The 281,066-nt window shown below is 47.0% G+C and overlaps 11 protein-coding genes across 20 annotated transcripts; 8 read left to right on the forward strand and 3 right to left on the reverse strand.

Annotated features, from left to right (window-relative positions):
• Nucleotides 1-16,903: 16,903 nt before the first annotated feature.
• On the reverse strand, nt 16,904-26,423 carry GALR2 (galanin receptor 2). The gene is made up of 2 exons (XM_090059870.1): nt 25,904-26,423; nt 16,904-21,245 (listed from the first exon to the last, which is right to left on the reverse strand). Exons 1-2 carry the CDS (start codon nt 26,251-26,253, stop codon nt 20,465-20,467), a joined length of 1,131 nt encoding a protein of 376 aa, XP_089915996.1. The 5' UTR covers nt 26,254-26,423; the 3' UTR covers nt 16,904-20,464.
• Nucleotides 26,424-34,727: 8,304 nt separating this feature from the next.
• SRP68 (signal recognition particle 68) lies at nt 34,728-54,278 on the forward strand. The gene is made up of 16 exons (XM_090060065.1): nt 34,728-35,023; nt 39,413-39,479; nt 40,123-40,236; nt 41,259-41,454; nt 41,925-42,007; nt 42,288-42,397; nt 43,743-43,825; nt 44,053-44,193; nt 47,217-47,315; nt 47,628-47,692; nt 48,016-48,175; nt 48,847-48,941; nt 49,172-49,301; nt 49,775-49,850; nt 51,025-51,077; nt 51,690-54,278. Exons 1-16 carry the CDS (start codon nt 34,792-34,794, stop codon nt 51,915-51,917), a joined length of 1,932 nt encoding a protein of 643 aa, XP_089916191.1. The 5' UTR covers nt 34,728-34,791; the 3' UTR covers nt 51,918-54,278.
• Nucleotides 54,279-68,506: 14,228 nt separating this feature from the next.
• On the forward strand, nt 68,507-99,140 carry EVPL (envoplakin). Of its 2 annotated transcripts, none has more exons than XM_090059252.1 (23): nt 68,507-68,871; nt 69,014-69,222; nt 75,516-75,615; nt 75,935-76,089; nt 76,853-76,976; nt 77,472-77,597; nt 79,080-79,118; nt 79,876-80,037; nt 80,500-80,607; nt 81,655-81,750; nt 82,688-82,813; nt 83,688-83,834; nt 85,784-85,938; nt 87,306-87,403; nt 88,350-88,531; nt 89,078-89,256; nt 90,065-90,203; nt 91,117-91,310; nt 91,746-91,896; nt 92,435-92,518; nt 92,606-92,716; nt 93,997-94,089; nt 95,409-99,140. In XM_090059252.1, exons 2-23 carry the CDS (start codon nt 69,164-69,166, stop codon nt 98,853-98,855), a joined length of 6,075 nt encoding a protein of 2,024 aa, XP_089915378.1. In that variant the 5' UTR covers nt 68,507-68,871; nt 69,014-69,163; the 3' UTR covers nt 98,856-99,140. The 2 variants fall into 2 exon arrangements, with proteins under 2 accessions (XP_089915378.1, XP_089915377.1); XM_090059251.1 differs by having other exon boundaries at nt 68,508-68,871; nt 95,406-99,140.
• A 140-nt stretch (nt 99,141-99,280) lies between these two features.
• CDK3 (cyclin dependent kinase 3) lies at nt 99,281-113,566 on the reverse strand. 2 transcript variants are annotated; one of them, XM_090059257.1, is made up of 8 exons: nt 113,261-113,566; nt 112,396-112,545; nt 111,339-111,416; nt 107,590-107,710; nt 106,814-106,984; nt 105,951-106,052; nt 104,214-104,417; nt 99,281-102,909 (listed from the first exon to the last, which is right to left on the reverse strand). In XM_090059257.1, exons 1-8 carry the CDS (start codon nt 113,290-113,292, stop codon nt 102,784-102,786), a joined length of 984 nt encoding a protein of 327 aa, XP_089915383.1. In that variant the 5' UTR covers nt 113,293-113,566; the 3' UTR covers nt 99,281-102,783. The 2 variants fall into 2 exon arrangements, with proteins under 2 accessions (XP_089915383.1, XP_089915382.1); XM_090059256.1 differs by having other exon boundaries at nt 112,396-112,641.
• A 1,972-nt stretch (nt 113,567-115,538) lies between these two features.
• TEN1 (TEN1 subunit of CST complex) lies at nt 115,539-121,695 on the reverse strand. The gene is made up of 4 exons (XM_090059258.1): nt 121,562-121,695; nt 118,103-118,212; nt 117,800-117,957; nt 115,539-116,712 (listed from the first exon to the last, which is right to left on the reverse strand). The coding sequence occupies exons 2-4, from the start codon at nt 118,189-118,191 to the stop codon at nt 116,576-116,578; spliced, it is 384 nt and encodes a 127-aa protein (XP_089915384.1). The 5' UTR covers nt 118,192-118,212; nt 121,562-121,695; the 3' UTR covers nt 115,539-116,575.
• A 35-nt stretch (nt 121,696-121,730) lies between these two features.
• On the forward strand, nt 121,731-157,074 carry ACOX1 (acyl-CoA oxidase 1). Of its 2 annotated transcripts, none has more exons than XM_090059255.1 (14): nt 121,731-121,996; nt 122,390-122,549; nt 137,514-137,674; nt 142,377-142,484; nt 144,279-144,398; nt 144,943-145,058; nt 145,926-146,095; nt 146,434-146,596; nt 147,782-147,972; nt 148,292-148,471; nt 149,365-149,470; nt 149,554-149,697; nt 153,781-153,987; nt 155,660-157,074. In XM_090059255.1, the coding sequence occupies exons 1-14, from the start codon at nt 121,747-121,749 to the stop codon at nt 155,708-155,710; spliced, it is 2,127 nt and encodes a 708-aa protein (XP_089915381.1). In that variant the 5' UTR covers nt 121,731-121,746; the 3' UTR covers nt 155,711-157,074. The 2 variants fall into 2 exon arrangements, with proteins under 2 accessions (XP_089915381.1, XP_089915380.1); XM_090059254.1 differs by lacking the exon at nt 137,514-137,674 and adding an exon at nt 140,830-140,990 and having other exon boundaries at nt 121,734-121,996.
• Nucleotides 157,075-162,428: 5,354 nt separating this feature from the next.
• FBF1 (Fas binding factor 1) lies at nt 162,429-195,755 on the forward strand. Of its 4 annotated transcripts, none has more exons than XM_090059227.1 (30): nt 162,429-162,449; nt 163,423-163,541; nt 164,799-164,826; nt 167,605-167,646; nt 168,203-168,293; nt 168,875-168,935; nt 169,920-169,970; nt 170,636-170,774; nt 173,353-173,472; nt 174,124-174,277; nt 175,149-175,282; nt 175,859-175,961; nt 176,084-176,524; nt 177,408-177,485; nt 177,850-177,944; nt 179,035-179,093; nt 179,989-180,036; nt 180,127-180,282; nt 181,912-182,012; nt 182,633-182,839; nt 183,968-184,075; nt 184,779-184,918; nt 185,623-185,741; nt 187,718-187,840; nt 188,281-188,466; nt 189,191-189,367; nt 190,232-190,369; nt 190,480-190,640; nt 191,322-191,451; nt 192,331-194,723. In XM_090059227.1, the coding sequence occupies exons 2-30, from the start codon at nt 163,488-163,490 to the stop codon at nt 192,412-192,414; spliced, it is 3,528 nt and encodes a 1,175-aa protein (XP_089915353.1). In that variant the 5' UTR covers nt 162,429-162,449; nt 163,423-163,487; the 3' UTR covers nt 192,415-194,723. The 4 variants fall into 4 exon arrangements, with proteins under 4 accessions (XP_089915353.1, XP_089915351.1, XP_089915354.1 ...); XM_090059225.1 differs by lacking the exon at nt 162,429-162,449 and adding an exon at nt 162,460-162,772 and having other exon boundaries at nt 192,331-195,755; XM_090059228.1 differs by lacking the exon at nt 162,429-162,449 and adding an exon at nt 162,460-162,772 and having other exon boundaries at nt 190,480-190,570; nt 191,324-191,451; nt 192,331-194,724.
• Nucleotides 195,756-202,983: 7,228 nt separating this feature from the next.
• On the forward strand, nt 202,984-219,397 carry MRPL38 (mitochondrial ribosomal protein L38). Of its 3 annotated transcripts, none has more exons than XM_090059229.1 (9): nt 202,984-203,132; nt 206,612-206,791; nt 212,072-212,206; nt 213,686-213,894; nt 214,321-214,393; nt 215,767-215,812; nt 216,183-216,341; nt 217,222-217,358; nt 218,657-219,397. In XM_090059229.1, the coding sequence occupies exons 1-9, from the start codon at nt 203,075-203,077 to the stop codon at nt 218,791-218,793; spliced, it is 1,134 nt and encodes a 377-aa protein (XP_089915355.1). In that variant the 5' UTR covers nt 202,984-203,074; the 3' UTR covers nt 218,794-219,397. The 3 variants fall into 3 exon arrangements, with proteins under 3 accessions (XP_089915355.1, XP_089915356.1, XP_089915358.1); XM_090059232.1 differs by lacking the exon at nt 202,984-203,132 and adding an exon at nt 206,006-206,108; XM_090059230.1 differs by lacking the exon at nt 206,612-206,791 and having other exon boundaries at nt 203,012-203,132.
• Nucleotides 219,398-223,757: 4,360 nt separating this feature from the next.
• On the forward strand, nt 223,758-231,210 carry TRIM65 (tripartite motif containing 65). The gene is made up of 6 exons (XM_090061118.1): nt 223,758-224,892; nt 226,280-226,375; nt 226,493-226,726; nt 226,882-227,050; nt 227,948-228,031; nt 229,830-231,210. Exons 1-6 carry the CDS (start codon nt 224,446-224,448, stop codon nt 230,354-230,356), a joined length of 1,557 nt encoding a protein of 518 aa, XP_089917244.1. The 5' UTR covers nt 223,758-224,445; the 3' UTR covers nt 230,357-231,210.
• Nucleotides 231,211-240,204: 8,994 nt separating this feature from the next.
• TRIM47 (tripartite motif containing 47) lies at nt 240,205-258,163 on the forward strand. The gene is made up of 6 exons (XM_090060390.1): nt 240,205-240,870; nt 246,664-246,759; nt 248,015-248,245; nt 249,591-249,786; nt 250,749-250,823; nt 252,642-258,163. Exons 1-6 carry the CDS (start codon nt 240,250-240,252, stop codon nt 253,265-253,267), a joined length of 1,845 nt encoding a protein of 614 aa, XP_089916516.1. The 5' UTR covers nt 240,205-240,249; the 3' UTR covers nt 253,268-258,163.
• Nucleotides 258,164-262,583: 4,420 nt separating this feature from the next.
• On the forward strand, nt 262,584-275,619 carry WBP2 (WW domain binding protein 2). 2 transcript variants are annotated; one of them, XM_090060508.1, is made up of 8 exons: nt 262,584-262,705; nt 264,377-264,485; nt 265,813-265,948; nt 267,609-267,701; nt 268,295-268,432; nt 271,197-271,322; nt 272,901-272,977; nt 274,010-275,619. In XM_090060508.1, exons 1-8 carry the CDS (start codon nt 262,647-262,649, stop codon nt 274,061-274,063), a joined length of 792 nt encoding a protein of 263 aa, XP_089916634.1. In that variant the 5' UTR covers nt 262,584-262,646; the 3' UTR covers nt 274,064-275,619. The 2 variants fall into 2 exon arrangements, with proteins under 2 accessions (XP_089916634.1, XP_089916635.1); XM_090060509.1 differs by having other exon boundaries at nt 271,200-271,322.
• The last annotated feature ends 5,447 nt before the right edge of the window (nt 275,620-281,066 follow it).

Below are 281,066 nucleotides of genomic sequence, written 5' to 3' on the forward strand. Positions count from 1 at the left end.
ACCAAAGACCTGTCAGCCCTCGGAGCTGTAAACAACACACGTGGCTGTCTGTGTTTCTGGGGAGGGCTTCAATTATACACCTACCACTGAGATGGCCATGGCCAGCAGCTGCACCATGGTACACCTCACTTGGTTTGACCTCAAGACAGATTTTTAGAGTCGGTTTCTCCCCTCTTCTGGGTACAGGCACACCACTGCTAAGCATCCCACGGCATTCACCTCCTAGGGCTGGGCATACGGGTCAAGAGTACTTGCACATGAGACCTACCCAGAGTTTGACAAAAGAAGGCTAACTTCTTTCTTCTTTTCTTCTGAGCAGGGAAAGAACCTGAGCTCCGAAGTTTAGGCTCTGGGAGGGCAACAGGGCTAGGCCAGCTGTGGTGAACTAAATCTTTCCTTCAGTACATAGTGAAAAGTCTCGGCTCTGGACAGGGTAGCCTGATAATGAGAAACAGTGTTCATTGAATGGAGGCAGGTACATGCTAACTTAAAAAAATCTTGTTGCTTGTTGCAAGGCATATCTTGGCTGCATAAACTCACTCCCCTTTGGTTAAGGTGATTTAGACACCAAGCTGAAAAAGCTTCTCTGAGTTCTTAATAGAAGTGGCCAGCATGGAGAAAGATCTCACTTAGCTCTCCCCCACCCCCAGGTTAAGAGAACAGCTGAGCTTCTGAAGAGCAGAAAAGGAGATTTGAAGGTGGAAGCCTGCTTTATGCTGTGATGGCAAAGGCTGCAATATCTAAGTTCTCAGTTGTGACAGTGGTTCTTAGTGGTGACAGAACAAGGAGCAATGGTATCAAGTTGCAGGGAAGTTTAGGTTGGATATTAGGAAAAACTTTCTCACTAGGAGGGTGGTGAAGCACTGGAGCAGGTTACCCAGAGAGCTGATGGGATCTCCATCCTTTGAGGTGTTTAAGGCCCAGCTCAAGAAAGCCTTGGCTGGAAAGATCTAGTTGGGGTTGGTCCTGCTTTGGGCCTAGATGACCTCCTGAGGTCCCTTCCAACCTTCATTTTCTATGATTCTAAGTATTTTTCCTCCATGTGTGCAGCATTAAAAAGAGTAGAGAAGCTAGATTCCTACCATACTCCACACAGAGAGGAACAGGAGCATTTGCTCATCACAAGTCCTTGGGACCAGTTGGCAATACCTTCTTGTTTCCAGATCCCAACCACGTAAGTAAGTAGGACCCTTTTAGTCCACTTTGGGGAAGGCTGAAGATCCCTCAGGTAGGATGGGGATTGATGGTTGTCCATAGCTATGAGGGCAGCCCTGTGAACAGCCAGAGCCTTTCTGGGCCATTGCTTGAATAGAGAACTCCGAACATTGGCAGTAGCTGGGCTTTATTGCTGTGTTCTACGCTTTCGCCGTTGACTATGAGATTCGGGATAGATGAGTGACTTGGTTGTGAAAGCATTGGCATGCAGCCTTGGTTTCTGAACTGCCTGGATTCTTGGGACTTTTTGCTTAATGTGGGTTTTTTATACAACGACTTCTCACTGGTGCTATTCCACTGGTAGTGGCAACAGTGGGGGCTCCAGTATAAACGGAGCACTGCTAGCATTACAAGCTATGGGGTCATGTAGATATTCTCTAATCTCGCTTAAACACACCAGTATAAGGTCTATACTAATAATATGTATAGTTGGAAAATCTGAAGAAAAATGTAGCACAGGTGAAGACTGTCTGCTCCAGGTAAAAAAGTTGGTTGCCTCCCATGAACAAAGAGGTAAGAAACCTGTCCGGAGTTTCTTGGCTGGATTTCAACACCAGCAGTAGACAGGGGTAGAACGGCTGTGTAACAGCCCAGAGCTCCCTCTTCCCTTCCTGCACTGGTTTGTGGGAATGTCCCAAGGATAGGGTGACTCTGCCTTGGGGTCCTGCATCTGAGACGTGGTCTTCTATTTGCTTTGTTGCTGTTTGAGACGAGAACAGGTCTTGTGCCACTGGCATTTTAACTGCTGCAGAAATGACTGTGGGAGGGAGGGGCTATTGGTCCTATATCTGAGTGTCCCACCCTACCACTTAATGCATTAGCAAAATTGTATGTGCCAAGTTCAGATGGTGCCTGCTGTTCACGGCAGTCTCGTGTCCCTAGCTGTAGCTAGATACTTCATCTCTCCCTCATGCAAGCAATAAGCTCACCCTGGAAAGGAAAGGAGAGAAATTGGGCAACCTTGCTGTTTAGACAGACATAGGGAATACCATAAAAATGTCTTTTCAAAAGCTGGACTAAGTCATGAGGTCTCCAATGGAAGGCTCCATGGAGGCTGTTGCTGAGGCTCAGTAACAGGGTGACTGGCGAGAGGGGAAGAAGGAAACAGCCGGCCCTGTTCTGTTCAGAATAAAGGTGAATTACAACAACATCTGAATGTGCCTGCTAAGGATCTCCTGAAGGGCCCCTGTGTACCTTTCCAGATGTTTTCTTTTCTTTGCCAACATCTGCCCCTGCTCTTACGTCGCAGAACATATTTTAGTCTCTGTTTAATGTGCACTGAATAGTTTCTCAAGCTCTCATGGCAAAGTACATCCAGTTCTGTCTGTGCTTTTTGTTCCCATTCCCATCTGTCTTCTTGACATGTCTGTATCTTCTCTCCCTCTCCAGGTCCCCATGTGTGTCCTTAGTGTTCCTGAGCTGCTTTGTTCCTGGAGATGGACTTGTTTTAGGGAATGGTGGTAGTAGGCTTCATTCAATTATGCTCATTCACAGTGCTTGGATTGCATGCCCACCTCCTTGGCATGCAAATGATGTCCTTTGAGCCATCATTTGCACACCAAGGCCATGATCCCTCTGTTGCCCTATACCTCACATGGTCAATGACATTAGTGAAAATTAATTGAAAATCGCTACCCTTCCAAGTTGTCAACGGCAGATCTGGCTTTAGGAATGGAGCTTAGTACCAGCCAGTCATGGCCTTCCTGAACCTAGGCTCATTACCCTAATGTTAAAGCAAGTGCGTGAGGTTCCCTAGCCAAAAGCATATAAAGAAGTGATGTGGCATCATGTTCAGCTTCCTCCGATTCTCCAGCTTGGGCTGCCAGATACTCACCTACAGCAGAGTTGTGCCTTCACCTTGAGTGTGGAAGGCACCTCCAGAGTCCTAGCAGAGCACTTTACCTGTTCTACCACTGTGCCTCTGCAACCTGGAGTATTCATTTAAATGAAGGGGACATGGGGGAAAGAACCAGGCTAAGGGTGTTTAGTCCCACTGCTTCAAGAAAGCATTTGGACACTGCCCTGACGAAAGTGGAACACTAAACTTTATAGGGTCGGATACAAGCAATGGGCCTGTCTTATGCTGGCTAAAACCCTATATCATACAAGAGGAATGATGCAAGACAAGAGAGAAATCACTTAGCAAATTAGGGAGGAAGAAGTGACGATTGATGCAGACTGCCTGCTGCAAGCAAATCAGCATGGGAATGAAATGGAGACTCGAAGCCACTTGAAGCATTGCCCGTTCTCAAGTACCATCCCGGAACTGAACTGCCTGTGTCCATGGAGTGCTGTGTGGGAGGGAAGACAAGGGATGTTCACTCTAGGCCTACTCCTCCAGCACCAGGCAGCTGCTTGTGTTTTTCATATCCTTCCTGTTTCATTATACATCCATCCCTTGGCTCCCTCCTGTTTTTCCACCTCCATCAGCATGCCAGGGATGCCAGCTAATGACTGGACAGGCTTGCAGGCTAAAGTAGAGCATGTTACGAGAAAAACAGACAGCCATTGGGACTCCTGCGTTCTATTCCCAGTTCTACCACTGCTTTGCCAGGTGATCTTGGGCAGATTGCTTACTAGGTCAGTGCCTCAGTTTCCTTATCTGTAAAATGGAGGGATACCTCCCAAAGCTATTGTAAAGGTGCTTAGCACCTGAAAAGCACTCTGGAGTCCCAGATTAAAGGTGATATTTAAATGGGAAGTTATGAAGAAACATCCGGTGTACCCCTGGAAAAGTATGTTCTGCATCAACTCCTTACCAGCCGCCGTACCCCGCTAAATTTCACCAAGCCATGGTAAGTGAGCTGAATCCTTCCGGCACGTCTCGATTCATCTCCTCACCTGTGACAATGGAAGATGATCTCAACTGTCAAGCCAGATAATTGGAAAACGAAGATACAGCATCTCATTGCACACACTCTAATTCTGAAAGCAATTGACCATTATGGAACAGACTCTCTCCAACCTCTTATACAGCAGCAGTAACCATCACCCAGATCTAGGCTGTGCAGGGGCATGTGCAGTGACATGTCTAAATTATCATGTGAGCTTCCTGGAAAGGGCACGCATCCCACTATGATAAATACATAAGTGGGGGGGAGGGTTGTGGTGAAAATCATAATTCCAAGAGGCTTATCCACATCAATTGATGCTTCTGCAGGTCTATGCATTGCATCCAGCTCATTCCAACACAAAAGTGAGCTAAGAGTGCACCATGCAGCCATTATCTGTAATGGTTTTAATGAACTTAATGGAAGCCAATTTTATCCCTAGAACAATTTCAGCAAAACGTACGTAGCTAACTGGTCACTTCAAGGGAACAGGACTCTTCAGTACTTAGTGATGCTCACAGCATCGTATCGGCAAGCATTTGTTTCCACTCCACATGCAATTCCCACCTCAAGCAGGAAAGCAGAGCGGATCTACCAATCCTCTGAAAACAAACAAGAGACCCACAGGAGCCCCCCCTTGAAGCCAGCCGTGCAACAGACAGTGAAAATCCCCCCTGATGCTGACGAAAATGCCCAAGGAACTGGGGTCCCTCCCAGAACAGATAGCAAAGCCTGACCAGTTAATGGGAGAGAGAGCACGTTATTACACTTCATCGTCTCCACCTTGTTCAGCAGCCACTAAGGCAGAGAGGAATCAATTAAAAAGAAAATGTTCTTGACAATTTCCTCTTGAAGTTAGCAGCCTTTTGTCAGGCAGCCGTTCCCTTGGCTACCAAGAATGCAGGGCCAGACGGCAGCGATTTGCCACATCATGTTGTATTTGCTCCCCTTATTGCTTGTGACTTATTGCAAAGAAGTTTGATCGGTGCCTCCAGTCTGTGCGGTAACAGCTTAACTAGCCCGAACCTTTGGCACCTGGTAGTTTGAGCAGCTGTGGTTTCAAATGCTGCATACTTTCTGCTCTTGTGCCTGCTTTTAAATGCTCTCTGTGTACTATTTGGTACAAATGGATCAACCTGAAGGTGCAGGTGGGGACCTGAGCAAGGAAACTCCACGTACTTGTAACAAGACCCAGTAAAGAAGCAGGAGCTTGGCTATTTGGCACAGCTCCCTACTTGGCACAGCTCCAAAGAAGTTAGCCAATTAGCCATCTTTCTGACAAGCTATGAGAATGAAGGAGGCTGCTTTGCCCAGAGAATGGGTAGACATAGTTAGCCATGTTAGTCTGAAGTCAAGTAGAAGCAGGGTAGATTTGCACTTTATAGCTTTTGTCAGCTGAAGCTCGTTTCATCAGATGCTGTGGAATGGAGCCAGGGGCATAGGTGGGTCCAAACAGTCTGAACTTAGAAGATGGCCATGGACATAGGGGAAAGGGAAGGGTCTGGAGGAGATGGGAGAAGGAATCGCTGAATGTGGAGAGGTGGGCAGGAAAAAGGGGGAGTTCTTTGAGTCTTGGGTCAGAGGAGGGGGTTGGAAAGGAGGTAGGGAAGATAGGTTTGCTAGGTGAGGGGATGAAGGGTGATTTGTCCTGTAGCAGGAGAGCCTTCCCCTCCAGGTAAACCACGCACATCTCAAACCCCTGCACTCCTTGCCTTGTCCTTCCCTGCAAAAGCAGGAAGTGTCTTCTCTGCCAGGCATGAGCCACTGGTTTGTCCCTGAAGTGGAAAGGGGAAGGGGAGGTTCTCAGTGCTACCACCAATCATGGATATTTGCCCAGGGCACCAGCTGCCCAGAACAGGTGTTCCAAAGCCAGGACTGCCCTGGGCAAATGGGGGCAGGCTCACAAAGTGAGGAGAGCCAGAGCTGGCATTACCCAGGGGCGCTTGACTCCATCTGTCTGTGCCAGGGGGTTTTGGAGACCAGCTGGTCATTGCACCAACTACAGCCTGCAGTAATGCAGGTCAGATGACTGGGCAGGGGAGCTGCTAATCTGCAGAGATGTAGATTGTGTCCCTTATCTGCATGGATGGATACCAGTGGTGCTCAGTCTATCCAGCCCTGTGGGCTACATGAGTGCTGCAGGACTGGTCCATGGGCCAGATCCCACGCACGGGGTCACTCCACAGGCCAGATCCAGCATGGAGTCAATCCACAGGTGTCTGGCCTGGCCACTCATGCCAGATCCAGCTGCAAACTGATCCCACAACCAGCCTAGCCCTGCACACTGGTGTGATCTGGCATGTGGGAGCTTTGTCATCCAGTCTCAGTGACAATTGCTGCTGCTACCCCACCCTCATCACCATATTTCCAGACCTGAAAGGAGTCCCAAGGACTGGATGGTGCAGCTCCGTGGCTGGATCCAGTAGAACACTGCAGGTACAGAGGTGATAGCAAACCACAGACCACCAGTAAATGTTGCTGTCTACCTTTGCCTGCTGGTTCTGCTGTGTCACAGATCCTATACTGCTGTCAGGAGAGACTCCTTTAAGGCATGCTGTAGAGTCCTCTTTGTTTTCTTGCTTGGAAGGGGGAGAATTGAAATTCTATCCACGCTGCCACCACGACATTACAAACATGCGCTACGGAGCGAGCTCTGACGTCTAAGGCGGCAACAGGTTTGTTATGAGAGACACCATACCCTGGTCGCATTTATAACCTTCGTGCTGGGTTAATCTTGAGGCAGAATCAAAATGCATTTGTTTTTGGCAGCTGCAGACTCCAGGGAGATTCTGTTAACTCCTCCTTTTCCAACCCTCCCCTCCTCTGTTCGGGAGGGCATTGTACCAAACTTTTCTCTTCGTTTTCCAGGACCTTTGAGGCATGGGCTCAGCTGTTCTGAAGGTTACCCAAGCCAGAGTTGGAGCCAAGTTGACAGAGGGACTCCAGGTTCACAGCTAGGGCTATTGCTTGAAACTTCAGCTGCCAGAAGGATTCAGTCTTGAAGTTGTGTGTAGAAGAGGGTGTGTTGCTGCTGGAGAAGATGGCTTGGTACCACAGCTCCACAGATTTGACCAGAGCCCACCAAATACCTGAATGTTTTTCTGATTGACTTGAATGATGGTGACTATGAGGTCTGGGCAGGTGGTGGAAGTCCATCCAGATCAGTAACTTAGGGCATGTCTGCACAATGGGGCAGCTGCTGCCATAGCTGTGCTGAAATAGCCTCCTCATAGTGACACGCCATGGGCAGCAGAAGGAGGTTCTTTGCCTGCCTAGTAGGGCTGTGTGAAGCGGCTAGTATTCACTTTGGATTCGGATTTGGCTGATTCGGGGGACAGTGATTCAATTCAGCAATTCAAATCACTGCGCTGATTCAATTCAATCGAATCTCTGAATCACCCAGGCCAGGCCCATCCCCTGTCCACCCCAGCTCCCAGCACTTGGGGGGAAAAAAGCCCTGGCTCAGCAGGTGCTACCAGGCAGGGGGCAATTCTCTGCTGACCCCCACTCCCCACACTACTTGGGGGACTCTGCATGAGCCCCCCACCCCCTTCCCTCCCCCCCCCCCGCTCCCCCAGTCCCCTCACAGGTGCCCCACATGGACCAGCTCTGGCCTTTTAAGAAAAAAAAAACCTGAAGAAACCCCAGGACTCACTGCTGCTGCCAGTGGGGGGTGATCCCCGCTGCCCTGTGCCAGGTAGGGGCTCTGCAGGAGCCCCCAAAGCCCAGAGGCTGCACCAGGATTGGGGAGTCCCAGGGCTTTTCTCAACTTTTTTTTTTTTCTTAAAGGGCCAGAGCACCCGGCAGGCGGGGCAGCTGTGCAGGCGCTGGGGGAGTGGGGGTGGGCCAAGGGGGCTTGTGTAGAGCCCCCCATGCAACATGGGGCAGTGGAGACCACCCCTCACCTGGTAGCACCTGGTGAGCACCGGGGCTTTTTTTTTTTTAAGTATGGAGCTGGAGGCGGGTAGCCATGGTGGGGCTGGGGGAGTGGGCAGGGGTCACCCCATGGTCTCCTCCCCCCTCCGCCACCCCTAGTACTTACCAGCTTGGAGTGGCTGTAGCTCCCTGCTGCAGCCACCGGGGACTGCCCAAATCATCAAAGCTCTCCGAATCTTTGCCGAAGATTCAGAGAGTTTTGAGCTTTAAATCAGTTCAGACCTTTAAATTGACACCTAATTCGATTTGGATTCGGAGATTCGGATACCGAATCGAGCCAGATCTCCTTCGAATTGAATCACCACCTGAAGCTTCGCACAGCCCAACTGCCTAGGTGTGTCACCACCCTAAAGGAGAACAGCAAAGCTGACAGAAGCCCTCTCTTGTTGATACAGCTGCATCCAGATCCAGCAAGCAGAAAGGGTTTTTTCACTGCCATGCAGACATAACTAGTATGTAGTTTGACCAGGCCTAACAGTGGAGAAGAAGGAAAAGTAACAAAGGATGACCGTACACAGCTAAGAGCCAATTCTTCTCCTGAAGTCAGCGGAGTTATGAGAACTTGCATCAGTTAAGAGCATCCCTGCTTAAGAGCCTAAAAGCTCTGCATCTGATTCCCAAAATGAGTCTCTCCATCCAGCAGCCAAGGTTTCCCAGGCAATAAAAACAAATGTCCAGGTACAAATTGGCCTTGTTTTCCCCTCTAAAATTTAAATAACACAAAGACTCTCTCTGTATCTCTCTCTCTAAAATGGGATTTATAGTTCTCCAGGAAGGAGGCAGCACATAGGTTTACATTAGCCTGTCTGACTCAGGAGTCTGCACTTCATTTCGTTTTTTTTCAGGGGGATAAATACTCTAAATAGATTAATTTGGAAACAGCCAGCTCCTTTTCTTCATCTCTCCATGGTATTCTGCTCTTCGCTAAGACATACATTGTGTATTTGAGTTTGGTGTTGGTTCAACTAAGCACTCCACTGTTGTTCTGAAGAAACCAGGGAACAGGGTGAGTGAGTTGAGGTGGAAACAGTGATTATATTGGAAATGCTCTTGGATATAAATAATTTCCCCTTGGAAATTGTGATTCTCTGTCCTGAGAAAGACATCTCCTGTGGAGTCTCGCTGGCAAAATGGAAAGGCCAAATGACGGAAAAGAAGGTGGTGGATTCAGACATTTGTTGGGTTTGTTGTTGCAGAATTATAATGCTGCCAGAGCTTCAGGGTACAAAATAATAGGGCTGTGCGAAGTTTTGGATCATGATTCAGATTTAGAGATGATTCAGAGGCCGAATCTATGAATCCGAATCAAATCACTGGAAGCTTTAGGCTTTCTGAAATGATTTGGAGCTTCCAAAGCAAGTCGGAAAAGATTCGGAACCGATTCTGAGATTCAGCCAAAGGGTATAATGGGGAATCAATGAAATATCTATAACTTTGTTGTCTTTTGGTTTGGGGGAAACTGTACCTCGAGCTGCAGACAAGTAAAACTCGTATCATGGGAGACACTAGGTGTATTGAGGCACAGGGTGGTGAAAGCTGGAGGCATGCTAGCCCCTGCTGAGGCCACAAAACCTGCCAGCTGTCAAGGAGATAGGTGCAGGGGCTTCTGGGTTCTGGGGCCCCACACCTCTGGCTGCTGACAGGCAAAACTCGTGTCATGGGTGCTTGTGCAACTGTGTCTGTCTTGGGGCATGGGTGGGGAGAACTACTGCAGGCCTGGCTGCTAGGCTACTGTGTTACCAATCAATCATGATTCACTTAGGAACCAACTCAATACACAGTAGCTAGCTACTAGATAATGAGTTAATGAGCAAGCATTAACACCTACAAAACCACAAACTAAGGAGAGGAAAGAATCAATACAGAGCCAGAAATTTCTTCTGCCCCAAGACAGAGACAGTCAGTTGCACAAGTACCCATGACACGAGTTTTGCCTGTCAGCAGCCAGAGGTGCGGGGCCCCAGAACCCAGAAGCCCCTGCACCTATCTCCTTGACAGCTGGCAATCTTTGTGGCCTCAGCAGGGGCTAGCAAGCCTGCAGCTTTCACCCTGCTGTACCTTAACACACACAGGGTCATCCATGTCACTAGTCTTGCTTTTCAGCAGCTTGAGGTGCAGTTTCCCACCCCCCGCAACCCCTGCACCTATCTCCTTGAAACCTGGCAGGCTTTGTGGCCTCAGCAAGAACTACCAGCTCTGCAATTTTCACTCCACTGTGGCTTAACATACATATGTGGCATGAGTTTTGCTTTCAGAATGTCAGGGTGCAGTTTGCCAGAAACCCCTGTACCTGTCACCTTGAAACTTGGCACACATCATGCTCTTAACAGAGGCTACCACCCTGCAAGTTTCATCTTAATCAGCCAAAAGACAACAAAGGTACAGATATTTCATTGATTCCCCATTATAGTCTATGGCTGAATCTCTGAATCGGCTCCAAATCTTCTGAAGCGATTCAGCCAAATCGAATTGGAAAAATGATTCAGATCTCTGAATCGAATCTCTGGCATCCAAATTGGCTGAATCTGAATTGACTAGTTCCCTATTTGCACAGGCCTACAAAATAACATTTTGCATAGTCCCTGCATCAAGAGAGATATGAAGACCAGACCTGTGCCAGAGGCCCATGGAGGCGATAGGAAAAAGGGAAAAATTTTTCTCTTCTCCTCCCTTGTTGGAGCAGCCCAATGTCCAACTATAACAGTCCTCCATAATACTCCTGTGTGTGAGGTACGTACTGTAGTGCTAACCTCCACCTCTGGAAAGGTAATGTCCTCTGCTCACAGCCATAAAGAGGAAATCTCTGGCAGAGGTGATATGTAAACCCTTCAGCTCCTATAGTGCAGTCATAAGCTGAGGGCACCAAATGCCTGGGAGAATGAAAAAGACTGAAGGGACCTCAGGAAGGGAAGGGAGAGGAAAGATGGAAAGGCTCAAATAGGAGGAGAATGATTAGCACTAAAATTTCATTCCCAAGTGCTTGAGAAAATTGCTCTTGGCTCAAGTAGCTCTGAATGGCCTAATTGCCAGATAGTATGATGGTGATGAGATTCAAACCTCTGCCAAGCAACCTGCTCATCAGAATTGCAAAGATGGAATATAATAAAGCCACCAGCAGTGCATGCGAATCCTAATGTAACCAGGATGAGTGGGCTTGAAGGCACATGAATTGGTGCACTCCATGGGGCAGCCAAGGGAAAAGGGGGTGCCTTTCCCTATGAGTAGGGCTGCTTGTTTCTTCCAGTTAATTAAAGTTGTCTGACACTTCCCATTATAGGATCCTGCTGGTTTCAGCTGCCAAACATAGTTGTTCAGGCTGAAATTATCCACACCAGGTGTCTGTCTGCGGCTGAATATTTTGGGAAAGTTTCATGTGCAACAGGTCCATCATTTCCAAGATTAAAATTAGGGGAAGGAAACAATTTGTCCCATGTTAAGTAAAAGGCTTACCCCTAGAATCATAGAAAATTGGGGTTGGAAGAGACCCCAGCAGGTCATCTAGTCCAACCTGCTGCTCAAAGCAGGACCATCCTCATCTAGCTCATCCCAGCCAAGGCTTTGTCTAGCGGGTCTTAAAAACCTCCAAGGATGGAGAGTCCACAATCTTTATGGGTAACCTTTTTCCAGTGTTTTACTACCCTCCTAGTGAGAGAGGTTTTTTTCCCAAATATCTAACCTAAACTTCCCTTGCTGCAACTTGAGACCATTGCTGCTTGTTCTATCATTTGCTACCACTGAAAACAGTCTAGCTTCAACCTCTTTTGAACCTCCCTTCAGGTAGTTGAAGTCCGTTATTAAATCCCCTCTGTCTTTTCTTCTTTAGATTAAATAAGCCCCATTCCATCAGCCTCTTCTCGTAAGTCATGTGCCCCAGCCTCCTAACCATTTTCATTGCTCTCCACTGGACTCTCCACATCCTTTCTATAGTGGGGGCCCCAAAACTGAACACAGTACTTCAGATGTGGCCTCACAAGTGCTGAATAAAGGGGAATAATCACTTCCCTTGACTGCTGACAACGCACCTACCAATGCAGCCCAGTATGCCGTTAGCCTTCTTGAAAACAAGGACACACCCCTGGCTCATATTCAGCTTATTGTCCACTGTAACCCCCAGGTCCTTTTCTGCAGAGCTGCTGCCCAGCCAGTCAGCCCCCAGCCTGTATTTGTACATGAGATTGTTCCATCCTAAGTGCAGGATTTTGTACTTGTCTTTATTGGACCTCGTGAGATTTCTTCTGGTCCAGTCCTTTAATTTTTCATGGTCTCTCTGAAGCTTAACCTTGCTGAGGGTTCACTCTGTCATCTCCCAGGTTATTGAAGAAAACTGGCCCCAGGACCAACCCCTGGGGCACTGCACTTGATACCGGGTGCCAACTAGACATCGACCCATTGACTACTACCCCGATGCTTCAGCCAGTTTTGTATCCACCTGACAGTCCACTCATCCAGCCCATACTTCCTTAGCTTGTCTGTGAGAATATCGTAACCCTATTTCATTAAGCCATAGTATGCCATGATTTTGGAGCAGATTCTTGAAATTTAAAGAGTGTCATCCTGCCACATCAGGGATGTGCCTTTTGCCATATCCATGGAAAAATGGCCAGGGTGAGAAGCCTCGGAAAAATGTCCAGTTGTATCTATTAGTGTTGGTCAGCTAAAGTCCCCCAATATACTGGCCTTCTCTGGGTGTGCTCCATCCCTAGCCCTGCCTCCAGTACTGGCCCCATTCTTCATGTGCCATCCTTCTTGAGCATGCACCATCCCAAGGCTGTAGGGTTGGAAAAGAGCTTTCCCTGCAAGTTCTTCTCTGTTGGTGCCCAGACAGCATGATGGAGAAGGGGGAGCTGGTTGCAGAAGGGCGAGAAGCAGGGGTTCTATGAAAGGGTTTGCAGTATAGTTTCATGGTTGGAAGGGACCTGAGCAGATCGTCAAGTCCGACACCCTGCCACAGCAGGAAAGAGTACTGGGGTCAAACGACCCTGGCAAGGTCTTCATCTAGCCTTGTCTTAAAGACCCCCAGTCCCTCCAGAAGTTCCCTGACTAGGTCCTCACTCACCCTTGGCCTAGGGGCGCCTCCCCTGGGGCGTAAGGGGGTCCTGGTGTGGGGGCTGATCTGGTCCCTGCTCGGGAAAATGGAGGCAAAGAATGTACTATGATGTACTAACAATGTGATGGCACAATTTTTCCCCTATTAAAAAGACATTTTAAATAGTGACCCACTCAATGTGCAACCAATAAATCAGGGTGAGAAAAAGTGAGGTTATCTTATTGTCCAAGCATGGATCATAATGCAGACACACAGGGGAGCCAAATTAATTTTTCACTGGCAACCTCAATTTCTCCATATCCCAACTTCTGAGTGCTTGACTTTACAACTTTTAATTATGTTCTTTTAACACCCTAGCTTGGCATGTAATTATAGCTAGACCCAGAATAGCTGTTCTGGTGGTGAGCCCATGCTGTTCTTTCCAATCATCTGCAAAGATGTAGATGGAGAGCTTAAAAATACATGGATTTCATATTTTTCCCATTCCCTTTTACTGCCAATGCTTTCATCTCACTCTAATAAGTTGTTCCATATTAATACCTGGTCCTTATAAAGCATTTGTCAGCTGGGCGATCTCAAAGCATTGTAAAAAGGACCATCAGGGTCATTACCTCTGCTCTACATGTGGGGAAACTGAAGCTCTGAGGTGAAGTGACCTGCCCAGGCTCTCACAATAAGTTGCTGGCAGCATGGAGCAAAGCATCCAGACTGCCTGACTCCCAGCCTCCTTCCTTACCAACTGGACTAAGCCATGAAATGTAGTCTGCAGAGGTCATCCACTGGTGAGTTTATAAGAGTGGTCCCAGAGGAGGTGCATTTGTCACAGCCCCACCCGGAAAGCCTTAATTCAAGTCGTAACAGCCCAGGCTTCTCTCTCTGGAAGCCTCTGACTCAAGCCCCGGTGAGTCAACCAATGAAGTGTCCGTTCCCCGACTCCAGTGTAAGCTCCATTACAGAAGCTCAGCGGTGGACGTCTCGCACCTCCCTCCGTGTCCCTCCTGTGCAGTGCTGACGTTTGGAGGCATTCCAATTTGAGCCACTTTAACAAGACAGACTTCTATCAAGTCACTTGTTGGGTCAAACTATGGAGCTGCTAATGAGCAGTGTAGTCTGAGAGGAGACGGAAAGTGTTACTAACATGTAGACGACAGAGGAGTCTGGTATAGCCAGAGTGACCATTCAGCAAGGGAGATATCAGTGGTCTCCCTTATAGAAAGAAGATGCAGAAACAGACTTTTAACCAAAGGGCAAATGTAAAGGTGACATGATGGGAATTTGCTAGTAGGGAGGTTCCCAATGACGGAAACCACTTCCAGATCTTCATGTGCAATGACACTAGCTAGTGCCTTGTATTGTGATTGATTTGTCTGTCTGGATCCCTTTCTGATCCCTGATCATCTGAACTATCGAAGGGTCTAAAAGTTTTTGTGCTAAAGGTCTTAATTTTGATGGGGTGCTTTGTGGCTGTGGTGTGTAGGAAGGGCTGGAGTAGAGGTTCTTGCGGACTAGTTTAGACAAATTTTTTTTATGTGATGGCCTGAGCTGTCCAGGGGTTGGATGTGATGACCCAGCTGGTTTCTCCCAGTTCTCTGTTCCTACGAGTTTGGTATGGAAATACCCTTCTGCTGATTGACCCCTTAGCTGAGGAATGGTTAGTCTGGGGGAGAACCCTGGCTTCTCTTAGCATCCCTCATTGTCTTTTCTGTTTTGCCTTTGAGCTTTTGCGCGTGTGGCTAAGCTAATTCAACCACTCGTTCTTGAGACAAAAACAAATCCTGCTTCTAAACCTATGCAGTTTGGTAAGAGATCTAACCATCAGCCAACAGAGACTCCCTCAATTACAGGGATAGGGGAGAAAAGAGAAAGTATGAGAGGTAGAGTCAGATAATATAGGCTCTCTTTTTATGCTTATTAAGTATTTTCTCTGCTGGGAAAGGCTTGGCTCTAAGTCACAAATGCAGTGATAAATAATGGAACTGTTTATATAATCTATGTCTGTGACATGCTGTGGGCATGAGTAGACTAAATATAATTATTATTGATATGAGGCATTGGGAAATTGATGGTCCTCTTTATAGGGGTAGCTGGGTCTGGTTATAATAAGGCTTAATGGGGAAGATAAAATGTTTGACAGTCAAGAGCTTCTTGGAGTCTCAGGAGGAATCAAAGCAATGGGGACAGGAACAGGAGGATCTTGTTGTAAATAGAGCTGCTTTCTCCTGGGTGTTTAGAGTAGAGATGGCCTTGAACCCAAAATGCAGAGCTAAACATCCTGGCTGCTGGGATGTTTCAGATCCTGATTTGGGTTTGATCCTTGTGTCTTGGATCGTCAGTAGGGCCCAATTCTGAATTAACTATTCAAGACCTGATCCTTAGTCCATCGAACTCAACAGCTTGACTCCCAGGGAAGTTCTGCCTTAGTAAGGATCCCCTGGATATGGCAGCAAGGGAGAGCCCTGAAGAAAAATCTACGAATCTCTGTGACTCATGGTTCCTTTTGAATGATACCTGATTCCAGGTGACAGGCAAATGAACAAGTGTGTCTAGGTCTCGGCATCCTTGGGCATTTATAGATGCTGGGGGGGAGGGGGCACTTTAATTTGACCAGCTCTGAGGGCACCTATATACGTACATTGAGGCTGCTCTGATGTGCTGTAATTACAACACATTGGAGCAGACTCAGTTAATCAAGTCTGCTGGAGTGTGGTAATTACTGCACTTCAACAGACTCCAATGTCACGTGTATCAGCATCCCCGCGCTGAAAAATGGTGGCAGGGGCACTTTTAAAGTTTGTTCAACGAGCTTTAGTTAAAGTGCCCCCACTGCCGTTTTTCAGTGAGTGGAGGCTAATACACATGACATTCCAGGTGCTTTAATTAAAGCCGCTCTCAGAGCATTTTTCAGTGCCGGGACGCTGATGCATGTGACACTGGAGTCTGCTGGAACATGGCCATTACCATGCTCCAGCAGATTCAATTAATAGAGTAACTGTAATTGCAGAAAGTTGGCACAGCCTCGCTGCATGTGTATAAGCACCCTTAGCGATTATAACAACTTATGTCTACTGCCTACAAGTGTGTCAGTGCCTTTAAAAGGAAATCCACTCCCCAAAGTTTTTGTATAACCCATACAGTCAAACCCAGTCAGCTCAAGATCTGTGCTCAAATCTTTTGCATAAATGAAGGAGCAAGACATTTTGGTTTTCAGACTAAGAGTAGGTATTAGGGAAGGAATTCTACATGGCTTTCCTACATCTCATGCTCTGAAGCATGTTTTCACGAAGCCCTGTCAAGGTCAAAGCACCATCCATCTTGCAATGGTTTTCAAGCTGGGTACTCAACCAAAATCCACAGACTGGGTGCAGATGCAGGTCCTAAGGCCTTTTGTTCAAAGAGCACAAATACAAGTCCAGTTCAGGACTCATATATATAGATGCAACTCCTATTTACATCATGGCTGAAATCTGCCAACTGCATTCAAGGGCTGGTGGGGAACAACATATCATAGGGTAGATCTGCTCACTAGCTTCTCATGCAAGGTATTCTTTGCTACCCATAAGGTCATGCACAGACCCTGTTATACATACTAGCCCCACCCACTCCCTTGGGAGAAGACCACACTTACCAAGAGATGCCTGCTTTAGAGGCAAAGGGAGATAAGCCAACATTCCCCATAGCGTATAGAAGTATTTATCATCAACAGAACTAGTTTCTAACTTGGCTTGTATCCTTTAAGTCTGTTGGGAGGCCAGCTGGGACCCTCATGGAGGAAAAGAAATGTCAGTCTGCATTCACTTTACAAAAAGAAGGCAGGGTAGAACACAGCATATCACAAGGTAACAAGGAGATTGGGTATCATCAATATAAAGGTGATTCTTTATTGAGGCAGCTAGATGCGGACAGACCCTATGGTTCACCCTCCAGTTCCCATGCTATCTAATACAGTTTGTGCTGCCTAGTATCACAACGCAGTATCAGTCATATGCTGGACTAAGTATTCATGGAATACCTTGCTGGCTACGCTACATGGCTGAGTCTGTATTTGGCTAGGAGCTTCCCAAGGAACATTTAGTGGTGTAAAGAAATGGTGATTCAGTAGATATCTCTTCACAGTGAGTCAGTACTAAACCAGTACCCCATGTTGGGAACTAATCAATGTGCTTTTTCTGGGATTAAACATCATATTAAGGACAGACTGTTCAGGGCATGGTAATTTGCCTATGTAATTTGTCATTTCCTCTTCCAAGCTGTCTTCTGTAGGGCTCCCTTCATTCTAAAGATGGCCCTATTTCAAGGTTAGAGTTCAAGAGATCTCTCTGGACAACCTGCAAAGCATTCAGAAATGCATGGAAGTTAAAGTCAGTACTATATACATAGTATATGAAACAACAAAATATGGTAGTGAGTACAGGTATATACACTGTGTGAGAGTCTGTCTTGCTCTATTTCCACTGCAGAGAGAAACCCCATGCTCCCATATATGGATAGCCCACTAATCTCATCACAAACTATCACATCAGTAGTAGCATCTATCTAGTTCATGGCTCAAAATCAGTCTCTTGTTTCCCTTGGGCACCCTTCTTGCAGGGTCTGGCACTTAAGCCATCACTTTCAGGAAGGCTGACTGCATGCCTCGAGATCCAAACTGTGACCAGGCCAACCTTCACATCTCTTATATTCATGGAAATGATTAGTTGCTTCAGTCTGTGGGAAGCCCATAAAGCACAGACAGAACTTCACCTAAAATCTTACTGCAGGTAGCCAGGGTCATGGGAGCCAGGGTGTGTGCTACCCATATGTCCAAAGAGGTGCTCTGCAAACATCCATCTTTTTAATATTTTTTTAACATTTGCATTGTAATTGCCCCCCGGGACTCAGGGAGCCTCAAGATCCATTGTGCCTGGCTCTACAAACACACCTCAACACATGATCTTTGATCCCAGGAGCTTGCAGCCAAAAAAAAAAAAAAGTGTATTAAATACAGTCAAATATATATAATTTTAATGTTCATATATATACAATTATATGTTGTTTTATGGTGAACGCCAACTATTCCCTGCTACTTTTCTCTCTACCCATCATAAACCAGCAGGTTTCTTATAGACATCGTAGCAGAGGAGGAGGAAGGTAGGTGCTTTCCAGATCAGTCTGCTCAGGGACAGTGAAGGGTTGATTAATAGATGGCAGATGATAATACAAGAAATTTGATGAGTGGAACAGAGTGGAAAGGCAGAGTTTTACCACAGGAAGTTGTAGAGGCAGATAGTATAGACAGGCTCACAAAAGGACTGGACAAATTCATGGATGATAGATCCATTAGTAGTTATTAAATGGAAAAGTCATGGGTGTATCTCTGAACCAAGGATGGTGAATACTAAGGAGGGTATTACAGGGGACACATCACACCAGATATACCCTGTTCATATGCTCTCCTAAACCAGTGGTTTTCAACTTTTTGTCATTTGTGGACTCCTAAAAAAAAAACTTCAACTGGAGATGCACACCCCTTGGAATTACAAGTGTAGGTATTCACATACTTTTGATTGATCATAGTCATCTTTCGTGGACCCCCTATAGTCTGCAGACCCCCAAGTGTCCACAGCCCACAGATTGAAAACCAGTGCTCTAAAGCAGCCACTGCTGTCCCTGTCAGAGAGGGGACACAGAGCTAGATGGACTACTGATCTGACCCAGTATGACACGCATGTTCTTAGCTGTGAAAAGGCCCTTATGGTGAGGGGAAGTTGCAAGTAACTCACACATCAAAGGTAGCAGCTTAGACTCTTGCAGGACCAGTGCTTGGGGCTCAAAGAGTCATCACAGACAAGGGGCCTAATTGAGCCAAACACAGCCTAGAGTTTGGGACTGGTGTCTGCAGTGATCTAAGCACTGGCCACCCATTTCTCAGGAAATGACATGCACTCCAATGTACCGCATGGCTTGATGCATAATGGATTTATAACAAGCAGGCAAATTTGTTCAGTTGGGCCCTAACTAGCTGAACCAATGTCGTGTCAAAGGTCAAATTTGCCTTTGCTGGTGTAATACTACCCCTTTCCAAGCCTGCCTAGGTTCCAGTTGTTCTGGTTCATTCCCAAGTGGAGTGAAGACTACAGCACACTACATTTAGGCATGGGTCTCCTCCTCAGCAATGCCACTGAAAAAGGTTTGTGCCTCATCTCTCATGATGCTTTTTACACCTGAACAAAATGTGACCAAAGCGGTACAAAAGGCCGCCTTTCGCTCTTGTGTTGCATAAGCAGAAGTGACCACATGTGAAACCTGGCCGTCAAGACCTGGACTCAAAACGCTCAATTTGTGACACTGCAGCCAACACCATGGCAATGCACTGATGTCATATAAATGCAAGATAGTGACCTCAGTGAAGGAAAAACTTAACGAGCTGTGAAGAGAGTCTCTTAAATATGTAAGTGTCTAATGACAGCAAAGACAACCAAATAATTCAGTCATTTTCTTTCCGTCCAAGCTTTCTTTCTTCATCGAGTTGAATTCAGAGCAAAGCCTCCTAGCAGCAGCAGTGGGATGATTGGTCCACTGAACATGGACTCTGTGCATGTGCCTTGCACACAGCCTCTGTCCTGTAATTGGTAATTAGAAGCTCAGCCCAGAGTTACTGTTCTACATATCTATCAAGAAAGCAGGCCAAGAGCAGCAAGACCACCTTAAATCCCAGTAACAAAAAATGTTAGTTAAAGTGGGAAGGTTTTCAACAGATCTTGTTCTTTTCCTCTTGCTTTATCTGTGTGACTTCTGGGTCACTCTTCACTGCCTTTCTTTAGATGCTTCTCTATGACAATATTAAGATCCTTGTCAGCAAGCAGCCCTCTCCCCCCAAAACTTTTGGCCATTATTTCCAAAAGGCTTTTACCAATCCAGTAATGAGCTGGAAGGAGATCTCTATCTGAGAAGGTCAGAGCAAGCTCTAGAAATTATTCTAGTCCTATGGCAGGTGAACTAAGACATGACTCCCATAAACCCTTTCCCTGCACTGAAAAAGCAAAATTATTTCTGACCTTTAAAATCCTTGAAGGAAATCAAATCATTCGCGTCTTACTGGGAGGGTTAAAATAGAAAATAAAAAACAGCCCACTCACTGCCCATTAGAACAAGGCAGGAGATAATATGCTATTGTGCATGAAAATTGGTTTGGGGAAAGTAGACTTTGATTGCTGGAGCCACGTGATCTTGATGAGACATCCATAAAACCATATTCTCTGTATAAGTCTTGGCCATTCTCTTGCCTGAGAGGCTAGAAACCAGCATCACTCTAAGAGTGAAATACCTGCTTGAGCATTTTAATGAAAAATGGGGAGAGCCATATGAGGTCTATTTAAGCTGAAAGTCCTGTACAGGTCCCCATGAAACTGTCTTGGACTCAGAAGATCTTTCAAAGTCTGAAAGAAACAAAATTCCATTAGGTGACATTGAAGGTGATGAAGGAGGTGGCTGTTTTCTGTGGACGTCCAACCAGTTCTGCCTCCCCCCATGATTGGGCTGGGAGCTGGCAGCAGGTGGAGGACCTGGCATGTGGAGGCTCGCTGATGTGTGTTACTTCTGTCAGATCTGCCTCTAAGGTGCTGACCATGTTGGTCACTTGAGCTACATGCACCTTGTTGGCCACCTTCTTGTGCAAGAGGCAGATGAAGATCTTCTTGAAGCCCTTGCGGAAGTGTTTGGAGACCAGGGCATAGACGATGGGGTTAACACAGGAGTTGGCATAAGAGATCAGGTGCGAAAGGATCCTAAGAACATAGGTGTTATGGTTGAGAGGGAAGTAACCGAACCAGACGCACAGGATGACCAGGTGATGGGGCAGCCAGCAGAGGCAGAAGAGGACAGCTACAATGATGATCATCCTTGTGACCTTGCGCTTAGCCTTCTTGGACTCAGACATGTTTTCAATGGGGTCCACAGATGTCCAGAGGTAACGGATGGTCCTCACGTAGGTGAGGCTCAGGATCAGCACTGGAATAACATAGCTGAAGATGAATGTGCAGAGATCCATGATCTTGCGTTGGGAGATTTTCCAAATGGGATGGCAGACAGTGAGGTTGGCTGTCTGGAACTCCTCATAGTAACTGAGGTAGGGACCAGAGAAAATAAAGGAAAGACCCCAGATGAGGCAAATGGCAGTGAGACCATTCCTAGGGGTCCTTAGTTCTCTGGAGTGCAGAGGGTATCTTATAGCCAAATACCTAGAAGGGAAAGAGAGAGAGAGAAACAAAACTATGGTTCTGTTTACATCAGAGAGAACTTTGCAAAGCCTGAGGAGCTGGGGAGAGCACAAGGAAAAACGGCTGAAATGCTCAACTTCACCCTCCTAGTACAATTTCCAATTCAGCCTCATTCTGTTTTTGACAGCAAAATATAGGTGTGATGGGACCATGTAGCAGTATACCTAAACTAGCTTCACCTAGCTAGCATGGGTAACAATAACAGCAAGAGTGAAGGACAGTAGCCTGATCTAGCAACTGGAGTACATGCCATCCCTATGCTAGATTAGGCCTGACCTCACACATGGGATCCGGCCCATGGACCTGCAGAGCCAGAAGGCTGAGCACCAGTGGTTCAACTTATTAAAATTTGATGAACACCCCTTGGCATAAATACCAGCCAGGCACAATGTCTCCAAACTGAAGAACATCCTAACTTGTCACAGGTAAAACAGTGGCATGAGGGAACTGCCAGTGCCCTGCCACTGCAGGGATAGGAAGTAGTTTGAAATTTAGTTGACAGAGGCAAGGAACAGGGCCACTCACCTGCCATACAAGGGAAGGCAAAACCCCACAGCCCATGCCAGTACGGCTGTGGGGTAAAATTCCCTCCTGATCCCAAATGTGATGATCAGTCTGGCCCTAAGCAAAGGAGCAAGACCCTCTAACGAAGAACATTTGGGTGGTTCACTCCCACTAGAAGTATCAGCACTCCCCAGTCAAAATCCCCCACCTTGGCTGCAGCCAATACCCAATGCTTCTGAGGAAGGTGAGCAAATATAATTACCCTGCTCCAATGCAAGCCTGGAATTGCAGCAGGTCATGCAACAAGATCTGATGACAGAGAAGTGCCTTAAAAATGAAAAGAAATGGTGCCTCTTTGAAATAGTGGTCCATCTTTTCATGGAGGGTATGTGATGCCAGCTCCATTATGGGGACTGCTCACTGTGGGTGGGTGTGATTCAGTGTATTTAAGCATTAAAATGCATCGGTGAGGAGGCTGTTGTTTAGAGGTGATGAATTAGTGAGAGAGAGGAGATGAGAAGCACAAGATGTGCTTGCTTTGATCTTGCGCACTGGTCCCATTGCTTTTTTTCCCCATAATGGGAGACAACGGGAACACACTGAACATGTAAAGGTCTAAATTATCGCTCTGCCATCTCCTGTCTGTAGATCACACTCCTACAGCCCAGATTTTTGTCTCACTTATTTTACAATAGCTTTGCATGCACGTAGCTCTACTGCTTTCCACAGACTTGCTCCTGATCTTGCTCCGGTGTCAGGGAAGAACTGGGCCTTGGATCAGCTTTAATTATACACCCCCATCTCAGGTTCCTTCCATAACAAGTGCATGCTAGACACTAAACTGCACAATAACACCAGTTAAAATCTTGCTTTCTTAAGGGTAAAGTAAAGCCAATTTTCTATCTAGTTTCTCTTCTAAAATTGCTTTTGTGGGACAGGGTGTTACACAAAGGAGTTTGGGGTTCTTTTTCACCTGGTTCTTAAGACCCAAAGATCTCTCCAGTTTCAAGTACCCTGAGCTCCAGGAATAAAAAAATGCAATAGAATAGCTTCAAGAATCACTTTTCTTTCTTGCTGCAAATGAATTACTTCCCAGCCACTGGAAGGATGAACTGGTGGCCAAGATCAGCAGCAGGCAAAGTGAGATTGTAAAAGTCAGAAGCTGCAGGTTGCCTTCATTAGAGATGGCTCCACCTGCAAAGGTTGCTGGCATGTAAGATGATTTTAATGGAAAAGCAATCTTAGATCTGCTGTACCCAGTGGCCCTGGCCCCAATTGGAATAGTCACTGTATTGTTCCCCTTATCATTAGTATATATGATTATATTATTATTGTTGCTATTGCTATTATTAGCTTGGCATGTTGGAGAGAGAGCCTTTCAGGTAACACAATTACAGGGCATTGGATTGGAAGGAGAAACAGTCTACTAAAATGAATTTTCTTGTTCTTTAAATGATGTGCTTGTTTTGCAGCGTATCAAAATACAAATCATCTTTCTCTAGTAGTTTCTTAACTCATCCAGGAGCTACAGCTTATCTTACCGCATCTGCTTCTGAACCTCTTATGACAGGATCACTTAACAGTAAGTAAATAGCTTTGTTTCTCTCTAGTTTCTAATAACCTGACCAACACAGTTCTCAAATGCTGGTGAAAACAATCCGAAGACAGGTTTTAACCCCATTATATCAATATACATCTACAGGACTAGTTAGAACCAAACAGCTTCACTCCAGATGTATGTACCAGAATGTAGCCTCAGTTTCTTTTAAGATGCTTCGCCCGCCTCCTGTATTTTCCATTAGCTCGGCAGTCCTTACAGCAATTCCCAAAACTGATGAGCTTCTGATCATTTGGGGCCAGATTGCAAACCTCTTTCTTATGCTAGTCAGCAGTGGCCAGCATATATACATAATCCCATAAGTAACTGCACATCAGTAGAAACAAGGGATTTGCAGACTAGTCCTACGGAGTTCCTTTGCTGTCGGCTTTACAGCTGCCAGCTCAGCTGATGTTTTTCATTCTGATGATCTGAATAAATTCTGCCACAAGACCTGAGGCATCCACAGAACTCTGCTCCTCCATTTAAATCCTTCACTTTAATGAACACTCTCATGTACTAAGGTCCCATTTGCTTTTCATGAGTGATCCTGCCTTTTTCAGCCCTGCTTTCATTGGATTTGTACCTGATCCAGATCTCCTCTCTTTGGTTTCTAACGCAGTTTGACCTGTATGCTTCACATCCTTATGCATCTGACTTTAGTCTGGTGCATTCAATGCTATGGAAATGCCAAACTGTGTAACTATTGGTAAATGATATTTCACTGAAAGAAGTCTGTTCTTTACTTAAACCCCTGAAAAGACAAGCCAATTGTAGTTGAATGAGTCAGTAGGTGTAGAGGTAATGATTTTAGATTTCAGCTCTAGGCTGCGTTAAAACAACTGCCAGGTCCTAACTTGGATTTTAACTTCTAGCTCAGTTGGTTAGCGCATAGTGCTAATAACATCAGGATTGCAGGTTCTGTCCTGGATTGGGCTACATGATCTCTTGAGGTCCCTTTCAGCCTTTCTTCTCTGTGAGAATTTGCTTTAACTTGGGCTAAGTCTATTTGTAGTCTTATTTGTAGTGCAGACATACCCTGAGGGCTTGTCTCCAGGGAAGTTACTGTGTAATAAGCTAAGGTGTGAACTTACGGCACACTGGATACTCTGGACTAATTCCCAGTGAGGACTCAGGGGGCATATCTACATGAGCAATTCATGTGCCTGAATAAATTCCAGCACAGTTTGTGCCAGAGTCAGATGCTCCCGGATGCAGCGTCTTCATGTGCTCCTGGGAGCGGCTGACCCGGAGCAGGTAGCCTGGGGCCAGCCCTGGGCTCCAGGTGGCAGTCAGTGGCATCAGGGCTGTCTGGGGCACGAGGGTGCTACAGTGCAGAGCTAGCTGGCAGGCAGCCCCAACACTGAAGCACTCTCGTGCCCTAGGCAGCCCTGGTCACAGTCAACAAGTGTGTTTCAGCACACGTAAGTACTTTGCAGCAGTACAGTATACTTCTCCTGGGCAGGACTATCCCACAGCAGAATTCATTTACTGCCCCCTAATAAGAGTGCATATGTAAACTGTGACGCTTTACTGTGGAGTTAATTGTGCAACTCCACAGTACAGTGCATGTGTCGATCATGATGCACCCAGCGAGCACTAAGGAGGAAAGAGCTTACTCCACATTCAAAAGCACTCTACCAATCTCCATGCAGAGCCTGTGCAGAAATGTCAGTGCATTGTCTATCTGTGCCCCAGCTGTGGTGCAAATCCTAAATGCTGATGTACCAGCGTAGAGCTGGATTCCTAGGTTTCTCCTGCAGCTAATCTCTGTGCTGGAAAGAAGCTACATGAATTCCACTTAAACCACAGCTGAAGTCCCTGTCCCACCCCCTTTCCCCTGCCCGACTAAAGAGATACCGGGGAAGTTTCTCTTTAGGTTCTCCCCTCCTTACACTTGTTTTACTCTAGCTCCTCTCCTCTCAATCAAGTCACTCCCGATTTACAGTGAGAGGAGAGATTGGTCCTGGGAGAAGAGAATCAGGTCCAGCAAGTGGCCTGAGAATTGAGCCCTGGCTCCGAGCTCCCCTCTGCAAAGCTGGCCACTTCCCAGCAAGCGTTCCTGGTTTTCTCCGTCCCACTCCTAGGCATGAGCCCGGCCCAAGTTCCTCTGCTCCTTTCCAGGGGCGACCGGGTCCTTCACCGCCGTCCTTCCCCTGCCGAGGGGTCTGCCCTGCGGCGCTCAGCTGGACGAAGCTCAGCAGAGGAGTCCTGTTGCCTCTGGACTGCTGCTTCCCACGTGTAACGGGCAGATCTGAGCTTGCAGCTCTCCAGGCGCAGCCTGAGCCTCCGGGCAGAGGACCCCTTCGCCCTGCCAAGAGCCCGGGTGAGCCAGCTGGGTGTGTGTGAGGGGGGTCCCGCGTCCCACCCCCCGCACCGCACCGCTGTCTCCGCCGGGGGGCTAGCGTCCTCCCAGCTCCTGCTCCGGCTGGGGCAGAGACCCCGGAAAAGTTGCAGGGAGCGACCCGCGAGTCCCGCAGAGGCCGGGCCAAGCCGTCCCTCCCCTGCCTCCTCTCACCTGTCCAGGGACACGGTGGCCAGCGTGAAGCTGCTGGCGTACATGGTCAGGTAGATGAAGAAGTGCACGGCTTTGCAGAGGAAGGGCCCGAAGACCCAGCCCTCCAGGGTGTAGATGGTGGCTTGGAAGGGCACGCAGAAGACGATGAAGCACAGGTCGGCCACGCCCAGGTTGAGGATGAAGAGGTTGGTGGTGTTGTGCACCTGCCCGTTGCGGAGCAGCACGGCCAGCACCAGCGCGTTGCCCACCGTGCCCACCAGGAAGATGAGCGAGTAGACGAGCGGGAGCAGCACGGCCTCGGGCTGCCAGCCCGCCTCGCCGCCCCCCGACGTGTTCAGCGAGCCGTTCATGGCCGCCGCGCTGCCCGCGCACTTGCACCCGGGCCGGCGAGCGCCGCACCGAGCCGCGGGACGCGGGACGCGGGACGCGGGCGGGCGCGGCCAAACTTCCCCGCCCGCTCCGCCCGCCCGCCGCTGCGAGTGCCGGGAAGCGGGGGCCCCAGACTGCACCCATAGGTCCAGCCCGGCCTCTTGTTTCCAGGGAGATAAGTGCCTAAACCCAAATTAACGGTGGCCATAGAAACCCAGCCCCTCCCTCCCCCCCCAGCGGAGTCCCGCTCGTTTTCACCCACCGCCTTGTCAGTCCGCTCCGGGCGGAGGAGGAGGGTGAGCGGCCGGCTGCCTCCTTAATCCTCCCCACCGCAAAATAAAACAAACACCACGGCTTTGCGGAGGGAAAGCTGCCCACGGGGAGTTTGCTCCGCGCCTCTGCGAAGGTCTGGGCGGACGAGACGCCGAGGGCGGGATGGCGGGAGCGGGGCCGCTACGCCGCGATCGCTTCTGCTCCAGCCCTTCCCCTTCCAAGTCGGTGCGGGGGTTTATAGGAGCCAACCGCGGGGTTTGCAAAGAGCCTTCAGGAAAATACCAGCGGTTGAATAGGCTCCGGGCAGCTTTCCTATTGTTTGTAGTTTGTATTAGTGCTTTAATTGCATGATTCCTCTTATCAGATATACTCTGTCCGTGTAGCTTCTCCAGGTCCCCTTAAGGTTTCCATCCCGGTGGTTGGGACTGAATACAACGCGGGACCAGACAACTCTAGATTAGGCTTTCTCCCTTGCCAGAGAGTGCTCCGCTTTGTCATCTGGGCAGTAAGAGGGAAAAAATCTGGCAGGGCCATTCGTGGTGGGAACAAATCCTAAACACCTTTCTTCTTCCAGGCAGCTGTAAAACTGCATTCCTCCCCTCCTCCTCCTGTGCAGTTCCAACTTATTTTGCTGAGATTGTCACATGAAATCAGTTCTCCAAGTGCATTTCATCCAGGGGATAGTCTCTCTGCTCTGGTTTGAAAGTAGTGACTGGTAATAATAATGAATAGAATTATTTGTATTTCCCGTTTCACGTCCATGGATCTCAAAAGAATGTGTGGACAGCAATGCATTAAGCCTCACGACAGCCCTGACGGGAAAATCCGAGGCATGGAGAAGGGAAGTGACTTCAATAAAAACCCCACAGCAAGCCAAAGCATCTAGCTGAGGCTGGAACTCTGCACTCCCCCCCGGCAGACACATACTTTCATCTCTAGCCACTGAGCCTGCCATTCAGAGAGCAAATGCACAAGAATGGCTCCAATTTTGCTCATCGCCCTACAGAAAAAGAAAGAGTCAATATATTGAATAAAATAGTTACTGTGAGTAAAACACTCAGCTCTTGATTTTGAGAAATAGGCTGCAATGAGCTCTCATAGCGAGTGTTTCCAATTGAAAAGCAGGGAATAAAAAATGGAGTGATGCTGTAACTGTGATGGTCCTGGAAACACGCAGGAGGCAAGGACTTTTCTGGGTGATATTTTAACAGCCCTGGGAGTAGAGTTCAATCACAGAAACAGCCTGGCAGTAAGTAACTGCCTGAGTTTCTGGTTCAGCAATGCAAATCTGTCATTTTATTAAAAACAACAGAAAAGAGTTAAGAGATTTGATTATGATTTAAGGGATCCCTTCCTAGGTCAGCTGCAATTTTTCTGTATGGTCTTGGGAAAGTCATTCACACTCTCTGTGCCTCGTTTCCCCATGAGTAAAATGGGAATACGAAAACTGCCTTGTCTGTCTCATGTGAAGATTGTAAGCGCTTTGGGGCACACTCTGTTCCTTACTAGGTATATACATAGTGCCTGGCATCACTGCGCCCTAATCTTGGCTGGCGCTTCTCTACTTTACTGTTAGAGAACCCTTTCCATTATAAAAACTTTTGCTAGACAATGATTCTCTTTTTTTATTGATTTTTGGTTCTCCTTATATTCCTGCTTTATGCTACTGGTAAAGACAGGATGGCACCACAGAGACCATCTTGTGCAGATAGGTATAATCTTTTGTAGGCAACAGCCTACTTTATTAGATGCTATGACAAGTCTGTTCACAGCATCTGACAGAGTAGGCTGTTGCCTTCAAAAGCTTGTGCTTTTTTAACTTATCCAGCTGAGTTAATAAAAATTTAACATTTAAAGATCTGTCCTATCTCCTAAGATGTATATAAAGACAGGTATTTATCTTTGACCAGAAGTCCTCCCGTAACCTAACAGGACACAAGTCTTGTGTTCTTAGCTTATACCTTTCTGAAAGAGGTGGTCTCCTGTCCTGTCTGGCTGCAAACTAAAATGCCTCTGTCTGTCTCTCACTCTCTTTCACTCTCTTTAATCTTCCCCTATGCTGTCGTAACTGTAAACTGATTTTTAGGCATGGCTTCACCTTGTCATTTGCAGCTCTACATGCACAGCACAAGATCTTTGTGAATTAAGGATTGGTGTCATGGTCCTGAAAATTGAAGCCTTTCCTTCTGTTAGACCCTGGCTTCTGGCAGGAGCATGCCTCAGTGCAAGATAATTTTGCAGTCTCCTTCCCCGCTTAGTGTTAGGCCTGGGAAAAGGATGCTGAGCTGCATGGTGTAAAGACTTATCCACTGAATTGAAACCACAAGAACTATTTTGCTTAGAGTGATCTAAACCCTCAGGTGGCACATCTTTTGGGCACTGCTAACTATGTGGGGTTGAAGATGGCCATCTCAAGGTGCCAGACCTGATGGCCTCAATTCACTGCTTTTCTTCACCTTCTGTCACCAGTAGACAAATCAGGTCCTGTATATCATTAGCAACCTCCTGCATTTTCCAGTGTCTCTCTCCTGCCACCCTACCACACCCCATACATATCCAGTGCAATGTTGCAGTCTCATCACATCCTTTCTTTCAACTCCCAGAAGCACAAGACAATGAAAAAGATACAGGTTTGCAGATGGAATCTGTGCAATGAGCCAGCTGTTGACAGTTTTATCCCTCAGACTTAAACAAAATCCAGAGCTGCTTTGGAAGAGGTTCAAAGCCCCTGGCAAATACAAGTGCTCTATGTAATGATGAGGAAGATGGCATGGTAGCAATGTGCTTGAGCTAAATTCCATTAATTCTTCATCAATAGAATGTACTCCCTTGACCAAAGAGGCTCATGCTGTGCATATCAAATTTGCAATTCAGCTGCCTTATTGGGAAATATGTGATTGAAAGAATCAGTCATTTGTAACAGGGAGGTAGGATTTTTTAATTCCCTAATTCCAGTGAATTAATGAATTACCACCTATCTGCTTGAAATGAATATATATATATATTAAATTTGATCAAGAAATCTAATTTACTATTGTGAAACTGTGAAGAGCAGATGGAAACATGCTGAATACTAAAAAGATTTAAATCACTTAAAATGAGCTGATGTAACTTTGAGTTCCACAGACTTGTGTCCACAAGAGGGCACAAGACCTTCTGCAGGATAGGAGAATCAAAAGAATCTAGTGGTAATTATGCTCTCTAGTAGAGTTAACCGCCAAGTTGATAAACTGCTGATCTCTTTGGTTTATTACAACAGCAACCTGTGCAAATGTCCTTTTGGGCCATAAATGGGCAAATTAGAACCCTATTAGCTGCAGATTACAGTATCTGCTGATTTGATTAGAGCTGGAACAAGAGCCACAAGCAGTTTTATTCTCATTCATTGCTGTTGATAAACTAAGAATAAATTACATTAATTTCTCAATATGTATATTGCAGTATTGCCAGAATACTTCAGAGATGACAGGGTTCCTTTGTGCAAGATACTATGCAAATCACGCAACAATGTTGTTAAAATTGCCTAAATCAGGGGTTCTCAAACTTTGTGATATCATGACCTCGTAAAATAATATATACATTTACACAACACCCTCCCCCCCATGATTAAAGCTGTTGATTTCATTAGGAGTATGTAGGAGAAATGAAAGGCAATGAAATTTGGTGCTGGGCAGCGCACAGATCCCGCGTGCCCCAGACAGGCTGCTCTTCAGCAAGGAGTGGGTTGTGAGCAGACAGATGCAAAGCCGCAGCATGGAGTGATGGCACCCTTAGGCACGTGCCAATGACGCCCCCTTCGTGTCAGCGCTGCATCCCTCCCCAACATGCCCCCCGCCACACCCCTTCCCAACATGACCCCCTTTTAAGTTGCTCATGACCCCCCGTGGGGTTGCAACCCACATTTTGAGAACCCCTGGCCTAAATATTTCTATTCTAAGTTTATTGTACTCAGTTGTGCATAAGTAGCTAAAAATGTCACTTTTCCATCTGTGATTTTTCCAGGAATGAACTCTATTGTATTAATTTATATTTAATTTTTAATTGTCATTAAAAGGTTCCTATTTATTTAAATTTTTAAAACATGGAGCCAAGTTGGAGTAAGGGGGTTTTCTTTGCATTTGAGAAGAGGTAGAGAGAGAGAGAGAGAATCTTGCTACATTTTTTAAGACACTGTAGCAGAAGCTAGAAAATAGATGTTTGGCTGGAAAACAGCCCTTGGTTTTTGAATATTTGGAGAAAAGTGGGCTTGAATCTCCAGTTAGGAACATATGAAATGTGTGTTTTCTGCCCTGCTGCACTGTACATACTGTAAGGCCATAACCCCATAAGTACATGCACGAAGGGGAACTATTACCATGTGAGTGACCCCAGGGCAGGTTCTGTGATCTACCCGCGTGCACACACACACTCAGAGAATCTGAACGGCATAGTGCATTAGACTACATACACATGCTTTCTAAGGCAGGGGTTTTCAACTATTTTTAACCAGTGCACCCCTTCCATCTCAAAGTTTCAGCTTTGAGTGGGGAGTGGGGCTGGGGCACAGCCGGGGCAGGACATGGGACGGAGCCACGAGTGGCTCGTCTGGGGGTCGCGGGGAGAGGGGAGCAGCTCCTACCACTGCATGCACCCCAGGAGGGCATGGGGGGCATGTGTCCCCAAATTTGCACACGGGGCGAGGCTGGGCTGCCGCTGCAGGGAGGGGAGGTGGATCAAGCCCCTAGCGATGGGGGAGGGTGTGGAGCTAGGGCAGGGGCTGCCCAGCTGGGGCAGGGCATGGGACTGAGCCGCACTGGATAGGCATAGGGGAGCATGTGCCCCCAGATCTGTACATGGGGCACAGGCAGGGCTACAGGGGGGTGGCTTCAGCCACTCCAGAATTCACTGTAGCCCATCCCAACTCCCCCTCCCAGTGCTGTTACCACCCCCCACCCTGAGTGCTACTCGGCCCAGCCCCCCTCCAGGAAGAGCCCAGCACCACCACAGCTTCATCCCACCCCACCCCGCATACAGGGCAGGTCTGGGGGCATGTGCCCCTCATGCCCTCCCAGGGTGCGCATAGCAGCGGGAGCCACCCCCCCCTCCATGCAGCTCAGTGCCACGTCAGCCCAGGCTGAGCAGCCCTTGCCCCTGCCCCAGCCCCACTCCCTCCCCAACTCCCCATCCCCCACAACAGACTTACCAGCCAGACCTGGCTGCTCTCCACCTGGCCGGGCTGCACCCCTGGCCGCCCATGTGCTGCGCCCACACACATGGCAATTGACAGCCACATCAGTTCTGCATACCCCCTACAACCGTTTTAAGTACCCCTAGGGTTATGCATATCCCCAGCTGACAACCACTGATTTACAACAATGCTAGAGAAGGAGGGAGTGGAAGTGGTTCTACCTACTTTTAAACTACTGGTTGTGGAGGACCTGGATTTATTACCCTCTATGCTGTAGGGGCATTCAGGCATATATCTGCCACCTCTCAGGAGCATCCTAAAACCCAGGCTACTGGGACAGTGTTAAGCCCCCTGGTGAAGTTATGTTGCTGAGAAGAAAATAATTCTTGAATCTTGGACCAAAATGAAGGACTTTATCATACCGTGATTAGGGGAAGGGGAAGAACTGGGTTATGGTCTTAGCTTCAAAATAGTCATCAAATAAATATGCAGAACACAGCTACTGGGGAGAAAGACAGAGAAATGCCTACTATTTGGATCCCAATCAAACTTCAGCCTAAAATAGGTACCAACCTGCTCAACATTGACAAGATGGAGTCAGTTCTCTGTGTAGACGGGAGCAGAATTTTTGGTGTTTGAGAAACTTCACAAATGTCTTGAGCAAGATAAGAGCATAGAGAATTAACTGGTGGGGGCATATCGTGAGAACCAAGAGAAGGCATATGAGGCAGATTTTAGAAACTGAGGTGGAGGATATCAGACAGGTAGACTAAAGCAACGATGGGAAAACTACATAATAGTTGATCTGGAAGGGATAAGTGAAGACACAACAAGGTGGAAGGTGATTGTGTAGTATAGGTGGATGTGGAAGGGTGTAGTTAAGGAGGTTATAGGCCCCCTGAGCCTGTGAGACTAGATAGAGAGAGAGAGGAACTTCATGAATGGGAACACAGGTTGGGGTTCGCTAAGGATTTCACTCCTGGATTGGACACCTATATTGGACATAATTGCTCTCTTGGATCAGGTCGTAAGTGCCTTATTCAAGGTCAAAGATCAAATCTGTGATTGAGCAGAGACCTGAACCCAAATCTTCCAAGGCCCAGTGTGCCATACTTCATTCTATATTTTCCATATACTTTTAGCTATCATAGTTACAAAAAAGGCTTGAAAATAAGATCCTAGTATATGCCTGGAAATGAAAAGGTTATTAAAACAGCCCAGAAATATAATTAAAAAGAAAAACCTCAAAAGTTTTAAAACTTAATGTTTTGGGGAGGGAAAGGGGCTAACTCATGAGAAGCACGAGGCTCAATGAGAACTAACTTTCTCCAGCTTTTCAAAGAATTAAATAATGCAGGGCAACATGTAATGTAAATGGAAGGCATCGGCAGCAGAGATAGAGATGCATAGTTACCTAGGCCTCAGCTCATGAAAACTTGTACTATATATATATGGGCGGATCTAGAATTTTGAAAAGCGGGGTGAACATGGCGATGTGCATCATCACATAAAACACAACACACATTTTCCTCCAGTTAAAAATAAACTAGAAGCTTTACTAACATGTTAGGGTGCTAAGGCTGTGTTATTCCATTTAAAATTGAAGGAAAAAAAACAAATATAACGTCATTGGAATGAATTAAAAACAAGCTACAGGGCTGTGAAGTAAGTTTAATTGCCAGGAACACTGAACAGACTGCAGAATTGCGGAAGAAAAGACCATAAAAATGGAGAGGGTCATTAGTACCCACAGAACGAAGAGTTTAGAAGGGATCGGGTAGATGACGAGCCATGAAGTCAATTGACTCCCTCAGCACTGCCCGACTAGAAATGTTGCTGCTGCTGCTAGGCCCTTGGTTCGAAACTTTAGGTGGAGCAAAAAACAGGAGGTGCAAGCACACCAGGGCACTCCCCTGGACCCACCCCTGTATGTGTGTGTGTATATGTATGTGCGTATATATATCTATATATACGTATATTTATATGTGTGTGTGCATATGTATACTTATGTGTGCGTATATATATATATAGATAGATGTGTGAGCATGTATGTCTGCATGTGTGTGTGCATATATTTATGTGTGCGTATATATATATAGATGTGTGAGCATGTATGTGTATGTGTGCATGTGTGAGTGCATATGTATATTTGTGTGTGTGTATATCTATATATTTATATGTGTATCTCTGTATTTATATGTGTATATGTATACACACGCGCGCGTTGGTTAGTCTACGGCTCCTGATACCCGTAACGTGTATGACGCAGTTCACTGGGGAATGCCGCAATAAATTTTAACCAGCCACACATGGAAATTATCATGCCATAAAAACATCTGTCCAGCTATATAAAGGGCCGACCCTGTATACAATTCATGCTGGAAAACATCTAACAGCTCTAGAGCCGGTTTCTATCCGGCTTTCATCCGAAGCTGCGGCAAGATGAAGGTGCCACATATGCCATTAAAGGGCCCGGCCGCAGCAGTCACACATTTTTCAAACATGAACTTCGTGGCTGGTCGGCTCCTTGTAGAGTTGGGCGGGTGTTTTATGACAGGAGAATTGCTTGGTGCGTGCGCCCCTTCTAACTTTATTGCGCAGGGCCAGTGAAGCACATGATGTACGTAAGGTGTAGCAGGGCCCTGCGAGGCACCTGGCTCAGAAGGATCCCAAGCTGAGGGAAGGGGCTCAGGCACCACGTGGGGCCCGTTCCCCTGCGGATGGCCAGGCAGGCGCTACGTCACAGCAGGCCCTTGCTTTGCTGAGGGAAAAGCCCCGGGCCTGAGGGGGTCCCGTCACCATGGAGATCCCTGGGGCCTCGGCAATGGGGAGGGGCGCAGGGACTGAGACGTTCCATGCGGGGGATCGAGGCTAAACCAAGCGCGGGGTTTAGCCAAGAGGCGGGGGGGCGCCCCCCCCCACGCCCCGTGTCGAATGGGCCAGTCCGGCCTCTCTCAAAACGAGGCCGACGAGGGCTTAAATAGCAGCCCTGAGGCAGCGGGCGCCTCTCAGAACAGCCCAACCTTGCTCTGAGCTGGCGGGTCCGCCGCTATCCCAGCTCCCCCCGCGCCCGCGAGCCATGGCCTCTGCGCGCGGCTCTCCTCTGCCGGCCCATGATGCCGCGCGGCGGCGGCCGCGGCAGCGCCACAAGCGCAAGATGGCGGCGGAACGGCAGGTGGCTGGTGGCGGCGGCCGGGGAGGAGGCGGCGGAGGCAGCGGTGGCGGCGCGGCGGGCGCGGATGAGAACAAGGAGAACGAGAAGCCTGCGGCGCCCAAGGCCGAGAGCTTCGGCGACAGTCTGGGGCTGGAGAGTATCCGCCGGCCGGGGCAGTGCGGACGTGTCAGCGCGGCTGGGGGAGGCCGGACCCGGGCCCCGCCCGCCGCAGGGCCCGGCGCGGTGCCACTGGGGGCGTCTGTCACGGGAGCGGGGGTGCCCAGGGCGAGGACGGAGCAGAACGAAAAGCAGGGCCTGATGGCGCTGGGCCGAGCCAGCAGCGCCCCGCGGGCGGGTCCCCGCGCTTCATGCGTGAGGAGCAGGAAGGGCCGGGCCCTCCCTGGGATGTGTGCCCGGGGCACCAGGGATCATCCCCCTGTGGCTGGACCATGGCCCCCTGGTTTGATGTGTCCCTAATGAGCCCCAGTCCTGATTAGCCCTAGATTTGGCCCCAGTCACTTGCACACTAGGTTTCTATGGCAATTAGCCAGGATGGTTCCCAGCAAAGTGTTGATTCAAATCATTGATAGGTAGGATAACGGGTTTGTCCCTATCCGTAATGTGTGGGGCTTGCTGGGTGATGAGGCACTCAAATATGCTGGCCAAGCCCCTCATGATCTAACATAAGAAAAGTGCTGTAGCTGGCATAGTCTGGAAATTATATGAGAAGCAAGGCTTCCTTAGGGTGCTGTGTTTTATTGGACCCACTGTGTCACTGGCATAACATTGGACAAGCTTTCCAGGGTAAGACATTCTTCCTCAGGTCCCAGTTTCAGACCTGAGGATGAATGTCTGGCATTCAGAAGCTTGTCTAACTTTGTGAGAGGTGAGGCTTTCTTAGGATGCTGCCTTTTATTGGACCAACTATATAGTTGGGATAAAGTTAGACAAGCTTTCAAATGTAAGAAGATTGTCTTGCCTTCAAAAGCTTGTCTGACTTCATCCTAGCTATGTAGTTGGTCCAGTAAAAGATACCACCCTCAGAAATTCTTCCCTCTCAACTGAGCCTGTTGTGTGTTTTTAGCCTGGAAGCCCTGTACTTAAATCTCTGGTTAAGACCTCACTTACCTGCATGCTGCATTTTTTGTTGCATGTTGGTGGTCTGAGTTCCCTGCTCTTGGGGTTAGCTCAAGCTGAGACTTCTGAAGGTCTCCTTCAGTTGCGTGTGCTTTAGCACAAAGTAGAAGCCTTGCTAAAATGAGGTTAGGAGCATGAGATCTGGTAGCGTTTAGTAAAGTGGTTCTCGGCCTTCTGAGTCTTGAGCCCCCTCCCAGTAGACACCAGCTTTTCCCCTTTTTGTTTTTTACTACAGAAAAATACTAGAGTAATTCTGGTACAGAGAACTGAAAAGGGCCAGAGCAGGTCAGAATCTCTTAGTTTGCCTTGTGAATTTTGTTTGCACACCGAACAGTGCTAACAAGGCTTGGCACCCTGCAGCACCCTTGAAGGGATGCCAGACACCCTGGCTGAGAATCACGGGTTTAGAACATGAAGAAGCAAGTGGGGCAGCATTAGCTGTACCAAGATGTGCCCGGATATCTTAGTCATGTTTGTCATAGGCAATTGGAAATAATTTGGAAGGCCTGCATAGTCCTGTAGAAATCCTTCTACAGATTAGGGGGTGTAAGGTCTGCTGTGAACTAGCTTTATCACCTCTTTCCTCTCCGAGTAATATCTTGACATCTAACAGATCTCATCAAGCTGTATATTTTTATTCCAGATTGTACATCAGGTACTCATTCCAGATTATTTGCATGCAGTAGAAGCATGAAGTCTGAATCTTAGTACAAACCTTTGCAAGAAAAGCAAGAACTTATTACAGTGGATTAAATGACTGACGAGTACATTTAGCTGTAACAGTTTGTGTTGTTCAGATCGGAAAAATATGTTTGACTTTTCTGCAGGCTTGTAAAACTGTTGGCTTTTGTGCAGAGTCTTTAGTGTGAAATTTAGCTCAGCTGCACAGCTGTTGTGAAACTGAATGCTATCTTCAGTTGGGAAGAAATGCAAATTGGAATAAGGGCACAAGTTGCAACTTAACATATGGCTGTAGTCATGAATATAGTAATTGGCAGGCTTACCATCACATGCATCCAATGGTGGTAGACACATCTAATACACAACATTGTAAACAGCTGGTACAAATTAAATATATAAATAGAGAGATGATCTAAAACAGGCATTTAACACTCAAAAAGAAATGCTGGGGTTTAAGGAAGTACAGCTTGGGTGGTCTACTCTAGAGCAGTAGTTCTCAGCTTTTTGTTAGACTTGAAATACCTTGGTTCAAAAACTACTTTGTTACAGTGATTACCTCCTTGCAAAGGGGCAGGGTAGTGGCCAAGCACAGAGGAACCTAAGCTTGTCCTTATCTCCTCATATCTTGCTGCATCCTTAAAAAGAGTATGCATCACCTCAGGGTGCCCCAACATTGGTTGAGAATCACTTCTCTAGAGGTTGGGGTTTTCTTCATTTCACTTGCCATTGCTCCAAAAATGCAAGCTCCTTGGTTCTGTGAACAGGTGATCAATGCTGCAGTTTTTACTGCTGAAACTGTAAAAGCCGGGTTTTTATATGAAGGTGCTCCTTATATTTGAAAGGGAATGGACTTCAGTTTGGTAATTGTCTTCTCTACTGTAATTGGTATTGCTTTTGAGAGGTTTCATGTCCAGCTTATTGCTGGTAGATTTATAGGAAGGCTTGAAGAAAGTAGTTCTTAAAAATAAATTAAACATTCTGTCTAACAGTATTATTTTTAAATAGCATTTTTTGGATACTGAAATACAGGTTCCCTTGCTTTATGCTGTACATGCCTTCCTGGAAAATGGTGTGCAGCTGGAATTTGCATAAAGGGAGCCCACTTTACAATGTAACAAACGGGGATACATTCCAAGACCTCAACTGTACTTACTCCCAGGCCCATTTCTACCACTTTTACAAGACAGTTTTGGTACTCACCAACAGCAGACAGTACACACAGGGACAGGGTGGTGGTGAATGTTTAGTTGGTATGAAGAAAGGGTGGTGAAGGGCCTTCAGTATCAGACTGCACATCACTGGCAGACCATGGAGCGGGGTAGGCGATAAGCTAGCACAGAGGCAGGCAGTTATTTTGGGCGGAGGACTTCTTACTGAGTTTTGGCAAGCCATTGAGGGCCGCATGACAGGCAGCCTAAGGCAGATTGATATTAATTATTTTAATTTTTTAGGGGCCCCATGGGCTGGATAGAATGGCCTGGTGGGCTACATCTGGCCCGGGGGCTGCATTTTGCCCACCCCTGAGCTAGTGGGACACAACTACAGAAGCATGTGTCGCAGACAAGGAGCACAGAGCCGCACTGGAGACCTATATTTTGGTGCACATCACTCCCACAATGCTCTTCACAAAGCAGCTGACTGCAGGCTTCCACCACACCAATTGCATAAGAGTAAATTCACCTCGCATATAACACATTTTTGGTATAAAAAAGGGTCACCGCATAACAGCAAATTCGCACATACAGAACCCGCATAAAACAAGGGAAACGTGTAAAAACACTGATCATCCAAGTGAATACAGGGAAGCTTTATTTAGTGTAGTGTCTTGCATTTAGTTGTCCAGAGTGAAGCAGGTACAGCATATACAAGTAAGCCGGTGAATAAGGATGCCAAAGAAGATGGTAGTGTTGTATAAAAACATGTATTTCTTGCTGGACTACATAACTACTGAAGGAAACTGAATGTATTATTTTTGAGCTGCTTTTTAGCACATGAATACTGAATACTTCCATACATTTGTTTGTTTGTTTGTTAACAAGACTATACATACCCTAAGGACTGTTTAGGAAGCTAACAAATGGCCATTATAATCCATTCAGCAAAACAAACTGGATATATAGAGATCAAGCTTTCCCTAGCTAGAGCTCACTAACTTGTGTTACTTAATTTGATAGCTTCACATATATACACCAATTCAATTGCTACACCCCTCTCACCCTTGCTAGATCTACAAAGATTAATCTTGGTTAATCTGTAAAGTGCAGATCTACCCTGCCTTCTGCTTTACTTCACACTAATGTGGTTAACTAGATTAAGTTAAGCTAGGTTCTGCACTTAAGTTTTGCTGGCATAGCTGTGTTTCTTAGGGTTGTTTTTTTTCCTGTAACAGCTACTTGAGCAAAAGTCTTGGTATACAGTCAGTCAGTCATTCTGGTATAAATACTTCTGCTAGCATACCTTATTTTGTTTGTCATGCTGATTAGTTTTTATGAGCGTTTATACTCAGAGGCTTTTGCAGTGACACTTAAGTGTAGTCCTTTAATTTATATCCATAGCATTCTGAAATAAAATATGGGAGTGAAGGCTCTACAGATCCATTTGAAGAGAATTTTTGTGAAACCTAAATTATGTACTGGATCAGTAACTTTTTAGTATGTATTAGCATAAGAACAAAAAGCCTTCTAGAGTTCCCTGTATACTGTCAAATCTTCCTTAATGCAAATTCCAGTCCTTCAGATTGTTAAGGAATCCCAGCAACAGCATGGTTTGAGGCATGGAGACTTCCAGAGATACAGGTTAGTATATTATGTAAAATGCTGTGGAGTGAAGCCTTGACTTCCCATGCTGCCCCTGCCATCTTTTTGACTTCCCTTGTTAGCCAAGCTCACCATGCACATCGGTGCTTTTAAAATGCTGGCTTGCCACAACCATCAGCATGAGGTAGTTGGTGTGAAAATCAGTGGCCAGATAAAGATTTGGTACGTGTGTTTTACTGTAAACCCATGTATCCATTTTCTGTTAATATACTTCACATGCTCTACCCCCGTTGAGGTACTGGGCTTAAATTTGTCATTTGCTTTTGTTTTCTTTCTCTTTTATAAGGATTTGTTATTGGATTAATGATAGTCCATTTGAAATTTATTTAGGTCAGTTGAAGATGGGGAGAGTGTAGTTTTTCCTGATCAGTGGCAGTTACGGCCATTTATTTGTCCTTTTATTCATACATTTTGTCTCTTGACAGTCTGATATCCCACACTTAATGGGCTTTTTTTGGCTATGTTGTATAGTTGCTTTTAGTGCAAGAAGTTTAAGAACTGGATATATTATGTCTTGTGTACCCTTTTGATTATTCAGTGTAGGTTTGGTAGTGGAAAGCAGAATAAATGGGAGCAAAATCATTCTTCAGAAGAACTGATTTTCTTTTGTGGTTATTTCCAGGGGTTATTGTTCCCGCAGGCTGAGACGGCTCCGCAAAACTCTTAACTTCAAGATGGGAAATAGACACAAGTTCACAGGGAAGAAAGTAACTGAGGAAATTCTTTCAGACAACAGGTATTGGTTATGGGGAGAGATGAGCGTTCAGTTCCCTAGGGAATCATTCTTTTCACTCCTGAAGGTAACTTACCTACACATAAGTAACATGTTAAAATAGTCCTCAACAATATAGTACAGTTTTTTCTTTTCATGGTGATGGGTTTTGTGAAAACTAAAACCTAAGTTCAGACTACAGTACAGGGAAAAGAGACATTGCTACGGTTTGTGCTTGAAGCACAACTCTGAGGTTGAGGGGAGACTACAGTTTTTGGTTTCACTCACTGATTTTGGTCACAGCTGTTGGTCCTGGTTTGATGAGCAGTGAAGTTGGCTTAGATATTTTTGAGGAAGAGTGCTTAGTCAGAACATCTGTGGGAGAGCCAGCTGAGTATAGTCAAGCTAAGTGCTATAACCTAACAAGATAGAGATGAGAAACATGATCTCTTTCCTTTCAACAAACACTTAGGCACAGTTTCTCCTTGTGCCTTCAAAATTCAGCCGAATGGTTTTGTAATAGAACACCTGGAAAGGAGCCAGGGTCTTGAGCTCATTTCCCAGCTGCTGAAACACTTGAATGTGTGTTGTCTTACTATTTTTCTTTTGGGGAAGAATACAGTGGTTTTTTTTCTCACGGAATTGCTTTCCATCAGTTTTCTGTTAATATTCTCAATACATCTGGTTGCTTGATGGTTAGAATCAGATATATTTTGAGTATGTAGTTTTACTGAAATATCCTGAAAAGCCATATAAAAGCATTGCCCTTACTCATCTTCCCCAAGATTTGACACTTCAGAGGAGTACCAGCCTCCCTACCATGTTGGTATAGTTGCAGTTCAGTAACAAGTTATGTGGTGAAAAAGATAATCAGAGCTATGGGATCTGGTATGAAAGCTCAGAGTTACCTTTAGAATTAAAGGCATTTGTCTGTCCATGTCCAAACTGTTACAACTAAAGGTTTTTCTGATAGACTGATCAAAAGGAAGAAAAAAGTCATGTGTGCACTTGATTGTTTTGTTCATAGCCTTCCTTTTGTCTCGTAGGTACTTGTTGTTGATTCTGATGGATGCAGAGAGAGCCTGGAGCTATGCCATGCAGCTTAAGCAGGAAGCAAACACAGAACCCCGTAAGCGATTTCACTTGCTGTCTCGTCTGCGCAAAGCTGTGAAGCATGCTGAGGAGCTGGAGCGCCTGTGTGAAAGTCATCGGGTGGATGCCAAGACAAAGCTGGAGGCTCAGGTTACGTTGAATTGACCAAAGGATCCTGTGCTACAAACTGGCATTCAGTTGTCTGTGGTGACACTTAAGCTTAGAATGTCTAGGTTGATGGTAGCTCACTGGTCATTGAGTTCAGTGAGAATAGCTTGATTTGGCAGTTAGTTAGCAAATCTAAATTTTTGTTTTAAATGAAATGTGGCTGGGGCTACTGCTGCTAAAAGCATTACAGTAATGTCTGAAGGCTCCAGTGTGGATTAAGACTGAGCTGTGTTGGATGCTGTATAAATGAATTGAGCAAGGGTCCTTGCCTCAGATTAAATTAAGACTATGCAAATGTGTGCTAAGCATGGTAGGGCAAGGATGATTATACTACACCTAACTCTTACAAAATGAATGCGTCCTCCCATGTAGATGTACTAGTGGCTTTTCTATTGATAGCCCCCATTGCCCTTGCAGCAATTAACTCGCCTACTCCTGTTCTCTTTGTGCAGGCATACATGGCTTACCTCACAGGCATGCTGCGTTTTGAGCACCAAGAGTGGAAGGCAGCAATGGAAGCTTTCAACAAATGCAAGTGAGTTTATCTTCTCTGCTTTTTGTTGAATACCTTTCACTTAATGAAGAGAAGGCAGTACTGTTAAGTTTACATGAGGGGTTTTTTTATCCCAGTTTAGCGTCTGATGAATTTTTGGATTTTTTTTTTTTTTTTTTTTATAGTGATGTACTGAAATATGTAGTTGAAATGCTTTCCCACAGGGTAATGGTTTAATGTTCAGAAACAATGTTTTTCTTTGCGTCTTAGCACTGTGTAGGAAACTGTTGTTACACTGTAAGCTTTCACCTTTCTGCTACAGAACCATATATGAAAAACTGGCTAATGCTTTCACAGAAGAGCAGGCTGTGCTATATAACCAGCGTGTGGAGGAGATCTCGCCCAACATTCGCTATTGTGCCTACAATATTGGTAAGTAAAACAGGAAATGTAAATGTTCAACTGAATATAATGATTGCTGGGAGGGGGAAGGATACAAAGGATGGCCTTTCTTAATTTTTGATTGTATTAAATGTGGGCAAATGTTGACACAGGAGAGTCCATTAATGCTTTAGACAAACAACTGCTGACTCATTCATGCGACTGCCAAGGTACTTCAGCTTAAAACATGGAAATTATATTTATTTTTGAGCCAAGGGTTCTTTGAGTTTTATGTTTTATTGAGCCAACTGTGTGGTTGGGATAAAGTTAGACAACCTTCCAGATGCAAAACGTATTTTTTTTCTGTTGGAGACATGAGGAAGAAAGCTTTGCATTTGAAAGCTTGTCTAACTTTATCTCAGCTATACAGTTGGCCTAGTAAAAGATACCACCCCAAAAAACGTTCCCTCTCCTCATTCGTTTACCTTAACGGCTCCAACATTACTCTAAGGCTACTCTTAAGTTCTACAATGTTCAGTGTGTTTTTACGGGGAATGACATAAATGCTTGGAGTAGATGCATAGTAAGTAACTTCCCTTTTCTGTTTCTCAGTTACTTTTGTTCTCACGAACATGGGGTCAGATCTTGCTTTGAGTCAAATTCACATGAGTCTAGTCCAGGGGTGTCCAACCTTTTTGAATGTGGGGCCGGATCACGAACTTTTTATCACCCAGTGGGCCAGCGAGCCATATTCAAAGACCTCACTGAAAGTGGTGTCACATCAGGAAGTGATGTCATGTGACCTTTGACACCAATGAAGTTGCAGGAAGTGACAGTGAAATGGATCTGGAAATGTGCATAGGGAAGTTGTGGTTTTCAGAAAGTATGTATATTTGGTATGGCTTAGAAACAGGACATCATTTTTTTGTGCAGGGGGTTGGACTAGATTAGGGCTGCCCAGCTGACTACCTGCAGGCCACATGTGGCCCACAGTCTATGTGGGGTCTGCAAGCAGTTAATATATAGGGGCATGGGTCTGGGCAGCCACCTCTCCCAGAGCTGTGCAAGGGAGAAAAGCCTGTGGGGGGTGGGGGGGTCTGCGTCCTACAAATGTAGCCTGCATGGCTGAGGATGGGGGTCTGCATGCTGCTGGAGCAGCCCATGCAGTGAGGGGGTCCTAGGGGCCCACCACCATAGCGTGCAGCCTGTGCAACACATGCTGGTGTCATCTGGGGCCCACAGGCTGGCTCTGCCCGCCTCACCTCGCTGCAGCTCCACGCTCGGCCGCGACACTGCGGCTCTGCCGCGGTAGTGGTGCCTTAAAATGGCTTGGCGGGCCGCATGTTGGACAAGCCTGGTCTAGTCTCATATCTGATGTGCCGGTTCTCTTTCTCAGGTGATCAGTCTGCTATCAATGAGTTAATGCAGATGAGACTGAGATCTGGTGGCACTGAGGGTCTTCTTGCTGAAAAACTGGAGGTAATTTTATTGCATATTTACATTTTGTAACACACTGGTATTCAATTTTGTGTTTGAAGTTAAATGTCCATGTACAAAAGACAGGAGCATTAGTACCTTACAAGGGGAATGGCCAGGCGGTTCCATAAAAAGCACTTCAGACTTTTGAGTCACTGTAAAGTTAGTTATTACTCAAAAATTGCACATGTTTAAGTTACCAGTCACTCACCGCTGTCTGTGTTTTGCAGGCACTGATCACCCAGACTCGTGCAAAGCAGGCAGCCACCATGAGTGAGGTGCAGTGGAGGGGGAGAACTGTCCCGGTGAAGATAGACAAAGTGAGGATCTTCTTGTTGGGATTGGCAGATAATGAAGAAGCCATTGCTCAGGTAACCAAGAAATCACTGCATCTCCTGTGCCAGTATTTTAATAGTCCTACTTCTGTTTAACCTATCAGCTGTTGTTTGATCTAAATAGTCTGTATCTTACACCACTATGCTCTGCTTTCTGGTAAGTACCTGTTGTGTTCTCCCCTAGGACCTAAAGAATGTTGCATTTCAGTTATGGGAGCTATAATTTTACTGAATATGACTCATAGATTATAATGAAGTCTTCAGATAAGAGAAAATGTATAAATGAAAGTGATTTGGTTACTAGTCCAAAATACTTCTGCAATTTAACCTACGGATTTTTTTTCCTTAAAGCATGTTCTATCTTAAGTAGAATCTGGCCTCAAAACAGACCTTATTTGCTGTTGCTTGCTTGTTATTGGTTGCTCTGCAGAGTTAAAATGATGGTTCTCTTGAACAGGGAAAATCTGTGTAAGTAATACAATAGTTCATCCAGTAGGTGGGGATGTAGCTTTTCCTGTAACATCCTCACTTTGGTTCCTTTATAGATGCAGGTTAGTGGTTGTGCTGGTCTTTGACTAGCTACCCCTGGCCTTCCCGTGAACAGTTCTTTGAAGTAATAACAGAATGGGAAACTAAATTTGTTTCTAACTGGTTCTTAAATTATTAAAAAATTCTCATGGACTAGTGGCATGACAGTAGACTTGCTATCTTTATCGCTACAGACAGTGTGAGAGTACAGTGGTATTGGAGCAGTTTCCAAAATCCAAGCTTCAATATTTGAATGAGATGAATGGGGCTCCTGTTCAAACACTTCTAGCCTGCTTTTTCAGAGGACTGTCATCCCACTCTTTATAGTGACAGTACCAGAAGCTCAAGTCTTATTGTGCTAGACGCTACTAAATTGAAAGTGTGCATAAGGGACCATGTCTGCACTTATTTCAATTATTGATGGTGAGAGAGAGATTTCTCATGGCTGCTTTTTACCTGGGTCCCTTAACTGAGTAAATAAAAAGTTTCTCAGCTTGTTGTACTTCCAAGTTGTTTTGTGATTATGGGGGAAGCAAAGGCTATAAACTCAGAGTCACTAACATGACGTTTTGACCATTTGACTGTGGCTCACTTGAGTTCTTTTTCTATTGCTATCTGATACCATTAACTGAAGATACAGAATTTGACTAAGAATCATATAGCATGTATATGTATCCTAACCAATGTGCCAGTTTCTTTCTCTGTTCTCTTAACATACTTCAGTCCTGAATCTTAGTACCAAGCTTTGTAGCAGTTGCACCCCTTTGTAAGAACCTCATCTGTTAGACTGGCTTTGGATATTTATTGTATATTCTACTCTTGAGATTATGGTACATGTTACAGAAGTATGCCAGAGTTTAGCCTTTATTTTTTTTTCGGTTAGAAAGGAAAGCATTTATCTTGCTGTCCTGCCTAGGCCTTTATTTGTACTTGAATCATTGATGATCTAATTGGTTGTCTGTTTTCTGTCTGTTGAAGTTGCAGTGTTTCTGCAGGTGGAGTTAAGAATGCAGTTGAACTTGTCTTATTTCTCTCTAGTTATTCACAGTATTTGGTTCTACCTTAATATTTACACAAAAATTCTTCAAATAAAAAACAATTTTTTTGTCTTCAGCTGACAAATGTGAATCTTGTTGTGGAGGGCTAAGGATAGCATTCTTTATTGGGTTCATTTAAACATGGAAGCAGAGTAGAGTTGGGTAAACAACTAGTCCGAGAGAATGTAAAACTAAATTAGGAGAATGTAATCCTATTTTTAACCACTCCTAAAAACATTTAGTCTCCTTGTGTCTGGATATGGGCAGATCATTAGCTTTGTATAGCAGACTAAAACTGCTAATGTAGGAGGTAACAGCATGGAATAGAAGGCAACACTTGTCACTTTTTCCCAAAAGCAGCCTACCTCTCTAAACTCAAACAAGGCTTTTGTTTGCAGTCACTTTTGTTATACTGGGTCAGTATGGCTTGCATCTGTTTAAATCTTTTTATCAGACTTTTGATAGCTAATCAAAAATGAAGTTGGGATACAGGTGTGTGATTTGATTGGGTGCACAGAATGTCAGGATATTAGGTAATCCTTAGATGGCTCCTACTTGCATGATTCAAAATGGTGTATTCTTTATGCATTGGGTATAGGGCATGGAGCCAAGAATCTGAGTTCTAACCATGGTTCTGACAAGTTGGTATAATATGGAACTTTTCTCCTTTGTTCTTGCTTGCTGATGAAATGTGTTTTCACTTTAAAAGGATGTTCTGTGGTGCTTAAATCAAAATCCATTAGAGGAAGAGACCAAGATGTGTACCTTATGCTGGAAATTTTCACCACTATTGAAGCTAAAAATCGAAGCAAGTCAAAGCATGCACTCTTCTGTGGATTTCTTAGTGTTCCAGCTCGTGTCAGATTGCTAATTCTTCAGTGCACTGTTGTTTTTATCAGTGCCCTAAGGATCTGTGAGCACAGGAGAGGAAATAAGGATAGGTCTTTCCTCTGTTCCTTTAGAAGCAGAAATGCAGTAGATTAGCCCTCACTTTCCAGCTGTTGTCATCGTATTATTTCAGACTTAGCCAGTTCAGCTGTTGTCACGAAGTCCCAGTTAGCACCAGAAAGGGTATTTAAAATGTGTTTAAGGGAGGAGGCTTAGCTAGGCCAGTTGGACACAAAATTTATGCAGTTTACAAATGTGAGAGGACCTGGGCTATCTCCAAGTCTGGGGTTTGTATTAACAACCTTGTAGACAGGGCTTAAGCCTTCCAGGGCTCTTATCTTGGAACAGTATCAAACCTTTAAATTTTGGAAAAGGTGGTTCTGTAGGACAAGTTATTTTTTTTTCTCTTCAGCACTGATTTGAGCATGTCCATCTTTCAGCTTCATTTAATGGCCACCAAAATTTCTTTTCAGACAGTGCGGGGAAAATTTGGAAAGATCTGTTGAGAAAGGAAGATTGAATCATCAAGTCTTTTAGACCACCAGGTTGCTAACTGGAAAACAAGCGTTTCAGAAATGCTTACTTTTTTCTCTTGCGTTTGTTTAGGCAGAAAAAGAAGAAACAAAGGAACGTCTGTTTGAGTCTTTACTCAGTGAGTGTAGAGATGCTATACAAGCTGTTCGTGAAGAGCTGAAACCAGACCAGGTAAGATAGATACTGCTACTTCCACAAGCACTGTATTCCCATCGTCTGACGTTTTTGTGCACCTGCATTAAGTACAAACCAGCAGCAGGAGGGACTTTTTTGGGTTGCTTCGGTAGGAGAGGAATACAGTAATTTAGGGTTCTCTTCTCATTTAATCTCTGTCTAGGCATTTTGACCATGCCTCAAGGCTTTTTTGTATGCAGACTTTTAACTGTTTCTGTATATCATACAAACGTTGGGTTGCTTCTGTTTCTTCCTTTCCCTAGTAACCATTGTAAGTAAATCATGCATGGTTTTGTCCAATTTCTGCAGAAACAACGGGAACATTCTCTGGAAGTGGATTCTGGGAAGGTGTCCAATGTCCAGTATCTACACAGGTAAAAATTAAGCACTGGTATGCATGTATATACTTAGGCAAGAAATACATTTTCTTGTGGATTTTAAGAATCCTTTCTTGGGCCACAACAGTCTTCAGTGGTCTGCACTCAGCCGATGAAGAGAATCTCAGTCTCCTGGGGCACTTCTGGGAACATTCAGCCCAGTAGCCTGTCCTTGTCTTTCTTTGTCTTTCCTCCCACCTAGTGTTCTCCTACATGGGAACTGCTGGTAGCTAGCTGTAGCAATTATCTCTTGGATTTTCCAAGGGCTGCTGTGCGTCACCTGTGCCAGATTCTCAAAGCTTCTTAATGATGTTCTCTAGTTACTTGACAAACATCAAGCTGTCAACGGCCATCAAGCGCAATGAGAGCATGGCAAAAGCTTTGCAGAAGGCACTACTGCAGCAGCAACGGACAGAAGATGATGGCAAGCACACAGCACGACCTCAGGACCTGATTCGCCTTTATGATATAATCCTGCAGGTAATGTTGAGGAAGGAAAATCAAGCTAAGGCTCTTGCTGTCTTAAAAGCTTTCTTAAAAAAAAATGTCTAGCATGTAAAAGGCTAACTTCCTGAAGATGCCCTTCCAATTCACACTTAATGTGATTGACGTCACTGCATTTCTTCAGCCAATGGTACCCAGTACCCACTTTGTGTAGGGGAAAAGGAAATTTAAAGCATCTCTAAATGCTTCTAAGATTGATGTTGTTACTAGCTGTCGGTGTAGAGTATTTATGGACCACCACAGTGCAAGCTCGCTTCCAGCTTCTAGATTGCACCTACAGCTAAACGTAACACTGAAGACTTCCCTAATAACTTTCCCTTGTAATCAGTAGCTGTAGTTGTCATGTGGATGCTCCATTTGCTTGGGAGCATGTGGTGTGGGCAATAGAAAGGAGATGTCCAGTAGAAGAATCTTACCCTGAAAGTCTGAAAACACTGGCTGTAATGCATGCTTATGTCAGGAAACTGAAAATCCTCAACTGAGGTTAAATTTACACCAGTTGACAAGTTAATACGCTGGTAATCAGAAAACTGTTTTCTTAGGCAGGTACCGCTGTGCCAACTCAACAAAGTGGGCATTTTTCTTCATTAGCACACTAAGGGAACACATTTGGATGTGACGTTCCTGTTTTGTAATACTTTGTACAGAATCTGGTGGAACTGACACAGCTCCCTGGCTTGGAAGAGGACAAGAATTTCCAGCAGGAGATAGGACTGAAGACGCTGGTGTACAAGGCTTACAGGTAAGTCTGGACAGAACATCAAGGTTTTTCTCTCATGGGCAGCAAGTGATAGGATTCCCTAGAGGTAAGTAGCTCTTGTAGGAATGTTATTTAATGAGCAGGTCAGGAAGTGCAAGCTGAGGAAGCTCTGAGCCAGTGCCAGATTAGTGGCTCCAGTATTAGCAATAATTTGAACCTGCATAAAATACTCAGAGTGTGATCATAGTAAAGTTTTTTCCCCACTATGCCAGGTGTTTTTTCATTGCACAATCCTATGTCCTGGTGAAGAAGTGGAGTGAAGCCCTTGTCTTGTATGACAGAGTGCTGAAATATGCCAATGAAGTGCAGTCCCAGGCTGGAGCTTATAAGAACAGCTTGAAGGTAAGACCCCCCAACCCTCCTCACTGCATGGAAAAGAGCTCATTTTCGTGAAGATGCTCTAAAGGGGTAACTAAATACTAGGCCACTATATACCAGATTTGATTTTTAGCTGGTGGAAAGAGTCAGAAATTTAACGTTTTATGACGGCTAGTGCTGAAGACCTGCTGCATACATGCTGTGCAGGCATTGCTCTTTTTAAGCCCTCAAACTGACCACTTGCTTTTGGAAGTGAGGAGCTTAGAGCTCCTCAGCAAGTGTTTTTATGTGAGTGTCTGTTCAAGCACCAGGGTGTTCATTCACATTAGTGCAGGGAGAATTGTATACAGGTGCCTTGTCCCTCATGTGTTGGGGATTTCCCACACAGTATAGCTTAAAGGCCATTTCATACCCTTATTCTCCTATTTTCTAGTCTGCCAAAGGTAAAGAATCTAAACTTTGTCCTAATGTTTACCACTTGTTATTGAATGATCTAGGAGCTACCTGATGTCCAGGAGTTGATCACACAAGTGAATGCAGAGAAATACTCTTTGCAGGCAGCAGCCATATTAGGTGAGTTACACAGTCTTGTTAGAGAACTAAGCACCCTTGAAATTCATGTAGCCATGGCTTTTCAGTGTTAAATTTTAAAATACATTTTTGGATCAAGAAAATACGGGAAGATGTTCTTTAGTCTGGCCTCTTCTAGAAGCTGTATGTAGTGCCTCTAGGGCTTCCATTGACTGAGGCTTTGTCATAATATTTCCTGATGGGAGGTATGGAGGACTTCTGAGGAACTCCTACCCTTGCTTTAGTGGCCTGCATAAGATGCCCTCCCAAGAAAAATGGCATGCTGTATAGCAGTGGTTCTCAACTGGGAGATGGCCTGTGAGCAGGTGTTGGTGGGTCCACCTGGCTCAGTGTGGGGAGGAGCCACCTCAGCCCCCCAGGCCTGAGGCAAGTCCTGAGAAAGGGGCATGTCCACTCCACCTACCCCCACAGCTTTCATCTTGCAGGCGGTGCTGCAGGTGTGTGGTTGAGGCTCCACATTGCTGCTGCTCAAGGGTGAGTGGGGCTGTGAAGCTTCCCGCTGCAGAACCCCAGCTGTTGCACTGGGGCCATGCAGGTGAGGCAGGGGAGCCAGGGAGTGGTTGTGGCACAAATGGGCTATGGAACTTTTGTAGCATGGTAGGGGGAGCCTCAGGAAGAAAAAGGATGAAAGAACCCCTGCTCTATAGGACTTCTAGGGCAGTAGCACATGCTCTGAATATCCTGAGTCTGTTTTCCGTGGGGCTGCCTTAAGCAGGAGACACTGGGGAGGTTTTACGTTAACTTTTATCCTAGGCGCTGATGTACTGAGACATATTCAGTGTCAATTGCTCTATGTAGTTTGGTGAAATAAACTAGCCAGTATGGTTCAGGAGACCACCATATGTATGGATTTGACTTGTCTCCATCCAAACATTGGACATTTGAAGTATTTTGCCTTTTCTCAGTTTACATACAATGGTTAGTGCTTCGCTTCTGCTGTAACCTTGAGGTCATTCTTTAAGGAGGGAAAGTATCAACTATAAATCAATTTGATTCCATAACCTTTACAATTTAGAGATTTAAGCAAGTCATCTCTGTTGCGAAGTACTTTGTTTTTACAGGTTGGAAAAACATGACTCGAAAGGAGTTCTGGTATGAGTAAGCTAATTTCTTAATAGTTGTCTGAATTTTCTTATTGCCCTTCTGAATCTTTCAGATACAAATGACACTTGTGAGGCAGAATCTCCATCTCAAGTCAAGGATGGCAAGGTAAGAGGGTGAGATGGCAGCAATTTGGGACTATACTAGTACAACAGCTTCTGCACCTCAGCTTGCTTTCTGTCATTTTTTTTTAATGAAAGAAGAGCAAAGCTTAATGTTATTCACAGTAACCTGAATGTTCACCTGTTTCTCTGCTAAATTTAAGTAGGCTGAGGTGTATAATTTGGGATTGTATTATATGATCCGGTCATGGAATGGCATGGACAGATTGCTTGAGGGAAAGAGGGAAAGCACTGAGGGTGGATGGTGTGAGGAGAGGTTCTTTGCCAACTGCAGGACTTGAGCTGGTTTTGTGTAGGGTCACTAAGGCTGTACATAAAGGAAACCCCAGTGAAAACCTTCGTAGTTGTTTGCTGCACCTGCCCAGTGCACGGAGATATTGCCCATTGATTCTATAGTGCTGTTTAAGCTATCTGGGTGGGGCGAGTGTCACAACCCATTCTTTCCAAAGGGTCCTCAGTGCCATACTTAACTTCAGCTCTAGCTGGCTCAGTGCATCTGTTCCTTCTCTGTGCCTTGCTTTTGCTCCTGCTTGGTCATTGGGCCAACAATGATGTAAAGTAAACTTGATTAATTTTAATGTCTGGGTTTTTTCTTCAGCCTCTTTCTGAACGGTTTGAGACCTTCTGCCTGGACCCTTCTCTTGTCAGCAAGCAAGCCAGTCTGGTGCATTTCCCTCCTGGGTTCCTGCCAATACCATGCAAGCCCTTGTTCTTTGACCTGGCCCTCAATTATGTTGCCTTCCCACCTCTGGAGGACAAGGTGGAGCAGAAGGCAAAGAGCGGTCTTACAGGATATATCAAGGGCATCTTTGGATTCAGAAGTTAACCAGGGCATCTCTAGTGAACACAGGTTTAATTCTGTATTGTGGAAAAGCTCCGGCAGGTTTCAGAACATGGATATCTGCATCTGAAACCAAGGGGAAGTTCTTGTCATCGTCTTCCCTATGTTCTGTGTATGAGTCTGTGCACTTGCATTCTTTACCAGTCTATTAGAGGAAAGCAGTCTCCCCCAGGGACAAGTACTATGTAAATCTGACATCTGGAGCACAAGGAAATTTTATTTGGCCCTCTGAAAAGTTGGAGCTTTGTTTTTTGACCGGTGGCCCATTCAGAGTCAGTACACACTTGTAATGGACCAGGCATAGACATAACTTGATTTTCACTGATGGCCAACACAACTCAGTACTCTCTAATTCAGAATGAAAAATAAAAGCCCCCCTTGCAGGGGTGGGGAGGACACAAGGAAAAGGTAGCTGAGGAGCAAACGCTAGCTGAGGGGCTCCTTTACAGCTAGCTGTACTCCCCAATTTAAAAATATATATAGTTTGTGTAAAGAGAAAGTCTGTCTTTATTTTTTAAAAAGGAAAAGGTTCATTCAGAAGTGACAAAGCTGAATTTCTTGTGTTAAGAGTGGCAAATGCACTCTCAAATTTTAATGGTTACTTACTCTACCATGGAGTCTTGCCTGAATTTTTATTTTGCTGGGGTCAGTATGGTCCGTCCTCATTGGTTACACTCTTTTACAAGCCTACATACACTACAATCCATTCCTGCAAGGCTGCTCCTGCGAACCTACTAATTTCGTGGTTGGATTGAAAAGGAGCGACCCACACTTTTCTTAAACTACAAGCCTCTCGGTTGTCAGTTTCCTTCCCTGATTTCCCTGAAAACAAGATGATCTTTATTTCAAGTTCACCCCCACCTGCTTATTCCTCACCTTCAGTTTCTTGCTTTGGGCATCCTGTGATTTGGAAAACGGTTACTAAAGATGAGGAATAAGTAACGGGCATACGGTGGATTCTTAAGCAATAAAGATCATATCCCTTGTAGTAGGCAGCATTTTTTGGGTTTTTTTGTAAAAGCATCTAGATGTTATGGTGATAAATGTTTTCAAAATGCGGGTAATTTCATAATTATGTTTTCATTTTTAAAAAGCTCATGGACAGAACTGTTCCTAAATAAAAATGTATTTGGAAGTTTTTCCATGATCCATGTTGAGGTCTTTTACTGAGTTTGCTGTAGCTAGAAGCTGAGATGCAGCAGTTCAATCAGATGGCCTTAAACTCTACCTTATAGGTGGTCTTGGCTGTCAGCTTGACCCTGTTTCACCATTATCCTTGGTATACACTAAAAGGGTGAAAACAGATGAAACTCTGGCTTGAACTGATCTGCATTGCCCAACTTTTGAGGTATTCCCTAAAACAGCAGTCAGCAGCATTTTTTTTTTTTTGAGTGGCAGGCCAAAACAATCCAACTTGGGTCTAAGGTAGGCTGGGCTTTCAGACCTGGCTGCTGGTGCTGCTTCCCCCTGCTGGCTGACTATAGCATGTGCAAAGCCCCCTGTCATCAGAGCTGGGGGGTCATAAGTTTGCCAACTCCTGCCCTAAAAGATGTTTTTATTATCAGATTAGAGAGCAAGAAGGAAGGTAATAGCTTCTAGATTTCTAAGCGTATTGTATGCTTGGTGTTTGTTACAAATGGATCTAACTTGTTAATTCTGAAGGGTACCAAGAACAGGACTGTGCTCAGAGACTGTTTTAATGGGGGACAGAGGAGGGAGAAGGGAACTTCTTGGCTTCTTTTTATTTTTACAGTGTGCAAATCAAATGGGTTTCCTGGTATTCTGAATCCTCAATGTAGCCTCCAACTAGGGAGAGAATTCTCTACAGAAAATTAACTTTAATGGTGAAGGCAAATTAATGCTGAAGACCTATTTATCAAGTAATTTTAAACAAATGCAGTCCCGGAACACAATGATTTGTCAGTTCGCCACAAAGCCTGTTTGTTTGATTTAGAAACTACACAAAAGTCAGGCAATTAATGCTGACAGGGCCTTTTCCTGGCTGATCTGCCTCATGCTGGCTTTTTTTTTTTTTTTTTTGACTGTACTTTGCTCTGAACTTCTGTCTCCTTTTTCAGTTTTTATAATAAAACACTTTGAGAATTGTTTTCCTGTTTTTGGGATGCAAATTAGATTCTGGGAAGGGCCATGTTCCCCTTGTCCTGCTCCAAACCTGTGGGAACTTGGACTCATTCTGATGAATCTTATATTGCAGCCTTTCTCTAATTGGTTGCTGTTACAGATGGTTAAAAGCAGTTAGCCTCTTTATGTTAAACCTCTTGTGACACATAACTGATTAGCTGGACACAGATAAGAAATCTTTCAACAATAAAATCTTATTCCTGACTTGTGAGGCGTGGAGTTTATATTAAGCATTGAGGAACCATGGAGCAATCATTACCTCCTGAGTTCTCAATCTTACCCTGTCTTTTCTGAGGCTGAACTCTTTAGGGCTGACCATCCTCACTTGGAGAGTAAAGAACCATCTCTGAAGCTTTGGCATATGCTCCATTATTAGCGGTAACTTTATTCTTTTCCCTGTAACAAGAACATGTTAACCAAAAAAAAAAGTAGTTCCAAGATTTATAAGCAGTCTTGTCACTTGCATTCCTGAATAATTTGGAAGGAACTGATGAAACACCAGGAAAAATCAAAAATAGTAAAAATAGCTACTGCTTTTAATTCAGTAGCTTATAGCTGCCTGCTTGATGGAAACCAGATTGTTGTAAAATGTGATGGTTTTTTAGCACCCGATGTGTTGCTGTAACACCTAACAATGTAGGAAATCTACTTGGCAATTTTTGATAGGGAATTTGATGCGTTTCAGTAGTAGAAGAATTAATCAGAAGGCCAGAGTCTCTACACAGGGGTCCAACTGCACTGTTAATAGCCAACCTACCATCATGCTTAGGCAGCCGAAGGCAAGGTCTCAAACTAGTATCTATTTCTAAACCTGCTATGTAGCCTTGGCCTTCAGATAACCATCCAGACCAGTCAAGCTCCTGTGATGAAAACAAAGTTTAATCTACACACATGTTATGTGTCCTATGCTTTTATAGATTGAACTTTGTTCTCATCACAGGAGCTTGACTGACCCAAGTCTAGAACATGGTAGAGTTGTGCTCGTGCTGTAGTGTTTGTTTTGAAGCATTTCCTAGCTTTACCAGTAACTGAGTGACAACTGTTGTACAGTCTAGTTCCCAGACAAACTCCGGCAGAATAGGCATCGAGTACAACTAAAATAAAAATGTTAGCTGGACAAAGATTCTTAAGGCCGGCTAAGGAATCTTCATTGTATCCTCATTTATGTCAAGTATCTACATGCATTGCAAAAATGTTTCACCCGTTGCATGGAACAGCTGATGTGCCTTTTAAAAAGAGAGCTAGTTTCTTCTCAGCCATCAAAATATGAGGAAGACCTTGGGTTATAAGAGGACCATTATAAGTCAGTAGTACTCCTGCCCTTTAGCTAAATTTTTGGTCACACTGGGTGCATCTACACAAGATGCTATGTCATTTGTAGTGACACTACAGTGATGTAGGTGGTCGCTACAGCAATGTAGCATCAGCGGGCATGAACAGTGATGTTGAATTGCCAATGCTACATTGCATAGCAAGTACTAAATGACGGCACAGTAGTGGCGGGGTGGGGGAGGGCATGTGTAGATGCATCCACCAGCTATAGTCCACAGGATGGGTTGTCAGAGTTAACTTCATTAACCCATAAAGATCATTCCCAGGCCCAGAAGCCTTTGCCAAACTCATTTCTGTTTAAAAGAAGGGCTTTGGTTCAGCATAGCTGCTGTCAGCTGTTGTCCAAAATACTCCAAAGAAGTACCTTCTGTATATACGTTGCCTCCAGCTGAAAAGAGAAGGAAGTGCTTGCGCATTGGTGATGCTTTTGCTTCCCTAAATATGCTTTTGTCAAGAAGGGATGGAAGAATTAAACCTGCTTGAATTGTTGGCAGCCTATCCAACTAGGAAGGAAAAGACTGCATTGGAATTTGATTCCTTCATGCTGCGGGTATTTAATCTGCTGTGGGAAGTGGAAAGCAGTTGTCCCCCCTGAGTAATCTTCAGGGGATTCGAGGGGCTCTTGCAATCTATGCACCAGAAACAAAGCAAAAGAAAAGGAACAGTCTCCAGGCACTGGAGTGAGTTGTCCATCTTCCCTTCCCTCTGCATTACTGAGAAAGTGGAGTGGGTACCAGGGAGCACTGAACACTGCAGGAGCACAGGTCCAGACCAGCTGATAAGAAATTGGAGTAGTAAGTGGGCACACACAGCAGCTTGTAAACGGATCTCAGCTTTCTGGTACTCATCTGAGCAAGCCTGCCCACCCCTCCCCATTACAGAGGCTTCCACATGGAGTAGCTTATCCAGTCCAAGGCAATGGAGTGCAGTGGCTGGAGGATGCACCTCCAGCCATTGTCTGTATGTTCATGGGAAGAATCTTGGGCTTTTTTGTTCTCTCCTACTGCACATCTGTCTCCTCTAAGCGGTAACCAAAACAGTGGGAAATATGTGGAGGGAGCGGAGCAGTGGAACAGGTTCATGAAATGCGGCCTCTCCCATGTGCTCCACCTGATTCAGGGTGCTATAACTTTGGCCTAAGAAAACAGGTTCAGCAAAATACAATTCCTGTTCTTGTATGCTGAGCTGCAACAAAGGTGTTGTGCTTTCCTAGCTTGACAGCTGCCCCCACCTATTTGTTGGTTAACACTTTACTGCAACAGAAGGCCCAATTATGGGTCAGGACTCAAAGTGTGTGTTGGGTTTGGGCAACAGCTAAGTCCTGGCTTCAAAGGCCCTGCAGTGTAAAGAGTGCTTGTTTGGGTTCTTGAAATCAGCACTTCAGGCTTCCTGCCCCCTGTGCTGAATGTCCGGCATCCAATGATAGTGTTGAGGCACTAGCACAAGTTCAGCCTGAAAAGGCCAAGCGCCAGGGAGATGGTTTTGTCTTTGCTTCTCAACCCCACCCCATCTGCTTCTCCAGCTTCATGTGGAAATTGCTCCTCTGCTGTGTGTGCACACCAAGATGAAAGCTGCCTACTTTCTTGCTTGAGACAAAATTCACCGAGTGGATTTTAAGTGTGTCATTAAGGACATCACAAACTCAGTACTTCTCCAAATGCATTGAAGCTTATAGGCAGAGCTTTGATTTGCTGCGAGTCTCTTGATTCAAGGCTGATTCAGGATGCTAGCGTGCCTTGTGCTTTCACAGGGAGAACCACTTATAGACAGCCTAATTCAGTGCTGTCGTCAGGTTGTTGGGGGCAACCATTGAGGCCGAAACAGACACTCTGCAAAAGAAGTGACTTGAAGCAGCTCTTGCAACACACTGGATAGGATTGTCATGGGCCAGCAGGCAAGGGGGAGGGAGGTGATCTATGCAAGACCCAGGCAGTGAGAACTCATGAATTCCTTGTTCCCAATTCTGCAGTCCATCTGGAAAGCAGGCAGGTGATGAGTGGCTGATTCACTCATAGATGTAGGGTTGGAAGGGACCCAAGTAGATCATCAAGTCTGACCCCGTGATGCTAACAAGCGACTTCAAAGACAAAGCGGTGGTGGTGTGCTGGAGGTAGGTGCATCTTGCAGGTTCAGCTTGCCACCTTGGGGAACTGGGGAAGGATTCATTATCCCAGGCAAACCATCAGATGAACTTGAAATTTGATAGAATGGCGGTCGGGGGAAGAATTACTCGGCCTACTTGAGTCTCTTGTTCTCTGCCAGGATGCAATCATTAATGTTTCTGTAACGGCCTCTAAAATGTCTATCCGTTCACCATATGAAGCTTCAGTTTTCCTCTATGCCGTGGGGATATCACTCTGGAGGCTTATTTTACTCTTGGGGAAACTACTTTGAAATTCTTAGCTGACCGGTGTCTGGAACTGCCCGGCAACACTACAGGCTGGGTGTTCCTCTGCAATGCAGGCCTCTAACTTCTAAACCATCTCGATTAAGCATGAAAATGTTGGGGGAGTTACCCTTCTCTGACTCCTGCCCAGCAAAGCATGAAATGGGGAAGAGCGTTTTCTTAGAGACGCTGCAAGGAATCCTCTTCATCTACGCTGTTTCCTTGCACAAAGCAAGCCAAACTGGCAACAGCTCGATTCTCCCATGAAATTGCTTTTGAACTCCAGCATCTAGAGGTAATCAAGGGCTGCCCTGCTCCTCCCCTCCTGCTTCTTGCTAGTGTCAGTGGTTTGAAAAGTGGCTCTGGCACATATTTGTTCACTGGCAATTTTTGCTGGTGGTGAGGAGTGAAGAATGTCAGGAATTTCACTTGTTCCCTTTCTTGCCACACACGGTGTTTAAGTGCAGCCAACAAAACTGCCTGCTGCGCAAGGGCCTGTTGTCATGGTTAAAAAGGACAATCACGCAGTGAGCCAACGCTGCTGTCCCTGCCCGCAGAGCCTGGGCCGGTCCTTCCATAATGTGGGCTCCAGAGTCAGTCATGCTGTGCCTTCCCTTTAAGCTCATTGCTCTTCGTTGTCTCTTTGACTACACCAGGATTCAGATCAGAGTACCTTGCTTTATGAAAGGCTGATCCACTCCAGGAAGCCACATCCTTAGACAACGAGCTCTTGCAATGTTCCTGGCCAATGCAAATACCTAGGTGCCCTCACAGTTAAGTAGGTGGCAGGAACTATGCTGTTGGGACCTGTGTCTTCATTCTCTTTGGAACCAAACTTGCCCAGGGTGGGAACAAGACTCCTTTCTCATGGCCCTGTTATAATTGCTCAATATTATTTTAAAACTTCTTTAGTGAATGTTAAAAAGTTTTAGTTGGTTATGGCTTTGTAGGGATTGAAGAAGGCACAGGACCCACACGTGCTGGCTCTGCAGTGTGTTGCTGGAGTAGGTTGGTGCAGTCTAAGACGTGCAGTTGATCCTGCAGCGTAGGTGGGCTCCGGGTAAAAGGTGCGGGGGGGGAGTTCACCCTTCCATAGCCCAGAGCTGGCTGCTCTGTTCCCACGGTTCCTGGGTGGGGGGTATCCACAAAAAATGAATGCTTAACCCTTTCTCTGCTGCAGAGCCCTGTGATGTTTCTCTCTGAAAGCATTGGGCTTGCTAAAAGCCCGGTTCTCATGTCACCTCAAATGACCTAATCCACTCCCTCCTGAACCGCTTATTTTCATTCCTTTGAAATGCACTTTCACCTTTGTCTTCCAGTGGCACGTGAGCAGTTCTGCTAACTGGTGAGGACTGCACATGCACCTCGCCTCCTTGATTAATTACCTTTCCTCTTGTGCAGTAATTGGCCTAGGCCACGCCTTGGGCTGGAGCCTATTTCTTGTCTCTGTTCACAGGACAGTTCACATCAGCAGACAGGTCTGGGAAAGGTTGGGAAGGTGATGTTTGCAGACCAAGACTTGAACCTGGACACATTTTCCAGGTTGTTTTAGGATCCTTCCCTGAAAGCTGCTGTAGAAGCTCTGAGTACCCCTGGATTCATTCAGTGCTGTTACAATCCTGCTGGTATCCCATGGGGTACTAATCAGGCCATAGTACTGGAAATGGTCTCAATTCGAATACAGGTTGGTACCTTGGCAACTGGATCAAAGGTTTAGGATGAGAAAAGACTGAGGAATGATATCAGGAACATTGAGGTCTGATGGGCGAGGAATTGGTCAGGGGTTTTGATACCTGAAAGAGGTAAGCAGCCAAGGAAGGTAGGACGGTCCCACCAATAAACAGGGCAGAAGGAACGGGAGATGATTGCTTTCCTTCAAGAATAAGGAGCTCAGTTTAGTGGTTCTACTGAACGGAGACATTGGAGCGGAGGAGAAATAGCCCATCTGTGTCCAAAAGGGGACGGATCACACATGCCTTTCTTTTTCTGCTGTGTTTTTTCAGGTGCAGTGAAGTTTGAAAAGGGAGGGACTGAGGCAGGCTGGATCCTGCGTGCGCAGCGAGTCCTGAAGCGTGCCACCACTCTCCTGTCAGAACCTGCAGCGCAGGCAAGTCTCAGGTTCCCGGCATGTGCTTTGAAGGGGAGGGATGGAAAGCAACGGCCCGTAACGCACACTAGTGCCCAGCAGACGCCAGAGAACCTGGAAACCTTAGAAGAGCAGCGTTTGACTCTGCTCCTTCTGTCTATGGAAAAATCTCCGTAATGGGCACCTGGCTCTTGCTGGTCATTGGCAACTTGTATCGAGTACATTAACGTGAAAGGTCGAGCCCTAGTTAAGTCAATAGACGCTTTTTTTCTGGGAGTGGGAAAACAAGCCTTTGAGAGAGCCGGCGGGAGGGTGACGCAGAGTTGAGGCCCTTTCATTTCAGGCTTTCATTTCACTTCAGTGGATTGAGGTATTGAACTTTACCCAGGGAGCCGCCTTCTTTCAAGGGACTTAGTTTGGTTTCCAGGCTGATTCTTTCCCAAGCATGAATGTTTGCTTTGCAGTGAGACTACTTCCCTGCCCTCCTGCAAAACTTATGCCCGAATTCAGCACTGGAACAGCCTGAGAGCGAGAGAAGTGCTAAGAGCACCTCACTTAAAGGAACCTGCCATCTCCTGGTCTCTGTCCTCCTCCTCTCTCTTTTTCTTTCTCTTCTTCTTCCTCCCCCGGGTGCTGGTGCTATTTCTGGGCCTTCTGTTTATTAAAAGTAAAAATAGAAAAAACCGTGAAGGTTTGGAAGCTTTAAACTGCCTGGTGAGAGACAGAGAAAAGAAAAGTAGGTGTCCTATTTTCCTGGCGGTGCAGCGATTTGAATGCACTGGCTATACTTCAAATTTGTTTGATGACTTGAAAAGCTCGAATGGAGAGGAGATGACAGGCACTGCAGAGGAAGAGAGGATGCTCTGTGTCTGGTCTGGTCTGGTATTGTCCATGTCTCCATTTTGCAGAGCTGCAGGAAGTGGAGGTATCTGCTCCAAAGTATCTTAGCAATTGAAAATAATCACTTGGGTACTTCTAATAGGTCCCTGTGGCAAAGCATTTTTGATTAGCTGGCCTGTATGTTAGGTGGGGCGGATTCTTCCAGTTTTCACAGATGTAACACTACTAATATCAGTGGAGTTGCTGCCTCTGATTTACATTGCAGAGAGGATCCCCAAGCCTTCATACTGCATTGCCATGTTAAGGTCCCTCCTCCAAACCCGCTGTGTTTCTCAGCAAGCCTCGGTCCATTCAGTTTTGTCGGTTCTCACCAACCTGTCTTTCCCAGTGACTAGCTTGTTGCAGTTGCTTTAATCTTATTAGCTGGGCTACGTTGAACTTCTCAATCATACTCTGATGTTTTTTGGGGCAGGGTTAGTGTTTGGAGTCAGAGAGGGATCCTCATCTTCTGCCATCTACTGGGTTACAGACTGCCAAAGAAGGGGCTGTCCGTATGTCTGAGGTCCTGTTACCTTATAGCACCTGTACAAGGTCAGAGGATAAAGATTCATTACGTTGCCAAGTACATGCGGGAAAGGACATCAGTACAAGCGCAGGATCTGACACTGGTGTTTGCCTTGAAATCAGAACAGTTAACAGCACACACCTACTCATCGCAGTCGCGGCCTGTCAAGTGTGGCTACTTCACGTTGTTTCTCTTTGGCATGGAGTATATGTTCCCTCTCCTTCCCCCGTCCTACCTTTTCAGTGGATTATGCAGTCCCTTTGCATGCCAGGATCTTTGATGGCTGAAGAAAGAACAGTTCGTCAGCAGCCAGCAGGGAGTCAAGCGTAGCATTTGTTTGTGCCCTTTGCCAATTCTCCCCTCTCCCCCCTAATTCACCGTCTCCCCCATCAGGGTTCCAGCAGCTTGACGGGAGAAATTCTTGGCAACTGGCAGAGGGCTAATAACGTTGAGGGTCATTAAGCTTTAGTTGATGGCCTATTTTAAGGAGCACCTTTGTTCAAACCAGCCTTTCAAATCTGAACTCAGCAGGAGCAGGACATGCTGGGGGGCGACGAACAGGGAGCCATCTGATATGAGACTCAAGAGGCAGAGGAAGGTTTTGGCAGGAGAGGAGCAGAAAGACGTGTCCTGTTCAACTGTGACAGCAGTCTTGGAAGGCAATGGCTGTGGAGGAGGGAGAGAGTCCCTTGCAAGAGACCTGGCTCCTGCTGTTTGCAGGTTGCAATAAAGACACCAGCAAATCCAGAGTTCGGATCCCTCCACCCATGCATAGGGGGTGGGAAAATATCAGTTCTGTGTCTTAAAGAGCTGGCAAAGGGATTATTTCAGGAATGCTTCTGAGTGTTTGGATATCAAACAACTTGCGATACAGCCAACAAAGATGTTCCCAGTTCTAATACAGGGCGACTTTTAACACTGCTACCAAGACTACCAAGAGTTGGCTGTGTTGGGTCTGACTGGTGTGAGTTTGCTAAGTCCGGTCTCCTCCTGGGTTGTGGCCGGGGCGGATTGAGGGTGGGGAGGGGTGCAGTTGTACCCCACTTTACTTTCTGCTCCACCCAAACTTTTAAACCAACTGTTTGGGAGGGGCAGCAGCATTTCTGTGTAGGCAACACTGAGGGAGTCAATTGATTTCATGGCTCATTCTCATCTCCCTGCTTCCTGCTAATCTCTCTTCACTCCACAGATGTTAATGACCCTCTCTCCTTTTTAATGGTCTTGATGTTCCACTATTCAAATTAGCTTTCTTCTGAAAGGTTGCTGTCTGTTAGCCATTCCTGCTAATGTTTTAGCCCTAGCTAAAAACCTTAATTGGGGTGTGGTAATATGAACTCAGGAGTAGAAATGACTGGTAGTGAAGTATTGGAGTCAAAATACTGACGGATTTTGTTTTATGAATCTGAATAAGACCTTCATATGACTCTAATGACTACAGGACTAATGCCACAATATCTTTTGATTATTGTTTGCTTAGTTGTATTTTTTAAAAACGTAATATATAGCAAATTAGTGCACTTTCCAATCATTATGCTTTTGATTTTTGCTTTGATCTTAAATGGAATAATATAGTGCTAGCCCCCCTAGCATATTAGTCAAGCTTCTAGCTTCAATTTTACTGGAGAAAAATGTGTTGTATTATATGTGATGATGTGCAACCTGCCCCTCCTTGTCAAACCTAAATCAACCCATGGCCGTGGCTGTCATGCTTATACAAGATTCCCCAGCTTCCTAATTTGTTTTCGAACTTTCCTGACCATGTCTGACTCCAACCTGCTGTGACTGCCTGCTGCCAAACACCCCTACTTTCCACAGAGCATCTCTGTGGCCCTGTCTCTGTAATGGGAAATGGAGTAGAGGAAGCTGTTGGAGATGGCACTGCTGAGTCTTACAATGCCTGCCCCATGCCTTGCACGCACATACAGCCATGGACTGGGTCAGTTAATGAGGATTGTTTTGCCACCCTTCGAATAAGCTGGCTAAGGCTGGGTCTGGCTGAACCACTGCAGTCTGTGACAGTCTTTGCTCATTGTGCTCCAGTTCAGCCAGTCTTCTGACTTCACCCACAGCTCAGAGCCACACGCTTTGGAAACGATCCCCTGACAGGATTGGTGTCCCAGAATGTACTGCTGTGATTATGGCTCTAAGGCATCCTATGCACATACAGTTGTGTCAGCATGACTTAAAACCATCAGTGTGAAACACATTGTCTCCCTGCAGTTAACCAGCCAGAGCAGTCAGCTGTGCGGCTGGTTCCTTGCTTAGTGAGAGACCATTCCCTCCACACTGCAGTGGGGAAGGAGCACTCGGCCTTTGGCAAAGTGGGTACAAGGTCCAGTTGGGTCTCTAGTAAAAGCAAAGCTGTTCCACTATAGATGATCCAGCTTGAGGCACATCCCCTTCCTTGTGTGGGCATAGACCCTAACAGGACGGTGTCCCATCCTGTACTGTTCGAGGTTTATACTGTAGTAATTCTTAGTCAGTGGAAGGCCTGACGTTACGCTACAAAAACACCGTGGTTCTTGGCAGCCCCTGTCCAAACAGGCCTACACCTGGGATAGAAGAACATCTTCCAGGAAAGGATTCTGAGGGCCTTTAGCGCAGTAATGTAGAGGGAAAGCTTGCTTGGTCTCCATTTTCAATATACATGGTCCATCCTGCTACTCTCAGACCTTCCTTTTTCATGAGGACCTGTTTTAGCCACAGCTTTACTGAGAACCCCAAGTCCCAGTCAGATTTCACAGAGGAACACTGCAATGACCATTAGATGGCCAAAGTCAAGGAAGACCAACAAGAAAGCTGATGACCCTTTCTGTTAACGTAGGATGCTGGCCAAAGAGAAGAGGTATTTATCTAGCACCAGAAGGAAAGTTAGACTACAGGGACCATACAGTGAGTGAATGTGGGTTTGTGACTAAAACCTAAATAAAAGGAGAGGGGTCTTGAGTTTTAGTTCTAATTTTGGCACAAATTCACTGTGGCGAAGATGTCCAGGGTTTAATTCTACCACCCCTTGTTCAGGATGAGCAGCATCAAATTTTTCAAGTAGTTTCCACTGACGGGAATTCACTGTGAACAATGGTGGAAAAATCAGGTTTTAAGGGACTAAATGACCCTAGTTTCTTTTCAGATTAACTTGCAAGATACAGCTGGCCAGACGGCAAAGAACTTTGCTGTTCAGCATGCATGCTGCACTCGGGTCTGGGAACCGCTAGAGACCCAGCCTTCCATGTGCTCCTAGTAGTGCAAATCACCCAAGTGACGTGGATGAGGCATGTCTCCTTTTTCCCTCCTCTGCACTGGCCCAGGAGAGCAGGGGAGCAAGCTGCACTGTCCCAAAGCCTCAGCTGATGAAAGAATTGGGCTTTCCAATGCACAACAGTACTGCTTAACCTTCAGTTTCCCCAGCAGAGAATGGGGGTAAAAATGCAGACCTCCTGGGTTGTTGTCAGACAAAGTGCTTGAAGATCCTTGGTGGAAACAACAAAATATTATCCTGGAATGAGCAGGTTTTCGTTGTGATTGTCTTTGTTATGGTGAGGTCCAAACACCCCAATCTTCTAGGCCAGGAGTTCCCAAACTGTGATCCATGGATCACTAATAGTCCTTACCACCACAGCTGGTAGCTGGTGGATCACACTGAGTATCTTTCCCCTTTCAGTTGAGATTTTAATCACTAATAAGGGCTTGTGGTGATCTATGAGACGTATTGGGGGCATGACACTGATCTGTTGGCCCGTACATTTTGGGAACCACTCTTTTAGCCTGTATTTGCTTTCTTGGCCTCTTCCCAAATACACATGCAGTTGCTATTCACTCAGGAGCTGAGGCCTCCATCAATACTGAGCATGCTGTCAATTTACAGAGGGCAGGGATGCAGTTTTGATTCACAGAGGGCAGGGTTGCATCAATATCTTGATTGTAACCACGTGGCTGAAAGACGCTGACATGCCGCATGTTGCCAGGTCCCCCTCCTTGCTGCTGAAAATAAATGCAGTATCCACCCACAAAACTCACAAAAGTCCTGTGTGTGCTGTGCTGTTCCATCAGTGTCATGTTCTGGCAAATATTGCTTGATTGAGATGCTTGCATTTTTTTTTAATCCATGCTGAGATGAGCCGTGTGTTCCTTTTTTCTCCCTTCCTGTGCACTGTCTCCCTCTGATGCTTCCTGCTGCTGAAGTTAAAAGATGCTTTCAGGAATAGTCTCCTTTTCAATAGCCTTTCTTGAAAAGATTGATCAACCTCCAGTTAACATCCAGTGGTGAAGAAAGCTACTAGGGTGTTTTGGTCGCTGAGAGGTGGAGAGGTATAGACACTTATTAATGAGTTAAAGCCCAGTGCTGCTTCTGACCTCCAAAACGGCAAGTGATTGATGGATTAGAGATGCTTGTGTTCTGGAAGGGAAGCAGCTGTGTGTATAGGCATATACCAGTGATTCTCAGCCAGGGTGTCATGGCACCCCAAGGTGCCTTGAGATCCTTTGAAGGGTACCACGGGTTGCTATGCAGAGTTAGTACTGTTAGGTGTACACACCTGCTTTATAAGATGAGTCCAGAGATTTCAAATGTGAATCCATAGCGTTAAAAACATTTGGATCCTGTTGTGGTCTTTCTGAGTTGTTGGCAGCAGAAGAATTGCGCTGTTTTTCTGTAGTCAACAAATGCGTGAAAACTAAGAGCTGGAATTTTTTGGGGGGGCCTCGGGCCTATGGAGGGGGCCTCAAGTCTAGAAAGGTTGAGAACCACTGGCATATACAGCTACCTGGCACCTTTTGTGACTCATCTCCGTCCTGTACATGCCCGTACAACTTCAGGTATTTCAGCTGTGATTTATTTATTCCTTTCTGGTTTTGCTCCTTAAATCTCTAGGGGCCTCATTCTCCCCTGGCTTGTTATAAAGGACAGCTCCTGTCCAATATGATGACAACACCTGGGGGGAGCAGGGAGAGATGTAAAGCAAGACTGCAGGGGAACCAGTCACATTTTGCACCATATTGTGCCTGCATCAATGGCTGCACAAAGTTCAGGTTGGGAAGATCAGGCCCCAAACACTCCTGAACCGCTCCCTTTAAGGGATTTTTTAGATTCCTTCGGTTCCCAAGTGACGTGGTCACTTCAGAGCACAGTCTTTTGATGTTTGTGCAGCACCTCCAACCTGGGGCCTTTCAGTGCTACTGTAATGCCCTACTGTATAGAGCCCGTCAGGGAGCAGAGAGTCTCCATGTCTCACTGCAGTGCTGCTGTGTGCAGGGACATCAACCCGTGCACCATTGTCTCTCACTGAGAAATAGCTTTTTGTCCTCTACCACACCATTGCCCACATCACCAGAATCAGCCGTAACTACCCTCTGGCAAAAAGAACAGAAGAAACTAGGTGACAAAGCTGCTGAAGGGAGCCAGCAAGGAATTGTCCCCAGTAAGGAGTTGCCATCTGGCTTCAGTTACAAATGGCATACCCGGTGGAGCTCGAACAGATTGGGAGTGGGTCTCAGAAGATGCAACTTTCTCATGAAGTCATGGGGCCTCTGTGCAGCCGACCAATGTGTTTGTCAGGAGAAACAAACCATGGATCATCTCTGGAGATGCCCTGTAGCACTACGGCGCGCGCCACAAGATCTGACAGCACCCGCACCGGAAGCAGGGGCCTGTGCAGAATATTGGGAACAGCACATATAGAAACGTTGGATTGGAGACTCAACGAACAAGACCGCAGCGCTCAGATAAGGGCTGCGATACCAAGAACAGTTTTCACTGGCCCCTCCACTCTGATGGGCAAGACATTGGCCCCATCAATGGCAAAACGTCCATTGACTTCAGCAAGACCAAATTTCTATCCTGAGTAAACCAAGGCTGCTGCTCATCCCCTTTATAACTTCCTTATGCGAGTGCCCGTGTGTCAGGAAATGCTTTGTAAGCAGATTAAACCCCTGCACCCATGTCTTTAGCTGCTTTAACAAGAGCCATATTTAAACATTGCCTTAAACATGGCTGTGGGGCCCATGCTAGGATCATGATCCTTCTGTTCAGCTTACAGTACTTTGAAGACACTGACTTCAGTTTCTCAACGCTCCTGTGAGTTCAGGTCACCGCCCATCCTATATTTAGGGGCTGCCTCTTCCTTGATGACTCAGTGAGCCTTATGCAAAGTAGGGTCTGGAAGTAGTTGACCTGATGAGCAAGAGCTCATTCTCAGGCAGTGGTGCAAAGGATCCAAGGCTGAGATGCTAATGTAGGATGTTGTAGTGTGCATAAAGATAGCGACTAATGCAGGGGCAGGCAAAATGCGGCCCGCGGGCCAGGTGCAGCCCGCCAGGCCATTCTATCCGGCCCACAGGAGCCCCTAAAAAATTTAGAAAATTAATATTTATTTGCCCCTCACTGCCTGTCATGCAGCCCTTGATGGCTTGCCAAAACTCAGTAAGCGGCCCTCCGCCCAAAATAATTGCCTGTCCCTGGACTAATGGCTTCTTCAGAAGAAACTTGGTCCCATATGTATTTTTTTTTTCTACTTCTCTCCTCTCTTCCTGACAAGAAAGATTGCTGGAGGACCCTTCCATCTCCATCTTTTCCCACCCACTCTTAAAATGAGGCACGGAGGGGTTCTTTGCTTATGCAAGTGAGCTTGGGACAGAGAGATGAGCAACAGCACCCAGACCTCATGCTTTCTTTTCCTTATGCTAAAGCTACAGAAAGGAACCAGAGTTACTGTAGATGAAGTTAGGCAAGACTCTGGATTTCTGATGTGTGGGAAACTTGCTTTGAAATGTAGTTAATTTGGACACTGTCAGGACAATCAGTTCTAGTCATTAATTCCTGGGGCTGACAAGAGGTGGGTTTTGGAGCATTTCTGCTATGCCAGCTGCTCTGGGGCTGCCTGCCCCCCCTCCCCATGCTGCTGGAGCTGGGCTGAATTTCACAGCTCGGGAGGTGTCGAGCAGCACCGAGAGCCAGTTGCTCTGAGAGTCTGGAAACCTTGAGGGTCACCAGCCCAGAAACTGTCCACATGCAGGGACTGTCCCAGAAGCCTTCTCAGGACTTCCTGGCTCTTTTGTTGCTAAATCCAGGACTCCCAGTACTTTCTGGCTTCCAGCTGCAATGGGGTTTCTTGCATAGAAGAGCTGTTGTGAATCCCTCATCTGTGGAAGCCCGGGCTCCCAGCCCCTAGGCAGGACATGTGATGGAGCTACCCTGGTGCCCTGGACACTTTCATGTCCCCACAGCCTGGTAGGAAACAAGGCAGGTTTCCATCAGACTCTGCCTGCGACTTGCCTAGAGGTCAACACACACCACTCCTTTCCATGAAACATCTGCAAATGAGCAGTTTCCACCCAAACTGTTTCCCTGGCACATTGCGGAGCCATTCTCATAACTGTATAACTGGGGAGCTGCTTTTCCTTTCATGTCAGATGGCTGGTGTTATTCATGGGCAGGGAAGCTCATTAGAGGCTTCAAGCACGTATTTGACTAACTGCACTGGACTTTCTAGAACTGTCATCTTTTAGGCATTTTCAGCTCTGGACAAGGCAGTTTCTCTCCCTCCACCCGAGAGGAATTAGTCTGACTGCAGCCGCGTCTGAGTGCCGGAGGGTGAGTGCATGTGTGTAGAAACATTCCTCCGAAGGCAGGGCGGGCACTCCCGCTCTCCCTCAGGGGCTCTACTGTTTTCACTAACTGGTTTTTCGAGTCATTTTTAATATAAGCCTCCATCTCTGCTTTTGATCACCTGTAGTGTGGAGAGGAGCCACCCAGAAACTGCTCCTTAATACACAGCAGATCTGCCTAGCCCGGGTCCTGTCATTCCATCTCGACAGACGGGAGCAGAGCGGCAAACACCCTGAACGGCTTTCTGGACACCAAGAGGAGCCAGAAGCCTGCCGAGATGTTCAAGGCAGCGGGTAAAGTCTCCCCCAGTAAAGGCTCTCCGATCAAGCCAACCAAGTAAGTGCAACTCTGCAGGTGAATCTGGCGTTGGGTCCCTTAGAGGAGACTGAGGGAAAGGGTCTTCTCTGGCTACAGGGGATGTGCAGAATAGAGCTACGGGAGGAAGGTGTTTCTGTCGAGTCCTTTGGAAGCAGTTCCACAGAGAATTGGGAACGGGCTGGGGGCTGAACTCCCCTCCGGGGGCAGTTGGGATCATATACAGCGGCTAGCTTGTAAGGCACTAGGGTCAAAGAAGGTATTTCATTGATGTGCAAAAGTGGAATGGACAGTCCAGGAATCGGGTCAGAAAGGAGGGTGTGATGCCAGAGGCACCATCTGGCTCTGGCTGTTTCAGAAGACATTCTTGGATCGTAGAAGCAACAATAAATGAAAGTTTTGCTGGGCTGTTGGTTGGAGAATACCCTTAATGTAGCAGATTCAGGGGCCCAGGACTGTACATCTAACTAGGTGAATGGCAGTTGCTGGGGTGCTTCTGTCTTGTGAGATGACAGACCTGGAGGGGAATGTTCAAGCCTTCAAGAAGGGAAACAAAGCCCAGGGCCTGGTTGGCACCAAGCCCAGCGATCCCCTGCTCTCGGGTGAATGAAACAGGAGATGGATGGAGCTCTGGCGGGTGAAATTGTTGGTATCATCCATCCTGGCTACAGGCTGGTCCTTGCTTCCTTTCTCTTATGCATGTATGCATTGAGACTGCAAAGGTTGCCCCTCTTAGGGCTGTATGTGGCTTAGGTCCCAGAGGATTTGTAGCAATGCTCAGTCTCACTCTGGGGAGAGGTTTCACCAAATTCTCCTTTGAGGGTGATGCGAATCTGGGAGAAGAGACACTTTACATTGCTTTTAGCTGAAGGGCTCCTGACAGAGAAAACTCTGTGCACCTGTGACAGGAAAAGCCTCTAAAGACAGCATTTTCCCTGCCGCACACTGCTCAAGGTTATTTTCTATCTTCCTTCAGCTCTGTCATGTTTGCTTGGTATCCCAGCAGTTGAGCTTGGTTACAAATGTTGCTCCCGGCCTGGTTGTAGGGGAGAAAATCCTCAAAAGAGGTGATTTTAAGAGAGTTATACATATAGAAATACTTCAGGGGTGCACAGGTTATAATGTCCATAGTTACTCCTACAGTTTGCATCCGCCTGCAAAGGTGCCCACTTGGGAAACCTGCCCTGCAGTGGTACAGCTGGTCTCAGGTCCTGCCATCTACACACTTGTAGCCTTTAGACTTGGTTGTGTCCAGATTGGTTGGTCAATGAAGATGAACCCCAAACCTCCTGTAACCAAATTAAGTGACCATCTCTTGCCTTAAGCTCAGCATCTCCAGACTTGCATGTCCCTTGCAGGCACTTGACTCTGTGGTCAGGCACCTGGATCAATGGCCTGATTCCCTGAGGTGCTTCACAATGAAGCCAGAGGAGACAGCAAAGCCCCAGTCCTTCTGAAGCTTGGCCTACTTTCACTTGAGTAGCAATCTACCCAGAGGCACCCATGCTTGAAAATTTCTGCCTACACTTCTACAGTCTCTTTCACATGCACTTTAAGCTGTTTGACCTCATCTATATCAACCAAAGCAAAATGCACCGAAACCTCAGTCATCTAGTTTAAGCCACAGAGATGCCCACCAGCTGGGGAGTTTCTCCTGTGCGAAGCTTTTCTAAACCTGTATCAACGTGGAGCTTTGGGAGTCTGTGTTGCCCTGTGTAAATCATACTGAGCCAAACTCATCCCAAATGCAACAGTGCTGAAGAAACTGGAGTTATACCAAGGACTTTTAGAGTCTCAGGCCTGGTCCTTGTGTTGAGTGGAGTGCAAAGGGCCTGAGTACTTCTCAGGACAGAGTCCTAATTTGGGCTCAGAAGGTGAAGGGTGGAGATATTGGGGGCACCAGCCTATTTAAGTATAACAATGCCTGCCTGGCACCTTCAAAGCAGGTTACAGACTTTAACTTGGCATCCACTAGTGAGGCTGCTCAGTATTATCCCTTGGGTGTAGGTGAGGAAACAATTTGGCCGTTTGAGGTTCCTAGGTTGAATGATTTGGTCAAGACTGGACTTAGGCTCATGGCTCCTGTCCTGGTCGATTCGCCAGTCCATGTGAGGCATCTTTTCCCAGGATTCAGAAAGGCAGCGCTCCGGTCCGTACACACAGGAATCCTCGACTCCCCCTGACTCAACTGCATTTTAAATGGTAAACTCCATTGGAAGGTGGCGAGACTTCACTTGGCATCCTTAGTCCTAGGTTCAGCAGAACCGGAGGATAGTGAAATGAGGAAGAACAGAGACCCACGTGGATTTCTAATGGGGCCGAACTCTGGCGCAACATAATGCCTGGCTGTCTGAAGGGTCTTGTCACCACAGAAGTATGCTGTAGCATAGTACAACACACAATAGATTATGACAAGGTTTCCCCAAAGGCCGGTTGTGAGGAGGTGGGCTATATTCTTAGATATCAGCCCCCCACCCATTGTTTCAGTTTCTCTTTTTGGGGTCCCCATTGCCGTCACATCAACACGTCTCTCCCACCAATGCATCTCCATGTCGGAGGGCTGGTACCGTTCAGTGCAACCCATTTCAAGCCCCGTCTTTCCTAGAGTCTGGATCATTCTGACCCTTGCTAAGTTTGATAGTCCCTTTCCAACAACCAGGTCCTGCTACCTGATGTTTCCCAAAGACTCTTCCTCCTAAAGACCCTGTCAGCGGATAGTGGGCTGATGTGGAAAGGTCCTCTCAGGTCCCATCTGATCTGAACAGTTCTTCAGGGACCTTCATCTGCGCTCCAAGTCTTGGTTTGTCTCATGGGAAAACCTGACTCCCAACAACTACCAGCTTCCTCATCTCAAACCCCATCACCTGTGAAGGCCTGCCTAGACCTGGCACAAGTGAAGTTGAACCCCAAGCCCCTTAAAAGCCATCTCACACATTGAGAGGCTGAAAGCTTTGGGACATTATACCCAAGATTGAACAAAGCAATCCCAAAGATATTGTAAGGGATCTGGTATCTGGTGAAAGAAAGTGGAGAGACATGTAGGACCTTTCAGTCTCTAATTTCTATTAGTCTGGCTTTGGGATCTGCCTGCGAAAGAAGGGTATTTTTGATTTCTCCTCTCTGATTTTCCTGGAGGTAACTCTTCATGAACATCGAAAGCAAATCATCCTAGTGACTTCTGCCTACTCAGAAACCAGTTAGGAAGGGATCGCAAGACCTCAAAGTCCATGCGGACATTGGTGTTCATTACAGATTTGCCCAATCTGCAGCATTCAGATCCAGATGGCCACTTCCTGATTTTAGGGGCTGTTCAGGTCTGGATGTTGATCTGGCCTGTTATATGGATAATATAGGAGTCAAATACAAACTCAACTCGTTTGGGCTGTCTGCAAGTTGAAGGATAGTCACCTGTGCAAGCCTGGTTCAGGCCCATGTCAGAGGTGTGGTGTTGGGAGCAGCAGAACAATGTTGATTCTGCTCAGCCCATATCAGCTAGCTCAGAAAGGCAAAAGCAGAGCTTGGAATAAAAGAGGTTATTCACGGCGTTGTCTCGGCATGCCAAGCAGACGCAGGGCGGTGACTCACGCTCCCCTCCCTGAGCAGGGAGCCACGGCAGGAATTTTGGGTGGTGCACAAGTATTTGCTATCAGCTCCTCCTCATTCCAGGGCTGAGGAGCTGCCAGGGGTGTCAGTGTGGAGGGCGGGGGATTGTGTAACTGAGATTGAAATGAAAAACCAGTGTTCTTGCTTCCAGTCTGATCCATGCACTGACTAGCTCAGGACAGGCTCCTAGCTGAGTGCTGCTCTGAAGTCCTTAGACCCCACCATCCAGCCTCCTACACAGGGGACCAGCTCATGGCTGCACCTTCTACAGCTTCTCCCCTGGTTCAGTAGTGTATCCCCTGAACCTCACTACTACAGACAGGCTGCACATTTATACTCTGTGTAGGTATGACCTGTACAAACAGAGACGTGTACACAGCCAGTCTCTGCTTCCTGCAGTACTTTATGTTGACTTGTCAGTTGACACCTAATTGATGTTGGCACATTCACATCTGCTGAACTTGTCACTGCAGGCATACAAATGTGTACAGTTGCATGTGGGCAGTGCTGTGCATATAATGACAGAAGGCAGGGCAGGGCGGCATGCTGAAGACTAATGCATTCAGAGAGGCGTGAGCTTTTGTAGGCAACGCTATTTTATCAGATGCTATGAATGAGCTTGCAGAGAGCAGAGGTATTAAATGGAAAGGAATAAAGTAATTAAAATACAGACGATAGGGAAACATGAAGGAAAGGATACATATAAAGTGTTAAGATAATTGTATATTATTTTAATACCATGTATATTTTATCATATATTAAAATAGGAACATGTTTTCGAACTTAGGAATGTGCCATGGTGTGGTGTTGTCCACATAGCAATTGCACAGGACTGAGCTAGAGCAGTTGTTCTCAACCTTTTTTGTACCAGGACCCATTTGTAAACATCAATGGCCAGTCCTGACCCAGTGCCCCTCACTCCCTACCCACTGCCCGCAGGCCCCAGCCCCACAGCGTGGGGGGCAAGGAGGGGCACCCAAGCAGCCCCTTGCAAGCTAGAGCTCTGCCAGCCTGCAAGAAAAAAGCCATGGTTTTTTTCTTTAAAGGAGAATCCATTTTTAAAGTTTGTTTGCAACCTCTTTCATTGGGGGTGCAGATCTGTCATTATACATGTGTGATGTGTGTGTGTGGGGGGGTGTCTCTAAGATATGTTAGAGTATGTGTTGGTTATACAGATCCCCATAAGGACATGTCTGAGACTGACGCCGTGTGTGTTTCTGGAAGCACTGTATATTTGTGCACGGTGTTCAACTTTCAGAATGTGTCCTAAGTGCCCGTGTGTGTGTGAGTATCTGAATACCTCTACAGCTCTATGTTTTGTGTCACCTTTTGGTCAAACAGAGCCCTGGTGTAAGTAAATATCATTCCTCTGAAAGTCTCTGAGCCAGATTCAGGGGTGGGGTGTCTGACAGGTTGGGCCAGTGATTACCCAAGCAGAGGAGCTGTAGGAAGCCCTAGGGGTGTAATAACCCTCAGGAGAATGCCCCAGAGGGGACAGCGGCTCCCTCCCAGCCAGTTTTGAGCAGATTGCGCAGTCCAGCCTGGAAGCAGCAGCCTCTTAATTCCACTTGCCCTCTCCTGCAAGCTGCTGTTCCACCTATGCCACCTCTTCCACTTCCTCAGCAGGAAAGCTGTGTCTGCTTCCAGCGCTTGCTGGGTGCCAGATCACAGCTGCATGAAGCAATTCATTTCAGAGAGGATGTATAATTGGCCCCACCATTTACATCTTTGCTGAACCTGGCCCCAGATGTGTCCAATAGGTCTGCATGCAGCTGTGTGACCTTGAACGTTCCTGAATAAGCATTGTGTTTGCATGCCTATGGCACAAATGGTGTACGCCTCTATAAGTGCACATCTGTGGATTCGCAGTGCAGCTCCAGGCATCAACTCTACCCTAGAGATAAAATAGGTGCTCACTGGCGGGGCAGCAAATCGTTCAACAACTGTGGACATGGATGGTTGCAGAGCGGAGAAGGCAGGCATTTGCTGGGTTGCTCAGGGCAGTGGAAATCTTGGGACCAGCTCTGTCTGGAAGGTACCATCCTGGATCTTGGTAGGGAACTGTACAGTGACAATCTGGCCGGGACTTGCAGCATCCCCCCTTGGGGAATAAGGACCCACTGAGAGTACCTTCAAATCTGATGTTAGGGACTCCTGCCCACAGAGTGCAGAAGGTAGTTCGTACAAAGGGGCTATGGCAGGAACGTCTAGTTATGACCACAGTGGATCTCGTCCACCCTGCAGGAGTCCAGTTTCATCTCAGCAGAAGTGTGTTGAAAACTACAGCAGTCCCTTAGCGGATGGTTGGAGTGAGGCAGTGGTGAATAGGGCCCATGGCTCCATACAGCGGCATTAGCCTAGCTGGCAGTGTGAGTTTGCATGGGTCTTGTGCTCTCTCTGACTCCCACTATCTCAGTCTCTTTCCCTATGCTTCATGTCCTAGCAGGAGAGATCCAGCAGAGGAGGGAAAACTGAGCAGGAGAAGGCTCATGGAAAATGCTGGACAAAATGGGGGGCTTTCTGGACCACTGACTTTTGCAGCTGCAGAGACTCAATCGTGCTGGAGCCTGAGAGAATTAGAGGGTAGAGGGCCAGAAGACCCAGCCGCAGCCTGGCGATGTAAAAGGGCTTCCCATAGCACATGAGTCCTGCCTATGGACAAGGCGTTTTGGTTTCTTTCCCCAGATTGTTTCTACTTTCCCCTCCCTCAGGTCCTCAGCCAATGAGCTGGCCATGCTCATCTCCCGCATGCAGGTCAATGCTGACCAGGTGGAGAAGGACATCCTGGAAACGGATTCAAGGCTCAAGCAGGTACATGGTGTTTGAGAGGAGAGAGCAGCCACATGTGCATGACCCATAGATGGGGGCACTTCAGCATTTGCCCTTATATAGGCAGCCAGTGAGATGCTGAACATTCAGCACCAGTGATAGTGGGGGGCAGATCTGCATTGACACAGCCATAGCTTCCAGGCATAGGTTTTGTGAAGGTCTTGAGCCTGGATCCCTTACAGTGGAGAGGAACATAGAGGCCTCCACAGCGTCACTGTGAAAATCAGTCACGCGTGTAGCTCTGCATGGAAGCAGGTCTCTCAAATTAAAACAAATCCCCAGTGGCTTTTGTGGGTTACAGGACATAAATAACCACCAGCAGAACAAGCCGTTCGCCTTCCAGCAAGCGAATGCAAGAAGTCTGAAAGAGGCAGAGACGTTGCTCAAGGACCTCTTCCTGGACGTGGACAAAGCAACGCGGCTGAAGCACCCCCAGGCCAATGAAATTGAGAAAGAGTGAGTGTGTGTGGGGAGGCGGCAGCGGTGCAGGGGAGAGAAAAGGCTCCTTGGCTTCTCCCACCAGAATGAGCTGAGTGAACATGAGGCTGAGATGAACAGGGTTTTGAAGGACATAGAGCTGAGAGACTCTGGCCAGGATCTCAGCTCTGACAACTGGCACCTGTAACACCATAGGAGTTGCCAGGTCTGGTCATAGTCCATGAACCCCCGTTTGCTAGGTGCTATACAGATACAGAGTAAAAAGATGCCCCTGCTCCAGAGGGCTTATGTGATGCCCTAGTCTTGCCTATCTCGCAGGGGTGGTGCGTGAGTGCCAGGATGGGCATCAGCATGGCCTGTCCATGCTTTGTACACCCACAGACAGGGATCCACACCCAGAAATATGCTAGTGAGGCTGTTCTGGGCTGTTTCCCAACAGCTGTAATCAAGTTTGCTGGAGATGCAGGGTTTGAGAGTGTCCTCATAGATGTGTTTTCAGATTTCCGCATTCTTGGTTTGGAGCATGCCCACGGGCATGTCAGGGGGGCAGGATATGGATGGGCTGTGCTTGGGAGAGAACACCATGGCATGTATGTACTGTGTGCCACAAAGGTGATAGGAGTCAAGAAGAGGGCGTAGCATAGTGGGTTCTTGGGAGCGGGGTTTCCTGAGTCCGCAGCACTCCCAATGTCTTTTCTGCAGTCCGAGTTTCACCATCTGTTCCGTTTTGTTTGACGTGCTGAATAGACCATGAGATATGCATCTCTTCCCCCTTTGGCAGCATCAAGCAGCTTCATGACCGGGTGACACATCAGTGTGCCAAATATCGAGATCTCTACGAGAAGTTTAATGCGCCAGAAGTGAGCCCCAAGGTGGACTGGGCCAAGATTCTAGACCAGAAGCTGGTAAAAGCAGCATTTCTAATGGCTTTTGCTATTGACCTCAGCAGAGACATATGCCAGGACTAGGATTAAATTAACTTGAAAATCTGATCGTCCCTTGGAACATTCACCTTTCAGCACTGCCAAGCCCATTAACTGGGTAGAGCACAAATGTTTTCAGCTCAGATCTATAATCTGGCAGAACCAGCCCCACTCTTATGGTTGGGCTATCAAGGGCTTGCATATCCCCTCTGTGCATTTGGATATACAACAACTGAAAGGATTAAAAGTAACCATATATGCTTAGAAAGAGTCCATCTGTTGTCTTCCCTCTTAATGGGGAAATCAATGGTATCATGTGGCTTCCAGGTCCTGACACCAAGGTGTGTTGGAAAGTTTCTATTTAAAGTAATGTATTTTAGACCAGCCTGTGGCAGAAGTAAATTTGGGAGAGGGAAGCTATGTCACCTAGAAAAAAACACATCACTGTAGCTCTTTACGTGCTTTGTTTGTGTGCAGAAGCAAGTCAGCTCAGGTCAGTATGGACCCACTGTGTCAGAGCTGGAGAAACAGATAGCAGAGCACAACATCCTTCAGAAAGAGATAGAAGCTTATGGCCTCCAGATTAAGAATATCCATACGCCGGTAAGGTGCCCTGCCAACTCTCATCCCTTTCCTGTGATCTTTGCTCACAACTCCACACGCTTTAGGCTCTTTTCTGCTGTGGATCCTGTAGGCAATCTGCGGTTTCTGCCATCATGTTCACCTTCATTCTGCACATAGGTGACACATGGCATATGTGTCCGTCCCCCCCCAATTTCTGCACCAACAGTGGGACGCAGAGCTGCAGCCCAACCAGAGCCAGGGACCAACAGCAGCGGGGGTGGCAGTGTGGAACTGTACCCCCCCACTGTCAGCACTTATGTGCCATTTATGATTCTGCACCAGGTTAACACAGCTCTCTTCTTGCTTCTCAGGACTATAACATATTTCAACTGTGCTATTAATCATGGCATGCTATGTGAACAGGCATTTAGCTCCAGCTTGACTCCCAAAGCTATGCCCTGGGCCCAGCACAAACTTTGGATGGATTCTCAAAGGCCCAGGATCTTCCAGAAGTCCTTGGCAAGAATCTAGAGAGGACTGTATTAAAACAGAGGTAGGCAAAATGCAGCCTGCAGGCCACATGTGGCCTGTCAGGCCATTCTATCCAGCCCACGGGGCCCCTAAAAAATTTAGAAAATAAATATTCATCTGCCCCAGCTGCCTGTCATGAGGCCCTCGATGGCTTGCCAAAACTCAGTAAGTGGCCCTCCGCCCAAAATAATTGCCTGCCTCTGTATTAAAATATTTTACATTGCCAGTTGCCCTGTGGCCACCACATTTAGAAGGATCTCCATTTTTTATAGTACCTGGGTAGACTTTGAAGCATTGTTTGTTGGCATTCAAAACATTCAAACTTCTTTCCAGCCCTCCTTTATCCTTCTGCTCTTTAGTGAGTTTTACAGTACTCTGTGGTTTGGCATGAGATGGTGCCACTGGTCACAAGACAGCAAAGCTACATGACCAAAGATCCCCATGAAAACAGTGATGCCTGATAACAATATTCCAACTCTGGGTGTTGTGGAGATGAGCAGTGTTATCACATTTTGAGTGGGGCATGGTCTGTTGTTTGGGGTACACAGTCATGCCAGCTCTGCCACTGTCTCACTGTGAGACCTTGGGCAAGTCACTTCTCTCCATACTCAGCTTCTCCATTAGTAAGTACTCCTAACAGAATGCTACTGAGACAGGATTTAATTCATGTCTACATGGTGTTGTAGATGTGCTAACTGTGAGTGTCTAATTGGTGTCAAAGGCTGGCAGGTGGGAGTGGGCTGTTCCAGGTGGCACCTGGGCACATGCTGCATTTAGCAGCATCAGGTAACACAGCTGATGCTAGAACTGAAGCTGCTGCACCAGGAAATCCAGAAGGAAGCTTCTAGCAGGAAGGAAGCCAGTCTCTGCTTGACGGATCCTGATCTGTTTGTGAAGCTCTTTCTGTGAATGGTAATGCCCATGTTTATCAAAACTGCACTTTTACTGATTGCCCATCTTTCTTTCTTTGTCTGGCTTGGACAATAACAGGGTTCAGCCGATTTGAAGAGTCAATACAAGGAGTTGCTGGTAAGAGACTCTCTGAGCGTAATCAAGTTTGCAATATGTCAGTCCTAGGGGATTAGTGGAGACACTGGTAGATGGGCTCCCTGGGTAGTCCAAGTGGGATGGTTAGTGCATGGGGTGATCCATCTCCCATGGATGTGGGATAGAGGAAAGCATGGGGAAGATGCCAGTTACGTGTAGCACTCTGAAGTCACAGGGCCTTAATCCCCCCCTTCACCTTGATCCAAATTCACTAGATTCAAAGGAGCTACACAAGTGTGAATAAGATGAGGACTGGGCTTATTATTCTCTGTTTGTGACACCACAAGTCATCATTCTGGAGATGACAATGTTGCCAATAAGCAGAGGCTCATCAGTACAACTGGGGTTTGCCTTTAACTAAACATGGGGGCATTCAAAATCCAGATCCAAATTCTGAGGTCCAAGCCTAAGGAAAGTCGTGATTCCATGCAATTCTGCCAATATTTAGAATTGAGAAAGGGCAAGTAGAGGAAATCCTTCTTGGAGTTGTGGCTATTTCACAATCTTCCCTGAGGCATCAACCTGCACTTGATAGTCCGGTTTAACAAAATTGTCCTGTTTGTGAGGAACGAGGGTAAAGGGAGCAAAAAGTTACCTAACGTTAGAGCAAGTCATAACAGCCACCTTTAACAAGCCTCTGGGGGGAACTCATTAATGGACAAACAACCACCTAGGGAGAGCTGGTGGGTTCTTCTTGGTCAAGACATTTATACCTTCTATCTTCAACATGTATGGACAGAAAACCTCTATCTGGCGAGGGCAGAGCCTGGGAAGCCTATATCACCACCTCCAGTGCTGCACCAAGGAGCTAGGGTACCTCGCAGATCAGCAGAACAAAATTTTGAAGCAGGACTGGAGTGACCAAATGGCTGATCCCCAGAGTGTGCGCTGGGAGTACGAGGTGAGCTGCAGTGCAGTCGGGCATGTCAGGGGGTGGGACGTGGATTCTCTTAATTGCTGCTAGTTGCCAAGACTAGAATTTGGCAAAACATCATCGTTTGGGGAGGGGGGGAGATACCCTTTTATAGCTGAGCTCTATAGCCCTGGTACAGTGAACCAGATAATTAGCTAATAACCCAGCCAGAAGACCAAGGAACACGAAACCTGGGAATAAATGGCAGTTGCTGCTTGGGGGAAGGTACATAAGCTCTGTCCCAGCACCATGAGTGGCCAGGTTTATGCTCCCCTTATAGCATTTAATCTTTGTTCATTCTTCTTTTTATCTGTATGTGACCATACTTTCACATGAGGAAAATGTCACCAATATTTTGCAATGTGAAGACCTTTTCTCTGTCATGCTAACTCAGGCACCAGGGAAAGTGATTGCTCCCCAACCCTTTGAACTCTTTCCCTTCTCTTGCAGGACTTCAAGTCTAATGAGCTGCTCAACCAGGAGGAGTTTGTGAACCAGCTCCAGGATGACGGAGACAGGATGATTGAACTGAAACACCCAGCGGTTGATCCTATACAGGTAGGGGAGGCTGGTATCCTGTCTACCCAGTCTATGCCAACCTGGTCTCTAGATTCCAGAACACGAGATGCCACAAGGAGAGGGACGAATACATAGAGATCATAGAAGGAGTCCCTTTGGTATGAGAACTAAATGATGGTTCAGTTTGATGACTGAACCAAAAACCTGGGGGGAAAAAGCTGGTTCAGGTCAAACCAAAACTGAAAAGTTTTCCTGTTTTTTGCAAAACTAAAAACAATGACCAAAAATCATTTTGGATCAATGTGAAATGTTCTCTTTTATCTGAAATGAAATGTTTACTCTAATCTATAAATAAAGAGATGATAAATTGATTAGAGTGGAGTCATACATACCTCTAGAGCTGCTGTATTGATTCCCCCAGGAAAATCTTATTTCCTCCCCTGCATGTCACTGAGCAGTTGCTGTCAATGCATCTTCTCCCAGGAAGGAAAGCACTAATAGCTTGTCCCAAACCACAGGGACCTGAAAGTGATGCTCATACCCCTTTGGAAATCCCAGGGGGAAGATGCTGAAGGAAATTAGCCAGTTCTGGAAGAAGCAGTGCCCTTAAACTCAAGGCTTTCATTTTCAGAGTCAGATTTTATTTAATTTTTTTACTTTGTAAGCAGCAACATCCAGTGCTGCAGGTACAATAATGCACTTGCATTTACTGTACATGCAACTGGGCATTGACTGTAGTTTTACAGCAACAGCTGCTTACCAGAAACATTTCCCCTGGAAACATTTTCCCTATTATGTGTTCAGATGATGCTCTCCATAAGAGCTACAGCTACCTATGAGACACATGGCACCAGCACATTGACAGGTTGCTGTTAATAGGCATCGATTGTACTGGCTTTACAGTTGAGGTCCTTTTTAAAAATGGGGCCTTATTCTGTAAGTGCCAGAGGCATGATATGGCCAGGAATAGTCTTTCCCAGTTATCTGCCAGAGCTCAGCAGTGATTGCTGCCTGCTGCTGTGTTCGCTTGGATCCAGAAGGTGTGGTGAAAAGATGCAAGTAAGATCTGCTTCTGTCTCCCTGCAGACTCACCAGGAAGCCTTAAAGACTGAGTGGCAGAATTTACTCAACCTGTGCATCTGCCAAGAAAGTCACCTGAAGAGTGTGGAGAACTATAAGAAGGTATAGAGAAAGAGGGTGCCCTGCCTTCTAGCAGGGAGTTTGGGTAGGAACGAGTGTGCTAGTCTTCCAGGACTAAATTTGGGGATCATCTTGAAGATGAGAAAGTGTGGGGAGTTCTTGCTTCCATCTGGTCTGAGTCAATTTGGGAACAGCTCTTAAAATGCTACATCTCATCAATAGTCAGCTAGTATCTGCTATGGATCTGTACCTGGTTTGGAACTGGCTTCAGAAAACAGAGGAAGAGTCTTCACAGTTGATGGAGGCTTGATTGCAGGTGGCTAATGAGAGTGTCAATTAGGCTTACTAGGTGGTGGCTTATGAGATTGAGCAGAAGATTGCTAAAATAGGGCTGATATTTCTATGATGAGGAGAGGCTAATTAGACTTAGAGCAGTAATAAGTAAGTCATTAATAGTTAATTAAAATGAATTGGGCGTATTGGCTTGGAGAAGCAGAACAGTTGGTCAGGGCTGGTTGGTTGGAGTGGCTAATAAGGCTATTTGGCTGTAATTATTAGATTAAATCAGTGGTTCTCAACCTTTTTAGACTCAAGGCACCCCTTGGAAAATGCCAGCTCTTAGTTTTCACTTGTTTCTTGGCTACAGAAAAATTACAAAGTAGATTTTCTGTTGCAAAGAACTCAGACTACAACACGATAGATTGTTTTTAACACCATGGCTTTTTATTTGAAATGTCTGCTTATCTTATGAATCATATTTTATACACCTAACCATGTTAACATTGTGAGGCACCCTAGGGCACCCACAAAAGGATCTCAAGGCACCCTCATTGAGATGCACTTGGATAAATGGAGCCACGGCTAAGCTCAGTTTTGGGGTCTGGCAGTAGGGTTTAGCTGGAATAAGTATGGAAGCGTCCATGTCCATCTTTCATGGTCACTCAGCATCTTCTGACTGTTCTTTGGCTTGTAACTTCAGTTCCAGGATGATGCTGATGCAGTAGGCCAGTCACTGAAGACACTGAAGTCTAATCTGGATACAAAATACAGCAATTTCAACAGGGAGAGTCCGGGGATGGTGTCTGACTTGCTGCGTCAACTGGAGGTGAGGAGCGCTGGTGGCTTTGTGGGTGCTAATGAGATTTCACAGCATCACATGTCTCAGGCACAGACTAGGCACCTCTGCACCTTTCTTGTATTAATACCAGATGAAAATTGGGTGCAAACCCACCCTGCCTCCTAACCAAGAACAGATTGTCATGCCTTTGTATAAACATGTTAAATACCTGGGGCAACATGCTGCCCTCAGTCGTCTTCCTCTTTCATATGGCTGACTTGGAGCAACAATGGTTAACTAACGTATCAGTCTAATCCTCTTGACAAAAGGGAATGCATCTCTGTGATGTCACCATCAAAGTTATATAGTAGGTGGTGTTATGTGGTCCATAGTTTGATGGGGGTTGCCACAGTCACATTCTGCAGATCTACTAATACCATCTGTGTATCAAGTGACCGCAGCGGCCATGCCCAGTTCAGGTCTGATTTAGAACCGCCCATGTTTTTTGCAGAAGGTCAAAACCTGGAGACTTTATTATTGGGTCAGAAATTAGATGTTTATTCCAAATGGAGGTTTCATTCCACGCTTTTCTCCAAGCTGCTGCACTGTCCTGTCCTGCGAGGGCTTGTGCACATCTCCACAAAGGTTTCCAGGAGACCAAGTGGTGAGCTGGGAGGTTCTTTCAGTCTCTATGGATGGGGAGGCCTGGGTCGTCATTCATGCAAACAACCTCCCTGTATGTAGCTTTGTCATGATGAGTGTCCTGAGGCGGCTCCAAACTGAAGGGGTATTGGAAAGTGCCTGGGCTCATACTGTGGTGCACCCACCCTATCTGGGCCATAGTAAAACTCCTGCTGCCATCCTGTTTCTCTTCACCCAAGCATGATCCTGGCATAAATCTCTGCCTCTCCCCTTGGCTTAGAATGAGGAGAAGACTGTGAAACAAGCAGAGAAAAGCATCACTGAGCTGAAGAGGAGGAGCAAAGAGATCAGCCCTCTGAAAATGCGCCGATCCCACCCCACCCAACCCCTTGCTTTGGACACCCTCTGTGACTGGGTTGCCTGTGAGGTAAGGTGGTGGTATTGCCAGGTAGAGAGGAAAGCACCCCCAGGGCTAGGCACTTATGGATTTCCAACGAGCCCCTCACTAGGGCATTAGGGTGCAAAGGAACTGTCCCCTTAGTTTGTTTCCAGTAGTGCAAGTTGTTCATGTGTTAAATCGAACCATGCCCACCATGGCGTTAGTCCATTAAAGCAATTGAGACAGACTTATCACAGTTTCTTTCACAGTTCATTCTCATGTCCTTCAGTGGCTTCATTTGCTGTTCCCTCCTCTTGCTCCAGAGGGTAATGGTCCTTCCATGAGTGGAAGGATCCTGTTCAAAGGATAAAGCAACCAACATTCAGGGAATAAATCCAGAACACGGATCCGTGTGCTCTACAGACCTTGAGAGCCAGGAGTTTGTCCCACTTCAGGTTCTGGTAGGCATAGCTGCTACAGCGTGACACCGTGGGCGGACTAAGTAGCTCTATTGAATGTGGCTGTGCTGATTCCAGCTCAGCGTTGACCCATAGCTGTCTTGTCAGGTGGAGGCAGTGTAGCCACTTCCGGTGGCACAAGGCAGTTTTGCGCTGCATCCTCTCGGCAGACCCAGCAGGATGGTGCCTGGTATTTAATTCAAGATCCTTTTTTTTTTTTCCATACCAGGGACAAAAGGTCCATTTCAAGGAGTAGGGTTGTGCAAAGCTTCGGGTGCTAATTCAATTCGGAGGAGATTCGGCCCAATTCGGTTTCCGAATCTCTGAATCTGAATCAAAACGGGGGACCAAAGAAAAAGTCCAAATCGATTCGAAGCTCTCCAAATTGATTCGGAGAAGATTCAGAGAACTTTGGTGATTTTGGGCAGTCCCCGCTGGCTGCAGCAGGGAGCTGGACCTGGACTCCATGCTGCTAAGTAGGGGGCGGGAGATGGGACCATGGGGGGGACCCCTGCCAGGCCCCATTGCCTGTGCACCCCCCGACCCCTGCCCACCCCAGCTCCTGGTTGTTTAAAAAAAAAAAGCCCTAACTCACCAGGTACTGTCAGGAGGGGGCGTGATCCCCACTGCCCCGTGCCATGTAGGGGGCTCTGCCATGAGCTCCCCAACCTCCACCCGCTCTCCCAGCCCCACCCCCATGGCTGCCCTGCCTGCCCTAGCTCCGGCCCTTTAAAAAAAAAAAAGACTTGCAGGCTGTTGCAGCAGCTTCGTGGGGCTGGTGACAGAGCCCCTCCATGCAGCACAGGGCGGTGGGGATGGGCCCCCCATTGGACAGGAGATGGAGAGTTGCGGGGGGGTGGTTTTGCAGCCAAATCTCTGAATCAGATTCAACCGAATTGATTTGGGACAGTGATTCGAATCGCTGTCCCCCGAATTGACCGAATCCAAAGCGAATACTAGCCACTTGCACAGGCCTGTCGAGGAGCCCTTAGAGAGACAACCACGAAATCCAGGATAGTTTGTTGCTTTATCAAAGGATCACAAGGCAAGCCCTAACTGGAAGTGACCCGCTTCTCTGGTGATACGTGCCAGTTCATTTCCAGCAAGACGATATCTCCCTGCCATGCATGCAGGCGTACCTTATTAACTCACCAACCACACACAGCTTTTACCCCAAAATTAGTGATTGAAAATTGGGGTACTTGTCTTTAAATGAGAGAACTGTTTCTGAACAGTTTGGTTAAAAGGAAAAGGAAATACCTTTTTTTCCATTCTGCTTTCCCAGAATAAGGTGCACACCTTAGTTGGGGCTGTGCGGTATGTGAATGAATCCAATTTATACTCTTACCTTGTACTACTGCAGTGGTCTCTGTCAGGGGATGGTGTTGGACACCTGAGCTCCCAAAATAAGACTGAGGCCGTCTGAGGGCAACCAGACCTGAAATCCCTGACAAATGCAAGGAGTTTGGTTTTCTGCTGAAAATACAGAAGATCGAAAGCCAGTGCTGGAAAATCAACCCACTTCCCTGTTTCTCCCAGGTGGAGCTCAAGAGGGGTGAAAAGTACACCCTGAAAGACAAAAGCAACCAGGAGAACTGGGTGGTGCAGAGCAGCCAAGGGGTGACACAGACGGCACCTGCTGCCTGCTTCTCCATCCCTCCTCCAGACCCAGAGGCCATCGACAGAGTGCATCAGTGAGTTCACTGTGTGTGTGTTGTTGGCTTTGCTGTGTCCCAGAGCAATCAGGGATGGGAAAGGTTCCCAGTTTTTCTCCCAGCCAGTGCAGTGTTGTTTCCTATTCTACTTTATTCTAGGGCTTTGTCCAGTATCAAATGCCCTGGTCACGTGGTTTCTAACAACTCTCTTAGCAACAGTATTCCATACAGACACACGGCATGGTCAAGAGGCCTTTCTTGATGATAAGCCTTAATGTCTCTGTGAAGTTTGGCCTTGTCTGAGTCTATAGGTCTCACCAACTTAACTAAATCCTTTTAGAAACATTTAATGCACCTAGCACACCTGACTTTTGTGCACCTAGTTAAATCAGTTTACGAGTACCTTACACTGACTCCAGTTTCAACTGATTCCTTGCCAATTGAACCTAAACTGATTAAAATTTCTAAGCAGATTTAAATACATCCAGGTAATTGGTGTATTTAGACAAGGCCCCTAAGTCCTATTTTCAGATATGACTTAGGGGCCAAAGACCCATTTTCAAAAGTGCCCAAGTCACTTAGGCACTTTGGAAAAGGTCACCCTCAGCCTTTCTTTCATGCCTCCTTAAATCCTTCCTGTCCCTCCTTGGTGCTCATGAATTTCACGTGCAGTAACAAACGCTTGATCTGTAGTATTTGCAGCATGCTGATATTTCATAGCTTGATGAAACCACACAGTGGCTGCCCCACAGAATATATTTCCCCTTCCAAGCCTTCTCTCACAACCTGGTTTACTGATGTCTTTAGGGGAGTTTGGTAGCCTTCCTGCCTACAGCCTTGCAAACCAGTCGGATTTGTATTGGTTTCCAGTGTGGTTCACAACACTTCTCTACCAAGGAATACCCCAGAGAATAGCTGGCATGGTTCAGCAGCAGGGGTTTTGCTATACTGTAGTTATGAAGATATTAACGGATTCTGTATCTGATGCTGTGTGGAAAACATTCAAGATCATGGTTTTCCGAGTGTTGCACTGGTTTCCTAATTTATCTCTCTGGAGAAACAGGGATTAACCCACATGCCTCAGCTGCATTTCAACCATCCTGTTCTTTTTCCTTCTGAACACCAGCACCCCCAAACTCAGCTCTCAGTTTAGTCTGTCTCATCATCCTTGCAAGACGTGATTCTGTCACTTCCAGATGTTAGGGTAGAAACAGTAGCAACACTGCATATAGTCAGACTGCCAGTAAAGCCAGCCCCTTGCTTGGAACAGATAATGTCTGTGTCTTCAGGTGAGTCCCCATCGGGTTTAGGAAGCCCTACACAGGCAGCCTTGTGGGTGTGCTTTCTGCTGAGATCAATCCCTGTATTAACCCCTGTGCTGCTGGCTTCCCTGGTTTGGCTTGTAGGCTTGAAGGTGAATTGAATGCGGTGAAGCAGAAGAGAGCGTCAGTTCAGAACTCCCTGAGAAGCAGTCGCAAGGAGCCGATTGTACCCAGCCATCAAGGTAAGTGTGGGTGTGAAGACACTCCACCCCAAAGCAAGATCTCTGGTCTCAGGTTATTACTTGTGGGTTTTTTGTTTTGTGAAACAGTAATTATGCTATAGGTGAAGCTTTGAAATCTGGGTTCTGAGCAGGATGCCCCATTCTTACATGTGGACTCTCACAGGCATAACACTCCTTAGCACATGGATGCACTGCGGTCTCAGATTTAGCAATAGACTGGATAGCAGGAGTCCTGCATTCTGTGCCTGGCAGTGGCTCTGCCTCGCTGCGTGACCTTGGGTTGAGCTGATGTACAGAGAGGCCTTGCATAAGTAACCCGTTCCACATTACAGCCAGGTCAGCAATGGAGAGTTGGTTTATCCAGTTCTTTTTCCATCAGCCAACTCTACTCAGTGACTGTCAGAAGGGCTCATTTGGACTGGAGAATGAGAAGGCCACACAGGGTGATGCATGCAGCTTAAGCCACGTAAAGTCGATAACTCTCTTATCTTGATCATGAAGCAGCCCCCCAGGGAACGTGATCCACCCCTCAGTGACACTGAGTTCAGTGCGTTAGGTACTCCAAGGTGGAATCCAGGGCTCCAACCCAGACTCACATTCCTAGCTTCACAATTTATGTTAAAACCCATGTATAGGCTTAAATCTAGTCCAGCATAATCCCATGGAAACAGATGTCAGTATGTGGGATTATTCTGAGGAAGGGTAGGTGAAGACCAAGATGTAGGATCTGTCCATCAGAGAGATAGGGTGTAAGGTCTGCTCAACCAAGAGTGATAGAAAGTATCTCTGGAAGTGACTTCAGCTGGTCAAGGCAAGATCATCTCTGCCTCACCCTCTCAGGCAAATGTTTGTCTAACCTGAACATTAAGGCTCCCGGTCATGGAAGCTGCACACCTGAGAGTTTGAAAATGGGAAATGAGAGACTTAATATTGATCATCATTGCAGCTCCAGTTAAAACACCTACTGTTGCCAGTGATGATTCCCAAGCTGGCCAGCTCCTCAATAAGCTGGATAACCTGAGTGAGGACATGGTCCAAGTGGAGAAAGAGGTTTTTAACCGGGTGAGGTCCCCAGTGAACCACAGTGACCCTATAGAGGACCTTACCAAAAGGATTAAAGACCAGGAGGTAAGTGCTGAGGAGCACAAGGGGCCAGATGACCCTTTGGCCCTCCTACACTTCCACACTTGTTGGTCCAGAACTGAGCTGACATAGAAACTACCTAGGAGCTAGCAATCCCCTCCAAAGAGGAAATAGACCTTGCTGCTCCTACAGACACATCTCAAAGGTCTGATCTAGGGGTGAATACCAATATTTCCATGATTAATACAGTGATGAACAGTTTAGATGTGGGCTTGGGCTCTTGTCACAAACCCTGAGATTCTCCCCCTTCCTTTGGACTAAGATCTGGTCCAGTATCCATTCACTGCAGATTACGTTTTCTGTTGGGGGTGGGGAGGAGCGGTGTCTCTGCCATGCCTTTGCATCTGGACAGACTCAGTCTAATGGGTTTTCCCTATCTCTGACTGCCATGAACCACTTGGTGCTGTGGATACTTTTTCCCAGCCAGGCTTTGCCAAGGCCTCTCAGCAAACCCTACTGTATCAGATCAGCTTAGCACTGAGCTGCTGCAGCTGCTTGCAATGACTCCACCTTCATCCCCTCATGTCTTAGGAAACAACCAAGAGACTTCAGGACATTGGAGCAGATAAGGATGCCTTGCAGAAGGAGTGTGAGGCCTACCTTTCCAAGAAACCCATGGGCACCTCTGCCTCTCAGCTTCCTGTAACTTTGAACAACTTCAAAAACAAGTACAATGATGTCAAGATGCTGTCCAGCCTATACAATGAGAAGTAAGTGGTGACAGTGACACCTGAGCAGTCAGTAGGAGCCACATGAATTGATGGTGTTTTGCAAAATCCTACACAGACCGTTTTGTCCTGGGGGATTTTAAAGGATCCTCAAAATAGGGAAACACTTTGCAAAAATAGAGCCAGTTTTAAGATCATAATCTAATAGAAAAGTAATTCTCAGCTGGGGTACTATGAGATCCTTTGAAGGTTGACATGCAATATTAGCACTGTTAGGTGGCATTTTCTGCAGGTGGGGAAGGGTCTTGAGTCTGAAGAAGGTTGAGAACTGCTGCAATAAGACACGTTCCTGACCTTTTTTAGTATCACTAGCTTTGTCTGCATTCAAAAGGTAAGGTAGATATGCACCTCTGCCATAGAGATCCCAATCGAGGCGAAGATGTCATCGTGCTAGGTACTGTATAGTCCATTAGGAACCGTAAAGGAAGCATTAGGGTACAGGCTTCTGGTGAACTGGGATTACAGCCCTGATTGAGCCTAGGGGTGGGGTCAGGAAGCGGTGGGGTTATTAAGGTTACAGCAACATGAGTTGGTTGCTGTTGCTTGGAGTCTCTCTTGGAACAGCCTCAAATCAGGTAGGCTCGCATGCCCTGGCATCTCCTAGCATGTGTGCTGCTCAGGGGCCTGTGTCATAGGCAAAGCTGTTGTTTTAAAGCCATCTTTATAATGGGTTTTGCAGATGGTGAGTGTCATTATTCAGAAGGCTCAGAGTTCAGAGTCTGAAGGGAGGGGGAACACTTCATGCCTTCCACAGCTATTCACATCCTGTCTGTCATCTCCCCCTCCTCAGAGCCAAGGCAGCCCTGAACCTGGAGAATCGGATCGAGAACACGGACAAGGTCGTTAGCAGCTTTGAGGCCAAGCTGGCTCAGGACAGCACCATCCCTGCCTCCCCCAATGCCCTGCAGGATCGTGCCAACGAGCTGCAGGTGAGGGAGCCTCTGGCTAGCCATGAGATCTATCCAGTTCCCAGTGGGGCATTTAACCTGGACTTTGTCCCTCACAGGAGCCTTGTTATTCTCACACCCTGACTCGCTCCTATAGAGGATACTCCACAGTGTTTACAGGCATAACCGCCCATTCAGCAGTTATTGCTTGGTTGATACAAGGCTGCAACCCTTACAGCCACTGATTAGGGTGGCCATCACAGAAGACAGTCTGGTTGTCCTCTGTCCTCTGTTGATACGAAACCCAACGCCTTTATGTCCTCTATTTTTCTCTTGAGAGAAACAGAGGACATAAACGCATTGGGTTTCATATCAATAGAGGACAGAGTAATAGAAAACTGGAATGTCCTCTATGATGGCCACCCTACCACTCACTGGAGGCCTCCAACTAGACTCCCACCCATAGGAGCTAAGCGATGTGAACATACCGCACTCTGCCCCACAGGCCCTCCCTTCCCCTGCTACCTCAGTGTCCCAACTCCCAACCTCTCTGCACCACAACTATCCCTCATCCTTTACCAACAACAATGTCTCTGTCTCTTCCAAGCCCCTCCAGCTCTTTCTGCTTCCCACGTACTATCATCTCCTTCATTGCCCCATCTCTCCTCTGAACTATTCGAATCCCCCTCCTCCCTCCCTCATTCATGGCTCCATGCCTGTGCTACTCTCACACTCAGGCAAAAGGTATATTCATGAAGCCCCACCGTGAATGCCTCCCTGTCCTTTCTAATCCCAGTGGGTTTTTTGGGTAGAAAAAGGAGCTCCCTCCCACTCTGTTCAGCCAGTGTCTCCCTCCCTGTGGGACACTGATGGCACGAGAGGGCTGGGGAAGGGTTCTCAGCAGGGAGCGCAGGTGGAAAGACTGATGCCAACCCGGCGGCATTACTTCCCACAGAGAATGAGACGGGACCTGGTTGCCCGAGAGGACTGCCTGCTGAAGCTGAATCGCAGCCTCAAGGACGCTGAGCACAGCTGCAGCGCTGTGCAGAACAACTTCCAGGAGTACTGCCCCGACTTCCCCAGGCAGAAGAGAGAGGTGCAGCTCCTTAATGACCGCTACCATGCCGTGGCTGACCAGCTGGATCACCGGTGAGCAGCCTGCCACCCGCTACCTGATGCTGCGGTTTTAGGGGGTGGTGACAGGAGGAGTTGTGGGCCTCTTTTCCACCCCCCACCCTGACCAGTTCAGACTTGGCCTGTTTGCTTTAACTATATAGGGCCAACTTGGAGCCCTCTGGGCAGATCTTCTGGCCCCCTCTCTATCCCAGTACCCCAAACCCTCATGCTGGTGTAGCTCATGGTCAGTTGTGTTCAGCAGTACAATGCCATTTCAGTCCTCCTATGTGTGTATGACAGGCTTTGCCTCTGTTCAGAATCAGCTGGGAAGGGCATAGCATTTCCCTCCCAGCACCATGTAAGCCAGGAGAGGTGCCTGGTGACATGCACAATCATGTCCCTCTAGCAATTCACACAGAGCGCTCTCCTTCCTTCCCCGGGCTCCCCATCTCCCACGCACTTATCCAGGGAGAAGACCCTTCGGAGCATCAACCTTACCTACCAGCAGTTCCAAAACTCAAATGAGAACTTGATGTTCTGGATGAACAGCCTCCCCAAACACCAGGTCAAGACCACAGATGGGCCAAGTCAGATCAACTACAAGCTGCAGGCACAGAAGGTGAGCCATGCGACGGGTCCCAGGACCCATTGGGTCCTGCCAGCTGCATCCTCCAGGCAGTACCAAGAATTGATTTCTAACCTGTGTAGCCACAGGCTGTTTCACCATGCTAGAGTTAGGGGAAACATCTAGATGAGACCCTGTGGGCAAAGAGCACCAGCTGGTCTGAGGCAGCCTCTCCATGAACACCTGAGCTCTATCAGCCCAGGGGAAAGAGGCTCCAAGTGTCTCTGGGCTTATTGGTTTCTCACTCCAGCACATGAGGTTGGACATCAATTACCTCTGACCTGGTGTTATCCCCATCGTTTGGAGTCCCCAAGTGAGTCTGGGCTCCCTTCCTGAGAGATGGCTCAGTACATGCTACCAGTAGGCAGGAGCAAAGCTACCTGCTGGACTGAGACCTCACAGTGGTAACCCCTGGAGAATCGGCTTCTCCTCCCCAGTTGCTCTGTTTGACATGGACCTGCTCTCACTGGGAGGTTTGTTAGGATGTCATTTGTCACCCATTCCCTTATGTCCTATTCTTCATTTCTTGCAGAGGCTGGTGGAGGAGATCCAGGGCAAGGAACCAGAGAAATGCTCAGTAGTGAAGCTATCCCAAAATGTGCAGTCATCTCTCAACGTAGGTTTGGATTTTGCTGGGTGGCTCTTCCCCTCTGCCTTACCCAGCAGAGACCCAAAGTGACTTCTCTGTCTCCACCTGTGACAGGACTATGAACTTCAGGCAAGCAAATACTGCTCCTCTCTGGATCCAGCCGTGAGTGCTTCTGCTGCCAAGAGGCTGCGTGTCACACCACTGCAGGAGAGCATCCAGGCCCAGGTGAGACCATGAGCTGAAAGCCGCCTGCTCTGCAGGTACCTGGTTTGTACCAGTTCAGGGCTAGTGCCTTGGACATGGCTATATTTGGTTACGCTAAGTCTGAAATTGGCCCACAGCCTCTCTTGTTTCCTCTGAGGGGACATGATTTCTTCTGCCATTTTCTCATTCTCATCTCGTGACCCCAGCCAAAGATCATTCTGCTCCAAAGCATGAGCTATGCTGATCTCTTCTAATAGCATTGGACAAAGTAGTCAGGGAAGTATCAGTGTACAGTGTACTGCCCTCTACTTTGGGGCAGACAGGAAATCCACCAGGACATCTACTTCTCAGCTCCCCATGATCTGAATAGCATCAACAAGCTCAGTGATGTCAAAATGCTCATCACCCTGATGGCATCTTCTTTACCATGTTGTTAATTAGGATGCATATTGAAAGGGCAGAGGTTGCATGGGCTATTTTTTAGGGTCAGAATATGTATGTTATGGATGTTAGAATATGGATGTACACTTTTATTTTTCCAGTTGCTGTACTTTATGCAGCAAGATGCCAACAAGAATAGCACAGATTATAACTTAGACCTGTCTAAGATTTGACATTGTCTCCAGAGATGAATGTGGCTTGGATTCAGGTTGCTCTACAGAAAAATCCAATCCAAGTGGGTTCAGATGGGTTTCTCAAACTATCTACTCAGGCCTTGAACTGTCCCTAGAAGATGAGAAGGAGCTTCTCAGCTTTCTCCATATGGCTGCTGAGAGTTTGCATTTCTCTCACCCATTCCAACCTTTTGGCATGGCAGTGTCCAAACTCTTATGCTTGCAGTTTGTGGGTACATGACCTTTAATGTATTTGCTTAAAACATCCTGTTGTAATCAATGAGTGTTATGGCTTTGTGGCTGGTTATAGTGAGAGAGTATTGTGTCCTGCCTGAATTATGGGATTGAGACTTGGGGACCTCTGTTCAACTGAGTTATGTTGCGGTCAGGCTACGTGAACTTGGGTTAGTCACTCGGTGCCAGATTTGTAAAAGTATTTTGGAGTCAGAGTCCATTGAAGCAAAGCACCTAAACACCATCACAAATCTAGCCCACCGTTTCCCCATGACTCATGCTTCCTCATCTACAAAACCAAGGGTAATACCTCACTACAGCATTTAGTTGAAGGTTGTGAGGTGCCTAGAGACCATAGGCTTAAACTGCTGCACAAATGATATAGAGCAAGAGATCTGAGGACTATGCCTGGCAGGACTGAGTGCCTGAATTGTTCTTGCTGTTTCTGTTTAGGAAAACGATGTGACAAAACTCTACACGGAGCTTGCAGCGGAAAACAAGCAGCAGCTCAGCCGGCTGGAGTTTGCCAAGAAGATTATGGAGAAGGTCTGTGTAAACACCTCAACACTTTTTTCCACTGACCGTGGTTCACATGTTCTCCTCCATCAATCATCACTCCCAGGAAGAGGCAGCAGGTTCTTACTGGCATCTTTCCAGGACATAATGCAGAAGAATTTGTCAGCATGTCTCCTTCAGATGGGATCTCACTAGATCTCATAAGTTAGGCAAGGTAAAAGGATTAAAAGCTGGAGGGGACAGAGACCGTGGATGGAAGGCACTAGGGGTAAAATTCACTGCAGGGCAAGCAGCAGCTCTGGTGAATCACACTAGCTGGCACTTTCCCTCTTGAGAGTGGCAATGAACTCTGGATGGCATGCAGGGCGCTACACAGCCCAACAGAGCTAGTGCCATCTTTCAGGAGAGATGTAAAGCAGGAGCTCTGATACTACTTGGTCACTAAATACCTCTTCACATTTTAGGTATGAATAAGGGTGTTTAAACTCATTTGTCCCAGCCAAATTCCAGATTGGGCTGATCACATCCTGCTGACCCGAACTGTTCCTGCAGTTTCCACTAGATGCTGGATTTCTAACTACCTGCGCTAAACTGCTGCTTAATGCTACCAGCTATGGCATTTCACTTCTGCACTAGCTGCACTTCAAAGTGATTCCAGACTCACGGCCTGTTTGATCAGTCATATTTGCCCAGTGCTTTAAATATAAGTGCGTGTAAACGTTTATAAATGAAAAGTGATTGTATGAATGCATGGAACTGATGAGGAGAAGGCCCATCTGGTGGGCAGCAGATCAGAGATCAGGTGTGTTCCAGATTTCACTTGACATCTCACCATTTGGTTTTTCTTTTTCTGCTTAAAACAATATTTGTCAGATCATTGTGTCCCCCTCAACCCCAAATTTTTAAGCTGCAATTTCTTAAGAAACATTTTGTTCTCTGAAGAACATCCTGAATGAAGGTTGACCAGCATCTCCCAAATATAAACCATGCTTTGATACTAGGAATGCTTCAGAGAGAACCATGTCACGGCCTGACCACTTGGACAGACAACCCCATGGAAAAGTGGTAGAAATCATGCTAGTTTCTAGTCATTTGAGGAATTTTCTCCCACATTGAAACCATTTTTTTTTTAATTCAGTGTGACTGACAAATATTTCCGTACCATTTACAAATGGCTTTGTCATTAGAATGTATGCAGACTTTATACCAATTTTGTCTTCTATCTATTTCCACTCTCCGACTAGCCAGCATTTGGGGGACTTCAGGGTTCAAGGAATGGTCACTGTTTCTATGCTCAAAGAGTGATTTTTTTTTGTCTTTCCATCTGCTTATTGTCTTTCTTTCAGAAGGAAGTAAAGGAGGAGGTACAGGCAGTACAACAACAAATGCAACAGTCAGAAAACCTGTCCTCGTCAACGGGAGAATCAGAGTTACTGAGAACACAGCTGGAGGAAGAGAAGGGCAAAGTTGCCAAAGTGGAGCAGGATCTGGAAGAACATAGAAATAGGCTGCTGATGCTGAAGACTCAGAGGCCCATTGAAAGGGTGGAAGAAAAAGAGGTGGTGGAATATTACCGAGACCCAAAACTGGAGAGAGACCTGTCCAAGATGAAGCATCAAATCGAAGAGGAGAGCAGAAAGAGGAACAGCCTGCAGGCAGACATTGAGACAATGAACAGGAAGCTCATCCAGATGGAGGAGGAGGGGAAGGCCATCACAGCCCAGATGCTGACCAAAGAGGTCACCAAAATTGAGAGGGACCCAGCTCTGGATAGCAAGGCAGCCAGCCTCCGTGAGGAAATCAAGCGTCTCCAAAAGGAGAGCTCTGTGGCTTCCTCTGAACTGGAACGGCTCAGGAAAGACCTGCACATTCTGGAACAGAAGCAGCCCAAAATCCGAGAGAAAGTGGTGGTGAAAGAGGTGGTCAAGCTGGAGAAGAATCCGGAGATGCTGAAAGCCGTCGTGACACTGCAGATGCAAATTGAAGAGGAAACCTTCAACAGGAAGTCGGCAGAGGATGCGATAATCAAGCTGAAGAGCAGAATTGATGAACTGGAAAGGCTGATTGAAACAGCAGAGCCCAAAATCATTGTAAAGGAGGTGAAGAAGGTAGAACAGGACCCAGAGCTGCTGAAAGAGTCTTCTCAGCTTAGAGCTCTGATTGAGGAAGAGCAGAATAAAAACCTGCTGCTAACAGGAGAGCTGGCTGAGCTGCAAAGCAAATATAGCATTGCAGAGAGACAAAAACCTAAAGTAGAGGTGAAGGAGAGGGTCAATGAGATTTTCCTGGTGGATCCAGAAACAGAGAAGGAGATTGCACGTCTGAAATGGGAACTACAGGAGGTTGCTAGTAAAAGACAAAGGATTGAAAAGGAGGTGGAAGAGGCCTTGCCTGAACTGAACATCCTCCGGTCTCAGAAACCCACTGTGGAGTATAAGGAGGTGATCCAGGAGGTGGTGAAACATGAGAAGAGCCCAGAGATCCTTAGAGAAATTGATCGGCTGAAGGAACAGCTCAATGAGCTGGTGAACACCAATGGCAGGACCCAGGAACAGCTCATTAGACTTCAGGGTGAAAGGGATGAATGGAAGAGAGAGAGGTCCAAGGTCGAAACCAAGTTGGTCAACAAGGAGGTCATCCACTATGAAAATGACCCACTCTTGGAAAAAGAGGCTGAACGCCTCCACCAAGAGGTTCGCAGGATGGCTCAGAAGAGGAGAGCAGCAGAGGACACCATCTATGACCTACAGAGTATGTACCTGCTGCTGGAGAGGAGAAAGCCCGAGGAAAAAGTCGTGGTGCAGGAGGTGGTTCTGACCCAGAGGGATCCAAAGCTCAGAGAAGAGCATAAGAGGCTGAGCAGGAGTTTGGATGAGGAAGTGAGCAACCGGCGTCACCTGGAACGGGAGGTGCAGCAGCTTCGTTCAGTGGTGGAAGAGAAAGAGAGGTTGCTTAATTTTCAGGAGGATCGAAAGAAGAGGCTGGCATTGGAAAAGGAGATGAGGCAGATAACCATGAGAATAAAAGAACTAGAAGAAAGCCCCACGCCAGTGCAAGAAAAGATCATTATGGAAGAAGTGGTCAAGCTAGAGAAGGATCCCGTTCTTGAGCAGTCCGCTAGCAGCCTGCGGATAGAGTTGGATGACGAGAAGATGCAAGTGCTGAACCTGCAGAGAGAATGTAAGAACCTGCAGGTGCAGGTTGATATTCTGCAGAAAACTAAGTCCCAGGAGAAGACCATCTACAAGGAGGTCATCCGAGTAGAGAAGGACAAAGTGCTAGAGAACGAACGTGCCCGGGTGTGGGAGCTGCTGAGCCGGGAGAGGACAGCTAGGCAGAATGCAGAAGAGGAGATACGGCGACTCAGGGAAAGGATCGAGAGAGCTGAAGGCATGAAGAGGACCTGGGCACGGGAGGAAGCAGAGCTCCAGAAAGCGCGGAGCCTGGCGATCCAAGAGCGGACCACCCTGGAGGGTGAGCTGAGAGAGCTGGAAAGGCAGAAGCAGCAGAAAGTACTTTTCCTCCGAGAGGAGTCCAAGCTGCTAAGCCAAAGGACGGAGAGCGACAGGCAGAAGAAGATGCAGCTGGAGCATGAGCTTTCCATCCTGGAGTCGGATATCCTGAGGGAGAAGGACCAGATTTATGAGAAAGAGAGGTCCATCCGAGAACTGCAGTCCAGGGTGAACCGGGAAGAAATAAGCCACGAGACCCAGATGAGGGAGACCAATCTCTCCACCAAAATCTCCATTTTGGACCCTGAGACTGGGAAGGACATGTCTCCTTATGAGGCCTACAGGAGAGGCATCATAGACAGGAATCAGTATATCCAACTGCAAGAACTGGAGTGCGACTGGGAGGAAATCACCACCCTTGGCCCCAGTGGAGATGTCTCTGTCCTCCTTGATAAGAAGAGTGGGAAACAGTACTCCATCGAGGATGCTCTGAGGTCTAGGAGGATCACTAAGGAAGAGTACCAGCTGTACAAAGATGGCAAGATCCCAATCTCTGAGTTTGCCCTGCTTGTAGCAGGGGAGTCCAAGCCACCCCAGTCTCTGTCAATCGGCTCCATTATCTCCAAGTCTCCACTCTCCTCACCAACCACCCAGCAAACTCAAACCTTCTTTCCTCCAAACTCACAGAAAAGCTTCTGTGATGACAACTTTCCCATTGCTGGGGTGTATGACACTACCACAGACACAAAGTACAACATAAAAACTGCTGTCACCAGGAAGATGCTGGACCCCATGACAGCTCAAAAGCTTCTTGAAGCTCAGGCAGCAACCGGGGGCATCATCGATCTTCTTTCGCGGGATCGGTACTCTGTCCACAAAGCCATCGATAAAGGGCTGATTGACAGAACCTATGTGCAGAGGCTGCTGAATGCCCAAAAGGCTTTCACAGGCATCGAAGACCCGGTGACCAAGCGGAGGCTCTCAGTTGGAGAAGCGGTTCAGAAAGGATGGATGACCAAGGACAGCGCCTTCCCCTACCTGGAGGTCCAGCACCTAACCGGAGGACTCATTGATCCCAAGAAAACCGGTCGCATCCCAGTGTCAGAAGCTGCCCAGACAGGCATGATTACCGATGACCTGGCCAAAATGCTCTGTGACGAATCCAGCTACGAGAAGGATCTGGTCGACCCTGTCACCAAAGACAAGATGAATTATAAGGAAGCCATGACTCGCTGCCGAAAGGATGCCCGGAGTGGCCTCTTGCTCCTCCCTGCCACCTCTGAGGGGTTTCAGTCTTACCACTCAGTGAGCCATTCCCCAAAACTGTCCCGATTCGGATGGTAGAGTTCACAGATGGACAGACTGCCTAGTATGTAAGGGTGTGCAGTCTTATACTTAGCTATTCACAGGTGCCAGTGACCGGGGCAACCTAACATATAGCAAGGAGGCCGGCGTTCATCAGGGTGGCAGGGTTCTAGCGCTAGCCTCTAGATGCTGTTTTGCCAGGAGTGGTGACTCTTTAGAGAAAATGTGCTTCTGATAGCTTCAGATCTGTGACTTCAGTGGGGACGTATGTTTCCAAGTCTGGCCATTTCTTATGCATGCAATAAAACTAGAAATTGTCTCCAGCATTAGTGTTATCTGTGAAAACTCAAAAGGTCTCTCTCCTTCAGCACAGGGCTGGCAACCAAAGATCTGCTAGTCGGCAACCCTGTATCTTAAGTACCATATCCTTAATGATTTCAACAGTATTTTTTCACCTTAAAACTAGGCCATGGGTACCATTTTCATAAGGGCCTGAGGCACTTGAGAGTGAAGTTGCTGGGATTTAGACTTTGCGATGTTGAGTGAATCAATGCCAAAGTAGCTCTGAAAATCTGAGCCCAACTGCATTATGTCCCTTTTGTAAATGGAACTTAGGTTCCTAAATCCCACTGGCCTTCTGTCAGTACCACTTGCAAAGCTGAGCCTCTGCTAAAATGAAAGAGTCCCTTCTTTTGCACTTCGCTGTCCAGAGACAATGACCTGCTCCTACCTTGTCCCTGAGTGTACAAGAATCCTGTGACTTGTCCGGCTTTCCCTCAGCTGGGCTACTCTTCTTCCCATCTACACCATGGGCTCACATACTCTCCACTGATATTGTATTTAATCTAATTCTTCCCCAAAACAATTGATTTCAGTTAAAGGAAACTGACTCTTTAGCAGTATTTTGGCATGCGGGGGGGGTACAACTTGTCATCACATGGGGCTGCAAGGTGGCGATGCAAGATGACGCTGACAGTTCACCAACAGCTAAGGACCCTTTTCTGCTGCTTCTCTCACAAGCTCCTGCTTGGATTCAGATCTCTCCGTAGGACTTACTGTAATGAGTGCTTGAGTCTTGTGAAGCAGAGAGAAGGGGTAGAGCAGTTGATAGGCATTCATTTAATGAATGAAATGGGATACTGGTGTGCTAAATGACCCCAGTGAGTTCATCTTGGACGCAGTGGTGTTAAGACTCTTTTAACACAAGCTCCTTCTCAGTCAGCTTCTACCTCAGCCCAAGCCCACGAGTTTCTCCACCTGGCTTTTATAGCCCTGCAGGTTCCCAGCAGGCTTTCAACCAGCTAATCAGAGACCCAGTTCCCTTTCTAAAGCAGCTTTAGGGTGGCTACCTTTCTCTCAGCTGCCTTACAGGGCTTTCTAATCGTAAGGCTTCTTCTCTGAGGACACTGCAGTTGCTCTATCATCTCTCAACAGTCCTGGCCAGGTGAGTTTACTTTCAGCCTTTCTTTCAGCTCATCTATGGGAAGGGAGGTGAAAACTCCTGTTCTCCTCACCCCTCCCCTGCTCCGACCGTGGCTTGTTGATGGAGCGTGCCTCAACTGGTATTTCTTTTAAAGCAACGTGGGTGTCGCACAATTGTTCTTTTCATGAAGGTTGCTTAAGTAGGATTGGGGAACCCTGTGTAATTAAGTGAATGCAAGCTTTGTTAATTAGGTAGTAAATCCTTACTTAATTGCTGTGTATAGTTGGGGTTTAGGGATGGAAGTCACGGGACTTGACTTAAGTTTGGTCACAAAGAGGCAGTGTGCTGAAGCTGACTGATGCTGTCTTCAGTCCCCTATGCCAGGGTTAGGTTTGAAGCTCATTAGTAGCAGGCCTCTCCTGACCCCAGGCGTTCCCAATCAGCAGCGGACAGTTTGTGGAACCAGAGTAGAAGCAGCAGCCTCACGCTAGCACTTCAGATGTTTCTGTGGGGTCACAAGCTCCCTGCAGCTAAAGACTTGGAAACCATGTGTAAACTGCCCCAAGAACGAATGGCTAATTTTGCAAATTCAGATTCTTTTCTTCAGATCCTGAAACCTGTGGGTATGACAGCAGCTTCTCAGGTTCCCCATTCAGAGTAACCTGCCAATCACCCTGCCTATCAGGGGGACTACTTGAAAGTGTTTGACTGTCAAGCTGCATTGCTTGATTATGACTGGCCAGATAACTCTGTGATATTGCTTCTGCTTCTGGACTGCATGACTGTGGACATCTTTAAAATGTTCATAGAAACATTTTTTTACCAGGAAAATGTGATTGTTCAAATGTCCACAGAAAGCAGACAGAGCACTGTCCAAACAAACAGAGCTCAAAACTTGATGTCCTGGTTACAAAGAATCCTTTTGCTACAATTCATCCCTATCTACTGAGCATTGTGCCTCAAAAAGCTGGTAGCTGTCACTTGAAATATAGCAATATCCCAAATATGTAACAGAAGCTGAGCTGCAGGAAGTACTTGGCCATCACCCTCTTGTTAACAAAGAATAGACTGAAACGTATTAATCCTGAAACACTGGCAGCTGCTTCCTTGACGTTCTCTAACAATAATGCTTTTTTAAAAATCTAATTTTGGAAATGAGAGGGCTTAGGCATCCCCACTGGCTTTTAAGTCCCTACTGTAACTACAAGAATTATGGGTGGCTATGTGGAAAAGGTCAGTTGTTCAGTGTTGTTTTTCACTGGAGAAAGATGGCTAATAGCTCCTCCTGGTGTATCGCTGCAGTCCAGGCTTCTGTTGTAAGTCAGAAAAATGTTGCAATAGGTGGAAATTACAGAAAAACTTTTGCTGTTGAATTTGGTCATCGGAGCCTCTCTGGTCCCCTTCAAAAGGGGAAAGAGCAAAGAAATCATTTGAATCCAGTGTGTCTCAGTAAATCAGATTTCAGTCTTCATTGGCTTGTACTAGTTTTCATTGCAAAGAAACCTAGTTCCTTCATGCAGCTGAACTGCTGGTCCTGCAGAAGGATCTTTAGGTAGCCTCTTCCTGTCATTGTACAACACAATATGGATGACACTGCAGCAGTTACCAACACAAAGGGGTTGGGGAGGGGAAAGAACAGTGACTGGAGAAGGTGACAGTATATACAGGACCTGACCGACTTTGGCTGCTTTTCCCCTGGCCCATGTGATCAACTAACCCAACTGAGGAGTCAATGAAACATTCAATAAAATTTCTGAACAATCCCAAGTTTTTATTTTTTCGAATGCAGAAAGGAATTCTGCATCCAAAGTTAGCAATAAATCTCTTCTGAAAGGAGAATGGTGAGAACTTTTCAAAGCCAAACAGTGGTATTTCATATGGAACATCTTGCAACAGCAAGAGGAAAATGAGGATTCTCCAAAACTGCATTACTTGACTTTTCCTACTCTTCAAATGCTTTTGACTACCCCTTTTAGCAAGTGGAAGGTCATTCTAGACTATTTTAACAAGGAATTAAAACTCCTAACAGTTTAAACACAGCGACTCATCAATGCTAATGAAGCCCATCCTTATTAATGGTGGTGTGCATGGACCACTTGCCCTGAACCGAGGTCAAAGACTTCCTGATGTTTGGAAACTAAGCCAACAAATCTCTTTGCAACATCTGAACCACAGTAGTAAGTGGGCAGTAAACAGGTGCTGGAAAGAAAATCTACACTGCACTGGGCACTGCTGGCCAAGGCATATAAGCATATAAGCTAGTCTCTATTGTGAGTCTCCTGTTTTCCCAAGGATGGTGCCATCAGATCTATCCCCATCACGAGTAACTACCTCATAAAGACAAACTAACATAACTTAGACCAACATTGCTCTGCAACAGGCTGAGAGCATCCGAAAACGAGAACTACCCCCCGCCTTTGTTTTTTTATAAAACACAGGCATTTTAAATTTAGGCACTTCCCCTGCTAAGTCACCAAAGAGGCCAAATGTGCTGACACTAAGAGCTCTGTGTTAGGATGCAATGCCTTCTACACACCTATAAATCTATCTGTAGTGTCTCTGCAGCCCACACTGGTCTTTGATGTTGTGAGGGCTTTGCTGAAAGAAGTACCGGTGATTCAGGGCTGCTTTGGCTGAAATGCGCCTGCTGGGGTCATAAAGGAGCAATTGCTGCAAAAGAAAACCAAGAGGATATTTAAAAAAATGTTTAACATTATCACAAGATTATTAACATCCTTATACTAAATGCAAAAGCTCTTGAGTACTGCAAGCCTGTGGCATTCTCCTCTAGCCTCAAAAGGGGGTAGGTAGCCTTTTACAGTGCCTTTTACCTGATGACCCCAGAGGCCTTCATAGGCTTAATCAAATGGGGTAAAATTCCAGTTAAGTCAGATATACTGATATCCCATTTTACCTTCTCTTTCCTCAATCTGTAAGTGATTAGGCTAGGATAATTTAGCGGCAGTGTGGAATACAACCTAAATAAGTTGTTCCTCTATAGAATTCCCAACCATCAAACACACTTTCCCAAGCATTTGAAAAAAATAGATACATTAGAAAGCCCGCTATGGACCAGAGCTATAGCCTCCACCTATCTGAGTTTAATTAGACCAGGCACCCTGTGTTCCTTTTAGTATGGCTTGAGCACATGCAGAGGACGAACCTGCTCCAGATAAACACATGTAGGCCGTATTGCTACTGTTCTACTATATGGGACCACTGATCAGTACTTTATACATCCCTGCCCACTATATAGCCCCATGACCTTCCATCCAAAAATAGCTGACAAAGGAACACCAACTGGTTTACCCACTTGGTCACCTAGCAGGTTCCACTAAGTGATGGTAATTTTAGAGGTGTAGGATTCTCTTACTGTATGCTGCCCAAGGGGGAAAATCTTGTGACCATAGGTTGAGATAAATGCAGCCTTCCTGCAACACATTGCAGTGTAACACTTGGCAACCTAAGTCAATAGCTCTGAAGCTGAAGATAAGAACAAGCTTCTATACAGTTACTTTACCTGCTGGTAAAAAACACAGGTGCATTTTCCAGTGCATGAGCTATAGTGACCTTAATAACAGGGATAATATAGGATAAAACCCACTGCTATTCTAACAGTTCTGAGCCGTTTGGTTTAGGTGCATGGAGATGGGCAGTAAAAGAATTTTAATAGAAGAGATTTATAGATTAGGATTAAGAGACCCTTATGAGCATTATTTGGACCACCTGCATAATGCAGACCATAGCCCTTCACTCAGTGACTTGTGTATGCAGACTAGTAGAATTAATCCCTTTTCCCAAACTGCATCTTTTGTGGCCAAGAGATTAAACATATAGCAGCAGACTTGGGGCAGGGGGAACCCCCAAACGCAATCTGCATATGTGTAACTTCAGCCTGAAATTCTCTCTCTTTTCTGCCATACCTAAAAGGTTTGACATCAGTACCTGCTCCACCCCTTTACCCTCCCACTCACTGCCAACAGGTCTCTTCCATCCTGGTCCAGATTGGGAACGATTTCCTTCATCTCTCTCCTGGTCCATATGGGAAAGTCCCTTTTATAGTCAGGAAGCTGGGTTACCCCTGGCCACGCGGCCTCGGTGGGCGTGCCCAGGATGCGGAAAATCCGGAAAAGCTGGTCGATTTCGGAGTCCCCCGGAAACAAGGCTTTTCTAGTGACCTGGGAACAACACACATTGCTCCTTCATACCTACGTGGCTGCCTTTAAGCAGCTTCCTGATCAGAACAGTATTCAGCTGTGATGGGATGCTCGTAATACCCCTGCTGCAAGGGCTCACAACTCAGGAAGGATGTTGTGATCCTGAAAGCAGTGTAGTAAGTTTGGGAGAGTGAAAGAAGGCTATGCCTGCCTTTCCCCTTTCCATTTCTCCTCCACTTGTTCTTCTTTTCCACCCACATGTGCACACAGACACACTCCTGTGCGCACGTGCACACATACACTCTTCCCGATCCCCTTCTGTCCCCAGCACTCCTGCAAGGCAGCTGCCTTCCATGGACAGCTCTGTTCCCTGACAACATCTCCAGCTTCTCTTACACAACAGCACCTTCTAGCGGTAGCAGCATCTTATTCCCTGTTTCAGGCCTTGCTATGAAGAACCTGGGTATCTATGGAAGCAGGAAGAGCTAACCCCATGTGAGTGAAGCTCCAGCTCTCTGCAGGCTATGGTGTGAAGACCATGGGTACAGGGGAACTGCATCTCTGTAATGCAGTCATCCTGCTGCAGCCAGCTGCTAGGAGCAGGTCCACCATTGCTCAGAAGGCAAACACAGAGCTCACATGGGGTTTGAAGTGGTACCTCAGTCTAGGGTGACCACCTTTTCAAAAGGGGAAGGCAGGATGCATGCCTGCCTCCCCCCAGCAGTGCCGGACCAGATGCAGCCTGCCCGTTGCGGGCTCAGGGCTATCTGCCCTGCTGCCTTTCCCTTGGGAGCCCAATGCTGGCTGTGCACATCCTGTCCACCCAGCAGTAGGGGGCACAGATCCACTCCACTGCCCTTGATGCTGTTGGGTGGGCAGGGGGCACCTTGCCATGGCAGCACAGCCAGCAGAGGGCTTCTGGGGGGAGGGCAGCAGGGCAGGCATCCGCCCCTGCCCCATGCACAGATCTGGAATGGCATGTGCCCCCCATAGCCCCCACCCCCTTGAAGATCTCCATCCTGTTCCCTGCCCCAGCCCCATGTACCGCCCTGGCTGGGCAGCATGCCCAGCCCCTGCCTCACTCCCTCTCTCACTGTGGGGGCCTCGAGCAGTACCCTCTCCTCCCCCCCTGCCACAGACTTACCTGCAGGGAGCTGCTCTCCATGCTTCCCAGCTGTATTCCCAGCCATGTGCATGTGTGCAGGCACACATGCTTGTGGTGTTTCCTGTGTCCCACTCCCAGCAGCCAGCCTGAAAGGGGGAGCCCATCATTTCCTGTGGATCCCTGCATGAGGCTGCAAATTTGGGACAAATGCTGTCCCAGAGTCATGCAGCCTGGGATTGTGAGGTGAGGTTCCCATTGCAGGACTGTTCTGCCCAATTAGGGACAGGTAGTCACCCTACCTCAGTCCTGTACTGGCCCCACACCACAGGCTGCATGTGTAGACACTGCTGCCCTCCTGGTTGCCTTTCTTGTGAACAGAGTGTATTCTGTCTTACCCAGGACAGTGATAAAGGTATAAACTGGACCATTAGGAGTTAAACGCACTGTACCATTTCTGCAAAGATACAGCCAATGCTCCAGATGTCCACCGCAGTTGAATAGTATTTACATCCCAACAAGATCTCTGGGGCCCGGTACCACAAGGTCACTACCTGCAGGAAACCAATTTTCATTGTCAGGCAAGCAAGGTTCCCTGCATTTGGCATGGGCAGTTCCAGCATTAATCCACGTCCTCTCCATCCATGTAAAGGGTCAGCAGACACATGAACTGTGCAATCAGAGCATGGCATTTAAATGCCCAACACAAAGGTTTCATAGATTTCATAGACATTAGGGCTGGAAGGGACCTCGGGAGATCATCGAGTCCAGCCCCCTGCCCAAAGGGCAGGAAGTCAGCTGGGGTCATAGGATCCCAGTAAGATAAGCATCCAATTTACTCTTGAAGGTGTTCAAAGTAGGTACTTGAACCACCTCTGATGGAAGGCTATTCCAGACCTTGGGGGCTTCAACAGTAAAGAAAGTCTTCCTTATGTCCAGCCTGAAACGGTCTTGCAGGAGTTTGTGACCGTTCGACCTCGTTATCCCTTGGGGTGCTCTGGTGAACAAACGTTCCCCCAGATCCTGGTGGTCACCCCTGATAAACTTATAGGTGGCCATCAGATCACCCCCGAGCCTACGCTTTTCCAGGCTAAAGAGTCCCATGGCTCTCAGCCTGTCATCGTAAGATCTGTTTTCCTGACCTCTGATCACGCGTGTGGCTCTCCTCTGGACTCTGTAATTACTGATAGGCACGTTGGAGGATAATCTATGAATTTCTACAAAATTGAAGAATTTAAACAAAACAAATTAGCTAAGAAGACAGCTGGAGATACTGAAATGAGGCACCGTTGATGGGACGGGACCCTAACATTACCTCATGCGTGTAAGTGCGCAAAGGAACTCCGAAGGCTCTCGCCAGACCAAAATCTGCCAGCTTGATGGCTCCAACTTCATTGATAAGCAGGTTCTGAGGCTTCAGGTCTCTGTGAATGACTCGGTGCGAGTGACAAAAGTTCACACCCTGCAGCAGTTGGAACAGGTAGCTCTGCAGAGGGGAGATTCGACACGGATGCAGTTGGACATTGTGGAAGATTTGGGTGTCTTAAATTAGCATCCTTAAAACAGGGGAGTCCTCTAAGCATGTGGGCAGCGCCTCTTTGGAAAACACTGCATTATAGCAATGCAACCTCTGTCAGTCCAGCTCCAGTCAGACTTGTTACACGGGGAGTAGGGAATCAAATTTCAGTGGTGATACCAGAGGCACAACCAATATTTCAATGCTCAGCATACTAACTATTAGCAGCTCTTCTGAATACATTTCCACCTTCGGTTTGTGGTCAAGCAAGCTGAGAGGACTAGAAGTGGCTGGGAAAATTAATATACTGAAAGGTAATGCCTAGAGGGTTTTCTCTCCTCCCTACTCCCCCACAAGATGCACCAGGTTTAGTCACCCTGGGTCTGACCTGCCAAGTTAAGACACTGCAGCTCTGAGTGACTTCTGCATTGGAGCTGGGAGCTTAAGGAAAGTCTCTAACAAGATCCAACAAATAGCTGAGCAGTTCTGATTCCCGCTGGTAGAAGGCAGCAAGTCTCAATGCTGCCCACAGCCATTTTGCCCAGGAAGCACTCCGGCTTCATGGAACATCATACCTTGACCAAACTCAGCGGGAGCTCTCCTGTCCAGGACGAGTCCATGTACTTCTTCAAGTCCTGGTTCAGGTACTCAAAGACCAGATACAGCTTCTTCTGACTGTGCACTACATCCAGAAGCCTAGAAATGAAACACAGCTATTGCCAGAAGAGCAGAGCTTATGTCCTGCTTCTCACACTGACTCTGGTGACACTCCTAGAGAGAGAAGGGGATGAAATCTTTCTTTTATAAGTAGATCCTTTTCCAGGCAGGCAGGTCATGATTGTCTTTGGCTGACTCAACATACTGCATGGGCACCTGCATTCTTTCACCTCCCAATGCAGACCAGCAGGCATGGGTGTGTCTAAATAGCAGCAATAGTAAGTATGGAACAGTAATGGTCCACATCTAAGCCACTGGAGATAAACTGAAGTCATCTGCTGTAGAAAAGGCCATTGGAAATCATCTATATCATTTGTCTTTCAGCTTCTTCTCTTCAGCGACTGACCATAATACAATTGTGCTGGTTTTCCCAGCATCTCCCTGGCAGCTCTCTAACCCTTCCACGTTCCAGCAACAGCAACTGGTTTGTAAATGAGACCAGAGGGCCAGTTCCAAAAGAGGTGAAAACAGGTCTAGCTTCAGGGACAGAGCAGCAGCTGAGGAGCTTTTTTTTCCCTTTTTTTTTTTTAAAGAAACTTTTTGTGTTCCAAGTCAAATCAGCCAAATCAAGTCCAAATCCATGAGTCGGTTCAGAACCATAAGTGGCCCTACAACTGGCAAACATCCTCCACTCCCACCAAGGGCTTCATATATTTCCAAAATCTTTTGGTGGCCATCCTATGTACAGGCTCAAGCCCAGAGGCTCGGGGTTTAGATGACCCCAACTTTTGCCTGCCCTCAGCCATATGGCCACAGGAACAAGCTAACAAGAAGCCTCCCATTTCCATAAAAGGGGCATTAAGTCCCAACACCTTGGCGGGTACTAAACCATGCCAGAAGAACAGTTATCCCCGGGAAGCTTAAGAAAAACTGCCTTCTTGGACCCAGATACATGGTGTTTCCCCTGCCAGGTAAGCAGCAACTAAGGAGCTGGCCTGCAGTCACTGGCAAGATTGGAGGGCAGGGATAGGAAAGGTCTGAAACCCATCCCTGCCAGGTGCACGGACAGTGCTGAAAAGGACAGGAAAAGGCTGATGAAGGTAAAAACAAAGCCAGCAGGAAGGGGCATTACCAAGAAGCACTGTGCTGCTGCAGTCCAAGCAGGTCAATCTCAGAGCAGCAACTAGTGCTTGGATTTCAAGCGGTGGGGGAGAGAAACTGCCTGAGAAAAGCCTCTAAGTGATAAATGAGTCTAGGTCAGAAAAACAGGACTGTGGCCAGGCAGTTCAGGGTAATTTTGGCAAGTTCCCAGTGCCCTGTGGGTTGGGAGCCTGGTGCCGTCCATCGACAAACAGGGTGTTGTGTTTACTTGTGATTGCTACCCCTGATTACAGTTACCTGGAAGCATATGTATGCCACAGGTTCTGAAATGGTAGTTCCCAGCCACGCTGTCTGAGGTGCAGTTTTTTTTCTCCATGATCTCAGCAAGGAGACTTATGTTAACAGAAGGACAAAAAAACTCAAGGAAATTCCCAGGCAGGATGGAAACGTGTATTACAATTCTGAATAGAGGGGGAAAAAACTGCAGAAGGAAAAAGAAAAAACCCATTAAGCCAACAGAGCTCTAATCTTGCCCCTCCGGGAAACCCCCCCAGCTACAAAAACAGCTGCAAGCTTTTCCACTGCCTTATATCATGGGAATGTTCCTACAGAACAAGAGGTAATGGTCTCACATTGCAACGAGGTTTTATACAATGGATGACTGGAAGAACTTTCTGACTCTGAGGGGGATTAAGCACTGGACCAGATTCCCAAGAGAGATTCTTCATTATTGGAAGATACTGAGTGGAGGCTGGACAACTATTTAGCTAGAATGATTCTGCCTGAAGTAGGGGGTTGGAGTAGGTGACCTCCTGCGGTCCTTTCCAGCCCTACATTTCTATGATCCTGTAACCCCCACGGCCTTTGATAAGTGCTTTTATCACTTGAAAAATAATTACATGCATTGTATAGGTAGACTGTGAATAGAAAATAATTGTTGTAAGTGATGGGAACATGTCTTGGCACTTGCCTTTTAATAGCCAAACCTTTTTACTTGACATACAGGAGGTGGAGGTCATCTATTTACCTCTTCCAGTGTCCTGCTTGACAAAACTGAATGAAATCAGTAGTAGAGAAATCTCATTGCCATTTTGCCCAAGTAACACAATTCCATAAGCAGACCCCCACAGTGCTTCTCTTCCAGTATATGAAACCTGTGAAAGACTGGACAGTGTCTCTTGCACAAAAATGCAGGACAGTGGCTGGGGCAAGACTGGGTTGTGGTAACAAGACTGCTACAAGAAAATCAAACTTCACTAATGGCTTGCAACCCATTAGGTGTCAAGGCAGTGGAGTGCTTGCAGTACCCAATAGCAGACCCATGCCATGAAATAATAAAAGTGATGGTTAAAGTTGTTGGCAGTGACCTGACACACTCATCACATGCATCTAGCTAAAAAAGCCAAAGAAAAGGCTGAGCTAGAGAAGGCAAGGAAACTACATATGCATGTCTTCTTCAGTTGCTAGTTCAATTGACAAAAGACTAAATATGCATCTCAAGAGAAACCTGTAAAAGGTACAGGAAAGATGCCCTGTACATGACAAATGCACCTTGCTCATGTTTCTCAAAACAGGCATCCAATGTCTAAGATGTTACAAATGTCTCAACCATATAATGTCTGGAGTTTGGTAAACAGGCCATCACCAGTAACAGCTACTGCAAATTTGCCCCACTGATAAACAAATACCCCAAAACAGGTCTGGTAATGCCTCTAAGCATCCTGTTTGACTACTCGAGACCCATCATCTGTAACTAACCTATAATTGCAGTAGCTGCAGAGACGGACAAGTCTTCACACCTAGGCAAATCCAAAACAGGAGCCAGGCAATTTAGCAGTTGTAATATGATGGTCACCCTTTTCCTTCCTGTTTGTTCAGATTCTAATCAGCCAACTATCAAGGAAAAATGTTTTGAAGCTATACAATTAAACAGTATAAAGCAAGACAGAACTGCCAACAAGGCATGGGCAACTGGTGCTGCCCTAGTTGGGGGGGGGAGCATGTTCCCCCCAGCAACCAGCCAGCAACCGGGAGGCAAGAGGGGGTCCCCCATGGCCAGTCTCGATGACCCGGGGGGGCCCTACAGCTGATCTTGCTGATTGGGGCGGGGGAACGACCGCTTCTGGAAGCGCAGTGACCACTGCTTGCAGGGGGGCACCGGTGTTCCCGCCAGCCCACCAACCCATTGCCTTGCGGCCAGTCATGGGGTGCACCAGTACTCTCAGGGGGTGCATGTGCACCCCCGTGTATCCCCTACACATGCAGCAAGGTGTGTGCAGTCCAGGGAAGACCAAGAAGCCATCCTGCCACCCAGACGATAAGCAAAGGATCCAGGCTGTGAGGCTGTACAAGAACTGCTTCCTGCCTGCCTTGGATAAAGACCTCTTCGCAGCTCAGATCATACAAGGACTAATACCTCATTTTATACTGGGAAAGAGTCTTTTTCTGTCATTTAGTTTTGTAGCTTGTTGGCAGTTATTAAAGCAAGCCTTTCTGCTATTCATCAACTCTGTCAATTCTTAGAGCCCTAGCTTTAAAAACCCATTTTTAAGTGCAACACACTTACCTGACTATGTTTGGATGCTTAAGTTCCTTGAGCAGTGAGATTTCTCTGATTGCTGTACTGGGAACACCTTCGGTCTCCCTGTGGGGAAGACAGGCTCTGTGTCATGGTATGCTCACTGCAACCCCATAGTTCTCCAGGTATATTACTGGCGAGATGCCGATGGATGTAACTCCCAGATGTCTTCCATTCTAGCCTTTCTTTTTTGGAGGACACTTACTATATAAACCATAAGGTGCTTTGACTTAGGAGCTCCATTAGCCTGTATCTACCTGACTCAGACTCAGAGGGTCAGACCAGATGAAGATGAGCGAGACACCCAGCTGGGACCAGGTTTCCAAAAACAGCCATAAATGACTAATGGGATTTGCTCGGTGAGGAGCTCTCTTGAAAGCCAGGCCTTTATTTAGATCAATTAAAGGGAGTCTGTTAGTCCCACTGGCATGGACAGGGTCAACTCAGCTGCGTGTCAACAGGGTTTGCATGTAGTGTACGTGTATCCACACCAGCGAGACTGGGGTTGCAAAAGCCCTGCTGAGGGGGGCTGAGGAGGCAGGATCTTGCAACAAGGAGCGTAAAACCCTGCAGTTTCTGTGGCTATCTGAGGTTGGTTGGTTGCTCTCAGGCTAAAGTACATTTCTTGTTGCTAAGAGCTTTTAGTCAGCAGTACTGACCAGTCGTGCTGGACTGATGACCCTGGGGAGCTGTAACCAGGATTTCAATCTTTGCCAATAACGCACCATACATGACATTGGCTGGATCCTAGCTCTAAATTTTGATTTATGCTTGACTAGGATAATTGCTTTCAAGTATGACTGAGCTGCCGCTTTCTCACTGATTGAGATTTCCCCCCCTTTGTGTGTCCAAACCTGCCACAGACAATCTCAGCAGGACACTCTCGTGGTTTCTTCACGCTGTGAGGTGCTCTGCATAACCCCGTTACAGCAGGAGCTGCATTTTGAAAACCACTCCCAGCCCTACCACAGGGTGACCCAATCTTTTGGCTTCCAGCTCAGAATTCGTGGCCTGAGTCTCCCCTTAGTGGATTTCAGACACTCACGAATCGAGACGGATTTTCTTCAGAGCCACCAGCTGCCCCGTCTGCTTGTTCCTAGCTTTGTAGACCACGCCATAGGTTCCTTCCCCAATCTTTTCCACCTTCTGGAAGACCTCCTGGAACATGTCCATGTATCTGCTTGCTGCCTTGGATCTGCAACGTGCCCTCGATGCATTAGTAGGGGTTCCCCTTTGCCATTTTTCTTGGGCATTGCATTCTAAAGAGGAGGACGTCCTGGCTCCTGTACCTCTACCATAATGTTAGATAAGCAAAGGTATTGCCTTTAAAAGCTTGCCACTGTAATACCCTCGTCAAACCTCTCCTAACCCCTGCAGATCAACTTCCCGTTGTTAAAATATCCCCCAAAGAGCCTCACGTGTACACGACCCTTCTTGCACGTCTCCCACATTAACCACAATTGACAAACCCATGAGCCCTCAACATGCCATGATGTCTTCCCAGTCTAACGGCACTTCTTAGAGCAGTGCTGCTATACAAATAAATAATGCAAGCAGCCTGTCCAATATACCAGCAATTCGTTATGTGCTCTGGTTTGGGTTTTGAATGCAAGCCTTGGTATATAGAAATTCCCTTCTTTGATCAAAAAATGGGTTCTTATAAGATAAATATGCTGGAGAATGGGTCTAGATGCCAAAAGCCTCGACTGATCCTGCCTCATGTCATCTCCATCTTTTTCCTCCCGCCGCCCATAAATTGCTTTTTACCCAAGACTCCTCCTGTGCCTCCCATATCCTACACAATATTGTTCCTTACCATTCACCAGTTCAATAGTATTGGCTATTTTTTCTAACGGTTCTAATGGTGCAAAATCCACCTCTGCATGCACGCATTTCCCAACCACACTAACCCTGTACTGAAGTTCCTAAAGTCCATGCTCATGCCTGTAGAAAACAGTCGCCACTGCTTAACTTCCCCGTGCTGTAAAGGCAGCACTGTGCTTTACTGATTTCAAAAATTTTTGCACGAACAGCAGGCCCTGCAGCCTGTAAAAGGGATGGATTTGCATTCATCTGCCTGCCCAAGGAGCTACCGAGGGAGTTACATTGCTTGGGTAGTGCTCGTGGGCAGCCTGGAGCTTGCCTGTTCAGCCACTGCATGCAGCATGAAAGCAGCTGTCCCCAGCCCGATCCACTGGCCTTCTGCTTGCCATGTGCCCTTCCTCCCATCTACTGAATCCCTAAAGGGTCAAAACTCATCTGGACTCTCACTCCCCATTTGATTTCTCCACAAGGGGGAGATATGCATGCAGTGCAGCATAGAGGGCCTGAGTGCTGTCCCCATAAAGGAAGGAAATTTGTACAGCTAATGGCATGGAGAGGAAGGGAACGGCATAAAGAGGCAAGCAACAGCAGAAGAAACAGACTCTGATGTGGTATCAATGCAGTTCATCGTTCCAGTAATCCGGATCAATCTCTCTGCGGACTTAAAAATCTTGGGAAATGGTCAACTGAAAAGTACAAAACAAAAACAAAGTGGAAGATCAAATGATAGTCTCAAGGATATGAATGCGGTCTCTCTGGCAAGGAGCAGCTGAGACCTGCAGATTGCAAGCTCTCTGGAACCCAGATGTTTTGTTCTGGGTTTCTACAGCACCTAGCCCAACAGGCTCCTGGTATTACGGATGCTATCTGAACACTTATACATATTAACGTCTAAAACTTACCAGCCTCGGTACCGCTGCTTTCTCTTACATTTTGAAGAGACTAATGGGGCGAGGGGGAATAACTTTATTGGTCAGTCTGAAAATCAGTGGCCTTTGATATGGAAAATGCTGATGAATCTGTCTCAAGAGGCTCAATTCCAATGTAAAGCCTTGAAAACAGGCCTCTCGAATCTTCACTGCCTGTGTTAGCTGCTGTTCTGTGTTCTGGCTTCCTCTCACGTGCTCCTTAACTTTGTAGGATGGCCTGCTGTACACGGACTGGTACGACCCACCCAGCACCTGAGTTTTTTGGCATGGAAGGTAAGACTACGCATTAAGGGTGACTCAAAACAAGCCCTTTTGTTCCACTGCTGGCCTATTTGCTCAAAACCTTTGCTACCCTAAATAAAAGCAGCGGGAGGTTACCCAGAAAACCTCTATGGAAACCTTTATGGAAAATGACTAGTAAAAGTTCTGAGGACGTTCCTCACCTGGACTTCGGAGGAACCCCGAGAGCCTGTCTCTGGGCTTAGACTGAACTCGGAGCATGCTAGGACAATGCTGTGGGAGTTTAATTACTACGTGGGAGAAAAATGCAAGGGAATGTCATCCTTACAAATTTAAGGTAAATCTTATGCACTCAATGTCAGGAAGCTTGTATCATGGGACACCACATACCCCAATATCCTTCTGACTTCCGTCTTGGGAAACCTGTCACTAACATTCCCCCCCCAGTGTATATTCACCTCAGATGTGATGAGCTGAAGAAATAACTGAGAGTACAAAATTTTCTGCATTGGGCTCTGCAGTGTGTTCTGCTTTCTAGCTCACCTAAGACCTTGGTGTTCTTGTCACATCTCTCTCTTGCAATCACAACTATTCTCTCCCACCCCCTACTAGTATTTTTCTGTCATTTATAAAAAGGGTGGCTTTAGTTAAGCAAGTGTTTTGTGCTGGGTGCCCTGAAGCTAGACAGGCCCTGATTATTTCTCATATCCTCCTCCTGCTGTAGCTCTTCCAAAGCGCAGTCCCCTTGAAAGAAGCTTTTATGGACCCATTATTTTGAAAAGAAAAACCCATGCAGGGTTACAATCTACCACAGGGGTGGGCAAAATGTGGCCCACCAGGCCATTCTATCCAGCCTGCGGGGCCCCTAAAATTTTTAGAAAATTAATATTTATCTGCCCTGGCTGCCTGTCATGTGGCCCTCGATGGCTTGCTAAAACTCAGTAAGTGGCCCTCCACCCAAAATAATTGCCCATCCCTGATCTACCATGTCATCGCTGGGGATGCAGCAGGGACAGATTCAGACACCCTAGCATGAAAAAGTGTTTTTTAATCCATCCCAGGAAGAGGCTGGATGCTTTCTTCATCTCTATTTATGAAAATCTCAGTCCAGAACATAAGAAATACAATAACAAAAAAACCCCCAAAACAGATTTGGTTTTTTAAAAAGAAAAGCTCCCTTTTCTCCCCCATACCACTCTCTCTCACTGTAGTTCTTCAGAGGCAAACAACTGGTTAAACTCTGTCCCGGGGTATTGCAAACTTGTGTTTTGGAATGGATTAGGGCATATTCTTTCCTCGGGTATGCGTTCAAAGGCAAACAGTAGCCACTCTTCTCTCATGCTGTGTCTACACTGCAGTCCAGAGGGGTGTTTGTAGTATACACAGGCACACCCGAGTCAGTTTTAATCTAGCTGACTTTGAATCCTGAGAGCAGTGAACTCACAGCAGCATCTGGTGTACGAGTATGCCTGGGTCTGTGATATATACTTGTCAGCCAAAATTTCTGCTAATACAAATTTGCTATACGTATGTGAGCTACCCCAGGTACATCTTGAATGTACCAGCCATGCTTCTATTGCACTAAAAATAGATCATCACCTATGACTTTATACAGGTTAGCTCTGTATTTGCAACGTATGGCTCAGGGCATCAGCCGCTTAGTCCTGAAGACCTGGGCTCAAATTCTAATTCAGATCTTGGGTGACAATGTATTTGGCCTCCTGGATGGAAAGGCAGTTTTTCTTTCTCTACAATCTTATTCCTCGACCAGCTTAACAACAGAACAGTGAGAGTTCTGGGAATCAGGGCTGTGATACAGTAATAGAGTCATGTGAGCCCGAGGCTGGAAGAGCAGAGTGTTTCCAGTCCAGTGTGAAACGTACTGGCAGATCTGAGGGGCAAAGCAGCTTAAGCCACAGTTATCCTCCACTTTAGTCACCCACAAAAAGTTGGAGGTGAGAATATAATGGGGAAAAGCAACCTTCTGAGATTGCTTAATATAATAGGGAAAAGGAACCTTCTGAGCAACAAAATCCCTAAAGGTGAGTCCAAGTTTTGGGTGCTCTGAGAACATGCAACAGATTGGAAAGAGACCATGACTTCAAAATCAAATGAGGAGCTTGTAATGTTTACATGACAAAAGACCTTATGGCTAGAGGGCAGGTGCTAGATTAGATGTATTGCCTAAAGCTAGGATCCAGCCCAGCAGCAAGTGTTTGCAATAGCAGGATGCTAAGAGGCATTGCTCTCCACCTGCCCCTGTCTGTCTTGGAAATATTTCCTCTGCTCCCGTATGGCTTGCTCCAGCATGGACAGATTCATCCCTTCCACACATGTCAGGACTCGAGCCTTCAGCATGGGCCCTTCACCTGTGAACAGAAAATAACTAATGTAGTTTTTCTACAGGAAAAATGTTATGGAGCAACTTCCAGGAAGTACATAAAGCAGAAGAAAGCTGTAGTTAGAAAGCCCATGGAAAGTAAGGCAGAGATGACCAAGGACACAGTTTTATATAGCATCAACTGGAGCATGACCCAGAGTTGTCGGTTCTGACCCTTACAGGTTGGGCACAACTCCCCAGTTTCTCGGCCTGTTCTATTTCCATATCTGCAAGAATGGGGATAATTTGCAATAGCAGCACACAATTAAAAGCAAGTCTGTTTGCAAAGTGTTTTGAGATGGTTGGTGGAAGCCAGGAGGAGTAGTATTGTATTGCAAGTCAGCTATGTAATGCAAATTTCCAAGTGTCGTACAAGGTAATTAAGAACTCCAGTGATTATTTTTTCCCTGATATGACCTGGAACAAAGCCATCCAGTTGCTTTTTGCAACACCTATAGCCCTTCCAAGACTCTCTCCAGAAAACAGCTAAGCCTATCCTCCGGGCACCCTAGCAAATTATACTACAGCAGAGATTGGCAACGTTTTTGGGCAAAGTGCCAAAAACACCCCAACCTCAACTTGTAAGATGTTGGTGTGCCAGAGGCAGATGGGGGAGCTGCTCCTGGTTGTGGTAGCACAGCCCCGACCGCTTCTCCGTCATATGGATACAAACTCCTGGAAAGCCGCTTCAGGCTCAATTCCAGGAAAAACTCCTTCACAGTCAGGGTGTCCAGACTGTGGAATAAACTCCCTCCAGTGGTAGTGCAGTCACCTACCCTGGAAATCTTCAAAAGAAGACTGGACAGTCACTTCACTGGGGTCACTGGACCCCAATTGTCTTTTCCTGCCTAGTGCAGGGGGACCGGATAGTTGCTTTGGGTGGAAAAGATGAATAAAATATGCCAGAGGCTAAACTGGAGCATACATCAAGTGCCCCTTCTCCCCTCTCCCCTCCTGCTGGCAGCACTTCTAGACCTGGGCAGGTCATCCTTCACCCAGATGTTGCCTCCCTCACAGACCTGCCCAGTGCCGAATGAACAGTTCCTTACCCATGTACAAGGCAAACAAAGACATACCATCCCTCTGTTCCATGTCTCCCAAGGCCACATACAGGGACCCAAGCTGCGCTTGGAACGGTTCCACAAATTTGGTGCAAACACGGACCTGGTGCTGGACTGAGTTGCGCTGGGCTGTGAGGATGGCTTCAGACTCGGCCAGGTCATAGCAGTGCAATCTGAAAACAATTGATTTGCTAAACTCAGCTGCAACAGCCTTCAGAAGTGAGCTGAGACACCCAGGATATGAAGGAAATGCTGAGGGGAGGAAGAAGTTATGGAAAGAAAGAGATGGCCTGGAAGGAGTCTGGGAACAGCACTCACCTGCCAAATGTCCTCAGTGTTTCCCCAACCTGGACAGGTCCAGAATTTATCTCCCAAGGGAAATAATATATGCCAGGATTGGGCAGCATCTTGCACAGCTGCTGCAAGTCCTATAAACACACAAAATTCAAGGCAGGTGTTTGAAGGTTCACAGGATTCCCTTTATTGACTCCCACATTTTCCTAGAACTGCCCCCCTTATGTATACAACAAAGGTCCACCCTTGCCTTTCATATCATATTTAATTCATTTTTGCTAAGTTCTAACTATAAATAAGTATCTTCAAAGTGCTGCACACTTCGGTGCATCCCCTCAGCAACCGCACAATACAAGTATACTTATTCCAGGTCTACGCATGTCAAAGCTGAAGAAGATATACTGAGGCTGCCGGAGGCCTCCAAGGACTCACAAAAGCTAAGGCTAAAGAACTCATGAGCTTTTGGGTCCCACTGCTGTTATCAAGCCTCTAGATTGTGGCTTCTCTTAAAAGATCTTGGAGACCCGCTGAAGTATGTGAATGCAACACTAACTACACGGCTTGCTGGTGACACAGCATGAAGCTTACAATATGAGCCAAATTCTGAATATTTTCATTCGGTGTTTTTCAGGCCATGTTTGGGTCACAGGGAGTACTGCTGGCTGGCTTCCCCACTAAAAAGCCTTGTGTCAGATATAAAAGGCCATTGACAGTCTCTCTTCATCCAGATCTCTTGTTTCCAGGGCTGTCCCATCTCAGTGCTGCAGGAAGAGAGGCTTATCATTATTTGGATCACAACTTTCCAAGGGATGTATGCAGAGAAAAATAGGGTGTGAGAAGTGGTTTGCTTCAATATATATCTATGGCAATCAGGCTCCATAACAATATTTAAGAACTCTACAAAGACTTGCAGAGATCTCTCTCCAAGAGGCCCATCCTAAATCAACACAAGGACTCAATGGGCTGTACAGCCCAGAGTCTATGGAGTAGTTATTCCTCAAATCAAGCTCTGATTTGAATCGCTGTAACAACAGATCAAAGCTTCTAAACTAGAGCTTATTTCTAAACCCCATGGCTTCTAAACTAGAGCTTATTTCTCTGTCCAAGATCCCCTTCTGCTGTTCCAGTGCCCATATGCACTTCCTGAGAGCAGGTGCCTCAGACGCCCAGGCCTGAGACAATGGGAAACAGAAGCCAACATCATTGTGGGCTGGAGGAAGAAGAAGCAAAGATCTCGATGCCATTCCTGGAGAGCTTGAGAAAGATGAGTTGAAATCATGTCTCGGCAACTCAGGCCTGAAGGGGCACATTAAGGTCTCTGCTTCCCTCATATCCACTCAAGACCTTAATCAAGACAGAGACAGCAAAATACTTCAAACAGGCTGGAAGGCAAGGACAGATCCAGGGGGGTGCAGTGGTGCAGTTGCACCCCACACCCTTCCACTCCTGCTCTACATGAACTTTAAAACCTACTGTCTGGGAGGGTAAGTGGCACTTCTGTTGAGGCTTCTGGAAGGCTCATTATCACCTCCCTGTTTCCTGGTGATCTCTCTCCATTCCTCAAGTACTAATGACCCTTTTTCTCTCATAAGTATTGGACCCTTTTTATGTTCCATAATTATCTTTTCTTCTGCAGTTTTGCTGTCTGTTAGCCATTCCTGGTAACGTCTCTTCTATTTCACAGCCCCGCAGACGCCTTTTAGCTCCAGCTAAAAAACTTGAGTGCAGTAACTAACTCAGATGTAAAAGTAATTGACAGCGAGGTACAGGGGTGGATCCACTGGTGCACACCCCCTTTGATTCCTGCTCTACCCAAAATTTAAAACCAGCTGCCTGGAAATGGCAGCAGCTTTTCTGTTCAGGCAGCAGAGAGAGAATCAATTGAATTCATATGTCATTATTCATATGTCATAAACTCTTCATTCTACAGGTGTGAATGACCCTCTCTCCTTTTGAATGATCTTTAATGGTTCCACTAATAAAGCTATCCTTTGTTCTGCAATCCTGCTGTCTGTTAGCCATAGCTGCTCCTAGTAACGTAGCTCGCAGATTGCTTTCAACTCTAGCTAGAAACATTAACTCAGGTATGGAAAGAACTTTCAGTGAAGCACTGGATGCATTAAGATGTTCAAGAAGGCTTGATTTTGTTTTATGAATCTGAAAGAGAGGCACATATAAGTCTAAGGACTTACAAGACTAATTAAAGTCTTTGCTCTTGATGGCCCACGAATCAGGCTGGCCTTTCTTTTGCCTTTGGTGTCTCCTGGCCAGTCCTGATAACCTCCCTTCTACTTCACAGCCCTACCGTCCATTCTAATTTCAGCTAAAAGCTTTAACTCAGGTGGGGTAACATTAACTTAGACAAATATTCACTTAGGTGTGGAAACGACCAACAGCAACAGCAATGTGAAGGCTGCCCTGTGAAAAAGCTAAGGGATGGTAGATCATGTTTCCGGCACCCGAGAGACATATGTTAAACCATAACACCAACAGGGCTAAGAACACAGGTATCTCTGGACTACTTTGGCACAGCTGGTTGCATTTTTTTAATATAAAGTGTCATGCATTATAAGGACAGGTTGAAGGAACTGGGTTTATTTAGTCTAGAGAAGACCAAGAGGGGATTTAATAGCAATCTTCAGCTACCTGAAAGGGGGATCAAAAAAGGATGGAGTTGGACTGCTCTCAGTGGTGGTAGATGACAGAACAAGGAACAATGGGCTCACGTTGCAGCAAGGGAAGTTTAGATTATATGAGGAAGAATTACGGGCATCTATACACATATCTTTGTCTACACCAATGCCTCGGAAATCCAGCGCGTCGAAGCACACTCAATTAATCGAGTCTGCAGACACGTGAGCTGACGCACCCAGCGTTGCATCGCATGCATTTGTATAAATGGTGAAGTATGCATCATTGCTGAGAAAATGGCAGCACCATGCTTTTTAACTAAAATACCTCCAATGTATTTTAGTTCAAAAGAGTGCCACCGCCACTTTCTCAGCACTTTCACCATTTATACAAATGCATGCAATGCAGTGCCAGGTACTTTTGAAAGCACCTGGCACTGTGGCACATACATGCCTTAGGAAGGTAGAGAAGCACTGGAATGGGATACCCCAGAGGGCTGATGGCACCTCCATCTTTGGAGGCTTTTAAAACCCGGATAAACAAACCCTTAGCTGGGATGAGGTAGTTGGGGCTGGTCCTGCTTGGACTAGCTGTGACCTCCTGCAGTCCCTTCCCACCCTCATTGTCTATGATCCTATGAACCAGTGACGTTACACTCATTTTAGTGACGTTGCATTTGTTCCAGAGACGTCACATCCACCTTTACTTCACTCTGCAACACCGTAACGTAACGCAACGCAGCCCAACCCCGCCCCGCCCCCGATCAGTAAATTTTCTCTGGACCAGGAGCAGGAAAGCAGGTTCCCCCCTTGCACAGCTCTAAAGGAGGGGTCCTCTCCCCCGCGCCCTTACCTCCACTCCCGCCTCCCAGCGCGTCCAATCGCCGCCGCCTCCGGCTCCCACGTGACCGAGATCCGGAGCTCCGCCCCTCTCAGCACAGGCCACGTGGGGGCGGGTCTCGCCCAGCCAGAGCCTCCCCCTGATTGGTTCCTCCAGGCAGTGTCCCCGCCCCGCCCCCGGGGGGGAGGGAGCAGAGGATGGAGGAACTCGAGCGTCACGTGACGGCGGCTCCGCTGGACGTGCGGGCTGAGAGGCGGGGCCTGGCCGGCAGGTCGCTCCCGGCTCGGTCACCAGCGCGCACCTCCGCCGCCGCTGCCGCCGCCATCATCATCATCACGATGAACCCAGACCTGCGCAGGGAGCGCGAGGCGGCCGCCTTCCAGCCCGAGATGCTCACCCACGTCCTGGACGGCGGCGCTGAGCGCACGAGCCGCCGCCGCGAGATCGGTGAGGGGAGCCCCTGCCCGCCGGCCCGGGACGCCCCGCGCCCCCAGGCTCCTCCCACACGCCCTGGGAGACCCCGCCCCCTCAGCCCCCCACCTACTGCTGAGGGGGCCCCGCTACCGGCCCCCCACACTGCTGACAGCCCCGCCCCCTCCCCCCACACTGCTGACGGCCTACCTTTTGCCCCCCCACCCTGCCGAGGGCCCAGCCCCATGCCCCCTCCTTCCCCCCACTGCTGAGGACCCTGCCCACTGTCCCTCCACACTGCTGGAGGGGACACTGGCCTGGGAGACCCCAGGCCCTCCCAACGCCATTCCCTGCTGCTGGGGGGGCTGGGGCAGCCCTGAGTGCTATAACGGGGTCCCCCTGCTTCTCTCCCCCCGCCCCCCCTTGCAGAAGCATTGGTCCTGAACGACCCCGAATTTCAGCACGAGGACCTGAATTTCCTGTCGCGCAGCCAGCGCTATGAGGTGGCCATCCGGAAGAGCGCCCTAATGGTGATGAAACTGCGTGAGTACGGCATCGCCGACCCCGACGAGATCTACTGGTTTAAAAGGTACCTGGAACTGCGTCTGCCTGTCCTCAGGGTGGGCTGGGGCATGGGGTGCCAAACTGGTACTCGGCCAGGGCTTGGGAATGCTTTCCAGCAGGAAAACCCCTTATAGAGGTTGACCTATGGCCTGACTGGGGTTCAGAACCCCGCTTTCCAGCAGAAAAAAAGGCCCCTATTGGGAAGCATGGGGTTGACCTGCAGCACAACCGGGGCAAAGACGCACTTGCCATCAGGAAAAACCCATAGGAAGGCATGTGGTTGACCTAAAATCCGGCTGGGACTGTCTGGGCTACAGGTCAAGTAGAAGACAGGGTAGTTTTGGATCTAATAGACTAACCAAAGTAGATATATAAAGCCTGAGTTTTCATGAGCTTCAGTTCCCTTCATCAGATGCAGGTCAAGTATCAAAGCAAGCTGAGTGCCTGCACCAAAGTCTGCTGAAATCTTGTCTTCAGTGAACTTTGGTTCACTTCCTCATCTTGGGTAAAACCTGTTGTATGTCCTTGTGCTGATTATAGAGCTGTCAACAGGAACTATCCTCTTCAGAGCCAAGCCTTGTATGAAGGCTGAAAACAACATGGCTTATAGGCACTGCAGTTCACCGTGAAGAAGTAAAGGTCCTGCACTTAAGCAGGTTGATGACTAATGGGGTAATGCAGGGACTTTTAACATGTGAGAGATATCGCAGGACCAGGCCCGCCAAGGAAACGAGTCTCCTTTAGTACTGGGGGCCAATAGTGAGGTGTTACTTAGGACAGATACTAATGAAAACAGGGACAGGAGTGGAGGGGGTAACGCAAGGACTTGGGCCTTAATGTAGTTCTGTGAAGTTGCTTACTTCAGATTGCACTTAGGCCTATTAGTTCCTCTGTTCTTGTAACAGAGAGGGACTGTGACTAGTGTCTCCCTTGCCCTGAAGAATAGCTTCGGGATTGTCTGTTCTTGTATTTCTCGCTAGTTAAATCTGTCTAACAGTGAGTAACCAGCACTTTTCACAATCAAGTTGGACAGCTTCCAGCTTGTCATAAGTGCAGTCCTTAATGGGACTAAGCACCTTTGACCCATTTTCTCAATAAAGTTCCTTTACACAAAATGTTTGAGGCAGATTTCCATTAACTTCTTAACATAATGACTCCGCAGCTCTAGAAATCCACTGGCTTTAGAGGGGGCTGGACCAGAGATTTGGGTCAAATTCATTAACTACGGGCATGCGTAGATGAAACCGGGGGGGGAGCCTAAATTGAGGTGCAAGGCTGATTAAACCTCGTCGTGCACACACCCTGCTGACTTACCTGCCTCTGCAGCAGGGAAGGGAGAGTGAGCCTCTGGCAGGCAGAGCTGTCCCTGGGCTGCAGGGCGGGCTGGTACTTCCCTCTGTGGCAGCTGCAGCCCCATCCCGCAGGCACCTGGCTCGGGCGGTCCAGGGGGCACCGTTGCCACAGAGGGAAGCACCAGGCCCCTGCGCAGCTCAGGCAGGCAGGCTTGGAAGGGGGGGCACGTGGAGAGAAAAAAAAGGATCAGAGGCTCACTACTTTTCCTGGGTCAAGCCTGTGCCTGCAGGGCTTCCTGCAGAGTCCCTGAGCTGCATGGAGTCCGGTGCCTCACTCCATGGCTGTAGGGGCAGCAAACTAAAACTCCTCAAAGGCGTTTTAGTTTGCTGTGCCCCAAGTCATTTAAGGCGTGTTATGCTGCCGAATTTCCTGCAGCGGCTGGAATGAATGCACAATACACTGCCAAGGCATGCAAACAGCAACACTATTAAAGCGGTGCAAAAGCATTTAGCCTGCTTTAAAGCGTGGTGCGCACACACCTCGTTTCATCTACACACAGCCTACGCAGGAGTAGTAGTTCCCAGGAGAAATTGGTGGACTCTGAGGAGAAATGCTTCAATTTAGATGCCACTTGGAAAATGACCTGGATTGTGGATCTGGCTTACAATTACATGGATCACAAACACAACCTTTGGAAAACTAGCAGGCATTGTGTAGCCAATATCATTCACTTGCTTGTCCTAAAATGAATTTTTTTTTACAGTAGTAGTCCAGTTTCAGCCATCCTAATGAAAAAAATGTCAACTAGTAGCTCTTGTGACTTAGGTAACAAGTCTGCAGGATGTAAATACAGTCAATTTTGTTAATGAATATTGGATAAATTCACTAAAATATGTAATATGAGCCCAGTTTTTTGCTTCTGGCTTAGATTCTAATACATATTGTCTACTTGCATTTTGGTTAAGTATGTACCTTGTGTAACATCTTTTAGACACTTTTTACTGCCTGTTGCACTTGTACTTGGTACTCTATTTTTGTAACTCATTAGCAGCTGTCAACTCCAAGACTATGGCCATAGTGCTAGCACAGCTATACAGGGCTGACACAGTAGCTGCTAAGGAAGTGTGAACAGCTGTTTGATTAATTAGTCTGTTCCCTTGTGACTGGCTAATTAGTAATGAGGTACAACCACTTAGTATACCCTGTCTCTAGTCAAGTTCAGGGAACTGCATAGCCTTTATTCTGTAATAAAACTGTGCACTTACCTGGAATACCTTATACACTGGTAACAGTTATTGACCATTTTTTTTACGAAAAACTAAGGATTGTTTTCAATAACGTGTTAAACATAGGACACAGTTACTCTTTTACGTGCAAACTTGGATATACAAGTCAATCTGAGGTCTGGTAGACCATTAACTTAAATCAGGGGTAGGCAACCTTTTCCAGTTGTGGCCTGGAATAACCCACTTGGGGTCAGGGGAGGGCAGGTGTTAGAATTTGGCTGCTTGTTCTGCTCATCCCTGTGTCAGTACTGAGAAAGTACCTGTAGTGAAGGCCACCCTTCTGTGGGCCAGATCCCAGCTCAGGGCCATAGGTTGTTGCACCCTGGTTTAATTGAACATTTCCACATCTGAATGATGTTTCAATATTTTATATATGGAACATCATTCAGATGTGTAAACTTACATAATATTTGTACATGTGTTTCTGTCTTTTTTTCTTCTTCATAAGATACCCTTTTTTGTACAATTTGCAGAAATATATAAAATGTCAGCTCTTTAAAGGAAGTTTTTTGTCTGTTTGTTTTGTTTCGAAACCCTCCAACAGGCCTGTTTTTGTGGTATGTAGGTTAGGGGATTTTTGAATAAGCACTCTTAAGTCAGTATAAAGCCTTTAAATATAAGGGGGTTGGGATTGGGTGCTAACAGCAAAATTAAGGATTTGTAATGTTAATGTAATGGCGAGAGCCATAACTTGGTCACATTTTGCAGATAAATTTTCTGCATTAACTGCATGCACATTAAGAGAGTTCATTGCTATTTTTGCCTAATGTATGAATGAGATTACTGTAGCATTTGTAGCTCTATTTGTATTTCTGTTTTTTACTCAAATATTGCATGAATGTACAATAATTACATAAGGGTTTTGGCTTCAAGTGAGTAGAAAGAATCAAGGGACCTGTTTTACGACTGACAAATAAGAACTGATGATGAAATTTGTGTCAAGTTTATTTTTCTGTATCTGAGATAATAAATAACTATCATTCAGGGAAAACAGCGCAAAGTCCAGGAAATCATCTGGGCAGACTGAATTTTTTGTCCTTTCATTTGTCACATACCTAAAGACTCAAGACAGTTCCTGTTAGACAGGGAAGACAGGTGTCTAGGCCAGAGGTTAATTCACAGGACTGGGAGTAGGGACGCTAGTACTAATCGCTTACATAATGTTGAGTAAAACATTCCATGTAATATGAAAATAATCCGTGATGACAGTGTTGTGAGGGTTCGTTTAATGATTACCTAGAGATCCTCCACATTTAACAGTGTGGATAAAAATAAACTATTTTTCATTTTAAAAAATCTGATTTTTTTTTATAGTTTTTTTATTTAATCATGTTTTTTATTGTTTAAAGATGCTTTTAAAAAAATAAACCTGTTTAAAGGTCATTTTAATTTAACACCCGTTAAAGCTCAAAGATATCATCATGGAATAGGGATTATAAATTCAAATTATAAACTAATTGAGACCATATATTCATGTAATCTTTTAAGAAAAGTTTTATAAATGGGTCATAACGGGCCATAGACTATATTAGGGGCCTGATTTTATGGGGTTCCTGGAGGCTCCTCTCTCAATCAGTAAAGATTAAAGAAAACCACTCTGCGCAATGGGACTCTGTGCTCAGTCCAGAAGATCCCATGAAGCAGCTCTGTGATGCTTAGTTTCAGTTCTCAAACTGGGTTTGTGTCTCCAGAGGTAGCATCCTTGTTAACAGCAGTATGTGGAGATGAGAGGGAACAAACCTGATTACCTACCCATCAGCCCTATCGTGTCTCTGCAAGTTTTTGTACACACAGTTAAGCCCTTACCTTTCTGTAAAAGTGCAAAGTTTCAATAAGTTATGAATAAAGGATATCAAACAACAAGAATGCACTTTTTGTAGACCACGATGGTTAAATCGAGGCTTCCTGATCAATGATTTAAATCATGATTTAAAACATAATTTAAATTGATCTGATATAAATTAAACCCACTCTGATATCTAAGCACAAAGTCCTGTTTTTATTGTGTTTCCCATGTGGAAAGATCAGTAAGGGAGATGAAAGCATTTTATTTACAACGCCTGATTTTTCAGACACTCGGCACTGTAAAGTCATCCAACTGCTGAGCTAAACTGTCAGTGCTCAGTCACTTAATGGCATGCTTTCTTGAAATGTGAGGAAGTTCTTTGCAGCAGCTCACCTATCCTATGATAACTGCAGAAAGCTTTTTCATGCAAATGAAAAATGGCAAACTCTCTGAATTTGGTATGTGAGCAGCCCTTGTTGAGAAGCACCTGCTTGTGTATATTGAGGGTATGTCTACACAGCAGTCCTTACCACAACCACAGCTCCATGCAGACATACCCCAGTTAACTATAGCTAGCTTTTTGCAGCCCTTGATGAACTTTGTGCTGCATTATCTGAGCTAGCTAACTGAAAATTGGCTTGGCTATATCCATGTTAACTGTGGTCACAGTAATAAGCACTGTGTAGACATAACTTAGGAGGATGAAGAATTCTTGGGATAACAATTGATGCAAAATATAGCTTCTAAACTTGTATTCAGTGGGCCTTTAAAGCCTTGGAGCCTAACAAAGTCCTTTGGGAAATTAGGGGAGGGAGTGTATATGTTTCTAGACATGCATAGTCCTTTCTTTTATGCCAGTTTATAGGAAAGGAAACTAAGCATTTTACTGTGAAACACCTTTGGAAAAATCATCTTGACTTTGGACACTGAAGAAAAAGACAGGCATGTCAAAATTGAGGACCTCTTCACTTTTTTGGGCTGCACCCTTGATTTTTGTTTTGGCAACTTCTGCCTTAACTTTAATAATTTGTTGCTGATTTGCTGCGACTGTCCTAATCCATCCTTGAAAAGAAGTCTCCAGGCAGCAGCAGCAGCATCTGCAGTAACAGGGAGTGATAAATCAATTTTTTGCCATCAGCTGTTTAGTCATACAGAACTCTGTGTGTATTTTGTTCACTTCACCAAGGTATGAATTTGAAATTTTAATGCAGACACTCACAACATTAATGTTTAATCAACAGACAGTTTCCTTTTTCTCATTTTAAAAGCAAGATGAAATGCAAACGGTCTGTTAAAAGGGATCACAGAATGCAAAGCTTTTACTCTGTAGGTTTAAGTCTCTAAAAAACAACTGGCAAATTTTTCAGTGTTGTCACAAAGCTGCATTAATAGGATTTAATGTAGGAGTCTAGGCAGATTACTGCTCACTACCTCTAATTTTACCTTACTCCGTTCTAATTTTACCACCTTAATACTGAATTACAACAACCTGCTAGGTTGTTGGGGGCTTTTTGCATGTAACAGACCTAAAGCCTTCCAAGTGATGTCACAGCAAGGGTTAGCTTTGTAGAATCTAATAACTCATCTAGAAAGGCTTAACAGTCCTCTAATCATCTTCTGTTCTTGTCTTCTAAGAAACCTTGTCTGCCCTGTGATAAGCCACAAACAATGCCAGAGAAAGTTGTGTTTCTTTGCAGTTGCTTCTCTGGATATGTACAGCAGGTACATGAGTAGTACTGAGCTGGATTTGTTTGGTGCACCATATGAATTAGATGGAAGTGTCTAAATTCTGCAGGCACTTTTAATTATATACCTTAAAGGCTACTTCCCCTCTCACTTAAGAATCTGTGAGTGTATCTAAGATGCCATGCACTGTGAAGGAAAGTACAAGAAGCCCTTTCTATATCTAGAGAGAAACTTAACTTGAATGTTTTGTGTGGCTACTTGGAGCATGTAAATGCAAGATCTCTGGCTGCCCCTCTGTTATTGGCATGTTGTGAACTCTAAAACCACAAAATATATCATAAAGTGCTGTAGAACCTGCTTTCGGTCCACAAATTCTCTAGATATTCTGTATATCATAGTGCAGCCTCTGCTGTACTTGGTGCTGAGACTGTTAATATTCCTGTACCAGTATTCATCTTCCAGTAATTATGTTACATAATGCCATTGAAGTACATGGTGCTGTACAACATTAACCAAAAGGCTGTTGCCCTTGACAGCTAAATCTGAAAGAAAATCCTGTTTGATACAGTGGGATGCATTCTTTGTTGCTGGAATTCATCACAGAACAGAAATACTAGGAGAGCTTTTGGAATTGACATGCCTGGCAGACCAAACTGCAGACCTTTCGTTCTTGATGACATGCAGGAATTGGAAGCAAAAGTAAGAGATGAGCGGCAGTTAGAGAAATTGGTGTGGAGTGGAGGAAGAGACTAGAGGCAGGGGTAGACATTTGCAGTACTAATGAATATAGCATATGTGTGCACTTGGTATCTTGTCTCTGCTTGTACCTTTCATGGCTGAAGCTACTGGCAATGCATAGGTTTTTGCTCTGTGGCCTCAATCACAACTGCCTCAGTGTCTTTTAATGTATTCAGCAGAAATGTGAGATATGGACTTTTTCCGTTCGGTCTTGCTAGCAGACAGGTAAATTATCTGACATTTCAGAATCAATATCATATTGACATCCATGCAGGCAGCTCAGGTGTGTCGTTTCCTGCTTTCTGCAGGCTGAGGAAGTCATTACATCATTCACAGAGTTCTGAGAGCTGCACAAGTTGGAAAAGTTGAGGTGTTTTTATTCTAAGTAAATCTAAAATCCCATAATGTGAGAGTTCACAATCTCTCTTTTGGTTGTGAACATGAAAATACAGGACCTTGTTCGTACTGTATTTTATTCCCAGATATGGAAGTTAGTAATTTTTGGTAATATACCAGCATCATGCATTTTCCTGTGTGGGTGGTTAGTGATTGCTAAGTAATCTGAAAAGATCTGTGTTACCAAAGACTGAGTTGGAAAAGAACTTGCTTTTTCTTCTTCCCTCCCTTCCCTTTAGGGGGTTCCAGCAGTGAGGAAATGCTTTGTGCAACCCGTGTTGTTTAGTCCAGAAACTGGACACTATCAGTTTCTCATTAATTTCATAGTGGAAAGCGTTGGAGGTGGCATTCACATCCAGCAGGAAGAAAAAAATCCCATCATCAAAGTGGTCTCCATGGTACTTGCTTTAGTAACGCACTCCTTTCTGAACTAGGAAATCATGGACTTGGGTTTCTCAACTGAATTTAAGCTTGTATGGAATGAGCTCTCATATACTTTAGTGCTGTATTAGAAGATAAGATGCCACAGACGCTCTTATTAGCTACCTATGAGTACTCAGCTATCAAGCAGAAGGTAAAACATCCTCTGACACTCTTCACAACAGTATTTCTGAATAAACTTCCTGTCCAGGCTTTGTCTGTGCTAGGAAGTATCATCCTTTTATTCCTCAGCTTTCCACTGACAACATCAGAAGCTATATGGCATCTATAGCAGCCAGCATCAAACTGCAATTCTGATCCATCTTATTTGTCAAGTACACCTCTAAAGCACCTGAGGCAACTTTCAGGCCCCTGTGCAAGTTTATAACCTTCAAAAAACAATTTTGGGGCTAGGGTCCCACATCTCTATTCTTTTTAAGATCCAGATTTTAACTCTAATCCATTTAATCTATCTAATCATAGATGGATCCCTAGGCCTTGGGAAGGACTGAATTTAAATCGGACTTTCTACTTCACCTTCTTGAGCACAGTGATATTGTGAAGGCTAGTTGGTGCCTAGGTAACAAAACCCAGTACTATCTGTTTTGTGACAAGCATCACAGAGAAAATGTACAACAACAGCCAGTCTACACATATGTAGGTCTACCAGGAAGATACCCAGGTAGAGAAAAAGGTGCAGCAGCTCTTTATTCTAACCTGATTCCCTGCCAGAGACTCCTGTCTGCTGTTCAATCAAGGGAGAGCAAACCAGACCTTTAAGTCAGGCTACATTAAAGGCATAAGAAGACTGTATTTGATGGCATCAGTGGGCATGTCCAGATGAGCCCATCTGTGCAATATGTGGTGCCGCAAACATGTCTGTGGTGCTACATACCGCACAGTCTGGTATTCTTCATGCTGCAAGGCCTCGCTGCAAGGGTGTGCTAGATATCCAGGGGTCAAAAAAAAGAACCCTGGGAAAGAAAAATGGAGCAGTGCACACTTGGGTAGCATGCGCTACTGAAAAGCAGAGCCAGGCCACCCAGAGTCACTGCAGCTGCTGGTCAGGCTCCATGCAGCTGCATCGCTGAGGCTGCAGCCCCAGGAGGTCGCCAGGACTCCAGGTAAGGTTGCTGGGGCCAGCCCAGTGCTACCGTCTCTGAGGTAACTTGCCATGTGCCAAAGCGTACATGGCACAGGCATTCCTTGGGGACAAATAGCTGTGGCACAAGGTGCACTGCTGCTTCTTGTCCCCAGGAAATAAAACGTCTGCACATTTCTGGACCTGCCCAGTGGTTTCAAACCAGGATATCCAATTGCTTTGGATGGAGGAGAGGGGTAACTCCTTTATCGTTCTGGACATCTGTTTTAATTGTTTCCTTCCCAGTGTTTGTGAGAGATACGAGCAAGGTACAATGGAGGTCACAGGTATATCAAGGATATTATTAACTTTGATACTTGGCAACTAGACCAGGACAATATCCAAAGTGTAGTTTGATCCTGGCTACACTAGACTTATAACTCTGATACAAGAGGTTTGTTTTCTTTTTAAAATATTCTTCACATCCATGATGTCTCCCACATCTCAGCATAACAGTCTCTGAAGGTCTTGCTTCTGTCTCAAAGCATTTTCAGACTGAGTGAAAAGGAATCTCTCATTAGTTGTGGACGGGACCTTTAAGATACAATGACCAGCTTCATGAGAATCGTTGCTGAATTTATAAAACCATCTGTTTCTTGATGGTCAATGGTCACCCCATGCCCAATAATTTGAAAAGTGCTTTAGGATGCTTTTTATATGAACAATGATTTCTTAACCCCAAGTGCCCATCGTTCCCATCCCACCCTTACCAAGTATTCACTTGTCTTTGTCTTTGAAGCTTCTCCTTTCGGACAAAGTAAATGGTGGAGGTTAAATACAATGGGTGGAATTTGTCTTCTGTAGAAGCAATTATGAAACACATAAGTGAAAGTGCATTTACGTCATGGATGCAAAGCTTGCATCGAACTTGTTATGGTATTTTTGAGAGATTTCAGAATGAGAGTTAATTACTTTTTTTTGGTTTCTTTAACAGAAATGTGCCTGAGTTTGTTAGCATTCACCCATGAGAGTGTCATTTAAAACGGGGTAGATTTTTGCTTCTGTCAGTGGTGAAAGTTCACCTTGCAGGGTTCATCTGTGGCTCTCATAATTATGCTTGTCTGCTTTGACAGACTGACTTTTTCTCCTTAGTTCTCACCTGGGACAACAGATCAGTGCTAGTTGGTAAATGTGCCAATCCTAGATGCAAATGCATTTTAACTGTTTTATCAGTTAATCCATGAAGAACAGAAATATTGTACAAAACTGGTAAAAATTTATGGGGGACAGAGGAGTTTGAAAAACAGAAGGCCTGTGACAGGAAGATGAGGGAAAACAGGAGGGAAGAAAGGGTATGTATCTCATCATGGACACTGCCTGTTTTCCAGTCACTAATGCTGTCTCCAGAAAATCAGCCTCTAAGTTGATATCCATTTCTGCTGTCCAGAAAATGTTTATTTCTTGAGCAGCTGATCAGCTAATCTTTTCCTCTTCTTCTTTCTCTTCTGTCCAGTCCCTCTCTCATCCCTTTCGTTTTATTTCAACTTTTAGTGCTGCTTAGATTTTCTTGGCTCTAGCAGGGTAGGCCTTGTGTAGACGAAACAAGAGGCATGTGTGCACGACACTTTAAAGCGGGTTAAATGCTTTTGCACCACTTTAATGGTGTTGGTATTTGCATGTGTCAGCGGCGTATTGCACAGTAATTTCAGCCACTGTAGCAAATTCAGTGGCATAATGCACCTTAAATGACTTGTGGCACAGCAAACTAAAATTCCTCTGAGGAGTTTTAGTTTGCTGCCCTACAGCCACGGAGCGAAGCACCGGGCTACGTGCAGCCCAGGGGCTCTGCAGGAAGCCTGTGCAAGCAGCCTGGCAGCTGCCCGGGAAGGCAGGCTTCGCCCAAAAAAAGCAACAAGTCTGATCTCTTTTTTTTTTTTTTTTCCCCTGGACCCTGCCTGAGCTACACGGAGGCTTGGTGCTTCCCTCCATGGCTGCGGTGTCCCCTGGGACTGCCTGAGCTGGATGCAGGTGCTGGGGGGGGGATGCTGCTGCTGCAGAAGGAAGCACCAGCTCCTCCCCACCCCACCCCTGCAGCCCAGGGACCACTCCCATCACTGGAGAGGCAGGTAAATTTGGGTGTGTGCATGATTTGGGGGGGGGGGGGGGGGTCCTAAAAGGCCCTAAATTGAAGCAGTGTTTTTAAAAACCCACCACTTCAATTTGGAGCCCCTGTTTCATCTACACATGCCCATAGCTATCTAGGTTTTCTCCTCTTTTTGAAAGCACTTCTGTTCCATTATTAAAATACTTTAATATTTGTAGTACCAAAATGATAGAATTGCAAAGCTTCTTAGCTGGGTTGTCAGTAGGGAACAACGACTTGTAATGTATTTACTGCTACTGATGTGCTGCTTTGATGTCCAGTCCACCAACATAAAAATTTCTGCTCTTAATAGGTTGCAGCCTTAGGTGCCTTAACCCCAGTTTTGTCAGCATCTTGACAAGTGACTTTAGACAAGTTGTGTACATTAGGTGCATTTGTTAACTGTTGAAATGGGTAGCAATATGTTTCTGTCTAGCAGGGATGTTTTGTACTTTGTTAGAGCTTTTGGATCATAAGAGTAAACATGCTATCCAGGAATAATAAGGTGTTGCTACCTACCAGTTTTGATTTTTGATTGCATTCAGTGGTATGCAGTCTGAGGTGCAGTTGTTGTTGCCCTTAAAGACAAGTAAATCTGCAGAACTGGTCTCAGCATGAAGTGGTAGATCAGAGGTAGTGTCCTGAGAGTTGCATAATCCACCCCTTTGTTTTCAGAACTTTCTTTCAGTGGTTCCTGACAACCAACATTCAAAGATCAGCTTGTGTTCAGCAGAGCTAAGCTAACCAGTGTTCTTATTTCACTTGGTTAATTTGGCATTGCTCTCAGCTCTGTTTAGAGTTGTCCTTCTGGGACCAGGACAAAGGTCACAGATAGGGAGGGGTATGGGATATGGTGCTGCCTGTGAATGCTGAAGCTAAAAAAATCTTGTAGGAGGCACTGTTGCAAGATTATGAACGTGATCCCTTTCTTTTCTCTTGTAGCGTTTGTATAGGTCTTCATGTCGAGCCTGTTAGCCTTTGCTGCATCATGTTTATTCCCACCTTGGAGAGCTAGTGCAATGCTGCCCAGCTAGAGAAATGGCTTTCTCTTGCCTGAGAATGGCAGATAACAGGCATCTACACCCAGGCTGAGACAGAACACAGTTAATTAATGAGTACCTGTGTGGAGTTGCATGGTGATGGTGCTCATGATCAAGAGAAGGTTCAGGTGCCTTTCATGTAACTTTGTTTCTAATCCGAAAATGTCCTTCTAGCTATGTAATATCTATTATAACATTCTGCAAGGGAGTCAACATAGTATTTTTTGATATCTGGTTGTTAAACAGATCAGGTAGGAGTTCAAAACTATTCCAGTTCTTATAGGACAGGGGACACAGGTTTCAAATTGATGTTTACTCCCTTGCAGAATGTTATATGAGGTGAATATAAGTTTGCATGCTGTATTATCTTTCCATTGCCCTTCCCACCTCTGCCATGTATTTAATGAGCTGGTGCTTTGGGGTGAAAGCTGAATTCTACACTCAAGCAGTTTCAGTCCATTGAAGGATGTTTTGGGGACCAGAAAGTCTGACGTGCAGGTGTTTAAGATGGTTGCTCACCTGTTTTGAGTTTGGGTAAGGAGGTGAAATTAAGACTCTAAAGAGACAAAATCCCTTCAAGAGACTTCAAAGAAAAAAAAGGGGGGGTTGCTATATTCTGCATCACTTCCCACACCATGACTACAGCTGGGTATAAATTTTAATACCAGAGCAGAATTATCACTCACTGCAACTCCATTTCTCCAAGATCATATACCTTGTTTCATCCTGTACCCCATGACAGCCTTTTGGCTGAGGTTCAGCTCATCAGCTGTACACTATTGAATGTTTCTGACATGAGTCACTATTCTTTGTTTCAGAATGAGGACCATTTTGTCTTTACAAAGTTAGGCATTTCTGTTTTGCTTTTTCTGTTCAGGACAGTACCAATAGTTGAATGATGTCAGCTTTTTCTTTGGCCTGAATGTAGGGACATATGGGAGTGTTTTCAAGCTAGAAATAGTTGTATGTGAATGGTAAACAGATTGGTTAATAGCTCAACTTGGCATGCACCTGTGTAATGTAATGTGGTAAGCTTATATATAGTGCTAGGGCTTTTTGAGACCCTGTTCAGCACAGTCAGAAAGAAAAGGAATTTTTGGCCAGCCAGGGACATTGAAGACCCTGAATATTCCTTGTTTGCTTTGTCCATTCTCTTCTGCCTCCTTAACTTGATTTCTGTCCATCATCTCATTGCTATTCTTCCCTTCACTGCTTTGCTCTTCTTTTGGCAAATTAAAACAAGTTGCTTTTGTTTGTGCATCGCCGGTAGTAAGGTGCTTTTTCACTCTTTTGTATGATGCCGGGACTTGGTTATAGTGCTGGGATCCAGTTCTGAAACATCAGCCTTCTGCCCTGCTCTCATTCATTCTGAAGAGAGTGAGTGTGGAGTGCTGATGATGAACTGCACTATAGAGGCACACTGAAAGTGCCTTTGTACATGCCGCGTTATTGCCCTTTCTTGCGCTGCAACTGCGTGACTGTTTACACAGGCAGGTTTTCCAGATGCCTTAAAAGTCTTTTGGGTGCATTAAACTAGAACTCCTTGGACGTTTTTTAGTTTGGCTCACCAGGAATTAAACAGCTGTGTCCATGAATTCATTGAGTGCAAACACAAAGGCACTCAAAGATGTATAGTGAGCCTCTTTGTCCACCAGATGGCGCTGCGACTTTTTTGCAGTTCACCCTTTTGAATTGCTTTCACTTTAAATTTCTTCCACTTTTTTTTTCTTGTCCAGTTTGCTAGCTGGGCAATGGGCATGGAGTGGGTGCCTGCCTCCCCCCCCCCCCCCCCGGGACGGAGCTTAATTTGTTTGAAAATCTAGTGCATGCAAACAGAGATATGACACTCCAAAGCTTAATTTGTTAGAAAACTTAGTGTGTGCAAACACTGATGCGATGCTCCAAAATAAACAAGTTTAAATTTTATAAACATATTAAATTTAATGTGGATTAAAATCTGTGGTGTGTACAGGCACCCAAAAGCTCTAAATACCAGGGATCTGACTCAGTATGTCTGCCTGTATTCCCATGAGCTGTCTCTGACTTCACTAATATTTGTTAAGGCAGGGGTGGGCAAAATGTGGCCCGCAGGCCAGATGCCACCCCCCAGGCTGTTCTATCTGGCCTGCGGAACCCCTAAAAAATTTAGAAGATTTAATATTATTTGCCCCTGGCTGCCTGTCATGTGGCCCTCAATGGCTTGCCAAGACTCAGTAAGTGGCCCTCCACCCAAAATAATTGCCCACCCCGTGTTAAAGGCATATCTGGGTCCAAGGAGTATTCCCATTGCAGGTACATTATAGCAGGGAAGAGAGCCTAGTTTTATCCTAAGTATCTATCTAAATTCTAGGTATTGCAACTGATGGATCAAAAGAGTGCTGTGCATCTGTTTATCCTGGTCATTCCAGGTTTGGGGTATCAGCTGAACATATTTGGGCAGTATATCTAGGTCCTCTAGAGCCTCAAAGAGAAAGTTGAAATATTCCATGCTGTATAACTTGTGAACTAAAACTTTTTGTCTTGTTTGAATTCTGCATGTTAGGATGCAGTTCTATTCTTGTGCCTCACCCTTGCAGTAATACATTGCTTTCCCTCCAGACCAGATGCCTCTCAATCACTTTCAGCTTAGCGAAATAATAGGCTTCATTTTGCAGAAGGATGTCTGTTCCAAACATTTACCTTTCACTGAAGGAGTGGTTGACTCAAGTGGAATGATAAAGTTCACAATCCTGCTCCTGGTGGATGCAAGATAAAGATAATTTCTGAAAGAAGAATGGTTCACTGGAAAAAGCTGCTTCCTTCTCAGTACCAGAAGTCATCCTAACTAGTAGCCTCATCATGATGGCTACACTTCCTGAACCTAAACTCAGTGATGGGACTGGATCCTCATGACTCACAACTGTCACTCTTTTTAGCTTATATGTAGCTATATATAATTCTAACAATGTTGGTTCCTTTCCCATTAGTGTTGCACAGGATTTCAACATGACTGGGATTTGATCTTGGTCTGTAATGAAAGTCCATCAGCAGTAAAGAGAGATGCAGCTGTTTATTGCATACCACTTCCAGGGGCATAGGTAAAAGAAAACTAAGACCTTGATCTCTCTTTCTTTCCTGTAGCATATGCTTGGGCACTTGTGTTGGGCCCTTAAATCTCCACTTCGGCATGTTTACACACACCATAGAGAACCAGGGCACTGTTGACCAACGAGAGAAATGGCTACCTCTCGCCTGTGGACTGCAGATAATTGGCACCTACGCCCAGACCGAAATGGGGCATGGTTAGTTCCCTGTGGGGTCTGATCGGTAACCTCTGTTCTGTGACTCCAGTTAATGAATCAGTGATGCTTCATAAGTAAATCCAAAGGGTGAAAGACTAAAATAAATCAGTAACTTAAAAAACACAAACCTGTTAATGCCCAGTGATGCTTTATCTGAAAGCAAGAGACTGTCTCTCTTACCATTTCAGTGATCATGAAGCACCTCCTGCCTACCTAATGATCTCCTAATTGTTGATTTTGTTTTAAGATAAGCCTGTTTTTTCCCCTTAGGAACTTGATTTACATGTTGAATATGGTACCAGTAGCTCCCAGTTAACTGTATTTTTGCCTGAATTTAGGACACAGACATTGCAGAGTTCTTAGCTAGTGCAGTGATGGACTGCCCAAACAAGGAAGCAGAGCTTATTTAGAAACACTGTAGCTTGCAGGGAAGGGTTGCATGAAAGATCAAGTTGTTGGGGCACCTTGCCCCAAGCACCCTTTGTTTCCAAAGCATCTCTGTTGCAACTTCGTTGTCAAAACACAAGACTTTATTCTGAATCAGGAGAATTTTTGTGGGCCGTCTCACATGACAGAGGACCTAGAACTGCACATGGTGCGCATCCCAGCAAGAAATGCTGCAGTGAATGAGCAAATGGTGACAGCGCTGTCTATGTTGTTAGAGTTCATTCAGACTTGGAAAATGTGATATTGTTTCCTGGATCAGGTAACAAACTCTGGTTGGGCCTCAACTGTTTGGCAGCTGCTGCTGCTGCTACTACTTGTCAGACAAAAAAATGCAAAGAAAAGTTGCTTGACAGAATTCTTTGCATCTGCAAACTTTGGTTCCAGCTCTAAAGCAAACTACTAGCTCAAGAAAAGAAGGTATGAAATCAAGGAGACACAGTGGAAAGAATGGCTGCTGAACTCATTCCCTTTCTCCTACAGAAGTGATGGATTTTTTTTTTCTTTTCTTTTACCTGCTGTGGTTCATTTAACCTGTCCTACTTCCATGCTTGGTAATGCCTCTGCTTATAATTTTCACGGTACTCTGTGACTAACCAGAATATATTGATGAAGAAATCATGCAGCAACTAATACAGGTGGTAGTGTCTTACAGCAAGCGTGTCTTCCAAATTGAATGATTCCTGATCAATAATATGTATAGCTGTTTGAAATTCTTGCTAAGATTGTTGGGTAATTAATTATTCTAATGTCACACAAGCTGCATCAATAATTACTACGCTCCACTTACCATGTTTTGGGGCCTTTTTGTTTGTTTTTATTTTTATTCTAAAGCTTGACTTTTAGTTGAAGTTGGGTGGTTTGTCTTGGAAAAAGACCCTTCAAGCTATAGGTTACTGGCTTCACTCTTACCCTAGACTGGTGGTAGTTACTCTCAAGTGGCCGTTTTGTGAATTGGTTTCAGTCCATTTCATAATAAACATTCTTTTAAGTCCCACTATATCTGGGATGAATTGTGGGTCTGGAACAGAAACAAAACTCTCTCATTTCTCCCCTAAAGTAGGTCTCCTCCAGCATGGTGTTGAGGCAGTTGGAAGAGTGGTTGCAAACACTATATTGCCATCGCCCGTGCTGTACCTACTGGTGAATAGGAATTTCAATATTTGGTTGTCAAGTCAGAACCTTTCACCAGCTCTTAATTCACTTTTTAAAAAAATTTTGTTTCTAATGGTAACTGATCATTAATTCTGGATTACTGTAAGGCATAGGACTTTTGAAAATATTGCTGTCAATGCATCTTTTAGATGGTTGATATGGAAACAACCAAGTAAAGGAAGCACAGTATATAAAAGAGCATTCCAGTATACATTGAAGTACAGTTAGATCTGCTAAAATGCTCTAGTGCCCTGTCAGCCATCCAGATTCACACCATTGTTCTTTCAGGGAACTATATAATGTAATAAATATTCTAACTGTACCAAAAAACTGGTTTGTGAGAGGGTGCCTGCATTATTTGAGGCTGTAAAATTAGAGGTACCAAATGAAGACCTTTAAGGTCAATGCTTCTTTCTGCAACACCAACATCTTGTCTACTTTATTGCTTTGTGGTAACCACTGTATAGTATAGCCAGTCTTAAGTATTTGAGATCTAATTCTGTTCTCTGGCTATTTTTAAGATCTGTTAGAATCTTATTTTAAGGTGCCCTTGCATGAAATTTCTCACAGGAAATCCCAAGTGGATGAATTGCTTTGTGAGAGCTCAATACATAGGTTGCCATAGCTAGGAATTATGAAGATCAAAGAAAAATAGCTCTCTGTAAGTAGACAGAGCTGTCAAGACTAGTGTTAATGCGTTTTAATTTGTTGGTATCCAAAGTCTTACAGCTTCCTGAATAGGTTCTTGTTAAGTTTCCTGGTCAGTTAATACCTGACCAAAGTTGGCATGAGCTAGATGAAGCAAAAGCCCATGTTGTTATAACATGGGGATGGCTTTGTACTGGTGGTCCCTAAAATGATACACCTTGGCTTTCCTCTCAGAACTGTGGTTTATTCACAGTTTTGGCTGATTGCACATGCAGAGTACTGCTTGGTTTATTTAAAAGGTTCCTAAAGACTTAAATGAATAGTTGGGGGGATGGAGGAGGAGCTCTTTACTAGACCTCTATGGAAAGAAACCTGCTACATCAATAAAATAAGATTCTAACCTAATCCTGGACTCAAAAATGGGATGTGTATGGCACTGAAGTCCTAGGCATAGTTTTTAGATCATCTGAGTGGAAGCATAACTCATGCTACTGAAACCAGAGGGTCTTCAGGTAGAAAGGGGTTTTGGTTTTTCCTGTAACCTCAGTTGGGTAATGAAAACGTGTAATCCAGTGCCAAAATAGCCCTAGTCTGATTTCATCCAACTCAACTCCCAAGACATAAGCTGCTCTCTGTAAACTGTGGCTGAAACCAAAAAGGGGCATGTTGCAGTTGCAGCCCTGCTTATCATTAAAACAGAACATGCTACAGCATGTCTGGTTTTTAGCATAAGCAGAGTCTTCTCTCGATAAGTGCTTTTGGTGGGTTTCCTGAAACACGCTTGCTAAATTCTTACACAAGACTTTTTTCCCCCCCCCCCCTCTCTCTTTCACTCTTCACTCTAAATCTCACACTTGCCTTCATAATGTTCCTTTCACGCCACCCCCCACCTCGGCATTTCTTCACAGCTTTATTCATCATGGACGGCCTGAGCCTCTGGATCTTCACCTGGGCATGTTCCTTCCTACCCTCCTCACCCAGGCAACCCAGGAACAACAGGATCGCTTCTTCATGCCGGCCTGGAACCTGGAGATCATAGGCACTTATGCACAGACCGAGATGGGCCATGGTACAGTACATTCACTCCAATCTATTACCATGGGTGGCTTTCTGCATGGAGGATCTCTCTCCTCACAGAGAAAATAGTGTATGCTATTCAGAATCTGTTCACATGCAGTTTTGACTGGGGGAATTTGTTTCTTCACAGTGAAGTGTTAATGATTCAGATGTACACCTATAACACTACTCAGTGTTTGCCCTTCTGTTTAAGGGTTTATGGTGCCCTTCACTGTGGTATCTGGGTGTATTTGATTGCACCTCTTCCATGGAGACCGATTAAAGAAAATACCTTGTTTTATGTGGGTCTGGTGATTTCAGCACATGGCAGCTAATTTATTTGTAAACCTAGCTAACTTTCCAGAATGGTTTACACCTTTCCCTTCTTGGCATTCAATTTGAAGGCAAGAGTACAGAGATTTGTGGAGCACCTGCCATCCTTTCCAAAGACTAAAAGCAGCAATAAGGCAACCCTGACCATATAAAGCCAACTCTGAGTGAGAAATGCATGGGTACAGAAGACCTTTCAATCTTTTGACTGAAAGAGTACACCGGAAGAAAAAGGAAAATAAGAACGGATTGGTGAACGTGTGGGTGGTGTGGGTGGTGAACGTGAGTTACCCACCAGTTCTCTGATCTAGGAATCTATCCTAAGCGAGTCACTGGCTGTGTAATAGTCAGCCAGCCTGAAATACCTGAGTAGGTCCTGGTGCTGGATGAGCACAACTGACTTGTTAGATTGATTGGATACCTGTGCATGGAAAAATAGCATTGGTAGGAACAGCAGCCTTCAGTGTGAATAATGTATGAAATGAGGATTTTGTAATGTGACGGTGGAAGTAATTTATGGAACTGTTAACTAGATGAAATGTCTCTATCCATCTAACAGCTGCCTGCCATGGTGTGCTCTCATGCTTTCACTTGGGGCTATGAATGATTTTGTTTGAAAAAAACAGCTCCCATCAGCTGGAATATACAGCTTCCCCTCCCCACCCCAGGGATAAAGTAATGAGAATAGTACATGGTATGTGATTTGTTTATTGGATGTGGCTTTGTTTTACAGTCAGATTGCAGTGTCATTAAAAATGGGTAGGGATATTGTGAAGTATTTGAAGTTCTCATGTTCCTGCTGCTGCAAAAAAAAGACAGGCAGTGTCAGGTTGGAGGTGCTTGGAACACTGAAATACTGGTATGTTTCTGGAGAATTAGATTCAGTTCCCATAGGAGGACCAGTCTGTGTACTTGCTGTATTGTAACTATGTGGCATAGTGTCTCCTTTCACCAGTTGGGTTATGTAACTTGCATCACTACTGGAGCTCGGTGATTTGCTATCTTGTTCTCTCCTTTTTTCTGTGCTCTGATTAATGTCTGTCAAAATAAATTCGCAAAATGCCTACAGGAACTCATCTCCGAGGCCTGGAGACCACTGCCACCTATGACCCAGCTACCCAGGAATTCATTCTCAACAGCCCCACTGTGACTTCCATTAAGTGGTGGCCTGGTGGACGTAAGTGAAAGTGCTCTGCATTTGAACTTGGGTACTAAATGGGGAACTGTTCTTTCTGGAGGTGGTGTTGATCCAAGACCCACATAACAAATGTTGTATCGTATCAGTCTATATCACCTGTCAGCCAACTAAGAGATGTATCAAAGTTCATCTGCAGTCTTTGCTCATACGTGAAGTGCCTGCTTTCCTGACTTAGGCAGAACTCTCTTTTGCTTCAGTAGAAGTCCTGCCAAAGCAGCAACATTGTACATAGTTCCTGAGACTATCTTGCAGCTGCTCCACATGCAGCTACTAGTGACCTTAATAACCAGAGATCCTAGTTTTCCCTGATTTAAAAAAAAAAAAAAGGAAATTCTCTGATTTAAAAAACCCAAAATCTGTGATTTAAAATGACAGCTCCCCCCCAGCCTACCCTTCACTTCTCCCACCCACAGACCTCCAGCCCTGCTCATGCCCCTCACTCCCCACAGCCCCCTGGCACTGCTGGTACCCCTCGCTCTCCCCCCACAACCCCCCAGCCCTGCTTGTGCCCCTCACTCCCCTGACCAAAAGCTCCTGCTCCCCCAGCCCTGCCCAAGGGGGCCCCCAGCTGCCAGGGCTATAGGGCCAGAGACCTGGGTCCACAGCCCCCTGCCCCTGGCAGGAGGCGGCAGCTGCTGCAGCAGACCAGAGCCCAGCTTCCCCCCTGCTGCCTGCCTGCTGCGGGCTTGGGCAAGGGAGGCTGCCTCCTGCCATGTCACGTACTCCCCGGGGGCAGGGGGACCTGTGCCCCCCACATATGTACATGGGGCAGGGGTTGTATGCTGCCTGCTGTGGGTTTCCACCCTGCTGCCCTCCCCCAGGGCCTCCACAGCCTGGTGTGTGACCCGGCACTGCAGGGAACAGTGGAGCTGTGCAGGAAGCTGCTTGCTGTTTTAAGTTCTGCACTACCTTGGCAATGCATCTCCTGCCTGCGCAGCTGCAGCGGAGGTAACGGTGTGGGGTTGTGTGCACAGGACATGGGCAGTGTAGAGCTCATAGGTAAGCAGCTTCCTGCATGGCTGCACTGTTCCCTGCAGCACCTAGTCGCACAGGCCAGGCTGCGGAGGCCCGAGGGAGGGCAGCAGGGTGAGGAACACAAGCCTGCAGCATGCACCCCGTGCACAGATCTGGAGGGCACAGGTCCCCCTGTCCTCTAGGAGCGTGTGCAGTAGTGGGGAGCTGGCAGCAACCCACGGATGAGCCACCTGCAGCCACATACCACTCCTTGCTGGGGCCTTGTGGCAGTGCATTGTAGCCCTGGGTCCTGGGCCTCAAGCCCCAGGCACTGCCCAACTCCTTCCCTCTCTCCCTCACTATGGGGGCCTCAATTCCCACCCCTCCACTTACCTGCAGGAGCTGTTCTCCAGATTGCCTGGGGCAATGTGTATGTACATGCACATGTCGCTGCCTGCCTAACCACCCTCTTCCTGCTCCCCCAGCCCCCTTCAGGCTAGAACTCTGCCAGGCTGCAGAGAGCTCGTTGCAAAACTGCAAAATCCACAGGTATCTTGGGTAAAATGAGAAATCTGCGTTTGCCTCTGGTAAGAGGTAAAATCCGCAGTTTACTGTTTTTCCATTGGAAATGGAAGACTCGGATCCCTGTTAATGACCTATTTGTAAACCAGTTCTAAGATCAAACCCTTAATTAGCACTGCAGATAGGTTTCTCTTAATGCATGGGAGAATAAATGTCATCTTAGATGCTGCTGTATGGGAAAGGGAGTTTCTGTATATTGAAATGTTTTTTCTCTTTTGCCTCCCACTCCCCTTGCAGTCGGAAAGACCTCAAACCATGCCATCGTCCTGGCTCAGCTCTACACTCAGGGGCAATGCAAAGGGTTACATGCCTTCATTGTACCCATTCGGCAATTGGGCACCCATGAACCCTTGCCAGGTAAGAGTCTGGGTTGAGCGAGAGTGCAGGGAGGATAAGGATACAGTAAGTCATTTGCTGTCTGACCACAGAGCTGGGAAACTATTACTAATGTATATAGCTTATGATCCAGGCTGAATTCAGATAACAGTGCAATGAGGAGCTCCTAAATACGAATGGATAGGCCTTGTGTGGTCCTGGAAGCCGTTTGGGTCCTACCTTATGATTTGGTGATCCCAGAGTCCAGGCTAGCATGCAGTCTGATCTTGTTCCCGTAATCCCAGGTTGTACATACTGTGGAGACAGCTCCCCGCACCCTCGTTTTGGAAGGAGCTACCCCGGTCCCTTTATTGTGGACTTGTATGTGGACTATAAAAATCCCAGTTGGTTTCCATCCTTGCCCTTCCAGCCAAGGTCATGTGAAATCTACTCCTGAGCTGCTATTCCCATCAGAATACCAGGAGCGTCCAGAAGTCTACAGTGTCAGTTTACTGATGGGTTGGGCCTCATGCCTGTCTATTAATTCTGACTCCTTTCCTAATGGAAATTGTTTGGTTTGGGCCAGGTATTACTGTGGGTGACATCGGACCAAAGTTTGGTTATGATGAAATGGATAATGGCTACTTAAAAATGGATAACTTCCGTATCCCCCGGGAAAACATGCTCATGAAGTATGCCAAGGTAAGGGGGTTAATCAGCCAACTCTAACCACAGTGTCCCTGCTAATGCTAGGAATCCTCTTATTTTTCATTCCCCACCTTTAAGGTCCTGTGTGACAGCTACCAGCTTTGCTGTGCAGAACAAAATGTGTCTCCTTTAATTTAAGCATCTGCCTGATTCAACTCTTCTCCTTTGGCCCCTGTTGCTATTGAATAGTGCATGGAATAAATGATAGCAGCCTTTAGTTCTGGTACCTTTTAAAGCCCTACCAACCCTGTATGTTGAGGCCAGTAGTAAAAATGTTTTTTTGTCTTTCAAAGTTTTATCTAATGTTCATTAAAGATATATTATTAGTAAATGGTAGTTGGTATCCTGTGCAGTTTTTCTTGTTTTAAATAATCCCCCTCTGCTTGCATGCAGTGGTTCTTAAGAATGGACTCCAGTATGTTTTCTTGTTTACATAGCTGCACTTTATCCCACATTGCTCTATGAAATGCAGTCACATTGATCAATAGAGGTGGACCTGGAAGTTGTTTAGCTACTGTACCATGTACACGTAATAAGCACCAAATGAACTTGTAGAAGGACTATAGAGATCAGGTGGAATTAGCCAAGTTAGAGTATGGCCAGTCACAGGAATTAGCAGCCCCACCTTTCAGGAGACATTCTGTGAAGTCTCTCTCCAGCCTTCATCTTTTCAGAAAACCTTTGAAATTGGGTCAAGGGAAGCATGCAGTCTATGATACTAGATGCTCTTCACAAGATTCTTGAAGTTGGACTGCCAGTTGGTAGCTAAATTGACACGTCTTCTGTTCTGCACCAAAATAGCAGTACTGAAAGTTTTACAAGGGAGGAACGGTCTTGGATCAACACGGTATTTTTTTCTAGGTTGAACCAGATGGTACGTATGTGAAACCCCTCAGTGACAAGCTGACTTATGGGACAATGGTATTCATCAGATCCATCATTGTGGGTGACTCTGCTCGCTCCCTGTCCAGGGCTTGCACCATTGCTATTCGTTACAGTGCAGTGAGGCACCAGTCTGAGCTGAAGCCAGGGTGAGTGTAAGGACTTTAATGGAAGTTGGGGACCTTCTGAATTATGAGACTGAAGCAGATCCACACACATGTACCTAGCTCCTACACGCTTCCAGCTGCCAGACACTTCTGCTGGACACCTTGATTAATGCACAGACCCAACTCTCTTCTCAGTAGAAAACCCTTTTCCTCCCAGCATGCTTGGGTTCCAAACTCATTCTGTTTTCAGTCATGTCTTTACTTTCACAGTAATACGTGCAGGTATTCCCACTAGAAGCAGCAGTTCTACTGGACTCCTAACAAACCTCTTAGGAGAATTGACAATTGTGGCAATTAAACTCTTCTCTGTTTTGCCACAGAGAGCCAGAGCCCCAGATCTTGGATTATCAGACTCAACAATACAAACTCTTTCCTCTCCTGGCAACTGCATATGCCTTTCATTTTGTTGGAGCTTACATGAAAGAAACCTATCTTCGCATTACAGGAGACATCAATGAGGGAGACCTGAGCCAGCTGCCAGAGGTACTCATCCTGCTTGAAAATCATTGCATTGTTGAACACTGTTTATAAAATTTATCGTGGTCTGTGATCTAGTAGACCAGGCTTTCTAGCACAAGCAGTAAAGGATTATTCTTTTTTAGGCTCCTTTTCAGTCCAGGGTGATGACTTATCTGGAGACACCGGGTCACATTTAATGGTTCAGCTGGAAAAATACATTGTTTTTTCTTTCATTGTCTATCAGAGTGCCTCTCCAGTCTTTTCTAAATTAGTCTTCCTAACTAGGCAGAGCACTTGGGTACATACTGTAAAGAATCCTGTTGTGCATACGGAGAGGCATGAACTGGATGATTGAATTCGCATTTACCAGCACTAAGGTTTCAGGTATGATTGGACTCAACAAAAATTATTTCACAGAGTAAACAATAATTGAATAACCAATTGCCATTTTTGGGATCAGTAAAGAATTTAACCCCTGGTCAGATTGGCAGGGACTCTGGGGGTTTGGGCTTTCCTCTGGAGTAGGGAGTATGGTGCTCTTCCTTGGAACTCAAGTCTGTTTTGTCGCTGCAAGGACAGGAAGTACTTTTTTAGTCATTGATAGTGCCCTTGTTCCACTAATTGACCTGTAACAAGTTAAAAAGTGCTTTTGATTATTTTGGGCATTATGCTTGGTAGTTGTGTGAGTTGTAGCTTCTCCAAAGCTCTGGAGAATAGAGTAGACAAATTACTTGTCTAGGATGGTTTAGATAGGGATGATCCTGGACTCTAAGGGCACTTTTACACTTCCTCCAGGGTGTGCTTCCGTGTCTCCTGTATCACTGTCCCTGTACTTAAAAATGGCGGCAGAGGACACTTGAACTAAAGCTTGTTCAAGTATTTCAATTGCCATGCTCCAGCAGGCTCGACTAATCAAGTCTGCTCCAACCTCCTTGAATTCAAGCACATTGGAGCAGCCTTGGTGCTCGTGTATAGGCGCCAGGGTCCTGAGGTCCCTTCTAGCTCTGGGGCTTTCAGTGTTTATTTTCCTTTGTTGTGTAGCAGGTAGATGGTGTAAAGTACGCAATATTTATTCCACAAGCTTCAGCTGAAGGCAACTATGTGAGGTAATAAAGGAAATACAAATGAAGAATGGGATCCTGGGAAACCACTTGTTAATACAGTAGATATGACCGGCAGCTACTAACTTGTTCTGCTTCTCTCTGTCAGCTCCATGCACTGACTGCAGGGCTGAAGGCATTCACTTCATGGATAGCCAATGCTGGCATTGAGGAATGTCGAATGGCATGTGGTGGGCATGGCTACTCTCGTTGCAGCGGCCTTCCTGATATCTATGTCACTTTCACTCCATCCTGTACCTACGAAGGAGAAAACACTGTCATGATGCTGCAGACAGCTAGGTGAATTGACTTCCTTCGAGATCTCTCCACCTTGTTATTAGTAGTCTGTGTGTCTGTGTGTAGTCTGTGTGTCCTGGAGATGGGTTAGATGGGTGCACAGACCTTATCCCTCCCCTCCACGCCATCACCAGACCTGTAGTATTCTTTCTATTCGATCTCTATTTGTGTCTTTGTGGCTTCTGTTAGAAGAGCAAGTGTGTGCGACTCCTGCTTGCATGTTTGTTAGCAGCCCTGTAGATTGTATCCTGAAATGAATGTCTCTTCTCTTCTCTCCAAATAAATCATGCAATGTAGTTACTTCTTTCTTCAATGCTTTCAGGTTCCTGGTCAAATGTTATGCTCAGGTTAGTTCGGGCCAGTTGGTTAGTGGAATGGTATCGTACCTTAATGACCTCTCAGGGCAACGCATCCAACCACAGCAAGTGGCTGCTAGACCCACAACCGTGCACATCAATGATCCAGCCAGCCTGGTAGAAGCATATAAAGTGCGGGCATCCAGGTGAGTTCACATTCAATGTACTGGATTATGCCCTTGCAAAATTATCTTGAATACATGTGTCAGGGGATACATGACAAAGCTATGCTGTTCTGTTGGTGCAGCAGTTCTCAATCTGTGATCTACAGAGCTTTTCTGTCAGTCCATCATCTGCCTGTCTTTAAGAAATGTTGCTTCCTGCTAGTTCAGCCCATTTTTGGATTCTTAGTGTTTCAGTCAACACAACCAAAGTGTGCTAGGATGGGACAGAACAAAGAGCAAGGCTTTTAAATTGCAGCAGTGGAAATGTAAGTTGAACCTTTTCATTGTGAGGGTAGCTTAAGTAATGGAACAGGCTACCTAGAGAGATTGTGGCATCTCACTCACTGGAAGTTTTTAAGAGCAGTTAAACACTTGTCTAGGATAATGTAGATTCTGATCTGAGCAGGGGGCTGGACTAGATGACCTCCTGAAGTCCCTTTCAGCCTTACTTTTCTGTAGATTCTGTTATTCTAAGTACTCCTTGGTTTCTTTGGCAGGAGCTCTGAGTTCTTTCAGTTGAAATCTAAACCATATTAAAATTTACTAACACTAAAATTAATATTAGGACTGAACATCCCCAGTAAACTGTATAAGTCTAGTAACTAAGGAGGTGCAAAAAATCACAGATGATACATGAGTGTATCTATGCAAACAGTTGCACACATTCTTGTTTCCTTACTTTTGTGTCATTGCACCTTTCCTACAGCAGGATGTGTGCGAGTTCTGGAGCTGCATTCATTTAAGGGAAGAGATTGAGTAATTCCAGGCTTAATGCATCAGTAAAACACAGGCTTCTGTGAATTTAACCTCCTGTAGTACAAAAGATGTGGTGCCTTGATGCAGACAGCTTCTCTTTCTCGTCCTTTGTGGAACAGACTTGTAGAAGCTGCAGCAAAGAACTTACAAGGGGAGCTGAACCGTAGGGAGAGCAAGGAAGATGCCTGGAACCGAACCTCTGTTGATCTGGTGCGAGCTTCAGAGGTCAGTGAAATGCCCAAATAAGCGTGTTGTGGGAGCATCCAAACAACCATCAGCTGTTTCCAACCCTGAATCCCTCTTTTCAGGCACACTGTCACTATGTGGTGGTGAAGCTCTTCACAGCAAAGCTCTCGGAGATAAGTGATGCAGCTGTTCGTGCCATCATGACCAATCTGTGTCTCCTGTATGCTCTCCATGGAATCAGTAAGCACACGGGGGACTTCCTGCAGGTCAGTATCTCACTCCAGCCCTTTTAGATCCCAAGAGATAATTCCCATGCCCTGTAGATGCGAAAGAAAAAGGTGGTCAAGCTTGTGGTCTCCAGTGCTAAATCCTAGAAGTCATGTAGCAGAACTGTTCTGGTGGAAGGTCTGATGGAACTAGCTTAGCCTTGGCGTATGCCAGAAACATGGGTGGCTGTTAGGTAGAAGATGCATCTGTTCAGGCCTATCTTGTTTTTCAGATCAGTGACAAAGAAAGGGTGTGTACTGGCAGGGCAACAGCAGCAGAGATGCATGCGTCATCATGACCCTGGCTAATGTGGGTAATCCCCATTTTACAAATAAACACAAGTGGTCTTCAAACCTTTTGCCTTCTACATGCCTCTTGGTGAGAGTTTCCAAGTGAACTGTCCTAAGCCTTTACCCTATCTTTCAGCCCCAACAGTGCTGAAGAATATATCACACATCTTTTCCCCAAAGGTTAGCCTTCTGAAATTGGGGCACACGTCTTAAGTAGGGAAGCTGGTGATCTACGCAGCATAGAAGCATTTAGACACTGTCAGGTAGCAGCTGCTGCTGCTGCTGCTCTGCCTTTTCTTCTTCCTTCCAGAAGAAGGAGGGGAGGGGGAGATCAAAGTGGGGAGGGTGGATAATGGTGCAATTGCACTCTGCCTTGATTCCTGCTCCACCCAAAGTGAAAAACCAATTGCCCAGCAGCATCAATGGCATTTCTATTCACGCAGTGCTAAAGGGAATTAGTTGACTTCCAGGCTCATTATCATGTCTTTGCTTCCTGCTAATTACTCTTCACAGGTGTTAATGACCCTCTCTCCTTTTCAGTGTTTTTTATGTTCCATTAATCAAGCTATCCTTTCTCTGGCAGTTTTGCCCTCTGTTAGTTATACTGGCTCTTTCCTATTTCACTACCCTGCAGACTTTCTTTTTTACCACTTTTCAAAACCACAGATCTGCCCATGGAGGTCCAGTCCTTTAATAGCAGTTGCAGTTTCAGATTTTTCCTAAGCAGCCAAGAACTGCCAACAGTAGCTGTGAAAGGGTTAAAACTAGCTTTTTCCTAGGGAAGGGAAGGTGAGCAGGCTGAAGATTCATAGACATTAGGGCTGGAAGGGACCTCTGAAGAACATAGACTTCAGCCCCCTGCCTGAAGGCAGGAAGTCAGCTGGGGTCATAAGATCCCAGCAAGATAAGCATGCAATTTGCTTTTGAAGGTGTTCAGTGTAGGTGCTTGAACCACCTCCAGCGGCAGGCTGTTCCAGACCGTGGGGGCTCGGACAGTAAAAAAAATTCTTCCTTATGTCCAGCCTGAAAGGGTCTTGCAGTAATTTATAACCGTTTGACCTCATCATCCCTTGGGGTGCTCTGGTGAGCAAACATTCCCCCAGATACTGGTGGTCACCCCTGATAAACTTATAGGTGGCCATCAGATCACTGCTGAGCCTGCACTTTTCCAGGATAAAGAGCCCCATGGCTCTCAGCCTGTCATCATAAGGTCTGTTTTCCTGACCTTTGATCGTGAGCATGGCTCTTCTCTGGACTCTCTTAAGCTTCTCCACATCCTTTTTGAATTGTGGGGCCCAAACTGGATGCAGTACTCCAGCTGCGGCCTCACCAAGGCCAAGTACAAGGGGAGAATGACGTCCCAGGATTTGCTTGAGAAGCATCTATGGATGCAAGCCAGCATTTTGGTCACTTTACTAGCCACAGTATCGCATTGCCACAAGGCTCATGTTCATCTTGTGGTCAATGATGACCCCCAAGTCTCTTTCTTCAGTAGTGCTAGCCAGCGTAGCACTGCCAAGCCTATAAGGATGCTGCAGGTTTTTCCTCCCATGGTGATGAATCTTGTATTTTTTGGTGTTTAAAGACCATCAGGTTCTCATCTGCCTATTTGCTGAGCCTGTCCAGGTCAGCCTGGATTGCCCTCCTGTCTTCAGGTGTGGATGCTTTGCCCCAGAGTTTGGTGTCATCAGTGAACTTGGCCAGTCCGCTTCTGACTCCAATGTGCACATCATTGATGAAGAGGTTGAACAGAATAGGTCCAAAGACAGAGCCTTGAGGACCCCACTGGTCACAGGGCACCATGACGATTGACTTCCGTCAGTAACCACCCTCTGGGTCCGACCATGGAGCCAATTTCCCAGCCAGCGGATCGTGGTGGACCCAAGGCCACAATTGGCCAGTTTTGCCAAGAGGTGATCATGGGATACCAGATCAAAGGCTTTTTTGAAGTGAAGATATATGACATCAATCTCCTCTCCCTTGTCCAGGTGATAGGTCACCTGGTTGTAAAAGGAAATGAGAGTGGTCAAGCAAGACCTACCCACAACAAACCCGTGCTGGCTATCCCTAAGGACGTTGGTGTTGGCTAGTCCATTAAGGATGGCCTCTTTTCTAAGACCTTCCCCAGGATAGAGGTCAGGCTGATGGGCCTATAGTTAGCTGGATCCACTTTCCTGCCTTTCTTGAAGATAGGCATGACATTGGCCTTCTTCCAGTCCTCGGTCACTACACCAGAGCGCCAGGAGTTCTCAAAGATCCGTGCCAGGGGCTGGGCTATGACGCTCACCAGCTCCTTGAGTACCCTGGGGTGTAGATTGTCAGGGCCAGCTGACTCGAAGGTATGCAGCCTCTCAAGGTGCTCCTTCATGAGGTCAGCATTGATGGGGAGGGCAGGGGATCTCCCTCACCCAGACCTCCCTGTCCCGTAGTGGGCATGGGACTGATGAAAGATGGATGCAATTACCCATTTAATAGGGTGGCTCTTTCCTAGGCATCAGTTGTCCCATCTGGTTTAGCAGGGGTCCAGTGTTGTCCTTGCTTTTCCTCCGGCTCCCCACATATCTGAAAAAGGACTTTTTATTGTCCTTGATACTCAAAGCTAGTTGGAATTCAGTTGCAGCCTTGGCTTTCCTGGTTTGCTCCCTGCAGGGCCAGACCAGTGCAGAATATTCCTCCTTGGAGGTGAATCCCATCCTTTGTAGGCCTTTCTTTTTAGCCTCAGGAAGTCTGGTAGATCCCTGGAGAGCCGGGGGGGCGGGGACGGGATTCTGTTGTGCCCTCTTGATGCCTGTCCTCCGAGATGGAATAGAATTAGCTTGTGCATTGAGGATCGCTCCCTTGAGCAACCACTCTCCCTAAACCTCCCCTCCCCCTGGGGTCATGGTCCGTTAGGGCCTCACTGATAAGCCTCCTGAGCTTGTCAAAGTTGGCTTTCCTGAAGTCAAGGACTTCCATGTTGCTGACGGACTTGCCAGCTTTACGGCGGACGGTGAAGGCGATCAGCTCGTAGTCACTGTAACCCAGCTTCCCATCGATCACTAGGTCACCGATTAGGTCATGTAGGCTATGTCCCTGATCTATGGGGCCATAACGTATTCTGCCTTCCCAAAAACCAGGTATACACCTTATTTGGGGGTGTACGATATGCAAGAAAATATAATATTTATACCTACAAGTCTTCTTACATTTTCTCTGATTCTTCCCTGCTCTATTTGCCAAAAATAATTATGAAAACTGGAAGAATTGAACGTAATACAAGGCACGTGCAAAGAATACCTTGCTTTGAGGGTTAAAACAGGTACTTTAAAGAACCAGGCTCCCTTACTAACAGCCTGGCAGGGAAACGGTCCTTCTCTTACATGGAAGCTACCTTTGTTATTATGCCTTTTTTGAGGCCTTTGGTTTTTCTACTAACATACCAAGATTACCAAAGAATTTTTGGGACATTGGGGGTTTATGGTGTGAGGAGCAGCTGAAGCAGATGTTCTTTTGAAACATTTGGAACTAATAGCTACATGGTTTCCTGCAGGGGACTGGCTTCATTGACCCAGGTTGTCCTGTCCTGCTCTGCTGTCCTGTGTTTTTTGTTGTGCAAAACAGACCTCTATATGTCTGTTCTTATCAGCCTGGTTACTTGGCATTTTGTTAATATTTAATATTGTGTGATGAACTAGTTTTCCCTTGCATGACAGCGGGCCTGCAGGCCAGTCTTTCACATACAGTCCTGGGAGGAGAGGTTATATGGCTGTGATAAGAACCTATTTTGATTTGGTTTCTTGGCTTTTGTTCAAGGCGGGCATTTTGACAGATGCACAGGTTACTCAGGTATACCAGCATGTGAAAGATCTCCTGGCTGTAATCCGCCCCAATGCTGTAGCACTAGTCGATTCCTTTGACTTTCATGATTCCCATCTTGGATCTGTGCTTGGACGCTACGATGGCAACATCTATGAAAACATGTTTGAGTGGGCAAAGAAATCCCCCCTAAACAAAACTGAGGTAAGGAACCCTTATTTTAGTCCCTTCTAACTGCTATTTTTCTTGTTGTGAACCAAATATTTGGGTCAAATCAATGGTATTCATGAAAATCCTGCTGGAGGACTCTGCAGGGAAAAAGTGGCTATAGGTCACAGTATGAATTTGAGGAAATAAATCAACATTGTTGCTTCTTAGGTGTATGAGACTGTCAGATGCTGCATTTCTGACTTCTGTTTGGAGCTACCATAGAAGGAAAGCAAGACAGTTGGGTGATGAGCTGTAGATCAGCATGAACAACGTGTCCTGGTGGCAGGCCAGAATATACCATGTTGGGTTTGAAGGGAACCTGTTGTAGGACTTGGCTGCTGCCACTGCTGCTGTTGCGGCGGCAGCGGCTTCTCCCTGCCGCTGCTTCTCTGTAGCGCTCAAGCAAGGTTCCACAGGCCAGATCCAGCCCTGGGCCATAGGTTGCCAACCCCTGCCTAGACAGTTTCTTTATCTTGGGAAGCAGTCATTCTTGGCCAGAAACTAAGAAAGAATATGGAAAGAGTTCACTTTGCAAATTTGCAGATGACACCAAGTTGGGTGCAGTTCTGGACACCGCGGAAGGTAGGACTGTCATCCAGAATGAACTGGATAGGCAGGGAAAAATGGTCTGCAGTCAACCAAATTAAATTCAACAAGAACAAGTGCATACATAAATACAGACCGGGGAATAACTGACTAGGCTGCAGTACTTCAGAGAAAAACCTGGAGGTTACAGTGAAAATGAGCCAATGGTATGCTCTTGTTGCAAAAAAAGCCAACAGGATACTGGATTGTATTTAACTAGTGTCATTTGCAAATCAAGGGAAGTGATTCCTTTGCTCTGTTCAGCCCTGGTGAGGCTTCACCTGGACTACCATGTCCAGTTTTGGTTCCACATTTCATAAAGGATGTGGACATATTGGAAAGAGTCCAGCCCAGAGCAAACAATAAAAATAATTAGAGGCCTAGGAAGCACGACTTACGAGGGAAGGCTGAAAGAGCTAGGGCTTTTTAGTCTGGGGGTGGTGGGAGGGGTATTGGTAACAGTCTTCAAATACCTGAAAGGCGATTTATAGAAAGGATAAAGATGGACTTTTTTCTGTAGCTATAGGGGACAGAACTAACAGCAATGGCCCCATGTGCAGAAGAGGAAATTTAGGTTGGAAATTGGGAAGATCCATCTCCCTATTTTCAAGAGCAGGTTGAACAGCTACTTAGCTGGGATGATTTAGTCAAGAATGATCCTGCCTTGAGCGGGAGGCTGAACTAGATGACCTTCCAAGGTTCCTTCCAGCCGTACTTTTTCTATGACCCTGCAGGTTGGAGTCGGCTCAGTCCTTTGTGCATCTAAGATTATCTGGGAGCTACTGTCTCTCAAATGAGATCCTTCTTAAATCTTTGGAATTTATTTGTTCTTTATAGAAATTAAATGTGTGGTGGTCCTTCTTGTGAGTAGCATGGGGTGACACTCCTGTTCTGGACAGATTTCCCCCTCCTCCCTGTATTGTGAATGGTGCCATAGTACAAGTTCAGTTGTTACTCCTTTACCCAAGAAGTGGCCACATTTTCAGTGCTTCAGTACATGTATAGATACATTGTGTATGTTTATTACAAATAAGAACTGGGGTTTTTTTTTTTTTTATCTGATCTCCCTTTTTTCCTACAGGTTCATGAGTCTTTCCACAAACACTTGAAGCCGATGCAAGCCAAGCTGTGAAACCAGCCCCGTGTTTGAAAATGCACAGACTCTCCAGGTCTAGAAATTGGATGTCATTGCCCTTCTTTTCAGGCACCTGAATTGAATCTTTCCAATTCTAATAAGACAGAAAATAATTGTAACCATCCATTCTGGTTTTGTTGTTTTTTGTTTAAATCAGCTGAAGAGAGTCAGTGGGAAGATTTGCTTAGGAACTGGACATTGGTTTGTTTGCTTTGTTTTAAAGTGCAATTATAGTCATGGTGAGAAATGAACCTTTTAAACATTTGGGAAAGCATTAGGGGCGTACAAGGCTTGCATGTGTGAAGCTGCTAAGTGCTGGAGTTGCTGTCATCAGGGAAAGGTAGCAGGATTTTACTACTAAGTAGTTAACTGTGTTTAGGCAATAGCAGCTGAGAAGCAATTATGTCTTGTATTTTTTGTTGTTGCTGTTAAGAAAAAGCACCATTTTTATTCTCTTTTTCAGTTTAGCGCCAGCCTCTCTCGCCCTGGTGCCCTCATACATAAACACAAAACTGATGTATAAATTCTCTGGCTTCTTGCTCTTTGCAAGGAGACCTGGTCCAGAACCAGGCTTCGTTGGTTAAGAGAGTTCTTGGGCTTTTATTGTAGCTCTGTGACACCTTACACTTCAATCCTCACATCATGACTCATGTTTGCCTGAGCACTACGTTCTCTGTCTGGCAGGAGTTCCCAGCCTTCCTTCTCTGCATCAGTTCTGGCCTCTTGCAGCATCTCTGAATTACCCCCTTATGGAGCACTGCCTCAATCAAACCTATCTAGGGAGCTTTCTCTAGGAAATTCCATTGTTTACTTCCTCCCCCTGCCTTTCCAACACCCCTGTCACATATCCCCTTGGCACCTCCAGTCTTTGAGGTTTCCAGCTGATGGCTAATCAAAAAAAAGAGAAAACAGTGATACTTTTCTGGGGGAAAAAATATTATATATATGGGCAGATTTGAGCTGGGAGCAATTTATTGGGTGTTCCGCCATTGTTTTAATCTCTAGCATTTTCATAGCACTTAGCTGCAAAGCATTTTACAAACACTAATGTAATAATTTGTGGTGAAAAGTCACCACTTGCTGGCGGAAATTGCAAAGATGACCTATGACAAAGCCAATATTTGTGAACAAGAATTGGGTCTTGTTGCCCCATTCAGCTTTATCTGTAGTATCCTGTATCCACAGTGGTGTTGCATGCAAACAAAAACCTCTCTTAAGTGGAGTGCCTGCAGTTCTGCTTCCTTCCCCCACCCTGCCCCATGTACTTTTGATCTGTTTAAAAATTGTCCATTTTATACTGAAGTGAAACTTGCACAATTGCTTTCTGTATTAACAGATTAAAGATTTAGCTTTTAACAGAATTTTGTGTTCCTCTCTGAGTCTGTGTAACTAAAGACAAAAAGAGCTTGCTTAGCTTTTGTTTTCTATTGACTTTGTCCAGCTACAGAAACTCCCCCTCTCCCCACCCCCAATTGATAAAGAGCAGCTTTGAGGTTCAGGAACTCCCCTTAAGGTAAGCCGGAGTCCTGTGGTTCAGAGATGGAGCTGAGAATCTAGTTCAGGTGATCGTTTTAGAACATGTTAAAGGTGCACTCAGGCAACATTTCTGTTGGTAGGATTTGTAGCACTCCAACAAGAGGACAGCTCTGGGCATTAAAGCTAAACAAAATGCTTAGTTTAAAAAAAAATCCAATGATTAGAGGTGCACCAGTACAGCAGTCTCATGTCAGATCGGCACCGATCTAAGGAACATTGATGGTATCGGCAGTCTGCTTTTTTTGGTGGATGTGGCTGATAATGTGGCCAATAAATGCCCTGTGAATGCACATAGCTGCAACGCAGCATGCAGGCAGCCCAGAAGCACAGCCCAGCAGTGGAGAGCAGCTGGGTATGGTTGCTAAGCCTATTGTGGGGGAAGGGGAGAGTGGGGAGGGAAGGGGCATGTGGGAGGCAGACAGAGGCTGCCTCAGTGAGGGAGGGAGGGAGGCAGGGGCAGAGGCAGGTGCTGCACAGCAGGTGTGGGGCATGGGACAGAGCCATGAGTGGTTTGTCTGAGGGGTGTGAGGGAGGGTCTCCTGCTGCTGCACACAACCTGGGAGGGCATGGGTTGCATGTGCCCCCCCGGATCTGTGTGCAGGGCAAAGGAGGGCTCCTGCTGTGGGCTAGGGTAGCACCAGGCTCTTTACAGTGGGTGGGGAGAGGGGGCTGGGCTGGGCCAGGCTGCACTTGGAGTGGGCAGTGGTGGCACTGGGAGGGGGGTTGGGGGGCTACGGCAAATTTTGGGGTGGCTGCAGCCCTCTCCCATAGCCCCCCTCCTAGCACTGTCACTGCCCAACCTGAGCACAGCTTGACCCAGCCCCCCACCAGAAAGAGCCTGGCACTGCCCTGGCCCCAGCCCGCAGTGGCAGTCCACCCTCACCCTGTGCAAATGGGAACAGGCGCCCATGCCCTCCTGGGGTGTGTAGTGGCAGGAGTTGTCCCCCCATACACCCAGTACAAGCCACTTGTGGCTCTGTCCCGTGCCCCACCCCAGCTGTGCAGCACCAGCCCTACTCCCTCCCCCACAGAGGGGGCCTCAGTCTGCCCTTCCCCATAAGACTTACCAGCTGGACGCTGCTCTCCAAGCTGCCTGGCTGCATATCGGCAATCGGATTGGTATTGGCCAATTTTTAACGAGCCATATTGGCCATCAGTATCAGCCCAAAAAATCTCTATCGGTGCAACCCTACTAATGATACTTCCAGATTGAATTTGCCTTCAATGCTGTCCAGTAGAACAGGTGTGGCCTTGTCGTCTCCTTAGTTTAATAGAGCACACTTTTGTTGACAAGAGACATTTGGTGAAGCAGCAAAGAAAAGGGTTTAATGATTGGTAGAGCAGCACTAGTAGATTTCTACTGATAGACTTAATTACAGAAATTCATTTTTAGATAGGTGCAAGTCTTTTCACATTTTTCTCACTTGTGCTTTTATTTTCCTTGGATCAGACCCACAGGCCTTTGGAGAATCAGTCTCACAAGGAGGTCCAGCCTAGCACAGGGGATCATTGTCATGGAGCTGTGCCATGCCATGCATCCTCTGTGCAGCATCTGAGCTTACCCTGGAAGCAGTCTGGCAGCTGGCTCTTCAGAAGGGGATCCTGCAGTCCCAGATGATGTCTGGGTTGCTCCTGCCTGCTTGACAGAAATGCATCAACCCTTGTCCTAAAGCACAGAAGGGAGTGGGCTTTTTGTAGGGACAAGTACAGAGCTGATATATCAACCAGCAGCATCAGAAATGGGATAGATTTATTATTCAGCCAGGCTTTTTTCATAATAATTTACTTTTTAAATCTCTCAGTTTTCAAGCAACTGCTTTCAAATGCAATACTCTCCCCAAAATCACTGTCAATGCAAGATAACACAGCATTAACAATACAATACTACCAGCTGCAAACTCTTTTGGGAAAGCACTTTTGAAAAATCAGCTTTTGCTAACCTTTCCTGTAAATCACTTGCTCAAAAAACAAGAGAAAACTATACCAGCTATTTAATCCCTTTGATGCAGAGGTAGCCAAAAACAGTTAAAAATGACAAAGTCCATATTTCTTGGCTTTTTTAAAATGGACTGTATAGGAAATTTTATCCCTGACAGGTTGCAAGTAACTGATTCATAGTAATGGCAAGCAGCTTTTTGTGAAATGTGTTGACTAGCTCAGTATTTATAGCTTGTTTCTTACTAGAGATTTTCCCCTCCTGTTCTTAGGGTCACAATTCCATGTGGTCCTTTGTTACACATCTACAGCAGTTTTCAATACCGTCTGCAAGGCTGGTGTACAAGTGAAGCGGCACTACAAGCATCTGGTGTTATGAAATGTACAGGGCTGAAAACCTCATAACTACCCATGTGTGCTTGTTGTGGACTATAGTTGTTCTGAAAATGAATGAATGTGCTATGAGCTCTTGGAGCTGCTCCAGCCAACACAGGTTCAGCCTGAACTCCATTCAATAAATCAAAAGCATAGGCACTGCTGCTGTCTTGGTTCTAAAGGTGGTCCTAGTCTTACCTTGTTCTGTGATTATCCTGTACCCAGGTTTTCTACAGTTCATATATACCTGGGGCCTTAATGTGTGCATTCCTCGTCATCCTTGTACTTCTAGTGCTGTACTTCTCTGCAGCACCTCTTTGTGTGGATGAGTTTGCTCTGTTACTAAGTAACCTGCCTCTTCCATATATAGTAGAGATCAACTGCTACACAGGAGCCTATTATGGATGAGCTGCCTTTGGCCTAAGGAAGATCCCAGGGTTGTACTGAGCCTGTGCTTTGTTTTGCTGCATCTTTTAAGCTACATACATTGACATCCTCCTGTGTCTGCCAGCCTGCATAAACCTCCAGAAACTCGCCTCTGAGTGCCCCATCACCTTGATGAAGTAGCACCCCTTTCAGCTGTTATGCTAACGCTTGGTCATGGGCAGTACAGGGGCAAGGAAGTTTGGCTTCCAGGGCAAAGCCTGCAGCAGCAGCCCAGCCTCACCCCATGCACAGATCTACGGGACACACCCTTGCCATGCTTGCCCAGGAGTGCACACAGCAGCAGGAGCTGCCCATCCCTGTGCACCCCCCTTCCCCCTCAAATAAGCTGCTCGTGGCTCTGTCCTGTGCCCCTCCCCAACTGGGCAGCACCTGTTGGCACCCCTTTGCTTTGGCACCCAGGGCTGTTGCCCCACTCATCCTCCCCCCCCCTCCCCCACAATTCCTTGCTATGGCACTGGTCATGGGACCACAGAAAGGACATATGGGAACCAGCTGAAGCCCAGCACTCAAGAAAACCTAGCATGTAAAATAATACAGTCATAGGGACCTTTTCTTTTTTAGCATTGTGATCCCTCAAGACTTCATCATCATTTTGTACAGCTTCTGCAACCTTCATTTTCTGTGTGTGTAGGACCAGCATCTGTAATGAGCAAGATTTCATCAGGAGGAGGGAGAACTTGCAGATATTTTTATCTCCTGATCTCTTCAAAAGCATAATATTAATTTTAGCAGCCACTGCATGTACTCAGGCTTTGAGCCCAATAATGTTCTAGAGAGTGGGAACTTGGACCTCTTTGTTGCATATGCATGCAGCATGTGAAGTTATCAAGTGTCCATCTTGTGGTGTTCCCAGGTAGATGCTATTGCCTGGTTTATCCTGTTCGTTTCTTTGGGCAGAACTAGGTTTGAAGCCTATTCTCCCTGAGCAACTTCCTGCTATGCTCCTCTTGACCATCCTTTCCTTCTGGTGGTCTGTTCCCTGATTCATAGATATTAGAGCTGGAAGGGACCTCAGAAGGTCATCAAGTCCAGCCCCTGCCCAAGGACAGGAAGTCAGCAGGGGTCATAGGATCCCAGCAAGATAGACATCCCAATGTCTCTTGAAGGCGTTCAAAGTAGGTGCTTGAACCACCTCCGGCGGCAGTCTATTCCAAACCTTGGGGCTCTGACAGTAAAGAAGTTCTTCCTTATGTCCAGCCTGAAACCATCACGGAGGAGTTTGTGAAGGTTCAATCTTGTCATCCCTTGGGGCACTCTGGTGAACAGGCGTCCCCCCAGATCCTGATGAGCACCCTGATAAACTTATAGGTGGCCACCAGATCACCCTGAGCCTGCACTTTTCCAGGCTGAAGAGTCCCATGGCTCTCAGCCTCTCATTGTAACATCTGTTTTCCTGACCTCTGATCATGTGCATGGCTCTTCTCTGGACTCTCTCAAGCTTCTCCACATCCTTTTTCAATTGTGGAGCCCAAAACTGGATGCAGTATTCCAGCTGCAGGGCCTAGATGTTGGCTCCTGTTTCTTTTGCCTTTCTGTGCTTAGCAATGTGGGGTCAGGGCAGCTAGGCCTTTTCCAAGGAAGAGCCCAGACCCCTACAAATTGATCCAAAACTGAAGCAAGAACCAGCTTCAGGTGCCTGAACAACTGTGCTGAATGCAGGTGGGGGATTGCGTAACCTAACCTCCTTCACATGTCTGCGAGGAAAGACATGGACAAGGAACAAAGAACTCCACCCCGTGTAGGGCTACTGGGCCTCAACAATTCTTGCTTTTCCAGCTCAGCTCCTCCAAGTGCCAGTGCAACAAGTTTGGCTCCTTGTCTTTTAAAGGAAGCACCTGCCTCTCAAACACTGTCTTGGCAGCTCTGTAGCTGTGTTGATTTTGAAATGGCACCAACCTACACCGATTTCAAGACCATGCTTTCTGTCTGCAAGTCCTTAACATGTTCTAGGATTACTGTAGGTAACACACAGGCAGCCCCTGATACCCCAGTCTGAAGAAATGCTTTGCCCACTGCAGCCAGGAAGGGGGAGGACTGTGGCCCCTTGTCCACCAGCTTCCCTGCAAGCCTCTCCCCTGCACGGGACTCCAGCCCAGGCTGCTGAACGATTTGCTCAGCTGTTTGGAGTAGGGGGAGGGACACCCCGGTGGATGCAGTGACTATGGCAGAGGAAAGCTGTCCGCGCCGGTCACCACGAGGCGTGCCAGTGCAGGCACCGGGCAGCTGCAGGGCGCCCATCAGCTAGCACCAGCCCCCCAGGCCCCTCACCGCCCAGGCGCCCAGGCATGCGCAGTGTGCCTATAACCTGAAGCACTGATTGGATGCGAGCCTGCCAATCACTTGCCTCAGCCCGCTCCCTGCCTCTACGTCTTGGGGTCCGCAGGGGATGCTGGGAGTTGTAGTTCGGAGACGGAACTACATGTTCCGGGGGTCTCGAGGCGAGGTGAGTTGCTGTGGCAACCGCGCGGGCTCGGCCCGGCCTGCTCCCGCCCGGGTGAGTGGCGGGGGCTGCAGCTTCTGGCTGCAGAAAACCGGGTTTTGCTCCCTGCCCCCCGCCGCTCCCAGGACCTTTTCCTTTGTCTCGTCCTGGGTCCGCAGTCGGGCCTGACAAGTCATTAAGACACAAAAACCAGCCGCGGATTATTCACGTCCCGGCCTCGGCAGCACTGCACCCAGGGTGAGCTTCCCTTCAGCCTGCTGGATGCAGAAAATCATGAACTAAATGTAGACACTGGATTTATGCCGCGTTATAACCTGACTCCGCAGGTACCTCTCTGCTGTTTATCATCCCCTCACTCCCCATCTGTGCCTCAGCCCCCGACTCCTCAGTTTACATCTTCATCTTTCCTGGCATACAGGCCGGCTTCCAGCCTCTTTATTATTCATTCCCAAGCTTCCTTAGCCCGACAAGGGGTATTTATACCCGAAAGCTTGCGACGAAGAATTTTCCAGCGATTTGAGTTGGTCTAATAAGAGATATCAGACTTACCCAAAGAGCCTTGTCTGCCTGAAACCAGGATGGTATTTCTTACCCCCTTTCATGGGTATATTTGACTGTCTCAGTGTCTCTGAAACATTCAGTGGCCGTCCCATCCAAATCGCTGCAAGTGTTAAGCGCTTTTCTTTTCTTTTTTTTTAAACCAATCTGCCCTTGCCTTGGACTAGGTTAGCGCTTCCCCCCATTTATGGACCCGTTTCCTCAGTGTGGCCCCTCGTTCCCAGCTGCCCACCCCTGCGACCCCATCCACTAATGTTGGCACCCACTGGGGGTTGTGACCCACACTTTGGCAACTGCTGGTTTGGAGAGCGGTGAGATGGAAAACTTGAAAAGTCTTGGGTAGAGAAGGGAACCGTTGCACAGTAATCCTACTGAATGTGAAGGTTGAAGCAGGAAATCTTGCTCTCTCTTTTGTTAGACTGGGCTTGAATGGATGGGGTCGCAGGATTACATTGTTAAAACGTATCTGGAGGCGGAGACTGAATGACTCTGAGCAGAAGCCCACAGACGAAAGGACCCCCTGCAAGCCGTGAGATGGTGAGTGTGACGTGAAGGGGCGATGGGTAGAAAAGAGTTATGAAAACTAGAACAGAAACAGACAGATTTCATTGTTGTGATGCCCTAAGGCAAAGGTTCCCAACCACTAGGCTGTGGCCATGAAGGGCTGGCTGTTGGTATGCAATTTGCAGGTCCACAGTCGCTTCCAGTCCACAGTTTGCCAGTCCACGGTATAAAAAAGGTTGGGAACCACTGTCTTAAGGCAGCGATGATTGAATGCACCACTAGACTTTTGCAAATCTTGGCTGTCTACCTAGCACGGAGAAGTAACTGTGCTTGCTACAGTTACTTATGGTAATCTTCAGGAGTATGCGGGACAGATTCCATTGTTTCATGCATCATATCCCAATTGGCCTGGGAAGCTTTCCCATATTGTATCAGGATTGTACAAGAAAATCTGCTTTTACTTCATCAATAAACAACAGGGATCATGGTGGACATGTCATGTCTGGTATTGTAAGCCACACTGAGGCTTTCTGGATACTGCGGGACATGCATCTAAATAATGACAGTAACAATAATGTTGCATCTGGGCTGACTTGCCTAGACTGAGTTATCCAACATGTGGTTCTACAATACAGCGAATTAACAGGGCAGTGATTCTGCTGCTCTGATCAGCACTGGTGAAGCTCCCCTGGAGTACTGTGTCCAGGTTTGGGCCCCACACTTGGAGAAAGATGTGGACAAATTGGAAAGAGTTCAGTGGAGCACAACAAAACTGAGTGATTATAGATGTAGGTAATGTGACTTATAAGGAAGAGCCAGGATTATTTAGCTTGAAAAAGAGAAGATGGGGGGCAGAGGGGTGGCAAAGTTGATAGCAGTCTTCAAAAACTGAAGGATGATTATAAAAAGGATGGGAATAAGCTGTTCTCTGTGGCTGTAGGGGACAGGACTAGGAGCACAGTGTCAAGCTGCAGCAGGAGAAATTTAGGTTGGAGATTAGGAAGAACTTTCTGACTGTGAAAGTGGTCAAGCATTAGAACTGGCTGCCTAGAGAAGCTGTGGACTCTCCATCCCTAGAAATTTTCAAAAGCAAGTTGCACGGACCCTTGGCTGGGTTAGTTTAGTTAGGGATGATCCTGCCTTGAGCATGGGGCTGAACTAAATGGCTTCTTGAGACCCCTTCCAGCCCTATAATCCTATCAACCTCTTGCAGGAAAAGTCCTGTTGGATGTGTCTTGCTTTCAGTGCTTTTTATTTTTGTAACAAGTCAAAATTTATTTTCTTCCTTAGGCTACAAAACCGAAGAAAGGCTTAAAAGGTATGAGCCCTCGTCTGCACCTCACTATTCTTAGTCTGCTTGAGAATAGGTGGGTCAAAACTGGGGGTGCTCCTGGCAACCATAGAAGTCCAAGGTGGGGAATCCTGGCTAGTGATTCACTTCCTTGTTTCAAAGCTGTTTCAGCTTACTTGAGTTGAGTCATTGCTAAATCAGCATTTAATGTCAGCTACTCCAGTAGTTCCCAGCCTTTTTTATACTGCGGACCAGCAAACTCACTCAAAGAATACTGGCGAGGGTATAGAAACAATCTAATTTACATATTTAAATCTATTTTTTACATGGTGGGGAGACAATAGCTAAAAATCATACATACACATCACTAGCTGGCTAGCAGTGGTTAAAGCTCGTGCGACGACCCGGCAACCAACCCTTCATGGCTTGCTGTTTGGAAACCTCTAAGCTACCTCTGAAATCAGATGGATTTGCCTTCTCTTATGCTCGTGGCACATACTAATTTAAAGTTGCCCTGGGATCCCCAATCCCAACAATTATATTATGCCACACATACATGGGAGGAGGCATGATTTTGGGATAGGGATCAGCTTCCAGTTGCACTCTTTCTACATCATTATCCCAGGTTTTTCTTCACCGGCAGATTGAAAGCTGGTCACCCACAGGTCCCAGGCTGCATTGGGACTGGTTTGAGACCCCAGTGTGGTCCCTGGCTGAAGCTGACATAGTCAGCTGAGAGTCAGCCCCTGCCCCAACCTGCTACACATTCAATTCAAGATGCCATATAAGCCAGCCCTAAAAATGTGTTACATTGTATGTAGCACATTTTTAGGGCAGGTTTGTCATTTTATGGCACCTTAAAATGGGTGCATATGTAGTACCTTTGCCATTTTTATGCCATGATTAGCACATTAATTGCTGCATAAATGTAACATATAAAAAGGGCCCTGGGGAATTATGCTGATCCAGAGGAGAGCATGTCTTTGTCAACTTCACCTTACTATCTCCCACATCAACCTTCTTAGGTGGCAGAGGCCATTACATGCTGGCCCCCCACCACAGAATTGCTGTTGGCCTGGGTAGGTAGGTAGATGGGGATTTAAAACGAGCCCTTGGGATTTTTCAATATGCCCTGGGTTTAGAGTTTCATTAGATTTGTTTAATCTCAGTATGTGACCAGCAACTGATTGATGGGAGGATCTTGGAGATGCAATAAAGAAGGAATTCCCCGTTTGGCAGAGTGAGGGCAGGACTCTCCATAGAGCCCCACTCAGCCCAAATGTTCTTCTTTTTTTTTTTTTTTTTTAAGTAACATTTTTAATGTTCCAAGCCAAATCAATTCCAAATCCATGAGTCATTCAAGAACCATATGTGGCCCTACTACTGGTAAATATCCTCCTCTCTCACCTGGGCCTTCAGATGCTTTCAAATCATTTGGCAGGCATCTTACTTGCAGGCCTAAGCCCAGAGGCTTGGGGTTTGGCTGCCCCTGAGTTCCACTTGCCCTCAGCTGCATGGCTGCAGGAGCAAGCTAGGGAGGTAGTCTCCCACTTCTATGAAGTGGGTGTAAAGCCAAGATGTTCCCACTGGAGAAGAAAATGGGAGGTCAACTATACATTACCTCTGTGAGTAGTATCCCATAGGGCTGTGCAAAGCTTTGGATAGTGATTTGATTTGGAGGAGATTCGGCCCAATTCAGTGGCTGAATCTCCGAGTCTGAATTGAAGCAGGGGACCAATTTAAAGGCCTGAATCGATTCAAAGCTCTCTGAATCTTCGGAAAAGATTCAGAGAGCTTTGATGATTCAGGCAGTCCTTGGTGGCTGCAGCACAGAGCTGCAGCTGACACTGAGCTGGTAAGTACTAGGGGCAGGGGAGGGGACCATAGGGGGACCCCTGCCAGCCCCCAGCCCCTGCTTGCTCCCCCAGCTCCTCCCCCCCCCACGGGTGCCCCGCCCGGGCCAGCTACGGCCTTTTAAGAAAAAAAACCAAACAAACCAAGAGAAGCCCCAGGACTCACCACTACTGCAGTGCCCTCGGGGCTTCAGGGGCTTGTGCAGAACCCCCCACGTGGCACAGGGCAGTGTGGGGGGCCAGTGGGGATTGCCCTGCCCGCCCACCAGCAGGAGCGGTGAGTCCAGGGGGGTTTTCGGTTTATTTGTTTTTTTCTTAAAAGGCCAGAGCTGGCCTGGGTGGGGCACCTATGTGGGGGCTGAGGGAGCGAGCAGCGGGGCAGAGGGCTCATGCAGAGTCCCCCACACAGTGCGGGGCAGTGGGGATTGCCCCCCGCCGAGCAGCATCTGCTGGGTCAGGGTTTTTTTTTAACAAGTGCTGGGAGCTGGGGTAGCCATTGCCAGGCTGGGAGAGGGGCAGAGGATGAGCCTGGCTGATTCGAAGATTTGGCAGCAGCCAGTTCTCTGAAGAAGATTTGGCCAAATTGAATTGGGACAGTGGTTTGAATCACCAGATCAAATTACTGTCCTCCAATTCATCCAGATTCGAAGCAAATACTAGCCACTTTCACAGGCCTAATATCCCATACAAGAAAAGCAGTTATCCCTAGAAACTAGGAAAACCGCCTTGGTGGTCATGGTTGGAGAAAATCTTGCTCCCAGTGACATCAGTGGAAGTTATTGTTTGGGTGGCCATGGGAACTTACACTCAAATTTGATGCTTACACTCAAATTTTTGTCCCTGGGTCTGGAGGTTTTAAACATCCAAGCCATCTCAATATACAGAAAACAACTTTTCTAGCTCTTGTGTCACCAGTTTTTTTGATGCAGTGGCCTTGCTCTGTTTTCTCTAGGTTCCATCAATGATATGCTTGGTGACCTTCTTGGAGACGATGGTAAACGCATCTTCCTTGACATTGAGAAGGAAACTGTTTATACTGTAGTCTTTCCATGTGTTCGGGGAACTAGTGAAGGATGCTGGCTCTCTAAACAAAACAAAGCTCTCATCTTATCCAGAGAGCAGCTATACTGTTGATTACTCCTACAGCCAAATTTTCCCTGCCATACTGTCTCTGCCCTGGCCTATAGGCATCCCCTTTAGGGCTGGAAGGACAGCTCACTTTCCATGCAGCCTGTTCAATCTCTAGAGGGTATGAGACAAACTTCTAGAGAGCGCATTAGTGGAAGAAATAGAAAAGGGGCAATAGGCATGCAGGAAAAGGAACAAAAGAAATAACGAAGACCAACTCTGCAGTGTCTGATTGAGCGGTTACAGTGTGGCTGTCCTGACATGAAGTATCAGCATTTTATTTTCTGTAACACAGAATCCCAGATGCACACAGCAGTAGGACAAACTTAAGAAGGGAATGTGACCCCAAAGTTATTTGGGAACCACTGGTCCAGGATAAGCTTTCAGCCAAACATTCCAAACTGCCTGTGTCTTGTTTCCAGATGAAATCCCTGTTAGATCTAACAGACCTTCCCAGCCTTCTGGGACCAGTGGAGGGAGACCTAGGGGACCCAGCTCCAGGACCAGCAACAAGTGAGTACATCTGAATTGTGCCATTAAATAGGTGATTCAAGAAAGAGGCCTTGTTCCCTGCTGGTCTCTCTGCACCCTGTAAGATGTACAGTCATTTCCCAAGCCTCACTTCCTAGTACTCGTAATTTAGGTTCTGAATTTACAATTATCACCGTGGGAGAATGTTTTTTTAAGGATCAACAAGGGCATTAGGCCCTCTTCCCTGTGCATTTCAGTAGGCATTGGGCAGCTCTCTGCCTTCACACTTTCGGAAATCTCATTCTGAATATTGTTTAGTTACAAATGATGAGCCATGCTGTGATCTTGATTAACCCCTTGTCTGTTGATGTAATAAGACTCCTGTAATGGGTTAGGCAGGAAACACTAGAACAATACATAGAAAAAGCAGCCATCCAAATACTAGCTTGTCTGAATAAATCCTTCATTGTAGGGGCCTCTTCCAGTCCTGTCCTACTTTAAATGTCAGATGTGCTTCACACACCACAGATGACTTCTGCAGCAACCTCGATCTTGACTTCCTGTGTTAGGATTAGTGACGTGCAAGAAGAGAAGTGCCTAATCCTCCTGCTTGTCCCTTGCAGATCCCTTTTTGAGGATGATTTTTTCAGCACGCTGGCTGCTGAGGAAGGTGCAGCTACAGAGGTGAGTGTCCTTTAGGAGAGAGAGTCCTCATGGTCTCTAGATTTCTAGTGTATGTAAGGCAGAAGGTTGGAGGACAGGCCACGTAGCAAACACACAGAGCTAGAGTCATGCATGGTATAATTCCATTGGAGGCAACAGCAGCACACCAGAGATGAATCTGACTGTAGAAATCTCACAGACTGAAGAGCTTTTTCACATGTCCCTCTAATTGTTCTAAAACAGGAATGACGTAGGTTGATGATGAGAAAATGAGAAGTAAAAACCTTAAATGAGGCTGAATGCTACCAGGGTGACTTGCATGACAATATAGTTTAGTCTGATATAATGTCCTTCAGACAAAGAATCTCCAAACACTTTATAGTGAGAGTAAATAAGCAAAAGTGATAGTGGTGTTTCCATGAATTACAGGCAGAGTTCATCAAGGAAATTTCCCCAGATCAAGAGTTCCCCTGTAACTGTTTCATTCTCTCAAAGAATTGAAAAATACCCAAGCTTCATGAAAGCATTTGACAAACAGTAGTTAACAAGGATAATGCTCCCAGTAGCGAGGCACATCTTATTATTCCTGAGTTATGAGTTGCAAACATTTAAAAGTCCTGAGTGCTGATGTGAATTGTCCAGGATCACAGTGAATCAGCAGCAGAACTGGAATTCTTAGCTTCTGTGTTGCTGGTCTAACATCTGTAGGTGCATCATCTTCTCTGTTACCACATCAGACAGACTCCCTGGCACTTTGTTTTAATGTGGACCGGACATGGGTTATCTGATTCATTTGTTCATTTTCAGCCTAGACAACAGCTAGCTATGAAATAGCAGGTGTAGAATAATAGGTGCCTAAAAAGGATGGAGTTTTCTGTATCAAGTGAAAATATTTAAGCAAAAAATAAAACATTCCTTTGTCTTCTGGGCTTGTTGGAATCTCTTCTAGTGCCATATGCTTCTGAAAATGCCCATGTTTGTTCTCTCTCCCTATCTGGTATGCAGGGATCTGATGTTTCGGATGCAGATCCACAAGCTCTTCTAGAATCCCTGAAGGTAACTGAGTAAAATATTGATAATCTCAGAGCTTTGTTGAGGTGAAACTAACCCCTGACTTCTCTCCAAGTCTGTATTTCTGATTCTCCTAACTGTGGTTTAACTGGCAGCCAGTCTTCCCAGATCTTTTCTTCACAGGCAACACTGTTGTATCTTTGGTTGCATCTTAGTTCTAAGGACTGACATGTGACAAAAATGAAAGGCTTGCAGCATCAATCTTTGCTTCCCATCCGTGTCCAGTTAAAAACCTCGTGGCTGGACGTCACTGAAAACTGGGGAGACCAGCATGTTTGCTGAAGCTGACATGAAGAAGCTTTTTTGTGGCATGACGCTTACCTCTCTCTGGGGCCACCCCAGTGAGGTAATGTTGGTATCAAGCATGCTACCATTGCTTCTCTGGTTAGGAGCAGAACTAGAGCCAGACTGGGAAATAGGCCTGAAGTGAAGATCCACTTACCACCTTCTGGGTAAATCCTCCCCAGGCAGAGAGCAGGACCTTGAGGTCTCCACCCTGGGCAGCATATAAAAAATGTATTACACACCACAGACTTGGTTTTACTTGACCTGTGTTAATGACCATGCAAAACTGCATATGTGCTCTACTGGCTGAGCTCCAGAGCCCTGGCTCAGCTCCTTGTGGTCCTGAATGTTCTGCTTATCTCCAGGATATGGACAACATGGAAGCTGATCTCTTAGGCATAAAAAAGCCTGGTTCTGGGCCTGGCAGGACAACTGCAAAGAGTCCTGAGAAGATGGAGTCATCAAGAAACCCAGTAAAACCAGCAGGGAAACTAACTGAAAAGGGTAAGTGGGGACACTATGAGTTTTCTTTCTGTACAGCTCGACTGATTTCCGATTGACTTGGCTTGAAGCTGTTGTGCACTGGAGCTTTGAACATGGAGTATCCTCAGTGGCATGGATGGTCCCATGTAGAAAGTTGATTTTGGCTACCTAGAAGCAGGGCCTCCAATATGGTCAGTGGATCACACTTAGGGACATTGCTAGTCCATGACCAAGGCTCTTGAATGTAGGGATCCTCACCCTCTAGAAACTCAGTTCTCTTGAATCTGCCCTTTGTATTCAGTAGCACAAAGTGGTCCAATAAGAGTACCCCTTGACATTTTGCCCAGCTAAGAGTTATGCCCAGATCTCACCTAATTCTCTGTTTTAGAGGACTGTAGCTGTCTTCCTCTTAACACACAGGCACTGCCTCACCAGTCTGCATATCCATTTATATAGCTTAATGCCTGCCTGTATGTGAAACCCCATTTCTGACTCTGTCAATGCCCTCCCTTTTGTGGCAGAGCTGGCAACTAGGATTGAAAAGAAAGTTCTTACCACTCCCCCGACCATCCGGCAGCAATATAAGAAGTTTTCCTTTGAAAGTAAGATCTTGCTGTAGCCCCAAGTGGACAGGTACAGCTATGCTCTCTCTATGCTTACTGTTTAACACCCTGATTTAAGGGGAAGCATGTAGGGAGTCATCCCCTTTAGTGATAGGGTTGCTGGAGGAGTGGATGGGTAATAGGAATCAGAGAGGTCATCAGCTCAAATCTGGGCCAGGTCAAAGTACCATGAAGGTACCTATGTGATGGGAGTTGCTGGTCTTCTTCAGCAGTTTCTAATATGTCCATACGTAAATGTTTTCATCAGGATAGTGACAAAGAGGTCTAGCTTTAAGTAGGCTAGAAGCCCTGAGCTCCCTTTTGTTCCAGGGAGGCTCTCCAGGTCAGATGTCGAAGCCACAGGGCAGCTAAGACTCCTCTGTTATCCCTACTGTCATTATAGAGCCGACTTCAGCTTCCAGGCACCATTTGCCAGCACCAAATTCACTTGAATTAAGTCCTGTGTTATACATTGCCCAAGTGCTTCCAAATTATATCAGCGAGCATAAGGTAGGAGAGAGTGTACCAACTGGTCATGGAAATGCCAAAGAAACATTCCAGAGAGTAAGTGGTGGTATGTGTGTATGTGTGAGGATCTCTTTTAGTTCATTTCTCTGTCCCTTCCCTTCTATTTACACAGCAGAGGATGAGTCTAGAAAGCAACCAAGTAAAGGAATAAGTAAATAATTAGAAAACCCAGGTTTAAAAATAGCCTGCCTTGGTGCTATCTTTTTGTGCAATTTCTGTGGGCACTGTTTGGGTTTATGTTCCCTCAGACCTTTTTTAATTGATAGTTTCTCTCAGATCTTTGCAGGGATATGTTTTAGAAGGATAGTTCCTTACAAGCATTAATCTCTAATTTCCCATCATCCCTGCAGAGGAGGGAGGGAGGGAAAGTTTATATCTGCTTTACACCTAACAAGAATGAGTCACAGCAGCCAGAGGTCACAGATGTGGGAATGGGATCCAGGTCTCCCAACATCCCAGTTCTTTACTCTAACCAGAACACTATGCTCCCTGTTACAAAGCCTGCTGAAAAGGGTAGAAAGACTCTTAAGTAGCTTCAGCAGTCTTTGGATTAGGTCAACAGGTGGCCGTGTACGGGGATGAGGGGTGAGGTCAGGACGCCATGGGAAGGGTGAGGCCACTACTGCTAGCCTCAGCCCACCCCTCCCCACTTCCATCACCGCCTGCAGGACTGATGCAGGCTGACACAGTGGGGGGTCTGGCGAGCGGCAGGCATGCCGCAGTGGCAGTGGTGAGGGAAGTGGACATGGGCAGACATGGCAGTGCTGGTGGGGGGAGAAAAGGAGTGGGCCTGGGTCCAACGCGGAAAGGGGAAGGAGGTGTGAGCCTGGCCCAGCATGGTAGCGGCAATCCACTCCTCCCCCACCCCTGTGTTGGCCCCGAGCCTGCTTCTGCCCTCCCCCTGATGCTGCAGCCCCCGAGCAGGCCCAGACCCCAAGCAGCAGGAGGGAAGCGGGGAGAGGGCCCAGATGAGGGGGCCACAGGGCTCCATCTCTGCCTGCTTCACCCCTTCCCCATCATTCTTGATGGGCAATTGGCTAGTGTATGTATATAATAATATATCTACATTATAATATAAACATGGGGGCCAGACTTGCTCCCAGCAAATAGTGCTGTTGACTCCAGCAGAAGCAAGATCTAATTCAGGGGCAGGCAATTATTTTGGGCAGAGGGCCACTTACTGAGTTTTTTTAAGCCATCAAGGGGCTGCATGACAGGCAGCAAGGGCCTGATAAATATTAATTTTCTATATTTTTAGGGGCCCCATTGGCTGGATAGAATGGCTTGGCGGGCCGCAACTGTCCCACAAGCTGCATTTTGCCCACCCCAATCTAATTCATACACAATCCCCAAAATAAACATGATAGACAGTCCATTCTTGGTGCATTGTTTTCTTAAAGCTAGAGTTCTTCCTCCAAATGACTCTTGTCTTTTTTTCCCTTCTTCTTTCTGTTTGGGATAATTCATAGATTTAGATGATCCTTTGGCAGGGCTTTTGTCAGATGAAGAGGAAGAAGCTGCCAAGAAACTTCCTCCATCAGGCCCCAAAACTAGCCCTGAAAGAAACACTGGGTCAGCGAAAGAGAGAGGTAATTAGAAATACTGGAAATACACCCTGTCCCTTGAATTAGGTCTGAGTTGCTTGGTCGGATCAAAATTGGTCTTTCATCTCCTAGGACCTGGGTCCAAATTCTGACATTATTCTAGCCCCAGATGGGTACTTTTTCACATTAGCAAGTTGGGGCACATTTGGTATCTTTGTGGTGATTCAGGATTGGCAGAGTTAGGAGCCCTTGTGCCTAGGGCCACAGGTCAAGTTTGTGTTTTAGCTGGTAGAGCTGTGTGTCAGAGGAGAACATCCAGGATTCCTATAGCAGGAAATGCTGCCAATTGTGTACCTTGGTGGAGGGTGCCAGTCCCAGGAAGTACTACAGTTCAAGAGTGAAAAGCTCTGGCAAGCTGGGGCTTCTGGGATATCTGGAGGTCTACAGATTGGGAGTTGAGAGGCTGTTAAAAATGTCTCACCAGGCTCTCCAGAAGACAGATAATCCAAATAAATAAAAGCATGGACCTCCTGCTTTGTCCCTTCCCTTTGATTTGTGTTTCTGGCCCCAGAAAAATCATTTCTGCATAAACGTGTAGAAGACCCCACCAGACTGTGCCTAGTGCCCTGTGGAAGATAAACTCATACTGGAATCATGACTGTCACTGCTACAGCAGCTCTTAATTCTGTTTAACAGAGACATCACTCTCTTCGATGCCTCGCCACACAACGGCCCCCATGCCGAAGAAGGAAGAGCTGATGTTTGAAGATGATGCTGATGACCTCATGAGTGCCCTGGGGTTTGGCAAGAGTCTAAAGGGAGATCTGAAGCAGGAGAGGAAGGGAGAAGAGTAAGGCCCTTCCTTCTGTACACAAGGCTATAGATAGAAATGAAGCATTGAAACACTCCTGTGAGAGTTAGGCTTGGTTCCAGTCATGAAGTGCAATGCTGGAAAGACTCTGTTATATTACCTCACATCTAAGTGGGTGCAGAGGCATGAACCCCTGCTAGTGCTCTTGATGTTTCATTGGAGTTGTCTCTAAGTCAGGGGGAAAGGAAGAAATGGGGTAAAAGATGACAAAATACTAGAGTTCAGTTCACTGTCAGAGCAGCAGGATTGATTTATTAAATAGCAGTATTCCCATTTGTCATTGTCATTACTAATTCTTTGTACAGGGCCACGTTGTGCTAGGTTCCTTACAAAACAGATTAAAAAGGTAACCTGGCCAAGATATTTGAGGTTGTCTGCTCCTCTCAGTTACTGTTCTGGGCTGACTGGAGAGTTGGTTGGGTTTTTTTTAAACCATATGGGCAGAAATTTGAGGGAAGATCCTCTTCCACCTATTAGCCTCCTAAATATAATCCTTTCCCACCGTGCTCAAGTCTCTGAGTGGTCACTTATGCAGAAGCTGGGTTAGACCTTGCTGCTTTGGTGACCAGAAGGCACCTTACAGAAGCATGTAAAGTTGCTGGCTTCTCAGGGACTCCAGGAGGGTGGAATAGACTCTCACATAGGAACCCATGTCCAATTAAACACCTTGCAGGTGGAATTGTGTCTGGCCCTTAGGGTTTTGAGAAAAATAAAGCAACAGCAGAAGCTTAGCTTCTGCAGAAAATGTCAATGTCGCGCTAGCTCCTTGATGCATCCTAACTCACAAGATAGTGTTTTGGCCCTTTGCATCCCCTGCCATAGAACTGTGTAACTCTTTGTGCTCTGGCAGAGAAGAGGTCCGCCCTGCCCGCTCCAAGCTGGATGAGTTGTTGGGACGAGGGACTTCAGCCAAACTCCTAGAGCGACCAGCCACAGGGGAACCGAAGCAGTTCAAACTGGATAAGAAATACCAGAAGCAGCCGGGTGAGAAAGATTTACTCTGGGAACTACAGCAGTGTCATGAGGGCTATAATTGTATGTGTAGTATTTTTATAATGGTGATATAATATTTATAATAGTATTTTTACAATGGTAAAAGTCAACATCTCAAATTATACCACTATGAATGTCCTTCTGCAATTATAGCTTATTTCACTCAGAAAATTAGTATACCAGTAAAAGCACTTTTTCTTTCCTAGGCTAAGCCGTGACTGTGCTAGGAGGGCTTGCCATCCTTGTTGCTCAGCCTGAGTTTGACTTAAGCCTTTAGATGGGCACGTGTTGGCATGGCCAGTAGTATTCTGTGCCAACTGTGGTTAAGGTGGGTATCCTGTTTGGGGGAAGGGGCCCGATAGTCTCCAATTGGTGCCCATGCATAGCTGTTCCAGTTACAGCCCTACCTCAAAGCTTTTCTAGTGGGGATAAGACCTGAGGAAATACTAGCAAGGCTCCAAACAGGAGAAAGAACACACGAATATGATTGTGAGTGTTGTGTGCTTGCGTGTGTATGCAGCCTACTTACCCCTAGAGACTGATGTTCAAACACCTGTCTATAAACAGATAAGGAAGACATTTGGGGAGACGAGGATTTCACCTTCGGTGCCTACCAACCCACCCTGGCCTCCACCCCAGAAGGCCGCCAGCCAAGACGTCAGTCTGTCAGGTATCATTTCCATAGAGAAATACCCATGTCTGATGCCTTAGACATGCTCCTCCGACAACAGGAAGCTGGGTCTGAAACCCTCTCTCAGGTGTGCATGTGGATGCGTGTCTTTTTGTTTTCAGGTTTTCATCAGAGAATATCAGTGAACTGAAAACTGATCAAAGGTCGAAACCAGCTACTCCACCTACCAGGAGCCCCCTGCGAAGCAGCAAAAATGGGGCTGATTGGCTGGGGCTGAAAGATGAGGACTTCATTGATTTGGACCCTCTGTGTCCAACTAAGGACTCAGCCAAAGGTATTTCCACAGCAGCCCCCTTGAATGTGCCATCAAGCCCCTCAGCTGCCAAGCAACCCAGCCCTGCCAGCCAACCCCCATCTGGGACAAAGCCAGCCGCAGAGGAAGCAGCAGCTAAACCTGCTCCAACAGAGGAGGAAGATAACTGGCTGAGTAACGCCCTGTCTCGGAAGAAAGCCCAGGTGCAGGGGAAGGTTAACGAGGAAAGTGCTGGGCCCTCAGGCCCTGTGGTGCGGGACAAAGATGCAGATCCCATCTCTCACCCCAGGTAAAGAATCCGCTTCCCTCACCCCCCTGGGCATTTCAGAGCTCCCATTGACTTCAACAGGGGCTTCTCAGTTATATAAGCAAAATTGATCCAGCCTTGTTCAATGAGCTGAGGTGCGAGTTATAGCAAAATACCTTAGTCGGTTCCTTGACAAAACTCTTTCCAAATATAAGCTATGGGCAGATTTCTCTTCAGGCGTAACAACAGACGAGCCAGCAGGCTAGAAGTGAAGCATCTTCTTCGTATGCCGTCATGGTTTCCTCTAGAGTGCCTTTGCTCCCTCTGTGCATCTGAATGGTTTGAAGAGAGTGACTTCTGATCACTTCCATAACTGGGCTGCCAGGACTGGGATAAAGAGTTTGTTTTCAAATAAAGGAAATCACCTTTATTCTCTGGTCCCAGACAGATGCATCCATATTCCAGGATCATTTACATTGATATATAGACCAATGTAAATTCTGCTGAGATCAAGAAGGGCCCAATATGCAGCTATCCCAAGGTAGCTCATAGTAATAGGCAGCTATTACTCCATGCAGCAAAGGAGCAGATAGTAGCCTGTTAGCTTTTAGCAAGGCTACCCAAGGTTGGACACACAAAGACAAAACCTAAACCAGTGTAACTTAGGCCTCTGGTGTTTTAACCCTAATTTTTCCCAGGGGGATAATTCTCTTCTGGATTGGGTGAAGGTACCCCAGTTACGGGTTTTCCTTGTCTGTCTACTTCCTTGTTTTATGCTAGTGATATTACATTTGTCCATGTCCTCTATCACCAAGGTAAGAGAATACCTTTGCAACTAGCAATGAGAGATTAGACCCCCCCCAGTAGTGTTTTCCATTAGTATTAAGATTTTGTGTTTTCCCACTGAAGAGTTGTTTGTTTTCAGCCAACCAGATGCCTCAGGAAAAGGACCCCAGCACCCTGATGCATCAGAGGACAAGCCTACCAGGGTGGAAGAGCCTGAGTATGTCTCCTTTCTGCTTCTGATCTCCATTCTCCGTAGAAACCACTGAAGTGAATGGCAATGCCTAGTGTCAAACACAAGCATGTAAAGCTGTGGTCTTCATAAACAGTGAAATGGGGTGCAGGAGCTTTAAGGAAAAGCACCTCTGACAGCTCTATTTCTGACCTCTGCCCCTTTACACTGTTGTGTTCAGGAATGGACAGGCCTGGTGTTGTGACATGTCACTGGGGCTTAAACTTAGAGAAACACAAAGTCCCTCAGGCTAACCAAAAAATGCCCCTTTAATTTCTCTCTGTTCCCCATGCATCCTGCTCGGGCTGTGATGCCGCACCCAGTCACTCATCTATCTCCATCCATCCCACAGCTATCCCATTCCACGGCTGACCGCTCCAAAACATGATTTGTCTCTTGCATCTGAGTCCAGGAGAGTGGCATCCTCAGGTGATACCAGCAGTGCTGGTATGTTTTGTCTCCCAAATCAGCGCAACTATTAGGCAGTGGTTCCCACCCCATTTGGGGTCGCAACAATAAAAAATGGGGTTGCAGAGACGCTCGACAGTGTTGACCAACTATGAAGAACATCACAGAAAAAAGGAGGAAACAGCAGTTTCCCCTTGCAGGCTGGCTGAGACCCAGCCTGGAAGGGGTTGCTTGGGGCTGGAGGAAGTGGAAAGAGGGTGATCAGGCAGGGGGTGCTACTTGCATGTGCACACATGCACTTGGCAGCCAGGCAGCATGGAGTGCAGCTCCCTCCAGATAGGTCTGTGGTGGGGGAAGGCAGATTGAGGCCCCCACACAATGAAGGAGGGAGGGGTGGGGTTGGGGGCACTGACCAGCCAGGCCAGTGCATGGGTCCCAGGGCCAGGGTGGGAATGTGGGACCCAGCTTTGGGAACAGGATGGAGCCACAGGCAGCTCATCCAGGAGGAATCGGGGGGCTGGCTCCCTGCTGCTGCATGCACACCCTGGAAGAGAGCCATGGGAGGTGGGGGGGCATGTGCCCCCAAGATTTATGCACTGGGCAGGGGTGGATGCAGGTTGCCTGCTGCAAGCTCAGGGCTCCCCACCCTACTGCCTTCATGCCCACTGGGCTGTTAAGGCCCCTGGGGGGTGGGTAGCAGGGTAGGGAGCCCTGAGGCAGCCATAGCAGGCAGCCTGCATCCTGCCCACCTCCGCAGGCTTTGCTCCAGCCTTGCTGCCCACAGGGGGAGGGAGGGTTGATATTGTCTGCATCATTTTGGGGTTGCAAAAATTTCTAGTGTTTAAATGGGGTCATGCTGAGGAAAAGGTTGGGAAATGCTGCACTTGGACCAAAAAAACCTGGTTTCTCACTGGTCATGCAGACTGTGGGGACAGGAGTGACTTGGCTTCTTTGGCTGGAGCTTATATGATGGTAGCCTGGTCCTCCCAAGACTGAAGCAGGGTATAATCAGAGCTAGGAGAGCCCAATTTCTCTTGGGTCAAACAAGAAGCCCTGTGTCACTGTCCTTGCACACGGAGTGACCTGCTTTCATTGCCACATCTGAACTTCACCTGTGTTGAACTTTCAGGCCCTGTTGCTGCCTCCCAAGGACATCAGGAGAGTCTTGGCCCTTCCATGCTGACCCAGGTAGGAGTATAGCTCTACAGCAGTGAAAACACATGTCTTAAGCACATGTGCCCTTGGCTGGACAGCCATGGGGCAGGGGCTAAAGCACACAAGCTGAAATGGGAGTCAGCATCTTGAGTTATGTTCCCTGTTGCCTCACTGATTTGTTAAGTGACTCAAGGCCCAGTCACTTGCATGCACAGTGCATCAGTTTCCTTATCGTTAGAAGGGAGGAAGACATTCTTTTTTTCTCGAGAAGCTTGTGGGCTTTTAATTACCTTAATCAAGCTAATTTCTTCTCTGGTCTAATCCCACTGCCTAACTGGATGCAATCAATATTTTTTACATCTTTGAGATATTTTGAGTCCTGCCTGAAAAATCTCAGCAATATAAATATACAAATATTATATTTTTTCATGAATAATGAGACATCAATCCTAGTTAAAAGCAGTTTGATAGTCTAGTTTCTCACCATTTTAGATGTTTTGCATAAGAGAGTTCTTAGCAATTTCAGAGAAAAATTATCCATGTTTTTAAATACGAGTGTGTTCAGCAAGCCTTGCTTGGTTTTCATCATCAAGGCTTCCCTGCATCTTGTGTTGTGGTGTGCCTGCTGTGTTAGGGAATAAGGCTTATCATTCCCAAGTGCCTCTGCAGCAATGAGACAGGACAGAACAGCCCACCTTGCCTGTATGGGTGTAGGTGGGGAGTCGTCCTGTCTTCTGAGGCAGGGCCTTTGGCACTGCTTTCTTGGAAGAGAGCATCCAGCTGGGCAGTAGGATTAGATCAGAGAAGGCAGCCCTAGAATGGGGGAGCCAGAATTTTAATGGCTGCCATCCAGGTATTGTTCCCAGAGCTGAGATGTTCCCTCACAGAAGAAGTACATGAGCTTTTCTTCCTATGGTTATTGTTGCAGGTTGTCGCATCTGGGGCTTCTCTCCAGCAGGCTGTACTGCAGCAGCAGGTGAGGACAGCATACAGTTCCTCCAGGTGAGGATCTCCTGAGGCAGAGCCATTCTAAGAGGGTTCAGTCTCATTTCCATTGCCCTTGCAGCTCACGCAATCCGAGCCTCTGGCCCTGAGCTTGCTGAACACTGGGGACTACGAGAAGAGGCTGGTGGCTCTGCAGGCACAGTTGCGGGAGAGCGTGGCAGGGTACCAAGCAGAGCTGCTCAGCACCCAGACTCACCTGGCACAGCTGGAGAGCCAGGTGAGAGGCATATGGCTTGTCACAGAGAAGGCTGAGGCAGGAATGGTTCTCTTCATACCACACCGACTTTCACAGAAGGGCTGGGCTGGGTATCAGCAAAAGGCAAGATTTTGCTCCCAAGTAGAAGTCATAGAAAGATGTGGTTCATTCCTGTCTGGGGGGGTCACACAGAGGTGACAAGTCCATTGAGGGCAGCAGGGAGTGGGCCTGGCCTCCTTAATAGATATCCACCCTCAGACTTTCAACTCAACTCCTGCTTTCCTGGCACCTGCCTCCCAACCTGTCTCTATCCCAGGAGTGATCCAGGCAGTGATTTGCATTTGGGCAGGGGTGGGTGATTATTTTGGCTGAAGGGCTGCTTAACGAGTTTTAGTGAGCTGTCAAGGGTCACAAGAGTGGTCTCATCCCTTGACAAGTGTCCTACCCCCTGGTCGCCATTTTGGGACTGGAAGTCCTGTCCCTAACCCCTGACCTTTGCCACCAAAAGTCCCTCCCTTTGTCTCCAGAAGTACCCCTTTTCGGAAGGGGGTTTTCCATCTTGGTACTGGTAAAAAACCCAAAATTATTTACTAAAAATCAAACATCCACAATAACATTTTTAAATTCTATTTTAAAAAAGATTTTGTCCTGATTTGTATGCATTTGTGCTGAGTATATAGAGGTGATTGCATAAGAGCTCAAAATGAAATCTTATTCTTATGTATTGGCAGGGTATGAGTGTGCGTGTGGGTGGGTATGGGGTTTGTGGGGAGCCATGGGGTGTGTGGAGGGGGAGGGTATCTGGGGGTTTATGTGTGGGTGTGTGGGTGTGGTGGGGTGTGTGGGTAGCAGTGACCGGGGCTCGCCCCAGAGGCACAAGGGTGTTGGCAGGGGAGGGGTGTTGTGGGGGAGAATGTAAGATGTTGTGGTGTTTGTGAGGTATGTGATTGTGTGTGGGGGAGGGTGTGGTTGTGGGGAAGGATTTGAGGGTATAGTGGGGTGGGGATGGGAGCCCCCCTGTGCACGTGCCCCCCCTGAGCCTGTCAGCACCCCGCCTGCAACACCCTGGAGTCCACACACCCTGTGGAGCCTCCCCACCAACACCAACAGCGCACAGCCCCAGCGTGCCCCATGCCTGCTGTCTACCTCCCCACCATGGCACGTCCTGGCTACAGACATGCAGCGACGCTGAGGCAGCTTCACAGTGAACTGCCTTTCTAGGCACCCCGGGCAGCAACGGCTCCTTCCATCTGCCGTCAGCAGTGCCCCCAGCCTCACAGTACCAGCAGAGACCTGTACTGTGCCACCCGGCTGTGGCTCATCCTGCTGCCCCCTGGGCATGAAGAGATACAGCAGGGCTGGGGGCAGTGGTAGCAACAACCAAAAGAAGCCACTGCTGCCTGGGCTGCCTCAAAGGGCAGTCCTGCCACAGAGCTGCCCCAGCCCTGCTATGTGCCTAGGGGGCGGCATAATGTTCCATGGCTGGGCAGCACCTGGGTCAGGCAGGACCATGGGACCCACTGTAGGCTGGACAAAGCCCCTCCGTGGGCTGAATCCAGACCGCAAGCCATATTTTGCCCACCTGTGTCTTAAGGGGATATGACTGCAGGAAAAAGAAGTTTTCCTATGTGTATGCCTGATCTTTTTCAGGTGCGAAAACTGGAACTGGAGAGGACTCAGCAGAAGTTGCTCCTGGAGAGTCTGCAGCAGCGACACCAAGAAGACTTGGAGCTCATTGAGAACGCGCATAGGTATCACAGTTGTCCACCTACCTTCATTAGTCCACATAGGTCTTCCCACAGTATCCCCGTGTGCCCAGTCCCCAGTTCCCTGCTCTGTGCACAGCACCTGGCCTGATTCTGTAGCTGAAGCATTGACCAGTAAGTGGGCATTCAAAATGCTACCTCCAGACTCTCCATTGATTCTCTGAGTTACTTTGAGCAAGTCATGTAACCTCTGCCACTGTTGGCCCATCTTGTGATGGGAATCACAACACTGACCTCCTATGGAAGGGGCATCATGAAGTTAATAGCAGTGCTGTTGCTTGCTGTCCCTAGCTCTGCCACCAACCAGTGGATGCCTTGGATCATCACTCACTAAATTTCCCTGTGCCTCAGTTTTCCCACACTGTAAAATGAAGCTAATGGTACTAGTCTTCTTTGTAAAGCACTTAGATATTAACAGAGGTTAAACCCTTGGCAAGAGCTGGGTGATGCCATTAAATCAGCAGCCAGATTCCTAAACTGGCATTCAAATTTGAGTTCTGCATTTAAAAGCAGATCCTTAAGCCAGGCTTTTCAAGCCCTAAGCATCTACTAGTGCCCATGCACCTTGGGAACAACTTCCACAGCCCACGGGGGTTTCCTTTCAGGAGTCGTGTGAAGATGGTGGAAGACTCCTACCGTCAGCACGAGGAGAGGCTGCGGCAGGAGAACGAGCAGCTAGCAGCACGACTCCTGTCCCAGTGCCAGAATGCAGAGCAGGCCAAAGCTGAGCTCCTGGCCCAGCATCAGCGCCGACTGGCAGAGCTAGAGCAGGAGAAGGTGCAAGAGGTGGAGAGGCTGCGGGAGTTGCAACGGTAAGGGAGGTTGTGGAAGGGACAGGCAGCCATCCTGGAGGAGAGGGGCAGGGCCTGACCTTCACATCCCCCAGGGGTCAACACTCTTGGAAATGGATTGAAAAAATGGTGGAGCTGACAAGGAAGTGGGTTCAACTGGGGCCAAGAAATATTAAGCTAATTTGATGGTATAAATAACAGCATCAGCCGTGCTGCACAGGGCCCTAGCACTTGTTCCCCATATAATGGGTTATGCAGTTACCTATGAGCATTTGGCCCTCAATGTGAGGAGGCTGAGGAGGAATCTCACCTGGCATGGCCTTTATCTGGTCTGTGCTGTCTGCAGCGTGTGGCCTGGGGCCTGGTGTTGAGTTATGTGAATAACGCAACCTAAAAAACCTTTTTTAAAAATTTAAATCATTTGGGATCAACCTGACGTGAAACTGGTTTAGTTTTCTCAGGCAAATGAAGAATGGAAAACAAAAAAATTCTTTGCACGTTGACTACAGTTGTCCATAACAGATTTGTTTTCTAAACTTTTAATACCTTTTTAAAAAACTAATTTAGGCAAATTTGGTCTCAAAGTGTCATTTCAAAATGAAAGATCAAAATGCCTCATTTCAAAGCTGTTGAAGCAAAATCTTGGGAATTTTTCCAATTTTTTTTCTGTTTTGCAAGTGAAGTAATTGGCTGAATCTGGCACAAACATTTATTATAGTTTCAGTAAACCCAAAACTGCATATTTTGGTGAATAAATTATTCATCCAAAAATGCTCTCCCAGCTTTAGCCAGGACTCCAAATCACAGGGACTTCCCTCCACAAAAAGGGCCTTTGGGTTTGCTCAGTCATGACTTTCTACTGGAATCCTCCTACTCTTCGTACCTTTAGTGGGAATCAGTAGATTTCTCCCAAGATTTTCTTTTGGGAATGAGATGTCTCTTTGGAGTCACCCAGTGACCATTTGCAGTTGATCTCACCTGGAGCCAGAAAACTGAGATCAGTCTAAAAGCTGTTTCAGTTCAGCTTTTGGTGTCCCTTACCTGGGTTCAGACCATGGTGGTAAGAACCATGTGATTCCCCGTCCTGCTTCATATGGAACATAAGTAGCAAAGTGTTAGTAAAGATGTCCTTCCCTCTGGGTCCTACAGGGTATCCATTTTGGAAATGTGCAAAGACCATGAAGAGCAGCTACAGAGGCTAAAACGACTGAAAGATCAGGAGATTGATGCAGTCACCAGTGCCACTTCCCATACCAGGTACCATCTACCCCATCCACCTTGCCTTGGTTTTCCAGCAAGATTTCCGCCTTTTCCCAGTCCCTGTCCCTTTCAGAGTGTGATGGAGGTTCAGTTTCTCTTCCTTTTCTCAAGGAGTTCAGCTGATCCTTCCTCTTTGTGTTTGGGAGTCTCTCAAAAGCAAAGCTCCTTTTTGGAGCCGGTATCATGTAGACTTCCCTAAAGGTGGTACCCTTCAGAGGGTGCTTAAAGAAGGATCATGTCCTCCTGAGCTGTTGAGTGACAGTCCCCAAAGTGTGTGGTGGTAGTAGGTGACTGGAGGGCTGGAACATAGGATGGACCCCAACAAGGAGAAGAACATGAGCTGCTGGGGATGTGGCAGGGCATCTGAAAAGGAGTGACTGGTTCAATGACCAAGGTGATCTTGACTTACAGACTTATCACAGCCAGTAAATCTAAAGGCCTCGCCCTGACCCCAGAGAGAAAACAGTCTCTCTCATTTGCTGCCCTTGAGACTGACCACAAGAGGTTCAGGGTAGAGCTATAATTGCTGAAATTTGTTGCCCAAGGAATCTGATCTCCCTTTTCCCCAGAGTTGTACTCAGAATTTGACTCATTGTTTCAAAATTGATCTTCCTAGCCCTCCTGGTGTGACAGTCACCTTCAAAAACATGAACCTATGTAGCTACTGTGTGACCAAGATGCTGCCTTTTTTCTCTTTCAGGTCTCTGAATGGTGTCATTGAGCAGATGGAGAAGTTTTCCAGTAACCTGAGTGACCTGTCTCACAAGGTGGAGGTCACACATCAGAACACATCGCAGGAGCTTGAGATTGGAGCCCGGCAGCGAGATGAGCAACTCCGTGGTACCAGCTTTCTTCTCTAGCACAGCCATTAGTACTATTTATATTATGTGATCCTCCTTGACCCCAACACAACTTGTAGTGGCAAGGCAGGCAAGCACAGGAACAGATGGTCACTGCCCCAAACAGCTGATAGTCTTAAAGTTGGGGGTGGGGATTACTGTAGTGTCTCAAAGGTCTTGTCGTGGACCTAGATACTCTTTATACCAGGTGCTGTGTGAACACAGGATAAGGAGATGGTTGTTTCTCCATTTTACAGGGTGGGAACAGCCCAGAGAGAGATTGAATGACTTGCCAGAAAGTCAGGAGCAGAAACCTGACTGGCTACATCCCAGTCAGGTGTCCTTCTCCTTTATAGTGTGTTGACCTCTCTGCAGAAAATGGCAGTAGCTCACCAAGGATTATACCCAAGGGCAAATGAGAATGCAACAGCCAGAGATGCTGTAAGCTTAAAGCAGCTTCTCCACATACATGCTGCAGATAGACAGGCTTTTTGCTGGAGGTGCCATCCCAGCTTCAGACTGAGGGACACTTCCCCAGATGTTACAAACCAGCCCGACTGCAATGGAGTAAAGGGATCAACACCAATTCACCGCACTTGAAGGCTCTGGCCTTAGGGTGGATACAGAGGTGCCTTATAGTAGACCATGATATTACTGGGAACCCCTGTAGACTTCCCTAATGTGACTCTTTCCCCCTCCCCTCAGTGCTGCAGGATAGACTGACACAGCAGCAGAGAGATATGGAAGAGGAGCGGGGTCGGCTGCAAGGGGTCATTGCCAAAATGGAGGCCAGGCTAGGGGAGCAGACGCGGCTCCTGGAGCAGGTGAGCTTGAGTGAACAGTTTATGTTGTCCATTTAGCATTGGCTCTGGTGGAGAAGCCTGCACCTTTTCCACTTCTGTACGTGATGCAGACATTTCCCTGAGGGCTCCCACCAAGGCAGGAACATCATCAACCTCAGGTCTGGGCTTTCTGCTCCAAAGCTTCCATTCTTTCCCCTGTGTCAAATGAGTTCCAGCTCTGTCTGTATTTGGGAACAAGAATGCTTTGCTTTGAATGGCCTAATGAAGTCCTAACCACTCCTGTTGAAGACCCAAGGAATTTTTTCTCATAATGTTCTCAGAATGGGGAAACTGACCACCTGGTGTGAAACAGACATAACTCAACCTCCCAGTAGCAGGTGGATCAAGAAGACATGAGGCAGGGGTGGAACAATCACATTTTACATCCTATAACAGCCATTTGTGGGGGAAGGGAGAGTCTGAAAATAGCCTTCCCAGGTGGTGAACAAAACTCAGGCCTTGGAGTTTTGGAAGCCTAAGAAAAGGGTAGTGGTGAAACATCACCCTGGAAAAGGGCCAATGTGGTCCCTATTTTCAAGAAGGGGAGGAAGGAGGATCCAGGCAACTATAGGCCAGTCAATTTCACCTCCATCCTTGGCAAAGTCTTTGAAAAGATTATTAACACTCATATATGTGAGAGCCCAGCAGGAAAAATTATGCTGCGGGGAAACCAGCATGGGTTCATAGCAGGTAGATCATGCCTAACTAATCTAGTTTCTTTTTATGACCAAGTTACAAAACACCTTGACACAGGAGTAGGGGTTGATATTGTTTACTTAGACTTCAGGAAGGCTTTCGATATGGTATCCCACCCCATACTGGTGAACAAATTAAGAGGCTGTGACTTGGAAGATTACACAGTCCGGTGGGTGGCAAATTGGCTAGAGGGTCAAACCCAGAGAGTGGTAGTGGATGGGTCGGTATCGACCTGGAAGGGCATGGGTAGTGGGGTCCTGCAAGGCCTGGTCTTTGGACTGATACTATTCAATGTCTTCAACAGTGACTTGGACGAGGGAGTGAAGTGTACTCTGTCCAAATATGCGGGTAATACACAACTGTGGGGAGAAGTGGACACACTGGAGGGCAGGGAACAACTACAGGCAGACCTGGACAGGTTGGACAAATGGGCAGAAAACAATAGAATGCAGTTTAACAAGGAGAAATGCAAAGTCCTGCACCTACGGAGGAAAAATGTCCAGCACACTTGCTGCCTAGGAAATGACCTGCTGGGTGGCACAAAAGCGGAAAGGGATCTCGGAGTCCTAGTGGACTCCAAGATGAACATGAGTTGTCAGTGTGACGAAGTCATCAGAAAAGCTAACTGCATTTTATCATGCATCAGCAGATGCATGACAGACAGAACCAAGGAGGTGATACTTCCCCTCTATCAGGCGCTGGTCAGACTGCAGTTGGAATACTGCGTGCAGTTTTGGGTGCCACACTTCAAAAGGGATGTGGATAACCTGGAGAGGGTCCAGAGAAGGGCCATTCGTATGATTACGGGCTTGCACGCCAAGCCCTACAGCGAGAGGGCGACCTTGTGGCTGCCTACAAACTTATCATGGGGGTGCAGAAGGGAATTGGTGAGGCTCTAGTCACCATGGCTCCCCTTGGGGTCACAAGAAATAATGGCCATAAGCTAGCAGAGAGCAGATTCAGACTGGACATTAGGAGGAACTTCTTCACAGTTAGAGTGACCAAGGTCTGGAATGGGCTCCCAAGGGAGGTGGTGCTCTCCCCTATCCTGGGGGTCTTCAAGAGGAGGTTGGATGGGCATCTGGCTGGGGTCCTCTGAACCCAACACTCTTTCCTGTCTATGCAGGGGGTCAGACTTGATATATTGAGGTCCCTTCCGACCCTAACATCTATGAATCAGTGTCAGCTTGAGGTAATCCCACCATGGGCACATACAGCCTATGCATTTCTCCCTCCATGTTGCTGCTGTCTCCATACTGTAGGAACGCTGGCGAGCCACCGCAGAGCAATCCAAAGTAGAATCTCTACAGCGCTCGCTAGAGGAGCAGAGGAGGGTCATGACCCAGCAGCTCGCCATGGAGAGGGAAGAACTGGAGAGGGCAAAGGTGAGGCATTTAACCCAAACAGTGGTCTCCAGGAGTTCATTAATTCCAATGACATCAGAGCCAGGATTGCTTTTACTTGCAAGGAGCTCAGAACAGAGGCAAGCCCAGAGCGAAATCTGTGTGGATTTTAGTGTCACATGCGGTTATTAAGGTAATGGGAGAGGAAGATTTGGGGTGAGAAGATGTGGTGCTAGGCCAAGATTTGGTGCCTGGAACTCTAGCGATAGACCACAACGCTACAAAATCATGTTAGTCAGAAGCTGAGACCAACACTAGGAACACTTGTTCCTCTTGGGCAAGACGTGTGTTTTTCTGTAGCTCCGTTCCTTGCTCATGACAGTCTCTATGACCCTGAGCCAACCATACCTACATCTCCCTTCACTGGAGGACTCCCCTCACCCCCTCTCTTAACCCCTCCCCACCATGCTCTTTTCTGTCAGAGTGCCTTGCTGGAAGAGCAGAAGTTGGTCATGCAGAAGTGTGCAGCGGAGCGGCAGAAGCTATCCACAGAGTGGCTGGAGCTCCACACCCAGCAGAAACTAAGCAAAGAGCGCACAGAGCGGGAGGTGGACCGTGCCCTGCAGATAGATTCCCAGAGGGAAGGCACCATTATGACTCTGGCCAAGGTACAACAGCAAAACACTGTCTCACTGCAGGGCTTTGGCAACTGATTTGATAAAGCAGCTGGACAATCAGACAGACAGCTTCCCAGGCAGGTCACCCCACCAGAGATTTCACATGGCAACAATAAAACTTAGCCTTTCCCTATCCTTTGAGTTATGGTCCTAGTTCTGTTCCCTACAGAAATCTCACTCCCCACACAAGCAAGTGCTAGAGCAGCCAAAGAGCAGGCTATTTATAAATACTTGGGGAAGAGGAGTGGCAATCCAGGGTTAATATCACTATTGCTGATAATATCACTAGCCACTTGTGTTCATGCATGTTCTCTCTATCCAGGACTTGAAGGATAACCTGTTGTGTTATCCTTCTAACTGCTGGTTGTGGAACAGCTCTGCAGTCTTAGCAGATGTTGGTTACCCCCCTGACTACTGATATGTACAGTTCTGGCCTGAAGCTTGTATCCCTGCAGCATGGGGAAGACAGGGCTTTGAAGAACATAGGGGTAAAGGGAAACCTCACCACCTTTCCTCTGCTTGGCCCAGATTTCTGCTGGGCAGTGTAAATGGAAACTGTGCATATTAGCTGGAAACTTCTCTCTGCCAACTGGAGCCAGGACCTTTAGTTAATGTGGGATGTGGAAACCGGGTCTTTTTCATCCCCAGTCTCCCTGGGGAGAGCACTGAGGTAGGACAAGTTGTTATAGAACTACATGTGTGGTTCCCTCTCTAGGAACAGGCAGATCTGAAGATCAGAGCCAGCGAGCTGCGAGCCAAGGAGGAGCAGCTAGCAAGAGAGAGGGAACAGCTGGAGCAGGAGAGGCAGGAGCTGAGACTTGAGAAGGAAAGAGTCAACACTGCCGCCTTGAACATCAAACAGAGGGCAGAGGAGATTGACAGCATGAGCAAGGTGGGAAGGACCTCCTGCCCTCCCTTCTCCCCACATTGCATCTTGGACATCCAGAGCCATGCTCCTTTCCCTCCCAGGAGAGGAAAAGTGGGAAATAGACAGCAGTGGTCTAGGGCCTTGAGAATGGACTGTCAGTTTTGACTCTGCCATGGACTCCTTGACTCCTTGAATGACCTTGGGTGTTTCACTTAATTCTCTCTCTCTCTCTCTCTCTCTCTCTGCTTTGACTCCCTGTTGGGGGAGACGGGGGGCATTGATTGCTCCCTTCCTCCCTCAATAAAGACCTCAAAATGTTTTAAACTCCTGTAGCTCATCACCCAAATTATTAGTATCATCATAGAAAAAAACCATGAGAGTTCTTTGCCCTTGAAGTGAATTGACCTGACTTTGAGCATTTTAAAGAGATCCAGGGAGCAGGGTGAAAGAAAAAGGACCTATGGAGGGAGGAAAGGAGAGGAGCTGAGGATGGCAAACAGGACCTTGCACCTCCACTCACAGATTCGTATCTGGTAGCCATCAGTGCCCCATGTGAAATGAAGGCAGTATCAGCAGAGTAAAGCACCATGGCAGAGTGGCCATGGATACAGAGCAACCCACTCAGTTACAGTGGGCAGAGGGAAATCCCTCCAAGCCCAGATTGAGACCCAGGTTTCTGAGAAGTAGCTGGCCCTGCTGCTGGTCTGGTGGGCAAAGAAAAGGCGAGAGAGACTGGCAGGCTCATGGAAACCCTTCTTGTTTGGTGTACATGTTCCCACCTGAGCACAGGGCAGAGCCTGCCAGGTAGGCGCCCATATGCATGCCCCCAGCTGTACACTATCCTGCCCCTCCCCACCCAGTCCTCACAGGCTTCCCTGTGCCCCACAGCTGTCCTCGCAGAAGTATGAGGAGGGGGAGAGGGCCCTGCTAGAGGCCAGGAAGGTGGAGTCGGAGCATCAGGAGAGACTGCGCATTGTGCAACAGCAAATGGAGCGATTGAAGCAGCAGGAGCAGCATCTGCACCAGGTAATGAGATCCTTCCCTTTTCCCCGCCTCGTGTTTTTCTCTCTCTGCTGTCAGCTGTCACAACCCATTCACATGGCCTTTTCTCCTGTCTCTTTCTGGGGATGGAGTAGGAGCGCCTGAACTTGGCTCATCAGAGGAGACAGCTCGAACAGCTGCGTGAAAAGCTTCCCAACAGCCCAGTGCTGTTACTGCCCAAACCAGGTGCTCAAGCCGAGACCCTCTCCCATCCACGCTGTGAGCAGAAACACTTCCCAGAGAGGAAACGAGATGAAGGGGAGTCATCTTCATGTGTTCGGGTCAGGGGGGTTGTTCTCTGGCTCTCCCACATATGTAAACCTCAAAGTCATTTCAGTTATGCAGCCTCTTCCTCACAAAGGGAAAACAAGCTTATAATCATGAGAAAATAGGAAAGACACCTTGAGAGGTTAAGTAGTCCAAGGCCTACCTGACCCAGTCTTTGCCGGTGCTTATCTGTTCTGCCTGGTATCCAACCTAAATCTCCCTTATGCCTATAACTTCTTATCCTGTTCCCAAAGGTTAGTGGCCATAGCAAGGGATTGGGAGTCAGTGCTCCTGGATTCTAGTCCTGGTTCTGCTTGTGGACTTGCTGCATGGACACAGGGGATGCTGGATACCTCTTGTTACCATCTGTCTGCTAACTGGTAGTTGAGAGAGCAGACAAATGGTCAAGGCTGTCAAGGACCTTCAGATTCAGGAAGCTGTGGAAGTACCATGTATTCATTGTTAATCGATTCCCAAAATTTCCTCCATCCCTACCTGGGAAGAGGGTCCTCCATGCTACTGTTGTACGGAAACACTGGGGCACCTATTGTCTCTAGACAAGCTGGTAGGCCAGGTTTCCTACCTTCATCTCTTAGTCTTTCTCTGTGTAGAACATAGGAGGTTGCAGGTCACTAACAGCATGTAATCGGTGTGACTGTGCTTTCTCCACAGATTTAACTCCTGTTATGCAGTTACCTAGGCACAACCCTGGCCGGATAGGAATCCCCGAGGGCACCGCAGGACAAGGTCCCTCCGAGTTGTACGCCAGATTGATGCTGCTTAAGTACACAGCTGAGCGGGTAAACACAAGTTCCACAGAGCCCAATCCAATAGGAAAGGAACACCAGCCCTGGCCTGCTACTGAGCTGATGCTCAAAAGCCTGTACCAGAAGGGAATGAAGGGAGATCCCAAGGCCACAAACTATTGGTTGGGTTTTCTTCTAAGATCATGACTGGACAGTAAACCCATTTGTTCTGTGCTATAATGGGAATGGGTCTTTTGAGAGGCAGATATGTATTTCTTCCCAGTATGCTTCAAAAAGAAGCAAATGAACAAATAACAGCCACTGCAGCCATAAATGATCAGACAGCTAGGTCTTCAGAGCCACTGACTTGCTCCAGCTGGGCTCCCAGTCACATCTGATAACCTCATTGGCCCCACAAAGGAAGGGATGTTCCTCTCTCGAGATCTCTGAGACCATTGGGTAAAGGTAATTCATTCCTGTCCTTGTGATCCCCTGGGGTGTCTATCCCCTCCAGATTCTCCAGTCACTCATCTGCTCTTCCATCAACTTCCCTGTTTAATCAGGGTTCTGAATTGACCCTTTTGAAAAGCCTCACTCATTCTGGGGGGGAGAGGGAACACCCTTACAGTCCTTGTCTGTGTAGATCCCATTAAAGGCACGTGGGCATCTCACACATGTGAAATTCACATGTGAGCACCCTCAGTAGGATTCATGAAGACAAGACATTTTTCAGAATCCCAGTTACCCTCAGATAGGTAGCCGCTCTTTCTGATGCATTCAGCTTTCAAGGCTTGAGTTTGGCTGCTTTGTTGACGTTCATCTGACATATCTTTTACCCAGCCACCATAGCTGCTAGATCTGTGGGTATCTTAAGTCTCCCCTCAATAAGCTCCAGGCACAATTGATGGTGGACCTTCCCTCCTCTCTCCCCAGGACCGGGATTTCTTGGAAGACGAACAGTTCTTTTTGGAGACCCTGAAGAAAGCTTCATACAACACTTCTTCCCAGACAGCATGAGGAGAGCTTAGCTGCACCTGCAACCCTGGGAGAGTTAACTTTTGTATAAAAGAGAGATTTTGCAAATTTTTATATTTTTATGCAAAAGATGGATGGAAAAAATAAATAATTGCCTCATCTCAGCAGAGCAACAATTAGTGCTTTTAAAACAAAAGACTTCTGTGACTCTTGCTGGGGACAATCCTCCAGAGAAAAGCCCTTCGCTACTTTGACCATGAGTTCTTTTGGGTGCAGGGCTGTCCTTTATATGTCTCTACCTGTCCAGGGTATGGTATGCTGGCACTGCTCCCCTAGCATTGGTCCTCCTTCCATGTAACACAGAGTAGCAACAGCAAACTCCCTAGTGCTTCATGAGATCTCCATGAAGTAGAGCACGGTGGGGATGAAATCTTTAGGGGGCTATCACAATACCAATAATCATTAAGAAGAACTGGTCCGGCATGGGCAGCAGTAACAGCAGCACACACTGCCCATGCTCTGGCTTACCATGGTGACTCCGTCGTAACTCAGAAGCACCACCTGTAGGCATGAAGGGTTTTATTCCCTATGGGCCATTTCAGAAGAAGCCCTGCTCTGCTCAGCAAGGCCCCAACTGAGACACCAGCCACAGAAAGAGATTTTAGTGGGAAATATCCGCACCCAGTGGGAACTGGCCTGGGACCTGCCACAACCATCTTGCATCAGCACTAACCAACCACTGGGTGGGACATTTGCATGGCATAGGGAATGGTCACATCTGGACATTCAAGAGGGGAAACAGAGACAAGAAGAAACCAAATGATCAGGATGTGGGATCTTGCTTTCTTCCACTGCATCATGCTGCCTCTGATGTCCTGCAGCCTTCTGCTCTTCCATAGCAGATGTGAGTTGAATTAGAGAAGCCACAGGATAATGAAGAGATCCTAAGGCATGTAAGCAGGTTACATACCTTGGGAATTGGGGCTTCTGGTGAAACTGGGAGAAGGAACTGCATTTATTTCAAGCCTCTCCAAATGGAGGGTTGTCAGTGACATGTACTGCCTTTCTTTGCTAGGTCACTTTTAAATCCAGCGTAGTGCCTCATAGCAAAGCAGAGCTAGCTTTAATTCAGATGGCATGAGTCCCAGGAATAGTCTAGCAGGATAGAGCTGGGTGCTGGTTACTTTGCCCTGCTTCTCAGTCCTCATGCCACCTCAGGGCCTTCCCACTATGCTCGAGTCTCTTCTGACACTGCTGCATAGATGTAATTTGTGGCTTCTCTCTCAAGCAGATTTCCTATTAGCCTTGATTGCTGGCAGCCACTGGGCCACATGGGAGGTTTTAGAACTGCCTTGCTCTCATTGGCAGCTGATTTAGACAATCAGCTCTGGTGACACTCTTATTAATGCCAGAGTTGCTCTGCTGCAAAAACACACAGCGACCTCAAATAACCAACACAAGATGCTTTAACTAATAACAGAGGGAAGAGCTGAAATGCCCACAGAATATCAACAGTGCCCAAGTGTCCAGCAGTCTTGCTCCAAGCTTCCAGTTCCATTTATTTCAAATCTGGCTGCAGTGCATGTGTCCATAGTGGGAATCAGTCTCTCTTTGCAAGCACTCTGCACCAACCCTTGAAAATAATGGAGCTAAATGCAAATCTGGACCTGCCAAGTGGCACCCAGCATGCAAGCAGCCTGGTTTCTATTGCTTTCTCTGCCCTACACAGAGTAATTTATTGAAGACTGTGCATTTAATGTTCCCTTACCAATCTCCATTATAGTCTATTTGCCACCCCATCAAGGAACGTAATGCTGTTTCTTTGGGCTGCTATTGATACGGCAGATGGCTGAAATAAAAAGGGAGGCCGAAGATTACAAAGGTGGACGGCATCAAACGCCATGGACTGGATTCTCATCTCTATTGCAGATTTGGGTTGGTGCAGTAACTCTCATTGACTTCAGGAGAGTAACGCCATAATTTCACCAGTGTAAGATCCAGCCCTGTGGTCAGGTTTCAGAGTGAATTACGGTCAAGTAGTTGACTAATGGGACTTAGATAGCTCCATTATCAGCCTCTGTGACCAAACGTTATCGATTTCCCCATCTTTGAGTACTTTGTCATTGTTCTGTTGGAAAAAGTTTGGGGAATGATTGCCCTTTTCAGAGCTGAGGCTGGTTTGATTCAAGGCCCAATTTGTTTCTAAATCTGGTTCTAAAATTGAGCTATTTATTTTGTTTTATTCCTAAAAGATGAGAAGAGAAAGGGAAATGTCCAGAAGATGAGAGACACAAGTGTTGCCTCAAAAACGTTTGTGCAATGCGACTGAAGACAAGGTGATAGGGAGCTAGTGGTGGAGGCACTGACCCTCCTGCTTACTCCTCTGCTCAGGTATGGCATCCCACACACTACGTCTATACCCCCAGCTGAAAGCGGGGGTGTTGTCTAGAGCTTGGGGTGTTGGAGGAGGCAGCTGTTTTCCGGGGTTCCATTCACAGCTCTGCCCTGGATTCAGTCTGGATTTGGTTCCTCCTACATGCAAGGAGACCCTACTCGGGTCAAAATCCCAAAGATGATCCAAGCCAAACAGCCCGTACAGTTTGCCACAACCAAGCTAACCACTCTCCACAGCAAACAGTGTTGCAGGGAGGGAGTGTGGCCACCATCATGTGAGCCATCATGTCCAGCCACTTCTGACTCCCACCATGAATGACTAGCTGTGAATCACAGCTGGGTCAACTACAGGCAGCCTTTGGCAGAAGTCCAGAGCAGGACTTCATCTCATGCCCTGTGAAGTTTTTGTGAGACACTTTAGGCCCCCCCACCCAAGTTTCCACTCAGGTGAAGAACCTTAATGTTACCTGAATTGAAAATTATTTTCTTTTTTTATGGCACTAATTTGTCTGGGCTGGAGGCCTATTCAAAAACCCCTGGTTTTGTGCCCCAGCCATCTTCTGCAGGCAGCATTGAACTGATCCCACCATAACTCCCTAGTGAAAGTCAGACACTGAGCAGCCAAAGGCCAAGCTGAACGATAAAAAAGAAATGGGTGCAATGAAAAGACTTCTTGCCTTTCAGCCTGCAGCTGCACATAAACAACTGGCCTGCACCTTGATTGTCCCAATCCCTAGGACAGTCCATACTGACTATTAAAAAAAAAAAAAATGCACTTGTCTGCAGCTTTCCAGCACCTGTATCTGGTGCTCCTACATCAGTCTTCAGTAGGGTAATAGTTTCCCCAGCACTAGCTTGGAGATCCAGTGATGCTGCATTGTCCTTGCTTTCTCATCTCCCAGCCAAGACACCTCCACAGACATTGGCATGGGTCTTGTTTCAAATGTCTCAAGAAATGGCAATCCCATCTTGTGCCGTCCTTGGGGTAACTACTTCATCCTCTTGCTGTTAAGAATGGCTCACTGTTATGCCTCTGAGATGATCTCCAGCCAAGATCTTCTGTAATTATAATAAATTAAAAGGAGGAGTGACTGGTTTCACCCAGTTCCCACTGTCCTGTCCTGTATAAGACATGCTAAGGTCTCCCTGTTGGAACAGATGGCTAGCTTGGGGGTAGAACACATACTGTTGTGGGTCTCTTTGGATAGCATAGGGTCTCCCGTTCTGTATGATACCTGTTCCTGTGCAGGTTACAATCCCTGTGCCTTATTTTTCTGCATTGCACTCAGTTGTGTATCTGGTTTCCCAGCTATTATTCAGGCCACATTCCTGCAGCTCTGCTGACCTCTGCTGGCTTGGGAAGGGCAGGAAGGGACAGGGAGAACAGGTCCCTATTTTCAAAGTACTCTTTGCCTCTGCCTTGCCCTGACACCAAAGAGTCTCTGATCTCTGGCGATGACCACCCCGTGCTCAGCACTTTGCAAGTGTTGCCATTCTTTGTGTGAGTGAACTCAACAGCACTGTATGCCATTGCACTGATCCCCATCCAGATCCCGGACCCCTACAGAGAGCTTTTCTTTGTAGGTACAGGGATCTGCCTGCATGTATCCAGCTGAAGGAGCCTGGGGGAACACTCAAAGCTATAAATATAACCATGTATTCGTTAAATGGGATTTACAGAGAGGAGCTATCTCTGTCCCTCTTTCTTCTTCCTTCTTGTCACGGTGGCAGGGCTTCCCGGGGTCATTTTTGCTCTGAGTAGTTGATCTCCGTGCTCCTCTCATCTTGGCTGAAGTATCTCTAATTTATTGGTGCCTGTTGCCTGCTGTGGCTCTTTTTGCTTAAGAGAATTTGTCTGGCAATTAGCCTGCAATGACAAACAGTTCATACTTCACAGCCTGGACCTAGTATATCTTACGAGCTTAAGATATGGATGAAGGCTCTGACTGACAGCTTCTCAGACCCAGTGGAATATACTGTACTCATCTGTGATGGAGACAGAGCTGTCTTTGGGGACCAGTCCCCACCTGTGGAACAAACTCCCTCAAGAACTGAGTCTCAGACCTCCTGACCTTCCATTCCAAGGGCACTTCTTCCACCCATCTGCTCTATTATGAACACCTTACAAAAAAACCACCCTGCTAAAATATATTATTCCCTTGCACAAGAGACAGGCTGAGCGAGAAGAAACCCCATAGGACATATGTGAATCACATTACTCTGCAGTCTTTAATCTAGAAGACCTAGGTGGTAATGAAGGCAGTATGAGACTCTCCATAAAACAGAACAGGCTGCTCACTCTGTGAAGTAAATGAGATTCTTCACATCCTGGCCTAAACTGCTGGGCAAATCCCAGCACATTTGGAACAGCATTTGACTGACTGTTCTTAGCCATTTAGGCTGCCAGTTAAGTATCCCTAGCTCTGTATTGAGCACATGCGCAGTTGCTGACACAGCAGTTGGGACCATGTTATGAAGCAGCAGGACAGAGATGAATGGCAGACCAAATGAAGCGTAAGCCAGAGGAGATGTATGCTATCATGCCCACCTCTTCTGCTGATTCAGGACAAAACAATACATATGCAGTAAAGAGGAGAATTAAACGCAGCCTGGTACATACAGTTGTACTAAAGCTGCAGAGATCCCTGTTTTTTTTGCTGGAATACATTTGTTAATGATATGCCCAGAAGTGAACACAGTATTGCATAGGTAATTACATCAAAGCTGTAGAGACCAGGAATATCACTTTCCAGCTCCATAACTTGGTTTGTCTAGATATACACGCTAGATACATGGAACACAGGGATTCCCACGCTGGCTGGATCATGGCTGAGGTTCACCACATTCACTATCCTCTCCCTGATAATGTCTATCTCCAGATGGTTCAGAGGAAAAGATGACACACCCCACAGCAGACAAAGCTGAGAAATTCTACCCCTAGCACAAAGCCATCCTTTGATCTCATAGATACTGGCTTAAACTCAGAAGTATAAGTTTTAATATCCTTTCCAGCGCTTTTGCTATGATTAATTGTAATGTTGAGTATTCTCAATATTCAACACATATCCAGCTCTTCCCTGACTCTGGCTAACTCTTCAGCCTCCATAAATCCCTGCAGCAATGAGCTCCACAGCTGAATCATGCTATGGGGAAAAAGTACTTCCTAATGTGTATTTTGAATGTCCCACATTTTGGCTCCATAAGCCAAGGCAAAAAGACCTTCCGGATGTCTGTCCTTTCCATCCTACATTATTTCACATGTTGTGGTAGAACCTAGCTGATTTGTACCCAGTGGTTTGAAGCCCACTTCATTTAGAGCAGGTTGCCAAATTCAGAAAAAGCCTCTCCACTGTTTTGATGCGAAAATCGCGGTTCGTTTCTTTTGGAGGCTCGCGAATAATAATTCCTCAGGCACACATTATTTAGCAACACAAAAGGTATATTTGCAAATAGGGTTGGAGTGAAGACAAAAGACCACTCCGCCCCCGAAGAAACCTCTCAGCTGGCTCTATATACTCTCCCTCCTGGGCACGTGTGCAGAAACAGGAACTCTTACAACTTATTTCCGGTTCATACAAACATACATGAAATGACGTCACGTCATCCGTCGCATGTGCATTATAATTAACTACTTAAGTATGCGGGGCGGATAGGCATATATGCATTAGCTAATTACGCATGCTCAGAAAAGCCCCTAAGTCATCAAAAGTTCAAATCCTCTCTCTCTCTCAAGGACACAGTCATTAGAATTACAACTTCTGTAATCTACATGAGAAAGCAGAGGGAGTGTGTGATTTAGTATAGGCAAAAGACAGTAAATTAGCCAAGAGGGAAAAGGGAGTGATACTTTAGCACAAAGAATCCTTGGTAGTGTTTTTTTTTTTTTATCAGGTACGAGATACAAACTGTGCAGTTCTAACAACACTCTATTCATTATGCGTTTCTAATAATATTTCTAACAATATCCCCCCTCAAGATGCTTTCTGCTCCTTACTTCATTTAGGCAAATCAAGATAATTACGAGGAATTTTTCTGAGGACCATGACTTTTGCTGCAGTCTGTGCTTTAAGGGGGACTGCTGCAACTTGCATCCCTTCTACTGTGGTGGTTATCAATCTAGTGAAACAAGGAATAAGGCAAGGGATAAAAATCAAACCAGTCAGAGCACACAAAAGCACAAACCCTACTTTTCTCCACCAGGGTCCTCCAAATAATTTAAACCACCAGTCTTTGCCCCATGTGTTTTCCCACGTCTGTATTGGTACATGGGCTATTTTTCTGATCTCTTTGGCAATCTCTAAGACCGCTTTTCCGTTGTCGTCTATTTGGAGGCAACAATTAGAAAGATTGAGCTTTCCGCAGACTCCGCCATTCTCTGCGAGTAAATAGTCTAAGGCCATCCGATTTTGGTATATGGCTGCTCTCATCTGAGAACTCTGTCGGGCCAGTAACTCGAGAGCAGTGGCAGTCTGGTTAGTAATTATTTCCAAGACTGCCTGCAACCGGATGATTCTATTTAGCATATATATTGGTGTCCGATATCCCCAACTCTCATCATTAGCCCATGTAGCTGGTCCATAATACTCAATAATCCTTTGAGGAGGCCACTCGTCCTCCTTCCATTTTTGAGAGCCACCCTGTGTCAGACTTACATCAGTACTTCTCTTGGCCCTTTTCCAATCATCATACAAAGAGACTCCCAACTCATTTCCAACCTCAGATGGTAGCAAAAAGAAAGCTGGTACAATTACTCCAATATAGCAAGTTCCTGTCCACCCTTGTGGTAGTATTGTATAGGCCCGTCGTCCGCAAATCCAATAGTATCCTCTTAAGGCCCTATTTTCTCTATTAGTGGCATTTGGAGGGGCCCAACCATAGGGCATCTCGGGAAACCCCAAGCCTCCTTCTGGACCCAAAGGACCAGCGGCTGCGAGGCCTCCTTTCATGGAACATTCCCATAGCCCATCCTGGTTCTTGTCTGTACAATCTGTCCAATCATTACTTTGATTTGTGGCACTCCAATACTTATTAAACCACGCAATTGTTCCATTAGGATGCTGCCACACTAGCCGATTATACCCTGGGCTGTTAGGATAATAAAGCTGTTCTAATTTTGTAAGGTTCATCCATCTTACTTTTAAAGTCCATATGCAACGGCTGTGTCCCAAACTTTTTCCTGTACCATTATTACTGATGCAATACTCTCCCAATGCCACTTGGGAAAGTTCCCAGTTGTGGTTCTCATCCCATTTTTGACTAGTACTCTTAACATCTGCCTTACTACTCACTAGCCACTTTGGGGCCAAAGGAAAAGCCCTCCAAGGCCACCGGCCTCCGGCCTCTCGGAGCCCCCCACAGGCCCAGCAGTTGGTAAGATTAAAAGTACCTGCAATTCTTTCCATCAGGTCAACATACAAATTTGTCCCTGGGGAAGCAATTGGGGAAAGCGGGGGTATAGGCCAGTGGCTAAGGCTACTCAATCCTGCTTCTTTCACTATACCGATAACAACAAGGCACATTAAGATTCCCACCATATTTTCCCTTTCATGAGATCAAACACAGCCTAAATGTTTCCCTTTTTACTTTCTTGTCTAATTTTCTGAACTTTGATTAAGCCGTCTCAGGCGCACTTGGAGATCACCAATAGGTTCACAGCTCCACTTGCTGGCTTCTTGTTCCGAAGACGACTCAGCTTCCAGAGTGAGCTCGTCTTGGGAGTTGATGTCCTCTGACGCTCGTGGATGTCGTTTCACACGGGTATGGTGTATCCAACGGTCATGGCCAGCAATCTTTACAGCGGTGTGGGTTGTTAGGAGTACCTGGAAAGGGCCACTCCACCTCTCAGTCAAAGGTTCCTTTTTCCACCGCTGCACCAAGACCCAGTCTCCCGGGGAGAAGTCATGTACCGGTACGTCTAAAGGCAGGCGCTGAAAGGAGGCTGCATACCTGTGAAGAGAAGACAAGACAGACTGCAAAGCAATAACATACATATGAAGCTCACTATTACCTAATTCAAAAGTTACATTTTCTCGCATCCCAGGGGGTAAGACTCGAGGCGGTTTGCCAAACATAATTTCATATGGGGTCAATTTGAGGCCCTGTCGGCGAGTGTTTCGAATGCAAGTAAGAGCTAGCGGCAATGCTTGAGGCCACTTAAGGCGTGTTCCAATACAGATCTTGGTAAGCAGAGTCTTTAAAGTCCTATTCATGCGTTCCACTTGTCCTGAACTCTGTGGTCTCCATGGTGTGTGTAGTTTCCAAGTGATCTTGAGAGTTTGCGCGACTTCTTGAACCACTTTTCCCACAAAGTGTTGTCCTTGATCCGACTCAATGGACTCAGGCAGGGAATACCGTGGAATGATCTCCTGCAACAAATACTTCACTACTGTAGCCGCAGTGGCAGTCCTGGTGGGCCAGGCCTCGACCCAACCAGAGAGCTGGTCTACCATGACAAGTAAAAACCTGTGATGTCCGGACCATGGGAGCTCGGCAAAATCAATCTGCCATGCCTGTCCAGGGTACGCTGCCCAGGGTCTACCTCCCATTGGCACAGGGGGTTTCCTTCGAGGGTTTACTTTCTGGCATGTGATGCACTTGGTAGCAATGCACTGAGCTTCTACATATAGCCCTGGGGCTACTGCTTGGCGGATCACTAAATCACTAGTTTGCTGCTGCTTTTACTTCTCTTCTCAGGTGGAGCACATCAGACCTACACAGCTGATTGGAGAAACCAGTGCCCCTTGAAGTAAAGTGCAGCAAACAGCTGGAGCACCTCAGCAGTCTCATACAGCTGTTTGCTGCAGCTCTGTGCATTCCTGGATACGTTGCAACCCTCATCTTTTCAGAGAGGTAGGAACCTCACCCTGAAAAGCATCTGAGTTCCCACTGTACCACCTAAGGCAGCCAATCCCATTATTCTGTTTCTCTTTTCAGTAGTTTTTCCAGGTCCTTGAACTTTCCAGTTGTATTTCTATGCCTGCTTCCATGTTTGCCATCTCATTTTGGAGATAGAGCAACCTGTCCTGCACACAGCATCCTGGCAGTGCCATGAAGGTACTTGTGTTTTCTTTCATTCTATTCTTTGTGTAGCCAACACTATGTTAGGGTCTCTTGAACAAAGCCACACATTAATGCTTTCTTGATCTGTCTGTGGTAATTGCCCAGGGTCCATTCTTAAACTGACCTAGAACCCTCTGAGATGCATGTGGATCACATCCTGTGCTCACTACTTGTTATTTCTCCATGTTGTATGTTATCTGCCATTGCCTTGCCCATTCACCTAGCATGGTTAGGTCTTGGTTGAGCACACTTTAGTGGGCCTGAATGGCTGAGTGAACCTGCAGGGAATATGCTTGGCATGGCAGCCCAACAGTTCCTACCGCAGCATGGAAACAAGAGCAGCTCCAAGCTTCCCTCAGGCCTTTTGGGTAACCTCAGCAGGTGCTACTGTGGACCCAACTGGGGCCTTTGTCCTTCCCTTAGGCTAACAGGGGCTAATGAACGAGTCCCACACTCTTCCCATGTGCCATTTTCATCCACTCTCCAGCCCCAACTGCTGCTCTGCTTTCTGCTCCCTGCCCAATCTGCAGCTGCTCTGCTTTCTTCCCTGTGCGTTGACATTGCCCACTCTCATGATTTTTGGTATTGTTCCTGAAGTCTATGCTTGTGGAATGTGAAGAACTTGGGGGGGGGGTGTAAAAAATAAGTTTTTTTCACATTCTCCAAGTCTGATCTGCTGCTCTGCTTTCTGTTCTCTGCTCCCCGGGTGCCACTCGTGACCCCCATGCTGCAGGTTGGCCACCCCTGCCCCAGGCCCTGTCCACTCTCCTGGTGGCTCCAGCCCAGCTCTGGCAGCGGGGGGTGATGCAGTGGCTCCCACAGCAGAACCCCTCAGCGATGGTCCCACTACTGGGGGTGGCTATACTGGGACGCGATCCTGCAGGAGGAGTGCCCTAGAGGGACAACCTGGCACTGCAGGCAGCGCTCCGGCCGCCCCCGGCAGGGCCCTCCCTGCTCTCATCAGGACCCCATTTTATAGGTGAGGAAAATATTTGCCTTAATAAAATAATACGTGACTAGCGACGCCCTGCCGCGGTTTGAGGCGTCTTTCTCTCGCCGTGCCCTAGAGCTTCGTCTCTTTGTGTGTGTGTGTGTGTGTGGGGGGGGCGGTATGTGTGTACACACGCGCATCTATATTACCATTTCTAGTCAGGCGTTGGCGTAGACAGCCCTGTGGCCCGTCGCTCAAAATGGCGGCGCGCTCCTCGGAGGGGTCCTCCAGGGGTCAGCCGGCGCGAGCGGGGGCAAGATGGCGGCGCCCATGCTGGCGGCGGCGCGGGCTGGGGCGCGGGCGTTCAGCACCTCCGGTGAGCGCCTGTCCCGGGCTCCGCGGCGTTGAGGGCGGCCTACGGCCGAGAGTTACCCGGGGGGTTGGGGGTTGAGATCTCGGGCGCCTGGGTTCCCTGCGGCCGCGAGGAGACCCCGCCTATGCCGATCCGTTGTTATACCACAGTTATAATTATTATATGATTGTATTTTGCCGGGCACAGGCTGCAGCTGCCGTGGTTCCCCTGCTTGAGCATCAGCTGGTCAGGGTGTTGGGTTGTGCTGTGTCAGGGTTGACTCTGGATTAGGGTCGGCCATGCTTTGGGGCATGTCCGAAAACACCCGCGACCAACGCCCTGGTGAAATAAGGCAGTTTGTCAATTGGTAATTCTAGAGTTATTTCCCCTGGACTACAGCGTAGAGTGGCCTTCAGCTTACACAGTAAGTCCCGTCCTAACAAATTCATAGGAGCACGGGCAGACAGCAAAAAGGAGTGTTCACACAACAAGGGTCCCACTTGGACTCGAGTAGGGGCACTTCTGCTAGTTTTGAACAATCCCCCCCCACGCCCATCACATTCTCAGTTCCTTCCTCAATTAGACCTGCATGCTCAGGAGTTGTAGATAACAGACAATAGCGCCGGTGTCAATTAAACAATCATATTGTTGCTCTCCTACCTGAATTGAGGCAACAGGGTCGCTCTTATTGCAATTTATAGTTACCGCAGGGCAGACTGGGTGAGGGTGGTCAGTTGGGTCATTGAGCCCTTCTTTCCTGTGAGTAGTTTTTGACACCGGCTCCTCGTGTCACTGGTCCAGAGGGGGGCCCTCCATTCTGAGGTGGCTCCGATGTTCATCCCCTTCCTCTGGGGATACTCTCGTTTGAAGTTTCCAGGTTGTTTACAGCGGTAATATACTTCGCTGGCCCTTTGAACTGTGGATCACCCCTCGCCCTAGTTTCTCTGACCTAATCCCCTTCGTTGAAACCCTCCCTGGCCCCTTCCCCTGTTCCGTCCTCTTCCTGACACGCTGTGCATTCTTCCCTCAAACATTGCAGCTACTAGCTTAAAATCTTCCTTTCTCTCCTTCTTTCTTTCCCTCTCCTTTCTCCCATCAAACACATAGCTTGCTATGTTTCTTATCTCTAACATACTCTTTCCTTCCCACCCTGGAGTATACCTGCAGAAATGCTCCTTAATATCGGGAGCACTCTGGTTTACAAAGGCTGATACCAGCGAAGGCACATGCTCTGGTTTATCTACATCAAGACGAATGTATGCCTTGGCTGCCTCACACAAACGGGTAAAGAAGGCATCCAGATGCTCCTCGGATCCCTGTTTGCACGCATGGAATTTTCCCCAATTCATGGGCTTTCTACTCGCTTCATCAAAGCCTGCTAGTAAATCATTCTGGGCTTCCCTCAGTGATGCCCTTCCCCCTGGGGTGTTGTAATCCCAATTAGGTTCATTAGAAGGCCAAGGATCTCTGTTTGCTGCTGAGGCAACAGCCCTGGCACAGTCTAAAACTTTAGCCCACTCGTCTGGGGTCAGCAGGGTATCCATGAGTTCCTGCATGTCTGACCAAGAAGGGTCATAAGTATGGACTACGTGCCAAATAGTCCGTCCTACTTAATCAGGTTTTTCTCAAAAAGAGGGGGTCTGTTGTTGCAAAATGAGGAGGTCCCCTCAGGTGAAAGGCACATGAATTAGAGTAGGGCGAACCTGGAAGCTGCCCCCGCCATCCACAAACGGGACCGGGTAGGTTCACAAAGGAGTCTGAACCACTGCATTTGGGTGTTCTTTCCCTTGGTTGGGTGAAAATGCCTCCCACACAGGACCCCGGCTCTGGGTCCAGACTGAAGAAAAGCCTCTGGAGTCAGGGAGCTACGGGAGCTGCAGTGCTCCTGTCAGGGGGCAGGGGTTGACCAGGGACAGGGAGAGCAGGGTAGAAAGGCTCAGGTCCGTCTTCAGACTCCACAGAGACTGAAATCGGAGGATCATAAGGAGGTGGAGTGGTAGAGTAAAGAACCGGTTTTGGGGGGTTTTTGGCCAATTCAGCCCACAGGTACCAATAATCCATCTGTTGAGGTTTTAAAGCTACCAATTCCGTTTGAAGGAATGCCAAACGAGTCCGATCAAATGAGCCAAATTTCAGCCACCGTTTATCCGGAGCACCTTGTTGAGTTAACACAGGCCACTCCTGTGTACACAAAATACAAGTGCGCTTCCTGCCCATGCCAGACTGCACTGGCAGATTTCCTTCTCCCCAAACCTGGAGAAGCCTCCCTAAGGAGATCCCGGTGGGACGTTTGAAGCCGATTGTCCCATCCTCCTGAGACTTAAGCACTCTGGTCTATAAATTCCTGGGAACAGCTACCCCTCACGGCGGGCCCCACTTACCCGACACCCCCGAGCCCTCTGAATGGTGACAAACTCACCTATGCCGGCTGGGAAGGCTGGTCCGAACGACGAGCAGCCGGTTCAGCACACAGGGGATCCCATCTGGGTTGCCAAATTGTTAAGGAGTTCGTGACCCCTTGCGGAGCTATTCCCAAAGACACAGAGTCTTGTCAGTCTCAAAATTTATTCAGCATGCTGAGCAACCTGAGCGAGCTCAGAGGCCCCGAATAAAACTGTTAGAGGCAATTTATAGTTTACAGACAAGGTGTGCACGCAGGTGGGAATTTTCCACTGTGAATATCAGGTCAGTGTGGGAAAACTCTTAATTATTTTAAAACTGGTTTTTGGCTACATGTTTGTTTTGAAATGGTAACTAATAGGGAGGAAACTTACTTCAGACTTCAAAGTGAATAGGAGTCGTTCATTGCAGAGTCTTATCAGCCTGTCCTTGGAGGCTGAGTCTGCTGTAGAAGTTAACTGCTACACTATTATTTATGATCTCGTTAGTAAATTTTTACAATTGGGATAGGGATGATCCTGCCTCAGAGCAGTGGGGTTGGACTAGATGACCTCTGGAGGTCCGACTTCTCTGTGATTAAGTGTGATGCTTTCAATTTAAGTAAGTACACTTACGAACACATCTGGAAAGAGAGAAGAATTAAAAAAACAAAACAAAATAACTCCTAGGCTTGCTCACACCTTGCCATGATGAGCACAGCGTGAACGTATGAGTCCAATGTGTTGGGAATGTAGAGTAGGAAGTATCTGAGTCGGATTTGTTGAAACTTTGCTACCAAATATTTTGCTCTTCTCTAGTTCCTTCCTTGTAACAATGCTAATTCGCTTCTCAAAGATTAACTGGGTAAGCAGCACACACTTCTTTTAATAACTCCATTATTATTAAAACTTTAAGGGGGAGAAATTGAAGCAGTAGTGGTTAAGCCATTGGTCCTTCTTAACGTTGTACTGTGGGGTATTCAGCTCGGCTGTCCTAATATCCAGACCCCTGTTTTAGTCACAAGACCCTTCTTTTCACTTCAGTACTTTTTGTACAGTCTTAAATTTGTCTACTTGATATGGGTTTGTCAGTGTTTCTATACAATGAGTCTCCCATGTTTCCAGGTGCACTCTGTAGAAGGACAGCCCCTCTTGGGCCAATGCCTAATGCAGATATAGATGTCAGCAATTTGGAAGCATTGGAGAAATACGAAAGCTTCACGTGCTATTTCAAAGCAGCTGAAAAAGAGAGTAAGAAGACGCCTTGGTGGAAAACGTACAAGAAGTACATAGAGTCAGAACAAGGTACTTGCTTGGAGAGTTATGTTTATGTAACTTATTCTCAATGGAAGGGAGGTGGTTGATAAGCCAATCAGTCTGGAAGTAGCAGCAAAACTCTTCTGTAAGGAGATGACCAAATGCTTTCACTGAGGCTTCACTTAAGAATACTATGTCCATTTTTATGTATTGTACTTCCAAGAAAGATGTGGGCAAGTTGGAAAGACTCCAGAGGAGAGCTCTGAAACTTATTAGAAGTCTAAAAAACATGACCTATGAGGAATACTTGGAAGAACTGGGGTTATTTAGTCTAGAAAAGAGACGACAGAAGGAAGACTCCTGTAGCCTTTACCTACAAAAGCAATATTATAAAGAGGATGGTTCTCTGTGTCCATGGAGGGGCAGGACAAGAAATCAGGGTCTTAAATTGCAGTAAGGAAGTATAGGTTAGATATTACCTATCTGCAATCTGCACAGCCCCACCAGGGAAGATGTCTTGTTGGACCTGGTGCTTGCCACCGGCGATGACCTGGTGAGGGGGCTGCAGGTGCTCGATCACCTGGGTGACAGCGATCATTGCCTGCTGGAATTCACCATCCAGCACAAGGTGGCAAAGGCCTATAGCAAGACAGCAGCCCTAGATTTCAGGAGGGCGGACTTCAATGAGCTAAAGAGACTAGTCAGGGAAGCACTGAGGTCCCGGGGGGGGAGGGGAGCCACGTGTCCAAGAAGAGTGGTCACTCCTTAAGGGGACGATCCTCCAAGCCCAAAAGGAAGTAATCCCAACACGGATCAAAGGGGGCAGGAGGGTGCAAAAGCCCCCATGGCTCACCAAAAGCATCTGGTAATGTCTCCTAGCTAGAAGGGAGGAGCCATCACCAGGCAGGATTATACTGCGGTTGCTCAGGGATGCAGGGGAGCAGTCAGGAAGGCCAAGGCAGAGATGGAACTGGGACTACCTTCCTGGATCAAGAACAAGAAGTCCTTATTTAAATACATAGGGGGCAAAAAGAAGGTTCCGGGGAAAGGGGGACCCCTGCAAGACATGCTAAGAAATTTGGTCGTCACGCCAGACAACAAAGTTAACACATTAACAATTTCTTTGCCTCCGTTTCCTGAGCAGGGACTGGAACAGCCACCTGCCCCACCCCGGACCTCCCTCAGACCCCAGGGGAGGTGCACCTAGGCCAAGGGTTAGTGAGGAACTAGTCAGGGAACTTCTGGAGGGACTGGATGTACTCAAATCAGCTGGTCCGGGCGATCACCCTAGAGTACTGAGGGAATTAGCTGTGGTCATTCCGGGACCCTGGCACGGCTTTACGAGCACTTGCAGTGCCAGAGTACTGGAAGAGGGCCAGTGTGGTTCCCATCTTCAAAAAGGGAAGGAAGGAGGACCCAGGGAACTATAGGTCAGTTAGTCTTACCTCAATCCTGGGCAAGCTTTTTGAGAGAATTATCCTGGCACATGTCCATGAGGGGCCAGCAGGGGAGATGTATGCTTAGGGGCAACCAACACGGGTTCATTAGAGGCAAGTCCTGTCAGACCAACCTGGTGGCCTTCTATGACCAGGTCACCAAATCTTTAGACGCAGGGATAGCAGAGGACATTGTCTTCCTGGATTTTCGGAAGGCCTTCAACACTGTCTCTCACCCCATTCTCATTAAGAAACTGGGGGACTGTGGTGTCAACACCTGCACAGTCAAATAAGTCGCCAACTGGCCGGAGGGCCTTACCCAGAGAGTGGTGGTGGACGGGTCGTTTTCGACCTGCAGGGACGTGGGCAGTGGGGTCCCCCAGGGCTTGGTCCTCAGGCCCACACTGTTCAATAACTTCATCAGCAACTTGGACAAGGGGGTAAAAAGCACCCTGTTCAAATTTGCTGATGACACTAAGATGTGGGGGGATGTGGGCACGCTAGAAGGGAGGAATAGGCTGCAATCAGACCTAGACAGGTTACAGGGGTGGGTGGATGAGAATAGGATGGGATTCAACACCAACAAGTGCAAGGTGCTGCAGAACCAGCACCATACCTACAGGCTGGGGAACTCCCTTCTCGTCAGCACAGAGGCAGAAAAGGATCTTGAAGTTGTCATTGATGCCAAGATGAACATGGGCCGGCAGTGTGGGCATGCAGTCAGGAAGGCCAACCACACCTTGTCTTGCATCCATAGATGCATCTTGAGCAGGTCCAAGGAGGTGATCCTCCCCCTCTATGCGGCACCAGTCAGGCCGCAGCTGGAGTACTGCGTCCAGTTCTGGGCGCCGCACTTCAGGAGGGATGTGGACAACATGGAGAGGGTCCAGAGGAGGCTGGAGGCCACTCGCATGATCAGGGGGTGGCAGGGCAGGCCCTACGAGGAGAGGCTATGGGACCTGAACCTGTTCAGCCTCCACAAGACAAGGCTGAGGGGGATCTAGTGGCCTGTTACAAACTAGTCAGAGGGGACCAGCAGGCATTGGGGAAGTCCCTGTTCCCCCCGAGCACTACCAGGAGTGACTAGAAGTAACGGTCACAAGCTGGCAGAGGGTAAATTCAGATTAGACATCAGGAGGTGCTACTTCATGGTCAGGGCGGCTAGGATCTGGAACCAACTTCCAAGAGAAGTGATGCTGGCTCCTACCCTGGGGGTCTTTAAGAGGAGGCTAGATGTACACCTTGCTGGGGTCGTTTGATCCCAGTACTCTTTCCTGCACATGGCAGGGGGTCGGACTTGATGATCTGCTCAGGTCCCTTCCGACCCTACCAACTATGAAACTATGAATTAGAGGGATTTTTCTAACTATGAATGTAGTTAAGCTCTAGAATAAACCTAGCACGGTAGTGACCCTCTGTCTTTGGAATTTAAGTACAGGTTAGACAGACATTTGTCTGGAATGGTTTAGAGACAGATGCAGCTGCCAAAAGCCATGGGTTGGACTAGACAGAATGACCTCCTGAAGTCCCTGCTAACCTTTAGGGCTGTGCAAAGCAGGCAGTATTCAATTGGATTTCAGCCCAATTTGGGGGACAGTGATTTCATTCACTGATTTGGATCACTGTCCCGATTCGATTCTGATTCGGAGAATTGGCGATTCAGCCATAGACATAGCTTTATATGTTTTTTTTCTATGTACCTCAAGGTACTAGGTGCAATTCGTGAATGCTGAGATGATAGGCTAGATGGAGCATCCCATGGGAGTGGGGGGGCGTTCCCTGCGCACTCGGTGGCAGATCCGGAAGTGGACCAGAAGTACTACCGGTCCACTTCCGGGTCTGCTGCTGAATGTGCAGAGAACCCTCCTTCCTTTCCCCCAGCTCAATAATAAGCTGTGGGGGGACCCTGGGTGCCCCCCAGACCCAGGAGGCACCAGTTGCGGGGGGAGTGCTTGTGAGACCCTGCCCCCCCATGCTTCCATGGGACATTGCATCCACCCCACCATCTCAGTATTCACGAGCCACACCTGGTACCTCGAAGTATATAGAAAAAACATATAAAGCTGTGTCTGGCCAAATTGTCAAATCTGTCTGAATCAAATTGGAGGCTTCTGATTCGATCCAGAGAGATTAGTGGGTCTCCTGATTCGATTCGGATATTCAGCTGCTGAATCAGGCTGAATCTCTTCCAAATTGAATCGGCAACCAAAGCTTTGCACAGCCCTACTAACCTTGCTTTTCAATGATTCTGTAAAGATTGGGGTCTTAGCCGCAGCAGAAATTGGCACAGATATAAGTAGACCTCTGAAGGAGGAGATTAAGGAAGGTATTCTGTAGGACAAAAGGAAAATGATTCAGAACATCACTAATAGGGCTGTGCGAAATGGCTGTGTTTTGATTCAGTTCCAGAGTCAGCTGTTTCAGAGGACTGTGATTCATTTTGGTGTTTCGGATCAGTGTCCTGTTTTGTTTCCGCCGAATCCATTTCAAACGGGCTACAAGCTAGCTTCGTGCAGCCCTACCCAGCCAGGCAGGACTTGGGACCCCAGCGGGGGAGCAGGACGGGGCTGTGGGTGGCTTGATCTGAACTGGGAGTCTGCTTGCTGCTGCCCGCCTTGCGCTGCCCCGGATCTCTGCTCCCTGCAGAGCCAGGTTGCATGGCAGGAACCAGCACTGTCCTGCCGCGCGACTCGGCTCCACAGGGAGCAGAGATGTGCCCTGGGGGTCTCCTTGCCACCACTGCCTCCCTGAGCTGCCCTGATGGTGTGGGGCTGTGTGAGGTGGGCAGCAGTGGCGAGGAGACCCCCAGCACAGATCTCTGCTCCCTGTGGAGCTGAGTCGCATGGCAAGGCAGCAGCGTGCAACTGTTTCCCTGCAAGCCCGACTCCAAAACTCCAAAAGTTTTCTAAAACGTTTTGGATGCCCGGTTTCATTCTGGAGATGTTCTGAGCATTCCATTTCAATTCGGATTCAGTGTTTTGGGCATCGAAACAGATTGAAACAAAATAGCCAAAATTTCGCACAGCCCTAATTACTAACACCATGTTTTGAATTTTGTAGTCTTTAGTTTCTGATAAAGACCTTCCAATTAAGATGCGTGGCTCATTAGCCATTTTATTATGTCTTGGCTTACAGTTAACAAAGTAAGATAACAGGCCATGTTTCCCATCTAAAAATATGTATCTGCAGGCATTGTAAACTCGGACTTGCTTTCCTTAAGCTGCGGTACGTTTCCTCATCTTCAGCTAATCCTATCAAACTTGCTGAAATAGTTTAGAAAGAATCTGTTACAAAAGAAAAGCTGACTGTCTGCTGTTTTTCATCTGTTACCACAATACACAAAGAGTGGAGAATCTCTTTACATCTTACATTGATCGTGTTAAAGGCACATCTGACTGTGTCTTGGCATACTCATTGTAAGGTCATGTTATAAACTATTTATGGTTTGAGCCCCTTAAGTGTGTTTGGCACTTTATAAGCATAAGGAAAAATACTGCTTCTGCCGCAACAAATGTAGTCTGAACTAAAGGGGGTCATGTTCCACCAAAGACCAACAGAGAGGACTTTGTGTGATATCCTCTTGTAAAGGATGGCCTAGAGCAGACTTGTGCTACAGTAGTATCATTGATGACACTGCTATCATGAGTTTTTCACCAGGCAGAGAACGCATTAAATAGTGCGCACAAAATATTGTCCCTGTTCCGTTGTAAGCTCCACATGGCTACCGGGTTCTGACTGTGTAGAACTCGCTAAAGGCTTAGGGCCTGTGTCAGTACCTCCCAATTTACCTCGGGCACATTTGGTTTGACCCTTAGGGGTTGCTGGAAGCTACTGAACAGAGAAAATAAGCCCCATTCTAGGATGTTTGTCACCTAAATGATTTTGTTTCTAGATGAAGATGCAAAGATAGACATTGGCCTGCCTCACTATAGACCATCACGGTTCCAGGAACTCAAGATGAGAAAAGAGATCATGAAACAGAACCGCCAGAATGTGGAAATGGAAAGAGCGTCCCGCCTCAGAACACGTATGTCCCCTCTTCCCCCGACACCCTTAATTCAGCCTCAGCTTCCTCTGCCTTCGTAGCTGACGTGGCTTAGCCCAGGGGCGGGCAAAATACGGCCTGTGGGCCGAATGCGGCGGGGAGGGGGGGAGTGGGCCCAGACCCCAAACAGCAGTTTGGGGGGGGCATGGGGCTCTGTCCCTGCCCGCTCCCCCCATTCTTGATGAGCAATTGGCTAGTTAATCATATGTGGCCCAGCCCATGGCTGCTTCTGTTGCACTCTGCGTGGGGCCGAGCCCCACGCACTGCTGCTGGGGCAGCTGGAGGGCCTTGGCCAGTGCACGGCTTCTGGGCAGGGCTGCTGCTGCTGTTCAGCTCTCCTGGCTTCCAGTGACTTTTTCTGTCCCTCCTGCAGCACTCTGGGCAGCAGGTAGGGAAGCGGTGGCAGGGAAGGAGGAAGCTGCATCTGGGTGGGAGCACAGGGCAGAGGCCCTCACACCCAGCGGGAGCACAGAGCCCAGGTCAGCCCAGTAGTTCCATCACACAGAGCTCCCTGCACAGCTCCTGGAGCTTGTGGATCACCAGGGGGAAGCCCCATGTGATGGAGCCAGCAGCTTTCCCCACTCCATGCTGCCATGTGCAGCTCCCAGGACTCCACTGGAAGTGGTGGGGAGCCCTGTACGACGGAGCCAGGCTGGCTCTTCTTCCTGCTTCCTGGCAGAGTCCCAAGATCTGCATGTGGCAGCAGGGAGTGGGACCAAGCCACCCCCATGGCTCACAGTTCTGGCTGGGTCCCGGGAGTGGTGCATGAGACATGGGAAGCCGTGTGCGATGAAGCCAGGCCAGCCTGGCCTTGTTCCCTGCCACCTCATGCATCACCTAGAAGGGCCAGAGCTGCACACTGCCGGGGGCTCCACCTTGCCAAAGTCATGAGCACACAGACGGCCTGCTGCTGCCGCCACTGGCATCAGAGGCTATGCGCTGGGCAGGCTGTCACATTAATACTGTCCCATACCCACATGCTTTTCTTTTCCCCCTCTCACACACAACACCACCCCACACCCCTTGCATCCCACCACATACCCCCCCACACACAATACACAAAAGTAAGATTTTATTTTGAGCTATTATGCAATTGTCTCTATATACACTACACAAACTCATGTAAATCAGGACAAAAGTATTTTTTTCAAATAAAATGAAAATATGTTATAGTAGATCTTTGTTTTTAGTGTATGACTTTATTTTTCCCTAGTTCCACCCCCACCCTGGAGTACTTTAGGGGGTAAGGGGAGGAACTTCCAGTGACAAATGTCAGGGGTTAGGAGTGGGACTTTTGGCCCCAAGATGGCAACCAGGAGGTGGGACACTGGTCAAAAGATGGGGCTACCTCTGCAGCCCTCTGTCGCTCACCAAAACTCATTAAGCAAGCCTCCAGCCAAAATAATTGCCCACCTCTGGCTTAGCCTGTGCCATATGTCTTGCTTCTTTTTGCAATTGCAGTGCAGATTCCACTTGATGAAGTCAAAGCCGAGTGGGAGAAATATAGCGGCCCCTTCCACAAGCAACGGGTTGCAGAATATTATGGGATCTATCGGGATCTGTTCAACGGAGCCACCTTTGCCCCCAGAGTTACCCTGCGAGTAGAATACAGCCAAGATGATGAGCATGTTGTACCAGTATACCATGGGAACATGGTGACACCCACCGAGGTATCTCACCAGTGAGTGGTCTCTGGGAACAATACTTGCGTTAAGAAAACACACAGGTTTTAAATGAGCTGATAGCATTGCCATGTACTATGGGAGAAATGTGCTCCTGGAAAGAATCCTATGGCAAAACATAGACTGTATAGGCATTTAAATTAAGATCTGAACAGAGCTTTCCAGTGAATTCACTGCTAAGTAGCCAGTTTGCTTTAAAAAAAAAAAAAAGAAAAAAAAAAAAGCCTTTCCTGAAGAAAAAGACTTGTTCTGTGGCATGGCTAGAGCTGCTTGGTGTTGTCTGGTCTGATTTAATGGTGTGGTCCAAGTCATGTCCCAGCAACTATTGTTCCGTTTTTGAGGAAGATATGTAGTCTTAAAGAACCTCCTACCTGCCAATCTTACTTACAGTGTCTTTTTGTATTGCTGGCTTAGGCTTACAGGCCACCTGAGGTGATGTATGAAGCAGATGAAAGTACCCTGTGGACACTGTTGCTAACTAATCTGGGTGCGTATCAAGTCTTTTAAGAACCCTGTTAAGTATGGGCTGTTTCCACACACTTTTATTTATGGAACTGTTGTTCCCTGGGGTGGCAGTGGCGAGGAAATGAAGCATGTTAGATGTTCGTCAAGCTGTGAGCTCTACTACACTTGCAGAGTTGTTCCAGAAACTGGATAGAAGTGCTACGCTGCAAAATTCTTCTTGGAAGAAAGCAGTGAGGCTCTAATAATAATAAGCAGTTGTCTGCACTTCTGCCTTTAATCAGAAGATTGGATTAACTGATGTTTTTAAAATGCAACATGTGCCGTTACTACATGTAGGGAAGATGTTAGCCTTCCAAGAGCCCTATACAGCTGGTGGCGTTGTACCCAAGTTATGGTTGAGGGAGCGAGTAGCAAGGTGACTTACGTAATGTGACACATTTGAATAACCTGGGATCGTTCTCCTAGGTCTGTTCTCTTGGTAGAAAAACTTATCCAGAGCTGCACGTACAGACATTTAGATGCTGAGGCTTTGATGAGTGGAGAGTTTGCATTGCTGACACTGCAACCAGGAAGGGCTCCTGTGCACACATCTTGGCATGCTCTACAGGTTCCCTTACTCTACCTGGAAATAGGTGGCAGCAGTGAATAGGGTAGCCCTAACTGGCTGACCCACAATGCACATGGTCTGCCTGCAGCACAATGCGGAGATTCTGAAAGGGGCATGGTCTGTTTCCTGCTGGAGCAGCAGAGTCCAGCAAGTGACACACTGTTTCTCTTGGGGGCTGATGGTGGTGGTGCTGGTGGACTATTTTCTTTTCTGAGAGAAACCAGAACATGCACTCTCCCAGGAGAAACTCTCCTGAGAGTGATTTTAAATCTGGTTGTTCCCAGGTTATTTTTTTCCTGGAGCTGCCATTTTTACTCTGGGAGAAAATAGCCTGAACATTGCCCATTCATGGTTTGCAGAGGAAACTGAAAAAGAATGTTGGTTTCCTGTCTCCCAGTCTAGAACCATCACACCATCCTTTCTCTCTGCTTCTCATACACAGAGCTTCGTATTTTCAAAGTGCTGTTACTGTCATTACCTAGTTCCCACAGAGTTCCTGTGAGTGGCTGATCAGTAACATTATCTTTATCTTATAAATGGAGAAACTGAGGCACAGCAAAGTGATTTGCCCAAGGTTTCCTGCTTGGGTCATTGTCAACCTTAGGGTCCAAGACCTGAGGAGTTCCTGGCTCGGTCTTGAGCTCTTCTTTGCGAGCTGTAGTGGGGAGTTATTTTTTTTGATGCTGGAGGCATCTTTCTCTTATCCAATGCAGGGAATTTCTGCATATCAACTAGGCAGTGGGCAAACTCAGGGTACTTATCATTAAAATGCCTCTTTTTCTGTGCAGATGGACACCTGCGAGACACTGCCTCTGAGTACATCCACTGGTTGGTGTAAGTATTGCTAACCAATACCTCTGTGCTGTGCATGCACTTTGGAGATTACAGTCCAGCTTTCTGAACCCTGGAGAGCGAGATAGTGGGCAGGGAGGAGAGGAAATAGTTTCCAGGAGAGCTTTGATGTTTAGTTGCACTTCCAGAGGTGCATTAAATATAGGAATTGTTGCCCTCATCTTGAATCCAGGGATATGACTTGCAACTTCTCCTGACCAGAGCAAGCTCTTGTAGCAGCACACATGCTAGACAAGGGGCTGGTGTGGTGCAAATCCTCACCTTGGAGGTTTGGGTGCCATGATCATGTCAGAGATGTCAGCAAGGGAGGAATGATTTGGATCATGATCGAAACCTGCTTTGTGCTTGACAGGACAAACATTCCAGGCAATGATGTTGGGGCGGGGAAGGAGATTTGCCATTACTTCCCTCCGTTCCCTGCCAAGGGAACAGGGTACCACCGTTTTACCTTCCTCCTCTTCAAGCAGGACCACTTGATCGATTTCAGTGAGGATGTTAGACCGACACCATGGTATGATGAAATTGTCCTCACCCCCACCCTCCTCCCTCCCAGCTGTGTCCCTTCTTTGAGCAAAATAAGCGTGGCTAATTTTTGTATTTATTTATTTATTTTTTTAAAGGATCCCCTTCAACTAAAAAGTCATATTGCACGCTGAAGATATTTTACCCACAGAGGGTGATTTGTTGCAATAATGCAATTAGGGCACCTTGAGAGCCTTTGAAGGGTGTTACGGGAAGTGTGAGAAGATAAGCAGATAAGGACAGGCTTAGGCTCTCCCTGCCTGGCTCTCCCTCACCCCCATGGCCTGGCTTCTCTTTAAAGGGGTAAACACTATAATAAATAAATCAGGTTTTGGAGTGGGGTGCCAATCCATTCACAAAAGTTATGGAGGGACCTTGAGTCTGACAAGAGTGGCCTTGAGTTTAAAGAAGTGGAGAGCCACTTCAATAGTGGGATATAGCCATTGGGTCAACTTGGTTGCTTTGTGCAAGGGGTACGTGGGACCCCACTGTGTGCATGACCAGTTTTACTGTTCTCTTCTTTGCCTCCAGTAACAAAAAAAGGCCCCCTCCCTAGCCACTATATGCACAGTTAGTCTGAAAAGGAACGTGCCTATATTACTGCCCTCTCGTTTAGTTTTCTTAGTCAGTGCATTTTGTTGTGTAAAGGAGCCTGTGTGACAAGATGCTTATACCTACATAGAGTCCTTGTGACTTTAACATTGTATCTTTGACTGACACATTTCCAAGTGATTTGGACAACTGCCGGATAGAGTTTTCTCCAGGTGTCCCTTCTGCATCTGTCTACAGAAGCTCCATGGTTAGGGAGTTGTGGCAATCGGGCATGGGAAAGAGTCCCATCCCATTTGTTCTTGTGTCTTTTATTCTAGCCACAGTCTCAAGATGAGAACCTTCAAGACCTTTGACTTCTATAGGAAGCATGAGAAGGACATGACCCCAGCTGGGCTGGCATTTTTCCAGTGCCAGTGGGATGACTCTGTTACTCATGTCTTTCACCAGCTTCTTGGTAAGAAATGGTGTTCTCTGTGTTTCTCTCTGGGGTACTGTCCTTTCCCCTAACCCAGGATAGAAGTAGTACAAACGCGTTCATAGGGCTAGGCCTAGCTGTAGATCCTCAGAGAAGCTTGGGGCAAGGAAGATGACGGGAGTGGGTGGTGCATGGGTTCAGATCTCTTTCTGTTCCTAGCAGCCAAGAATTAGCTAATGCTCTCTGAAGGAGGCCCCATCAAATGAAGTGGGGCATACAGGTGGAAGTTGCTTTCTTGAAGGACATGGGGAGGGAAGCTGCTTGCTGTGCTGGTTATTTGAGCTCTCTGTGATGGTTCTTGGAGGCATGGACATATCCAAGCATTGAGTGAGTGAGAACACTGGTTCTCAACTGCTGCCCTTGGGGCCATAGCTATAGTTAGTTCCTAGACAACCATCTATCACCAGGCTCCAACCTGACTTATGGTGCAGTTAAGAGCAACTGACCTCCTTTCCATGGCAGAGCCGAAGTGTAGCCATACCTCTTCTGTGCTCTGTATTTCATTCAGAACAGGCATTAGAAAACAGTGGGAGATGGTGGGTTTGTCTGGGAGACCATGCCATAACAAGGCTTGCATAAGACTTGGATCAGCCATTGATCTCAAGTTCTACCCTGCAGCACAGGTGACTGGTAGGGGGGACATGTGCCCCCCCCCCCAAAGCTTGGCCTCCTAAAGTGCCTGGCCAACCAAAACGCTGCCTTACCTCCCTCCCCCATGCAGCCCTGAAGCAGTTTTTTTTTGCTGTGCAGGCCAGTGGTGTGTTGGGGGGGCACTAAGCCAGGGCAAGTGGGGCAGGGCCTGTCTGGCCCCCAAGAGATCTTTTGACCTGCCCCCAGGCCCACCCACAAATTATGCCCCTCGCCTCCCCCAGATTCAGGAGGCACCAGTCAGCCCTGCACTGCAGCATGTGTGGTACCTTCCAGATGAAGGAAAAGTATATGGGGTTGGTATGAATGCAGACAAACACAACAGTTATATCCATATAAAATTTAGACCTGTATAAACTGCTGTTGCGCATCAGTGCAGTAGTGACGGCTCTAAGAAGAGCTAAACCTGTTTCATTCAGGTTTCAAATTATAAAGTGGTTTAGTTTCTTTATCCTGGTATAGGAGCAGATGGACATAACAATTAAATTAAAACAGCTGATGCATGTTCCTGAACAGCAGCTCTCCCCCTTTCTTTTAAAATGGTGTGAAGTTTGATCTGTCCACAGCTTATGTGTGGTTTAGGTCTCCAAACTCTCTCTTGACTAATGTGCAACATCATCCCTTCACAGACATGAAGGAGCCAGTGTTTGATTTTGTGCGTCCCCCTGTGTATCACCCTCCTCAGAAGAAGTTTCCACATCTGCAGCCTCTAAGGTACCTAGACAGGTATCGGGATAGTGATGAGCCCACATATGGCATTTACTGAGGTGCCTGCTAGCAGCCCCTGGGCACACCTCCCAGTATCCAAGCTGTTGGGACAGAGATAGTCAGATGCACCTGGAGAACTTAAACAGCTCTGCTGCCTGGATGGCCTGAGTCTCTAAGGATGGTGTGCTTCAGAGTCCACTGGGGTCCAACTTCCAACTCACTGACAGCTCCAGAAAGCATAGACTTGAGAGTTGTACATATTTGTGCCATTGGTACTTACATGGCTGAAAGCCTTGTCAATAAAGTGTATTTATTGTCCTGGGAGCCTTTCCATTCCCATGGCAAAGTTTTTTAATGTGGAGCCTCAAAGCAAGCCGGCTAGTAGCAGTAGCTCAGTGGCCAGAATTCTGCTGATACCAGCATGACTGCAGGTGGACCAAGCCTGGCTCTGTTTGATCAGCCAATTCAGATCAGGTATCTGTCTGCAATAATAGAAACATACCATCTGAATCAGACCCCAGTGCAGCCTGGCATTGGGTGAGTTGTCCCAGCCTGTGAGCCCCCTTTCATCCCACCCCAGCCTCTCCCCAGTGCTGGGATACTGGTGTGGTTCATTGCTATTTTGTACTGATAAAAATCAGAATAAAGACCTTTTCCTCGCAGCACTGGAGACCTTGCTTTGTATGAATAGGTGAGAGCACAGGGCAGACCCTTGGCAGCCAGAAGTTTATCAGGATTTTTCTTCTGTTCTTCATTTATTTCAGGACTGAGATCAGTGCTGTAGCTCAGGTGCAGCCTCTTGCTGATATGGGTCCTTCCCCTTCAGTCCCCATCGGTCAATTCAAGGCAGGAGAAATGTCACAAGGTGCTGGTGGTCCCTCTGGAAGGGTGACATCAGAATGACCCAGAAGGGTGGGTGTGAAGGAAATGAGTCTTATCCTACATATAAACCAGGGTTCCTAGCTCTGGGGTGGTTTCAGACAGCTCTGGAGCCAAGACTTCTTCCCCTTTCACTGAGGGTGTTGAATAGTGTGGATTTTGTTCCCAAACCTAAATGCAGCTAGATTCCATGCATTGTCATGAAATGGGATTCAGAACTGGTATATAAAAAATTGACCCAACATCTCATTTGATGAATGACAAGCTTTATTTACTACAACTATTTGCTGTTAAATGAGCCTAAAGCGAAACTAAATATACTGGATTTTGCTGTAAAAGTGGTAGTATCTCACCAATACAGGCAAAGAGGTGGTCTCAGTCTTGTCAGCTTCTCAAGGCATGGATCTGTTCACCAGAAGATCAACTGGGCGCAGTAGCAGTTCTTGTTGGAATGATTCTTGAAGCGCACCCTGTTAGTTGTTTTGTTGCTCTTTTACACCCTTTAGCTCAGCATCTTCCAAGTATTCTTGTAGTTGTGTAACTCGAGAGCATCCCAAGCAGTAGTTAACAGGAAAATCCTATTAATCAAACTGTTCATTATTGGTTATCACCAGAAAGTCCCAATTTTGATTGAATTGCCTTCCTCAGTAACAGGAGCTTATTAATTTCTACGGAGTTGGAACTTATCAAGAAATTGATAACAACCAAGGAAAACACAGTTTTTGAGGAGTTGTTCCCTTGTGCCTCAGTAGTCCTTGGAAGATCAACAGGAGTAAATCAGGAAGAGACACCTATCAAAGCCCAGATGGAAAATGTCTTTTCCTGCATGAGTTAATTGCAAAGAAATATTTACTATACTAATTACTTAAGGATAGACATTTCATGCAGTTACATACCAGACAAGATCATGCTCAAACTCATCATAAACATAGTAAGGTAAGCTGGAAGTGATGCCTCCTTATTTATTTTCAGAAGGTCCAGCCACAAACTTTCAAAATATTGATGACAATTGCATAGTGCAAGAGGATGTATTTTAACTTTTGTGAGTAGGCCCAGCTCAGCTTGAGTTTTACAGTCATCACATGTATCAAACTCTGCCAGGTGGAAGGGCATGTTTCTTCCCAGTTCTCTCTTATTTACAGAGCACTCAGGAAATTTCATATTGTGTAAAATAGGCTAAGCTGAGCAAGTGTTACTGCTCAGAAAGCTTGCAGCTTAGACTTATGGGTCTGATTTTGGTATCGGCATGCACCGTAGCAGGAAAAGCATTCCTGGCATTACTCTATAACAACTGCCTCTGCTACTTTTGCTTCCTAGTCCAACCCTGTGTTCCCTCAGTATGGTTGGAAAACTGGTTAAAAACAGAACTACCATTGGGCTTCAGCATAGGTGGGAATGACCCTGCCTTTATTTCAGTAGTGGGACCAAGGGAGGGAAAGAAGCAGATAAAGTTGGTGGTGCGTTCCCTCCAGTCAAGAGGTTTCAACTTCCTGGTGTCATCTTCAGACTTCTCCCCACTGCCTTAAACATGGCACCCTGTGTCAGCATGCTGCTGACACTTTTTTTTTTTAACTTCATGTCTTGGGCCAAATCAGTTCTGAATTCTATCAACTGAGCAGAGCTCGGTTGTTCAAGCCTGTGTGGTGCTACTGCTGGTAAGTATCCTACTTCCCAGACTCTTCAGCCTGGGGCTTCAGATACTCCCAAATCCATAACACACATCCTACTTGCAAGCCCCAAGCATGGAGGCCTTGGAGTTCAGATGCCCCCTAATCTTGTTTGCCCCTAGCCAAAAGACCGAAGGAGCAAGCAAGAGGGAAATCCGAAGAACAATCCTCCATCACCATAAATTGTGTAGCTGAGATCCTCACTTTGGAGGCATAAACTCTTACAGGACTTGACTTGCCCACAGTGCAAGGGACAGGCCTGCACCTTCTAGCTTAGGGGCAGGCAAAACATGGCCCATGGGCTGGATCTGTAAGCCCTGGCCCTCACTGCCCCTCTGCAAGTGGGAGGCTCTATTCAGGGAGGTGCTGCTCTGAGTGCTAAGCAACCACCTCCCCCTGGAGCTAGGGGCTGCTGGAGACAAGAAGTCTCTGCCTGGCTGAGGCTTTTGCTGGAGACCCCATGTGCTCAGCTATGCACTACTGGGCCATGTGGCGTTGGCTCCATGCTGCCTACACATACAGCCGGGGACTTGGGTGGGAGCTGTGTGTTACGGGGCTGAGTGGGGCTGGCCCCTCACACTGCCGTCACATGCAGATCCAGGGACTGGCACGTTCCCGGGACTCCGAGGACCCTCCCCACCCACCGTACCCTCAGACACCCCACACGCACACTCCCATGGCCCCACCCCAATCACATACCCCACCCCTCACCCACCATACTCACACTGTACCCCACCACACACACCTGCTCCCCAACCACACCCCCCCACATGCAATATACAAGAGTAAGAGTGTAGTTTGAACTCTTATCCAATTGCCTGTAGATATACTATGCAAACACAAATCAGGACAAAAATACATTTTTTAATCAAAATCAGTTATGGTCAATGTTTGATTTTTTTTTAATTTTTTTTTTAGTATATGATTTGTTTTATGGCTTCAAGGTGGTGGTACCCACCTCAGAGTACTTTTGGGGGCAAGGTAAGAGGTTAGGGGTTAGGACTTCTGGCACCAAGTTGGTGAACAGGGGGCGGGGCACCCATCAAGGGGCGGAACTACTCTTACAGCTCTCCACAGCTCACCAAACCTTGTTAAGTGGCCCTCCAGCCAAAAGAATTGCCCGACCCTGTTCCAGTTACATCAAGTCATTCAAGGCCAAGGAGAACGGTATCTTCCCTGCCATGTCTGTAAAACCTCTTAGGCCAAAACCATCATCATACCTGCATCCTGCATGGTAATTATGGTGTCACCCCCCCCGGCCCATTGTTTTTAACTCCCCACCCTCCCTATGACACTTCCATTAGCAAGGAGCAGCTGGTTTGTCACCACACACTGAACTGCTTACCGCTGCGCTGGGGCACTGCAGTCATTCATTGCAGCCTAGAGGGGGTAGCCATGGGCACTGCCATCTTTGGACCTCCCAAAGAACAGGCCCTGATACACGGCAAGTATTTTGCATGTGTGACACACAGTGGGGTGGTGATATTCTGCTTTCCCAGCTGGATGCAGCATGGTGGGAAAATGCACCATCGTGTTAGGATGTTGCATTGTAGCTCAGGCTACTGCAGGGCTTGGGGGCAATGCATCACTGTAGATGGAGGCACCCCCTGGGTGCTGTGATTAAGCTGACCTGCAACTAGTACTTCTGTGGTTCAGACCGCATCTTTTGGTCCCTTGGCAGGTGTACACCATTGAAAGCCTGCAAAGGATCTTGCAGAGAGTGTGGCTTCTCTGATTAGCAGGGATCTGGGCTTTCTTTTTCCCATGGAAAAAACAGAAAAAAACTGAAGCTTTTCCCTTTTAATTGAGAAAAACGTGGATTTTTCATTCTAACGGAGAAACCCATGGATTTTCCATGTTTGCAAAGAGCTCTCAGCAGGCTGGCAGACTTCCAGCCTGCAAGGGGCCGGAGGAGGGTGGGCAGGCAGGGGGTAGCCACATGCATGTGCACACTCACACGCACACGGCTGCCAGGCAGGCTGGAGAGCAGCTCTTGCAGGTAAGTCTGGTGGGGGGGGGGAGGGAAGACTGAGGCACCCATAGGGAGGGATGTGGGGAGTTGGGTAGGGCTGGGCCTGGGCCTGTTGCCCACCCCAGCTGGCACGCACGGCCGCAGAGCCCTGACGGAGCGGGACGGGGCCACGGGCGGCGCAGTGGGGGGTGGCTCCCTGCTGCTGCACGCACTCCTGGGGGGAGGGGCCACGTGCTCCCCAGATTGGTGCGTGGGGCAGGGGCAGATGTGGGCTGCAGGCTCAGGCTTCCTATCCTGCTGCCCCCTCCCCAGAGCCTCTGCAGCGCAGCAGGTGGGACCCAGCACAGGAGGGCAGAGCAGGGCCAGGCAGGAAAGCTCCTTGCAACTGCTGGCAGCTCCACGCTGCCATGGCAAGGTGCCCCTGCCCACCCAGCAGCAGCAAGGGGCACAACTTCACGCTGCTGCCCCTGCTGCTGCTGGGTGGGCAGGGGGCGCCTCACCAGGACAGTGCAGGGCTCCCAGTGGCAAGGAGCTTCCCTGCTCTGCCCTGCCCCCAGGTCCTGGGGTCTGGGGTCCCACCGGCTGGGCTGCAGAGGCCCTAGGGGAAGGCAGCAGGGTGGGGAGCCCCAGCCCACCGCAGGCAGTCCCTCCCATGGGTTCTGCTTCAGCCATGCCACCCATGGAGGAGGGGGAACCGGGGTTCATGCTCCAACCACCTCCCCTGGGCGACAGCCAGAGCTTGGGCATTGCTGTGGGTGATGGGGGGGCTGCAGACCTGGTCCGTGGCCCCATAGCCCTGGCAGCTGGGGGCCCCCTCCAGAAGGGCTTGCAGGTCATAGCAATGGGTGCCGAGGGGCTGCAGGGCTCTGCTGGGTTTGCAAGAGGCAGCCTTGTCTCCTGGCCCTCGGTACAGCCACCTGGGCAGCCTTTTCTGTTTAGAAGCCCCCTCGCTTTGGGTAGCCCTGGGGCATGGGAACCAAGGGCTTGAGGACAAAGGAAAACCCTCAAGCCACCTGCCAAAGCTGGGAAGCAGAGAACGGTGCCCAGGCCTCTGTGTCTTTAAGAGCTGGGTTGGCTCTGTGCCTATCCCTCCCCTCTGCCAGACGCTGCAGCAGCTTCATTTCCTCCTCGCGCTGCAGTTTCCGGGTTTCCTTACTCGGCCTAGGTGGCTGCTGCTCCGGCTTGGGGCAGGATGGCTTCCCCAGGGTCCCAGAAGCTGGAGGAGAAGCTGGTGTGCTCCATCTGCCTGGAGCTATTCAGGGAAGCTGTGACCATCCCGTGCGGGCACAATTTCTGCCAGAAGTGCATCAGCAACCACTGGGACAAGCAGGAAAAGGAGGATCCCCAGGGAGAGGAGGTGTACACCTGCCCCGACTGCAGGAAGGGCTTCAAGACACGGCTGGAGCTCAAGAAGAACGTGTCCCTCTGCAGCGTGGTGGAGCTGGTCAAGGCGGGCGAGGTGCAGGCCTCCAGCATGGACGTGAAAGCCCCGGCTGACAGGGGGAAGTGCCCGCGGCATGGGCGGCCCCTGGAGCTGTACTGCCAGGAGGAGAAGGTGTGCATCTGCTGCGTGTGCACCGTGAAGGAGTGCCGGGACCACCACAGGGTCCTCTTTGAGGACGAGCGCAAGAAGAAGCAGGTGAGTCCTAGCTCGGTCTCCTCTGGGACCTGCCCGCATCCTTCAGGCCCTGGAGAGAGAGGCAAGCTCTGTGTCAGCCTGACAGAGGGGTGCTGTCGAGGTCGGGGTGCAGGTACTGCTGTGGTTAGAGCCTGGGCTGGGGCACCAGGGTTCTCCGTCAGACCCTGGCTTGCTGCGTGGGGCCTGCGTTGCATGTGTGTCTGTTCCTTAGTCCAGAAAGGAGAGTGTCCCAGCCCACCTACACTAAAGCACCTTGAGACCTTCCACTGTCTTGCTACACAGAGGCTCAGCTCACGTGGCTGCTTTTGGGCAGTAGTTACTAGTGCCAGGCTTTTCTCCTCGCTGATCTGGACTAAACGTTCCAGGGCTCCTGCATTTGAATGTCACAATGTCCTCATCAGGCACATGAAAGGAATAATGTTTACTTACGGTCTTGCACACGCTGGAGCGCCTGTCTTTTCTCCACGCAGCAGGGGCCCCGCATGCCTCTCTTCTCCACAGGTCCCAGTGTGCCACCCTCCCACCCGTGCCAATCTCGGGGCCCTTAACCTGCCTAGCCATGCCACAGACCCCCTTCCCCTATACCAGCATCCTGCACTCCCCCATCTCCGTGTGAGAGGCCCTGTGTATCCCCACTCCCAAACCGGTTACCCCTCCTGTTTCTATCTGGGAGTTAAGTCCTGCCGAGAATCTCGAGGTTGAGATGGCAGGTGTTAGGTGGGAAGCTGCTTGTGGGTCTCGTTGCATCTATACAGAGTTGGAGAGATGTCTTGGAGTTGAGTATCGGGCACTACCGTGTTTTGCTTGGCTCAGCAGAGTCAGCTGCTGGGCAGATGCACCTGCTGCGTGGAAGGTCAAGAGGGAGTGACCTCCCTTTCCATGGACGGGTAGAAGGACCATGTGCAGGTCTGCCTCGTAGCAGCCCAGCACTGCGGCCTTTGAGCAGCGTCGGCTGAGCAGTGACCAGAGCACGTGAGTGTGGGGAAAAGTGTATTTGGATTCACAGGGGGACAGTAGTGAGTCTGAAGGGGAGACAGCGCTGTGCAATGGCCAGGGCTCAGAAGGACCTATCACGTAACCACTTCTGCTCTCATGGCTTCAGCTGAGCACTACTGCCAAACAAGGAGGGGATGCTGACCCTCCTCCCTGACCTGCCTCAAAATGTGCAGATGCCAAGCACCATATAAGAGCTAAATGTTTAGTATTGGTGATGAGGGGAAAAGAGGAAGAGTCCTTGCGCAAGGCATGGGCTGTGGAAAGCTGTGGGAGCCATCACAGTGGAGAGGGGCTTGAGAAGCCAGAGGGAGGTTCAAGTGAGATAAGTATTACAGGAGTGCGGAAAACTATGCTCCGCTATGTTACAGCTTGGGTTTCACTCTATTTTCAGGCCCTTTTAGAAGAGTTCTTGGAGAAGACACAACAGGAGGCAGCAAAGATCGAGGAGGAGAAGCGTAAACTGGAGGAAACGACGGAAGACATTAAGGTATCAAGGCAAATGCAGCTGCTGGGCTCGTGGGATTGCAGCCCTGAGCATGGCCTCCCCTGCTCCGGGGCCTGTGGATTCTTTGTCCTGTTGTTTCAATTGGCTTTTTCTGCCCAGGAATCTTCAGAAAAGCTGAAATCGGGGATTTTGAACAAGTTTACCCTGCTAATGGAAGCCCTGGAGAAGCAGCGGAGGCAGACAGTGGAGACGATCGAACGGGAGCAAGCCACTGCCCTGGGGCAAGTAGCAGAGAACTGGGCACAGCTGGAACACCAGCGGGCCACCCTCAGCCAGCACCAGGAGAAGGCCCAGGCCCTGCTGACCTGCACAGACGACAGGATATTCCTGGAGGTATTGACGACCAGACACAGCGAGGGGAGGGGAGGTCCTGCCTCCTTCAACCCAGAGGAAGAGGGATTTCTGCACCCCCACCCTGGGAGCAACTGCCATGGAGCCTTACATACCTGTGCCCTCTGCCCTTCCTCTCCCCTTCCCGCCCCATCTAGGATTTCTTGCAGCTCCCTTCTGAGACCCTAGAAGGTTTGCCAGCCATCGAGTTTAATGCTGCCAGCAAAGTGGATCCCATCTCTAAAATAGTCACTCAGGTCTCTAGGCTGTTGCTGGAGGATTTGCCGAAATCCCTGAACCCAGAGGTCACTGGCCCAGAAACCAAAGGTAAGCCCTTCCTTTGACATTTCCCCCACTGCCTACACGCTGCTCTGATGGGGGCAGTGTCACTCATCTCCGTGAGTCCCCACTCTGAAGGGTCTTTGTACTGCACCTGGGTGTTTGGGTGGCTCACGCACCGCATCATGAACGTCACCCCCTGCACTTGGCCCTAGGTGGGGCCCACTTGGCCACCCCAGGCCTTATTAGTAGTATTATTTAGTATTTAACTTGCAGGTTTGCCTGAAGATCAAACCCCTTTAGGCTTACCCTAGCCCAGTAGTTCTCAGCCTTTTTAGACTCAAGACACCCTTGGATTGACTTGAGGCACCCCTTGGATAATGCCAGCTCTTACTTCTCGCGCTTTTTTTAGGCTACAGAAAAATAAGGGAGCAGTTTTCTTGTTGCAAACAACTCAGAGACCCCAACGATGGCTTTCTTAGTTAGAATTTCTGGGTTTATCTTGTGAATCGTGTTTGTGGCACTCTGGTTGAGAACTGCTGTTCTAGACGCTGTCCAAACAGAGCAGATGACATTTTTGCACAGCAAAGTGCTTGCAGTCTAAAAGCCATTTCAGGCAGATAGGACAAAGGTCAGGCAGAGGTGCTTATAATATGTCCCCCCCCCGCACAACTGCCATTGTGAGCACTTCACAAACTTTAACAGATGTAACCTGATTTAGCTGTTCCTCTGCAATATGTTTCTACAGAGGGGGACCTGAGGCACAGAGAGCCTAAGAGCTTATCTATACCGGGTCGTGAGGCACAGGGCTGACAATACCCCACACACTAGTCTGCCTGCCCCATCAGGCCTGGGTGACAGCATCTGAAATCCCTTCTCAGATGCTTCTATTTGAATGCTCCCTGCCTTGTTTCTGTAGCCCTCCCTTTGTCTTTCACTTTGCAGAGCCGATGGAGCCAAAGGTACCAGCTGTGCTGAAGGCAGGACCACCCCTTCTTGAGTGTGAATTAAGAGCAGGACTGCTGAGGGGTAAGGAGTAGGGATTGAGAGCTGGGGGTGTCAATGGAAGGGGAAAGAAATGAACATGTGTGGAGAACCTTTGAAGGAACTAGTCTTTCAATATGGGGCTTGTGACAATGAAGCAAGTTAGCAAGTCAAGGTCGTTCCTTGGGGTGCTTCCTAAGGAGTTGATCAAAAACTTGGAGCCTTACCAAAGTGTTTTTATTGCAGGCCCTGACAGTGGGCCCTTTGTGAGCTCAATGATGCTACATCTGATTGTAGTTTGCAAAAGCGAAATACAATGGCCAGGAGAAGAATGGTTCATTGCCTCACAGGGCTGTGTAGGGTTTCATTCATGAGAGGGAAGTGCTTTGGGACTTCCATATGAATGATAACATTAGGTGTAGTTCGCAGGGCACAAAATGACACTTACTGTTGCTCAGTTGAGTGATGGAGGGCATGTCTGCACCACCTCTGGGCTACGCCTCCTCATGCCAAATGCTGGATGCAAAGAAATGTAGCTGCTTTGGAGAAGCCCTAAGCATGCATCCATAAATTTGACCAAGACAGAGCCTGAGAGCAGTGCTGGGCACATGCTTAGGGCTGTTCTAGGCCAGCGATGCTCCCTCATGTTTGAGCTGGCACAAGCAGCATGGGAGCAAAGGGATGAGGCATGGTTGACAGTGGCATTCCTGGGTGTAGCCCAGGTGCAACGTAGACAAACCTTTAACAAAAGGGACCCAATTCTCCCACTGGGAATGGCTCCTATCCCATCCCCATGGTGAAAGTCAGTGCCATAGTTAAGTGGACTGGGGCAGAGTAATTCCTGAGTACACCGAAGGAGGGCGTCTCTCCCTTTCACACACACCCACTCTCTCGCTCCCTCCTTGATGTTCTGCCTCTGGCTTCTGTCTCAAGCAAGATTCAGATGCCAGCTCCAGACTGGCCGTATTTAGGCACAGAGCTTTTCCCGGGGAATGCCGAGAAGCTTAATCACTGCAAGCAGCTGCCAGGCTTCTGGCAACTGAGCACAGAGCAGGGATTTATCTCCCTGGCTGCAGCTGAACTGCACATCATGTGGCACTGCACAGGGCCTTAGAGACCAGGAAGACAGTCCCAAGAAGCTACTCCAGAGTTAGTGGGTAGCAGCTTCCTCACTCGCCCCTTCCAGGCCACCAGATCTGAAGTGATCCAGGCAGTCTCCTGCTGGGTGCAGCTCCCTGATCCTAGGAACTTCATGTCTCCACACATGCCACTGACTTAACTTCTCTTGGCATTTCTCTCCCACTGCATCACAGTCACCCTTTGGGTCAAGTGCAGTGTTTAACTGCTGCTTTTATACTAGAAAGGACTTCCTGGGACACAGTGCTGTTGCAGGCATCACATCATATAATTCTTTTTATAATTTTTCTCCATTAAAAATAATTAGCTGTTTTTGGCTTCTGCTACTCCAATCAGAGGCAGTGACTTCACCTGCCTGCCAGGGACTCAGAGCTTTTGCAGGCATTCCTTAATGTAACTGCTTAAAACTCCTGCCATTGTCTCTATTGCTGTTTTTAGCACTGGGGAAACTGAGGTATATGGAGGTGGACACAAACTGCCCAGTGTCTCTGTGCAAGAACTAAGATCTTGTGACTTCTACGCCTGCGTCCTACCCATGGCTACGGTTCCCCCAAGCGTGCTTTGCGTTCTCCGTCTTCAGAGCACTGTCCAGAGCCAAATAATGACACGGGCAGGGGTGAGGAGGAGGGAGAGGTTAAGGTCTAAAGAAGAAACAAAGCTTTTATATTGCCCAGGTTGAGACTGTTCATATGTGTGTTGCTTGCAGATCATAGGGATTTGACCTTTGACCCTGACACAGCCAACAGGCACCTGCAGCTGTCCAGTCACAACCAAAGGGCCAGTCACCCTCGTTCTCATAATGACCAGGGTCAGAATCATGCAAGCAGGTTTGAGCTGTGGCAGGTGCTGTGCACCCAGGGCTACAGCCAAGGCCACCACTACTGGGAAGTTGGGATCTCCAGCCACTCCATCGTTGTAGGGATCACGTACAAGAGCATCCAGAGGAAGAAGCAAGGTGGTGGCCACAAATTCAACATTGGAAAGGATGGGTCTTCGTGGGGGCTGCAGATCCGGGAAGAATGCTACCTGGCATGGCACAATGGCCGGTCATGCAAGGTCAAAGAGCCCTTGTACAAGTGGATTGGAGTCAGCTTGGACTGTGACATCGGGCGTCTTTCATTCTATGGCATTGGGGACAAAATGAAGCTCCTTCACTGTTTCTACTGTGACTTCAAGGAGCCCCTCTACCCAGTCTTTTGGCTTTGCGAAGGCAGGACAGTCATCCTTTACTAAAGGAACTGAGCGAGCAACTTGTAAGCTGAATGCACGCTGTCACCAATGCATTTTTCCCCATCTTGCAACTGGCTTCATGGCTTTGCTTGGCAGACATAGAAATTGGTGGCAGCCTCCTCATGCAGCAAGCAGGCCTGGAGAGAGCACAGTGCCACTATTTCAACAGGGACAAGGCTGGCAGGTTACAATGACTTTAATGAGAAGAGAGACCCTTCAAAACCAAAGCAGTGTAGCTGGACTGCAGGTTGTTTGATTTGCAAATGAGCCAAGTGGAAGTAGACCCGCTGCCTTGTCTGTTACAAAGATCTCTTTGTGGAAGAGATGAAGCTGGAGGGGTTTAAAAGGTGCCTGACATGTGCCCATCGTGCAAAGTCCCATGCCCCCTTCCAGCCCATGTGGTGAAATCAACACAAATAAAAGGGCAGTGACTTGAGAGGCTCTACTAGAATGGGGAGAGGAAGGAAAAAGGCAGAGCTTGGTGCCCATTTCCTCTGCCTCCCAGAGCCCTGGGCAGCCACCATCTGGCTTGGATCTCGGGATCTGTGGCTCTAAGGAAATGCTGTGCACAGAGGAGATGCCCTTGGGATAGGTTCTTCATGGCGGTGGTGCTAAGTTGGGATGAGGAGGCTGTGTTACAGACCCAAACACTAAATCAGGGGGATTCTACGTTGTCCAGCTTGCTGACACTCAGGGATGGCTCCAAGGAGGAATTCCAGCCTGCCCTTTCTAATCTACTGTGTTTTCCTCTCGTCCAAGGACTCCGGGCATTCAGAGCACAGTAGAGGGCATCTACGGGATGTAAACTCTACCTGTTTATCAGCAGCCCCCTTCTGCATTAAAGTTCTGTTTTCTTATCTCCTGACAGCTTGCCTTTTGGTTTAGGATCAACGGAAGGGATGGGTTGGCAGCTTTGGGTGGGAGCTGGGGGAGAGGTCATTGTATCCACAAATCTCACCCGAGCTTCTTAGACCCTGCCCTGACCACATGCCTCCTCGCAGTCCGGTCCACCCCTCCCTGACACAATCATGTCCCAAATTTTTGTGAGGAAGAACTCCAGAGGGAGATGAATTTGCTTGTATGTACGAGTTAAAGAGAATGGGATATCTGGTAAAAGGGAGGGCGGGTTGGAATCTCGTAATAACTCATAAAGCCACCAGCTGCAAAACCCCACAAGCCAGGGAGCGTTTCAGTAACTGGGTGGGGGTTTGCTTTCCGCCATCGCCCGAGCTATAACACGCTAATGGAGGGAGCTGGGACAGGCTGGGATCATTTTACTGTTCTTGCTCTGGTTGCCTCGTTTGGCAGGACAGAAAGATCCTGGCTGGCGTTAAGGGAAGATGCAGCAGGCGGCTGGTGGTGGTTAAAAAGCAAAACTGGCAGCATGAAGTGTTTATTATTCACAGGCCTTACTTGGTTTCAGTTAAAATGGGCAAATTGGCAACAGCCAGATGGCAGCAAACAAGAGACAGCGCTTTCTGTGTGGGTGAGTCGGTGTGTACAGGATTGCTGAGAAGGTCTTAGATTAACTTGTATTCATGTACACACACTATGGCCCCTTGGTCTTCGGTGACTGTGCTCATGGCTCAGATTGGAAGTGGTATTGACAATCTTTTAGGAGCATGGAAATGGCTCTCTGGAGTTCAATATCAGCCAAACCACTGACGTGAAAGAAAGTTAAGATTTCAGAAATCAGCATAGATTCATAGATTCATAGATGCTAGGGTCGGAAGGGACCTCAATAGATCATCGAGTCCGACCCCCTGCATAAGCAGGGAAGAGTGCTGGGCCTACATTACCCCAGCTAGATACACATCTAACCTTCGCTTGAAGACCCCCAGGGTAGGGGAGAGCACCACTTCCCTTGGGAGCCCGTTCCAGACCTTGGCCACTTGAACTGCGAAGAAGTTCCTCCTAATATCCAATCTAAATCTGCTCTCTTCTAGCTTGTGGCCATTATTTCTTGTAACCCCCGGGGGGGCCTTGGTGAATAAATACTCACCAATTCCCTTCTGTGCCCCCCGATGAACTTATAGGCAGCCACCAGGTCGCCTCTCAACCTTCTCTTGCGGAGGCTGAAAAGGTCCAGTTTCTCTAGTCTCTCCTCGTAGGGCTTGGCCTGCAGGCCCTTAACCATACGAGTGGCCCTTCTCTGGACCCTCTCCAGATTATCCGCATCCTTCGTGAAGTGCGGCACCCAGAATTGCACGCAGTACTCCAGCTGCGGTCTGACCAGCGCTCGATAGAGGGGAAGTATCACCTCCTTGGACCTATTTGTCATGCATCTGCTGATGCACGATAAAGTGCCATTGGCTTTTCTGATGGTTTCGTCACACTGCCGACTCATGTTCATCTTGGAGTCCACTTGGACTCCAAGATCCCTTTCCACTTCTGTGCCACCCAGCAGGTCATTTCCTAGGCTGTAGGTGTGCTGGACATTTTTCCTCCCTAGATGCAGCACTTTGCATTTCTCCTTGTTGAACTGCATTCTGTTGTTTTCTGCCCACTTGTCTAACCTGTCCAGGTCTGCTTGCAGCTGCTCCCTGCCCTCCGGCGTGTCCACTTCGCCCCATAGCTTAGTGTCATCTGCAAACTTGGACAGAGTACATTTCACTCCCTCGTCCAAGTCGCTGATGAAGACATTAAAGAGTATCGGTCCAAGCACCGAGCCCTGCGGGACCCCACTGCCCACACCCTTCCAGGTCGAAACCGACCCATCCACCACGACTCTCTGGGTGCGACCCTCCAGCCAATTCTCCACCCACCGGACTGTGCAGTCATCCAAGTCACAGCCCCTTAACTTGTTCACCAGTATGGGGTGGGATACCGTGTCAAAGGCCTTCCTGAAGTCCAAGTATACGACATCCACCCCCGCTCCTGAGTCGAGGCGTTTTGTAACCTGGTCATAAAAAGAGACTAGATTGGTCAGGCACGATCTGCCTGCCACGAACCCATGCTGGTTTCCCCTCAGCATAATTTGTCCTGCCGGGCTCTCACAAATGTGAGCCTTGATAATTTTTTCAAAGACTTTGCCAAGGATGGAGGTGAGACTAACTGGCCTATAGTTGCCCGGGTCCTCCTTCCTCCCCTTCTTGAAAATGGGAACCACATTGGCCCTTTTCCAGTCCTCCGGGACTTGACCCGTGCGCCACGAGCATTCAAATATTCCCGCCAGTGGCTCTGCAATGATGTCGGCCAGTGCCTTCAGTACCCTCGGATGGAGCTCATCCGGGCCTGCCGACTTAAAGGCATCCAGTTCTTCCAAGTGACCCTGCACCACCTCAGGGTCCACGCATGGAAGTCTGGTGCCTTGCTGCTGCCTCCCTACACTCCCAGGGAGAGACTTGTCGTGCCTCTCGCTTAGGAACACTGAGGCGAAGAACTCAGTTTGCTTCCAACTGGATGCCTTGGACCCTTCCAGTCATGAACGTTCTTCCGACCAACATATCATTGTTCCTGCTTCTGCACCTAACTTTAACAACCTCTCTCCTGGTAAGTAACCTTTCTTCTGGGTGTTCTGATGAAACCAAAGGAAGAGGACGGTAAAAAAATGTCACCAGTGAAGTTCTGCCACTCGTGTCTGTAGCCGTAGCTGTGGCTTTGAACACTAGCCACCTGAATCTACAAAAGAGGAAACTGAACATTGATGCTCTGACAGATCCTTCCAAATTGCTGGTAATCAATTAGTTCACCTTTTGTTATACACAGACACACACACAAGCGCAATCAATGAGTTCACCTTTGTTACAGACACACGCACACTTTAGTTAATCTGTAAGGTCCCTGCTACATCTCACATATATTATGCAATTAGCTGGTTAATCGTGCAATAAACTCAGGCCACAAGTGCAAAGTAATGATCACACAATTAGCTGACTAATTACTCAATACATTTAGACCAGCCACATGTGCCAACTAATTATCACAGCCATAACACAAGCCAACCAGCTATGAAGTTAGTGCTTGAAAATTTCATAGATTTCATAGACATTCAGGGTGGAAGATACCTTGGAAGATCGAGTCCAGCCCCCTACCCCAGGGGCAGGAAGTCAGCTGGGGTCATAGGATCCCAGCAAGAAAAACATCCGGGTTTCTCTTGAAGGTGCTCAGTGTAGGTGCTTGAACCACCTCCGATGGCAGGCGATTCCAGACCTTGGGGGCTCGGACAGTAAAGAAATTCTTCCTTACGTCCAGCCTGAAATGGTCTTGCAGGAGTTTATAACAGACCTCATCATCCCTTGGGGCGCTCTGGTGAACAAACCTTCCCCCAGATCCTGGTGGTCACCCCTGATAAACTTATAAGTGGCCACCAGATCACCCCTGAGCCTGCGCTTTTCCAAGCTAAGGAGTCCCATGGCTCTCAGCCTGTCATTGTAAGGTCTGTTTTCCTGACCTCTGATCATGTGCATGGCTCTTCTCTGGATTCTCTCAAGCTTCTCCACATCCTTTTTGAATTGTGGAGCCCAAAACCGGACTCAGTACTCCACCCTGGAAAAGGTGACCTTGTGTTACAAGAACCCCTCCAGTGAATTACCTCAAAGAGAGTGGTACCTGGGCAAAATATCCAAAACTTTTTTTTTTTTACAAATTCTTGGGCATGTGACCAAGAAGGGAATTATTTCTGCCTCAGACACTGCTAAGTGCTATTCTGTTATACTTGACTTTGCCCCAGGCAGCAATAAACAAGAGCAGATGACAACTCTTGTTTCTGCAGGTGACAGGACTGAGGCAAAAGAAGGCAGTGTTTTATCAAGGAATATTTCACTGATTTTTTTTTTTTAACATGAATGATTCTCCTAGTGTTTCAGGGATGTATGTGGTAGCCGTGTTGGTCTGAGACAAAAAGAAATGCAAAAATCTAGAACTCTTGATTCCAAAATGATACCTTGTCTTAGACCAACTGAGAAATTGCAAAAAATATGTCTTTTTTTCTGCAAGCTTTCAGGCTCATGCGCCCTTCATCAGGCTCAGGGAAAGCTCAAGATAGTCAAAGGTCCCCATACGTAGGAAATAAACTTCATTTTTGTACAGAGAAAGCAGAAGTTGGACAACTGTCCCTCTGGGTCCACAAGAGTCTCTTGGTGAGCTTGCTTTTTGTTGTTTAGATCAAGCAGGACTTCTTCCTTGGTGGTGTCAGATGGCAGGCAGGGAGGTGTAGAAATCGTTCTTGTTCAGCAATGAAGTTTATAATCCAAAATCCACTAAAATTTTGCATCTTCCATGTTTCAGGGATGTATGTGCTGGCATGTATCTCCTCAAATAGTTAAAAAAAATTAAAATCTCAGTGATTGTACTGGTCCGAACTATAACAATGGGGAACATATGAAAGGCAAACACGGGAGAGTTCAGAAGAGATTTAGGGACCTTAACAAGAGAGTGTTTTGTGTCCCATGCAGCACACATCATTCAAATCCTGTGTTCAGTGATGCCTCGAATTATTGCATTGGTGCCGTGGTGGTTTTCAACAGGTTGCAAAGCACTGATACTTCTTTTGCAGCTATTTCAAAACGATGGGATGTGATATGCCAAGCTGCGATTAATCTATGGGCAAAACAAAATGGAAAAGCCAGCTTGGTGCAACCTGTGTATCACAGCACAAAACTTTGAAAGTCGGTGACATTTTTGTTTCAGTCTCAAGTCAAACCTAAGGGAACCTACAGGAACCAAAATCTGAAAGGGTCAGTGCTAAATTCCTCAATTCTCAAAATCTGCAGCTATCGATTCTTGCATACTGTGGTTGTGCATGAGTTACTTTATGAAGTCAACCTCTCAAGTAAAGTGTGTATTGAATAAACTAGGCCTCTAAAAGCTTTGAAGGGTTTTTCATGTAAACAAGCTAATGATAATGGATTTACAAGTGTCCTGGGCTGGTCAGAGGGAGCTGACCAATGGCCTGAACATGGGAGTCAATTTCCCCATGAGAAAAACAACCACAAAGCAAGAGGTTTGCTTAAGAGCTGACGCAGCCCTTAACTACTCCTGGAAAGAACCAAGTCAGCGTTTTCTACTACATTTTGGATGCTGCTATACAGTCTTTTTGGGGGAAAAAATGAGGAACCTCATCATTTGTCTGAGTTTTCATATGAAGCATAACCCTTCTGCTGAGCACCTGTCAGCAGCAACAAGGGCCGGGTTCAGTTTTGGGGGTACTGAATATATTTTACCTTGGCTCAAGCCCCTGCTCAATGTACCTGGGACTAAATGAATCACTAGGGTGTCCAATAAAACCAACAACCCTTCCCTCACAAGCAGTATGAACACAAACCCCATGATTTATTACACAGACAAATACCAGAACACAACATACAGTCAAGTAAAACAAAAACACTGTCCTGGTTCAAAGTATACCCTGTATCACCCCTACCCCTATTGGGGAGCCTTCGAACCCAGGCTTGGCAGTCCAAGAGTGGAAGAGTCTTGACCCAAAAGAGGTTAGTCCCTGGGAATTTGGGTCCATCATCTCCCTCGCAGTCACCATCTGCTGGGGGTACCGGTTTCTTCTGAGATGAGAAGGGCTCTGCGGTGAGTTTTTTTCTTGTTTTTTTTTTAAGGAAAATTTTTCGTGCTCCAAGTCAAATCAGTCAAATCAATTCCAAATCCGTGAGTCATTCAAGAACCAAATGTGGCCCTACTAGCAGCAAACGCCCTCCACCCCCATCTGGGGCTTCAGATGCTTCCAAATCCTTTGGCAGGCATCCTACTTGCAGGCCCAAGCTCAGAAGCTTGGGGTTCGGATGCCCCCAAGTTTGGCTCGCCCTTGGCCATATGGCTGCAGGAGCAAGCTAAGGAGTCTCCCATTTCCATAAAGTCGGCGTGTAGCCAAGATCCTCCCACTGGAAGCTGGCCAGTAGGAAGCTAACTATAAGGCTTTTGTAGGGAGTCCTGTCTGCAAGTAGACGAGGGGGCAACCCTCCGCTACACAATGCCATTTTAATTGCATGACCTTGGTCAGGGTAGTGAGCTGATATAGCTCCACTGAGCTAAGAGAGAGAGCCCACCAGTCCAGGTGGCCTGAACCTTAAATCATTTTTCTGACCTCATCACAGGGCCCCAGTCGAGAAGCAGCCTCTTTCACACACTGCTAATGCAGACCAATCAATTCAAGGGGGGGTCACCACTCCACGATTTGGCCAGAGTCACTAAAATGGTTTTATAGGTTCAGCTGAGAAATCTTAAGGCAATGGTCTGCGGTGCTGGGGTGGGGATGGGAGGTGGTCCTCTCCAGTCCTAGAGGAGGCACAATACACAACAATCACACAGAAAACATGATCATGCTTTACAGCCGAACAAGATACACAGTGACATGAAATGCTTTACAGCACAAAATGACATGTACATTTTGGGTATGCTACATTAGTATCAAAGATGCAAAGCATTAGAAGAAGTGCCATCCTCTGACATAAGATGAAGCATGTTTTGCATTCAAAAGCTTGTCTAATTCCAGCCCAGCTGGTCTAATAAAAGCCATCTCCTTAAGAAATCCTTGCCTTTTCCAGCGTTCTTGGACCCTCACAGCTTTACCATCACCCTAATGCCACCATAAATGTTCTTGGCAGCTAAAATGTTGAATTTGCTCAAAACCTACCTGAGTTTCTGGGCAAAAAGTAAGCTTTTATCCTTTTTTCTTTGCTTTCTTTACATTCAGAAGTATGTTAGCATTGCCCATATCTAATTCCAGGGAAGAACAAAGTTTTTCAAGCATGTGAAGACATATTTGTGTTGTGTAGTGGCTCATTCTCAAACAGCTGGCAGGTTTTGCTTTTACAGGTTTCCCTCGCTTTATGCAGGTTCTGTATGTACGAATTCACTCTTATGCAATGACCCTTTTCATACCAAAAATTCATTATATGTGTGGCAAATACATTCTTATGTGATCGGTGTAGTGGAAGTCTGCAGTCAGCTGAGAGCCATGAAGCTGCCCAACAACAGCACCCATGCTCGCCACTCAGGGCAGCTGGTGCCTGTGCTTCTGGAGCTGCAGCTGCCTTGGGAGCGGCGTGATGCCACGTGTGTCCCACCGCCAGGCAGGTGGGGGCACAGCCCAGTGGCGCTGCTCCTGGGCCAGCTGCAGCTGGGCGCAAAGCACAGCACGCAGCAGCCACCGCCTCTGCCAGGCTGCAATCCCAGCTGCGTGCATGCCCTTCCCCACTCCTCCTGCAGCCACCAGGAGCCTGCATCCCCGTGTTTGGAGAGGCCGAGTCCTCTTCACCGCGGTCATCCTGTGCTTATGTGCACTTTCTGCTGTTGGTGAGTACCAAAACTCTCTTATAAAAGTGGTAGAAATGGGTCTGGGGGTCAGTACAGTCGAGGTCTTGGAATGTATTCGTATTTGTTACATTGTAAAGTGGGGTCCCTTTATGTGAATTTGAATTATGCGCCATTTTCCATGAATGCATCTACATTATAAGGCAAGGGACATCTGTATATGAGAGTTGAAGTCCTGACTGTGGACAGTATTGATCTAAGAGATGTCATCTATGTTTTCCTGTCTGCTGAAAGCAAGAACAGCCACATTCACTGAAAGTGGTGGCTGCTAGTCCCAGATCTTTGGGCTAATAAAGCTTGAAGGGGACTGGTTGCATTGGTTGATTTTCAAATTCTTCATCTTGTTTCACCCTTGCAACTATTGCTAGCAGAGAAACAAGGGCATTTGTTTTCATTCAGTGGCCTTCAACCTCTTTAGACTCAGGGCTCCCTTTGGGACATACCCACTCTGAGCTCCCACTTGCTTTCAGGACTAGGGAGCCACACTGGAGCAATGTTCCTGTTGCAAAAGCCTCGGGAAGACCCTGCCAGCACAGAACATGTCTAGATGCTCTGGAGCCCTGGTGGAAATCAGGGTTTACCTTGTGAATGGCACTGCAGAAAAAGTGCTAATATTGTGCAACACCCTTAAAAGCATCTTCTGGCACCCGGCTGAGCATCGCTGAGCTCAGCAAGCTCCCGGAGCACTCTCTCATGATCAGGAGGGCCTCCTGCCTCCCCTGGTAAGCAGCCCTGCCTTCAGCCTGCCAATGGAGCATCTGGTTGGTTTTATAATGTGCAGATCGACCCTGCCTTCAGCCGGCTTGTCAGGGGGGAGCAGGAATCTCTCCTGATATAGCTCCCCAAGAGGCTGCTTAGCTCAGTGATGTCTAGCCCCTCCGGGTTAGAGGGATGTGTGTGGACACATTCCCACCCTGCCACCAGGGTAAAAGGATGTGTGGAGTGGACACATCCCCCAACCCCAGGCTAGGGGGTTGTGTGTGGATACACCCTGCCAGGCTAGAGGGGTATGCGTGGACATATCCCCCTCAGGCTAGCGGGCTGTGTGGAGATATCCCCCTCAGGCTAGAGGGATATGCGTGGACATATCCCCCTCAGGCTAGAGGGGTATGCGTGGACATATCCCCCTCAGGCTAGCAGGCTGTGTGGAGATATCCCCCTCAGGCTAGCGGGCTGTGTGGAGATATCCCCCTCAGGCTAGAGGGGTATGCGTGGACATATCCCCCTCAGGCTAGCAGGCTGTGTGGAGATATCCCCCTCAGGCTAGCGGGCTGTGTGGAGATATCCCCCTCAGGCTAGAGGGATATGCGTGGACATATCCCCCTCAGGCTAGCGGGCTGTGTGGACATATCCCCCTCAGGCTAGAGGGGTATGCGTGGACATATCCCCCTCAGGCTAGAGGGGTATGCGTGGACATATCCCCCTCAGGCTAGCGGGCTGCGTGGACCCCCCGCCCCGGCCGGGCCGCGCCGGGCGGTGGGAGGGCCCCGAGCTGAGGCGAGTCCGGCGCAGAGCTCCCCGCTCCTTCCCGCGGTGAGGGGAGGGGAGGGGAGGGGAGGCCGGGGCAGGCGCCGCCCTTGCTCAGCCCGGCCCCCGATCCCGGCGCGGGCGGGCGGGAGGCAGGAGGCGGCATGGAGGGCGGCGGCCCCCCTAGCCCGGCCGACGGCCCGTTCGCCTGCCCCATCTGCCTGGAGGCGCTGCGGGACCCGGTGACGCTGCCGTGCGGACACAACTTCTGCCTGCGCTGCCTGGGCGCGCACCGCGACGGGCCGGCGCCGGGCGCCCCGCGCTGCCCGCTCTGCCAGGAGCCCTTCCCGCCCGGGCTGCGGCTCCGCAAGAACCACGCGCTGAGCGAGCTGCTGCAGCTGCGCCGCCCCATGGCGCCGGGGCCCGAGCCCGAGGCCGAGCCCGAGCCCGAGGCCGGGGCCGGGCCGCAGGCGGACGCCGAGGGCCCGGTGCTGTGCGACGTGTGCCCGGCGGGGCAGGCGGCGGCGGCGGCGCGCTCGTGCCTGGTGTGCCTGGCCTCCTTCTGCTCCGCGCACCTGCAGCCGCACCGCGCCAGCGCCGCCTTCCGCGCGCACCGCCTCGCGCCGCCGCTGCGCCGCCTCGAGGAGCGGCTGTGCCGCCGCCACCTGCGGCCCCTCGACGCCTACTGCCGCGCCTGCCCCGCCGCCGTGTGCCCACTCTGCCGCGCCCAGGACCACCGCGCCCACGACGTCGTGCCCCTCGAGCAGGAGCGCGACCTCCAGGAGGTAGCGGGCCTGCAGGGCCGGGGTCTGGGCACGCTGGCAGCCCTGGCGTCTGGAGGGGGAGGTCGAACTGCACCTGGAGATCAGGAGCGAGGGATGCTGGCATGGGGCGCCCTGGGCTGGGGAAGCAGGTGCTGGGAGCCTGGATTCAGAGGGACAGGGCAGGCTGAGCACAGAGATCCAGGGCCCAGGGTCATCGGTGTGGGATCTCTAGGCTTGGGGGACCACCAGAGCTGTGGGGAACCAGGGGCAGGGCACTGGGAACTGGAATCCAGGGATCTGGAGGGCCGGGTCGAGCTGGGATCTGGGGATATCAGCAGAGCTGGCCTGGGAGCTGGGATTCAGGGGATCTGGAGGGAGCCCTGAGTAGGGGAGGTAGGGAGCTGGGAGCCGGGAGCCAGAAGGACAGGTCAAGCTGCTTGTGGAGATCCAGGGGCATGGGCAGGGCTGGCGTGGGGAGCTCAGAGCTGGGGCTGGGAGCCAGGGAATCTGCAGAGCTGATGTGGGAAGCTCGGGGCTGGGGAAGCAGGGTGCTGAGAGCCAAGATCTCAGGTGTCAGTAGAGTTGGCATGGGGAGCCCTGGGCCGAGGGGAGCTAGGAGCCCGGATCTGGGGTATCAGCGGAGCTGGCTTGGGGAGCCCAGGGCAGGGCAGGACTTGCAAGCTGAGATCAGAGGACTGGGTTGCGGTGCGGGTGGAGAACAGTCCCAAGCTGGAATCGCAGAGGGGCTGCCGGAGGACTGCAGGGCAGTGGCAGAGCCGCGTGTTCAGAACAACCTTGGGGGCAGGGCTGAGTGGCGTCTCAGAGGTGTAGGTGGGGAATAACCCCAGGATGGAAGGGCAGAGGGGCTGTGGGTTAGCACTGAGGAGCACGGGCAAGGTCATGTGTAGGTGAGCTGCAGCTGTGGGGAGCGGCTGAAATGCATTTGCAAAGCTGCGTGTCCTGACGTCCCACACTGGGGCTCAGTTCTGGATTTGAGGGGAAGGGATGCTGCGGGTAGGGATTGAGGGGCATTCACAGAACAGCCTTTAGGTGATTCCAGCACTGAAACAGCATCTGGGATCAGACAGCGGGTCGGGAAGGAGGCGGCAGAAGAGCTGTGAGGTGGCAAGATCCTAATATCAGTGACGCTGGTGGAGCAGCCTTGAAGAAGTCTGCAGGAAGCCGAAGGGCTGAAATAGCCACCGAGTTTAAAAAAAGGCCGGGTGGGTTGGTTGACTCATTCAGTTTAGGATCAAAGTCTGGCCCCTCGTGCCTTCATGGAATTAAAGTACCCAGCCCTGGTAACCCGTAGTGTTACACCGTAGGCAGTTCAGCATGTAGGTGAGACTCTTTCAACAGACAAGGGAGGACTTTGCCTTCAGGGGGAAAAAGTGTGTCTAAATCCCAGAACAAGCTGTGCTTGTTAACTTGAAAACAGGGCTCTGTCCTGCACAGTCTTTTGGCTCCACACCCAGCGAGGGGAAAAGGCCACATGCCAAAATTCAGGGGCAGAGAAGTTTTAAATTAAGAATAACAACCATTTCACCCAGCTACTGCCCTTGATTCCTCCGGAGCTGCCAGACACTTACACGTGCAAGAGATGTGGCGTGGAGGCTCGGGGAGGAGGCAAAGATAAAAGTCTAGGGAGATCCCTGTTCCTTCTGGAGATCCCAAGCCAGATCCATCCCTGGCATCACTCCCGTGCCTTGGCTGGGAGGAATTTTGTCCCTGCACGGCTCTTTCCCAGGTCCTTTATTTCCTTTGGCTCCGCTACTGGATTCCGCCCCTTGCTCTGTTGCGCTTTTGTGTTCTGTCAGCCGGGGCTTTTTCCGTCACTCCCATTCCCAGATGCGGCTGAGTCATCTTCCAAATTTTCACTCAAGCTGGGCCTGAGCTCTCAGTCTCAGTCTGGCTTCTTGGCAGCAGTGGGGAGAGTCCCTGATGTCAGAGAGAGGTAGCTGGCTGTGTTAGCCTGCAGTCAGCCAGAAGAGAGAGCAGGGGCCACCTTAGAGACGTGCATAAGCCTTTGTCGGTGGCAGCCTACTTTGTCAGATGCATTTGCAGTCCGTTCATAGCACCTGATGCAGCTTGTGACCAAGTTAGTCTCTAGATGCTGCCCTGTCTGATGTTGGAGAGGAAGGGCAGAATTGAACCGGGGGCTGGGCAGGTGCCCTCTGTTGGCTAGAATCAAAAGTGTCCGGCAAAGATCTTTTATTGCTAATGCTTAATGGAGAGTCTCCCGCAAAAGTGTGAATTTTGTTTCCGCTGTTGTCCTGGACACCAGGGGAAGAGAATTGACTTTTGCAACAGTCGTTAGGGTGGCAGGGATTTGGTTTAGTATAGTAGGGAGGCCTTAATTGGAATTATTCATTGTATTGCAGTAACATGTAGCAAGCGTTCTCATGGACCAGCTCCCTGTTGTCCTAAGCTCCATGCAGTCTCAGAGTAAGTGTAGCCCCAGCCCCAAGGAGCCTACAATTCAAGTCTAACTCCTATTTCAGCGGGTTCTTCAGCCACTGTCCTATTATGGAGAAGTCTTTCTGCCTTGATTATCCATGGCTGAGTGCTTCCAGCATGATTTGCACTGGTAGGCAGTTGATAAAGTCCAGACATAATTCACTAGCTTACATAATGGAAGTAGCTTTCTGTTACTGAACTTGAGGACAATATATGAGCAGCTTTTAGTTCAAAGAGCCAGGAGCTGGCAGATGGATCATCACTAGGCTCTGCCTTGTTACCCAGTGCTGAGGTATAGGTAGTTTTTTTCGAGCCAGTGGCTTTCATTCTTCTCATGGGGGTTGCTCCTTAGGGGGTCCTGCATTGCCCAAGTATCCCCCTCTCTTTCATGCATCAGCACATTCATTTCCCTTTTGTTCCAATCAGGACCCTTTATGTTGTATCCAGTTATTTTCTGACCATGTTTACTGCTTAAACAGCATCTAGAAGCAGCTTGACAGTTCCTCATTTTGGAAACTATCCATTTCTGTACAACTTCAATGAGATTCTCTTCCTTATTATAACTTTTGCAAGTGAACTAGGATCATGGAGAAGTAGGGCTGGAAGGGACTTCCAGAGCCCATCTAGTCTAGCCCGCTACCAGAAGCTAAGATCACCTGTATCCAATCCATGCCATACCAATCCCATGTCCAGCCTATTAGTAAAACTGCATTCCCTTGCAGTAGCAAAGGGCTTTGCAAAAGAACAGCAGCTGTTTCATGCAAGCCTAGATCTTAGTGCCTGCTCTGAATGCCAAGTACCTATGAGAATCCCATTCAGCTTAGCATAACCACCACCTTAATGGTACATGTTCTCATGTGTTTTCCCTATGCAAGTCTAATTTATAAGTAACCACATAGCACACTTCAGAACACAGTTTAGTTTACATGAGACTTAATTGCTTGTTACCCAACAGCAGTGGAAAGAACATTAAAAAAAGGAGAGTCCAAGAAGCTGTCAGTTGTAGCCAGACTATACACTTCCCACGGGACCTAGCATGTGTAGGCAGGCTGCTTGGAGTTGCTGTCTACTGGATGCTGTTGGCCCTTGGATGCTAATGTAGTTACTCACTGTGAATGGCCTTAGAGCATGGGATAGGAGGCCTGATATTGCCAAGGTGTGGCTTTTGCCTCTGCCCAGAGCTCCAGAGGGTTAGTCAGAGACAGCGCCGTGCACTGGAGGATGGGGGCAGTGGCAGGGCCAGCTCATGGACATAGAAGTGGCAGCCAGCAGCTGAGATGTCCTTAAACAGTCTGGAGCATTGTCACGTTCATGTTGGCCACCCTTCCTTTCCCTCTGAAAGGGTTCTGCAGCCTCCTCAGATAAGATCCCTCCCAAGTTCTGATTTCCTTGCTTTCTCGGCTGCTGGCACACACAACGCTGTTGATGTGGTCTGGCTGGCGGCTGGCTTTTTCCTTGAAGTGCTCATTCTGTGCTGCTTTCGATATGTTCAGTGGTTATGCAAACCCTCAAAAGACTGTTCACATGGAGCTGAGGTTGCAGTTACATGGCAGAAACCCAGGCTGCTTCCACCTCTCCAGCAAGGCAGAGCATCCTTCTCTAAGCTTCAGCCCTCTGATTGCAGGGAACATAGAGTTAACTTCCTCTCTGCCATTCATTTAATGGAGCATCACCCTGACAACATGATGCACAGAGCTAACATTAGAATGGCAGGAAGTGCAGAAAGAGGATGGTGCTTCTGATGTGGCACATTCACATGCTCAGATGCATGTGTTTTGTAATGAAGATAATGCTATTTTAAGGAACAACAAGAGGCTTTATGCTACGATGGTTGGGAGCGATCAAGAATGACGTGTGGCTGCAACACTTGTTCTGTATTTAACAGAAGTCTTGCATTTGATTTCCAGATGTTGTTTAAATGGAAGGTTGTTAAGGGTGTAGGGGTTGGGTGCAAGTGAGATGGGGGCAGTAGGACTCTTGATAGCTGGAAGCTGAATGACAACCCTCCGTGGCAGGTCTTAGCAAGCCTGTCTGATCCAGAAGCCAGGGCAACACTTTCAGTCTTTCTTCTGTCCCTTCTACAGTTTCTCCTGTCCCTTGACCGTCTTTCCTTCAGATCCCACCATATATCCCTTCTTACCCATGGTGGGGCACTGATTCCAAGTCCTAGAGGAGGAGGACATGGGTAATGTAGGTGAGGTGCAATAAGAGATGTCTGTAAAAGAGTTACTTGTGCCTTTCCATCTGTTGTTTTTTGCCTCCTGTCTACTCTGCTGCTGCTTCTAGTCTGACAGGAGAAGGAGGTGCATGTTGGGTGTGGTTGGCACAGAGCTAATTGTATTGCTCATGCTTAATGGAGAGTCTCCCACAAGAGTGTGAATTTTGTTCCTGCTGTTGTCCTGGACACCAGAGGGAGAGAACTGGCTTTTGTAACAGTTGTTAGGGTGGCAGGGATTTGGTTTGCTACAGTAGGGAGGCCTTAATTGGAATTATTGGTTGTATTGCGGCAACATCATGCTACCCTGCCCACTCCAGCAGTCTCCACCCAGTTGTTGCCACTTCCAAAGCCATCCTGTTTCACCTCCTCTATAAGTGTCCCTCTCCTCCCTACTCCCTCGTGATGGGCCTGGGAGGTCATCTCTCTTGGCCAGTGAACACAGGAGTGCGATGGAACATGCCTGGTGTTTTCCAAGCAGTGAGTCAGTGCTTGTTCAGAGTCCTTCTTGGCAGTGAAAATACCCTCACTGGCTATTGAGCAGTGACTAGGAGTAGGCATAAGGTGTGAACAGTGCAGCTGGTTACCTGTTAGCCTATAAAAAGGCTCCTTCCAATCAGGCAAACCCCTTGGTATGCCAGGCTTGGACTGCCATGCCACAGTGTTAGTTCCCACACATCTTTGCAAATATGAAGCCCAGATAGCTTCCTTGTGTCCCAGGAGAGCCCCAGTCCCGGAGACGGGCTCTAGCACAGGCTGAAGCAAGTCCACAGGTGTCTGCAGCATAGCTGCTCTTTGAGTTAGGAGTGAGCAAGAAAGGGCGAAGCTCCTGCAGGATTTGGGGAGGCCATTGCTTCAGAATCCTCCCACTCAATTTGTCTGAAACTTTGTAGGAAACTTCTCCCTTAGTCTCAGAGGCATCCTCCTGATTTTTCAGCCTGGTAGATTTTGATTTATAGAATTTAGAGGGAGGGTGAGGAACAAGGGTTAAAATGAAAACAGAGTTGTATGCTGAAATCTGGAGGATGCCTGTGGATCCCTGCAGACGATCTCTCTTGGAAGGCATGGGTCCCAAACATGCTTTCAGGTGTGACAGCTAATGGACCTGTCAGTAGTTCTGTTTTCCTCCTTTCTCTTGAAAGGCCCAGCGACCAAAAATCCTGAGCGATGTAGAGAATCAGCTGGATGAGCTGGGAGTCGTCATTGCACAGACTAGGAAGACTGTGGAACTCATCAAGGTAAGAGGACCTTGGCTCAGGGGTAAAGCTGAGCTTGGAAGGTCGGCTCCTGTCCACCTCCCCTCTGAATTCATCCTACAAGCACCCTCTGCTATTGGAAATAGGCAGGTCAGAGGTTGTCTTCAGGACACAGCACTACTCCTTGGTACCAGAGGTAGTTTTTTCATGAATATTAGGGCTGGAAGGGACCTCATGAAATCACTGAGTCCAGCCCACTGCCCAAGGGGCAGGAGGTCAGCAGGGGTCAGATCACTGCAGCTAAGCATTTCTTAAAGGCATCCAGAGCAGGTGCTTGCACCACTTCTGAGTGGAGTCTATTCCAGACTCTGGAGACTTGGACAGTAAAGAAGTTTTTACTTATGTCCAGATCAAAAGAGCTCAAGTGCTTTGGAACTGTGGTGATGATCACCCTAAACATGTGACGCCCCAATATCCATCTGATAGTGAGCGGCCTAACATGATGCATGGTCTCCAATCCTGGACAGTGCTCGTATAGGAGTGGAGAAAAGCCACTCTGCGAATGAAGGCACCAGTCTTTAGTTGATGCAAAGATGTCCCTCCCAGGAGGTTTACTGTTAGAGGTGGTTCCCAGAGCAGTGCTGTTCACAATTCCAGCCCTACACGCCCAAGTTATTTGCGGGGCAGTCACTCTAGGATCAAGTTGTCTTTTATCCATTCCTCTTTACTATTTCCAAGTTTCCTGAAGTCTGGGGTACTGATCTGTTAGGGAAGACACTGGACTACCCTACATAGATTTTAGCATCCTCTGTATCTATATGAGTGACAGCAAACCCAACTAGCAGAGAAAATACTGATGTGCCATTTCCAAGTGGGAGGGACCAGGGAAGTGAGGGATAAGGTGATTAAAATGACAGATGCAACAATATTCTGTGATTCACAAAGGAGCAGGGTGGGGTCCATTGGGTTCAGTTCTTGCCTCTGCTGTTGACTCACTGGCTGGCCTTGAGTGAGAACCTTTACCTCTGTATGGCCCCATTTCCCCATTGGTAACGTAAGAGGTATTGTGTAGCTCAAACCTTGCCCCTGCTGATTGAGGTGTGTTTTGGACACCCCTGAAGCTAAGCCAGTGTAGCATGTTGCACTTCAGCAAGTGGTGGCTTGTAATGGTACAGACAAGAACTTGGTGAACTGGGCTGCTTGTAATGTGGATGGAGATCCCTAGATGAAATGGAAATGGACACCTAGAAAAGGAAAAGACTGTCTATAAACACATTGCAAATCCCATTCTTCCCAGAGCACTGCCTTGAAGGAGAAGGACATAGTTAGCAAGCTCTTTGCTGTGGCAACCAAAGCTCTGGAGACCTTCCAGAAAGAGGTGGCTAGCTTCATTGAGGATGACGAGCAATCCATGTTGGCTGAGGCTGAAGAGTACCTCCGACAGAAGGAGGAGAGACGTGCCAAGCTAGCCCAATGCAAGCAGAACCTGGAGCAAGTTTCCAGCACGGATGCCCTTTGCTTCTTACAGGTGAGTTGGAACCACGCTAGGAGAGGGGCAAGGGAAAAGGAAGAATTAAACATCTCCATGACCTGGGGACCTAATTGCCTCACTCCAACTCGATTCACATAGACATTGAACAACACTTTAAAGCGCTCCCCCCAAGCTTAACACAGCTGTCGGTTAATCTATTATTCAACTAGAGCAGGGGTGGCCAACTTGTAACATTGGGATCCTCTGTGTGTGGCACGTAGCAGATTGAAGAGGGGACAAGCAGCATGGTGACATAGGGCAGGAGCAGAAAGCAGAACAGCAGACAAGGCAGGGAGCACAGGTAAGAGAGCAGAAGGCAAAGCAGTGGATTGGGTAGGGGAAGGGAATTTGAGTGGCATTCAGGAAAAGTATGGGACTTAATTTCTGGCATGCCTGCCTCCCACTGAATTAGTGTCCAGTGCAAAGCTTCTGAGGTCAATGGGAAGTTTCCCACGGACTCCTCCAGCGGGCTTTGGATTGGGCCTCCAGAGAGTAACTTTCTGTAGAACGGAGGGGAAGGGTTGTGGGAGTGGATGAAGTGGACAGTATTGAGGGCTGGTGTGGCTGGAGCAGAAAAGGACTGGGTGGCTGGTGTCCCTGGGGATGTCTTTATCCAGTGCTCTGATGTAATAGGATACAATGCTGAAGAGCAAAGGACCAGGAGCTGGCCAAGGGCAGAATAGGCTAGTGATCTCTAGTGGGAGTGACACTGCAGGCGTAAAAGGGATTTGGTTCTGCTGTATGGCAATGGGGACATTCATCAGGTCTGAGGTGAACAGAAATAGGAAGCAGAGAGGACAAGTGCTGGAGCTTGTGGGAAGAGGTGGCATGCAAAAGCGCAGGCCTGTTTTGTGTTGCATTTTTTTGGACCTGACTGGCTCTCAGCAGGCCTGGGATCAGGCTTTTCCAGTTGCCTCGAATTAGGAAGCTTGACCCCATTTTATAGGTCATGCATGAACCGAGTCACCTCTTGCCATTGTCCGAATGCTGAAGGGCAGCTGTTGTGAGCACATGCCATTCGTTAGTCTAACCACGGTGCGGCTCTTGGCTTGGGAGTAGCCTTTGCAGAGGAGCCTGTTTCCAGCTCTGGAACCGAGAGCGGGGACCTCTGTGGGAAAAGATCCTGTTCCATATGATTCTCTTGCTCCAGAGATGCCGTTGATTTAAGACAAGGTGCCAGGAACACGTGGCCAGAAAAGCAGTCTCCTCCCTGTTGCATGCATATCTGCATGCCAGGTCCTGGAGCGGCCCGCTGCCTAGCGTTTTGGGGAGGGTGTGGTTGTGGAACAACGCGCAGCCCAGGGTTGTTGAAATCTTTCGAAATCCTGTCTTTTTGACTCAGGAGTTCCAGGCGTTAAAAATAGCAGCCGAGGAAAATAATTCCCCAGGTCCAAGCTTCCAGAAGGAGCTGAGTTTCACTAAGTCCAGCCAGGTTGTGTGCGCTGTGAAGGAGCTGCTTGTGACGGCCTGCAAGAGCCAGTGGGACCAGCTGCTGGGGAAGGGGGCTGACGGGGCTGGCTTCCACGACATGCAAGAAGGTTTGTACTGCCCCAGCACATGCTAGCTCCCCTGAGCTCCAAGCCGCCCCCAGCATGTACAGGAAACACAGAAGCGCTGTGGACTCAGCATCAAGGTTTTATAAATAGCAAATGCATGCAGGAAACCAGGGTACCCAAGGGGATGGCCGTGGGGGATCTCTGGCCCCCTCCCTAGCAGCCTTGGAAGGCGTACAGCGTGGTTACTGTCCAAATGCATAATAATAGCTCTGCCTTGGCTGTCTGGTCTCGCACCTCGCTTTCATGGGCTTTATGAGTTTTCCGCGACGACTAGATAATCAAAAGGCAACAAACAGACATATTGCTAGGTGGGGCCCTGCGGTGGAGACAGCGCATCCAAGGCGGCCTCCTATGAAAGGGGACTTGTCTTTCGTGAACACAGACAAACCTCTTCACACAGGCGAGCTGTGTTCTCTGCGCTCTCCAGCCTGAGGGGGTTAAAAGGTTGAAGCTACTTGAGGCTCAGGCTGTTTTCCGGTGGTGGTTAAAAGCCCTGCTGTTCCTGTAGACCTGTCAGAGTCCCTGTGTATGGCTGCTGGTCGCTGTTAAGGCCAAGCCGACAGGCGCTGCTGGGCTTACTCAGCTCTAACCACCTCACCGTAGCATCATTACATGGCTTTCGGGACAGGGTTGGTTTGTTCGTCCTGAGCCTCCCTGTCTGCTCAGTCTGAAGGGGCTCCCCTTATGCATATTGTAGTGTCTTGCAGGCATTTTTTCCCCTTCTCTGCTTTATACGTTAAAAACATACCAGACCCCAGGCAGGCATGGGGAATGCACCCCGAACCTGAAGCAGGTCTCCCTGTGGGGTACACTTGAATATTGCACCTCACCTGGAAAGCCATCTAACCGCAGTAGCAAAAGCAGCATCAGTTTCTGATGGCTTGTCCGCTCCGTTGCCTTTGCTGTATATGTAACCTTCTGAAGTCTTTTTCTCTTCCTTGCAGTAATTGCTGAGCCCCCACTCCCAGATAAACCGAGCAATCCAGCCTGTTCAGAAACACGAGACTATTTCCTGAAATGTAAGACATTGACTTTTGCTTTGGCTTTTGTTGCTAAGGCCAGTGCTATGTTTTCCTTGTGTGCTGAAAGCCAGACAGCACGTAAACTTCCTGTTCTCACAACTGCTAATATCTGGAGCTGTTTGGTTGTGATAAATAATGTGTAGCTAAAGTTTGCTTTCTAACGAACGCCTGCAAAAACAGACTTATCTGTGGTGCTCTCAAAACAACCCTGAGAAAGCTGGTCAAGAATCTGTTGCTTGCAAAATATTTTCCACTTTATTCCCATTATTGTTTCATTTGATTCTCTCTTTAACTGGATTAGAACCCCTGCCACTATTTTATTTGTAGTCAGAAAAAGTGTAAGTCCATGTTTTGCTGTGATCTGTTTTTGTTCGCTTTCAGCGGATGAATGATTTGCTTGTTGACTAGACTGAGTGGCTAAAGAAAATTCTGAATAAGACAGACATGAAAAAGAGTCCAGGGAAAGGCCATGTTAACTAAAGAGGTTGAAAAGTTGCCCTATTCAGAGCTTGTTACTGACACTCAGAGTATTGTGTTGTGCTGGGTGAGCTGCCATAGAAAGATTGGTTGCATAGGTAAGAGTGCAAGGAAAGACTCGATTGAAACAAGAGGGACTGATTCTATTCAGACAGGGTGTGAGAGCCCTAACTTGCAGGTGTGGGAGGGGAGTGAAGCATGTGTTGTATGGAGCTACAGCTCTACTACATGTACATGTTGATGTTCTTTTTCTTCCCCTGACTCCATCCTCTACTTCTCACCCCTTTGAGCAGACCTGACCTTACAAATCCAAGGGTGAGCTTGTAGCATTAAGGCCTTCCAAGTCACACTGTGCAGAAGAAGGTGATCCTTTGCAAAAATAGGCTGAGCCCACTCCACTGGGAATGCAAAGACACTCCCATCCCCTTTTCTTTGACACTTTCCCATTTGTTTAGCAACCTCTTGCTTCAGAGATTTGTGTTATTCCTGGAGGGTGGGAGAGGCAGATATACTATAATCCATATTCCACTTGAGCTCCTGTTTTGTGAATGTCCATCGACCAGGTCCCCTGCTCCAACCTTTATCTCGCATTCCTGCTGCTCCAGGCACTAGTGGTCTGAGGCATGGTATCTGTAGGTCACCAGCTCCTGCCAGCAGTAAGGATATGTTAATCCCTTTGAAGTCAACTGCCACACACGGCTCTTAGTCAGATTCTCATTCTCAGGGGTTTAGTATCAGTTTGAGGGGGTATATAGTAGGGTTGGTGTTAGGCTTTTTTGTTGTTTTTTTTGGTAACATTTAAAAGCTTTGCATGGTTCCATGCATATGTTAAGTTGAGAAGTCACCTCCACTCTGTGCTAGCCAGAAAGCAGCCCTCTTTAGTACTCCCCTGCAATAATCATTCTGCCATTCTGTGGCTGATCTGTTTAATACATTGCCAGGTCAGGCATTGTATGTTGGATGCAATCAGCACAATTACTTTTTGTTTCTCTGTCCAGAGTTAAATTCCTGGGGTGGGGGAGGCAGGAAGTTCTCAGAGCAGGGCTCTGCTCTGGAATTCCCCTCTTGTGGTCTTTCTAAGCCCAGATGCAACATGCAGTGGTCAGGCTGTCTCTTGGGCCAGTGGCTGAATGGAGATTATTTGTCCTGGGGTCAAGGGATGGAAATGATTGTGTGGGGAGGAATCATTTTATAATAGGAATAGGCTTCGATGTTCTGATGATGGGAAAGAACCAGAGAGCACTAGCAAGAAAATAGAAGTGTTAGCACTGCAACTCATCACTTGGGAATCAAGGAAGGATCCCACTCTGATTCTCTCCCTTCTCCCCTTCTACCCAGTTGCCTTCATCATTGATTTGGACAGTGACACTGCAGACAAGTTCATCCAGCTCTTTGGAACCAAAGGGGCCAAACGCGTGCTCAATCCCATTGCCTACCCTGAGAGCTCAACCAGATTCATCAACTGCGAGCAGGTGCTGGGCGAAAACGTGATGAACCGGGGCAACTACTACTGGGAGGTGGAAATCATCGATGGCTGGGTGAGCATCGGGGTCATTACCGATGACTTCAACTCGCGGGAGTCCTATGACAGAGGTCGCCTCGGCAGGAATGAGAAGTCCTGCTGCCTACAGTGGAACGGACAGAACTACGTGGCCTGGTTCGGTGGCTTCGAATCTGTCATCCAGCAGCCATTCTTCCACACCATCGGGGTGTACCTAGAATACTCCGAGAAGGCCCTGACATTCTTCGGGGTCAAGGATTCCAAGATGACGTGTCTCCAGCAGCTCAAGGTCTCCCGCTTTAAGAAGGGCATGTTTGACCCGTTCCAAAACAAGATCAATCACCAGTTCCCATCCCTGTTCGCATATAACCTCAAACCAGCCTTTTTCCTTGAAAGCGTAGATGCCCACCTGCAGCTTGGGCCGCTGAAGAGGGACTGTGTGTCGGTGCTAAAGCGGAGGTAACTTGCAGGGTGTTTGGCACAGAGGAGACCCAAAATGCATCTTTCTTGTGATAGTTTGCTGTAGCTGTCATTCGCACTTGATAGCCTTCTCTAGCTGTGATGACTCCGCCTCTCCAGCCTGTGCTTTTGGTCACCCAGGGAATTAAGGAATAGAAGAAGCTTCCTGGTAGGTAGAAGCCCTGGGCTGGAACTCAGAGGAACCTGGGTTTTATTCTTGGTGCAGTCATCTGGCCTGCATGGTGACCCTAGGCAAGTCATAGCACTTCTCTGTGCCTTAGGTTTCCCACCTGTAAAATGAGGGCCAGGATTCAAAGTTCCTCAGTAAAGCGCTGCTCATGAAATGTACCAGTACAAGCTAAATATTGTGTGTGGGGTGGGGGGGAAGGTGTAAACTGGGCATTTTTTTAAGATGGGGCATCTTACCAGCTCCCCATGTGTGGCCTGGAGGAGATAATCTTACTGACCACTTGTACCATTGTTACTCTGCATTGTGCCTTATTAAGCACGATCAGGGAGGATGATTCAAAATGGACTTTCTGGAGGAAAGCTGCCTAGATGGCACAGTGTTCTACAAACACAGTACTTTATACAGCAGCACTATAATCTTCCCCAACACTGTTACCACTGTGCCTCACTCAGCCTTATCACAGAAGGCCCACGTCTGAGCATAAGAGCAAGCAAACAAATGTGATCTCATGACACATGGCAGGAAGCCCCCATTCCTACACTGATGAGGTCACATCTAGAGGGCTCCATTGTGTCCAAGCCAGCAAGATAAAATATCATCTCCTAGTGAGAAGATGCTGCTGGTACCCTTGGCTGGAGATACTAAGATACGTAGAAGTGGTTTTGCCATTTCACTTTTAATAGCTACATTATTAGGTGACCCTAGAAACGATTTATTTAGCCGATTGAAACATTTAAACTCATCTCTGCAGGATCTTTATTACATTTTTATGTTACAACTCTTCTTTGTGTGGAACTTCAGCACATTAAAATCCCAAGCTCCTAAAAGAAACCAATCGTACCTTAATTACAGTTGTACTCCCTGAGGTAGTTTATACAGGGTTAATAAACAAGTAATCATAGAATCAGAGGATAGGAAGGGATCTCAGAGGTCACTTAGTACAGTATCCTGCACAGCTGCTTATCCCTAAATTAACAGTCAATGTGTATCCAAAAATGTTAGTATGTCACATGGTTTCCGGTACGTCAGGAGGTGTTAAGGCTGTCAGCCATGGCAAAATGCAACCCATTGACCTGTTTGCCTCTCACAACCTATGATATTCCCATTGTACTCGGCCTTGGTGAGGCTGCAGCTGGAGTACCGTGGCCAGTTTTGGGCTCCATAATTCAAAAAGGATGTGGAGAACCTTGAGAGAGTTCAGAGAAGAGCCACGTGCATGATCAGAGGTCAGGAAAACAGACCTTATGATGAGAGGCTGAGAGCCATGGGACTCTTCAGCCTGGAAAAGCGCAGGCTCATGGGTGATCTGGTGGCCACCTACAAGTTTATCAGGGATGCTCACCAGGGTTTGGGAGAACGCCTGTTCACCAGAGCGCCCCAAAGGGTGACAAGGTCGAATGGTCACAAACTCCTCCATGACCATTTCAGGCTGGACATAAGGAAGAATTTCTTTACTGTCTAAGCCCCCAGGGCCTGGAACTGCCTGACGCCAGAGGTGGTTCAAGCACCTACTTTGAACGCCTTCAAGAGACATTTGGATGTTTATCTTGCTGGGATCTTATGACCCTGCTGACTTCCCTGCCCCAGGGCAGGGGCTGGACTCAATGATCTTCCGAGGTCCCTTCCAGCCCTACTGTCTGTGAATCTATGACAGTTAATTAGCCCTTTATTAATATTTTTTTCACCAATATATCTTGAATAGAAATTGTGAATAAATATCCTTTCTGGAAATGGTGGAAAGGGAAGTAGAATTTTCAGGATATTAGACAAGATTTCCTAAGACACTTTTCTCACACCTCCCCTATGAACACAATGGATGCAATGCATTACTGCCTGTTACATCAACGTACTGTAGTAATTCCATCTCCTCCCTGTCTCTATTACATACATTTCTGTAAGTTTATTTTTTCTAGTACTAGTTTATTACCTACCTCTTACAGCTTTCTGCGTACTATATTGTGTACTGTATACAAAGAGAAAAAATACATAGGGTCAAAATCAACCGTGGTGTAAGTGAGTCAAATTTTACCCACTTACAATGGGGATTATACATGTCTCATATATTCTCAAGATAGGTTACCTGGAATTAGGATGGTAAATATGTTGCAATACAGGTTTTCCCCGCCAACCACGGTTTTGAGTATCCACGCTTAATATTCTATATACCATTTTGTTGGCTACCACAGTATACAGTTTTGAGTAACCACGGTTTTCCGTGGCTGCACAACAGCATGCCATCTGTCATTTTTCGCTTAAGCCTTTTGTCTTGCCAACCATGGGAACTTTCAGGAACTTACTAACCCCAGTGGTTGGCAAGGGAAACCTGTATATTCAAGGAAAAGCCCTTGAAATACAGTGGTTCTTAACCATTTAAGGCTTAGAATGCATCCTTTCTTAGACTCAAGACAGCCCTCAGAAAATGCCAGCTCTTAGTTTTCACTTGTTTTTTGATTACAGAAAAATATTTGTCTTTTTATGGCAAAGAACTCAGGAAGCCCACAGCAGATCAGAATGTTTTAGTGCTATGGATTCCTATTTGAAATCTCTAGGTTTATATTGTGAATCATGTTTGCACACGTAATAGTGCTAATATTGCATGACATCCTGTGGCATCCTTGAAGAGATCTCAAGGCCATGTACCCCTGGTTGAGAACCACTGACTTAACCCTTAATAGAATTCTGTGATTAAAAGCAGCCCCAAATCAGGATACTCTGTTAAAAAGGCACTTATGCCCCCAAATACTGAAGCATGACAAGCCAACCTGCTGCAAGTAGTCAAAGGTGCACTAAATCTTCTCCAGGTCAGAACTCCTCTACATGGTGGCTCTTGAAATAATATGAGCAATAAAAAAAAGTATTAGGAAATTTTCCAAGTATGTTGGTGAAATGTTGGACCTGTTAAAGTTCATGGAAGTTTTGGCACCGGATTTGACAGAAACAGGATTTCGCTGCTCATGTTTTGAATCTTCCCAGAATAGCTTGTTGGATTTATGTCTAGCTTTTCCTGAAACCTCTACCTTGGCGTGAGACATCTATGACACATCATGGAAATTGCTTTAGTTTTTATGAAGTTGGAGGCGGTCAGAATTAATAAATTGATGTTCAAGCAAAAAACACTAGAATCAGCCTGAACTATGGAGAAGCCATAGTCCGTAATGTAGTGAGAGAAATAAGAAGTTAACCCATCTCTCTGCGTCTCTGCCTAATACTTTCAGTAAGGAGTAGAGGATATTTTCATAATGTCTTCAATGGGTCAATCTCTCCCTCATCTTGGACTGAATAATAATTCTTCCACATACCGCATTCCCCTCAGCTTCAAATGGAGCCTTGCCTTGTATGAGAACCACAGACTATGCCCCCTGTCCTATTTCAGATGAAAGGTGTTGATTGAATTTCTTCCGAGGATGAATGTTGGGCAGATGGTGCATTGGACACATGGGCACTCTCTGTATCCCAGTTGTCTGTAGTAAAGTTCTCACTGCCTCTGGTCCTCCTCCAGTATATTCACCAAGTAAAGGTGACCCTGAGTTTTTTGTCTTTCCCCTGTGTACCTGAATACGTGTCTCCCTACCCCATGCTTCAGCAGTGCATGACGTGGCAAACCCTGGAAAGTGACAATGTCTACCAGGTAGCAGATGAGTTAGAGCTGGATTCTCTTCCTGGATATACTGACTTGTTGAATGACCTTCGGTGAGTCTCCGTGCCTCTGTTTCTTCTGTGGTGTTATTAGTACCCAACTCTGAAAAGGCCTTTTGAGCCAACATTAAATTTCATTATAAACAGAGGGTATTGTTATATTATATTACTCTCCCTGTTGGCAGGGGACAAGACACTTTCTGAGATTGCATTACCCGTTTGGCAACTTAGGGAATGGATCTGCAAAGTGCAACGCAGGCCAGGAAGCTAAGGGGCTGGGTCCCCAATTCAGATGAGTTAACCATTGAAATCTTACTGTGGCACTTACACCATCCCTGCCTTTGGCCCTCTATCCCTGACTGCTTGGCTGGAGAGAGACTCCCCAAATCATCCATGCAACCAGTGTCCTTCTTAGCAGTGAGTAACACTGTCTACAGAGCCACAGTAGGGATTTGTGTGCACGGAGACACAGTGGGGCTGTTAGTCTTAACAAAAGGTAATAGAACAAATTAATTCACTTTATTGCATCTATAAAAAATGCTGCTTTTTGAAGAGGAAGGCTGTTCTTTCAGTCCATTTGGAAGTGATATAAATCCTCATGTTTTGGGGCATAAAGCAACCTGTAACTGAGGGGCATTAAGAAGAAACTTCTTGTGGGCAGATCATTAAACATTACTTTCTGAAGCATCTGGTCATCTTCAGAGGCAGGGTACTGAAATGCCTATATTTCCAACCTCTCCCCACCCCCCAAAAAAAAAAAAAAGCTTTGGGTGTAAAACTGGAATAATTTGGAAATTTGCATTGAACCACACCTGGATCTAAGCTCTGCTTTTCTCTGAGCAAAAAAGGGCAAATGCAGCAAGTGACTCTTCAGATAAATAGCATTGTGCAATTCTGAGCATATTTCTCTTGAGTTATTTTTGCCTTTACATAGTGATCATTTCTTTACTTAGGATTTTCCAAGTATACAATTACTGTGCATAGAGTTTTCCAGTGTGTGAGGAAACTGTAACAGAATAATATAATGATATTAAAGAATGTTAACTGCCATTAAACAATATACAGACACCAGAATGGGCTGTCTCTCCTTATGAATCAAAATGACTGAATTGCTTGATTGCCTTTTCTCGGTGTTTATTTTTCAGTCTTTAATACTTCTGGCTAAGGTAAAGGAGATTTGTCTTCTAAGTATATCTAATGGACTCAAGGAAAATGCCCATCTTCCCCATCTATTTGCTTTAGCAACAGAAGAATTGTGAGTGAACATATTAACACTACTACCCACATCCATTCAGGCCTCCAAAAATCACAAATTTGACTTAAAAAAAATCATGAAAATTTCACAAAAATTCTGAGTGCTTTTTTTATTTGCCTTTCTGGTTTTTGAGCCTTTTTAAGCCTTTCCCTGCATCCATCAGGGCTAGAATCTTACTTTTTTTAACATGAAATTTTTGTGTAATCGCATGTTTCTAGGAACAAGCTTTTTTAATGTGTGACTAAATTTTCAGTAATATCATGAGTGGGATATCATGAGTGGGCAACACTACAACAGCATTCCTCCAAAAGGAGGTTTCAAATGAAGCCAGATTTTTTAAAGTCAGTGAATATCTGGAGTGGAATAAACTTTGGTAACCTTTTTTTTTTTTTAAGGGGAAGCTGATGGGTTACAAAATGTGGATATTAGACATACAGATTTGCTCTTTGTCACTGGTAACTGTCTAGATGATGGCATGGCAGTTGATTTTTAAATCTGGCTGATTTTCCACAATTTATCTAGCTTAGTTTTTTGAAGCTTACATAAATCAGACAATGACAATGCACTAGCTGACTGCACTTTCTGGTTTTCAGATGTTAAGATGCTGTAGTGACGTGGGGTTTTGTGAGTCCTGCAGGAGAAAGCTTAAATTCAATAAACTGTGTTTTAACTAAAGTGAAGACTATTCGGAGAATATTTCTATTACCATTAGGCTTGGCAAAACTTTTATCCAAATTATCAGACAGTCCACCTTTTAAAAATGGTCCACCTTTTAAAAATTATCAGACAGCCCACCTTTTAAACCTTCTGTCTGTCTAGGTATTATACAGCGTTCATCGCCAAACTGTCCGAACACCATCATCATCACCCTGTCCTTAGTTGTCATAAAGGCAAAGAAAATGAATCCTGTTTACAACAGTGGTTCTCAATTGGGGGGGGGCCAGGAGTAGATTTCAGGGGGTTGACCCACCCCAGCATGGCATGAGGAGCAGCCTTGGCCCTTGTGGGGCTGAAGCAAGTCCTGAGGAGGGGAAGGAGGGGGGTTGCCCTACGCAGCCCCATGGCCTCCATCATGCGGGCGGTGCTGCAGACAGGCAGGTGAGGCTCTGTGCAGGTGAGTGTGGCCCCGGGGCTCCCCACTTGCTGCATTGGACCACGTGGGCAGGGCTGGGGAGCTGGGCAGTTGTGGCACAGGTGGGCCATGGAGATTTTATAGCATGCTGTGTGTAGGGGGGGGGGAGTCTCAAGAAGAGAAAGGTTGAGAACCTCTGGTTTAGAAGATGCCTTGTTCTTCCAGTTTCTTTAGCTTTGTTAGACGCAATGAACAGATGAGGCCTAATCTTGCAAGCCCAGAACTATTAGTAACGTTTCTTTTTGTGTTGAGTTTACTATACTTGCTGTTAGACAAGGACCAGATGTTGAATCACATATTTTATTTGTTTAAATAAAAACTGATGAGGATTATCAGCAAACACACTTGCAGCAGATGGGACCAAATTCCATTTATCCACAGTGCAAACAACTGCTATTTCAACTGTCTCACTCTAGCTTCTCAGTTCTGTCTTGGCCACCCACTATAAATAAAAAATAGCTTTGCCTCCATTTCATGTCAGCCTTTGGCTTCTTGGTAGATCTGACCAATTGTACCAAAATCAGTAGTAGCATTGCAATGTGATACATAAACAGCTCTTGCTTGTAAGGTCTTTTCCTGGGATCATATCCAGGTTAAATGAGTGTTTTTCAGCCACTTCTGTGCCAGCCAGGAAATTTCTTCAGAAAAAAAAATAGATGAGGTGTAAACCACAACAAAATTACATTGTTTCAAAAACAACTTGCAATTCATATAATATCAAAGCACTTTACAAATCTAAACATCCATCCATCAAATGCAGCTGTTCCACGAGCCCCCCAGCAACAACACAAATCATTTTAAGACAGGAACCATGGAAGAATGCTATGTCTAAATGAAACATTTCTTCCCAATTCAATTCAAAGGGTACTTCACGTAATTTCAAGTACTTTTTTATATATGGTCAGGATCCAATATAATCAGAAGGTAAATAGTAATTCTAAACACACTCAAGATTTCTCCCAGAAACGATGAGAACAAAACTGGATTATCCCCACAGTTACAGTACAGAAAATACAAATCAAAGAGTTTAGAAAAGGGTGGTGGAACCTGAACTGTAGTTACAGCTCAGTAAGGGTTCTCTTTTTAATGATATTTTAAGAGCCAAAAATTGTTCCAAATGAAATCCCGTGGAGAGTTCACAGTGTGGGGGACATCTTGTTCAAAAAAAAGGTTTGCACTTCACTTCCTCAAGGTTCACTGGTGCAGAAGCTCAGAAAGAAATGTAGAAATTTGCTATTTGTCTATCATCACCCCTCCCTGGAAGTGTCTCCCTGCACCCTCCAACTTCACAGCTCTGCTAATGGTTCTTAACAATCATGCTTGCTTTTCTCCCCAGACTGGATGAATAATGCCTTGCATTCAAAACCTTGTCTAACTTTATCCCAGCCATGCAGTTGATCCAATAAAAGATAACACCTAAAAAAAAAATCCTTTCTTCTCGCAAATGTGGAAAGTGACATTTAAAAATAAATTTGGCTCATACAATTGCATCTGTCCTTCCACTGCTCTCAGTTGTGGCCTGGGAGAGGAACAGAAAACAGAACAAGCCCCGCAAATCACATCCAATCCAAGTCTCCCTAAGGAGGCCAGCAGTTCTCCACCTTTTTTAGACTCAGAATATGCCAGCTCTTCACTTCCACTCCTTTTTTGACTACAGGAAAAAAAAAACACCCAACAATTCTCCTGGCACAAAGAACTCCCACAGAGGGTCAGAATGGTTTAGACCAGCGATTCCCAAACTGTGGGTTACAACCCCAAATGGGGTAACAACATCAGCAGATGGGGTCGTGGGTGGGGGGCCACATTGAGGAAATGGGGCCATAAATGAGGTCATGCTGAGAAGTTTGGGAAGTGCTGATTTAGACACTGTCAATTCCTACTTCACGTCTGTGAGGCACAGGACTAAGAGCAACGGCTTCAAACTGCAGTAGGGGAAATGTAGGTTGGAGAAGAGGAGGAACATCCTGGCTAGAAGGATGGTCAAACATTGGCTTAGGCTACTTGGCTACACACCAGTGTTGCATTTGTCATGGGAAAAACTATGAAATGGGTCAAAGCAAGGTCATGCCTACGGCCTAACTTTAAGTGGGGGTGAGGTTCTCCCACTCTCATGGAGATGGGCTTTTCCAGGGGTGGATGGGGAGGGGGGTGCACTTGTACCCTCTTTTATTCCTGCTCCTTTCAAATTTAAAACTAATAGCCTGGCAGTGGCAGCAGCATTTCTAGTCAGGCAATGCTGAGGGAGTCACTTGATTTCATGGCTTATCATAATCTACCTGATGCCTTCATTTTGCTGCTGGTCATGACCCGCTCTTCTTTTTAATGGTCTTGACGTTCCACCCATTGGGCTTGCTTTTCTTCTGCATTTCTGCGGTCTGTTTGCTACTCCTGGTTACGAGACTCCTATTTCACAGTCCCGCAGATTGTTTTTTAATTCAGTCCAATGAAGTTATACTTGGTTTTGTTTCAATTTTAAGCAGAATAGCACAAGCCTAGGCCCCTAGCGGGTTAGTAAAGCTTCTAGCTTTTTTAACTGGAGAAAAATGCGTGTTGTTTTAGGAGATGATGCACCGCACTATGTCCACCCACTTTTCTAAATTCTGGATCCGCCTTTGGGCTTGTCTCTGGCTACAGGGGACAGGGAGTAGGAGCAACGGCTGCAAGCTGCAGCAGGGGAAATTTAGGGGGGAAGATGAGAAGGAACTTTCTGACTGAGAGGGTGGTCAAGCACTGCAACAGGCTCCCTAGAGAAGTTGTAGCATCTCCATCCCTGGACATTTTTGAGGATGGGTTGGACCTACACGTGGCTAGGCTGGTTTAGTCAGGGATAGTCCTGTCTTGAGCAGGGCCTGCACTCGATTGACCTGCTCTTTTATGGTGTATCTTGTTGGTCCTGGCCAGTCCTACGTCCCTCACTTGCCATCTGCTTCCCACCCTGTTGGGTCCAGATCAGGCTAGGGAGCATCCCGAAGCAGGGGGAAACTGAGCCCACAGTGGCCCGGGGCACCGCCCGCGTTCTGGCGGGAACAGTAGGCCCCGCCCCTTGGAGGCAGCTCCGGCGCCTGCATCTCCCAGCATGCCCCAGGGCCGCGCTGGCTCACGTGATCACGCCGCGCCGCGCAGGCTCAGTGGACTCCTCCCTTCTGAGGCGGAGCGCGCGGCGGGCAGCTATGGCGCTCAACAAGAACCACTCGGAGGGCGGCGGCGTCATCATCAACAACAGCGAGAGGTGAACGCCCCCCCTCTCCCAGTCCAGGGCGACCTGGCCCCCGTCCCCGGCGGCCGTTACTTAGGGGGCGGGGCTCGGGTCATGTGGGCGGGACGCTCCTCGCGGGCCAGGAGCGCCCCGCCCCCTCCGTGGGAGTTTAACCCTTACCGCCCCGGCCCTGCGGCCCTCTGAGCGCGCGTCCTCAGTCTTCCTGGCTGCAGCGTGAGCCCATTGCGCCTTGCTCTGGCACCTGCCATGGCTGGTTTTGTACACGCTGCCACGTGCGTGACAGCCCCGGCCTGATCGCCCTCCTCCCGCTCCCCCGAGCTGCCCCTTGCAGCATAGAGCTGCGCCCGCCTGCAGGGGGCAACCCCCGGTTCCCTCTTTTAAAGGTTGAACCCGTTTTTCTGGTTTGTTTGTGACCGTTTTATAGATTCTTGTGCCCCATGGGTTGAGAAATCCTGATCTAGCTCAGAGCATGACCAGCCCCAACAGTCTGATCCCAGTCGAGGCTTTGTCCAGCCAGGGATTAAAAACCTTCAGGGATGGAGCTTCCACCACCTCCCTAGGTTGCCTGTCCCAGCACTTTACTGCTCTCCTCATGGGAGAGTTTTTCCTAACACCCAACCAAAAAGTCCTTTGTTGTGACTGGGGTCCGTTGCTCCTTGTTCTGTTATCTGCCACGGCTGAGAACAGTCCGGCTCCATCCTCTTTGCTGCCCCTGTGCAGGGACTTCTACTTTTCTTCTGCCTGTTTAGGAAATGACCTGTTGGCGAGGTCTGTCGCTAGAAAAAAGGGTGCTGGTCTTTATCCCTGGAGATGGAAGTTCTCCCTCTATAGAAGGTGGACGAACATGGATGGCCAGCCTGGGGCACAGGCAACTTCTGCATGTGACACGTGGCAGATCAGGGATGGGGGAGGCAGGACAGTGGCAGAAAAGGGCAGGGAGCAAAAGTAAAGCAGCAGATCAGATGGGGAGCTTGGGCAGGAAGCAGAGCAGCAGATCCGACTGGAAGTACTGGGTGGGGAGCAGAAAGTGAAGCAGGAAATCAGACTGGGAGTACAGGGTGGGAAACAGAAAGCAGAGCAGCAGATTAGACTGGGAGCACAGGGCAAGGGCAGAAGGATCAGGCAGGGAAGAGACTCCGAGTGGTACTTGGGATTCAGGGTTAATTTGTGGCAGGTCTGCTAAAGAGGTGGGCTCTCACTGCTGTGGAAAACTTACGTTCCAGATAATTGCAGAACATCTCTCCACCATGAACTCTGACATGATGATTCCCTGCGTCAGGGAATCATCCTTCATGGCTTATCACCACTGAGGCCAGCGCCCCATATAGTTTCTGTACTGATTCAATGGTTTCCATGTAAACCTAGTTAAATCACTGCAGACTACTCTTGTACCTGTGTAAGGCACCTTCATATTAATAGAACTGTATGAGTAGCACTTACTTAAATATGCCACTTTCTGAGTCAAAATGATAAACAGAATACAAGAGCACTACAGTGTTGAAGTCGGAGACTGCCTAAAAAGAAACCAGTTGCAATTTTATCTCTTGTGAGAACAGAGGTCCTCTACTTAACCCTAGATTGAGGTTATTGACTCATTTCCCATAGGTCCCTAAATCACATACAGCCTACTCTTACAAATTGAGTCCTAATAATAGGCATCTTCTTTTCTTGGCTTATCTCTAGCATTTTGATGACCTATGACCACGTAGAAATTGCTTTCAGTGATATAGAATCTATGCTGGATGCCTTCAAAGGGACCAAGAAAGGAAGCGTCTTCTTGACTCCATATAGAGTAAGTAGCCAAGTAATTTTGTGTAGTTAAGTTGAAGTCTTTATAATGAAAGTTTCATAGAAACTTTACTGATTCTGGAAAATGTGGTTCATTTAGTGTCCCTCAAAGTTAGGATGATCCTTTGACTCAGGAGCATAACAAATGCATTGTAAATTCTATCTGATTTGCCCAGGTGAGAAAACGTACTAGTTTCTAGAAGCAACTAGTGAATCATTCTAATGAAGTCTGCCTTTTGTTTCCTCCAGGCAAACCATAAAAAATCATGCCCTACTTGTCTGTGGGGTTGGCCTATAATTAAACCCTGTCCAATCTTGATTTTTGTACATACTGTATTTTGCAACAAAAATATGAAGTCAAGTTTTAGTACAGTTTTTTTATTCTTGTCTTTTTAGTGTATATAGCCCCCTGGCTCCTTTCCTTGGTTACTTGATTCTCCTGTGGGGTTTTATAAGGGCCATAGCAGTCCAGTATCTTTTAAATACAGTTATTGATTTATAGTTCAGGGAAAAACTGTTTTTCCTAAAATTGAACTTGAAAATATGGAGTCACCCTGTATGCTGGATCACTGAAAGACTTGGGACTGTTCAGCTTGGAGAAGAGAAGACTCAGAGGGGACTTGGTGTCAGCCTATAAACATATCAGGGGCATACATCAGGGCCGAGGGGAGCATCTGTTCACCAAGGTCCCCCATGGAAGGACTAGAAATAATGGGCACAAGCTGACTGAAGATTGCTTCAGACTGGATTTAAGAACAAACTTCTTTACAAGCCAAGTGCTGAGGGTTTGGAAAAGACTCTTCCCCAGAGGTGGTACAGTCACCCACCCTGGTGATCTTCAGAAAGCATCTTGATGCCCACCTTGCTGGGGTCATCTGATGCCAGCAGTCTTTCCTGCCCAATTGCAGGGAGGGCTGGACTTGATGATCTGTAAGGTCCCTTCTATCCCCAAACAACTGTGAAACTATGACATTTATAATCAGAACAACATGGCCAGTAGCCTGCCAGATATTTTTAGGAATTGAATTAGACGTGTAGTTAGTTGCTTAAAGCATCAGTTAAACTATGAAGTCATGGCTATGGGGAGAGCAGGGAGCAGCCCAGTAATCCTTTTCAGGGTCTGTTTCTAGAAGGTCCTTTGTAGTGTTTGCCTGATAGTGTCTGTTTACCCCTGTTGCTGCAGATCTCGTGACTTGCAGAACCGATTAGAAGCTACAGGCGTGGGAAGCAGTTTCAGCATGTTGAACTCCATCTTCTGACAGCAGCTTGGCTCTGTGTTTCCTAACCATTCTAAAGCTGCCTTATCACAGACTTGCTCCTTTGCCTTGCAGGTTATCTTTGTGTCAAAGGGAAAGGACCCCATGCAGTCCTTCATGATGCCCTTTTATTTAATGAAGGATTGTGAGATTAAGCAGCCTGTCTTTGGAGCAAATTACATTAAGGGTACAGTGAAAGCAGAAACAGGAGGTATGTATTATATGGATTCATAGTAGAGTTTAAGACGTGAAACGTATCAGGTTCACAAGGAAGTGAGTATTGGGTTTGATCTAAACTGAGTGACACTCAAAAATTTGTTATTCAGAACTGTAAAACCATGCTGCTTTCTTTGAAAATAATAGCTAAAAATGTTTCACCCCTCCCCTACTTACAATGAAGTGGTTTGGTAAAGCGTCTGATCTCATTCGCATCCCTCGATTCAGAACGTTAAATTCAATCAGCTGCCTGATCTCATTGACTAAACATCCTAAAGTGGCTTCTGGATAAGAGAAACCCATGCCAGCACCATTCTAAGGACATCAATTTGCTATGGCCAGTTGAGATAACAACTATTCTATCCCTTTCCAGATCTCCTTATGCTGAATGCATCCATTTCTTTTCTGAGTCTGTTCCCTTTCAGATATGATTACATACAGAAAATAGTCGTGCATAATCAATCAAGTTGAGGGAAAGTCATGTTGTTGCCGCAAAATATATTAGCCATAAAAGCAATTTTAAATCATGTTAGTTTTAAAGAAACGGGAATAAATTATTTTGTGTCAGGGTTGAAAGAGACTGGGCTGTTTTGAAACAAGAGAAACTCATTTAAAAGGAGATTCCATACTGGGTCAAATATGGAGTGAAGAGGAAAAAGACTTGTACAACAAGGATTTTACTTGCTCAGGATTTTTGGTGTCACTTCCTTGTTACTAACGTTGTCACTTAATACATTTTCATCCTCAGCTCAATTTCTCCTATTTACCTCTGCCCTGAAATCATGATCCAGTGCTTATGATACTATAGTTTATTATCCTGAAGTCAGTATCACAGGTTCTGTGTGGAATCAAATAGGACAAATTAGGCTGTGAGGAAGCACATACAGTGAAAGTAAAGTAGAAACCATATGAAAGGCAAATGGATTTCCTTCATTCTGTGTGCATCTTCCCTAGAAGAGGTCTGCGTCATTATTTAACACGTGTCTGGTTTTGTTAATGACATTTAATCTTTGTAGTTTTGTCTGGCTTGACACTGACACTGCTGTGATGCATTGTTAGGACTCTTGGCTGTTCTAGCTTTCCTGTTTAGTCTGAAAGTGAGATGTCACTAATTTTTATTAAACTAACTTAGGTCATCTTCCTTGGACTTTGTAGTGGATAAATGTTGCTCATATGAGAACTCATGCCATTTATGCTCTTTGTTTTACTGGGTATTTGAATTTCCAGATTTAAATTACAGCTGACTCTTGAAGCTGTGAAGGCTTTTTACCAGCCTGCATTAACAAATTCCCTGTCCTGTGCACTAAGCCTTTACGAAGATGGAGCAAATCTAATGTGCCTGATAACTTAGTCTACAGGGTGGCAGGTATGACAAAAGAACTGGAGCTGTTTAGAAACTTTCCTTGTCTCTCCCTCATTGATACCTCAACATTTGAGGCATCTCTTAATTTGAAACGTACCAGCAGGCCAACATGACTTCAGCCAAGACATAATTACAGCACTTTTACCATTTTTCCATGGGCCTCTAAGGTATAAGTCTTGCAAAGTACAATCTAGGAGGGATCTTTAGATACGCCACAATATTTGGCATAGAAGTCTAAAAACACATTGAAAAGGATTTTCTTCTTCCTTCTGAATCCTGTCTTTCTCTGCAGGTGGCTGGGAAGGATCTGTGACGTTCAAAATGACCTTTTCAGCTGGGGGTGCTATTGAATTTGGACAACGGATGCTGCAGGTTGCAGCTCAAGGTACTGAAATCTTTAACAAAGAAAAAGAAAGCTAAATCAGCTAGTTGTACAACAGGGTAGAGGGATAATGGCTTTCTGTTGATGTGTTTGTACTCTTAGAATAAAATGTAGCCCAGTGGGTTAAAATGTATTTTTAATTTGAGCCAGTTCTGGGAATTCACTTGCTTTACTTTAAAAGAATGTAAGAAGTGCCATGCTGGGTCAGATGAATGGTCCATCTGGCCCAGGAGCCTGTCTCTGACAGTGGCAGTATAAGATAGTTTAGAAGAAAAGCATGTATATAGGGCATGTCTAATCTAATCTGTCACATCATACTCTCTCTGGCATCAGCCATCATCGATTTAGGGATGTCAGAGGATACTCCCTTGACTCTTTTATTTAATTGCTATTAATGGACCTGTCCTCCATACATTTGTCCTAGTCTGTTTTTGAACCTGGTTGTACAGTTGGCCTCATACTGGCAGCTACAGTGATACTTGGCCTCCACCACTAGTCTCTGAGTTTTACTTCCTGTTGTGAAGAGCCTCTGGCTGTCTTGTCCTTGATGCGCTCTTGTAGACCTGGTTGAATTGATTTGGGTTTTCTCTTTATAGCTTCCAGGGGTGAAGTTCCTAATGGAGCATATGGTTATTCCTATATGCCCAATGGAGCCTATGCCTTTGCACCACCTGCAGCCAATGGGACTTTCCCTCCCCCTCCAGCAGGTTACCCCTATCCACCACCACCTCCAGGTGAGTCTGCAAATTTAAGTCTATAAGCTTTAAAAGTATCTGAGGGAAGAAAGACAAGGGATGCTTGTTTCAAGATACTGTCTCAGTTTTCATAGACATTAGGGCTGGAAGTGACCTTGCGAGATCATCGGGTCCAGCCCCTTGCCCAAGGGGCAGGAAGTCAGCGGGGGTCAGATCACCCCAGCAAGATAAGCGCCCAAGAGTATCTTAAAGGTATCCAGAGTAGGTGATTGTACCACTTCTGAGGGGAGTCTATCCCGGACTCTGGAGACTTGGACGGTAAAGGAGTTTTTCCTTATGTCCAGTCTAAAGTAGTCTTCCAGCAGTTTGCAACAGTTGGACCTTGTCTTCCCTTGGGGTGCCCTGGTGAGCAGACATTCTCCCAGTTCCTGATGCACACCCCTTATGTACTTACAGGCTTTCACCAAGTCACCCCTAACCCTTCACTTACCCAGGCTGAAGAGTCCCATGCCTCTCAGCCTCTCCTTATAAGGCCTGTTCTCTTGACTTGTAATCATGTGCATGGCTGTCTTCTTGACTCTCTCAAGCCTCTCTACATCCTTTCTAAAATGTGGAGCCCAGAATTGGATGCAGCTGTCCAGCTGCAGCCTTACCAAGGCCGAGTACAGTGGGAGGATGATTTCTTGGGTCTTGCTTGAGATACATTGGTAGATGCAAGCCAGAGTTTTATTTTCTTTGCTGGCTGCAGCATCGCATGTTCACGTTGTGGTCAATCATGACCCCCAGGTCTATTTGGTTGTGGTGCTAGTGAGTGTAGCACTGCCAAGCCTATGAGTATGATATGGGTTTTTCTCCCGAGGTGGAGCATCTTGCATTTCTCCATGTTGAATCCATCCACCTTGTGAGCCTGTCCAGGTCAGCCTGAATTGCTAGCCTATCATCTAGCATGACCGTACTTACCCATAATTTGGCGTCATCTGTGAACTTAGCCAGTCTGCTTCTGACACTCAAATCCAGACCGTTTATGAATATATTAAAGAGTATTGGTCTGACTACTGAGTCCTGGGGGACACCACTGGTCACCATGTGACATGTTGACTCAATTCCAGCAGCTGTCACTCTCTGGGTCCAACCACAGAGCTGGTTCCCAAGCCATCAGACTGTAAGTCTGTCAAGGCCACAGTTCCCCAGTTTTACCGTGAGGACATCATGGGAAACCAAGTCAAAGGCTTTTGAAATCTGAATGTATGACACCAACCTCTTCTGCTTTGTTCAGGTGATGTGTCACTTGGTCATAAAAGAAAATGAGGTTGGTCAGGCAAGACCTATCTGCAGCAAAGCCATGTGGGCTATCTCTCAGAACATTGCCTTCCATTAGTCTGTTGTTGATGGTTTCTTTGATTTTTTTTTTCCAAGATCTTTCCAGGGATTGAGGCCTGTAGTTCCTTGGATCTTCCTTCCTTTCTTGAAGATGGGCACCATGTTGGCCCTCTTCCAACCTTCAGGAACCTCTCCTGAGTGCCACGAGTTCTAAAATATCCTCACCGTTGGTCGTGGTATGATATCAGCCAACCCTTTAGCACTCTTGGGTGCATTCCATCTGGGCCAGCTGACTTGTGGATGCGCAGCTTCTCAGGCTGTTCCGTTGCAAGATCTTTGCCAATTATAGGCATATGATGGCCCTTGCCCTGGTAGTTCTGTGTCCTGTCAGGCGGGATGATCCCCTTGGGCTGGTGGAAAACTGACACAAAGTAATTGTTGAGGAGATTAGCTTTATCCTGGATGTTGGATGTCAGCTGCCCCATTTGGTTTAGCAAGGGTCTGATCTTGCCCTTGATTTTTTTTCGACTTCCTGCGTATTTGAAAATGGACTTTTTATTGTCCTTGATTCCTGTAGCCAGTTTGAGTTCAGTTTCAGCCTAGGCTTTTCTGGTCTGCTTTCTACAGGTGTGGGCCAGTGTTGTATAATCCTCCGTAGTGATAGTTCCTGACTTCCATCCCTTTATAAACTTCTCTTTTCAGATTCAAGAGGTGCATGAGTTCCCTGTTGAGCCAAGGGTGTCTCCCAGCCCTTTTGCTACCTTTCCTACGGGCTGGAATGGACTTCCCTTGTGCTTTTAGGATCATGTCCTTAAGGAGCGACCGCTCATCGTGGACTCCCTTCCCTGTCAGATCATGGTTTCTCAGGGCCTCAACAACCAACCTCCTGAGCTTGTGAAAGTCACCTTTCCTGAAGTCAAGGTTTTCTGCACTGCTGACTGATTTGCCAGCTAGGCAATGAATAGAGAAAGCGATCAGCTCGTGATCACTGTCACTAAGCTTCCCTTTGATCCTCAGGTCGCTGACTAGATCATCCCCTTTGGCCAGTACCTGATGCAGCAGCACCTTACCTTCTGTCGGCCCATAGACTTCTTGAGTCAAGTAGAGCTCGTCAATGCAAGTGAGGAAGCTTTGTAACCAATCATATTTAGCTGAATGCTCTTCCCATGAGATGTCAGGGTGGTTGAAGTGGCCCATGATGACCATGCACTGAGAGCATGCAGCTGCTGCCAGTTCCCAAGTGAATTTATGGTCAAGCTCTTCCTCCTGGTTAGGAGGTCTGTAATAGACTGCTACAGTTAAATCGCCTTCACCATATTCTCTCTGTATTCTAACCCATCTGGATTGTTCTCCAGTTTGGTTCAGCGCCTCATGTCACTTAGGTGCTTATTTAATCATACCGTGACTTGTTTTGGCTCTATATTAGGAGTGAAGTGAAGAGACTCCCTCTTAAAGTATTTTGATTCTTCATTCTGTTTTTTAGCAGAGTTTTATCCTGGTCCTCCCATGATGGACGGAGCCATGGGTTATATGCAGCCTCCACCACCTCCATATCCTGGGCCCATGGAACCTCCAGTCGGTGGTCCAGACCTTCCTTCCACTCCCGCGGGTAAGAAATGTGTCCATGGAGTTAAAGTGGAACCTCTTTCTAATACAGGCATACCTCGGAGATATTGCGGGTTCGGTTCCAGACCACCGCAATAAAGCGAATACCGCAATAAAGCGAGTCGCACGAATTTTTTGGTTTCCCAGTGCATATAAAAGTTATGTTTACACTATACTGTAGTCTATTAAGCGTGCAATAGCATTATGTCTAAAAAAAACAATGTACATACCTTAATTAAAAAATACTTTATTGCTAAAAAATGCTAACCGATGGAAAAATGGCGCTGATAGACTTGCTCGACACAGGGTTGCCACAAACCTTCAATTTGTAAAAAACGCAATATCTGCGAAGCGCAATGAAGCGAAGCGCAATAAAACGAGGTATGCCTGTAGTAATAATCCCAGGTGGAAGTAGATATACGTTCTGTTAGACAGTGATGTGATCGAGGAAAAGGATATTGGAAGCAATGAGTAGGAGCAAAAATATTTTGAGTGGGTTTCTCCTCTGAGAAGCAACAATAAAATTGGCATCGTTGAGGGTTTCAGATTTATTTATGGTGACTTTTATAGCCAGCCTGCTCCCAAGTTAAACATCGTGAGGTTTTTTCCATAAGTGCCAGCCCTACAAATTCAACTTAATTTGAAAGCCAATCTGAGATCGTTGCAGCTTGGATAGAAACAACAAATTGTATGGTTGAATCAATTCTGTTTATGAGATATGAAGTAGAAAAGAATGCAGCTTTGTTTTCGTGGAGAGATGGTTGTCATACAAGGAGAAAAATCAACGTGAAAGCTAAGTTTAGTTAGCATGGGAATAATGGATATGCTCTTTGAATCTAACCCGCTGACATTTCCTTTAATAAGTCATACTGAGTGCAAGATCTAGAAGAAAAATGAGCGTGAGGAAGGCATGAAATTCTCACTCCTATTTTCAAGTTAAGTACAGTTAATCAGAATCCTGTGGAACACTTTTTTAGAAGTTCTTGCATGAGAATCTGCTGCCTGCTGGATTTTGTCAAAGCAGTATGCTAGGAGTCGGGATCTAGCACATTTCTTGAATCTCAATCTGCCACTGATCTGCTAAGGACTGTCAAGTGAATCCAAGATTTCAGCATCATAAAAAGCAACAGGCTGCTCTTGTGGATTGATTTCTTCCCAGGAGCAAGTGCCCACAGCTTCTCTAAACCTTTGTTTTTCTATTTAAAAGTATGTCTTTGGTCACTTCCTGTGAGTGGGGCCTGTGTTCCAGTGCTCTTCCAAAGCAACTGGTGGCATTTATTCCTTGGGCGAAATCATCCCAGGTAGCACCTCTAAGCTCATACACCAGGATAGCATGGCTTTTTCAGTGCAGAGTCCCTCAAGAGCTCTTAATCTACTTTGTTTAATTGGGCTGTAATATGGTGACATTTATCCTTTGGGAGGGATTGCACTAGCCAGGAACATTTTTGTTGTCATTGCCCCTCTGCACAGAAACAGAAGCTGTTCTTGTACTTGAGGGAGAAAACATGGCAGGGTGTATTTGGTTATAAAAGAAGACTCCCTCCAGCCTCACTTAACTCTTTGATCTGTTTGTTTACAACAGCTGAAGCAAAGGCTGCAGAAGCTGCTGCCAGTGCTTATTACAGTCCAGTCAACCCTCACAATGTCTACATGCCCACGGTAAGTTTCGCACATTGTCCTATATGTAATAAACAACTACATGCTGTTCTGTGAGGGTGAGAATGTTGCACGTTTAAGAGAAATCAAGAGTCATTGTGAAGTTATTTGCAGCACTACAGGCTTGGGACCAACTGGCTAAGCAGCAGCTCTGCAGAAAAGGACCTGGGGGTTAGAGTAGACAATAAACTGGATATGAGTCAACCGTGTGCCCTTGTTTCCAAGAAGGCTAACAGAATACTGGTCTGCATTAGTAGGAGCGTTACCAGTACCAGCAGATTGAGGGAAGTAATTGTTCCCCTCTATTTGGGATCTGGAGTACTGTGTCCAGTTTTGGGCCCCCCACTACAGAAAGGATGTGAACAAGTTGAAGAGAGTCCAGTGGACAACAAAAATAGTTAGGAGGCTAGGGCACATGACTTGCATGAAGGGGCTGAGGAAACTGGGCTTATTTAGTCTGCAGAAGAGAAGACTGAGAGGAGATTTGATAGCAGCCTTCAGTTCCCTGGAAGGCAGTTCCAGAGAGGGTGGAATTAGACTGTTCTCAGGGGTGGCAGATGACAGAATAAGGAGCAATGGTCTCAAATTGCAGCAAGGGAAGTTGAGGTTGGATATTAGGAAAAACTTTCCTACTAGGAGGGTGGTGAAGCACTGGAACGGGTTACCTAGAGAGGTGGTGGAATCTCCATCCTTGGAGATTTTTAAGGCCAGGCTTGACAACACCCTGGCTGGGATGATCTAGTAGAGAATAAACCTGCTTTGATCAGGGGCTTGGACTAGATGACCTCCTGAGGTCCCTTCCAACCCTAATTTTCTGTGATTCTTCCATTCTATAAGGAATTAATCTCTTGGGGTAAATTTAATTGGAAACCAGCTTTAATATTTGTAACCTGGATGACAATCACATATGGGAAGTAGAGGTTTAAAGACAGCAATTTTGATGGTGTTGATAGTTCTTCCTTTTGGCAGAAGCAGGATTTGTATGAATTCATTGATGTTAGCCATGATTGTTACATTTCCCCCCTTCTCTTTTAGGATCAACCACCACCACCTCCCTATTTCCCACCAGAAGACAAGAAAAACCAATAAGCTGAGAAGGAACTTCTCCACAATCCATTGCTTCCTTGTTTCCCACTTTGGCTGAATTTTGGTGTGGGTTGCACAGCTTTAAGGAGTAGAGCCTTCCTTTGAGACACATAACTTCCATTAACTTCAATGGTAGATAACGTGCATAGTAAGGAAAGAAATTTAAAATGTTATGGATTACTTTTAGCCTTGAGGGTTTGTTCATCCCTGGTGTAACAATCCTGCCCTTCCTGTGCTCAGTGATACTAGAATTGGAGGTTTGGTTTTTGTCTGTGATTAGTTTCTCTTGCATCACTTTTTCTTTTGATATTTGAAATTACTTTTGTTTGAACTAAGTGATTGTTCCAAACTGACATTTAATAACAGATCCATCATCCAGAAAGAAAACTATTTGCCTTTCCTGGACAAATCTGAACTTTAGAGTATCTCACTTCGCTTTCATCTGACCCATTATCACATGGGGAGGTTCCAGAAAGAGGCTGGGAAATGGAAGGAAATTGACACTTGTTGAATTTTTTCTTGAGTACTTAGGACATTTCTGTCGTCATGGACACCTGAAGCATTCTGTAGCCCCACAAAGTTCACTTATGTGTCCTGTCTTCTTGCAGACAAGCTTTTCCTTTTGCAGAAACATACTGTCCTCTTATAAGATTGGTTAGTGGCATAACAGGATACCAGAATGTTCCATTGTCTGTTTTCCTTCTAGATGGACACATGGGTCTTAAATCACTAAATCCTGAACATTCCTTTTTCTAAACATTAATACATCTTATTTATTTTTTCCCCTTTTCCAGTAATATAAGCTGCACTTTGTGGCCAGTGAACCGTCTTACTGCTGCGATTAAATTGTTTAGTTGAGAGGTATGAGTGGATAAATAGCTGTGGAAAATCTGCTCTAGCAAAACGTGAGACCTGAAAGTATGTCTGAAATTGCTCTCTGTTTGACTTGTTCATTTTCTTGTGTAACGGTTAGCACTGTTTGTTAGTGGTCCCAGACCAAATATGTACTTTATCAATAACACTAATCTTGCTCATTCACGTGGGCGTCTGGGATCTGAGAGAGGTGCAAGCTTGGTTGTTCCATTATGTCATTTTGTTGATTTTTGGTAACAGTCACTGTGGCACTTGTGACTTCTGTGGGACTGATCGATAATCAGCTGCGTGAAAACTTGCATTTTAAAGAGACTTTTGCATAAATCAGATTTACAGAGTTATTCAAGTGGGAAGGTACAGGGGGGGCATGGTCCTTCCCAGTAAGTATGCAGAAAGATCATGTGTTAGGGAAGCTTGCTGAAACTCATTGCATGCGATCTGGGTGGAAAAAAAAGGCTCACCTCCTGTTTTCTTTTAGTTTGATCTCTAGTTGATTGATGATATTGCTGCTCTCTGCGCACTGACTTTTCTAGAATTGTTTTTAGAATTGCAGTGATGTAAAGAAATGGTTATTTTAAAGAAAAAATATTTATTTTGAAAATGTTCAATTAATATATTAATGTGAAATAACTTTTGAATGCAGATTTGTTTGCTGAGACTGTGAAGTAAAGATAAATCAGCTTGAACCTCTGTCTGTTTTTGCCTCTACTATTGTGTTCATGGAAATATGATTGGGGTCGTGATTATCCTGCCCCATGCCTGGGGCAGCAAAAAGTCCAGAGCTAGGAGTCAGGACAATTGCATCTTATTCTTGGGTCCATCATATTTGTTATGTGACATAGGTGACTCACTTAATCTCTCTTGACTTCAGTTTCCCTGTTCGTAAAATGGCTACGTTGCCCAAAGCACCCAAGACGCATGGAAAGTCAGCAAGATTTAGGCTCCTTTGCTCTTGAACGTTTTCCCCACTACCTTTCCTAGGCCAGCTTCATTCCTATTTTGCAAAACACACTGCAATTTTTAGATGGAAAGGTAAAGTATGAACATAGTCATTATGCCTACTACCATCAGACTTGTAAGAATCCCTAAACTCTAGGAATCACATTTACCCTTCATTTTCCAGGATGCAGAGCTATACAATCAGTTCTGACTTGGAGACTGTATAAACTTATAGTTGATTATTTCCATTTCCCACGAAAATGAGTGGGAGCGGAAGGCCTTCAGAATGTATCCAGAAGCAGGCAAATAATCTTGGCCTTGCTTCTCTTTCTTCTTTGAGCTGTAACAAGCTGCCTTGACAACACATTCAAAATCAACCAATCCACTGATATCACCATCTTCCAAACACAGCACACCCAGCCCTAGCAACCTACCCGTCTGTGTTGTTTAATTTAAAGCAGGCTTATCTGTTCTAATTTTTCTAGCAAGGGGAAAACAAAGACACAAGTAAATGTTACGGTGCACTGAGCTCCTGCTAAATCCTACTGTACAAGTCAAATCCAGGAATAATTTTTAGCAGTTCTAAGTTTCTTGGAACATAATCTTCCCATGATTCCAGTAAACCTCAGGGGGTTCCTGTACTGGCTCAGGGAAAGTGTTCCATACTGTAGCAATCTTTTTTCCATGCCTTCCTGTAATTGCATGTTGCCCTAGTTTTATACCTGACACAACTTGTCCAGAGATGCTTTCCTTGCAGCTCTGGTGCATGTAGTCCCTGCAAACTCGCAGCACTTCTACTGTTGGATTCACCCTAGAGAGGAAACATCTGGGCAGGGGCTTTTCTGCTACCTAGATGTGCTCAAAAGGAGTGTCTCTCCCACTCTGCTCCATGTGAGTACCCCCAAATACCTCTTAAAAATTGTGCATAAGAATCAAAATTCAGTATAGCATGGAAATTCTGAGATAAGCATGTCAGAAGCAGAAGCAATACAGGGCTAGAGAAGGCAGTTGGGTGACATCATGGTCATAGCTAGGCTGCTTTTTGCAGTGTTTTTAAACAGGTAGGAGAAGAGGGAAGCAAGTGTCAGGAAACCTATTGATGAAGAGGGCAGAAAAAAAGCTGCAGGATGGTTGAGGCTTGGAAGGAATTTGGGTCAGTGGAGCTGTGCAGGATTTAAGTGGGGGCACAGTTTGATCTACTGGATTCAAATGAGAAATCTGCATAGAAACAGAACTTCCTCTCTCCAGCATGTCAGGTGTAGGAGAGAACGTGTCAGAAAGCTGAAGCACATGGCTTTAGACATGTCGTTTAAAATGACAGCTAACTTGGTGAGAAATCCATCCCCCTTTTCCCTCCCATTAGAACTGAGAGGAGTCCAAATCAAGTATATGTTGAGCTTGCCATTTTGAGTAGTAAAACAAGGCAGTGTCCAGTCCTGTGTGCTCCTGAAGAGGTCTGAGTTGGGTATTGGGAATCTGTATGTGATTCTGCCATTGCTGCTGTGTGACAGAACAGATATTTCACGTTGGTACCTCCATTACCATACTTGTAAAATGGGGACAATCCTTTCACTTGCCTTTGGAACTTGCTTTGATGTTTCGGATGGGGCAGTTGTCCAATCCATCCACCCCAGTACGGATGAGATGCTCTAGATAAGAGGTAAGTATTGTTGTTAAGAATGCAGTCCAGGGATATAGACTGTGGAAACCCTGCCTTCCACCTTGGAAGTGGGAGCAGAGTAAGGAAGCAGAAAATTAGGTATGTTTGCTGTTCCTGCAGATCTAGTTTTAGCTTGTGGAATGCTTAATCGATTAAGAGTTCTGTCATATGACGTGTACCATCTTGCCACTAGGATGGATTATTTGAATGGTCTGATATCTGTGTACGGTTATTGACCCAAGCACAAGATTTCACAACAGCCCTACAAATCTTAGGAGTTTACTACATTCAGTAAGTGTGGGTGTTAGTAAGTGCTGAGAGCACAGGACTGGTGGGGGAGCACGGCTGGGGTTCTGAGTGCTTCATTTGGCTCTGCCACTGCTCCTCTGTTTGAAGTGGGGCAAGTCATTGAAGCTTCCTGCCTTGATTTTCCTACCCATATTAGGGAGAGTAAAGTGTCTTTGTAATGCTTTGAGATCTGATAAAACCTGCAGCTACTGTAAGAATTCTGGGTACTATTTATTAGCTTTCTGACCAACAGGTTTGTACAACTCTGCTGCTGGATTTCCACCTTTGTACCTGGGAAAACCTGATCTAATATGTGGTATTGCTATTAAATCTATTCCCTGAGTATTGATGAGGAACTCAGATGAACTTTCTTCCAGTTATCAAGACTGGGGGACTAACTGGCAGTACTTTTGCTGACTTGCTGTTTGACTAGTGCATGTTAAATGTTTGGCTGTGGGACCTGGAAGAGGCAGTTAATTTGGAAAGGTAACTTTTTGTTGTAGCCACTGTTCAGAAAGTGGAGCACCAGCAACAGACACAGTGGGTGTGATCGGCCCTAAGAGTTTCAAACTGCCTTGCTGGGATCTTAACAAAAGTGCTGTTGTCATCCTGCTTGGCAGAGCCTGTAGAAAGAATGAAAACAAATCAGGTTGCCTGAATTCCCTTCCTGCTGAAGCAGCTGAGTCATGTCACGGCATTTCTGGGATCGCGGTGGAACAAGCCTGGCTAGCCAGCTGCCCTGTCCTGTGGGCAGGACTGTTTTTTTCCATCTGCTGCAGGGCTACTGTTTGCCTTTCTATAATCAGTAGCTAATCAAATAAGAAGGGGATTGCATCTCTACTGTGCAGTGAATGAGGTAATGTGAGCTAAAGGGAAGGATGGCCTGTGCAGCAAGCTCCCTCAACAAATGTATCTGGAAACACCAGTGTGCAGGGGGCAAAGTTCAGTCCAAAATATTTGCAGTGTTGTTGGTTGTACCCGTAAGTGTAGCCTGAATTACCATTTACATATCCCCCTCCCCCCCCACCCCAGTTCAGTCCAAAATATTTGCAGGGTTGTTGGTGGTAGCCATAAATGTAGCCTGAACTTAACATTTACACATTTCCCCAACTTCTTCCCCTCCCCTCCTTCTCTACTCATTTTCTTCCTAACTTCCACCTATTTACTTTTTCACAGACTGCTTCTTTTCTACCTTGAAGATCTCAGAACAGCAGCAGTCTCCCAATGCCTGAAGAAAGGTGCTTGTGCCTGAAAGCTTGCAAAGGACTTTTTTCCAACTATACAGTTGGTCTAATAAAAGATATACATCTACCCAAAGAACCTTGCCTATCCAAAATATTTCATATGCAGTAGCTGTGGGGAGCATCTTTGGGAATAGGGAATGAGTTCCTTTTGGTCCTCCCAGGTAAGTGGGTTTAGTTGGTTTGGGTCAGATACATGTATTGAGTCCCCTGCGAAGTGCCTGGAGGCTAAGCTGTGTTGCCTACTCTTGAATAAATATTTGAGAATGTGGAAATGGGCTTCAGCTTGTTGAAACTGGCAGTAATTAAGATCTAGTTCCCAAGTGTAAGGCTTGCACTAAATCCATAAAGCAAGTCTGGTATGCTGCCCACTGGTTTGAAATGGCTAGAGCCATGCTTGCAGGAAGAGAGTATTTTAAACTTTGTGGCAGGGTCTATATAAAATGTGAAGCTGCTTCCAGTCATATGGGGCGTTGCTTACCCTTGCATTCTCCCAGTGAATTGGCCACGTTTACATCAGATTGATGTTGAGGTTAAATCAGAAGCTGATATTTCAGTGTTCTGATTGCTCTAATACTATCACTTTGCAGAGGGAGGTCAGGGTGTTGGCTAGCTAATGAAAACTGGATAGAATCATAGAAAAATAGAGCTGGAAGGGATCTCATCTAGCCCAGCATTTGCACAAGGCAGGATCATCCTTGTCTAAACCCTCCCAGTTTTGAAAAAGGAGTGGAAAACTGTAAGAACATTAACGTGTATTTGTGCCAGCCAATGGGGATAACACAGTCTTGTATTTGGGGTGTAAACTGATCACTAGGCTTCCTCAGTCATCTACGGAATCACTAATGACTTCCCTATTTGCTGGACAACTGTCACCCTTGTATCCAGGGACTGCCAGCACCTATGCTGATCTCATTGTTAAGGAAGGAGGGAGGGGGAGCAGGACTCCACCCCACTCCAGCTCCATGTGCGGCATTGGGCAATAGGCAACTTATTTTCACAGAAGCAGCAGCGGGAGGGACTGCTGGAGTACTATATACAGGTCCTTACTCAGCTGGCAGAGTCGATGAGCTGATCTGGTCTAGTAAGTCCTATGCCCCTACAATTTCCCTGAAGCTACATACAGTATCTTGACTGCCGAGGTACTTGGTGTGGCAATCTCAGTACAGGAATCTCCTTCCTTGAAGCCTGGCAGAAGGCCTATTTCTTTTCTGAGGCTTCTGGTTGAGTGTGTGGGAGAGGTGATAAATATTGATCACTTGGGAGAGGTTCTTAATGTTCAAACTGTTCAATAATCTTGCATGTGTGCTCCAGCGTTATGCGGTTGACATTACTAATACATAAATACATTGATTAGTAATCAATATGTAAAAAACCCAGTTGCTCTGGCACAATGCTGAGTGTGAATACCAGCTACAAGCTCACACTTGCCAGCTCTTTTCCAAAATAATCTTACCTGGCCTCATATGGATGCAGACGTGCATGTACACCCTAGAGATGACAGCTGTCGCATAACAAAATCATTGAGGAAATAGCTTATGTACCCTGAGACTCTTCTTGCCTATACAACTGCAGTAAAAGGAGGGGTGTTTCCCTCAGCTCTCCTATCGGGTGACATTGATGCAAATATGAAAAGGTAACCATGTAAAGGCAACTAATGTTGAATTAATCTTATTTGGAAAATTGCTTGGCTTTGCGGATTTGTATTTGGAAAATGCAGAGGGAGAGAATATCACTGTGTGGGGCAGCTGGAATTAATGGAGAAAACATTGATTTTTGAGAATTGCAAACAGAGTAAAAGGCCCATTTGACTGAAAAGGAGCAGAAATACATGACCCAGCATACTCACTGGAATTTGTCATGTGAAGGAGGAAAAGCCAGGCAAGATCAGAGTCAGAAGCCACTTGCTTCTCCATTTAATTCAAATCGTTGCTGTATCAGACCCAGCTCGGCACCAGTTTTCCATGGGTTGCAATACCTCTCAGCATGGAAAGGGTTAACACCT

This window comes from Crocodylus siamensis, chromosome 8 (genome assembly GCF_052110815.1).
Source record: "Crocodylus siamensis isolate JL-2025a chromosome 8, ASM5211081v1, whole genome shotgun sequence".
Classification (NCBI taxonomy): Eukaryota; Metazoa; Chordata; order Crocodylia; family Crocodylidae; genus Crocodylus; species Crocodylus siamensis.

What these genes read in the sequence shown, in the direction of transcription:
- ACOX1 (XM_090059255.1), top strand. Translation starts at nt 121,747, where the DNA reads ATGGAGGAACTCGAGCGTCACGTGACGGCGGCTCCGCTGGACGTGCGG. An exon ending in TAAGTGGTGGCCTGGTGGAC is followed by an intron (nt 142,485 to 144,278) that starts GTAAGTGAAAGT and finishes CTCCCCTTGCAG; the next exon opens with TCGGAAAGACCTCAAACCAT. An exon ending in ACCTGAGCCAGCTGCCAGAG is followed by an intron (nt 146,597 to 147,781) that starts GTACTCATCCTG and finishes TCTCTCTGTCAG; the next exon opens with CTCCATGCACTGACTGCAGG.
- TRIM65 (XM_090061118.1), top strand. Translation starts at nt 224,446, where the DNA reads ATGGCTTCCCCAGGGTCCCAGAAGCTGGAGGAGAAGCTGGTGTGCTCC. An exon ending in ACGAGCGCAAGAAGAAGCAG is followed by an intron (nt 224,893 to 226,279) that starts GTGAGTCCTAGC and finishes CTCTATTTTCAG; the next exon opens with GCCCTTTTAGAAGAGTTCTT. An exon ending in ACGACAGGATATTCCTGGAG is followed by an intron (nt 226,727 to 226,881) that starts GTATTGACGACC and finishes CGCCCCATCTAG; the next exon opens with GATTTCTTGCAGCTCCCTTC.
- GALR2 (XM_090059870.1), bottom strand. Translation starts at nt 26,253, where the DNA reads ATGAACGGCTCGCTGAACACGTCGGGGGGCGGCGAGGCGGGCTGGCAG. An exon ending in GCCACCGTGTCCCTGGACAG is followed by an intron (nt 21,246 to 25,903) that starts GTGAGAGGAGGC and finishes TTTCCCTTCTAG; the next exon opens with GTATTTGGCTATAAGATACC.
- TRIM47 (XM_090060390.1), top strand. Translation starts at nt 240,250, where the DNA reads ATGGAGGGCGGCGGCCCCCCTAGCCCGGCCGACGGCCCGTTCGCCTGC. An exon ending in ATGCCCTTTGCTTCTTACAG is followed by an intron (nt 248,246 to 249,590) that starts GTGAGTTGGAAC and finishes TTTTTGACTCAG; the next exon opens with GAGTTCCAGGCGTTAAAAAT. An exon ending in CTTCCACGACATGCAAGAAG is followed by an intron (nt 249,787 to 250,748) that starts GTTTGTACTGCC and finishes TCTTCCTTGCAG; the next exon opens with TAATTGCTGAGCCCCCACTC.
- SRP68 (XM_090060065.1), top strand. Translation starts at nt 34,792, where the DNA reads ATGGCCTCTGCGCGCGGCTCTCCTCTGCCGGCCCATGATGCCGCGCGG. An exon ending in TTCTTGCTGAAAAACTGGAG is followed by an intron (nt 43,826 to 44,052) that starts GTAATTTTATTG and finishes TGTGTTTTGCAG; the next exon opens with GCACTGATCACCCAGACTCG. An exon ending in CTTATAAGAACAGCTTGAAG is followed by an intron (nt 49,302 to 49,774) that starts GTAAGACCCCCC and finishes TGAATGATCTAG; the next exon opens with GAGCTACCTGATGTCCAGGA.
- MRPL38 (XM_090059232.1), top strand. Translation starts at nt 206,021, where the DNA reads ATGATCCTGCCTCAGAGCAGTGGGGTTGGACTAGATGACCTCTGGAGG. An exon ending in GTACATAGAGTCAGAACAAG is followed by an intron (nt 206,792 to 212,071) that starts GTACTTGCTTGG and finishes TTTTGTTTCTAG; the next exon opens with ATGAAGATGCAAAGATAGAC. An exon ending in ACATGGTGACACCCACCGAG is followed by an intron (nt 213,895 to 214,320) that starts GTATCTCACCAG and finishes TTGCTGGCTTAG; the next exon opens with GCTTACAGGCCACCTGAGGT.
- WBP2 (XM_090060508.1), top strand. Translation starts at nt 262,647, where the DNA reads ATGGCGCTCAACAAGAACCACTCGGAGGGCGGCGGCGTCATCATCAAC. An exon ending in AGTGAAAGCAGAAACAGGAG is followed by an intron (nt 265,949 to 267,608) that starts GTATGTATTATA and finishes CTTTCTCTGCAG; the next exon opens with GTGGCTGGGAAGGATCTGTG. An exon ending in CTATCCACCACCACCTCCAG is followed by an intron (nt 268,433 to 271,196) that starts GTGAGTCTGCAA and finishes TCTGTTTTTTAG; the next exon opens with CAGAGTTTTATCCTGGTCCT.
- FBF1 (XM_090059227.1), top strand. Translation starts at nt 163,488, where the DNA reads ATGACTCTGAGCAGAAGCCCACAGACGAAAGGACCCCCTGCAAGCCGT. An exon ending in ACCGAAGAAAGGCTTAAAAG is followed by an intron (nt 164,827 to 167,604) that starts GTATGAGCCCTC and finishes TGTTTTCTCTAG; the next exon opens with GTTCCATCAATGATATGCTT. An exon ending in GAAATACCAGAAGCAGCCGG is followed by an intron (nt 175,283 to 175,858) that starts GTGAGAAAGATT and finishes GTCTATAAACAG; the next exon opens with ATAAGGAAGACATTTGGGGA.
- CDK3 (XM_090059256.1), bottom strand. Translation starts at nt 113,292, where the DNA reads ATGAGCATGGACTTTAGGAACTTCAGTACAGG. An exon ending in AAGCATCCAAACATAGTCAG is followed by an intron (nt 107,711 to 111,338) that starts GTAAGTGTGTTG and finishes TTTCATTTCTAG; the next exon opens with GCTTCTGGATGTAGTGCACA. An exon ending in ATGGAAGAGACCTGTTGGCA is followed by an intron (nt 102,910 to 104,213) that starts GTGAGTGGGAGG and finishes TTTCTTTTGCAG; the next exon opens with CAATTGCTCCTTTATGACCC.
- EVPL (XM_090059251.1), top strand. Translation starts at nt 69,164, where the DNA reads ATGTTCAAGGCAGCGGGTAAAGTCTCCCCCAGTAAAGGCTCTCCGATC. An exon ending in TTAAGAATATCCATACGCCG is followed by an intron (nt 77,598 to 79,079) that starts GTAAGGTGCCCT and finishes GGACAATAACAG; the next exon opens with GGTTCAGCCGATTTGAAGAG. An exon ending in AAAGGATTAAAGACCAGGAG is followed by an intron (nt 88,532 to 89,077) that starts GTAAGTGCTGAG and finishes CTCATGTCTTAG; the next exon opens with GAAACAACCAAGAGACTTCA.
- TEN1 (XM_090059258.1), bottom strand. Translation starts at nt 118,191, where the DNA reads ATGCTGCCCAATCCTGGCATATATTATTTCCCTTGGGAGATAAATTCT. An exon ending in ACACTGAGGACATTTGGCAG is followed by an intron (nt 117,958 to 118,102) that starts GTGAGTGCTGTT and finishes AATTGTTTTCAG; the next exon opens with ATTGCACTGCTATGACCTGG. An exon ending in AGACATGGAACAGAGGGATG is followed by an intron (nt 116,713 to 117,799) that starts GTATGTCTTTGT and finishes TTCTGTTCACAG; the next exon opens with GTGAAGGGCCCATGCTGAAG.